Here is a 218,953-nt window from a genome sequence, read left to right as displayed (position 1 = left end):
TAGACTTACAGTATAGTCTCGTCCATTATAAACTTACATTACCGTGTCTAAGCCTAGTACATTATAGACTTAGAATGCCGTCTGTAAGCCTTGTTCATTCTTAACTTACAATACAGTTCATTATCGAATTACATACAGTCCCTAAGCTTTGTTTATTATACACTTTGAGTAGAACCTCTAAGCCTAGTTCATTATATATTTACAACATCGTGTCTAAGCCTAGTTCATTATAGACTTACAACATCGTGTCTAAGCCTCGTTCATTATAGATTTACGATACAGTCATGAATATATTTTTAAATCCTACTCACTGTACGTTTCCAGTAAACTTACTTTATGGGATCTTTGGTTCTTCCTATTAAGCTGTACTTCTGTGATACTAACAAATACCAATGGTTCTTTCTCTCTCTGCTCACAGTGAACGGCTATCTCTGGAATCTAGAGAGACAGGGTAAGACTCGTTTTATTTTCTTTTACAACTTGAATTGTAACAGGGACAAGCTAACAAAATATAAGTTTGGGTGTGAGATAACTGTTTCATGTTGCTATCTTGTTTCTTCTTCAAGTGTTAACTTTCACTTAGACGTGCCTATTATACTGAGTCACAGGGGTGTCGCTAAGTGGTTAGAAGATTTACCCATGGGTGTAACAATATTCGGTGTTTCAATGTGGTATCGATCATGGTTTTCTATTCTGATTTTAAAGACACCAATTGGATAGTCAGAGCATTGTTCAGTGGAATTGGGGTACTGGCCCCGTACGCCAGTGCCTAGCGACGCTTCTGGTAAGTAATTTACTAAATACAAGTTAATTTTGATATTCGAGAAGTGCTTTCAGTAACCACGACTACAATATTAAGTTATTTATAATATGATATTTAAATACAGTTGGTATCAGTTTCAAGTTCTGTATATCCAACCACAAGTGTATCATTTACCACTTCCTATTCAAATTATCTTTCTTTGTCTCAACCTTACTGTCAGGACTCTATTGTCGTAGTTTTATCACCTTACTGTCCTAGAATGTCACATATTTTCATTACCACGTCTTTATTTCTTGTACTGAGTTATTTAACATAAACTATTATTATACTGAGATTTAGAAAGATGTAATATTCCACAGCTGATTCAGTTATGTGTTTCATGGAAAACTTTATTTAAGTGGATTTTTCTTTCTTTATTTTACAGAGATTAAAGTTCATGATGTGAACTCGACCTTTACCATCGTGTCATTTTTTTTTTTTGTTTCTTTGACAGACTTCGAGGACAACGTGAAAACAGTTTTCGTATCAAATTTAGAACTGTAGAAAAGCACGGGCTGTTGTTATGGTTGAACAAAGGTGCCACAACACACGGTGACTACCTGGCCTTAGCTGTCGGAAATGGTCTTCTCGAGTTTAGCTTTAATCTTGGTAAACAGCGCCATCTGTTAATAATACGAAGTTTAATTCGAGTGGACGACGGACTGTGGCATACTGCAGATATCATAAGGTAATGTCTGGATATACAGCTTTACTAATGACAACTACAGATCATTTAATTAGAACATAAGTCCACAGTTTTCTTTCCGAAAATATTTTAACTCGTTTACATATGCCGAAGATATTTGTAAATAAAACCACTTACTACTCAAATGGTTTGTCAAGGTTTACATTAGTATATTATTAGAAAAACTGCCAATTTGTGAACTTATTATGTAATTGGTAAGCAGTTTGTTTGTTTGTTTGTTTTTGGAATTTCGCACAAAGCTACTCGAGGGCTATCTGTGCTAGCCGTCCCTAATTTAGCAGTGTAAGACTAGAGGGAAGGCAGCTAGTCATCACCACCCACCGCCAACTCTTGGGCTACTCTTTACCAACGAATAGTGGGATTGACCGTAACGTTATACACCCACACGGCTGGGAGGGCGAGCATGTTTAGCGCGACGCGGGCGCGAACCCGCGACCCTCAGATTACGAGTCGCACGCCTTACGCGCTTGGCCATGCCAGGCTATTGGTAAGCAATAAAATGAATTTTGAGACAACTAAAACACAATGGCTTATCGTGAATATAAATTCTTTTAAAGTCTTTTTTCACAGACTCTGAATTAGGCATACCAGGAACACGGGATGTAAATAGAGAATCAGAAACAGACTCTGAATTAGGCCTACCAGGAACACGGGATGTAAATACAGAATCAGAAACAGACTCTGAATTAGGCCTACTAGAAACACGGAATGTAAATAGAAAATCAGAAACAGACTCTGAATTTGGCCTACTAGGAATACGGGATGTAAATAGAGAATCAGAAACATACTCTGAATTGGACCTACTAGGAATACGGAATGTAAATAGAGAATCAGAAACAGACTTTGAATTAGGCCTACTAGGAACACGGAATATAAATTGAGAATCAGAAACATACTCTGAATTAGGCCTACTAGGAACACGGAATGTAAATAGAGAATCAGAAACAGACTCTGAATTGGGCCTACTACGAACACGAAATGTAAATAGAGAATCAGAAACAGATTCTGAATTAACCCTACTAAGAACACGGAATGTAAATAGTGGATGAGAAACAGATTCTGAATTAGGCCTACTAAGAACACGGAATGTAAATAGTGGATCAGAAACATTCTGAATTAGGCCTACTAAGAACACAGAATGTGAATAGTGATCAGAAACATTCTGAATTATGCCTACCAGGAACACGGAATGCGAATAGAGAATCAGAAACAGCCTCTGAATTAGGCCTACTACGAACACGAAATGTAAATAGTGGATGAGAAACATTCTGAATTAGGCCTACTAAGAACACGGAATGTAAATAGTGGATGAGAAACAGATTCTGAATTAGGCCTACTAGGAACACGGGATGTAAATAGTGGATCAGAAACAGATTCTGAAATAGCGCTACTAGGAATACGGGATGTAAATAGAGATGTAAATGTAAATTCAGTTTATACTGAACATGGTAGTTTTTATTGTTGAATAATAAAGTGGGTACTGTTAAAATAAATCTAACAATATTGTGTCATTCATTACTACCTATAATATACTGTACACAATAAGGTTTCTGTAACAACCTACTGTATACAATAAATAACCATATGGTTTACATAACACCTACTGTACAATAACTTGTTGCATATTTTACAGAAAGAAAACCCTTGGTACACTTCGAGTAGACGACGGACCTCCTGTGAGTGCCACTTCAGAACCTGGGGCCACGGAGTTAAACTCAGATGGTCTTCTGTGGTTAGGTTAGCAATCCTTTAAGTTCCTTTTGTGTAGACCAGTGCAGAACTGAGATGTTCTTAATGCTGAACACTGAAGTGGGTACTGAACATGGTTGTCTTTATTGTTGAATAATAAAGTGGGTACTCAACATGGTTGTTTTTATTGTGGAATAATGAACTTCATACTGATATAGTTGTCTTCATTGTTGAATAATGAAGTTTATACTAAACATGGTAGTTTTTATTGTTGAATAATGAAGTTTATACTGAACATAGTTGTCTTTATTGTTGAATAATGAAGTTTATACTTAACATGGTTGTCTTTATTGTTGAATAATGAAGTAGGTACTGAACATGGTTGTCTTTATTGTGGAATAATGAAGTTTATACTGAACATGGTTGTCTGTATTGTTGAATAATGAAGTTTATACTGAACAAGGTTGTCTTTATTGTTGAATAATGAAGTTTATACTGAACAAGGTTGTCTTTATTGTTGAATAATGAAGTTTATACTGAACATGGTTGTATTTTGTTGAATAACAAAGTGGGTACTGAACATGGTTGTCTTTATTGTGGAATAATGAAGTTTATACTGCACATGGTTGTCTTTATTATGGAATAATGAAGTTTATACTGAACATGGTTGTCTTTATTGTTCAATAATGAAGTGGGTACTGAACATGGTTTTCTTTATTGTGGAATAATGAAGTTTATACTGAACATGGTTATCTTTATTGTTGAATAATGAAGTTCATACTGAACATGGTTGTCTTTATTGTTGAATAATGAAATTTATACTGAACATGGTTGTCTTTATTCTTGAATAATGAAGTTTATACTGAACATGGTTGTCTTTATTGTTGAATAATGAAATTTATACTGAACATGGTTGTCTTTATTCTTGAATAATGAAGTTTATACTGAACATGGTTGTCTTTATTGTTGAATAATGAAATTTATACTGAACATGGTTGTCTTTATTATTGAATAATAAAGTGGGTACTGAACATGATTGTCATTATTGTTGAATAATATAATTTATACTGAACATGGTTGTCATTATTGTTGAATAATATAGTTTATACTGAACATCGTGGTCTTTATTGTTGAATAACCAAGTTGTTACTCAACATGGAGATCTTTATTGTTGAATAACAAAGTGGTACTGAACATGGTTGTCATTATTGTGGAATAACAAAGTGGGTACTGAACATGGTTGTCATTATTGTGGAATAACAAAGTGGGTACTGAACATGGTTGTCTTTATTGTTGAATAACAAAGTGGGTACTGAACATGGTTGTCTTTATTGTTCAATAATGAAGTTTATACTGAACATGGTTGTCTTTATTGTTGAATAATGAAGTTTATACTGAACATGGTTGTCTTTATTGTTGAATAATGAAGTTTATAATGAACATGGTTGTCTTTATTGTTCAATAATAAAGTTTATACTGAACATGGTTGTCTTTATTGTGGAATAATGAAGTTTATTTATACTGAACATGGTCGTCTTTATTGTTCAATAATGAAGTTTATACTGAACATCGTTGTCTTTATTGTTGAATAACAAAGTGAGTACTGAACATGGTTGTCTTTATTGTTGAATAACGAAGTTTATACCGAACGTGGTTGTCTTTATTGTTGAATAATGAAGTATATACTAAACATGGTTGTCTTTATTGTTTAACAACAAAGTGGGTACTGAACATGGTTATGTATATTGTTGAATAATAAAATTTATACTGAACATGGTTGTCTTTATTGTTGAATAACAATATGGGTACTGAACATGGTTGTCTTTATTGTTGAATAATATAGTTTATATTGAACATGGTTGTCTTTATTGTGGAATAATGAAGTTTATACTGAAAATGGTTGTCTTTATTTTTGAATAATAAAGTTTATACTGAAAATGGTTGTCTTCATTTTTGAATAACAATGTGGGTACTGAACATGGTTGTCTTTATTGTAAAATATTGAAGTTTATACTGAACATGGTTGTCTTTATTGTTGAATAATGAAGTTTATTCTAAACATGGTTGTCTTTATTGTTGAATAATGAAATTTATACTGAACATAGTTGTCTTTATTGTTGAATAATGAAGTTTATACTTAACATGGTTGCCTTTATTGTTGAATAATGAAGTGGGTACTGAACATGGTTGTCTTTATTGTGAATAATGAAGTTTATACTGAACATGGTTGTCTTTATTGTTTAATAATGAAGTTTATACTGAACATGGTTGTCTTTATTGTTGAATAATGAAGTTTATACTAAACATGGTTGTCTTTATTGTTGAATAATGAAGTTTATACTTAACATGGTTGTCTTTATTGTTGAATAACAAAGTGGGTACTGAACATGGTTGTCTTTATTGTTGAATAATGAAGTTTATACTGAACATGATTGTCTTTATTGTTGAACAACAAAGTGGGTACTGAACATGGTTGTCTTTATTGTTGAACAACAAAGTGGGTACTGAACATGGTTGTCTTTATTGTTGAATAACAAAGTGGGTACTGAACGTGGTTGTCTTTGTTGTTGAATAATGAAGTTTATACTGAGCATGGTTGTGTTTATTGTAAAATAATGAAGTTTATACTGAACATGGTTGTCTTTATTGTAAAATAATGAAGTTTATATTGAACATGGTTGTCTTTATTGTTGAATAATAAAGTGGGTACTGAACATGGTTGTCTATATTGTGGAATAATGAAGTTTATACTGAACATGGTTGTCTTTATTGTTGAATAATGAAGTTTATACTGAACATGGTTGTCTTTATTGTTGAATAATGAAGTTTATACTGAGCATGGTTGTCTTTATTGTTGAATAATGAAGTTTATACTGAGCATGGTTGTCTTTATTGTTGAATAATGAAGTTTATACTGAGCATGGTTGTCGTTATTGTTGAATAATGAAGTTTATACTGAACATGGTTGTCTTCATTGCTGAATAATTAATTGTGTACTAAACATGGTTGTCTGTAATGTTAAATAATTAGGTATACTAACATATTTTCTTCTTTCTTTATTAATGCATTGTGTACTACGATTGTGTATTTTAATAACGACGGTTGTACAAACCATCTTTTTTATCTGTATTTAGGTGGGTCACCTGGGCTTCCAACAGGACTACCAGATCATTATTACTTCGGTTTTAACGGATGTATAGCATCTGTGCTCGTAGAAGGGGAACCACTGTATATCGTCATGCATGGATCTGGTGCCGTTCGATTCTGTGAGAAGTCTTGATGGAACTGTAGATTCTAATAGATTAGACTCTGGTCCTCGATATAGATTCAAAGTAAACCGATAAGACCAGCAATATTTGCGGTGTGCCAACTTGTATTTAAGACTGTGTGGATATGTATATAGTCATTAATTACAAACGTATATGAAATAATCACGTAAAAAGAGATTCTAATAAAGATGTCGGATCGTTTCTGAAAATTCAAACGTCGTTGCTGTTGGTTAATTCTCAAGAAGAACGGAAGTCACCATTAAAATATCGGGAGTTTTAAATAACAGTCATTAAAAAACTTTGACTTTAAATTGTTTCTTTCAATTCACTCTTATTTACTGACTTGTTAGATACAATGTTTTCCTCATTGACTTACCTGTTTGGGTTATGACCATAAATTCTTTCATCTTATTCAGATTTCTGTCTTATGTGGTTGGTATTACCAGCCATGTACACGTGTAATAAAGTTTTTACGACGTCAAGGTGTCTTATACTAATTGTGTTATTCCACGATTGTAAAATATATTTACGTTCCTCTTTCTCGTGTTTTATTAATTAGTTCACAGTTTTCAGGTTTATCTATTTATTAATCGTATTTTGATTTTTAAAAATATATCTTGACAATTTCATCTCACTCATATGGCATAACACATTAATAGAAACTTTGTTAGTATAGTTTTTAAGTATTTCTTATTATCGTACTTATCCGATAAAATAATGTGATAACCTTAAACTTGAAAACAAAAGTATTCGCTTTTAATAATAACAATTCTAAAAACCAAAATATATCATGTTCGATCCACACCAGAATGTTGTATTATAATACTAGAGGAAAGTTGGTAGAGCAGGAACAACATTGACATTGGAATGTTGTATTACAATACTATACGGAAGTTTGTAGAGAAGACAAGACATTCACATTGCATTGTGGAAATATAACACTAGAGGGAAGTCGCTAGAGAACAAAATTCACACTGCAATGTTGTCTTATAACACTAGGGAAAGGTTGGTAGAGCAGAAACAACATTCACACTGGAATGTTGAATTGTAATACTTAAGGGATGTTCGTAGAGGAGGAAAAGCACTCACACTGGAATTTTGTATTATACACCCTGAGGGTAGTTGGAATAGGAAGAACAATATTTACACTGGAATGTTGCACTATAACACCAGAAGAAAGTTGTTACAGGAGGAACAAACTTCACTCTGGAATGTTGTATTACAACACTCGAGGGAAGTTCGTAGAGGACGAACAAAATTCATACTGGAATATTGTTTTATAACACTAGAGTGAAGTTGGTAGAGAAGGAAAAACATCAACACTGAAATGTTGTGTTATGACATTAGAGGGAAGTTGGTAGAACAGGAAAAACATCAACACTGAAATGTTGTGTTATGACATTAGAGGGAAGTTGGTAGAACAGGAAAAACATTCACACTGGAATTTAGTGTTGCAACACTAAATGAAAGTTAGTGGAGGAGGAAAACATTTACACTGGAAGATGCTTTATAACACTAGAGGGAAGTTGGTAGAAAAGGAAAAAACATTCACCCTGCAATGTTGTATTATAACACTAATGAGAAGTTGGTAGAGAAGGAAAACATTCACACTGCATTGTGGAATTATAACACTAAAGGGAAGTTGGTAGAGGAGGAAACACATTCATACTGAAATGTTGTATTATAACCCTAGAGGGAAGTCGGTAGAACAGGAACAACATTCACATTGGAATTTTGTGTTACAACAGTAGAGGGATGTTGATAGAGGAGGAAAACATCAACACTGGAATGTTGTATCACAACCCTGAAGAGGAGGAACAACATGGAATCCTCTTGTAAATAGTTGAATCCCTATTATTTAGTATTATAAATCACATCTGAACTTTACTATACTTTAAATTAATCCACATTACTGTGGCGACATGCCTTTCTATTTAGCTGACCTTTCTTTCACCTGATCTACACTAACATGAGCTCTTATTTTCACTTGTTTTCTAACGACTTTACTTTCTCTAAGCAGTTCTTACAGACGAGCTGGCACGAATTTATTTAACGGATTTATTTTAATATTTGTTCGTTTTGAAACTTTTATTTGTTCATATTGTTTTTAATTATATTATGTTTCCACTATCCACTAACAGATGGCACTATCCACTAACGACAGTTTACATTGTGTTACTAGCTATCTTCCGTAAAACTTTATCTTAAGTGAATAAAAGCGGTCGGAATAATATAAAATTTATTTGATAAACACAACTAAAACAATTATTTTTTTAATAACTAAAGTACTAAAAATAGCAGTTTCCATAATTGACGACTTGAAACTTTTTGAAGACAAAAATTTTGTAAATATTTCTTTGAGTCACGTCAAGCTCAAGGCGACACTTTAAAGTTGATATAAACTATATAATTATTTAGAAACGCCGATAATTAATAATTACATTCTTATTTAGTTTAAACTTTTAAAACTTTTATTACCGCAGTGTTATGTTGACTGCTACAAACCAGTGTATTCTTCAGCAGTATGATTCAGTGTACGTGTAGCGAGAACTTGTATGATTCAGTGTACGTGTAGCGAGAACTTGTATGATTCGGTAAATGTATAGTGAGTTCTCACAATAAAAATAAATAAGTCAAAAGTACATAACGATTCTATTTGGGTAAATAGGGAAGTTGACAGTACAGTGATCCCATTATAAAGTATTGGTACTTTTAGTGGTTGACAGTACAATGATCCCATTATAAAGTATTAGTACCTTTAGTGGTTGACGGTACAGTGATCTCATTATAAAGTATTAGTACCTTTAGTGATTGACGGTACAGTGATCTCATTATAAAGTATTGGTACTTTTAGTGGTTGACGGTACAGTGATCCCATTATAAAGTATTAGTACTTTTAGTGGTTGACAGTACAGTGATCCCATTATAAAGTATTGGTACTTTTAGTGGTTGACAGTACAGTGATCCCATTATAAAGTATTGGTACTTTTAGTGGTTGACAGTACAATGATCCCATTATAAAGTATTAGTACTTTTAGTGGTTGACAGTACAATGATCCCATTATAAAGTATTGGTACTTTTAGTGGTTGACAGTACAGTGATCCCATTATAAAGTATTGGTACTTTTAGTGGTTGACAATACAATGATCCCATTATAATGTGTTAGTACCTTTAGTGGTTGACGGTACAGTGATCCCATTATAAAGTATTAGTACTTTTAGTGGTTGACGGTACTGTGATCCCATTATAAAGTATTGGTACTTTTAGTGGTTGACGGTACAGTGATCCCATTATAAAGTATTAGTACTTTTAGTGGTTGACAGCACAGTGACAGTACAGATAGCTCGATGTGGCTCTGCTATAAGAAAACACACAAACATAAGTAAGAGACAATGTCAGATCAATCATAAGTAAAACTAACTCTTCCACAGGGATTGTCAAATCATTACATCTCATGACTGAATGCCAGACCACAGACGTTTTCAACAAATACACACACTGTAACAATTTAAGTCTACTTCTAACATGCTCTCTGAAATAAAATATCGAAATACACTTAAAATTTACGATCATCTGTTATAAGTATAAGAGGAAAAGACAAAACTATAATAAAGTTGACAAATGAAACTTGAACACTGATTTATTTTAAAGTTTTTTTTTCCGAAAATCTTTAACTGTTAATTTCCAATTGCAAAAAAATACTAAAAACAATCAAGTCCATGAGCTAATTTTTATAATATATAAACAAATGTAACAGTAAATATGTTGGGTTTTTAATATGCACAACATATGAAAACTGTACTGTTTGTTCCTACGCAGAAACAGCAGTCCAATGAAAACCCACGTGCCCTTCGTGATGGAAAGCTACTGGAATTTTCCTCTCGACATGGCGATTAACGCACGTGCTAAAAGTCAAACAAAAGGTCAGCCCGCCAACTTTAAGGTCTGCTAATCTCTAAACATCTTTCTTAGCGTGAAACAAGAAAAACAAAGTATCTGTCCCTTGATAAATAGTAAATATCACACCAGATTATGATAGATATAGCGAAAAGCTATCTCATTCATTACGAAATCAGATGTTTTCTCCCTCGTGTTGTAAAAGTAAACGACTTTTTGATAAATGAAATTATGTCGGGTTTGACATCGTTTTACTAGATTTGATTTTTTGGATAATAAAGGAAAACATTATTTAAATTTTCCACGTTGCTCTACAATCTCCAGTTCTCTGTCTCCCTGTTTGTTCATGTTCTATCATTTTCAGTGTTTCTATTTTTCATCTTTTATTTCTTTCTTATCTAAGTATTAACTAAATAAGGTTGGTATTCATTCTGCTTCTCGTTTACCTTAAAACCCCACATTCCTTTTGAGATACATAATGGTTCTACTTCATTTTAAAACCCCACATTCCTTTTGAGATACATAATGGTTCTACTTCATTTTCAAACCCCACATTTCTTTTGAGATACATAATGGTTCTACTTCATTTTAAAACCGAACATTCCTTTTGAGATATATAATGGTTCTACTTCATTTTAAAACCGAACATTCCTTTTGAAACACATAATGGTTGTACTTCATTTTAAAACCCCACATTCCTTTTGAAATACATAATGGTTCTACTTCATTTTAAAACCCCACATTCCTTTTGAGATACATAATGGTTGTACTTCATTTTAAAACCCCACATTCCTTTTGAAATACATAATGGTTCTACTTCATTTTAAAACCCCACATTCCTTTTGAGATACATAATGGTTCTACTTCATTTTAAAACCCCACATTCCTTTTGAGATACATAATGGTTCTACTTCATTTTAAAACCCCACATTCCTTTTGAGATACATAATGGTTCTACTTCATTTTAAAACCCCACATTCCTTTTGAGATACATAATGGTTCTACTTCATTTTAAAACCCCACATTCCTTTTGAAATAAATAATGGTTCTACTTCATTTTAAAACCCAACATTCCTTTTGAGATACATAATGGTTCTACTTCATTTTAAAACCGAACATTTCTTTTGAGATACATAATGGTTCTACTTCATTTTAAAACCGAACATTCCTTTTGAGATACATAATGGTTCTACTTCATTTTAAAACCGAACATTCCTTTTGAGATACATAATGGTTCTACTTCATTTTAAAACCCACATTCCTTTTGAGATACATAATGGTTCTACTTCATTTTAAAACCCCACATTCCTTTTGAGATACATAATGGTTCTACTTCATTTTAAAACCCCACATTCCTTTTGAAATACATAATGGTTCTACTTCATTTTAAAACCCCACATTCCTTTTGAGATACATAATGGTTCTACTTCATTTTAAAACCCCACATTCCTTTTGAGATACATAATGGTTCTACTTCATTTTAAAACCCACATTCCTTTTGAGATACATAATGGTTCTACTTCATTTTAAAACCCCACATTCCTTTTGAGATACATAATGGTTCTACTTCATTTTAAAACCCCACATTCCTTTTGAAATACATAATGGTTCTACTTCATTTTAAAACCCCACATTCCTTTTGAGATACATAATGGTTCTACTTCATTTTAAAACCCCACATTCCTTTTGAGATACATAATGGTTCTACTTCATTTTAAAACCCCACATTCCTTTTGAGATACATAATGGTTCTACTTCATTTTAAAACCCCACATTCCTTTTGAAATACATAATGGTTCTACTTCATTTTAAAACCCCACATTCCTTTTGAGATACATAATGGTTCTACTTCATTTTAAAACCCCACATTCCTTTTGAGATACATAATGGTTCTACTTCATTTTAAAACCCCACATTCCTTTTGAGATACATAATGGTTCTACTTCATTTTAAAACCCACATTCCTTTTGAAATACATAATGGTTCTACTACATTTTAAAACCCCACATTCCTTTTGAGATACATAATGGTTCTACTTCATTATAAAACCCCACATTCCTTTTGAAATACATAATGGTTCTACTTCATTTTAAAACCCCACATTCCTTTTGAGATACATAATGGTTCTACTTCATTTTAAAACCCCTGATTCCTTTTGAGATACATAATGGTTCTACTTCATTTTAAAACCGAACATTCCTTTTGAGATACATAATGGTTCTACTTCATTTTAAAACCCAACATTCCTTTTGAGATACATAATGGTTCTACTTCATTTTAAAACCGAACATTTCTTTTGAGATACATAATGGTTCTACTTCATTTTAAAACCGAACATTCCTTTTGAGATACATAATGGTTCTACTTCATTTTAAAACCGAACATTCCTTTTGAGATACATAATGGTTCTACTTCATTTTAAAACCCCACATTCCTTTTGAGATACATAATGGTTCTACTTCATTTTAAAACCCCACATTTCTTTTGAGATACATAATGGTTCTACTTCATTTTAAAACCGAACATTCCTTTTGAGATACATAATGGTTCTACTTCATTTTAAAACCGAACATTCCTTTTGAAATACATAATGGTTCTACTTCATTTTAAAACCCACATTCCTTTTGAGATACATAATGGTTATACTTCATTTTAAAACCCCACATTCCTTTTGAGATACATAATGGTTATACTTCATTTTAAAACCCCACATTCCTTTTGAGATACATAATGGTTCTACTTCATTTTAAAACCCCACATTCCTTTTGAGATACATAATGGTTCTACTTCATTTTAAAACCGAACATTCCTTTTGAGATACATAATGGTTCTTCATTTTAAAACCGAACATTCCTTTTGAGATACATAATGGTTCTACTTCATTTTAAAACCCAACATTCCTTTTCAGATACATAATGGTTCTACTTCATTTTAAAACCGAACATTCCTTTTGAGATACATAATGGTTCTACTTCATTTTAAAACCGAACATTCCTTTTGAGATACATAATGGTTCTACTTCATTTTAAAACCCCACATTCCTTTTGAGATACATAATGGTTCTACTTCATTTTAAAACCCCACATTCCTTTTGAGATACATAATACTTCATTTTACATTCCTTTTGAGATACATAATGGTTCTACTTCATTTTAAAACCCACATTCCTTTTGAGATACATAATGGTTCTACTTCATTTTAAAACCCCACATTCCTTTTGAGATACATAATGGTTCTACTTCATTTTAAAACCCCACATTCCTTTTGAGATACATAATGGTTCTACTTCATTTTAAAACCCACATTCCTTTTGAGATACATAATGGTTCTACTTCATTTTAAAACCCCACATTCCTTTTGAGATACATAATGGTTCTACTTCATTTTAAAACCCCACATTCCTTTTGAGATACATAATGGTTCTACTTCATTTTAAAACCCCTACATTCCTTTTGAGATACATAATGGTTCTACTTCATTTTAAAACCCCACATTCCTTTTGAGATACATAATGGTTCTACTTCATTTTAAAACCCCACATTCCTTTTGAGATACATAATGGTTCTACTTCATTTTAAAACCCACATTCCTTTTGAGATACATAATGGTTCTACTTCATTTTAAAACCCCACATTCCTTTTGAGATACATAATGGTTCTACTTCATTTTAAAACCCCACATTCCTTTTGAGATACATAATGGTTCTACTTCATTTTAAAACCATTTTAAAACCCCACATTCCTTTTGAGATACATAATGGTTCTACTTCATTTTAAAACCCCACATTCCTTTTGAGATACATAATGGTTCTACTTCATTTTAAAACCCCACATTCCTTTTGAGATACATAATGGTTCTACTTCATTTTAAAACCCCACATTCCTTTTGAGATACATAATGGTTCTACTTCATTTTAAAACCGAACATTCCTTTTGAGATACATAATGGTTCTACTTCATTTTAAAACCCAACATTCCTTTTCAGATACATAATGGTTCTACTTCATTTTAAAACCGAACATTCCTTTTGAGATACATAATGGTTCTACTTCATTTTAAAACCGAACATTCCTTTTGAGATACATAATGGTTCTACTTCATTTTAAAACCCCACATTCCTTTTGAGATACATAATGGTTCTACTTCATTTTAAAACCCCACATTCCTTTTGAGATACATAATGGTTCTACTTCATTTTAAAACCCCACATTCCCTTTGAGATACATAATGGTTCTACTTCATTTTAAAACCCCCACATTCCTTTTGAGATACATAATGGTTCTACTTCATTTTAAAACCCCACATTCCTTTTGAGATACATAATGGTTCTACTTCATTTTAAAACCCCACATTCCTTTTGAGATACATAATGGTTCTACTTCATTTTAAAACCCCACATTCCTTTTGAGATACATAATGGTTCTACTTCATTTTAAAACCCCACATTCCTTTTGAGATACATAATGGTTCTACTTCATTTTAAAACCCAACATTCCTTTTGAGATACATAATGGTTCTACTTCATTTTAAAACCGAACATTCCTTTTGAGATACATAATGGTTCTACTTCATTTTAAAACCCAACATTCCTTTTGAGATACATAATGGTTCTACTTCATTTTAAAACCGAACATTTCTTTTGAGATACATAATGGTTCTACTTCATTTTAAAACCGAACATTCCTTTTGAGATACATAATGGTTCTACTTCATTTTAAAACCGAACATTCCTTTTGAGATACATAATGGTTCTACTTCATTTTAAAACCGAACATTCCTTTTGAAATACATAATGGTTGTACTTCATTTTAAAACCCCACATTCCTTTTGAGATACATAATGGTTCTACTTCATTTTAAAACCCCACATTCCTTTTGAGATACATAATGGTTATACTTCATTTTAAAACCGAACATTCCTTTTGAGATACATAATGGTTCTACTTCATTTTAAAACCGAACATTCCTTTTGAGATACATAATGGTTCTACTTCATTTTAAAACCCCACATTCCCTTTGAGATACATAATGGTTCTACTTCATTTTAAAACCCCCACATTCCTTTTGAGATACATAATGGTTCTACTTCATTTTAAAACCCCACATTCCTTTTGAGATACATAATGGTTCTACTTCATTTTAAAACCCCACATTCCTTTTGAGATACATAATGGTTCTACTTCATTTTAAAACCCCACATTCCTTTTGAGATACATAATGGTTCTACTTCATTTTAAAACCCCACATTCCTTTTGAAATACATAATGGTTCTACTTCATTTTAAAACCCCACATTCCTTTTGAGATACATAATGGTTCTACTTCATTTTAAAACCCCACATTCCTTTTGAGATACATAATGGTTCTACTTCATTTTAAAACCCCTGATTCCTTTTGAGATACATAATGGTTCTACTTCATTTTAAAACCGAACATTCCTTTTGAGATACATAATGGTTCTACTTCATTTTAAAACCCAACATTCCTTTTGAGATACATAATGGTTCTACTTCATTTTAAAACCGAACATTTTTTTTGAGATACATAATGGTTCTACTTCATTTTAAAACCGAACATTCCTTTTGAGATACATAATGGTTCTACTTCATTTTAAAACCGAACATTCCTTTTGAGATACATAATGGTTCTACTTAATTTTAAAACCGAACATTCCTTTTGAAACACATAATGGTTGTACTTCATTTTAAAACCCCACATTCCTTTTGAGATACATAATGGTTCTACTTCATTTTAAAACCCCACATTCCTTTTGAGATACATAATGGTTATACTTCATTTCAAAACCGAATATTCCTTTTGAGATACATAATGGTTCTACTTCATTTTAAAACCGAACATTCCTTTTGAGATACATAATGTTTCTACTTCATTTTAAAACCCCACATTCCTTTTGAGATACATAATGGTTCTACTTCATTTTAAAACCCCACATTCCTTTTGAGTTACATAATGGTTCTACTTCATTTTAAAACCCCACATTTCTTTTGAGATACATAATGGTTCTATTTCATTTTAAAACCGAACATTCCTTTTGAGATATATAATGGTTCTACTTCATTTTAAAACCGAACATTCCTTTTGAAACACATAATGGTTGTACTTTATTTTAAAACCCCACATTCCTTTTGAAATACATAATGGTTCTACTTCATTTTAAAACCCCACATTCCTTTTGAGATACGTAATGGTTCTACTTCATTTTAAAACCCCACATTCCTTTTGAGATACATGATGGTTCTACTTCATTTTAAAACCCCACATTTCTTTTGAAATACATAATGGTTCTACTTCATTTTAGAACCCCACATTCCTTTTGAGATACATAATGGTTCTACTTCATTTTAAAACCCCGCATTCCTTTTGAGATACATAATGGTTCTAATTCATTTTAAAACCCCACATTTCTTTTGAGATACATAATGGTTCTACTTCATTTTAAAACCCCACATTTCTTTTGAGATACATAATGGTTCTACTTCATTTTAAAACCGAACATTCCTTTTGAGATATATAATGGTTCTACTTCATTTTAAGACCGAACATTCCTTTTGAAACACATAATGGTTGTACTTCATTTTAAAACCCCACATTCCTTTTGAAATACATAATGGTTCTACTTCATTTTAAAACCCCACATTTCTTTTGAGATACATAATGGTTCTACTTCATTTTAAAACCCCACATTCCTTTTGAGTTACATAATGGTTCTACTTCATTTTAAAACCGAACATTCCTTTTGAGATACATAATGGTTCTACTTCATTTTGAAACCCCACATTCCTTTTGAGATACATAATGGTTCTACTTCATTTTAAAACCCCACATTCCTTTTGAGATACATAATGGTTCTACTTCATTCTAAATTCCCACATTCCTTTTGAGATACATAATGGTTCCATTTCATTTTCAAGAATTAGAATGATATACAATAAGTGTGTTACAATTACACTATATATTTGTCATATCCAATATTGACGATGCGTTTCATTCAATCTAGAGCGCTCTTAACCGGTTGCGGACACAAGAAACACAGCAGTGTTAAAAATATAATAGGCCCAATACTAATTCCTTATAACAAGGATAATTAATCACAACTGTGCCTCGTCAGACAGTAATATTTTTATGTAATAACACTTCAGCATAACTACTAAACTGTCAGGAGGCAGTACAGAATTTCTGTATCTGTTTTCCATATTACTACAATGTGTATGATGCAGTACAGAATTTCTGTATCTGTTTTTCATATTACTACAACGTGTATAATGCAGTACAGAATTTCTCTATCTGTTTTCCATATTACTACAATGTGTATGATGCAGTACAGATTTCTGTATCTGTGTTTCATATTACTACAATGTGTATGATGCAGTACAGAATTTCTGTATCTGTTTTTCATATTACTACAATGTGTATGATCAGTACAGAATTTCTGTATCTGTTTTTCATATTACTACAATGTGTATGATGCAGTACAGAATTTCTGTATCTGTTTTCCATATTACTACAATGTGTATGATGCAGTACAGAATTTCTGTATCTGTTTTCCATATTACTACAATGTTTATGATGCAGTACAGAATTTCTGTATCTGTTTTCCATATTACTACAATGTGTATGATGCAGTACAGAATTTCTGTATCTGTTTTCATATTACTACAATGTGTATGATGCAGTACAGAATTTCTGTATCTGTTTTCCATATTACTACAATGTGTATGATGCAGTACAGAATTTCTGTATCTGTTTTCCATATTACTACAATGTTTATGATGCAGTACAGAATTTCTGTATCTGTTTTCCATATTACTACAATGTGTATGATGCAGTACAGAATTTCTGTATCTGTTTTTCATATTACTACAATGTGTATGATGCAGTACAGAATTTCTGTATCTGTTTATCATATTACTACAATGTGTATGATGCAGTACAGAATTTCTGTATCTGTTTTCCATATTACTACAATGTGTATGATGCAGTACAGAATTTCTGTATCTGTTTTTCATATTACTACAATGTGTATGATGCAGTACAGAATTTCTGTATCTGTTTTCCATATTACTACAATGTGTATGATGCAGTACAGAATTTCTGTATCTGTTTTTTATATTACTACAATGTGTATGACGCAGTGACCCATTTCTTCAAGTTTGATATCTTTCAAGAACTTCCATAGCTCGATGTAGTTCAACCGATTGTTTGTCCGACTGTCTCTATCTTCTAGTTTATAACTTTAACGTCTCTTTGTCTATGTTCCACTATCAACGTCTGTGTTTATCCAGTTATCTGGAATTTTCATCTGAACTACACACGCATCGACTAGTTATCTATTTATTTCCACATTTTTCTTTTGTGTTTATTTTTACAATTATTATTGGTTCGTTGTTACATATTCGTCTGTTTGGCTATTTACTTTGCCTCTCTGTTCGTCTGTGAGTCACTATTTCGTCTGTTAGTTACTGTATGTACATAACTATACATTGTACTTCCTATTTCTATTACAGATATGTATCTATCAGTTTTCTATATTCTACCAAGAATATTGCTTCTACTGTGTAGTTTAATAATCAAATACTGTACTCTTCTAGTGTATTAAAGTCTTTATGTACTGGTTTGATTTGACATCCGTCCTACTGTGTTTGTGTCTCCAGATACTACGATTCAATCTTCGTTATATACCACGGTAACAACAACGTGGTTACGGTGGTTACATCTAACCAGAAAGTTTATTTTACTTCTGAAGACGTAACCATATTTAACCTCAAGGCTTCATAGTTGTACTATTCAAACGTGCTCACGAGCCTGGTAAGGATTCACAATCGACGTCAAACTTTTTTCTTTTTGTTTTCAATTCGTGCACCGGTGCACGTGACACGTGTTAATGACTCGTACTTCTAGATAACCTCAATAATATGTAATGTTTGAGCCAAGTTTCAAGGAAAACAGCTAACGATATCCATGCGTTATTTAATCACTTGGATTGCCATTTTGAACGCAACATTGTGTTAAACCTAATTTCCACCTAAAATCTCTCGTCCGAATTACACAATACGGAACTTATGAAAACGCCAATATGCGTCAAACCAAAACTAGTGTCATCAACTTTTTCCTAAAACATAAACAACGATTCGTTCATTTAAAAAATAAGTTAAGTCACTGCCAGCAGTATGTCAACACAGTATATATTATACAGATATATCAGCCATAAAATATGTAACTTAACTTCCTCCAAACTAAGCAGTAAGGATGCTAAAACAACAACTTTGTACCAAACTAAAATCATTAGCATTAAAGAGGTTCAAATATCAAATACCTTATAAGTTTATTATCTTTAATACCATATCTTAATAAGCACGTTACCTAAGACAAAAACAATAGTTCCCCGTTTTAATGCTCTGACACATGCTCTTGAGCTGGAACGATCACATTGTGCCCAAAGCCAGCTCCTGAGAGAGGGTGACAAAATGTATACTGAGTGATCTAAAAGCTCTATTACCAGACACAGAGGATCACACACAGACAAATTGTTTCCTAGCACTCTAAATGTTTAGCTATAGAAGACAATTTCAGGTGTAAATTTTAAAAAAGTTTATTTTATATGTTTTTTGTTTTTTTTTTCAGTTTTTGATATCTTAACACTTATCTCCACCCCTCATGAGCAGATGAAAGACAATATTAAGACTAATAGAAGCACTAATATCATACTCAGATATCAATTAAGATGTCGTGTTTGGTCTGTTTTATTAATTGGTTTTTATTTTTGTGTGAGATTATAATATCATTTCTGTTAAACATTTTGTTATGACGAACATTCAACTACACCAATATCTTCGTAACGTGGAAACATATAACATTAAGGTGAACATTATGTGTTTCAAGGAACATATAACATTAAAGTAAACATTATGTATTTCAGGAAACATATAACATTATGTTTTACAGGAAATATATATCATTAAGGTGAACATTATGTGTTTCAGAAAACATATAACATTGATATGTATTTGTTAAGCACACAGTCCAGTCTTTCAAACAATAAAACATCGTAAATAGCTATATTCACCTTACTTTTACTTTAAAACCATGTAGTCCATTAGATGTCTTTGATGGTCCTCATATTTCACTTTGTTCTGAAAGCGTGCATTACCCTCACATTGTGCAACCCATTCCCTTTATGAACACAATAATACGACTTCCAGTTTCTCAAAAATCTCACTGAAGACTCAAGTTTACTAATAGAAAACGTCACATGTTCTAATCTTAGTGACAGCAAGACAGCGAATAGAGAAAAGTTTCCATCATCTGCTGGTGATATTCCACTGGTGGCATCTCTTCATGTATTATATGAGTAGATAGTCACTGTTGCATAACACATTACGGAGTGTCTATCTCTTATCTTCTCTATATCTGTTGGTTTTATAAACGGATGTATTCAGTATATAATTTCAGACTGTTATTACAACTGTTGGATATTTAACCAGATTCATTGAAACTAGAATGTCAGACTGTTGTTACAACTGTTGAATATTTAACGGGATATATTCAGACTAGACTGCCAGACAGTTGTTACAACTGTTGGATATTTAACGGGATATATTCATACTAGAATGTCAGACAGTTGTTACAACTGTTGGATATTTAACGGGATATATTCAGACTAGACTCCCAGACAGTTGTTACAACTGTTGGATATTTAACGGGATATATTCATACTAGAATGTCAGACAGTTGTCACAAGTGTTGGATATTTAACGGGATATATTCAGACTAGACTCCCAGACAGTTGTTACAACTGTTGGATATTTAACGGGATATATTCATACTAGAATGTCAGACAGTTGTCACAAGTGTTGGATATTTAACGGATATATTCAGACTAGACTCCCAGACAGTTGTTACAACTGTTGGATATTTAACGGGATATATTCATACTAGAATGTCAGTCAGTTCTCACAAGTGTTGGATATTTTAATCAAAGAGTTTTATATTCAGTACGATGTATTCACAATAGTGTTTCTCTCGGATTAGATACTAGACATCTGGTCTAACGAGTGGATACAATAGGAAGTTGACTGAGTTTCGTTAGCATGTTATACTTGTTGCAAAAAAACACGTGATGAAACGAAATAAAAACATATTTTTCTTACTTGCTCACATGTTTCTTGGCAACAAAATATCCTTGTAAGACATTAATACGATATTTGTCTCCTTTCAAATTGATATTTGTATCATTTTAATATGACGTAGAAATGGAGATGTGAAAAAGTACAAAAATACATGAAATTTGATGAAGATAAAAGAGATGGAACAAGGTAGGTCCATTTTTTATACTGAAAATAATCTCAGGAACAAGGTAGGTCCAGCTTTCTATACTAAAAATAATCTCAAAGACAAGATAGGTCCAGCTTTCTATACTGAAAATAATCTCAAAGACAAGGTGGGTCCAGCTTTCTATACTGAAAATAATCTCAAAGACAAGGTAGGTCCAGCTTTTTATACTGAAAATAATCTCAGGAACAAGGTAGGTCCAGCTTTCTCTACTGAAAATAATCTCAAAGACAAGGTAGGTCCAGCTTTCTATACTGAAAATAATCTCAAAGATAATGTAGGTCCAGCTTTTTATACTGAAAATAATCTCAGGGACAAGGTAGGTCCAGCTTTCTATACTGAAAATAATCTCAAAGACAAGGTAGGTCTAGCTTTTTATACTGAAAATAATCTCAGGAACAAGGTATGTCCAGCTTTATATACTGAAAATAATTTCAGGGACAAGGTAGGTCCAGCTTTTTATACCGAAAATAACCTCAGAGACAAGGTAGGTCCAGCTTTTTATACTAAAAATAATCTCAGGGACAAGGTAGGTGCAGTTCTTTATACTCAAAATAATCTCAGGGACAAGGTAGGTCCAACTTTTTATATTAAAATAATCTCAGGGACAAGGTACGTCCAGCTTTTTATACAGAAAATTATTTCAGGGAAAAAGTAGGTCCAGCTTTTTATACTGAAAATAATCTCAGGGACGAGTTGGGTCCAGCTTTTTATACTGAAAATAATCTAAAAGACAAGGTAGGTCCAGCTTTCTATACTGAAAATAATCTCAAAGACAAGGTAGGTCCAGCTTTTATACTGAAAATAATTTCAGGGACAAGGTAGGTCCAGCTTTTTATACTGAAAATACTCTCAGGAACAAGGTAGGTCCATTTTTTATACTAAAAATAATCTCAGGAACAAGGTAGGTCCAGCTTTTTATACTGAAAATAATCTCAAAGACAAGGTAGGTCCAGCTTTCTATACTGAAAATAATCTCAAAGACAAGGTAGGTCCAGCTTTTTATACTGAAAATAATCTCAAAGACAAGGTAGATCCAGCTTTTTATACTAAAAATAATCTCAGGAACAAGGTAGGTCCAGCTTTTTATACTGAAAATAATCTCAAAGACAAGGTAGTTCCAGATTTTTATACTGAAAATAATCTCAGGGACAAGGTAGGTCCAGCTTTTTATACTGAAAATAATTTCAGGGACAAGGTAGGTCCAGCTTTTTATACTGAAAATAATTTCAGGGACAAAATAGGTCCAGCTTTTTATACTGAAAATAATTTCAGAGACAAGGTAGGTCTAGCTTTTTATACTGAAAATAATCTCAAAGACAAGGTAGGTCCAGCTTTTTATACTGTAAATAATCTCAGGGACAAGGTAGGTCCAGCTTTTTATACTGAAAATAATTTCAGGGACAAGGTAGGTCCAGCTTTTTATACTGAAAATAATCTCAGGGACAAGGTAGGTCCAGCTTTCTATACTGAAAATAATCTCAAAGACAAGGTAAATCCAGCTTTTTATACTGAAAATAATCTCAGGAACAAGGTAGGTCCAGCTTTCTATACTGAAAATAATCTCAAAGACAAGGTAGGTCTAGCTTTTTATACTGAAAATAATCTCAGGAACAAGGTATGTCCAGCTTTATATACTGAAAATAATTTCAGGGACAAGGTAGGTCCAGCTTTTTATACCGAAAATAACCTCAGAGACAAGGTAGGTCCAGCTTTTTATACTAAAAATAATCTCAGGGACAAGGTAGGTCCAGTTCTTTATACTAAAAATAATCTCAGGGACAAGGTAGGTCCAACTTTTTATATTAAAATAATCTCAGGGACAAGGTACGTCCAGCTTTTTATACTGAAAATAATTTCAGGGACAAGGTAGGTCCAGCTTTTTATACTGAAAATAATTTCAGGGACAAAATAGGTCCAGCTTTTTATACTGAAAATAATTTCAGGGACAAGGTAGGTCCAGCTTTTTATACTGAAAATAATCTCAAAGACAAGGTAGGTCCAGCTTTTTATACTGTAAATAATCTCAGGGACAAGGTAGGTCCAGCTTTTTATACTGAAAATAATTTCAGGGACAAGGTAGGTCCAGCTTTTTATACTGAAAATAATCTCAGGGACAAGGTAGGCCCAGCTTTCTATACTGAAAATAATCTCAAAGACAAGGTAAATCCAGCTTTTTATACTGAAAATAATCTCAGGAACAAGGTAGGTCCAGCTTTCTATACTAAAATAATCTCAAAGACAAAATAGGTCCAGCTTTCTATACTGAAAATAATCTCAAAGACAAGGTGGGTCCAGCTTTCTATACTGAAAATAATCTCAAAGACAAGGTAGGTCCAGCTTTTTATACTGAAAATAATCTCAGGAACAAGGTAGGTCCAGCTTTCTCTACTGAAAATAATCTCAAAGACAAGGTAGGTCCAGCTTTCTATACTGAAAATAATCTCAAAGACAAGGTAGGTCCAGCTTTTTATACTGAAAATAATCTCAGGGACAAGGTAGGTCCAGCTTTCTATACTGAAAATAATCTCAAAGACAAGGTAGGTCTAGCTTTTTATACTGAAAATAATCTCAGGAACAAGGTATGTCCAGCTTTATATACTGAAAATAATTTCAGGGACAAGGTAGGTCCAGCTTTTTATACCGAAAATAACCTCAGAGACAAGGTAGGTCCAGCTTTTTATACTAAAAATAATCTCAGGGACAAGGTAGGTCCAGTTCTTTATACTCAAAATAATCTCAGGGACAAGGTAGGTCCAACTTTTTATATTAAAATAATCTCAGGGACAAGGTACGTCCAGCTTTTTATACTGAAAATTATTTCAGGGACAAGGTAGGTCCAGCTTTTTATACTGAAAAAAATCTCAGGAACGAGTTAGGTCCAGCTTTTTATACTGAAAATAATCTAAAAGACAAGGTAGGTCCAGCTTTCTATACTGAAAATAATCTCAAAGACAAGGTAGGTCCAGCTTTTATACTGAAAATAATTTCAGGAACAAGGTAGGTCCAGCTTTTTATACTGAAAATACTCTCAGGAACAAGGTAGGTCCATTTTTTATACTAAAAATAATCTCAGGAACAAGGTAGGTCCAGCTTTTTATACTGAAAATAATCTCAAAGACAAGGTAGGTCCAGCTTTCTATACTGAAAATAATCTCAAAGACAAGGTAGGTCCAGCTTTTTATACTGAAAATAATCTCAAAGACAAGGTAGATCCAGCTTTTTATACTAAAAATAATCTCAGGAACAAGGTAGGTCCAGCTTTTTATACTGAAAATAATCTCAGGGACAAGGTAGGTCCAGCTTTTTATACTGAAAATAATTTCAGGGACAAGGTAGGTCCAGCTTTTTATACTGAAAATAATTTCAGGGACAAGGTAGGTCCAGCTTTTTATACTGAAAATAATTTCAGGGACAAGGTAGGTCCAGCTTTTTATACTGAAAATAATCTCAAAGACAAGGTAGGTCCAGCTTTTTATACTGTAAATAATCTCAGGGACAAGGTAGGTCCAGCTTGTTATACTGAAAATAATTTCAGGGACAAGGTAAGTCCAGCTTTTTATACTGAAAATAATCTCAGGGACAAGGTAGGCCCAGCTTTCTATACTGAAAATAATCTCAAAGACAAGGTAGGTCCAGCTTTTTATACTGAAAATAATCTCAGGGACAAGGTAGGTTCAGCTTTTTATACTGAAAATAATCTCAGGAACAAGGTAGGTCCAGCTTTTTATACTGAAAATAATCTCAGGGACAAGGTAGGTCCAGCTTTTTATACTGAAAATAATCTCAAAGACAAGGTAGGTCGAGCTTTTTATACTGAAAATAATCTCAGGGACAAGGTAATCCAGCTTTATATACTGAAAATAATCTCAGGGACAAGGTAGGTCTAGCTTTCTATACTGAAAATAATCTCAGGGACTCGGTAAATCCAGCTTTTTATACTGAAAATAATCTCGGGGACAAGGTAATCCAGCTTTCTATACTGAAAATAATCTCAGGAACAAAGTAGGTCCAACTTTTTATACTAAAAATAATCTCACGGACAAGGTAGATTCAGCTTTTTATACTGAAAATAATCTCAGGGACAAGGTAGGTCCAGCTTTTTATACTGAAAATAATCTCAGGGACAAGGTAGGTCCAGCTTTTTATGCTGAAAATAATCTTAGGGACAAGGTAGGTCCAGCTTTTTATACTAAAATAATCTCAGGGACAAGGTATGTCCAGTTTTTTATACTGAAAATAATCTCAGGAACAAAGTAGGTCCAACTTTTTATACTAAAAATAATCTCACGGACAAGGTAGATTCAGCTTTTTATACTGAAAATAATCTCAAGGACAAGGAAGGTCCAGCTTTTTATACTGAAAATAATCTCAGGGACGAGGTAGGTCCAGCTTTTTGTACTGAAAATAATCTCAGGGACAAGGTAGTCCAGCTTTTATACGAAAAATAATCTCAGGGACAAGGTATGTCCAGTTTTTTATACTGAAAATAATTTCAGGGACAAGGTAGGTCCAGCTTTTTATAGTGAAAATAATCTCAGAGACAAGGTAGGTCCAGCTTTCTATACTGAAAATAATCTCAAGGACAAGGTAGGTCCAGCTTTTTATACTGAAAATAATCTCAGGGACGAGGTAGGTCCAGCTTTTTGTACTGAAAATAATCTCAGGGACAAGGTAGTCCAGCTTTTATACGAAAAATAATCTCAGGGACAAGGTATGTCCAGTTTTTATACTGAAAATAATTTCAGGGACAAGGTAGGTCCAGCTTTTTATAGTGAAAATAATCTCAGAGACAAGGTAGGTCCAGCTTTCTATACTGAAAATAATCTCAAGGACAAGGTAGGTCCAGCTTTTTATACTGAAAATAATCTCAGGGACGAGGTAGGTCCAGCTTTTTATACTGAAAATAATCTCAGGAACAAGGTAGGTCCAGCTTTTTATACTGAAAATAATCTCAAAGACAAGGTAGGTCCAGCTTTCTATACTGAAAATAATCTCAAAGACAAGGTAGGTCCAGCTTTTTATACTGAAAATAATCTCAAAGACAAGGTAGATCCAGCTTTTTATACTAAAAATAATCTCAGGAACAAGGTAGGTCCAGCTTTTTATACTGAAAATAATCTCAAAGACAAGGTAGTTCCAGATTTTTATACTGAAAATAATCTCAGGGACAAGGTAGGTCCAGCTTTTTATACTGAAAATAATTTCAGGGACAAGGTAGGTCCAGCTTTTTATACTGAAAATAATTTCAGGGACAAGGTACGTCCAGCTTTTTATACTGAAAATTATTTCAGGGACAAGGTAGGTCCAGCTTTTTATACTGAAAATAATCTCAGGGACGAGTTAGGTCCAGCTTTTTATACTGAAAATAATCTAAAAGACAAGGTAGGTCCAGCTTTCTATACTGAAAATAATCTCAAAGACAAGGTAGGTCCAGCTTTTATACTAAAAATAATTTCAGGGACAAGGTACGTCCAGCTTTTTATACTGAAAATACTCTCAGGAACAAGGTAGGTCCATTTTTTATACTAAAAATATTCTCAGGAACAAGGTAGGTCCAGCTTTTTATACTGAAAATAATCTCAAAGACAAGGTAGTTCCAGATTTTTATACTGAAAATAATCTCAGGGACAAGGTAAATCCAGCTTTTTATACTGAAAATAATTTCAGGGACAAGGTAGGTCCAGCTTTTTATACTGAAAATAATTTCAGGGACAAGGTACGTCCAGCTTTTTATACTGAAAATTATTTCAGGGACAAGGTAGGTCCAGCTTTTTATACTGAAAATAATCTCAGGGACGAGTTAGGTCCAGCTTTTTATACTGAAAATAATCTAAGAGACAAGGTAGGTCCAGCTTTCTATACTGAAAATAATCTCAAAGACAAGGTAGGTCCAGCTTTTATACTGAAAATAATTTCAGGGACAAGGTAGGTCCAGCTTTTTATACTGAAAATACTCTCAGGAACAAGGTAGGTCCATTTTTTATACTAAAAATAATCTCAGGAACAAGGTAGGTCCAGCTTTCTATACTGAAAATAATCTCAAAGACAAGGTAGGTCTAGCTTTTTATACTGAAAATAATCTCAGGAACAAGGTATGTCCAGCTTTATATACTGAAAATAATTTCAGGGACAAGGTAGGTCCAGCTTTTTATACCGAAAATAACCTCAGAGACAAGGTAGGTCCAGCTTTTTATACTAAAAATAATCTCAGGGACAAGGTAGGTCCAGTTCTTTATACTCAAAATAATCTCAGGGACAAGGTAGGTCCAACTTTTTATATTAAAATAATCTCAGGGACAAGGTACGTCCAGCTTTTTATACTGAAAATACTCTCAGGAACAAGGTAGGTCCATTTTTTATACTAAAAATAATCTCAGGAACAAGGTAGGTCCAGCTTTTTATACTGAAAATAATCTCAAAGACAAGGTAGGTCCAGCTTTTTATACTGAAAATAATCTCAAAGACAAGGTAGATCCAGCTTTTTATACTGAAAATAATCTCAGGAACAAGGTAGGTCCAGCTTTTTGTACTGAAAATAATCTCAAAGACAAGGTAGGTCCAGATTTTTATACTGAAAATAATCTCAGGGACAAGGTAGGTCCAGCTTTTTATACTGAAAATAATTTCAGGGACAAGGTAGGTCCAGCTTTTTATACTGAAAATAATCTCAAAGACAAGGTAGGTCCAGCTTTTTATACTGTAAATAATCTCAGGGACAAGGTAGGTCCAGCTTTTTATACTGAAAATAATCTCAGGGACAAGGTAGGTTCAGCTTTTTATACTGAAAATAATCTCAAAGACAAGGTAGATCCAGCTTTTTATACTGAAAATAATCTCAGGAACAAGGTAGGTCCAGCTTTTTATACTGAAAATAATCTCAAAGACAAGGTAGGTCCAGATTTTTATACTGAAAATAATTTCAGGGACAAGGTAGGTCCAGCTTTTTATACTGAAAATAATCTCAGGGACAAGGTAGGCCCAGCTTTCTATACTGAAAATAATCTCAAAGACAAGGTAGGTCCAGCTTTTTATACTGAAAATAATCTCAGGGACAAGATAGGTCCAGCTTTTTATACTGAAAATAATCTCAGGGACAAGGTAGGTTCAGCTTTTTATACTGAAAATAATCTCAGAAACAAGGTAGGTCCAACTTTTTATACTAAAAATATTCTCAGGAACAAGGTAGGTCCAGCTTTTTATACTGAAAATAATCTCAGGAACAAGGTAGGTTTAGCTTTTTATACTGAAAATAATCTCAGGGACAAGGTAGGTCCAGCTTTTTATACTGAAAATAATCTCAAAGACAAGGTAGGTCCAGCTTTTTATACTGAAAATAATCTCAGGGACAAGGTAATCCAGCTTTATATACTGAAAATAATCTCAGGGACAAAGTAGGTCTAGCTTTCTATACTGAAAATAATCTCAGGGACTAGGTAAATCCAGCTTTTTATACTGAAAATAATCTCAGGGACAAGGTAATCCAGCTTTCTATACTGAAAATAATCTCAGGAACAAAGTAGGTCCAACTTTTTATACTAAAAATAATCTCACGGACAAGGTAGATTCAGCTTTTTATACTGAAAATAATCTCAGGGACAAGGTAGGTCCAGCTTTTTATGCTGAAAATAATCTTAGGGACAAGGTAGGTCCAGCTTTTTATACTAAAATAATCTCAGGGACAAGGTATGTCCAGTTTTTTATACTGAAAATAATCTCAGGAACAAGGTATGTCCAGCTTTATATACTGAAAATAATTTCAGGGACAAGGTAGGTCCAGCTTTTTATACTGAAAATAATCTCAAGGACAAGGAAGGTCCAGCTTTTTATACTGAAAATAATCTCTGGGACGAGGTAGGTCCAGCTTTTTGTACTGAAAATAATCTCAGGGACAAGGTAGTCCAGCTTTTATACGAAAAATAATCTCAGGGACAAGGTATGTCCAGTTTTTTATACTGAAAATAATTTCAGGGACAAGGTAGGTCCAGCTTTTTATACTGAAAATAATCTCAGAGACAAGGTAGGTCCAGCTTTCTATACTGAAAATAATCTCAAGGACAATGTAGGTCCAGCTTTTTATACTGAAAATAATCTCAGGGTCGAGGTAGGTCCAGCTTTTTATACTGAAAATAATCTCAGGGACAAGGTAGTCCAGCTTTTATACGAAAAATAATTTTAGGGACAACACTAGTTTCTAAAATTACATGTGTGTTTCTCTACTTTTATTTTAAATTTTCTATACAAATGTACTCTTCAAAACAAGAAACGCAAAAGGGATATTGTTGTTATTTTAAAGAGAAATATATGTAAAAACGTTACAAGCTCAGAGTATGTGATGTTACACGTGTTAAGGCACTGATTGTCAGACCAAAATGACAATAAAAGTTGTGCACTTTGAAAACGTAGGAAAACATCGGAATTTTCGCCAAAACGCATGCGTGTCCAATAAATTTGTTTGAGAGATCTGCATGTTCTGCAAGTGCAACATGTGCAAAATCCCTATAAAAGTGACGGGTTCTCGGTTTCCATAGTTCAGTGTTAAGCCACCGACAAGCAATATAGTTACGCCAAGACTGACTGAAGCACAACGCAACAACACCATTGGTCGCTTGGAAGCAGGCGAATCTCGATCAGATGTTGCCAGAGCTGTGAATGTCCACCCAAGCACCATCACAAGGCTATGGAATAGTCACCAACAACATGGATCAACTCGAGACCGTCCACGATCTGGCAGACCTCGTGTGACCACGCCCGCACAAGATCGCAACATCCGGTTACGTCACCTTCCGGATTTGACCACCACTGCGACGTCTACTGCCTCAACCATACCAGGGCTGCATAGGATTTCCGATCAGACCGTACGCGGCCGTCTACGAGATGCAGGAATCCGACCTCGACGTCCAGTCAGAGGCTTCTTCCTCACCCAGCAACATCGTCAAGCACGGCTGCAGTGGACTCGGGCACGTCGGGTATGTCCTCATCGACGATAAAGGCATGTTTGGTTCAGCGATGAATCGCGTTTTATGCTTCGTAGGCAAGATGGAAGGACCCGTGTTTTCTGTCGCCGAGGTGAACGTTTTGCAGCAAACTGTGTGCAGGATGTTGACAGATATAGTGGTGTCAGCGTCATGATGTGGGCTGCCATCGCCTACAATGCCAGAACAGACCTTTTGCACATTCGAGGGAATGTTACGGCTCAACGATACGTCGACGAAATTCTTAGGCCCCATGTGCAACCCATCATGGTGAACGTCAACGACGTTTTTCAACATGACAACGCCCGTTCTCACACAGCCCGACTCACCACTGTCTTCTTGAGACACCACAACATCAACGTTCTTCCCTGGTCCTCCAGATCACCAGGTTTAAACCCCATCGAACATCTTTGGGACGAGTTGGACCGACGTCTGCGATGGCGACAATCTCAACCGCAAACTCTACCTCAGCTTGCAGCAGCTTTGCAGGCTGAGTGGACAGCCATTCCACAGGATGTGATTCGTCATCTCATCGCTTCCATGGGCAGGAGATGCCAAGCAGTTATTGATGCTCACGGGGGGCATACTCGTTATTGACGTTGAGTGACGTTAAACTTCAACTAGTGAGCGTGGACTTCGCCTTTGCAGACTTTGGATGTTCAGCAGTGAATGTGCAAAGTTTCACACATGTCATACAGAACTACCCGGAATAAACTTCTTAACAATTTGTCTCATATTTCGCCTTTTGCGTTCCTTTTTTTTTTTGAAGAGTATATATACACATATTTCCATAACTTCCACACTACTTTCAAAACACAGACAAAAATGTAATAGGTGTTTTTAAAAGCAAGAAAATTGTATACTGTACGAGCTATGAAGAAATATAACTTTTCTATCAACAAGACTAAGGTAGGTATTTATAATCAAGACTAAGGTAGGTATTTATCAACAAGGCTAAGGTAGGTATTTATCAACAAGACTAAGGTAGGTATTTATCAACAAGACTAAGGTATGTATTTATCAACAACACTAAGGTAGGTATTTATGAACAAGACAAGGTAGGTATTTATGAACAAGACAAGGTAGGTATTTATCAACAAGACGAAGGTAGGTATTTATCAACAAGACTAAGGTAGGTATTTATCAACAAGACAAGGTAGGTATTTATCAACAAGACTAAGGTAGGTATTTATCAACAAGACGAAGGTAAGTATTTATCAAAAAGACGAAGGTAGGTATTTATCAACAAGGCTAAGGTAGGTATTTATCAACAAGACTAAGGTAGGTATTTATCAACAAGACTAAGGTAGGTATTTATCAACAAGACAAGGTAGGTATTTATCAACAAGACAAGGTAGGTATTTATCAACAAGACTAAGGTAGGTATTTATCAACAAGACGAAGGTAGGTATTTATCAACAAGACGAAGGTAGGTATTTATCAACAAGACAAGGTAGGTATTTATCAACAAGACTAAGGTAGGTATTTATCAACAAGACGAAGGTAGGTATTTATCAACAAGACGAAGGTAGGTATTTATCAACAAGACTAAGGTAGGTATTTATCAACAAGACTAAGGTAGGTATTTATCAACAAGACGAAGGTAGGTATTTATCAACAAGACGAAGGTAGGTATTTATCAACAAGACGAAGGAAGGTATTTATCAACAAGACGAAGGTAGGTATTTATCAACAAGACGAAGGTAGGTATTTATCAACAAGACGAAGGTAGGTATTTATCAACAAGACTAAGGTAGGTATTTATCAACAAGACAAAGGTAGGTATTTATCAACAAGACGAAGGAAGGTATTTATCAACAAGACTAAGGTAGGTATTTATCAACAAGACTAAGGTAGGTATTTATCAACAAGACTAAGGTAGGTATTTATCAACAAGACGAAGATAGGTATTTATCAACAAGACGAAGGTAGGTATTTATCAACAAGACTAAGGTAGGTATTTATCAACAAGACGAAGGTAGGTATTTATCAACAAGACTAAGGTAGGTATTTATCAACAAGACAAGGTAGGTATTTATCAACAAGACTAAGGTAGGTATTTATCAACAAGACTAAGGTAGGTATTTATCAACAAGACAAGGTAGGTATTTATCAACAAGACTAAGGTAGGTATTTATCAACAAGACGATGGTAGGTAATTATCAACAAGACGAAGGTAGGTATTTATCAACAAGACTAAGGTAGGTATTTATCAACAAGACGAAGGTAGGTATTTATCAACAAGACTAAAGTAGGTACTTATCAACAAGACGAAGGTAGGTATTTATCAACAAGACTAAGGTAGGTATTTATCAACAAGACAAAGGTAGGTATTTATCAACAAGACGAAGGAAGGTATTTATCAACAAAACTAAGGTAGGTATTTATCAACAAGACAAGATAAGTATTTATCAACAAGACGAAGGTAGGTATTTATCAACAAGACGAAGGTAGGTATTTATCAACAAGACGAAGGTAGGTATTTATCAACAAGACTAAGGTAGGTATTTATCAACAAGACGAAGGTAGGTATTTATCAACAAGACTAAGGTAGGTATTTATCAACAAGACAAGGTAGGTATTTATCAACAAGACTAAGGTAGGTATTTATCAACAAGACTAAGGTAGGTATTTATCAACAAGACAAGGTAGGTATTTATCAACAAGACTAAGGTAGGTATTTATCAACAAGACTAAGGTAGGTATTTATCAACAAGACAAGGTAGGTATTTATCAACAAGACTAAGGTAGGTATTTATCAACAAGACGATGGTAGGTAATTATCAACAAGACGAAGGTAGGTATTTATCAACAAGACTAAGGTAGGTATTTATCAACAAGACGAAGGTAGGTATTTATCAACAAGACTAAAGTAGGTATTTATCAACAAGACGAAGGTAGGTATTTATCAACAAGACGAAGGTAGGTGTTTATCAACAAGACTAAGGTAGGTATTTATCAACAAGACAAGATAGGTATTTATCAACAAGACGAAGGTAGGTATTTATCAACAAGACGAAGGTAGGTATTTATCAACAAGACAAAGGTAGGTATTTATCAACAAGACGAAGGAAGGTATTTATCAACAAAACTAAGGTAGGTATTTATCAACAAGACAAGATAAGTATTTATCAACAAGACGAAGGTAGGTATTTATCAACAAGACGAAGGTAGGTATTTATCAACAAGACGAAGGTAGGTATTTATCAACAAGACTAAGGTAGGTATTTATCAACAAGACGAAGGTAGGTATTTATCAACAAGACTAAGGTAGGTATTTATCAACAAGACAAGGTAGGTATTTATCAACAAGACTAAGGTAGGTATTTATCAACAAGACAAGGTAGGTATTTATCAACAAGACAAGGTAGGTATTTATCAACAAGACGAAGGTAGGTATTTATCAACAAGACTAAGGTAGGTATTTATCAACAAGACAAGGTAGGTATTTATCAACAAGACTAAGGTAGGTATTTATCAACAAGACTAAGGTAGGTATTTATCAACAAGACAAGGTAGGTATTTATCAACAAGACTAAGGTAGGTATTTATCAACAAGACGATGGTAGGTAATTATCAACAAGACGAAGGTAGGTATTTATCAACAAGACTAAGGTAGGTATTTATCAACAAGACGAAGGTAGGTATTTATCAACAAGACTAAAGTAGGTATTTATCAACAAGACGAAGGTAGGTATTTATCAACAAGACGAAGGTAGGTGTTTATCAACAAGACTAAGGTAGGTATTTATCAACAAGACAAGATAGGTATTTATCAACAAGACGAAGGTAGGTATTTATCAACAAGACGAAGGTAGGTATTTATCAACAAGACTAAGGTAGGTATTTATCAACAAGACTAAGGTAGGTATCTATCAACAAGACGAAGATAGGTATTTATCAACAAGACTAAGGTAGGTATTTATCAACAAGACGAAGGTAGGTATTTATCAACAAGACGAAGGTAGGTATTTATCAACAAGACTAAGGTAGGTATTTATCAACAAGACTAAAGTAGGTATTTATCAACAAGACTAAGGTAGGTATTTATCAACAAGACTAAGGTAGGTATTTATCAACAAGACGAAGGTAGGTATTTATCAACAAGACGAAGGTAGGTATTTATCAACAAGACGAAGGTAGGTATTTATCAACAAGACTAAGGTAGGTATTTATCAACAAGACGAAGGTAGGTATTTATCAACAAGACTAAGGTAGGTATTTATCAACAAGACTAAGGTAGGTATTTATCAACAAGACGAAGGTAGGTATTTATCAACAAGACTAAGGTAGGTATTTATCAACAAGACTAAGGTAGGTATTTATCAACAAGACGAAGGTAGGTATTTATCAACAAGACTAAGGTAGGTATTTATCAACAAGACTAAGGTAGGTATTTATCAACAAGACTAAGGTAGGTATTTAAATTCCAAATACCTTTCATACATTTATTACAGAATTTAGAGAAGTAAGAAAAACTTGTATTTACACATATTTTATTTATTTCTACCAAGGTTTACACATAAAGTCACCATCAGCTAAACCTGATAGTTACCATCACCAACTAAACCTGACAGTTACTATCATAAACTAAACTTGACAGTTACTATCATAAACTAAACCTGATAGTTACCATCAGCTAAACCTGATAGTTACCATCACCAACTAAACCTGACAGTTACTATCATAAACTAAACCTGACAGTTACTATCATAAACTAAACCAGATAGTTACCATCATCAAACCAACCTAACACTTACCATCATTAACTAAACATGACAGTCACCATCATTAACTAAACCTGACAGTCACCATCATTAACTAAACCTGACAGTTACCATCATCAAACCAACCTAACACTTACCATCATTAACTAAACATGACAGTCACCATCATTAACTAAACCTGACAGTCACCATCATTAACTAATCCTGACAGTCACCATCATCAACTAAACCTGACAGTTACCATCAGTAACTAAACCTGACAGTCACCATCATTAACTAAACCTGACAGTTACCATCATCAACTAAACCTGATAGTTACCATCATCAACTAAATCTGATAGTTACCATCATCAGCTAAACCTGACAGTTACCATCATTAGATTTAAAAGTGAACACGAGGTGGTAATGAATGAAATATTTGTAAAATGGGCGATGTTTTATTTCGTTTCTCTGATGTTTGAGTTTCGTCAGATACTGGAAGTTTCTGATGTTTGAGTTTCGTCAGATACTGGAAGTTTCTGATGTTTGAGTTTCGTCAGATGCTGGAAGTTTCTGATGTCTGAGTTTCGTCAGATGTTGGAAGTTTCTGATGTCTGAGTTTCGTCAGATACTGGAAGTTTCTGATGTTTGAGTTTCGTCAGATACTGGAAGTTTCTGATGTTTGAGTTTCGTCAGATACTGGAAGTTTCTGATGTCTGAGTTTCGTCAGATACTGGAAGTTTCTGATGTTTGAGTTTCGTCAAATACTGGAAGTTTCTGATGTTTGAGTTTCGTCAGATACTGAAAGTTTCTGATGTCTGAGTTTCGTCAGATACTGGAAGTTTCTGACGTTTGAGTTTCGTCAGATACTGGAAGTTTCGAGTTTTAATTATTACATAATTATCTTCCCTCCCAATGGTTAGCCACCCACAAATTTATGTATTAACTTTTATCTAATTGTTGGAGATCCCTTTAGTTTAAATCATTTGTATAAATTTAATATTTATGTGTTTAATAAATATTATCCAGTAAAAATATTTATTATTTTATAAAAATAAGTAACGTTCAATTTCACAACTCTATTTTATTAACTGATAGTTAGGTAAAAATTATTTACATTGTTGATTTATTATTTGGACAAGTCGTCACTTATTTGAAGTTAAGCACAAAGCTACACTATAGACTATTAATGCTCTGCCCATGAAGGCCATCGACAACCAGTTTCTTAAGTTTAAGTCAGTAGACTTATTTTTGTGCCACTGGGGTAACGTCCTCGCTTAAATGGCTTAGCTGATTAAATCTCGCTAGTTGTTGTTATGTGGATGACAGACAAACTCAAACTCAAACTAACGTGGCAGGGGTTTAGTTTAGAGAGAGAAATCAGAAGAGTTCTCTCTCCAACTGGGGTATTCAGGAACGTTGTGGTTCCTCTTCGTCCCCTTTCGTGAATTGTTATTAGGAATAGGTTGTTTTTTTTTGTTTTTTTTTGTTTTTTAAATTAATTATTATTATTATATTTAACTCTTTGGGTGGAGGATGACTCTCTAAATGTTGTCTTGGGTGGAGGCAAAGGCAGCACCGGAAAGAAAGGCCGAGACCTGTCCCGAAAGGAAGAAGTCAAGCAAATGTGAACATGAATACAATTCATGAATAGAATTCAAATCAAATCAAACGGCGCGATTCAGGGTCCGGCAATAAAATTGCCTGGGATCTAGAAATCCAATGCCTAAGTTTTTTTGTTGTGGGGGGAAACGGGAGTGCCCCGAGAAAACCCACTTTCACAGGACAGGCGCCGAAAGTTTTGCCTGTCGTGTGCCCGGTATCTGAAAAAAAAGGAATACATGTTAATGACATGGATTTATTTATTTACATTCTTTGTTGAGCAATTTGTGATTCTTGAAATATGTTGTAAGGTGAAATGTATTTTGTTGGTGCACTAGTTAATTTGTGTAGTGATGCCGTTAGTTTGTTTCTGTTTTCTGCTTTTAGATAATATTTAAGTGATATTTCCGTTATTCTATCTCTTAGTGTTGGTAAATTGCTAATTTGGTGTAGATAATTTGTTGCCGTGAATGATGGTAGGCTGAATGCAGATTTTAATATTCTGTTCTGTTGAACTTGGATTTTCTGGAGTGTGTTGTTTGACATATTGTATGTTACTTGACATCCGTACTCTATTAGTGGACGGATGTAAGCCTTGTATATTTGTATAATGGTGTTTGGTGAGCATTTCGATTGTTTACCGGTTATAGTCATTAGATGTGAAATCCTTTTTCTGATTGATGAGTGTATATTGTTTATATGTTTTTTCCATGTTAGTTTTGTGTCGAAAGTGATAACAAGGAATGTGATGTTTTTGCTCATGTTAATGGTTGAGTTTCCGAGTGATAGTTTTATTTTTTCTAGATTTTTTCTTTGCTTCTTTAATTTCCTATAGAAGGTGATTGCTTGTGTTTTCGTTGGATTTAACACGACTCTCCACTTGTTGTTCCATGTTGAGACGTTATTTAGTGATTCTTGTACGCGAGACATGGCCATCACTGGGTTTCTGGAGGTGCTCCAGATAGCGATGTCGTCTGCGTATTATGTGTGTATGTTAGATTTGGGAAAGGTATGTCACTGACGAAAATTATGTATAGAAGTGGAGAGAGGACTGATCCTTGGGGCACTCCTGCAGTTATATTAAATGATTTGGATATAGTTTTATTGACTTTTACTTGTGCTGTTCTATTGGTTAAGAAATTTGAAATCCATTTAACTATCGTGGGATTTATTTGCAGGTGATTTAGTTTGTATTTGATGGCATTGTGCCATACGCTGTCGAATGCCTTTTTGACATCTAGGAATACCCCGATGGTTACTTGATCGTTGTTGAAAGCTTTGTAGATTGATTCGGTGAGTCGTGTGAGGTGATCTGTTATTTGCCTATTTTTTCTGGAGGCATTTTGAGATTCTGGAAGGATGTTATTCGATTCGCAAAAATGGAGGAGACGATTGGAGATAATTCTCTCCATCAGTTTGCATGACAGACAAGAAGATTGCAAACTGTATTTATACTCAACTGATGGTTTGGTTGAGTGCATTTTAATCATTATGAAATATTAGTCGTACTATCGCACTGTATCACAGAATGCATAAGTTTAAATTAAATTGTGTATAATATTTACTGATGAAATGCCATCGTTTAAAATACTTTTAAGTTGTTTTAGTTGTAATTAAAATAACCAGTTTGATTATGTACAGAACATAACACTAATTCTATGTTCCCGATACCAGTATTGTAAACAACGAGAAGTGATCGTTTATCATGAAGAAAGCACTTAAATTTAGGTAATTAACAATGACCCTTATATCTTGTTTGTTTCACAAGCTAGCATAGATTTGATTAGCTTAATTAGAGCTTTCTTCAACCTTTACCTTCAGCTACACGTCATCATATATTAATTTCTATACGTAAGTGTGTGGGAAGATAGAGGGCGCTACGACTTTGGAGTTAATTTCACGTTAATTGGAATTAAATGTTGATTCAAATAATCGATTGCAAGTACTTTTAGAGTACAAAATATGTTGGGTTATTAAGAGTGCAAAACTGTACTTATTCTAAGATTAACGCTGGTAACGAAAGGCTATCATTACTAAATTACAAATATGAATTTAATCAAAACCATAATGTTATCTGACTATGATACCAAGAAATGTTCTTCTTTTCTTTTACAGTATTACAGATAAATATTACACGGTGCACTAACATGATGGACATGCGGGGGTGATTAATATAGCAGACACGTTTGGTTAGAGATTTGAATATTACACGGTGCACTAACATGATGGACATGCGGGGGTGATTAACATAGCAGACACGTTTGGTTAGAGATTTGAATATTACACGGTGCACTAACATGATGGACATGCGGGGGTGATTAACATAGCAGACACGTTTGGTTAGAGATTTGAATATCACACGGTGTACTCACACGATGGACATGCGGGGGGTGATTAATATAGCAGACATGTTTGAATAGAGATTAGAAAAAAGACGAAATGCTTTGATTGTTTGAGCTAAAAGCAATTTGTGTCGCCTACGATACCTTGAAACTTTTTAAGTGTGATTTTTATTGTACAGACTGAAACATCAGTCGCCTGTCTTTGAGTTGATCCATCAGAGGGCGCAACAGACATGAACAAGTTTTTGATCGTCCTGGAATAACTATTGGTATTTCGTAAGAAAATTTGTTTGTTTCTTTGTTTGTAGTTAGGCTCAAAGCTATACATAGGGTTATGTGTGCTCTGCCTACCATGGTTTTCGAAACCTGATTTCTATTGCTAATAGACAGACATTCCTTTGTGCAACTGGAGGGGGGGGCAGTAAGAAACAAGCGACCATTTTATTCCCAACTCATTTATAGAAATTATTTTAAAACTTTCAAATCATGCGTTTATTTTACTAAGTACATCACAGCTGACTTTACTGTTTTCCTGTACGTAAAAATAAACAATAATATAACGGTTTACAGGTAAACATAACGTGAATAATGAATTTTCGCTTCACGTTAAAATAGGTGTATTACATTTCACAGCAGTACACTTTTTAAACAATACACGTGCTCTTTGTTTTTAACAAATCAACTCCGAACCTGTTGTCAGATTACATTCACTAAAATAATAGTATGTAATACTGCGTTTTCTGTATTTAAAAAATGACGATTTACGTTTGCTTGGCGTTAGAATTTAAAACTCTCGTGGAAGAGGTGTGGCCTAATGGTTGATGTATCGGGCTGTGGATCCGAAAAGCCATAGTTTTGGTCCTACTGCCAATGTGAGTGTGTTATAAGACGATGGTTAAATCTAACCATTGCATGATTTACAAAAACTCATGTCGTTCATTAGCTGCATTCCTTCCAGTCTATCGGTTCAAATATTAGGGACTAAATGAAATAATTAGAGTCGAAGTTGAATTTGTATTCTATATTATCTTAATATTATAACTTAGTTTTCGTAACAATTAATTTTATTAATACGATTATCTTTTAATTAAGTTTAATTTTATTATCGTTGTTATAATTTGATTTTTAAGCTATAAATATCACGTATGTTAATTTAGTCGCAAGCAAATATATTTGTCTGTTGTAACTAGGGCCTTCACGAAAACATTTACGGAATATTAGTGTATTATATTTGTTCTTCTATCTGATCACGAATTTTCCATAGAAGTATTTACCATGTAACTATTGTTATTACGTTAAATATATTTAATACTAGCTTTGTCAATTCTAAGTTAAATGAAATATTTTGTGTACAGTATATTCATTTTATGTCGTCTTTCTTTAAGAAGTGTTGGTAAAATATGTTAAAGTTGCACTCTCAATTGTTTGTTAAGACTCTCTTTAATTAATTACATTTTTTTTAAATATAAGGTTTCAATAAGTAAACCATACACGTCTTGATGTGGATGTTACATCATTTAACCTAGTTTGTTAAAAAAAACGAAAGCACTATATATGCTATAGAGGGCGCTACCAACACCAATCAACAACTATCTCGAATCCTTTCTGAGAGACTGTAACATTGATCTCTCATACTCTGCGACGTAGTAGCGGCACCAGACGACTCAGAGAACGTTCAAGGAGATACCGTGTTATCCAGGTCATTCAAACATTTTATGGCCGAAGTACTAGTGGCTCTATTAATTCAAGAGTAAAGGCCTGGTCAAGGACTGAAGGGTTTACATTTTGCGAACGTTCACTGACCATGTCAAAAACAATGGCAAGATTGCACGCCAGACAACTGGCGAACGACACACATCAGTATCGGTTTGTTGGGCCTTACCGACTAGAGAAAACACTAGGGAAAGGCCAGACAGGTAAGAATAACTGACTGAGCGTACAATTTACATATTTGTTTGTTTTTGTATTGTTTAACAAACGTGATGTTTACGAACTTGAATGTTAGGACTAAATAAATAAGTGATACTTTTATTGATTTTCAATCGTCAGCCGTTCTCGAGTCAAAGCAAGTATTGAGAGAAATTTCTAACTCTAATAAAATAGAATTGTTCAGTAACCCATATTTACAAAATAATGCACTGCAGATGACATCTGATATTTGAGGAGTGAAGTTTAAAACTATATATTTTCATCTCGAAGTTAATTTCAAACTTCAAGAGGCTGTAAAATCGCACTCGCTCAAACGCTGCTATTAAATAGAACTTTAGATAAAAATGAAGACTAAATGTAGCACTGCAGATGGGTTGATTAAACGCTGAAATAAAACACAAATACACTTTAATTATTGGCCTTGTCATAGAATATGTTAAGAGATTAGATTCAGCTACTTTTTAAGTAGGATTTATTACTACTTTACTCGCTTGTTAGTTACAATAATATTTTAATTCGAATTAGACTTTTTTCATTGTACTTACAATTACTGGTATTAGTATCACGCGTAACAAATAATGTGTAGATAGCCAGAAAAATTAAAGAAATAAAAAATAATTGTTGAATAAAGTATAGTGTTAAAATAATTCTTTAAAATTGCTTTACAAACATAATTATGAATAATAGTTATTTAGCTGAATATGCGAACGAATACAATTTTTTAGGCTGTTGTATGAAACTTGGTTGTTAGAGTTAAGACTGTTGTATAAAACTTTGTTAGGGTTTTTAAATCAGACACGTAAGTAGGACCTGTTTTATTTGTCGGACTTCGACAAGTTTTGGTAACTTTCGAAATGTGTTTGAAACTCGTAATCATAAGTCAGAGAGAGATTAGAAATTAGAATCGCTGGAAAAAATACAACATATCAATCGCCTTCTACGGTCAAAAGTGATATAAATATTAGGTTATTTAAATTTTACGCGTGTTATTCTGTGTTTATTTCTATAACATGCTGAATTATTCATTTATTTTAAAGTTTCGTGTATATTTTTAAGTTTTGATGTTTTTAGATACGTTAAATAATTTCAAATATAATAAGTTTGGTTGTTTGCCTAGAATGTCGATATCTATACATATTTCTGTGAACCTATATCTACAGTGAATTCTTATACGTCACAATTGGCAAATTAAAGAGTTTATAAAAAAAAAAAAAAAAAGTCGATAGATGTATAGTGCTTAAAGCAGTTCGTAGACCTGATGGTTTTATTCCAATATTTCGTCTGCTTTCAGCGTATAAACCATACCTTTCAGGGTAAATTGCTGCATATATAAATAACGTTTAATAAATATATTTCTCATCGTCTAGTCCAACTAATAAATTCTGGCGTTAATGGAAAAGTGTATCGGTCATTGACTCGTGGAGACAAAAGGTAGTTCTGAAATACTGTCTACAGGGTGTTCAGAAAGTCACTGTGCACTTATGTATGTATCAACAGACATGTTTCAATATAGAATACAGGAGGTAAATATGAATGACAATTATAAACAATGTTGAAAGTGACCCCCGTTGGCATCAACTACAATAAATGGACCATAGGAGAGCCTCTCTTACAACGGTGTTGGTTACAAATGTAGCTGTAATAACCAGATGATGCGACAGCCTCTCTTACAACGGTGTTGGTTACAAGTGTAGCTGTAATAACCAGATGATGCGACAGGCTCTCTTACAACGGTGTTGGTTACTATGGTTACTTTATAGAAGTGTGTGTATAATCTGAATTATGTATGGGTAACATAAGGTTCCACAACTAAACTGAGTAAACAGTACCATGAATCTATCCAAAGCATTAGAAAGGGCTCGTGTTTGTAACGTGAGACTGAAGTGAAAAAAAAACTAAATGGTTATCACACGTCTACTATTGTAAGTTATGTCGTCATCTGTGTCGTCTACTACTGTAAATTGTAAGTTATGTCGTCATCTGTGTCGTCTACTACTGTAAATTGTAAGTTATGTCGTCATCTGTGTCGTCTACTACTGTAAATTGTAAGTTATGTCGTCAGCTGTGTCGTCTACTACTGTAAATTGTAAGTTATGTCGTCAGCTGTGTCGTCTACTACTCTAAATTGTACGTTATGTCGTCATCTGTGTGGTCTACTACTGTAAATTGTAAGTTATGTCGTCAGCTGTGTCGTCTACTACTGTAAATTGTAAGTTATGTCGTCAGCTGTGTCGTCTACTACTGTAAATTGTAAGTTATGTCGTCAGCTGTGTCGTCTACTACTGTAAATTGTACGTTGTGTCGTCAGCTGTGTGGTCTACTACTGTAAATTGTAAGTTATGTCGTCAGCTGTGTCATCTACTACTGTAAAGTGTAAGTTACGTCGTCAGCTGTGTCGTCTACTACTGTAAATTGTAAGTTATGTCGTCAGCTGTGTGGTCTACTACTGTAAATTGTAAGTTATGTCGTCACCTGTGTCGTCTACTACTCTAAATTGTAAGTTATGTCGTCAGCTGTGTCATCTACTACTGTAAAGTGTAAGTTACGTCGTCATCTGTGTCGTCTACTACTGTAAATTGTAAGTTATGTCGTCAGCTGAAACTGAGACTTAGAACTGGTAGATTCACATAATACACATTTTATAAGTATAGTTATATCAGAATTCAGTGATTTTTTTCGATTAACTTCCAATTCACTATTTATTAAAATCTCTATTTTCAGCTTCTTGTCACATTTCTGACTGAAAATAGGCTTAGAGCCGGAAGAATCACGTAATACAAAGTTCACGAAAGAAATGCGTTTTTTATTATAACCACTTACTGCTCGGTTGATAAATTAAAACGTGAAAACAATCAGGTTTGATGCTCTAAATGTCAGTGATTTTTATCCGTATAAAGAGTGTTTTTTCGTTTGTTTTGAATATCGCGCAAAGCTATACGAGAGCTATCTGTGCTAGCCGTCCCTAATTTAGCAGTGTAAGACGAGAAGGAAGGCAGCTAGTCATCACCACCCACCTTCAACTAATGTGCTAAACTTTTACCAACGAACACTGGGATTGATTATAACGCCCCACGAGGGGCTGAAAGGGCGAACATGTTTGGTGTAACGGGGATTCCGACCAGCGACCCTCGGGTACTAGTCGAGGCCCGTATAAAGATACTTTCTAGGTTAATTTTATTTTCTTAATGGCACCTATTAAACTACAGACAATAAACGCTTTCACAGAATCCAACAACCTTAAGGTTTTGTTTGAGCCTGATCCAGACTTTCTACTGGTCTAAGTATAACATGACCACAAAAAGGACCTTGTATTCTAAGTGAAACCTAGATCCATATGTCAATTACTTTTCAGGATAAAAAAGATTTTGTAGATGACCTTGTTAATAAAACTCTTTGACCGAGCAAATCGGATTCTATTTCTGTGAAATATTCTACAGGGTAATCTAGTTTCACCACCAAATGGTTTACTTCCTCTCGTGTCGTCCAGTCCATCTTGTTAATGTACCTTACTTTTAGAAAACTTGTTTGTGGGATTTTACCGTTTAAAGATCAGGCAAATCAGTGATTTACAGTTTCATTTAAAAAGTGACAGATATCCCACCTGAAGGGACCGTCGTGTACTTTCAGCCGCGAAAATATTCCGATGTGGAGGGAACGTTTGTTATATGTGAATAATGTATATTTGAAGCTGGAGTGCTTATTTGCTTATTATTAAGCTCAAAACTACACAATGGGCTATTTGTGGTATGCCTACTGCAAGTATCGAAACTCGATTTTTCACGCTATAAACCCACACATTTGCCGCAGTGCCACTAGGGACGATAGGAAAGTAACAAAGTGTGAATCATCTACTAGACACCAAGTTAAAACTGGAATCTCTTAAAGTCGTATGGAACTACCTGTAGCCTGTCTTTATTATTATTTTGATTTCACTGTTTCTACACGTGGGTAAGGTGGCATGGATTGATCAACATATCACACCATTAAACATCTGCATGACTACATGAAGAGAAGTTGGAGAGCCTATTTCACTGTCTCTACACGTGGGTAAGGTGGCATGGATTGATCTACATATCCCACCATTAAACATCTGCATGACTACATGAAGAGAAGTTGGAGAACCTATTTCACTGCTTTTACACGTGGGTAAGGTGGCATGGATTGATCAACATATCACACCATTAAACATCTGCATGACTACATGAAGAGAAGTTGGAGAACCTATTTCACTGTTTCTACACGTGGGTAAGGTGGCATGGATTGATCAGCAAATCACACCATTAAACATCTGCATGACTACATGAAGAGAAGTTGGAGAACCTATTTCACTGTTTCTACACGTGGGTAAGGTGGCATGGATTGATCAACATATCACACCACTAAACACCTGCATGACTACATGAAGAGAAGTTGGAGAGCCTATTTCACTGTTTTTACACGTGGGTAACGTGGCATGGATTGATCAACATATCACACCATTAAACATCTGCATGACTACATGAAGAGAAGTTGGAGAACCTATTTTGCTGTTTCTACACGTGGGTAAGGTGGCATGGATTGATCAACATATCACACCATTAAACATCTGCATGACTACATGAAGAGAAGTTGGAGAACCTATTTTGCTGTTTCTACACGTGGGTAAGGTGGCATGGATTGATCAACATATCACACCATTAAACACCTGCATGACTACATGAAGAGAAGTTGGAGAGCCTATTTCACTGTTTTTATACGTGGGTAACGTGGCATGGATTGATCAACATATCACACCATTAAACATCTGCATGACTACATGAAGAGAAGTTGGAGAGCCTATTTCACTGTTTTTACACGTGGGTAACGTGGCATGGATTGATCAACATATCACACCATTAAACATCTGCATGACTACATGAAGAGAAGTTGGAGAACCTATTTTGCTGTTTCTACACGTGGGTAAGGTGGCATGGATTGATCAACATATCACACCATTAAACATCTACATGACTACATGAAGAGAAATTGGAGAACCCATTTCGCTGTTTCTACACGTGGGTAAGGTGGCATGAATTGATCAACATATCACACCATTAAACACCTGCATGACTACATGAAGAGAAGTTGGAGAGCCTATTTCACTGTTTTTACACGTGGGTAACGTGGCATGGATTGATCAACATATCACACCATTAAACACCTGCATGACTACATGAAGAGAAGTTGGAGAGTCTATTTCACTGTTTCTACACGTGGGTAAGGTGGCATGGATTGATCAACATATCACACCATTTAACACCTGCATGACTACATGAAGAGAAGTTGGAGAGCCTATTTCACTGTTTTTACACGTGGGTAACGTGGCATGGATTGATCAACATATCACACCATTAAACATCTGCATGACTACATGAAGAGAAGTTGGAGAACCTATTTTGCTGTTTCTACACGTGGGTAAGGTGGCATGGATTGATCAACATATCACACCATTAAACATCTACATGACTACATGAAGAGAAATTGGAGAACCCATTTCGCTGTTTCTACACGTGGGTAAGGTGGCATGAATTGATCAACATATCACACCATTAAACATCTGCATGACTACATGAAGAGAAGTTGGAGAACCTATTTCACTGTTTCTACACGTGGGTAAGGTGGCATGGATTGATCTACATATCCCACCATTAAACATCTGCATGACTACATGAAGAGAAGTTGGAGAACCTATTTCACTGTTTCTACACGTGGGTAAGGTGGCATGGATTGATCAACAAATCACACCATTAAACATCTGCATGACTACATGAAGAGAAGTTGGAGAACCTATTTCACTGTTTCTACACGTGGGTAAGGTGGCATGGATTGATCAACATATCACACCATTAAACATCTGCATGACTACATGAAGAGAAGCTGGAGAGCCTATTTCACTGCTTTTACACGTGGGTAAGGTGGCATGGATTGATCAACATATCACACCATTAAACATCTGCATGACTACATAAAGAGAAGTTGGAGAACCTATTTCGCTATTTCTACACGTGGGTAAGGTGGCATGGATTGATCAACATATCACACCATTAAACATCTGCATGACTACATGAAGTAAAGTTGGAGAGCCTATTTCACTGTTTCTACGCGTGGGTAAGGTGGCATGGATTGATCAACATATCACACCATTAAACATCTGCATGACTACATGAAGAGAAGTTGGAGAACCTATTTCACTGTTTCTACGCGTGGGTAAGGTGGCATGGATTGATCAACATATCACACCATTAAACATCTGCATGACTACATGAAGAGAAGTTGGAGAACCTATTTCACTGTTTCTACACGTGGGTAAGGTGGCATGGATTGATCAACATATCACACCATTAAACACCTGCATGACTACATGAAGAGAAGTTGGAGAGTCTATTTCACTGTTTCTACACGTGGGTAAGGTGGCATGGATTGATCAACATATCACACCATTAAACACCTGCATGACTACATGAAGAGAAGTTGGAGAGCCTATTTCACTGTTTTTACACGTGGGTAACGTGGCATGGATTGATCAACATATCACACCATTAAACATCTGCATGACTACATGAAGAGAAATTGGAGAACCCATTTCGCTGTTTCTACACGTGGGTAAGGTGGCATGGATTGATCAACATATCACACCATTAAACATCTGCATGACTACATGAAGAGAAGTTGGAGAACCTATTTCACTGTTTCTACACGTGGGTAAGGTGGCATGGATTGATCAACATATCACACCATTAAACATCTGCATGACTACATGAAGAGAAGTTGGAGAACCCATTTTGCTGTTTCTACACGTGGGTAAGGTGGCATGGATTGATCAACATATCACACCATTAAACATCTGCATGACTACATGAAGAGAAGTTGGAGAGTCTATTTCACTGTTTCTACACGTGGGTAAGGTGGCATGGATTGATCAACATATCACACCATTAAACACCTGCATGACTACATGAAGAGAAGTTGGAGAACCTATTTCACTGTTTCTACACGTGGGTAAGGTGGCATGGATTGATCAACATATCACACCATTAAACACCTGCATGACTACATGAAGAGAAGTTGGAGAACCTATTTCACTGTTTTTACACGTGGGTCAGGTGGCATGGATTGATCTACATATCCCAGCATTAAACATCTGCATGACTACATGAAGAGAAGTTGGAGAACCTATTTCACTGTTTTTACACGTGGGCAAGGTGGCATGGATTGATCTACATATCCCAGCATTAAACATCTGCATGACTACATGAAGAGAAGTTGGAGAACCTATTTCACTGTTTCTACGCGTGGGTAAGGTGGCATGGATTGATCAACATATCGCACCATTAAACACCTACATGACCACATGAAGAGAAGTTGGAGAACCTATTTCACTATTTCTACACGTGGGTAAGGTGGCATGGATTGATCAACATATCCCACCATTAAACACCTGCATGACTACATGAAGTAAAGTTGGAAAGCCTATTTCACTGTTTCTACACGTGGGTAAGGTGGCATGGATTGATCAACATATCACACCATTAAACATCTGCATGACTACATGAAGAGAAGTTGGAGAGCCTATTTCACTGTTTTTACACGTGGGTAAGGTAGCATGGATTGATCAATATATCACACCATTAAACATCTGCATGACTACATGAAGAGAAGTTGGAGAACCTATTTCGCTGTTTCTACACGTGGGTAAGGTGGCATGGATTGATCAACATATCCCACCATTAAACATCTGCATGACTACATGAAGAGAAGTTGGAGAGCCTATTTCACTGTTTTTACACGTGGGTAAGGTGGCATGGATTGATCTACATATCCCACCATTAAACATCTGCATGACTACATGAAGAGAAGTTGGAGAACCTATTTCACTGTTTTTACACGTGGGTAAGGTGGCATGGATTGATCTACATATCCCAGCATTAAACATCTGCATGACTACATGAAGAGAAGTTGGAGAACCTATTTCACTGTTTTTACACGTGGGCAAGGTGGCATGGATTGATCTACATATCCCACCATTAAACATCTGCATGACTACATGAAGAGAAGTTGGAGAGCCTATTTCACTGTTTTTACACGTGGGTAAGGTGGCATGGATTGATCTACATATCCCACCATTAAACATCTGCATGACTACATGAAGAGAAGTTGGAGAACCTATTTCACTGTTTTTACACGTGGGTAAGGTGGCATGGATTGATCTACATATCCCACCATTAAACATCTGCATGACTACATGAAGAGAAGTTGGAGAGCCTATTTCACTGTCTCTACACGTGGGTAAGGTGGCCTGGATTGATCTACATACCCACCATTAAACATCTGCATGACCACATGAAGAGAAGTTGGAGAGCCTATTTCACTGTTTTTACACGTTGGTAAGGTGGCATGGATTGATCAACATATCACACCATTAAACATCTGCATGACCACATGAAGAGAAGTTGGAGAGCCTATTTCACTGTTTTTACACGTGGGTAAGGTGGCATGGATTGATCTACATATCCCACCATTAAACATCTGCATGACTACATGAAGAGAAGTTGGAGAACCTATTTCACTGTTTTTACACGTGGGTAACGTGGCATGGATTGATCAACATATCACACCATTAAACATCTGCATGACTACATGAAGAGAAGTTGGAGAACCTATTTTGCTGTTTCTACACGTGGGTAAGGTGGCATGGATTGATCAACATATCACACCATTAAACATCTGCATGACTACATGAAGAGAAGTTGGAGAACCCATTTCGCTGTTTCTACACGTGGGTAAGGTGGCATGGATTGATCAACATATCACACCATTAAACATCTGCATGACTACATGAAGTAAAGTTGGAGAGCCTATTTCACTGTTTCTACACGTGGGTAAGGTGGCATGGATTGATCAACATATCACACCATTAAACATCTGCATGACTACATGAAGAGAAGTTGGAGAACCTATTTCACTGTTTCTACGCGTGGGTAAGGTGGCATGGATTGATCAACATATCACACCATTAAACATCTGCATGACTACATGAAGAGAAGTTGGAGAACCTATTTCACTGTTTCTACACGTGGGTAAGGTGGCATGGATTGATCAACATATCACACCATTAAACACCTGCATGACTACATGAAGAGAAGTTGGAGAGCCTATTTCACTGTTTTTACACGTGGGTAACGTGGCATGGATTGATCAACATATCACACCATTAAACATCTGCATGACTACATGAAGAGAAGTTGGAGAACCTATTTCACTGTTTCTACACGTGGGTAAGGTGGCATGGATTGATCAACATATCACACCATTAAACATCTACATGACTACATGAAGAGAAGTTGGAGAACCTATTTCGCTGTTTCTACACGTGGGTAAGGTGGCATGGATTGATCAACATATCACACCATTAAACATCTGCATGACTACATGAAGAGAAGTTGGAGAACCTATTTCACTGTTTCTACACGTGGGTAAGGTGGCATGGATTGATCAACATATCACACCATTAAACATCTGCATGACTACATGAAGAGAAGTTGGAGAACCCATTTCGCTGTTTCTACACGTGGGTAAGGTGGCATGGATTGATCAACATATCACACCATTAAACATCTGCATGACTACATGAAGAGAAGTTGGAGAACCTATTTCACTGTTTCTACACGTGGGTAAGGTGGCATGGATTGATCAACATATCACACCATTAAACACCTGCATGACTACATGAAGAGAAGTTGGAGAACCTATTTCACTGTTTCTACACGTGGGTAAGGTGGCATGGATTGATCAACATATCACACCATTAAACACCTGCATGACTACATGAAGAGAAGTTGGAGAACCTATTTCACTGTTTTTACACGTGGGTCAGGTGGCATGGATTGATCTACATATCCCAGCATTAAACATCTGCATGACTACATGAAGAGAAGTTGGAGAGCCTATTTCACTGTTTTTACACGTGGGCAAGGTGGCATGGATTGATCTACATATCCCACCATTAAACATCTGCATGACTACATGAAGAGAAGTTGGAGAGCCTATTTCACTGTTTTTACACGTGGGTAAGGTGGCATGGATTGATCAATATATCACACCATTAAACATCTGCATGACTACATGAAGAGAAGTTGGAGAGCCTATTTCACTGTTTTTACACGTGGGTAAGGTGGCATGGATTGATCAACATATCACACCATTAAACATCTGCATGACTACATGAAGAGAAGTTGGAGAACCTATTTCACTGTTTTTACACGTGGGCAAGGTGGCATGGATTGATCTACATATCCCACCATTAAACATCTGCATGACTACATGAAGAGAAGTTGGAGAACCTATTTCACTGTTTTTACACGTGGGTAAGGTGGCATGGATTGATCAACATATCACACCATTAAACATCTGCATGACTACATGAAGAGAAGTTGGAGAACCTATTTCACTGTTTTTACACGTGGGTAAGGTGGCATGGATTGATCTACATATCCCAGCATTAAACATCTGCATGACTACATGAAGAGAAGTTGGAGAGCCTATTTCACTGTTTTTACACGTGGGTAAGGTGGCATGGATTGATCAACATATCACACCACTAAACACCTGCATGACTACATGAAGAGAAGTTGGAGAACCTATTTCACTGTTTCTACACGTGGGTAAGGTGGCATGGATTGATCAACATATCCCACCATTAAACATCTGCATGACTACATGAAGAGAAGTTGGAGAACCTATTTCACTGTTTTTACACGTGGGTAAGGTGGCATGGATTGATCTACATATCCCAGCATTAAACATCTGCATGACTACATGAAGAGAAGTTGGAGAACCTATTTCGCTGTTTCTACACGTGGGTAAGGTGGCATGGATTGATCAACATATCACACCATTAAACATCTGCATGACTACATGAAGAGAAGTTGGAGAACCTATTTTACTGTTTCTACACGTGGGTAAGGTGGCATGGATTGATCAACACATCACACCATTAAACATCTGCATGACTACATGAAGAGAAGTTGGAGAGCCTATTTCACTGTTTTTACACGTGGGTAAGGTGGCATGGATTGATCTACATATCCCACCATTAAACATCTGCATGACCACATGAATAGAAGTTGGAGAGCCTATTTCACTGTTTTTACACGTGGGTAAGGTGGCATGGATTGATCTACATATCCCACCATTAAACATCTGCATGACCACATGAAGAGAAGTTGGAGAGCCTATTTCACTGTCTCTACACGTGGGTAAGGTGGCATGGATTGATCTACATATCCCACCATTAAACATCTGCATGACCACATGAAGAGAAGTTGGAGAGCCTATTTCACTGTTTTTACACGTGGGTAATGTGGCATGGATTGATCAACATATCACACCATTAAACATCTGCATGACTACATGAAGAGAAGTTGGAGAGCCTATTTCCGTGACATTTTTTCACAGATAACCGACGTATGACAAAGACAACAAATGACGACACAGGGTAATGTAATGTACTCTAGTCTCTAAAATAAAAAGTTCTCGTTAAAAATCGTATGATGTCGTCATTTGTTGCAATCAGCTCTGCAGATAAACTGATGAATGTTACGACTTAGAGCTAGCGAAGCGTTGGAAAACTGTTAGGCTTAACGATTGTGACAAAAGTCACGAAATTGTTAGATATTTTTTACTTGTACAGCATGGTGTTTCAAATAATTTTAAGACAAGTTTTGGTACTAAATGAAAGACCTCGTAGTAAATAGCTTTTGTGAGACAAAAGTAGATCTCAATTCATTAAGCGTCTGATTTTAGATCCGCAATGGTTAAGTTAAGAGTAATGCGTAATTAATACATGCATATGTAATATATATGTATACGTGATTTTAATAAAACGTATGACGTGGCACATATCATACATCACTGTAATGGTTTTCATGTTGTTGTAGCTGGATAAGTTTGATTCAAACTGTTTAGGACACGTACGGGAAGGAAGCATCAGTTTGGGAATCTACGGTAGCCCTCTATAGGCCTACTGTTACATTTAAAATACCGGCTACATTGTGATTCAATTAAAATATCACTTTGACCAGATACAAAATATTAGTTTCGAAACTAATCATTCATGTTTTACCTTTCTTAATTTTTTTTAATCTCTTCCTGTCAGTCCTGTCCATTCATAACATCTGGCTTCGTAGAACTAAACTAAAATAATAGCTAGATGCGTAAGCTGTGTTTCATAGAGAACACGTGGGATATATGGTGACTCAATGTATAGTCTCTTGCATGTTAATTTTCGCTGCGACGAGTTTTGAAACTAACGCTGTACCTCGTATATACATATATATTTAGTTACGTTGAATTTCATATAGTAAAGTGTGCCGTAAATACCAATGTTAAAAAACAAACATGTTAAGTTTACTTGGTTATCGTTTTCGATTAACCTCTGCCGATAAACGTGAACTGACCGGTGTTTCAGGAGTATTACTTTTAAAATTTATATTTCCAGAAGCGCACAATCGCCCATCTCACCTACATAGGAACAAAGTGAAGAAACGTAACAGTTACAACCATCCATCTCACCTACATAGGAACAACGTTGAGAAACGTAAAAGCTACAAACGAGTGTAATAAAAAGTGTAACTACATCTACAAACGTAGTCTAATTTAATCATTTATAAAGTTTTTATCTTGAAAAATTGGATCGAGTTCCAAAATATCCATTGAGTAAACTGTTCAACGTCGTTATTGGTAGTTTACCTAAATCCCTGTACTTTGTATCAATTCGCCCAACAATGCACTTCTAGGCTATTTAATGCTATATAAATTGGTTGTCAAGACGACGAAACCATCAATGGGCAGCGAAGTAAATTCCAGGATGAAGTTCATCTGTCACCTCAGCTGTTACTGTCAGTTGAAAGATGTTGAGAACCTCTCGGACCTACTCATCTATGATATCGTTGTATCACATTTTGTGTCAACTTTAAGGTGTGCTTCTTCTTCGTTTTTATATGTATAAAAACGGAAATAATGTTGTCAGCTCCAGATAAGATAAGCTGAATATGAAACCTTACGTTTGTGTTCGAGAACAATCTATGATGAATGTTACTTTCTTCACCAAACCAAAATAGCAAAACATGCTACTTTACTCAAACTAACCAGAACAATGTAACGTGTATTCCACAACATTTAACCTCAAGGATCTTCCTCAAGTTTGACACAGCTTATTTTGAATCAGTTATTAAGTATTGTACACTTTTAAACTATTCAATGGCCGACACATACCTGAGGATCACACATTCTACTCCTGTTATGAGATAAATTATTCAGATGCTCACCAACACCTATAGGACCACAGATCCTACACCTACAATAAGTTAATTATTCAATTACTAACCAACACCCAGAAGACCACACACCCTACACCTATAGTATGTTAATTATTCAGTTACTGATGAACACCTATAGGACTACACAACCTATACCTGTAATAAGGTAAATTATTCCAGTGATTAACCAACACCCACAAGACCACACACCCTACACCTATAGTATGTTAATTATTCAGTTACTGATGAACACCAATAGGACTACACAACCTATACCTGTAATAAGGTAAATTATTCCAGTGATTAACCAACACCCAGAAAACCACACATCCTACACTTGTAATAAGATAAATTTTTCAGTGATTAACCAACACCTACATGACCACACATCCTACATCTGTAACAATATAAATTACTCGGTGATTAGCCAACACTTATTATATCACACATCATACACCTGTAAAAAGATAAAATATTCAATGATTAATCAACACCTATAGCACCACACATCCTACACTTATAATAAGATAAATTATTTAGTTACTGACCAATATCTATAGGACCACACATTCTACACCTATAATTAGATACATTTTTCAGTTACTGACCACACATCATACACCTGAAATAAGATAAATTATTCAGTGATTCACCAACTTCTATAGCACTACACATTCTACACCTCTAATTAGATAAATTATTCAGTTATTAACCAACTCCTATAGGACCACACCTTCTACAGCTAGAATCAGATAAATTATTCTGTGATTAATAAACACCTATATGACCACACATCCTGCACCTGTCATACGATAAATAATTCAGTGATTCACCAACGCCTATAGGACCACACATCCTGCACCTGTCATACGATAAATAATTCAGTGATTCACCAATGCCTATAGGACCACACATCCTACACCTACAATAAGTTAATTATTCAATCACTGACCAACACCTATAGAATCACTCAACTTACACCTATAATAAGATACATTATTCAGTGATTAAACAACAGCTATAGGACCACACATCCTACACCTGTCATAAGATAAATAATTCAGTGATTCACCAACACCTATAGGACCACACATCATACACATATAATATTAATTATACAGTTACTGATCAACCTCAAAAGGACAATATGTCCTACACCTGTAATAGGATAAATTATTCTGTGATTAACAACACCTATAGGACCACACATCTTACACTTGTTATAATATAAATTATTCAGAGAGTAACCAACACCTGTAAGACCACACATTCTAAACCTATAATAACTTAATTATTGAGTTACTGACCAACACCAATGAAACCACACATCGTACATCTATAATAAGATGCATTATTAAGTGATTAAAGAACAGCTATATGACTCCACACCAGACACTATAATATGTTAATTATTCAGTTATTGACCAACCTCTATAGGATAATACGTCCTAACCAGTAATAGGATAAATTATTCAGTGATTCAATAACACCTATAGGATTACACATCCCACACCTATAATAACGTAAATTACTCAGTGATTCAATAACACCTATAGGATTATACATCCCACACCTATAACAACGTAAATTATTCAGTTATTCAATAACACCTATAGGATTACACATCCCACACCTATAATAACGTAAATTATTCAGTGATTACCCAACACTTATAGGACCATATGTCCTACTCCTATAAGTTAATTATTGAGTTACTGACCAACACCTATAGAACCAGACATCATACGATTATGGTAAGATAAATTATTCAGTGATTAACGAACATTTATAGACCCACACTTCCTACACTATAAGTTAATAAACCAGTTACTTACCAACACCTGTATGACTACACATCCTACACTTGTAATAAGATAAATTATTCAGTGGTTACCCAACATCTATAGGACCACACATTCTACACTTCTAATTAGATAAATTATTCAGTTACTAACCAACTCCTTTAAGACCACACCTACATCTAGAATCAGATAAATTATTCTGTGATTAATAAACACCTGTATGGCCATACGTCCTACTCCTTTAATAACATAAATTATTCAATGATTCATCAACACCTATAAGACCACACATTGTACACATGTAATAAGATAAATTATTCAGTTATTGACCAACGTCTATAGAACCACACATCCTACACCTGCAATAAGATAAATTATTCTGTGATTAACAAACAGTTAAATAATCAAACTTCCTACACCTATCATAAGATGAATTATTCAGTGATTAACAAACAGTTAAATAATCAAACTTCCTACACCTATCATAAGATGAATTATTCAGTGATTAACAAACAGTTACATAATCAAACTTCCTACACCTATCATAAGATGAATTATTCAGTGATTAACCAAAATTTATAGCACCACACATCCTACACCTACAATAAGTTAATTATTCAGTTACTGACCAACACCTATAGGACCACAACTCCTACATCTATTATAAAATCCATTATTCAGTTACTAACCAAGACCTATAGGACCATACTTCCTACATCTGTAAAATTAATTATTCAGTGATTACCCAAAACCTATAGGACCTCACATCCGATACCTAGAGTAAGATAAATTATTCAGTGATTAATCAACATCTATAGAACCACACATCCTACACCTATAATAAGTTATTCAGTTACTGACCAACATCTATACAGCCACACATTCTACATTTATAATAAGATAAATTATTTAGTGATTCCAGCCTCGACTTTCATGATAATAATCTGTATAATGGAGCTGAATATCCAAAGTATTTTCAGCATTATAAAAATGACAGTCAATTCCATTAATCGCCTTAAACCTTCATACTCAACCCTTTTGAAAGTAGGTTCCGCTGGCTGGTTTCTATCTGATCACAGTATGACAATTCTAGGTTCCGCTGGCTGGCTGGCTGGTTTCTATCTGATCACAGTATGACAATTCGGGACGGCTATAATCGAACTTTAACATAACCGTTTAGGCCCATATTGTGTGAAAGGTGTCGTATGTGTCATAACTCTCAAATACTGTTTTATGGATAAAAAAACATTCAAATGTTAACAGTAGCTTAACGATACGTGTGAATGCATCTAACGCTTAGAAAGTGAACCCAAACCCAGGTTGGTGCTTGGTACTAATGCTTAACAAATATTTTGTTGAAAATATCTTAGCTTATAGATATCACCTCTGTTACATTTAAAGTCCTCGAATGAAACTTAAGTCTTGCTAAAGAGACACTAAAAAAAACAAAACACTTTCCCACATTCACTGTTCCTAGTTTTACAGCCCTTGGATTTAATGTATGTCTTGGTAAAGAGACTGAAAAAAACAAATAACGTATTTCCTTTAGGACACTTGTTCTTGTAGATTAGTCTAAAGTTAAAATATTAACACAGTTTAAAGAGTCAAGCCTTTCTTAACCTTGGTATCCCAGCTAAATAAAGAGAGTCATTTCTAGATATAAGTACAAATCATTCCGAGATAATTTGCTCACCCCTACAGTATCAATTTCACAATAAATGAGAAAGATAGGAGGGAAAAAGTGTATTAATCGTTAGATTGGTTGCTTAGCAACGGGATAATCAGTTTTACGTGCCGCAGCCTTTTGTCTGCACGAGTTCTGTCTTGATGTCATGTGTTTCATATTAAATCTTACCCGTGTGTTTTCGACTCATTTATTTCGCCAGAGAAACTTGATTTCATTACAAATAATCTTACATTGCTTAGCGTCAAACATTTTCAATTCGCCTACATTCGATGTAAGATAAGGTTCGAGATTCTTTTTATGATGCTAGGAAACTGGAGAAAAGGCTCCATTGACGTCAGGAACGTCTGTTTATTTATGTATATAGTTTACTCTTGATTGTCCTTGATTAAAATAAAATTTTAAAATGATTTTTTTTGTTATTATTGCATCAAATGTTCATAAAGTATGTCAACAACATGTACTTTATATTTTCTGCGTTGTGAATGTTACGTCATATTATTGTATACTTTCTGCGTTGTGAATGTTACGTCATATTATTGTATACATTCTGCGTTGTGAATGTTACGTCATATTATTGTATACTTTCTGCGTTGTGAATGTTACGTCATATTGTATATTTTCTGCGTTGTGAATGTTACGTCATATTATTGTATACTTTCTGCGTTGTGAATGTTACGTCATATTATTGTATACTTTCTGCGTTGTGAATGTTACGTCATGTTATTGTATACTTTCTGCGTTGTGAATGTTACGTCATGTTATTGTATACTTTCTGCGTTGTGAATGTAACGTCATATTATTGTATACTTTCTGCGTTGTGAATGTTACGTCATATTGTATATTTTCTGCGTTGTGAATGTTACGTCATATTGTATATTTTCTGCGTTGTGAATGTTACGTCATATTGTATACTTTCTGCGTTGTGAATGTTACGTCATATTATTGTATACTTTCTGCGTTGTGAATGTTACGTCATATTATTGTACACTTTCTGCGTTGTGAATGTTACGTCATATTATTGTACACTTTCTGCGTTGTGAATGTTACGTCATATTATTGTATACTTTCTGCGTTGTGAACGTTACTTCATATTATTGTATACTTTCTGCGTTGTGAACGTTACGTCATATTATTGTATACTTTCTGCGTTGTGAACGTTACGTCATATTATTGTATACTTTCTGCGTTGTGAACGTTACGTCATATTATTGTATACTTTCTGCGTTGTGAATGTTACGTCATATTATTGTATACTTTCTGCGTTGTGAATGTTACGTCATATTATTGTATACTTTCTGCGTTGTGAATGTTACGTCATATTATTGTATACTTTCTGCGTTGTGAATGTTACGTCATATTATTGTATACTTTCTGCGTTGTGAATGTTACGTCATATTGTATACTTTCTGCGTTGTGAATGTTACGTCATATTATTGTATACTTTCTGCGTTGTGAATGTTACGTCATATTATTGTATACTTTCTGCGTTGTGAATGTTACGTCATATTATTGTATACTTTCTGCGTTGTGAACGTTACGTCATATTATTGTATACTTTCTGCGTTGTGAACGTTACGTCATATTATTGTATACTTTCTGCGTTGTGAACGTTACGTCATATTATTGTATACTTTCTGCGTTGTGAACGTTACGTCATATTATTGTATACTTTCTGCGTTGTGAATGTTACGTCATATTATTGTATACTTTCTGCGTTGTGAATGTTACGTCATATTATTGTATACTCTCATTGACAAATTAGGTTGAACACTCACTTTTCTTCTTCAGGTTTGGTGAAACTTGGTGTTCATTGTGTAACTGGAAGAAAGGTAGCTGTGAAGATCGTGAACAGAGAAAAGCTCAGTGACTCCGTTCTGAGAAAGGTGGGTGTCAGACTAGCTGGGTGACTCCGTTCTGAGAAAGGTGGGTGTCAAACTAGCTGGGTGACTCCGTTCTGATTGAGGTGTGTGTGAAATTAGCTTGGTAACTCCGTTGTGAGGAAGGTGGGTGTGAAACTGTAGCTCTGTGTTTCCGTTCTGAGATAGCTATGTATAAAACTGTAGTTTTCTGACTCCATTTTGGTGTTGGTCTGAATTTCGCGCAAAGCTACACAAGGACTCTGTCTGCGCTAGCTGCTCCTAATTTAGCGGCGAAAGACTTAACGATAGTCATCAACACTCACCCCCAACTCTTGGGCTACGCTTTTACCAACGAATATTGGGATCGACAGTCACATTATAACACTCCACGGCTGAAAGGGTGAGTACGTTTGGTGGGATGAGGATTCGAACCCACGACCCGCAGGTTGCGAGTTGTCAAACACCATAACCACCTGGCTATGCCGGGTCCCACTCCGTTCTGAGAAAGGTATGTGGTGTTTGAAGTTGCTAACAGAAGAGACTCAGTCCTAAGGATCTAATGGTATTTTGAAAATTATAAAGATAATTTATTTCTTAAACAAAACAAAACACATCACTAGAGACCAATGACCAGACGTCTCTTGCACGAGACAGACAGCTTTTTTACTCTTCTTGACCAATCCGTACTTCTTCAAGCTGCGAAACAGAACAAAAATTGTGTTTGTTATAAGGTGAGTTTTATACATTATTCAGTGAGAGAGGATCGTCTAACCCAGCTTAACACGTGCTATACATGACAATCTTATGTGACGTAATCCTCTATAAAATACACTCGTGCAAATATGAGTTTACATGTGAATTCGACTTGGAATTTGTAGTTGTTCCTTTAAAAAAAATCTTTTATATTTCAGTAAACAATTTGACATCATGTTTCCTTCCTCTGTTTTGTTATGAACTATCACACGTATTCATCTTCGCTCGGGTTATTATGTTGACTTGTAGATAGATGACTTTGTCGGTCCGTGTATTCTGAACCCATTTAAACAAAAGTGTAATTTACATGTTTGTCACTTCTTTACTGGATGTTCATAGAAGTAACCTTCCCTCTGACTTGCCCTTCGATTTTAAACTTAAATGATAAGAAGACGAACCTATTTAACTAACGGAGCCTCTAAATTAGAAAACAGTTTCAGTTTTATAGTTTACGTATTTGTTTTTCTACTTTCACAACACGCCATTGTTACTACAATATTTGGTTTTACTTTTACTGCTAAGCAAGAGGATATAAAAACCATTGTTAGAACGTATTATAACCAAAACGCACTTGATTTTGTATACATTAGAAGTTTTTTATGTAAAGAAGGACTTTTTTGTTTTCGTTAGATTGCTTCACTATTAATATCCGCATGCACGTGCACGTTTCTTTCCCATGTATTTTTTCGCATAACGAAATACACGTGCATGTAGATAAGCAATAATAGGCTGGTGCAAACTTTCAGGGTGCACTTCGTATGTTTGTAAAATATTAGGTGGCCAGGTTATTTCATCTTGGAGCTATGGTGCTCACATAAACACAGAAACGCACGTGCGCGAGTCTGTTTGTCTGTGAGCTCTATCTGTATATAAGAAACCCCACGTGGGTTTTGCTAGCTTGTTTCGTTACAAAGATGCGCATGCAAGTGAGCGCGCACGTGATAAGATTCAGATCCTCAGGGCTCATTTAATATTGGTGTAAAATTTCAGATCCTCAGGGCTCACTTAATATTGGTGTAAAATTTCAGATCCTCAGGGCTCACTTAATATGAGTGTAAAATTTCACGTTTTTAAAATCTTTGCGGTTGGTGCTACGACAGTCACAAATTCGAGTGTGGTTTTGCATTAGCTTGCTTGACAAAAAGATACACTTGCGCACGCACGTAGATAAGTAATAATAACCAGGTTCAAACCCCCAGTGACCAGTTAGAATGGGTGCAAAGTTTTAGATTTCTAAGTTCTTTGGTCTAGGAGCAATGGCGGTTAGATACTGTTTTCAATGTGGATTTTTGCTTGCTGACGTCACGTACCTCACACGTGCACAAGTAATAATACCAAAGTGAACAGTCTCACTTGGTATGTGCTTAATTTCAGGTTTCTAGGCTCTTTCATCTTGGGCTGACGGTGGCCACACATAGACCCACTTACACGCACTTTTATAATTATAGATTATGTCGAACTACTGGAAAGTTTGTTTTTATGCGTTATTTTAATTATGGAAAAGCATATCTTTACGTAAATATTTTGATACTTCGTGTTTAATTGCGGGAAAAACTACAGTTTTTGTTATAGGCCATATTAGGCTTAATTTTGTCTGTTACAGCATTGTTTCAAAGTAATGATATAAGATAAAAGGCAGACTATTTGGAATTTGGAGGAACTACAGAACTAGGATTAACACCGAACATAAATTTTGTTGTCTTCTGGTTCTCTAGCTAATGAAACCTTCAAATATCAAAAGCTGTAAACTCCAGTTTCTACTTAGTTTCAAAACTTGTAATCTCCAATATTAATGACACTTCAAAAGCTGTAAACATCAATATCGATCTGTTCAAAAGCTGTAAACGTCAATATCGACCTGTTCAAAAGCTGTAAACGTCAATATCGATCTGTTCAAAAGCTGTAAACGTCAATATCGATCTGTTCAAAAGCTGTAAACGTCAATCTCTACCTTTTCAAAAGCTGTAAACGTCAATATCGATCTATTCAAAAGCTGTAAACGTCAATATCGATCTATTCAAAAGCTGTAAACGCCAATATCGACCTATTCAAAAGCTGTAAATGTCAATATCGACCTATTCAAAAGCTGTAAACATCAATATCGATCTGTTCAAAAGCTGTAAACATCAATATCGATCTGTTCAAAAGCTGTAAACATCAATATCGATCTATTCGAAAGCTGTAAACGTCAATATCGACCTATTCAAAAGCTGTAAACGTCAATATCGACCTGTTCAAAAGCTGTAAACGTCAATATCGATCTGTTCAAAAGCTGTAAACATCAATATCGATCTGTTCAAAAGCTGTAAACATCAATATCGATATATTCAAAAGCTGTAAACGTCAATATCGACCTTTTCAAAAGCTGTAAACGCCAATGTCGCCCTATTCAAAAGCTGTAGACGTCAATATCGACCTATTTAAAAGCTGTAAACGTCAATATCGACCTATTCAAAAACTGTAAACGTCAATATCGACCTATTTAAAAGCTGTAGATGTTAATATCGACCTGTTCAAAAGCTGTAGATGTTAATATCGACCTGTTCAAAAGCTGCAGACGTCAATATCGATCTGTTCAAAAGCTGTAAACGTCAATCACTACCTATTCAAAAGCTGTAAACATCAATATCGATCTGTTCAAAAGCTGCAAACGTCAATATCGACCTATTCAAAAGCTGTAAACATCAATATCGATCTGTTCAAAAGCTGCAAACGTCAATCACTACATATTAAAAAGCTGTAGACGTCAATATCGATCTGTTCAAAAGCTGCAAACGTCAATATCGACCTATTCAAAAGCTGTAAACGTCAATCACTACATATTAAAAAGCTGTAGACGTCAATATCGATCTGTTCAAAAGCTGTAAACGTCAATATCGACCTATTCAAAAGCTGTAAACATCAATATCGACCTGTTCAAAAACTGTAAACATCAATATCTATCTATTCAAAAGCTGTAAACGTAAAAATCGATCTGTTCAAAAGCTGTAAACATCAATATCGACCTATTCTAAAGCTGTAAACGTCAATCTCTACCTATTCAAAAGCTGTAAACGTCAATATCGATCTGTTCAAAAGCTGTAAACGTCAATATCGACCTATTCAAAAACTGTAAACATCAATATCGATCTGTTGAAAAGCTCTAAACGTTAATATCGACCTATTCAAAAGCTGTAAACGTTAATATGGACCTGTTCAAAAGCTGTAGACGTTAATATCGACCTATGCAAAAGCTGTAAACGTCAATATCGACCTGTACAAAAGCTATAAACTTCGATATCGACCATTCAAAAGCTGTAAGCGTCAATTTCTACGTATGAAAAGCTGTAAGCGTCAATTTCTACGTATGAAAAGCTGTAAGCGTCAATTTCTACGTATGAAAAGCTGTAAACATCGATATCTACCTATTAAAAAGCTGTAAACGTCAATATCGATCTGTTCAAAAGCTGTAAACGTCAATATCGACCTATTTCAAAGCTGTAAACGTCAATATCGACCTAGTTAAAAGCTGTAGACGTCAATATCGATCTGTTCAAAAGCTGTAAACGTCAATATCGACCTATTCAAAAGCTGTAAACGTCAATATCAACCTGTTCAAAAGCTGTAGACGTCAATATCGATCTGTTCAAAAGCTGTAAACGCCAATATCGACCTATTCAAAAGCTGTAAACATCAATATCGACCTGTTCAAAAACTGTAAACGTCAATATCGATCTGTTCAAAAGCTGTAGACGTCAATATCGACCTATTTAAAAGCTGTAAACGTCAATATCGACCTATTCAAAAACTGTAAACGTCAATATCGACCTATTCAAAAACTGTAAACGTCAATATCGACCTATTCAAAAGCTGTAAACGTTAATATCGACCTGTTCAAAAGTTGTAGACGTTAATATCGACCTGTTCAAAAGCTGTAGACGTCAATATCGATCTGTTCAAAAGCTGTAGACGTCAATATCGATCTGTTCAAAGGCTGTAGACGTCAATATCGATCTGTTCAAAAGCTGTAAACGTCAATATCGATCTGTTCAAAAGCTATAAACATCGATATCGACCATTCAAAAGCTGTAAGCGTCAATTTCTACGTATGAAAAGCTGTAAACATCGATATCTACCTATTAAAAAGCTGTAAACGTCAATATCTGCCTATTCAAAACCTGTAAACTCTAGTATTAGCCACATTTCATAAGCCTGAAGCTCATGCTGTATCCCTCCTCCCAGTGGTTCAGCAGAAAGTTGAAGGTTTGTGACTATAAAATCCCAGTTTATACCTGTTGTGGGCACAGATTTCTACCTCTTAACAAAACAAACAAGTAAACCACAATCTCTATCTCATCTCTTAGCTCAAAACCCTTGATCTCTGGAATGCACCAAGATTTCGATCAAATAGCTACTGATTATGGCATTCTACTGCATAAACGTATTCTAGAAATTAAAACCTAAACAATCAAGATTCAAAAACGTCTTCCTGGTCATCAGAGAGATGATCTAACTATTTGCTACAGTCAGTGTTTAAACCTTCCTATTTTGTATAATCCCGAACCAGATGAGTTGGATACCAATCTGCTTAACCCTTGGACATGTTTTTGTTTCTCGTACTTCTACTCAAACGATAACCTTTGTACATTATATCTACCAACCAGTTGGATACCAATCTGCTTAACGCTTGGACATGTTTTGTTTCTCATACTTCTACTCAAACGATAACCTTTTTACATTATAGCTACCAACCAGATGAGTTGGATACCAATCTGCTTAACCCTTGGACATGTTTTTGTTTCTCGTACTTCTACTCAAACGATAACCTTTGTACATTATAGCTACCACTGTAATTCAAGAGAATTATGTAAGGAGGTGGAAGACTAAAAAGTAGAATCGACCATAAAATCGATTACTTTGAATCCGACCCACTTGCTGGAAACTGAAGAGAGACGTAACATCGTCACAGAAATATTCTGCTAAGCTTCCAACTCCTCTTCAGATAGTTCAAATTATAAATGCTTTATTTGTAGAACTTGAATTTTCTAATTTAAAAACTGAGTAATTTTAATAATAAATATTGAAATGTTTAACGTATACGTTGAAATGAGTTTTTGATTTCAGAAACAAAAATTCAAGATTAATCAGCATTTATAATATCCTACAAAAACAGAAAAACCAGTGCTATGCAGAAGAGTGGCATTCATTCCTTAGTTTGGTATTTTCTGGTTATAATTCCTGTCACCTAAAATAGAAACCGTTCGTTCATCAGCAAATGTACACTGCTTTCTCACATTTCACTTTAAAGTTTATAGCATAAACCTTTGTGAATAATTCATTCGTGGATAGCTAGGGCATGGAAACTGGTCAGTCACAATAGGCTTTTATGGAATGTTCAAGTCTCATTAGTGAAGAATCATTTGCAAACGAATGTTACGTTTACTCGCACCCTTCAACCACAACATAACCAGACGACCATTTTCGTTGATTCTAGAACAACAACATGTGGAGAAATATTTTCTTTTTTCCAAACAAGAGCTGTACCTCACTGTGGAGCCAATCCTCAAGTGTGTAATTTGATTTGGAAAAACCTTGGAACCAGATCTGTACCGCTTCCAATAAAAATACACGAAGTGTTTGTCAGTGGGGGAAAATATTGTATCAGCAAGAATAATCATTATTGGATAGGTAAACAAATGTATGATGTGGAATGGTACCATCAATATGACAAGTAAACAAATGTATGATGTGGAATGGTACCATCAATATGACAAGTAAACAAATGTATGATGTGGAATGGTACCATCAATACGACAAGTAAACAAATGTATGATGTGGAATGGTACCATCAATACGACAAGTAAACAAATGTATGATGTGGAATGGTACCATCAATGCGACAAGTAAACAAATGTATGATGTGGAATGGTACCATCAATGCGACAAGTAAACAAATGTATGATGTGGAATGGTACTATCAATACGACAAGTAAACAAATGTATGATGTGGAATGGTACCATCAATACGACAAGTAAACAAATGTATGATGTGGAATGGTACCATCAATACGACAAGTAAACAAATGTATGATGTGGAATGGTACCATCAATACGACAAGTAAACAAATGTATGATGTGGAATGGTACCATCAATGCGACAAGTAAACAAATGTATGATGTGGAATGGTACCATCAATGCGACAAGTAAACAAATGTATGATGTGGAATGGTACCATCAATGCGACAAGTAAACAAATGTATGATGTGGAATGGTACCATCAATGCGACAAGTAAACAAATGTATGATGTGGAATGGTACCATCAATGCGACAAGTAAACAAATGTATGATGTGGAATGGTACCATCAATGCGACAAGTAAACAAATGTATGATGTGGAATGGTACCATCAATGCGACAAGTAAACAAATGTATGATGTGGAATGGTACCATCAATGCGACAAGTAAACAAATGTATGATGTGGAATGGTACCATCAATGCGACAAGTAAACAAATGTATGATGTGGAATGGTACCATCAATGCGACAAGTAAACAAATGTATGATGTGGAATGGTACCATCAATGCGACAAGTAAACAAATGTATGATGTGGAATGGTACCATCAATGCGACAAGTAAACAAATGTATGATGTGGAATGGTACCATCAATGCGACAAGTAAACAAATGTATGATGTGGAATGGTACCATCAATGCGACAAGTAAACAAATGTATGATGTGGAATGGTACCATCAATGCGACAAGTAAACAAATGTATGATGTGGAATGGTACCATCAATGCGACAAGTAAACAAATGTATGATGTGGAATGGTACCATCAATGCGACAAGTAAACAAATGTATGATGTGGAATGGTACCATCAATATGACAAGTAAACAAATGTATGATGTGGAATGGTACCATCAATGCGACAAGTAAACAAATGTATGATGTGGAATGGTACCATCAATATGACAAGTAAACAAATGTATGATGTGGAATGGTACCACCAATACGACAAGTAAACAAATGTATGATGTGGAATGGTACCATCAATACCACTAATTCTAGAAACTACATCGACTGCTGTTTTTGGAGCAGTCTTGAAAGTGTCGTTCAATAGACTTAATTCTATTCTTGAAGAAAAATGATTGGCCGAATGGAGTCGCTTGTAAAATCTACTTATTTGAGACTGTTCACGTCTTACCAAAAGACTTGAGACACTAAAGACTCTTTGGAAACAGTTCTTTCAAAGCAGTGGTCAGTAGGACCATTTGAAGACTGTCATTCTTGTTCATAATGGTCATGGCCCAAAATGAAGCGAAAGGCCGTGAAATGTGTAGATATAAAATCGCCTCTAGCAAGTTATGATGTAGACTAAATAACAGTCATCTGTATATTTGGTCATCAAATACCGAATTCATTAGACCGAGTAACAGTCCTGTATAACTGGTCATCAAATACCTGATTCATTGGACTAAATAACAGTCATCTGTATAACTGGTCATTGTTTTATAACAGAGGATTTTCTAAGATATTACCATTATCCAAATATCATTTCTTATGGATCTATATAAAAATATGGAAACAACCGCTACGTTTGGCACTCTTATATCCGCACTATCAATTTAAATGTCGTCCATCAAATCATTCCTCATATGGATTATAACAGCACCTCTAAAGTATAGTTGTATGTGGAACAGAAAACTTATAAAACAAGGTAAAAGTTATTATACTTAAATTAGATTTCACACAAAATTAATAAAAAGACAACATTTATAGAAGCTACATTTTATAAACTTGTAAGTATCAAAGGTATTAGTATAAACGTGATAGAATATGCTTATTCTGTGATTTATTGGTTTTACGCACGTGTAGTGAATTATAATAAAAATTACGTTGTATAATTAGAGTTAAGATCATACGTGTAAATTACAATTAAAATTCATCTCACAAAATATTTATAACTTACTATGAACAAACTGTGTTGGTTGTTTTATTGGTTGAGGACTTTTTGGTATGTCTGCGGATTTATAACGCTCGAAACAGGGTTTTGATACCGTGATAGGCAGAGTTCAGAAGCTGTGCTTAACTTTAAACAAACAAGTTCTTTGTTGAGAGTTTTTGTATGAATGAGTTTATTTTAAACTTAAAGTGAAAAATAATTAAAAGTACCAGTAGCTGTGGTATTTGTTTTTTATTCGCTGCAGGTTCGTACAATAGGTTATTTGGTTAGACCACGATCGTGAATGAAAGTGAAAACATTGCCGTGTTATTCGTTTATAACTGGACCTTGAGCAACAAATTATCTAAGGTTACCTTGTTTCTTGTTAACCACAAAGCTACACGGTTGGCCATCTCTTCTTTTCTTACCTCAGGTATCGAATCCTGGTTTTTAGTGTTCATACTTGTCGCTGAGCCACCATTGAACTAATTACCTGAAATGTACCCCTAGTGTTTAACTTGAATTTGTAAGCAGGAGAGATAAACCTTCTGCAGGAGCTAATTAAAGAGTTTTTGTTCGGGTACTTCAAACCCGGTAATCTTTCTTTAGAGCCAACTAAACACGTCACATTACGTCACGCAATACGTAGTGTGTACAACAAGGACATTTCAGAAAGCGCCGACTGTTGGTTTTAACTCAGTTCTTCAGTTTCCGGAGTTTAAACTGTAACAACAAATTACAAATGCTGAGTAGCGCACGAAATACGAGTGCATCACATAAAGCGCGTGTAAAATATTAACCAGGTATTAGCTGTATGGACCAAACCTGGAAAAAAAGGAACTCATCTGACTCGTATCAGCACCATTTTGTTGATTTGCAGCAACTATTTGTATAAGAAATGTTGAAAGAATAACCTAATCACACAATAAATCTTTCTACCTTAAAGTGCTTTTCACATTACCTCCAATATCTCAATATTTTACTTACTAAAGAGGAAACGTTCCGGTAGATGTCGCTTATTCTATTACATTGAGTTAATAATAAAGATTAATGAAAGCTAACGCTGGTTCGTATTCTGAGAAGTAGAGGTGTGATGGAACCACAGATGGATCACCAGAAATCAATGTGATGTGTGTGTGTTTTTCTTATAGCAAAGCTACATCGGGCTATCTGCTCAGCCCACCGAGGGGAATCGAACCCCTGATTTTAGCGTTGAAAATCCGGAGACATACCGCTGTACTAAACAGTTTATGTTTGGGAAGCACTCTTATTAAAGCTGTTTCGTTTTGAATTACGTTTCCTTTTAGAAACAAATCAAATTGCGGCTGGAGGTAAAGAATACTACACTTTGTATTCACACACATCGCTACAAAAAAAACAAATATACTTTAAGAATCAATATTTACTAACAGTTCTTAATCAGCTCTGTGCTCCCTGTAGGCCGTCTTTCGAGCGGAGCTCTTTCGTAACTCTGATAAAATAACCACAGATACAGTTTATAAAATCCTGATAAAACTATTTTTAAACTCGCACTCTGATCAAATCTAGAATAAGAAGCATAATTGTATATTTCTTCTTTATAAGACGACCGTTTCGAGTGTTTATATGTTTCGTAGCTTATTGTTTTTGTACAGAAGATAACGAATTCATTCAGATGTTTCCACATTTCTATAGCAACAGAATATTGTGAACGTGTACCACAGCTTCCGCTCTTACCTTTCCGGAAGAAACTGGGATGTACGATTTCTTCCGATTCTGTAAATAGAGGGAGCTGCGTCTATTCATCGTTTACCACTTTCATATGCAAATGTCAAAGGATGATCTATCGAAAAGCTCTGTTTAACTATGTGTCGTATAGAAGTGTCTGTGAGGTAGAAACAAAGTATAGAAATGACTGGTTGAATACCACCATGTTGCTTTAGAAATCTTTTGTTGTGTTAACAACAAAAAGAAATGTTCTTGTAAGATAGAACACAGATTCCTTACAGTGGAAGTTAGATGTTAATAAATGTGTCTCTCTAAATAACTTTGTTCCTCTGAAGAAAAAAATATATTGTTAAAAACAAAATAAGCAGAAACGTGCATTGTTGTAAAGAGAAGAGATTACTTAGGATTGTAATAAACAGACAACCTTATTTATTTCAACAATTATAAGATATATCGTTCGTATAACTTTATACACGACTGTGAGGATAATACGTATATATTAGTTAAAGAGTTGAGTATTGATATATTAATAGTTTAGTATATGAGTCTGTGTAGTAAAGGGACGCTTTTATGTGGATTAGTAAATAGGTAAAGGAATAGTTGCTAACGTTTGTATAACAAATCATTTTAAACACAAGTAAAACCTTTCAACAGTTTCCGTTATCTGTCCAAGTTCACTCTTGAAAAAACAAAAGTAAAACTTTCGAAAGCTCTTGAGAGATATTGAGTTTGTTTATAGTTTTTATTTATATGTTTCTACCATCATTGTACATCTGCTTCACAATCACAGTAATGAAAAGATAGGAATGTTAGTTGTACATCTGCTTCACAATCACAGTAATGAAAAGATAGGAATGTTAGTTGTACATCTGCTTCACAATCACAGTAATGAAAAGATAGGAATGTTAGTTGTACATCTGCTTCACAATCACAGTAATGAAAAGATAGGAATGTTAGTTGTACATCTGCTTCACAATCACAGTAATGAAAAGATAGGAATGTTAGTTGTACATCTGCTTCACAATCACAATAATGAAAAGATAGGAATGTTAGTTGTACATCTGCTTCACAATCACAATAATGAAAAGATAGGAATGTTAGTTGTACATCTGCTTCACAATCACAGTAATGAAAAGACAGTAAAGTTAGTTGTACATCTGCTTCACAATCACAGTAATGAAAAGACAGGAATGTTAGTTGTACATCTGCTTCACAATTACAATGATGAGAAGACAGGAACGTTAGGTGTACCTGCTTCACAATCAGAATGATGAGAAGACAGGAATGTTAGGTGTACCTGTTTTACAATCACAGTGATGAGAAGACAGGAACGTTAGGTGTACCTGCTTCACAATCAAAATGATGAGAAGACAGAAACGTTAGGTGTACCTGTTTTACAATCACAATGATGAGACGACAGGAACGTTAGGTGTACCTGCTTCACAATCACAATGATGAGAAGACAGGAATGTTAGGTGTACCTGTTTTACAATCAGTATGATGAGAAGACAGGAATGTTAGGTGTACCTGTTTTACAATCACAATGATGAGAAGACAGGAATGTTAGGTGTATCTGCTTTACAATCAGAATGATGAGAAGACAGGAATGTTAGGTGTATCTGCTTTACAATTACAATGATGAGAAGATAGGAATGTTAGGTGTACCTGCTTTACAATTACAATGATTAGAAGACAGGAATGTTAGGTGTACCTGCTTCACAATCAGAATGATGAGAAGACAGAAACGTTAGGTGTACCTGTTTTACAATCACAATGATGAGAAGACAGGAACGTTAGGTGTACCTGTTTTACAATCAGAATGATGGGAAGACAAGAATGTAGATGTATCTGCTTTACAATCAGAATGATGAGAAGACAGGAATGTTAGGTGTACCTGTTTTACAATCAGAATGATGAGAAGACAGAAATGTTAGGTGTATCTGCTTTACAATCAGAATGATGAGAAGACAGGAATGTTAGGTGTACCTGTTTTACAATCAGAATGATGAGAAGACAGGAATGTTAGGTGTATCTGCTTTACAATCAGAATGATGAGAAGACAGGAATGTTAGGTGTACCTGCTTTACAATCAGAATGATGAGAAGACAGTAATGTTAGGTGTACTTGTTTTACAATCAGAATGATGAGAAGACAGGAATGTTAGGCGTATCTGCTTTACAATCAGAATGATGAGAACACAGGAACGTTAGGTGTACCTGTTTTACAATCAGAATGATGAGAAGACAGGAATGTTAGGTGTATCTGTTTTACAATCAGAATGATGAGAAGACAGGAATGTTAGGTGTATCTGTTTTACAATCAGAATGATGAGAACACAGGAATGTTAGGTGTATCTGTTTTACAATCAGAATGATGAGAACACAGGAACGTTAGGTGTATCTGTTTTACAATCACAATGAATGTTAGTTGTGTGATTTGTTGGTAGGATTTGTAAACAATTAGAAGAAATAAATATCTTCCAACTACTTTATCACACTTAGAAAAAAATCGGGAACAGTAAGACAAATGAGTTAATAATCTCTACAAAGCATCGTTGGTTTTAACAACAATCAGTTAGACTGTGTGCTTTTAAGTCTAAAGATTTTAATACCCGCAATGGGCATACCACAAATAGCCTATTAAGTTGGTTTATGCATAACCACAATGAGAGAGATTTACTAAAGTAATTTAGTCATTATATTAAGTTTTATTTTCCTTCAAACTATAATAGTGTATTAATTACAGTTAGACTATGTATATAGTTTCAACTTGTTTCATTCTGGATAAGATAAAAACTGTTATATTTAGTCATTAGTGTATAAACATCCTTCAAGACACTGGTGCCTATTGGTGGAAACAGACTTCCCACACAAATAATTATATGTCGTATTTTGAGAAATCTAAAGCATCTTGTTGATGGGCTAGGCTTATTGAAAAGAACAAACACTGGCGTATACAAATTCTAAATTTTCATTTTTGTTGTTTCTCATAAACCTGAAGATCTTCCGTAGTTGTTACAGTTGATGTAGGAACTTCTTGCTACGTCATCAACATCTCATGTAGGCTCAGCTTCCCCCAACCCCAAGATTTTACTTAATTTACACCATTGCTTTATCATCGACTCAAAAGGGGAAAAAAATGTTTTACAAAATGTTCCAAAGTCTCTGTCAGGTGATTATCTAAAAATTAATTTATCATATTATTCTCGACTAGGTTCAAACCTGTTTCTTTGTAATTGTAGTTAAACAATCTTTGTATGGAATATTTCGATAGGCTTTTCTTGTGTTTCGATAAACATGAAATCGAAGTTATGAAAGCGAGTAGGTGATGTGACACAAACAATATTCTTAGAGATAACTTCGAAAACCTTGAGTGTAGAATGTAATTAGTGTCTCAGCTCTATCATCAGTTTTACTTTATGTTAAATACAGTCAACGTACAGATAAAATAGTGGCTCACTTTCAGCAAGAACTTAAATAGGAGTAATAAGTGGCACAAACCTGGTTGTACTTCTGTCTTCTGATACTTCTATAGAAGTAATAAATGGTACAAGTCTGGTTTATGCTTATAATACTTCTATAGAACTAATAAATGGTACAAACCTGGGTTGTACTTATGATACTTTTATAGAACTAATGAATGGTACAAAACTGGGCTGTGTTCTGTGCCCAACACAGGTAAGGAAGCCCTACTTTTAGTGTTACGTACCATTAAACAACTGGTAGGAGGGCATTCTGTGGAGGAAAAATAATTACATTACCCTGTGTCTCGTAAACGAAACGACCTTACGTTATGTAATGTCTTTCACAGGAAATTATGCGTTGTTCTACTCTCCAACTCATAATCTAGCGAAATAACTATAAAAAGTCTAACCACAAGACCAACCAACGCGTCAGAACTCTCTGTTTATCAAATATTCGTGTTTTCCTCTCTCAAAGCGAATGGTAAGCCCCCTAGAAGCAGTAATTATAATTATCCTCGTTCCCTAAGCCTATTTAAATTAGTTTCACATTCCAAAAAGTCGAAAGTTGATCATTATGACGCCTAGGTCATAATATTGAATGTGTGTGGAGCGTGGAAACAATTAGATGAGCTTATAGAATGAAAGCACCCATTACGTTTCATTTAATATTATTAATATCTGTTTCTCGAGAAGCAATTGCTACCCATTAGGAGGTAACCAAGTTTGGAGTTATTTTAGAAGACGAGGCTTAGTGACACCTAGGGACATAATTACTCCCTGGTGACTTAGAGGAGAGTCCACGTTGTGCTGTATTAGACCGCGGGACTAATTATCTCAGACTATTATACGCAGCCCTAGTCCTGGCACGTGAATGGGTGACTTATTCTCCACTAATATTTCGAGACCTATCTAAACCAGATTTTCTGTAATTCCTTTTACGGATGACTTGTATCCTCGTATTAAGCCTATGGTGCGATTGTGTTGTGTTAGATAAGTTGAAATGTTTTCGAGTGCACGCGTTCAGGCCACAGTTATTAGAGAGCATCCTCATATAAAATACATTAAAAATGTGTGTTCGTTCTGTGTTTTCATTCTATTTTGGTATGGATCTCGCACAACAGGAAGGTCAATTTAAACTCGAAACATTTAAAATGTTCTTACAATCGCTCTTTCTGTTTGAAACTGCAGCATCGTTGTATGTGTGTGTGTTGGAGCCAATAACAGGCTGGTTCTTAAACTATAAATAACAATTTTTATACATCGTAACCTTAGTTGCCTTCTACTTCACGTGGTCGCTGTTTGTGTTTTATAAACTTAAACATGTGATCGTACTTTACTTATGTGTGAGCGACACCTAACGGTAGTAAGTTATAGAATGTCAGGTGAGGAATAAGAGCTTTATTTTAGTTGTCCGAAAGTCTCTATTCCTCGCCCCTGATGACGAAAAACAGTTGATATATATGTCTACAAAGACAACGTAATGTTGTCACAACACGTTCCTCGTTACACTTTCCTATTCTTTGATTGGTTTCCCAACAGAGTAAGGCTGCATTACAGTGAAGCCTAACTCCATCTGTAGTGAACAACGTGTAAACCATGAGCATTTTGTAGTCCAAGGATTGTTGTTAAGAGTAGTACATAGTTCAACGTTTAGGTAAGGTCACCACTTAACAACGAATTTTATTACGTTGTGGCTTGTTGATACATAATGCCTCCCAACTAAAGTCACGTTGAAGCAATCACGTCTGATAAACTAATATATCCTTTGAATCCTAATAAATCTGTAGACAAATATTATACCCATAAAAACTAGCATATTTGTAGACAACTAATATACCCTTACAAGCCTAATGTGTCCATAGACAATTAATAAACCTGTAGAAACCTAATACATTCGTAGGCAACTAATATACCTTTAAAACCTAATATGTCCGTAAACAATTAATATACCCTTTAAAAATAATATATCCATAGACAGTTAATATACCCTTAAAAACCTAATACATCCATTAAAACCTGATATATTTGTACATAACTAATACACCCATTGAAAACTAAAAGGTGATTTCTTTAGAGATAAATGTGTTAACAGCAGACTTAAGTAGTTTGAAACTATGTTCAATATAAGGATTTTCTTAAAGCAGAGAAAAGTCTGTTGTATTCTCGCTTTCCATATTGTTTTAAACTTAAATATTAGAAACAGATTTAGGACTTTTATACTTCTAAGTGGAAAGCTTCGGGAAATATTAGAATTCGTTGCTAGGGTGACAAAAAACCTTTCTGCTTTATGATGCTTAGAAAGACAAAGGGTCTACGGTATTGGATTTAACGATTTTCTTTTCCTGGGTTCAAACGAGTGGTCTACCAGCCCAGCTGTGAGGTTAAACCTGTAAAATCTGCCAGCAATACACTTTTTGTAACGATTCAGTCCACAGGCATGTTTTTAATAAAGGTTTTCTAGAGTTTCGAAAGAATGTAGTTGTACAACTTGGTAACGGAAATCAATCGTTAGGCAAACTTGTTCTTAAACAATAGAGTTATGTTCTCATGCCCTTTTATTTGTTTCGAGAAAAGTTAATTAATTATTTTAATAATTAAATCCACAAAACTTATGTCAAGTTAATTAATTATTTTAATAATTAAATCCACGAAACTTATGTCAAGTTAATTAATTATTTTAATTGTCAAATTTCGGTGCTTGTACTTCGTATGTAAACTTTTATCAGATTAGTATAATTAATTAAGTTTTAAATTCGAAGTTTACAAAGTCCCTCGGAGGGACAGCGGTAAATCTATGGACTTGTAACGCTAAAATCCGAGAATCGATTCCCCGCGGTGGACACAAACACAATCCACGAAACTTATGATTTCACTTTAACTTCTTTCAGATTGATTTAGTTAATTGTTAAATCTCATATTATTCACGTTTATATCTTTGGATGTCACGATTCCAGGCCAGGAACATGGCCAGGTAGTTAGGCAGTCGACTCGTAATCTGAGGCTCGCGGGTTCAAATTCCCGTCACATCAAGTATACTTGCCATTTAAGCCGTGTGGGCATTATAGTGTTACGGTCAATCCCACTATTCGTTGGTAAAAGAGTAACCCAAGGGTTGGCGGTAGGTAGTGGTAACTAGCTGCCTTCTTCTACATCTACACTACTAAATTAGGGATGACTAGCGCAGGTAGGCCTCGTGTAGCTTTGCGCGAAATTAAAAAAAACAATCGAACAAAAATCCTCTCTAGGCCCGTCTAACATCTTTATCACAACATTATTGTTTCTTAACACATTTTTGTTTTCTTCCGACATTACTTCTACACACACACACACACATAAACACGACTTTACTCAGAATTTCAAGACGACAGAGAACTCTGGGTTTGTTTTTTTGTTATTCAGAAATACACGGTAAGATAATACGTTTTATGACAGTACGTTGTTGTCATGGGAAACGGACAAGTTCTCTCGTAACAGTGGTATCGTGTGAGTTCTGGAACGGATGTTTTTCTTAGCTGACATAGCATATCTCGGGCTAAGTTGTAAAGTTGCAGATAAGACATCAGTAGAAGTGATCGCTGTTATACAAAGATTTATTCAGGTATCTAACCACTTTTAACGTATCTCTTGATTTACGTAAGTTATATGGGTAAACATGATAATTTTCACAATACCAAGTTTAATTTATGTACTAAATTATACAAAATTAAATAAATAAACCATGTCACAAAACTACCATATGCGTCTATTACCCAAGATAAAGAACATATACTAAACATAGTCCAGGTTTCTATACGATCGGAACCTTATAACGTCATTACATATTCGTTTAATTATCTCAGTGATCATTAGCTTACAGGCTGGCTACACAGTCTGCGAGAAACAAAGCTTGTGACGTCAGCGCATTTGGATATTTCAAGTTTGGGGTGTGCTAAGTGGAAGGTTGTGACGTCAGCGCAGTTGGATATTTCAAGTTTGGGGTGTGCTAAGTGGAAGGTCATTATTCTGGTGTTTTTATGAACTACAAGTCAATTCGCTGGTTTGTTTTTGCACAATTCTTTCAACAGAGTCCGAAGATCAGCTATATTTTATATTGGTAACATAAGTAACATATAGTATATTACTTGTGCTTAGTCAGTCATTCCAGTGGAATACTTCAACATAACGAGCCAAACGTGCTCTAGTACCTAGCGGATCATGCTTTGAATCCATGGTTCATGACTCGCTATTATAAAATCAATCTTAAGAGTGACGTTTTTAGCCAACTTTCCGACTAGAATACCTAGAATAATAAATATCTTCCCTCGCAGTCTGTCAGTTCAACATGATGGACGGCTAGTAAAACAAACGAATGGTAAAACTATGGGATCATTTTAACGTTCAGAGAATGCTAATTACTTTAATTAAAATTATATATGTTTCTCTTCTTCAATAGTATGGCGTGATAAATTAATTAATCTTATTTTTAAAAATATAACCCTAAATTACACGTTTATGTAATAATTATATTATGACATTATTCACTTATTATTTTGCTCTTCACCAGATAAACATTTATTTAAAAGTGAATTAATTATTTAAGAATATGATAATGTTTCTCATAATGAAGGTGTTACAGTATCGTGTTTCTCATAATGAAGGTGTCACAGTATCGTGTTTCTCATAATGAAGGTGTCACAGTATCGTGTTTCTCATAATGAAGGTGTCACAGTATCGTGTTTCTCATAATGAAGGTGTCACAGTATCGTGTTTCCCATAATGAAGGTGTCACAGTATCTTGTTTCTCATAATGAAGGTGTCACAGTATCGTGTTTCTCATAATGAAGGTGTCACAGTATCGTGTTTCTCATAATAAAGGTGTCACAGTATCGTGTTTCTCATAATGAAGGTGTCACAGTATCGTGTTTCTAATAATGAAGGTGTCACAGTATCGTGTTTCTCATAATGAAGGTGTCACAGTACCGTGTTTCTCATAATGAAGGTGTCACAGTACCGTGTTTCTCATAATGAAGGTGTCACAGTACCGTGTTTCTCATAATGAAGGTGTCACAGTATTGTGCTTCTCATAATGAAGGTGTTACAGTACCGTGTTTCTCATAATGAAGGTGTCACAGTACCGTGTTTCTCATAATGAAGGTGTCACAGTACCGTGTTTCTCATAATGAAGGTGTCACAGTACCGTGTTTCTCATAATGAAGGTGTCACAGTACCGTGTTTCTCATAATGAAGGTGTCACAGTACCGTGTTTCTCATAATGAAGGTGTCACAGTATCGTGTTTCTCATAATGAAAGTGTTACAGTATCGTGTTTCTCATAATGAAGGTGTTACAGTATCGTGTTTCTCATAATGAAGGTGTTACAGTATCGTGTTTCTCATAATGAAGGTGTTACAGTATCGTATTTCTCATAATGAAGGTGTTACAGTATCGTGTTTCTCATAATGAAGGTGTTACTGTATCGTGTTTCTCATAATGAAGGATTCACAGTATCGTGTTTCTCATAATGAAGGTGTCACAGTACCGTGTTTCTCATAATGAAGATGTCACAGTATTGTGCTTCTCATAATGAAGGTGTCACAGTATCGTGTTTCTCATAATGAAAGTGTTACAGTATCGTGTTTCTCATAATGAAGGTGTTACAGTATCGTGTTTCTCATAATGGTGTTACAGTATCGTGTTTCTCATAATGAAGGTGTTACAGTATCGTGTTTCTCATAATGAAGGTGTCACAGTATCGTGTTTCTCATAATGAAGGTGTCACAGTATCGTGTTTCTCATAATGAAGGTGTCACAGTACCGTGTTTCTCATAATGAAGGTGTCACAGTACCGTGTTTCTCATAATGAAGGTGTCACAGTATTGTGCTTCTCATAATGAAGGTGTCACAGTATCGTGTTTCTCATAATGAAGGTGTTACAGTAGCGTGTTTCTCATAATGAAGATGTTACAGTAGCGTGTTTCTCATAAATAAGGTGTTACAGTATCGTGTTTCTCATAATGAAGGTGTCACAGTATCGTGTTTCTCATAATGAAGGTGTCACAGTATCGTGTTTCTCAAAATAAAGGTGTTACAGTATCGTGTTTCTCAAAATGAAGGTGTTACTGTATCGAGTGTTTCTGAACACAGACTTCATTTCCAACTAAAACTGCGTTTGTTTGTTTTTTGAATTTCACGCAAAGCTACACTGGGGATATCTGCGCTAGCCATCCCTAATTTAGCGGTGAAACACCAGAGGGAGGGCAGCTAATAATTACGACTTATCGCCAACTCTGGAGCTACTCTCTTAATAATGAATAGTGGGATTGAGCGTCAATGTATAACGTTCCCACGGCTGAAAGAGCGAGCATGTTCAGTGGGACGGCGAATCGAACCAACGACCCTCAGTATACGAGTCGAGCGCCCTAACCATCTGACTATACCGGTCCACATTAATACTATAGGACCTACATGAGTTTCTGCACATTTTATAAGCTTGACCTTAAGTTAGAATAGTCAAGTTCGTCATGACTGAAATGTTTATAGTTAAGTATTCAATGTTAACTTCACAAGCCCCATCCTTATTAAATAATTGTTTTTATATATTAACCTGCTATTTAAGTTTTACAATGTTTTAATTAAATAAATATGTATTTTTACACCTTATCTTGCTATTTAAGCTTTAAAATATTTTTCTATGAAATAAATGTATGTTTTTAAACTAGTCCTAGCGACGAAACAACAAAACTAAATTACTGCATACTAGAAGTTTCATCTCAAATGATTTAATAAAAGAGACAGGTGCGTGTGTGTGTTTTCATATAGCAAAGCCACATTGGGCTACCTGCTAAGCCCATCGAGGGGAATCGAAGGCCCGAAAAGGAAATTTGATACATATATACATAAATTCTTTTTAAAGATCAACTTTTCAAATATTTTTATCCACTTTCATCAATCCAACCGATATTTCACCATATCCACCAGAAAGGCCATGATCATGTTTATCGTACTTTGGGATAAGTTGTAACGATGTACACTAGAGAGAATATGATGCTGAATTCAAGTTCTGAACGTGTATTCACCGTGTATGTCGATCTCTGTACGTGTATTCAGGGTGTGTGTCGATCTCTGAACGTGTATTCAGGGTGTGTGTCGATCTCTGTACGTGTATTCACCGTGTATGTCGATCTCTGTACGTGTATTCAGGGTGTGTGTCGATCTCTGTACGTGTATTCACCGTGTATGTCGATCTCTGTACGTGTATTCAGGGTGTGTGTCGATCTCTGTACGTGTATTCAGGGTGTATGTCGATCTCTGTACGTGTATTCAGGGTGTGTGTCGATCTCTGTACGTGTATTCACCGTGTATGTCGATCTCTGTACGTGTATTCAGGGTGTGTGTCGATCTCTGTACATGTATTCACCGTGTATGTCGATCTCTGTACGTGTATTCACCGTGTATGTCGATCTCTGTACGTGTATTCAGGGTGTGTGTCGATCTCTGTACGTGTATTCACCGTGTATGTCGATCTCTGTACGTGTATTCAGGGTGTATGTCGATCTCTGAACGTGTATTCACCGTGTGTTTCGAGATCTGAACGTGTATTCACTGTGTATGTCGATCTCTGAACGTGTATTCACCGTGTATGTAGATCTCTGAACGTGTATTCACCGTGTATGTAGATCTCTGAACGTGTATTCACCGTGTGTGTAGATCTCTGAACGTGTATTCACCGTGTATATAGATCTCTGAACGTGTATTCACCGTGTATGTCGATCTCTGTACGTGTATTCACCGTGTATGTCGATCTCTGAACGTGTATTCAGGGTGTGTGTCGATCTCTGAACGTGTATTCAGGGTGTGTGTCGATCTCTGAACGTGTATTCAGGGTGTGTGTCGATCTCTGTACGTGTATTCACCGTGTATGTCGATCTCTGTACGTGTATTCAGGGTGTGTGTCGATCTCTGTACGTGTATTCACCGTGTATGTCGATCTCTGTACGTGTATTCAGGGTGTGTGTCGATCTCTGTACGTGTATTCAGGGTGTATGTCGATCTCTGTACGTGTATTCAGGGTGTGTGTCGATCTCTGTACGTGTATTCACCGTGTATGTCGATCTCTGTACGTGTATTCACCGTGTATGTCGATCTCTGTACGTGTATTCAGGGTGTGTGTCGATCTCTGTACGTGTATTCACCGTGTATGTCGATCTCTGAACGTGTATTCACCGTGTGTTTCGATCTCTGAACGTGTATTCACTGTGTATGTCGATCTCTGAACGTGCATTCACCGTGTATGTAGATCTTTGAACGTGTATTCACCGTGTATGTAGATCTCTGAACGTGTATTCACCGTGTGTGTAGATCTCTGAACGTGTATTCACCGTGTATGTAGATCTCTGAACGTGTATTCACCGTGTATGTCGATCTCTGTACGTGTATTCAGGGTGTGTGTCGATCTCTGTACGTGTATTCACCGTGTATGTCGATCTCTGTACGTGTATTCAGAGTGTGTGTCGATCTCTGTACGTGTCTTCACCGTGTATGTCGATCTCTGTACTGTATTCAGGGTGTATGTCGATCTCTGTACGTGTATTCAGGGTGTATGTCGACCTCTGAACGTGTATTCACCGTGTATGTCGATCTCTGTACGTGTATTCAGGGTGTATGTCGACCTCTGAACGTGTATTCACCGTGTGTTTCGATCTCTGAACGTGTATTCACTGTGTATGTCGATCTCTGAACGTGTATTCACCGTGTATGTAGATCTCTGAACGTGTATTCACCGTGTGTGTAGATCTCTGAACGTGTATTCACCGTGTGTGTAGATCTCTGAACGTGTATTCACCGTGTATGTAGATCTCTGAACGTGTATTCACCGTGTGTGTAGATCTCTGAACGTGTATTCACCGTGTATGTAGATCTCTGTACGTGTATTCACCGTGTGTTTCGATCTCTGAACATGTATTCACTGTGTATGTCGATCTCTGTACGTGTATTCACCGTGTATGTCGATCTCTGTACGTGTATTCAGGGTGTGTGTCGATCTCTGTACGTGTCTTCACCGTGTATGTCGATCTCTGTACGTGTATTCAGGGTGTATGTCGATCTCTGTACGTGTATTCAGGGTGTATGTCGATCTCTGAACGTGTATTCACCGTGTGTTTCGATCTCTGAACGTGTATTCACTGTGTATGTCGATCTCTGAACGTGTATTCACCGTGTATGTAGATCTCTGAACGTGTATTCACCGTGTGTAGATCTCTGAACGTGTATTCACCGTGTGTGTAGATCTCTGAACGTGTATTCACCGTGTATGTAGATCTCTGAACGTGTATTCACCGTGTGTGTAGATCTCTGAACGTGTATTCACCGTGTATGTAGATCTCTGAACGTGTATTCACCGTGTGTTTCGATCTCTGAACGTGTATTCACCGTGTGTTTCGATCTCTGAACGTGTATTCACCGTGTGTTTCGATCTCTGAACGTGTATTCACCGTGTGTTTCGATCTCTGAACGTGTATTCACCGTGTATGTAGATCTCTGAACGTGTATTCACCGTGTGTAGATCTCTGAACGTGTATTCACCGTGTGTGTCGATCTCTGAACGTGTATTCACCGTGTATGAAGATCTCTGAACGTGTATTCACCGTGTGTGTAGATCTCTGAACGTGTATTCACCGTGTGTGTAGATCTCTGAACGTGTATTCACCGTGTGTGTAGATCTCTGAACGTGTATTCACCGTGTATGTAGATCTCTGAACGTGTATTCACCGTGTGTGTAGATCTCTGAACGTGTATTCACCGTGTGTGTCGATCTCTGAACGTGTATTCACCGTGTATGAAGATCTCTGAACGTGTATTCACCGTGTGTGTAGATCTCTGAACGTGTATTCACCGTGTATGTCGATCTCTGTACGTGTATTCAGGGTGTGTGTCGATCTCTGTACGTGTATTCACCGTGTGTTTCGATCTCTGAACGTGTATTCACTGTGTATGTCGATCTCTGTACGTGTATTCACCGTGTATGTCGATCTCTGTACGTGTATTCACCGTGTATGTCGATCTCTGAACGTGTATTCACCGTGTATGAAGATGTCTGAACGTGTATTCACCGTGTGTGTAGATCTCTGAACGTGTATTCACCGTGTGTTTCGATCTCTGAACGTGTATTCACCGTGTATGTAGATCTCTGAACGTGTATTCACCGTGTATGAAGATCTCTGAACGTGTATTCACCGTGTGTGTAGATCTCTGAACGTGTATTCACCGTGTGTAGATCTCTGAACGTGTATTCACCGTGTGTTTCGATCTCTGAACGTGTATTCACCGTGTGTTTCGATCTCTGAACGTGTATTCACCGTGTATGTAGATCTCTGAACGTGTATTCACCGTGTGTGTAGATCTCTGAACGTGTATTCACCGTGTGTGTCGATCTCTGAACGTGTATTCACCGTGTGTTTCGATCTCTGAACGTGTATTCACCGTGTATGTAGATCTCTGAACGTGTATTCACCGTGTATGAAGATCTCTGAACGTGTATTCACCGTGTGTGTAGATCTCTGAACGTGTATTCACCGTGTGTTTTGATCTCTGAACGTGTATTCACCGTGTGTTTCGATCTCTGAACGTGTATTCACCGTGTGTGTAGATCTCTGAACGTGTATTCACCGTGTGTGTCGATCTCTGAACGTGTATTCACCGTGTATGAAGATCTCTGAACGTGTATTCACCGTGTGTGTAGATCTCTGAACGTGTATTCACCGTGTATGAAGATCTCTGAACGTGTATTCACCGTGTATGTCGATCTCTGTACGTGTATTCAGGGTGTGTGTCGATCTCTGTACGTGTATTCACCGTGTGTTTCGATCTCTGAACGTGTATTCACTGTGTATGTCGATCTCTGTACGTGTATTCACCGTGTATGTCGATCTCTGTACGTGTATTCACCGTGTATGTCGATCTCTGAACGTGTATTCACCGTGTATGAAGATGTCTGAACGTGTATTCACCGTGTGTGTAGATCTCTGAACGTGTATTCACCGTGTGTTTCGATCTCTGAACGTGTATTCACCGTGTATGTAGATCTCTGAACGTGTATTCACCGTGTATGAAGATCTCTGAACGTGTATTCACCGTGTGTGTAGATCTCTGAACGTGTATTCACCGTGTGTTTCGATCTCTGAACGTGTATTCACCGTGTGTTTCGATCTCTGAACGTGTATTCACCGTGTATGTAGATCTCTGAACGTGTATTCACCGTGTGTGTAGATCTCTGAACGTGTATTCACCGTGTGTGTCGATCTCTGAACGTGTATTCACCGTGTGTTTCGATCTCTGAACGTGTATTCACCGTGTATGTAGATCTCTGAACGTGTATTCACCGTGTATGAAGATCTCTGAACGTGTATTCACCGTGTGTGTAGATCTCTGAACGTGTATTCACCGTGTGTTTTGATCTCTGAACGTGTATTCACCGTGTGTTTCGATCTCTGAACGTGTATTCACCGTGTGTGTAGATCTCTGAACGTGTATTCACCGTGTGTGTCGATCTCTGAACGTGTATTCACCGTGTATGAAGATCTCTGAACGTGTATTCACCGTGTGTGTAGATCTCTGAACGTGTATTCACCGTGTATGAAGATCTCTGAACGTGTATTCACCGTGTGTGTAGATCTCTGAACGTGTATTCACCGTGTGTTTCGATCTCTGAACGTGTATTCACCGTGTGTGTAGATCTCTGAACGTGTATTCACCGTGTATGTAGATCTCTGTACGTGTATTCACCGTGTGTTTCGATCTCTGAACATGTATTCACTGTGTATGTCGATCTCTGTACGTGTATTCACCGTGTATGTCGATCTCTGTACGTGTATTCAGGGTGTGTGTCGATCTCTGTACGTGTCTTCACCGTGTATGTCGATCTCTGTACGTGTATTCAGGGTGTATGTCGATCTCTGTACGTGTATTCAGGGTGTATGTCGATCTCTGAACGTGTATTCACCGTGTGTTTCGATCTCTGAACGTGTATTCACTGTGTATGTCGATCTCTGAACATGTATTCACTGTGTATGTCGATCTCTGAACGTGTATTCACCGTGTATGTAGATCTCTGAACGTGTATTCACCGTGTGTGTAGATCTCTGAACGTGTATTCACCGTGTGTGTAGATCTCTGAACGTGTATTCACCGTGTGTGTAGATCTCTGAACGTGTATTCACCGTGTGTGTAGATCTCTGAACGTGTATTCACCGTGTATGTAGATCTCTGAACGTGTATTCACCGTGTGTTTCGATCTCTGAACGTGTATTCACCGTGTATGTAGATCTCTGAACGTGTATTCACTGTGTGTTTCGATCTCTGAACGTGTATTCACCGTGTATGTAGATCTCTGAACGTGTATTCACCGTGTGTGTAGATCTCTGAACGTGTATTCACCGTGTGTGTCGATCTCTGAACGTGTATTCACCGTGTATGTAGATCTCTGAACGTGTATTCACCGTGTGTGTAGATCTCTGAACGTGTATTCACCGTGTGTGTCGATCTCTGAACGTGTATTCACCGTGTATGAAGATCTCTGAACGTGTATTCACCGTGTGTGTAGATCTCTGAACGTGTATTCACCGTGTGTTTCGATCTCTGAACGTGTATTCACCGTGTGTTTCGATCTCTGAACGTGTATTCACCGTGTATGAAGATCTCTGAACGTGTATTCACCGTGTGTTTCGATCTCTGAACGTGTATTCACCGTGTGTTTCGATCTCTGAACGTGTATTCACCGTGTGTGTCGATCTCTGAACGTGTATTCACCGTGTATGAAGATCTTTGAACGTGTATTCACCGTGTGTTTCGATCTCTGAACGTGTATTCACTGTGTTCACTTATCGTACCACATGATTACTATTTTCACGCTCTGTTCTGGATGTCTCCTGTTAGAAGTTTGCTCCTATCTCTACAACAAAAGCGATAGAACATAACGTATACAGTTAAACAATAACATATTCCAAGATGTGGAGAATTTGTGGGTGTAATGTGTACATAGGAATACTGACGCCGGGCTCTGCTCAGTAGACGGATGTGACGTCACTGTTTCCACGCGTATCTTCGCAGATCGATAAATGAAGAAAAACTCTTGTCAAGCAGATGAACACTTTTCTGTTGTCGCTGTACCTTTATTTATTTTCCAAGTTTCTTAGTGTAGTAGTAATAAAAATATTCTATTATAAACAAGAAAATCACATTTTTTCATGGAATTCTGGTAATTTTGAAAGTATTTGTTATAACTTTGAACTGAGAAAAAAAAAGTACAAGAAATATCTCACCTAATCTTGACTGTATTTTATTCTGTCTACTGCTTAGCGCATATCGAGCATCTTCCTAAGCCTAACACTGATCAGCGCTGAGCCGATGGTTTATTTACGCCGTATTCGTTTAATGATCGTGGTGACCATGACATGAGTCTTGCACATCAGACAGGTTTAAGAAACCAAATACGTCAGGCTAAGTTACTGTATGCGAACTGATATAACAACTCGCGCAGAACGGATAGTGATAAACAAATGGATTCATTGATGAATCTTCGCTTGTTTGCTTTGTTTAATTCGCGTTTCGTTACACGAGAGCTATCTTCTTTAACTGTCCCTGTTACACGAGAGCTATCTTCGCTGGCTGTCCCTGATGTTAAAGTGAGAAACTAGAAGAAAGGCAGCCAGTCAACACCATCCACGGCAAACTCATTGGCTACGTTAATCAAATATCGCTCTCTGGCTGATAGTGGGAGCATATTTAATGACACATTTCGAAACCACAGCCCATAGATTGCAAATCGAGCGACCATTTTCACTTGTAAAGGCACATCTAGTAAAATATCACTTCTCTTTGAAGCTACCAAAATAATCTGCCGAAACAAAACAAATCACATTTTGTTGTGCAATGGAGAACATCATGTCGTTCTCAGTGTTGGTTTCATTATTGGTTAAATTGTTATATTAGATATATATCATTTTGGATTATCTATTTTTATTATGGGCATTACGTTTTGTTGTTAACTTAGTATGAGGAATTAGGACAAATCTAAATTTTCCAATTAGGCCCTATGATGTTATTGGTATTATGGCCGAAAGTGTCGTTAACAGTCAGAGTTACCCAACTGATAAAGCAATGCATTCTAATCTTTACAAGAAAGATGTATGTGAAATTATTTATATTCATTACTTTGTTAATGAAGACAGCTTGATTTGATCAGAGGTTAATGATCAGTGATTTAAAACACCGTACTGCCATGTATCGTGGCTGGCTCGAATGATGCAGACATGTGGGTTTCTAGCTATTTAGATCTTTAAATAGATAGCTAAATAACATGTGTCACAGATTATAGCCGACAAATAGTACCTACCCTTTCATAAATCACTACCTACCAACTGATGGCGACTTCGGTTTGAAATAACAGGTTCTGTGTTACTAGTCTGGAATAAGAGTTGTAGTAAGTTACTCTGAAGCGATATTGTTATTTTAACACCTGATTTGCATGTCACGAAGATATATATATCCGTCTAACACGGTTATTTTATAAGAAAATAAACATATATCCGTTCTGACATCTCTGTCGAAAACGTGCAACAGTTTCTTATAATTAAACATTAAATTATTATGTAGTTGGTTTGACGTCACATAAGTTACACATCAACCAAAATTATTATGTAGTTGGTTTGACGTCACGTGAGTTACACATTAACTAAAACTATTATGTAGTTGGTTTGACGTCATATAAGATACACATCAACTATAATGGTTATGTAGTTGGTTTGACGTCACGCGAGTTACACATCGACTATAATTATTATGTACTTGGTTTGATGTCACGTGAGTTACACATCAACTAAAATTATCATGCAGTTGGTTTGACGTCACGTAAGTTACACATCAACTATAATGGTTATGTAGTTGCTTTAACGCCACAGAACAAAACAACGTATTGTGTCTATAGAGCTAGTTTCAAGATACAATAGCTATGTATCCATTATTTTATTACAAATGTGATTCACTTTCTACACTTCAAAGAAAATAAAAATCAAATTTTCTAGCTTGTGCCGCACCAATTCCTGGGAATATCTCGCTTCTCTTTAGATTTTCGATCATTGAAACATCTGGGAAATCAAAAGAAGTTCCTTCAACAGCTCGAGCTATTCTAGATGACGTAGGTTGTAATATGATTTGTTTACCTATCGTCTGTTTTTTTCTTACCTTCGTTTTGCTTTCTTTTCCCTTATGTATGTTTTTAATACACTTTGTTCACTATAATTATTTTCTATCAGAAATCACGTTTCTTTTAGTTTTACTTCTTTACAGAACTTTTGTTTTCATTTCTTTTGTTTTTAAATGTATCAATATTCATAGTTAATTTAAACAAGGCTTCTCAAGAAGCGAAAGTTATGTGTTTTTTCAATGTATCAATATTCATGGTTACTTTAAACAAGGCTTCTCAAGAAGCGACAGTCGTGTTTTTTCAATGTATCAATATTCATGGTTACTTTAAACAAGGCTTCTCAAGAAGCGACAGTCATATGTTTTTTCAATGTATCAATATTCATGGTTACTTTCAACAAGGCTAATCAAGAAGCGACAGTCATGTGTTTTTTCAATGTATCAATATTTATGGTTACTTTAAACAAGGCTTCTCAAGAAGCGACAGTCATGTGTTTTTTCAATGTATCAATATTCATGGTTACTTTAAACAAGGCTTCTCAAGAAGCGACAGTCAGGTGTTTTTTCAATGTATCAATATTCATGGTTACTTTAAACAAGGCTTCTCAAGAAGCGACAGTCATGTGTTTTTTCAATGTATCAATATTCATGGTTACTTTAAACAAGGCTTCTCAAGAAGCGGCAGTCATGTGTTTTTTCAATGTATCAATATTCATGGTTACTTTAAACAAGGCTTCTCAAGAAGCGACAGTCATGTGTTTTTTCAATGTATCAATATTCATGGTTACTTTAAACAAGGCTTCTCAAGAAGCGACAGTCATGTGTTTTTTCAATGTATCAATATTCATGGTTACTTTAAACAAGGCTTCTCAAGAAGCGACAGTCATGTGTTTTATCAATGTATCAATATTCATGGTTACTTTAAACAAGGCTTCTCAAGAAGCGACAGTCATGTGTTTTTTCAATGTATCAATATTCATGGTTACTTTTAACAAGGCTTCTCAAGAAGCGACAGTCATGTGTTTTTTCAATGTATCAATATTCATGGTTACTTTAAACAAGGCTTCTCAAGAAGCGACAGTCATGTGTTTTTTCAATGTATCAATATTCATGGTTACTTTAAACAAGGCTTCTCAAGAAGCGAAAGTTATGTGTTTTTTCAATATATCAATATTCATGGTTACTTTAAACAAGGCTCAAGAAGCGACAGTCATATGTTTTTTCAATGTATCAATATTCATGGTTACTTTAAACAAGGCTTCTCAAGAAGCGACAATCATGTGTTTTTTCAATGTATCAATATTTATGGTTACTTTAAACAAGGCTTCTCAAGAAGCGACAGTCATGTGTTTTTTCAATGTATCAATATTCATGGTTACTTTAAACAAGGCTTCTCAAGAAGCGACAGTCATGTGTTTTTTCAATGTATCAATATTCATGGTTACTTTAAACAAGGCTTCTCAAGAAGCGGCAGTCATGTGTTTTTTCAATGTGTCAATATTCATGGTTACTTTAAACAAGGCTTCTCAAGAAGCGACAGTCATGTGTTTTTTCAATGTATCAATATTCATGGTTACTTTAAACAAGGCTTCTCAAGAAGCGGCAGTCATGTGTTTTTTCAATGTGTCAATATTCATGGTTACTTTAAACAAGGTTTCTCAAGAAGCGGCAGTCATGTGTTTTTTCAATGTGTCAATATTCATGGTTACTTTAAACAAGGCTTCTCAAGAAGCGACAGTCATGTGTTTTTTCAATATGTCAATATTCATGGTTACTTTAAACAAGGCTTCTCAAGAAGCGACAGTCATGTGTTTTTTCAATGTATCAATATTCATGGTTACTTTAAACAAGGCTTCTCAAGAAGCGACAGTCATGTGTTTTTTCAATGTATCAATATTCATGGTTACTTTAAACAAGGCTTCTCAAGAAGCGACAGTCATGTGTTTTATCAATGTATCAATATTCATGGTTACTTTTAACAAGGCTTCTCAAGAAGCGACAGTCATGTGTTTTTTCAATGTATCAATATTCATGGTTACTTTAAACAAGGCTTCTCAAGAAGCGACAGTCATGTGTTTTTTCAATGTATCAATATTCATGGTTACTTTAAACAAGGCTTCTCAAGAAGCGAAAGTTATGTGTTTTTTCAATATATCAATATTCATGGTTACTTTAAACAAGGCTCAAGAAGCGACAGTCATATGTTTTTTCAATGTATCAATATTCATGGTTACTTTAAACAAGGCTTCTCAAGAAGCGACAATCATGTGTTTTTTCAATGTATCAATATTTATGGTTACTTTAAACAAGGCTTCTCAAGAAGCGACAGTCATGTGTTTTTTCAATGTATCAATATTCATGGTTACTTCAAACAAGGCTTCTCAAGAAGCGACAGTCGTGTTTTTTCAATGTATCAATATTCATGGTTACTTCAAACAAGGCTTCTTAAGAAGCGACAGTCATGTGTTTTTTCAATGTATCAATATTCATGGTTACTTTAAACAAGGCTTCTCAAGAAGCGACAGTCATGTGTTTTTTCAATGTATCAATATTCATGGTTACTTTAAACAAGGCTTCTCAAGAAGCGGCAGTCATGTGTTTTTTCAATGTGTCAATATTCATGGTTACTTTAAACAAGGCTTCTCAAGAAGCGACAGTCATGTGTTTTTTCAATGTGTCAATATTCATGGTTACTTCAAACAAGGCTTCTCAAGAAGCGACAGTCATGTGTTTTTTCAATGTATCAATATTCATGGTTACTTCAAACAAGGCTTCTCAAGAAGCGACAGTCATGTGTTTTTTCAATGTATCAATATTCATGGTTATTTTAAACAAGGCTTCTCAAGAAGCGACAGTCATGTGTTTTTTCAATGTATCAATATTCATGGTTACTTTAAACAAGGCTTCTCAAGAAGCGACAGTCGTGTGTTTTTTCAATGTATCCGTATTCATGGTTACTTTAAAACAGATACCTCTAGAAGCGACAGTCATGTGTTTTTTCAATGTATCTGTATTCATGGTCACTTTAAAACAGGCTTCTCTAGAAGCGACAGTCGGGTGTGTGTTACATTAAATCCAGAAATGTCTATAATTGTTACAAGATCATAGCTAGTAACAGTAATTTAGATTTTCCCAGTGCAATGTTTAATGTACACCTGCTTACGTTTAAAAACCCTGAGCAAGTACTATTTTAACCAGCGCATTGAGAATGAAAGCTCACTTGATTATCTTAATTGTATCAAATGGACTATTTATTCATAAGATGTGAAGTTCTCTTACTGTCATTGTTGAATGGAGAGAAATAATATATGAATTTAGAGAATTCGTCATGGACTTTTTGGATTCCACTGCACCTTGTTCAACTTCCAGATTGTTTTTTATAGAATATTTTATAGACAAAATAGAGAGAAGGGAAGGTGTGTTAAGACGGACATCTTAATTTTAAATCCAGTTTTTTCCAATTAATCAGTGAGTGTCAGAAAAGCACAAACGTTTTTACATGCGCTTTTTTCCTTATAAATGTCGGCCCTGCATGGCCAGGTAGTTAAAGCACTCGACTCATAATCTGAGAATTGCGGGTTCGAATTCCCGTCACACCAAACATGCTTGCCCTTTCAGCTGTGGGGGCGCTATAATGTAGCGGTTAATCCTACTATTCGTTGGTAAAAAATAGCCCAAGAGTTGGCGGTGGGTGGTGATGACTAGCTGCCTTCCCTCTAGTCATACACTGCTAAATTGGGGTTTCTAGCGCAGATAGTCCTTGTGCAGCTTTGCGCGGAATTCAAACCAAACTTTATAAATGAAACAAATAGTAACAATGATTGTTCATGTACAATGTTTAAATAATGAAAAATACGCTTGTTGTTGTGGTTACAGTTTTACTCCAGGGGACCGTCATAGTAGTTCTAGAAGCATGATACTAGTCGTATAATTCAAACTAAATAAAGACACACTAAGTCCATACTCTCTAACCGCTCAGCGGAATGTCTGGAGGCTTTCACGGCTTAAATCAGGTTTTATGCCCGTGATGGGCACAGCACATATAGCCCGTTGTGCAGCTATGTGTTGAACAACAAACAAACACATTTTCCTTCTTTACATATTTTGTTTTCAATGAATACAAATTATTACTGGCTAGTTTTTTCAGTATAAGCTTTAACTATTCTTTACTTGTAATCTATTGTTGCATATTGATTTATTTACCTTAAAAGTTTACGCTGATGTAACTTAGTTTTACATTTCTAGCATCATATAAAACGGTAAAGCTAATGTGTTCTGTTATATACCTCATATTCCATCTCGCCATCTGTTGACAGTTATTCGAAATTACTTTTCTAGGTGGAGCGTGAAATTGCAATCATGAAACTTATTGACCACCCACATGTTTTGAAATTATACGACGTGTATGAAAACAATAAATATCTGTAAGTGTGACTTAAATATGATATTCAACAATATTATTGTCTTACAAGTTACCTTTTGAAGTTATACGGTGTGTATGAAAACAATAAATATCTGTAAGTGTGATTTAAATATGATATTCAACAATATTATTGTCTTACAAGTTACCTTTTGAAGTTATATGGTGTGTATGAAAACAATAAATATCTGTAAGTGTGACTTAAATATGATATTCAACAATATTATTGTCTTACAAGTTACCTTTTGAAGTTATACGGTGTGTATGAAAACAATAAATATCTGTAAGTGTGATTTAAATATGATATTCAACAATATTATTGTCTTACAAGTTATCTTTTGAAGTTATACGGTGTGTATGAAAACAATAAATATCTGTAAGTGTGACTTAAATATGATATTGAACAATATTATTGTCTTACAAGTTACCTTTTGAAGTTATACGGTGTGTGTGAAAACAATAAATATCTGTAAGTGTGACTTAAGTATGATATTCAACAATATTATTGTCTTACAAGTTATCTTTTGAAGTTATACGGTGTGTATGAAAACAATAAATATCTGTAAGTGTGACTTAAATATGATATTGAACAATATTATTGTCTTACAAGTTACCTTTGAAGTTATACGGTGTGTGTGAAAACAATAAATATCTGTAAGTGTGACTTAAATATGATATTCAACAATATTATTGTCTTACAAGTTACCTTTTGAAGTTATACGGTGTGTGTGAAAACAATAAATATCTGTAAGTGTGACTTAAATATGATATTCAACAATATTATTGTCTTACAAGTTACCTTTTGAAGTTATACGGTGTGTATGAAAACAATAAATATCTGTAAGTGTGATTTAAATATGGTATTCAACAATATTATTGTCTTACAAGTTACCTTTTGAAGTTATACGGTGTGTGTGAAAACAATAAATATCTGTAAGTGTGACTTAAATACGATATTCAACAATATTATTGTCTTACAAGTTACCTGTAAACAATTCTTAATTCTAATAAATTAATGTTCTGTTAGGTATCCTTAATAGATTCATATTTTTAATATACTCTGTTATTTTACAGGTTAGCTGTAATAGATTCACAGTTAGAATAAATTTACTGTTGGTATACTTTAGCATGTGGTTCTTTGGAAGTGTTGATATGCATTATTGTATTGTACCTGGGAAGTGACGTTACATTATCATATCGTACCTGGGAAGTGACATATACATTATCATATCGTACCTGAGAAGTTACGTATGCATTATCATATCGTACCTGAGAAGTGACGTATGCATTATGATATTGTACCTGGGAAGTGACGTATATGTTAGAATATTGTACTTGGGAAGTGACGTATACATTATCATATCGTACCTGGGAAGTGACGTTTACATTATCATATCGTACCTGGGAAGTGACGTTTACATTATCATATTGTACCTAGGAAGTGACGTTTACATTACCTGTAAAGATTTATAGAACTACAAGTTAATTAACAATAACTTTAAAAACGATATTGCTAAAAGTATTCATTTAATTATAAAGAGTATCAGTTATTGAAACCAAGTGATTATTCTTCGTTCCAGATGTTTCCACAAGGCGAGCACTTCTGTTAGGCTTAGCGGTACTATGTGTATTATTATATGCCTCTTAACGTGTGCACATGTCATAGTGTAGTCTGTTAATGTAACACAGTATTGGTAAATGTTATTTCAGTTAGAACAGTACGTTGGTTTTCGAAGTGTGAAAAAGAAACATTTTAATAATAATCTTACAAACTGTCAGTCTCTACTCCTGATGAGCAGACGTGACATCGCGAGAATGATCGTAAAAACATCCGTTTCTAGGATGGGAACTGATCATCTGAGCTCCGAGTTTTCATGTTTTTCAGAATGATATGTTAAGTGTCTTCGTGGTGTTGTTTCAGCTACCTTGTACTTGAGCACGTATCTGGGGGTGAGCTGTTCGACTACCTACTCAAAAGAGGGCGTCTTCCGGCCAAAGAAGCACGGAAATTCTTATGGCAAATTATATCCGCCTTAGACTTTTGTCATAAGCACTGCATATGGTAAGTTGTAAATTTATTCTTGGTGTCGATAACAACGTTTTCGGTTTAATTTGTTCACTAGGAGCGCATGTAAATACAGGAAGTCTTGGTTGTATCTTAGCCTGAGCTAGCATATGCGGCATTACGTTATTGGTCACGTGTCAGACAAACGTCATCTTGCTAAAGTTTATGTGAGTGAGAACATAATCCGTTGTTTCCGCAGCCATCGGGATCTCAAACCGGAGAATTTACTTCTGGATGATAAGAACAATATCCGGATTGCGGATTTCGGGATGGCCTCTCTACAGATGGAAGGGTCCATGCTCGAGACCTCGTGTGGCTCACCACATTATGCTAGTCCTGAAGTTATTCGGGTGAGTGTGACAAAATAAGCTTTAACCTTTTCTGTTAGTCCGGGTCTTATTGTAAATCTGGTCCAGGTCTTATTGTAAATCTGGTCCGGGTCTTATTGTAAATCTGGTCCAGGTCTCATTGTAAATCTGGTCCGGGTCTCATTGTAAATCTGGTCCGGGTCTCATTGTAAATCTGGTCCGGGTCTTATTGTAAATCTGGTCCGGGTCTCATTGTAAATCTGGTCCGGGTCTCATTGTAAATCTGGTCCGGGTCTCATTGTAAATCTGGTCCAGGTCTTATTGTAAATCTGGTCCGGGTCTTATTGAAAATCTGGTCCAGGTCTTATTGTAAATCTGGTCCGGGTCTTATTGTAAATCTGGTACTATTATTATGCCCCCCCTTCTACTGTATTTTATTTTTATGTGCTTGTGTTAACAGTTTTAAAATAACATTTCTGAATTTTGCATCAAAGGATACATAACTTGATTGTTATATATTGGTTACCCAAAATAACTGAATTATTATAATATTGATATATTTTATATTTGTTGCGAAGTGCAAAGCTACACAATAAGCTATCTGTGATGTGCTACCCGCGGTTATCGAAACCTGGATTTTATCGTTATAAGCCCTTCAACTTTCCGCTCAGCCACTGGTGTGTAATGATATATTTCTCAGTATTATAAATTTAATGTCTTTGGATATATTCTATAGTTATTAGAGGTATTCTATCGTTATTGGCTTTTCTTGCATTCCTCAATATTCTAAGATATTTGATTTAAATAACAGACAGAAAAGTTTTTTGAGCCACAGTGACTTCATGCTGGTTAATGTCTAGAAAAGATTCGAACTCGGAACTCGTTTTTAATGAAACGTCCGTTATGTGTGATTACAGGGAGAAAGATATGACGGAAGACGGGCGGACGTCTGGAGTTGTGGTGTTATAACGTTTGCTCTCATTGTGGTAAGATATTTTCTTTGTTTTCTTACTTACAGCTTCTAATACTTTATCATTGGTTGCCTCAGAAGTACAGAAGTAAATGTTTGTCTAAATGTATGATACTTGGATTAATGCTTATAATTTATTTTAACAGAACGGTTTTAAATGTATATTTTCTAGGACCGGCCCTAGAGCGAAGCCACTGAGGCAAGTCTCAGTGGCACCACGCCTCAGAGGTCGGGCCGATTATATACTTCTAGTATCCAAACTCAAGAACTGTTGGGTATAATATAATATAATAAATCTGTTGGGTATAATATAATATAATAAATCTGTTGGGTATAATATAATATAATAAATCTGTTGGGTATAATATAATATAATAAATCTGTTGGGTATAATACAATAAATCTGTTGGGTATAATATAACAAATCTGTTGGGTATAATATAATATAATAAATCTGTTGGGTATAATATAATATAATAAATCTGTTGGGTATAATACAATAAATCTGTTGGGTATAATATAATAAATCTGTTGGGTATAATATAATAAATCTGTTGGGTATAATATAATAAATCTGTTGGGTATAATATAATAAATCTGTTGGGTATAATACAATAAATCTGTTGGGTATAATACAATAAATCTGTTGGGTATAATATAATATAATAAATCTGTTGGGTATAATACAATAAATCTGTTGGGTATAATATAATAAATCTGTTGGGTATAATACAATAAATCTGTTGGGTATAATACAATAAATCTGTTGGGTATAATACAATTAATCTGTTGGGTATAATATAATATAATAAATCTGTTGGGTATAATATAATATAATAAATCCGTTGGGTATAATATAAAAAATAAATCTGTTGGGTATAATATAATATAATAAATCCGTTGGGTATAATATAAAAAATAAATCTGTTGGGTATAATATAATAAATCTGTTGGGTATAATATAATATAATAAATCTGTTGGGTATAATATAATATAATAAATCTGTTGGGTATAATACAATAAATCTGTTGGGTATAATACAATAAATCTGTTGGGTATAATACAATAAATCTGTTGGGTATAATATAATAAATCTGTTGGGTATAATATAATATAATAAATCTGTTGGGTATAATATAATAAATCTGTTGGGTATAATATAATATAATAAATCTGTTGGGTATAATATAATATAATAAATCTGTTGGGTATAATATAATAAATCTGTTGGGTATAATATAATATAATAAATCTGTTGGGTATAATACAATAAATCTGTTGGGTATAATACAATAAATCTGTTGGGTATAATACAATAAATCTGTTGGGTATAATATAATATGATAAATCTGTTGGGTATAATATAATATAATAAATCTGTTGGGTATAATATAATATAATAAATCTGTTGGGTATAATATAATATAATAAATCTGTTGGGTATAATATAATATAATAAATCTGTTGGGTATAATATAATAAATCTGTTGGGTATAATATAATAAATCTGTTGGGTATAATATAATATAATAAATCTGTTGGGTATAATATAATAAATCTGTTGGGTATAATACAATAAATCTGTTGGGTATAATATAATATAATAAATCTGTTGGGTATAATATAATAAATCTGTTGGGTATAATATAATATAATAAATCTGTTGGGTATAATATAATAAATCTGTTGGGTATAATATAATATAATAAATCTGTTGGGTATAATATAATAAATCTGTTGGGTATAATACAATAAATCTGTTGGGTATAATACAATAAATCTGTTGGGTATAATATAATATAATAAATCTGTTGGGTATAATATAATATAATAAATCTGTTGGGTATAATATAATAAATCTGTTGGGTATAATACAATAAATCTGTTGGGTATAATATAATATAATAAATCTGTTGGGTATAATACAATAAATCTGTTGGGTATAATATAATAAATCTGTTGGGTATAATATAATAAATCTGTTGGGTATAATATAATAAATCTGTTGGGTATAATATAATATAATAAATCTGTTGGGTATAATATAATACAATAAATCTGTTGGGTATAATATAATACAATAAATCTGTTGGGTATAATAATATTTGCCAATTCATTGCAGCACACATGGATAAGGATATTTATGTGAAATTGTAAACTGATATCAGTAAAGTAGACAAATGTGTAATTTTAAAGCTGAAAAGGGGAATGAAACCAATAAACCTCCAATGTGTCACTTTCTTTAAACACTTAAGGCATTTTTAACCATAAAGTGCTCTTTCTAACCTATGAAAATCATGGGAGTGCCTCATATTTCCTACAACTGTTACTCAGTGGTGGTTGTATGGCAGGCGTGCAGGTGGAATTTTCTTTATGTTCTACATGTTATCTTAGAACTGTGGTTCTGATGTGACTTCATTTCGTTACATAATTAATAAAAATATTTATCTTTCATAAAATCACAAATGAATCTTTTGAAACATAATTATTACAGTGAAAATTTTTCACACTGATAATTATCCTGTCACAAATACATTGAAAGTTTCTCACACTGATCATTGTTCTCTTGTAAAGACATTAAATATTTTTCACGCTAATTAACATCTTGTAAATCTGGCATAATAATTTATCTATTGTTTAATTCTATCTTTAAAATTGATTTCATTTTGATTTGAAAATAGGTTACTTAAATAGCTCCATAAAAACTGTTTGTAGATATGGGCTCAGTGAGAGAACGGGAATTGTTGACTGCTTTAGGTTTGAGAGATTTTTGAAAACGTAAAAAATTAGGCCTAACATAAGTGGCAGGATTTGGTTACTTATCATCTTCTGTTTTGCTTATTTGAATTTTAATATTCATTCACTTGTCTTTTAAATATGTTTTAAAATCGAATTACACTTTTGTTTACGATAACAATCAAAATGTTTACATAATATAAATTTTTAAAAATAAGTAATTTCGGTTTAGCTGTCGAACAAAACTAGATATATTGGCAGGTTATAGTTATTAGACTAACGCAAGAAACGTTATTGTTAATGTTAGGGTTCACTGCCTTTCGACGATAAAAATCTTCGACTGCTGTTGGAAAAGTTAAGCAGGGGCGTTCCATATCCCCAGTTCGTTCCCCAGGAATGTCAGGAGCTACTGAGAGGCATGATTGAAGTAGACCCGCAGAAACGCATGACGGTAAGTAAGCTTACATTTCAAAACCTTAATCCAATCAGGCTGATATGAACGCCAACTAAGGCGAGTTTTAACTGTTCCTACCTGACTGTCTCTTCAATCATGCTGGTCGAAAACAACTGAATCGTTATTTAACTTTCTATAAAATTGCAGAATACAGAAAACTTAATAGAATTTATATATATGAAAATCAAAAATAAAGATTAACTTAGATATACATATAAAAGGTTTCATGTGCTCGATTTTTTCTTTGTAATTCAGAAGTTTTGACTCAATTCTTTAAGTCGTAGTTTCCATATTCAGTTCTTTCTATTATTATTACTTCGTGGAGTTTATGCCCTATTGCTTCTTTTGTTTATGCTTCATAGTTTTATATTCTGTTGTTGTTCTATTTGTGCACTGTAGGATTTATAATTAAAATATTCTATGATAATTACAAATGTCAGTGAACATGATTCAAAACAGTTCGCGAACAACAGAAAATAGATATTAAATTTAATCCTAAGCAAAAATCGTACCGAAAATATTTATCACAAAAATACAAACCCAATGCTGAATGTTTGTATAACAGATGATTTACTGACGTGTACCGACATCAGTATCACAGTTCTCTTACTTTAGTCTTTCTGTTTTTGTTACAGTTGTCAGACGTACTAAAACACTCGTGGATAAATGGGTAAGTTGTCGATATCCATGTTAATTATTTCTTACTCAGAACAACAATAACAAAAAAGTCACACAAACACATTGTTACAAGTAATATAATAAAAAATATTAGATGTATGTGTGTGAGTATATTATTAAAACACATACACACGTAAAATAATTCCACCTTACAAATATGTTATCGGATAAGTTGCCTGTTAATGTGAATCTAGTGTATGCGTAATGAAAACAGTTATTGTCTGTTTGACTTTATTAATGTTTGTTATAAATCTGATGCGACAAACAAAGGTAGTAATCAGTGATGTCGAGAAACCCACTTGTTGAGAAATTTATATGCAAAAACGGCTCGTTTGGGTTGAGAAAATATTTTACATAGAAGAGCGAACCTGACGATGACCGAAGAAGGTCGAAACGTTGTTATAAACAAAGGTAGTGTTTCTACCTGATGTTACTGCAGTAGTGTTTGTTGTATATCTCATGTTACTATAATAGTGTTTGTTGTATATCTGATGTTAGTGTAGTAGTGTTTGTTGTATATCTGATGTTAGTGCAGTAGTGTTTGTTGTATATCTGATGTAACTGTAGTAGTGTTAGTTGTATATCTCATGTTACTATAATAGTGTTTGTTGTATATCTGATGTTAGTGCAGTAGTATTTGTTGTATATCTGATGTAACTGTAGTAGTGTTAGTTGTATATCTCATGTTACTATAATAGTGTTTGTTGTATATCTGATGTTAGTGTAGTAGTGTTTGTTGTATATCTGATGTTAGTGTAGTAGTGTTTGTTGTATATCTGATATTACTATAGTAGTGTTTGTTGTATATCTCATGTTACTATAGTAGTGTTTGTTGTATATCTGATGTTACTGTAGCAGTTAGTGTTTGTTGTATATCTGATGTTACTGTAGCAGTTAGTGTTTGTTGTATATCTGATGTTACTGTAGTAGTGTTTGTTGTATATCTGATGTTACTGTAGTAGTGTTTGTTGTATATCTGATGTTACTGTAGTAGTGTTTGTTGTATATCTGTTGTTAGTGTAGTAGTGTTTGTTGTATATCTGTTGTTAGTGTAGTAGTGTTTGTTGTATATCTGTTGTTACTGTAGTAGTGTTTCTTGTATATCTGATGTTACTGTAGTAGTGTTTGTTGTATATCTGATGTAACTGTAGTAGTGTTTGTTGTATATCTCATGTTACTATAGTAGTGTTTGTTGTATATCTGTTGTTACTGTAGTACTGTTTGTTGTATATCTGATGTTACTGTGGTAGTGTTTGTTGTATATCTGATGTTAGTGTAGTAGTGTTTGTTGTATATCTGATGTTAGTGTAGTAGTGTTTGTTGTATATCTGTTGTTACTGTAGTAGTGTTTGTTGTATATCTGATGTTACTCTTGTAGTGTTTGTTGTATATCTGATGTTACTGCAGTAGTTAGTGTTTGTTGTATATCTGATGTAACTGTAGTAGTTAGTGTTTGGTGTATATCTGATGTAACAGTAGTAGTGTTTGTTGTATATCTGATGTTACTATAGTAGTGTTTGTTGTATATCTGATGTTACTGTAGCAGTTAGTGTTTGTTGTATATCTGATGTTACTGTAGCAGTTAGTGTTTGTTGTATATATGATGTTACTGTAGCAGTTAGTGTTTGTTGTATATCTGATGTTACTATAGTAGTGTTTGTTGTATATCTGATGTAACAGTAGTAGTGTTTGTTGTATATCTGATGTAACAGTAGTAGTGTTTGTTGTATATCTGATGTTACTATAGTAGTGTTTGTTGTATATCTGATGTTACTGTAGCAGTTAGTGTTTGTTGTATATCTGATGTTACTGTAGCAGTTAGTGTTTGTTGTATATCTGATGTAACTGTAGTAGTTCGTGTTTGTTGTATATCTGATGTTACTATAGTAGTGTTTGTTGTATATCTTATGTAACTGTAGTAGTTCGTGTTTGTTGTATATCTGATGTTACTATAGTAGTGTTTGTTGTATATCTTATGTAACTGTAGTGGTGTTTGTTGTATATCTGATGTTAGTGTAGTGGTGTTTTTGTATATCTGATGTTACTGTAGTAGTTAGTGTTTGTTGTATATCTGATGTTACTGTAGTAGTGTTTGTGTTATCTCTGATGTTACTGCAGTTGTATTTGTTGTATATCTGATATTACTATAGTAGTGTTTGTTGTATATCTGATGTTAGTGTAGTAGTGTTTGTTGTATATCTGTTGTTAGTGTAGTAGTGTTTGTTGTATATCTGTTGTTACTGTAGTAGTGTTTGTTGTATATCTGATGTTACTGTAGTAGTGTTTGTTGTATATCTGATGTAACTGTAGTAGTGTTTGTTGTATATCTCATGTTACTATAGTAGTGTTTGTTGTATATCTGTTGTTACTGTAGTACTGTTTGTTGTATATCTGATGTTACTGTGGTAGTGTTTGTTGTATATCTGATGTTAGTGTAGTAGTGTTTGTTGTATATCTGATGTTAGTGTAGTAGTGTTTGTTGTATATCTGTTGTTACTGTAGTAGTGTTTGTTGTATATCTGATGTTACTCTTGTAGTGTTTGTTGTATATCTGATGTTACTGCAGTAGTTAGTGTTTGGTGTATATCTGATGTAACTGTAGTAGTTAGTGTTTGGTGTATATCTGATGTAACAGTAGTAGTGTTTGTTGTATATCTGATGTTACTATAGTAGTGTTTGTTGTATATCTGATGTTACTGTAGCAGTTAGTGTTTGTTGTATATCTGATGTTACTGTAGCAGTTAGTGTTTGTTGTATATATGATGTTACTGTAGCAGTTAGTGTTTGTTGTATATCTGATGTTACTATAGTAGTGTTTGTTGTATATCTGATGTAACAGTAGTAGTGTTTGTTGTATATCTGATGTTACTATAGTAGTGTTTGTTGTATATCTGATGTAACTGTAGTAGTTAGTGTTTGGTGTATATCTGATGTAACAGTAGTAGTGTTTGTTGTATATCTGATGTTACTATAGTAGTGTTTGTTGTATATCTGATGTTACTGTAGCAGTTAGTGTTTGTTGTATATCTGATGTTACTGTAGCAGTTAGTGTTTGTTGTATATATGATGTTACTGTAGCAGTTAGTGTTTGTTGTATATCTGATGTTACTATAGTAGTGTTTGTTGTATATCTGATGTAACAGTAGTAGTGTTTGTTGTATATCTGATGTTACTATAGTAGTGTTTGTTGTATATCTGATGTTACTGTAGCAGTTAGTGTTTGTTGTATATCTGATGTTACTGTAGCAGTTAGTGTTTGTTGTATATCTGATGTAACTGTAGTAGTTCGTGTTTGTTGTATATCTGATGTTACTATAGTAGTGTTTGTTGTATATCTTATGTAACTGTAGTAGTTCGTGTTTGTTGTATATCTGATGTTACTATAGTAGTGTTTGTTGTATATCTTATGTAACTGTAGTGGTGTTTGTTGTATATCTGATGTTAGTGTAGTGGTGTTTTTGTATATCTGATGTTACTGTAGTAGTTAGTGTTTGTTGTATATCTGATGTTACTGTAGTAGTGTTTGTGTTATCTCTGATGTTACTGCAGTTGTATTTGTTGTATATCTGATATTACTATAGTAGTGTTTGTTGTATATCTGATGTTACTATAGTAGTGTTTGTTGTATATCTGATGTTATTGTAGTAGTTCGTGTTTGTTGTATATCTGATGTTACTGTGGAACTGTTTGTTGTATATCTGACGTTACTGTGGAAGTGTTTGTTGTATATCTGATGTTACTGCAGTTGTGTTTGTTGTATATCTGATGTTACTGCAGTTGTGTTTGTTGTATATCTGATGTTACTGCAGTTGTGTTTGTTGTATATCTGATGTTACTATAGTAGTGTTTGTTGTATATCTGATGTTACTGCAGTAGTGTTTGTTGTATATCTGATGTTACTGCAGTAGTGTTTGTTGTATATCTGATGTTACTGCAGTAATGTTTGTTGTATATCTGATGTTACTATAGTAGTGTTTGTTTATTTTTACATGATACAACACCTTACTGTTCTGAACTTCGTTTTACTTTCATTCTAGGGGAAGTAAGAACTTTACCAAACCAAAACCACCAATCACAGAAGTGGTGTCAGTAAGTTGATTTTGTTATTCTAGACATTTATTATATAGTTAAGATTTTTATGATAGATGAATGATACCTGTGATATAGTGAAGATAGTTCAAATTCATGTGATATATACTCTGGTTTTCCTCACTAAGAAATATATATATATATTTTAATGTTCTATTACTTTTAAATTAAAGTTTATTATAGTTTTTAATATCTTATTTTCTGAACAAACTGTCTTTTAAAAAATTACCAAAAACGAATTTAGGGTCACAGGGGTCTTCTTCTTCGCCCCTCCACCCCTTTGCAGGATTCGTAGCTAATCATATGATTTTAAATCACTTCGTCATGATCAATTGAAAACTTAACCAGATATATTCCCTATAGATGTTCCAGCTCTAAACAACCTGTGAAACTTACCAGAGACAAAAAAAAAACCAATAATAATAACCTATACAAGTCACCAACCACTCACAGTAACCGATACAAGTCAACAACCAATAATAATAACCTATACAACTCACCAACCACTCACAGTAACCTATACAAGTCAACAACCAATAATAATAACCTATACAACTCACCAACCACTCACAGTAACCTATGCAAGTCAACAACCAATAATAATTACCTGTAAAAAAAGAACACCTAATTACAATAACCTACACAATAAAAAGATCAAACTATTATGAATGTTGGTAAAAGTGAACAACCAATCACGATAGACTGTTAGATGGAACGGCACATCACGATAACCAGTAAAAACTTACCACCCATGATAACCTATAAGACAGAAAAACAAACAGTATAAAATGAAAAACTCAACAACCAATCACGATAACCTATCCAACATCCAATCACAGGTACATTGTAAGACCATTTCTTGTTGTGTAATAATTGCCACTGTATTTCTGTTAACGTAATAACAAATATTGGGTTGATTAATTACAGTGGGGATAACTCAGATTGTATAACTCTATAAAAATAAACAAAACAGGTGTTAAACTCATACCGTCTAGCTTTGTCTTTTCTATTTAACCCTCGCACCATCTTGTTTTTATTTTTTTTTCTACAAAAACCACTAAAAACGCGTTTTTCAAGACATTCTTCTGAGTTGTGCTATGTGACAAAATATTTCAGTAAACGTGTCACTTGGTCTTGTGAACCTAACAGTAGTTCAATGTCACTTCACCTTGTGAACCTAACAGTAGTTCAGTGTCACTTCGTCTTGAAAACATAACAGTAGTTCAGTGTCACTTCGTCTTGTAAACAACAGTAGTTCAGTGTCACTTCGTCTTGTAAACAACAGTAGTTCAGTGTCACTTCGTCTTGTAAACATAACAGTAGTTCAGTAAACATGTCACTTCGTCTTGTAAACAACAGTAGTTCAGTAAACGTGTCACCTCGTCTTGTAAACAACAGTAGCTCAGTAAACGTGTCACTTCGTCTTGAAAACATAACAGTAGTTCAGTGTCACTTCGTCTTGTAAACAACAGTAGTTCAGTGTCACTTCGTCTTGTAAACATAACAGTAGTTCAGTGTCACTTCGTCTTGTAAACATAACAGTAGTTCAGTAAACATGTCACTTCGTCTTGTAAACAACAGTAGTTCAGTAAACGTGTCACCTCGTCTTGTAAACATAACAGTAGTTCAGTAAACGTGTCACTTCGTCTTGTAAACATAACAGTAGTTCAGTGTCACTTCGTCTTGAAAACATAACAGTAGTTCAGTGTCACTTCGTCTTGTAAACAACAGTAGTTCAGTGTAACTTCGTTTTGTAAACATAACAGTAGTTCAGTAAACAATGTCACTTCGTCTTGTAAACAACAGTAGTTCAGTAAACGTGTCACCTCGTCTTGTAAACATAACAGTAGTTCAGTAAACGTGTCACTTCGTCTTGTAAACAACAGTAGTTCAGTAAACGTGTCACTTCGTCTTGTAAACAACATTAGTTCAGTAAACGTGTCACCTCGTCTTGTGACCTTAACAGTGGTTCAGTACACTTGTCACTTTATCTTGTGAGGATACTGTTCTACTTCTTAGATCTGTTTTAGTTTGACAACTTATATCTGAACCTTCCGCCACCATTTTGTTCGTTAGGAGCAACGATCTAATCAAATGAGTTATAAACATCAGTCACGTGATTAAAAACTGTTTATTTTTTAAATTTCGCTCAAAGCTACATGAGGGTTATCTGCGCTAGCCGTCTCTAATTTAGCAGTGTAAGACTAGAGGGAAGGCAACTAGTCATCACCACCCATCGTAAACTCTTGGGCCGCTCTTTTACAAACGAACAGTGGGACTGATCGTCAATTTATAACGCCCACACAGCTGAAGGGGCGAGCATGTTTGGTGTGACGGGAATTCGAACCCGCAACCCTCAGATTACGAGTCGAACGCCTTAACCCACCTGGCCATGCCGGGCCTTAAAAACAGTGAATTAGAAATAAAGGTTTCCAGTTATATCTATCGTCGAGTTCGAAACCAGGTTTTGTTTGAGTTTTAATTCTCAACAGTCTGTCTTATTCGGAAATCTTGCTCGTTGTTGGAACATCATATCATGGTTAGGGGGGAGATCAGGACCTCGCCCCAAATAATTCTTGACATTTTGATCAGCGTAACGTTGTTTATTTCTAAACTTGTGATGTATGAACGTATGTTGGTATGGTTTATATGTGTGTGTCTGACGCACCTCACTCTCACCGGTCACTTTCAAACTCCTGCGCGCGATCGTGTGTTTCCGACAACAATTTCATTAGATTCCTGACTTGATGTACATGTTTGCAGATATTTGAATAACTTAGGTCAGCTTCATGTGGACTCTTATACGTCCCTATAAACTACTCGTGGTTGATCGCGTATAATCTCGTTCAAAACGATAAACAACGTAAAGCTTATCAGTTCTGTTTTTTATCTTCAAAATGTTCTAAGTTGTCAATATTGATTTTAGGATTATAAACACTGAAATATATTTTTTATTTGCGTATAACTTTTTTTAGCCATAAACGGATGTAAAATGACAGTTTGATTACTCATAAATCACTTTCCCAGGAGTACAAAAACTATTATAAAACCGTTTCAAAATGCTGTGAAAAATTAAAAACAGTATTTACTAATACATTATTTATATCTATTTCTTTATGGAAAATTAATAGTGGCTGGCAGTACAATGAACTAGTTATCAAGTTGTTTTATGATTAATAAGTATGAAACTATTAAAATGATTACACAGTAATCTGTGCTTTAATATACGATACGTTTCTTTCTCTCTTCACTCGAGTAGCTCAGCAGTAAGTTTGAGGTCTTGTACCTCTAAATATTATGTTTCGATACCTGTGATGGGCATAGCACGTATAGCCCATTACGTAGCCATGCACTTAACAACAAACAAACCTAAGTTATTTCCATTGGTAATAACACCTAAACACCAAAGTGACAAGTTATTTTCATTGCTAATAACACCTAAACACCAAAGTGACAAGTTATTTTCATTGCTAATAACACCTAAACACCAAAGTGACAAGTTATTTCCATTGCTAATAACACCTAAACACCAAAGTGACAAGTTATTTCCATTGCTAATAACACCTAAACACCAAAGTGACAAGTTATTTCCATTGCTAATAACACCTAAACACCAAAGTGACAAGTTATTTCCATTGCTAATAACACCTAAATACCAAAGTGGCAAGTTATTTCCATTGCTAATAACACCTAAATACCAAAGTGGCAAGTTATTTCCATTGCTAATAACACCTAAACACCAAAGTGACAAGTTATTTCCATTGCTAATAACACCTAAACACCAAAGTGGCAAGTTATTTCCATTGCTAATAACACCTAAACACCAAAGTGACAAGTTATTTCCATTGCTAATAACACCTAAATACCTAAGTGACAAGTTATTTCCATTGCTAATAACACCTAAACACCTAAGTGACAAGTTATTTCCATTGCTAATAACACCTAAACACCTAAGTGACAAGTTATTTCCATTGCTAATAACACCTAAACACCAAAGTGACAAGTTATTTCCATTGCTAATAACACCTAAACACCAAAGTGACAAGTTATTTCCATTGCTAATAACACCTAAACACCAAAGTGACAAGTTATTTCCATTGCTAATAACACCTAAACACCAAAGTGACAAGTTATTTCCATTGCTAATAACACCTAAACACCAAAGTGACAAGTTATTTCCATTGCTAATAACACCTAAACACCAAAGTGACAAGTTATTTCCATTGCTAATAACACCTAAACACCAAAGTGACAAGTTATTTCCATTGCTAATAACACCTAAACACCAAAGTGACAAGTTATTTCCATTGCTAATAACACCTAAACACCAAAGTGACAAGTTATTTCCATTGCTAATAACACCTAAACACCAAAGTGACAAGTTATTTCCATTGCTAATAACACCTAAACACCAAAGTGACAAGTTATTTCCATTGCTAATAACACCTAAACACCAAAGTGACAAGTTATTTCCATTGCTAATAACACCTAAACACCAAAGTGACATGTCTCAGTCTTTTCTTCAACTGTTAACTTTATTCAGAATTATGTCGAAAATTACTTTTCCATTGTATTTAGCGAACTCGATCCCAGAATTATAAAAACTCTAGCTACTAAGAATCTCAAATCGAACATATGATAACACCTGAACAGCTGTGATTGGAAGTGAGCATTACATCGAGTGATACGTATCAGATAACTAATTTTTATAACGAAGTGTACCCTGTGTTTCAGACTTACATCATTCCTTCAGAAGGGGATTTAGATCCAGATGTACTCAGAAATATGATGTCTCTGGGATGTTTCAAAAACAGACAGAAACTGGTGGAAGAACTGATGTCCTTAAGGTCAGTGCTAGTGTTAACAGTGTTGGTTTAAATCTACTCATGTAGATTCATGAGCAATTCGAGTCTCAAACAAAGGAACCTCATGGGAGTGACAAGTATCTAATTCTGGTTGTGAGTGTTATACTGTCATACAATATACTGTCAAAACAATGTTTTGTACCACAATATATCTACAAATTAGTAATACCTCTACCAACAATATCAATAATGACTTCTCACATAAGTAATACCTCTACCAACAATATCAGTAATGACTTCTCACATAAGTAATACCTCTATCAACAATATCAATAATGACCTTTAAAATTATTAATACCTCTACTTTTATTTGATTTGCAGTGTTCAAAAACGTGTGAAGGTGTTTATTGTGTTCTTTGAATCTAGTTTCCATTTTTCTGCTTGTTTCTCCAATATAGAAGTTGTGGCAGTTGTTACATTGTATTTTATAAGTAATGTTTGTGTTGTGTTTGTTAGTGTAGTTTTTACACAGTATAGACCTTAGTTTTTTACCTGGTTTTTGAATAAATTTGGTGTTTAGTGGAATGTTGTGTTCTGCTATAAGGTTTTTCCAAATGTTGGTTATTTTTTTGCTGATATTGGGAATGTATTATATGTAGCAGTGTTAGGTTTTGGAAGTTTGTTGTATATTGGGATTTATTGTTGTAGGTGTGTGCGTATAATTTTTTCAACGGTTTTTGAAGGAAATTTGTTGATGTTCATGAAGTGTTTTTTTATTTTGTTTATTTTATCAGGTGAACATAGTTTTATAGTTGTGTTTATTTGGTTTCATAATATTTTGGGTTTTTATTTTGTTTCACGTGCTTAGTCCCAGGAAATGTAGGGTCCAGTATGAGTTATTTTCCTATGGATTTCTATTTTGAACTGTGTATCAGTTCTTGTGATTTTGAAGTTGAGGAATGCTATTTGTTTAATTTTTTCCCTGTTTACAGGTGAACTTAATGTTGGGTTGTATAGAGTTAACGTGGTTGATAAACTGAGTGTCTGTTATGTAGATATGACTCCAGCAGTTGTACCATCAACATACCTGTACCAGTATAGTGGTGGGTGTAAGGCTGAACTGATCGCTTGAGGTTCAGTCTGTGTCATAGAAATATTGGCCAGAACTGGTGACACGGGATTACTCACACTTAAGTCATTTATTTGTTTGTAGTTTATGAAGTAGTGAATTCTATGAGGGTGTCAGATTGGTTGCTGGGAATGTGTATCGATGGGTTGGGGTCTTGGATGTAAAGTTCTAAAGCTGTCTTGTGGGTTTTAGTTGTTGGGACTTCTGTGAAGAGAAAGATTACATTAAACTGGCCATTAAAGCTTTATGATTTAATTGATTAAGAATATATTTAAAGTTAAAATAGTCTTTGAAAAAGGAGACAGCTGATGTTACATATTTAGAAAATGTCCACACTGTGTATTTACTGAGGTTGTAGTTAAACGATTCATAGGTCGACATTGAGGACAGTTAAGTTTGTGAGGTTTGGAGGTGTTGTATAATTGTAGTATGTGCAAGTTGGTCCTTCTTAGATAAGAATAAATGTTTTCTCAGATTATATTTGTAGTAGCGTTTTGTTTAATTGGTTTTCATGTGTTTTTGTTGGACTTGTCTGTACTTGTTTAAATTTGTTTGTATTTTATAATATGTTAATTATTTTTGAATGTATTCATTTATGTTTTTTATAACTGTAGCATTGCCTTTATCTGCTCTTAGAATTTTGATGTTGTTGTCTTGTTTTGGGGCATTTATAGAATTAATATCTTTTTGTGTGAGGTTGTTTTTCAGTTTTCTTTTCTGTAAAAGTATGTTGAAATTCTTTTAAAAAATTGTTTAAGATACTGTTTTGAGGTGTTTTGGGGAAATAGATGTTTTCAGATCTACCTCGAAAGATGCGTTGTTGTATATCAGTGGTGTTGTCGTTGAAGTTGTCTTCTTTTTGGTTTTCATTGTATCTTGGTGTCTTGAGATTTTGTAGAATGGATCACCAGTCAGATATGTTCATTATGAGGTTTGTTGGTGTTTCACCAGTCAGATATGTTCATTATGAGGTTTGTTGGTGTTTCACCAGTCAGATATGTTCATTATGAGGTTTGTTGGTGTTTCACCAGTCAGATATGTTCATTATGAGGTTTGTTGGTGTTTCACCAGTCAGATATGTTCATTATGAGGTTTGTTGGTGTTTCACCAGTCAAATATGTTCATTATGAGGTTTGTTGGTGTTTCACCAGTCAGATATGTTCATTATGAGGTTTGTTGGTGTTTCACCTGTCAGGTATGTTCATTATGAGGTTTGTTGGTGTTTCACCGGTCAAATATGTTCATTATGAGGTTTGTTGGTGTTTCACCAGTCAGATATGTTCATTATGAGGTTTGTTGGTGTTTCACCAGTCAGATATGTTCATTATGAGGTTTGTTGGTGTTTCACCAGTCAGATATGTTCATTATGAGGTTTGTTGGTGTTTCACCAGTCAAATATGTTCATTATGAGGTTTGTTGGTGTTTCACCAGTCAGATATGTTTATTATGAGGTTTGTTGGTGTTTCACCAGTCAGATATGTTCATTATGAGGTTTGTTGGTGTTTCACCAGTCAAATATGTTGATTATGAGGTTTGTTGGTGTTCATCATGTCCGCATCCTTTGTGTTCTTGGCACATTAGTTTATTTAGTATTTTTGTTCTTGGCACATTAGTTTATTTAGTATTTTTGTTCTTGGCACATTAGTTTATTTAGTTTTTGTGTTCTTGGCACATTGGTTTATTTAGTTTTTGTTCTTGGCACATTAGTTTATTTAGTTTTTGTGTTCTTGGCACATTAGTTTATTTAGTTTTTACTTGTGGTTGATCTTCTTCTCCTTGCCATTATTACTGTTGATTTGAATGATATTGTATTGTGTTGTATTGTATTGTATTGTATTGTATGGTTTGTCAAGTTAATATCACCTTTACCAACAATGTCCTGTCAAAACAATATCTATATCAATAATGGCCTGTCAAGTTAGTAATACCTCTATCAAGAATTTCATGTTGAAACAATATCTATATCAATAATGACTTGTCAAGTTAGTAATACCTCTATCAAGAATTTCATGTTGAAACAACATCTATATCAATAATGGCCTGTCAAGTTAATAATAGCTCTATCAACAATGTCATGTTGAAACAATATCTATATCAATAATGGCCTCTCAAGTTAATAATAGCTCTACCAACAATGTCATGTTGAAACAATATCTATATCAATAATGGCCTGTCAAGTTAATGATAGCTTTACCAACAATGTCATATTGAAACAATATCTATATCAATAATGGCCTGTCAAGTTAATGATAGCTTTACCAACAATGTCATGTTGAAACAATATCTATATCAATAATGGCCTGTCAAGTTAATAATAGCTCTACCAACAATGTCATGTTGAAACAATATCTATATCAATAATGGCCTGTCAAGTTAATGATAGCTCTACCAACAATGTCATGTTGAAACAATATCTATATCAATAATGGCCTGTCAAGTTAATAATAGCTCTACCAACAATGTCATGTTGAAACAATATCTATATCAATAATGGTCTGTCAAGTTAGTAATACCTCTATCAAGAATTTCATGTTGAAACAATATCTATATCAATAATGACTTGTCAAGTTAGTAATACCTCTATCAAGAATTTCATGTTGAAACAACATCTATATCAATAATGGCCTGTCAAGTTAATAATAGCTCTATCAACAATGTCATGTTGAAACAATATCTATATCAATAATGGCCTCTCAAGTTAATAATAGCTCTACCAACAATGTCATGTTGAAACAATATCTATATCAATAATGGCCTGTCAAGTTAATGATAGCTTTACCAACAATGTCATGTTGAAACAATATCTATATCAATAATGGCCTGTCAAGTTAATAATAGCTCTACCAACAATGTCATGTTGAAACAATATCTATATCAATAATGGCCTGTTAAGTTAATAATAGCTCTACCAACAATGTCATGTTGAAACAATATCTATATCAATAATGGCCTGTCAAGTTAATAATACCTCTACCAACAATGTCACATCGAAACAATATCTATATCGGTAATGGCCTGTCAAGTTAATAATAGCTTTACCAACAGTGTCATGTTGAAACAATATCTATATCAATAATGGCCTGTCAGGTTAATAATAGCTCTACCAACAATGTCATGTTGTAACAATATCTATATCAATAATGGCCTGTCAAGTTAATGATAGCTTTACCAACAATGTCATGTTGAAACAATATCTATATCAATAATGGCCTGTCAAGTTAATAATAGCTCTACCAACAATGTCATGTTGAAACAATATCTATATCAATAATGGCCTGTCAAGTTAATGATAGCTTTACCAACAATGTCATGTTGAAACAATATCTATATCAATAATGGCCTGTCAAGTTAATAATAGCTCTACCAACAATGTCATGTTGAAACAATATATATATCAATAATGGCCTGTCAAGTTAATGATAGCTTTACCAACAATGTCATGTTGAAACAATATCTATATCAATAATGGCCTGTCAAGTTAATAATACCTCTACCAACAATGTCACATCGAAACAATATCTATATCGGTAATGGCCTGTCAAGTTAATAATAGCTTTACCAACAATGTCATGTTGAAACAATATCTATATCAATAATGGCCTGTGAAGTTAGTAATACCTCTACCAACAGTGTCATGTTGAAACAATATCTATATCAATAATGGCCTGTCAGGTTAATAATAGCTCTACCAACAATGTCATGTTGTAACAATATCTATATCAATAATGGCCTGTCAAGTTAATGATAGCTTTACCAACAATGTCATGTTGAAACAATATCTATATCAATAATGGCCTGTCAAGTTAATAATAGCTCTACCAACAATGTCATGTTGAAACAATATCTATATCAATAATGGCCTGTCAAGTTAATGATAGCTTTACCAACAATGTCATGTTGAAACAATATCTATATCAATAATGGCCTGTCAAGTTAATAATAGCTCTACCAACAATGTCATGTTGAAACAATATATATATCAATAATGGCCTGTCAAGTTAATGATAGCTTTACCAACAATGTCATGTTGAAACAATATCTATATCAATAATGGCCTGTCAAGTTAATAATAGCTCTATCAAGAATTTCATGTTGAAACAATATCTATATCGGTAATGGCCTGTCAAGTTAGTAATACCTCTACCAACAGTGTCATGTTGAAACAATATCTATATCAATAATGGTCTGTCAAGTTAGTAATACCTCTATCAAGAATTTCATGTTGAAACAATATCTATATCAATAATGACTTGTCAAGTTAGTAATAAATCTATCAAGAATTTCATGTTGAAACAACATCTATATCAATAATGGTCTGTCAAGTTAATAATAGCTCTATCAAGAATTTCATGTTGAAACAATATCTATATCGGTAATGGCCTGTGAAGTTAGTAATACCTCTACCAACAGTGTCATGTTGAAACAATATCTATATCAATAATGGTCTGTCAAGTTAGTAATACCTCTATCAAGAATTTCATGTTGAAACAATATCTATATCAATAATGACTTGTCAAGTTAGTAATACCTCTATCAAGAATTTCATGTTGAAACAACATCTATATCAATAATGGTCTGTCAAGTTAATAATAGCTCTATCAAGAATTTCATGTTGAAACAATATCTATATCGGTAATGGCCTGTCAAGTTAGTAATACCTCTACCAACAGTGTCATGTTGAAACAATATCTATATCGGTAATGGCCTGTCAAGTTAATAATAGCTCTACCAACAATGTCATGTTGAAACAATATCTATATCAATAATGGCCTGTTAAGTTAATAATAGCTCTACCAACAATGTCATGTTGAAACAATATCTATATCAATAATGGCCTGTGAAGTTAGTAATACCTTTACCAACAGTGTCATGTTGAAACAATATCTATATCAATAATGGCCTGTCAGGTTAATAATAGCTCTACCAACAATGTCATGTTGTAACAATATCTATATCAATAATGGCCTGTCAAGTTAATGATAGCTTTACCAACAATGTCATGTTGAAACAATATCTATATCAATAATGGCCTGTCAAGTTAATAATAGCTCTACCAACAATGTCATGTTGAAACAATATCTATATCAATAATGGCCTGTCAAGTTAATGATAGCTTTACCAACAATGTCATGTTGAAACAATATCTATATCAATAATGGCCTGTCAAGTTAATAATAGCTCTACCAACAATGTCATGTTGAAACAATATCTATATCAATAATGGCCTGTCAAATTAATAATAGCTTTACCAACAATGTCATGTTGAAACAATATCTATATCAATAATGGCCTGTCGAGTTAATAATACCTTTATCAAGAATTTCATGTTGAAACAATATCTATATCAATAATGGCCTGTCGAGTTAATAATACCTCTATCAAGAATTTCATGTTGAAACAATATCTATATCAATAATGGCCTGTCAAGTTAATGATAGCTCTACCAACAATGTCATGTTGAAACAATATCTATATCAATAATGGCCTGTCAAGTTAATAACACCTCTATCAAGAATTTCATGTTGAAACAATATCTATATCAATAATGGTCTGTCAAGTTAATAATAGCTCTATCAAGAATTTCATGTTGAAACAATATCTATATCGGTAATGGCCTGTCAAGTTAGTAATACCTCTACCAACAGTGTCATGTTGAAACAATATCTATATCAATAATGGTCTGTCAAGTTAGTAATACTTCTACCAACATTGTCATGTTGAAACAATATCTATATCAATAATGGTCTGTCAAGTTAGTAATACCTCTATCAAGAATTTCATGTTGAAACAATATCTAAATCAATAATGACTTGTCAAGTTAGTAATACCTCTATCAAGAATTTCATGTTGAAACAATATCTAAATCAATAATGACTTGTCAAGTTAGTAATACCTCTATCAAGAATTTCATGTTGAAACAACATCTATATCAATAATGGTCTGTCAAGTTAATAATAGCTCTATCAAGAATTTCATGTTGAAACAATATCTATATCGGTAATGGCCTGTCAAGTTAGTAATACCTCTACCAACAGTGTCATGTTGAAACAATATCTATATCAATAATGGTCTGTCAAGTTAGTAATACTTCTACCAACATTGTCATGTTGAAACAATATCTATATCGGTAATGGCCTGTCAAGCTAATAATAGCTTTACCAACAATGTCATGTTGAAACAATATCTATATCAATAATGGCCTGTCAAGTTAGTAATACCTCTACCAACAGTGTCATGTTAAAGGAACATCTATGTCAGTAATGGTTTGTCAAGAGTGTAGTACCTCAACCACCAATGTTGTTGTTATTTTTACAGTTATAACACAGATACCAATGTTGTTGTTGTTTTTACAGTTATAACACAGATACCAATGTTGTTGTTGTTTTTACAGTTATGACACAGATACCAATGTTGTTGTTGTTTTTACAGTTATAACACAGATTCCAATGTTATTGTCATTTTTAAAGTTATAACATTGATATCAATCCTATTGTTTTACAGTTATAACACAGATACCAATTTTACTGTTGTTTTTAAAGTTATAACATTCATATCAATACTATTGTCTTCACAAATACCAATGTTGTTGTTTAAGCAATTATAATACAGATACTTGTGTTGTTTCTATCCTAGTCATAACACAGATAAGGTTATATACTGTTGTTGTTGTGACAGTTATAACATAGATAAGATATTAATTTTGTTGTTTCTATCACAGTCACAACACAGAAAAGGTTATATATTTTCTTTTGCTGGATCGAAAGAAAAAGAAACCAACTTTTGAAGATGATGATGAAATAATAATACGGAATCGATCCGAATCTGGTAAGGTCCAGAACTGGTTCTCACTGATCTCATGCATCACATAAAGTCCAATACTAAACACCTGTTTAAATAAGTGTGGTAAATCTAGGGAAATATAATCTGTATATTATTAGCACTACAAGGAAGATGACACTGTTAATATTGTGAATGTCAGTGACACTGTTAATATTGTGAATGTCAGTGACACTGTTAATATTGTGAATGTCAGTGACACTGTTAATATTGTGAATGTCAGTGACACTGTTCATATTGTGAATGTTAGTGACACTTTAATATTTATATTGTTGTTAGTGACACTTAATAATACTGATCTTTGGTGACACTTTAATATTTGTGTTGTTAATGTTAGTGACACTGTTAATATTGTGAATGTTAGTGACACTTTAATATTTATATTGTTGTTAGTGACACTTAATATTACTGATCTTTGGTGACACTTTAATATTTGTGTTGTTAATGTTAGTGACACTGTTAATATTGTGAATGTTAGTGACACTTAATATTACTGATGTTTGGTGACACTTTAATATTTGTGTTGTTATTGTCAGTGACACTGTTAATATTGTGAATATTAGTGACACTTTAATATTTATATTGTTGTTAGTGACACTTAATATTACTGATCTTTGGTGACACTTTAATATTTGTATTGTTAATGTCAGTGACACTGTTAATATTGTGAATGTTAGTGACACTTTAATATTTATATTGTTGTTAGTGACACTTTAATATTTATATTGTTGTTAGTGACACTTAATATTACTGATCTTTGGTGACACTTTAATATTTGTATTGTTAATGTTAGTGACACTTTAATATTTATATTGTTGTTAGTGACACTTAATATTACTGATCTTTGGTGACACTTTAATATTTGTGTTGTTAATGTTAGTGACACTGTTAATATTGTGAATGTTAGTGACACTGTTAATATTGTGAATGTTAGTGACACTTTAATATTTATATTGTTGTTAGTGACACTTAATATTACTGATCTTTGGTGACACTTTAATATTTGTGTTGTTAATGTCAGTGACACTGTTCATATTGTGAATGTTAGTGACACTTTAATATTTATATTGTTGTTAGTAAGACTTAATATTACTGATGTTTGGTGACACTTTAATATTTGTATTGTTAATGTCAGTGACACTGTTCATATTGTTTGTGTCAGTGACACTGTTCATATTGTTTGTGTCAGTGACACTGTTCATATTGTTTGTGTCAATGACACTGTTCATATTGTTTGTGTCAGTGACACTGTTCATATTGTTTGTGTCAGTGACACTGTTCATATTGTTTATGTCAGTGACACTGTTCATATTGTTTATGTCAGTGACAATGTTCATATTGTTTATGTCAGTGAGAATGTTCATATTGTTTATGTCAGTGAGAATGTTCATATTGTTTATGTCAGTGAGAATGTTCATATTGTTTGTGTCAGTGACACTGTTCATATTGTTTGTCAGTGACACTGTTCATATTGTTTATGTCAGTGACAATGTTAATATTGTTGATGTCAGTGACACTGTTCATATTGTTTGTGTCAGTGACACTGTTAATATTGTTTGTGTCAGTGACACTGTTCATATTGTTTATGTCAGTGACAATGTTCATATTGTTTATGTCAGTGACAATGTTCATATTGTTTGTGTCAGTGACACTGTTCATATTGTTTGTCAGTGACACTGTTCATATTGTTTATGTCAGTGACACTGTTCATATTGTTGATGTCAGTGAAACTGTTCATATTGTTTATGTCAGTGACAATGTTAATATTGTTGATGTCAGTAACACTGTTCATATTGTTTGTGTCAGTGACACTGTTTATATTGTTTATGTCAGTGACAATGTTAATATTGTTTATGTCAGTGACACTGTTAATATTGTTTATGTCAGTGACACTGTTAATATTGTTTGTGTCAGTGACACTCTTCATATTGTTTATGTAAGTGACAATGTTCATATTGTTTATGTCAGTGACAATGTTCATATTGTTTGTGTCAGTGACACTGTTCATATTGTTTGTCAGTGACAATGTTAATATTATTGATGTCAGTGACACTGTTCATATTGTTTGTGTCAGTGACACTGTTCAAAAATTTTTGTCAGTGACACTGTTCATATTGTTCATGTCAGTGACAATGTTAATATTGTTGATGTCAGTGACACTGTTCATGTTGTTTATGTCAGTGACACTGTTCATATTGTTTATGTCAGTGACAATGTCATTATTATTGAGGTCAGTGACAAAAGTACTCTCATCTCATGTATATTGTTGATTCACACCAGGTAGATACCTTGTTATGTGTTGTACTTCAGGTTTAGTTCATGATGTTTGTTTCAATATTGTTTTAGCTGATCCTCCGATGAAAAGAGTGGACACCTGCAGGTCAAATGGAAAAATAAAACCAAGGTATCAATTGAAATTTTCCTCCTTAAATACATTTTGAAGAAACATTGTGATACTATATGGTGCATATATTATATACACAATAATAATATCTTGTGATACTATATGGTGCATATATTATATACACAATAATAATATCTTGTGATACTATATGGTGCATATAATATATACACAATAATAATACCTTGTGATACTATATGGTTGCATATAATATATACACAATAATAATATCTTGTGATACTATATGGTGCATATAATATGTACACAATAATAATATCTTGTGATACTATATGGTTGCATATAATATATACACAATAATAATATCTTGTGATACTATATGGTGCATATAATATATACACAATAATAATATCTTGTGATACTATATGGTTGCATATAATATATACACAATAATAATATCTTGTGATACTATATGGTTGCATATAATATATACACAATAATAATATCTTGTGATACTATATGGTTGCATATAATATATGCACAATAATAATATCTTATGATACTATATGGTTGCATATAATATATACACAATAATAATATCTTGTGATACTATATGGTTGCATATAATATATGCACAATAATAATATCTTGTGATACTATATGGTTGCATATAATATATACACAATAATAATATCTTGTGATACTATGGTTGCATATAATATATGCACAATAATAATATCTTGTGATACTATATGGTGCATATAATATATGCACAATAATAATATCTTGTGATACTATATGGTTGCATATAATATATACACAATAATAATATCTTGTGATACTATATGGTTGCATATAATATATGCACAATAATAATATCTTGTGATACTATATGGTTGCATATAATATATGCACAATAATAATATCTTGTGATACTATATGGTGCATATAATATACAGTGACACTACACAGTGTAGATAACATACTGTGTCACTATAAAATGCAGATACACAATGTTCAACTGGTTTAACACCTTATTACACTGAGTACTAGACTAAACTAAGCATTGTGTAAACAAATACACAATGTTCAACTGGTTTAACACCTTATTACACTGAGTACTAGACTAAACTAGACATTGTGTAAACAAATACACAATGTTCAACTGGTTTAACACCTTATTACACTGAGTACTAGACTAAACTAGACATTGTGTAAACAAATACACAATGTTCAACTGGTTTAACACCTTATTACACTGAGTACTAGACTAAACTAGACATTGTGTAAACAAATACACAATGTTCAACTGGTTTAACATTTTATTACACTGAGTACTAGACTAAACTAGACATTGTGTAAACAAATACACAATGTTCAACTGGTTTAACACCTTATTACACTGAGTACTAGACTAAACTAAGCATTGTGTAAACAAATACACAATGTTCAACTGGTTTAACACCTTATTACACCGAGTACTAGACTAAATTATGCATTGTGTAAACAAATACACAATGTTCAACTGGTTTAACACCTTATTACCCTGAGTACTAGACTAAACTCGACATTGTGTAAACAAATAAACAATGTCCAATTGGGTTAACACCTTATTACACTGAGTACTAGACTAAACTTTACATTGTGTAAACAAATACACAATGTTCAACTGGTTTAACACCTTATTACACTGAGTACTAGACTAAACTAGACATTGTGTAAACAAATACACAGTGTTCAACTGGTTTAACACCTTATTACACTGAGTACTAGACTAAACTAGACATTGTGTAAACAAATACACAATGTTCAATTGGGTTAACACCTTATTACACTGAGTACTAGGCTAAACTTAGCATTGTGTAAACAAATACACAGTGTTCAACTGGTTTAACACCTTATTACACTGAGTACTAGACTAAACTAGACATTGTGTAAACAAATACACAATGTTCAACTGGTTTAACACCTTATTACACTGAGTACTAGACTAAACTAGACATTGTGTAAACAAATACACAATGTTCAACTGGTTTAACACCTTATTACACTGAGTACTAGACTAAACTAAGCATTGTGTAAACAAATACACAATGTTCAACTGGTTTAACACCTTATTACACTGAGTACTAGACTAAACTCGACATTGTGTAAACAAATAAACAATGTCCAATTGGGTTAACACCTTATTACACTGAGTACTAGACTAAACTTTACATTGTGTAAACAAATACACAATGTTCAACTGGTTTAACACCTTATTACACTGAGTACTAGACTAAACTAGACATTGTGTAAACAAATACACAGTGTTCAACTGGTTTAACACCTTATTACACTGAGTACTAGACTAAACTAGACATTGTGTAAACAAATACACAATGTTCAATTGGGTTAACACCTTATTACACTGAGTACTAGACTAAACCAGACGTTGTGTAAACAAATACACAGTGTTCAATTGGGTTAACACCTTATTACACTGAGTACTAGGCTAAACTTAGCATTGTGTAAACAAATACACAGTGTTCAACTGGTTTAACACCTTATTACACTGAGTACTAGACTAAACTAGACATTGTGTAAACAAATACACAATGTTCAACTGGTTTAACACCTTATTACACTGAGTACTAGACTAAACTAGACATTGTGTAAACAAATACACAATGTTCAACTGGTTTAACACCTTATTACACTGAGTATTAGACTAAACTAAGCATTGTGTAAACAAATACACAATGTTCAACTGGTTTAACACCTTATTACACTGAGTACTAGACTAAACTAAGCATTGTGTAAACAAATACACAATGTTCAACTGGTTTAACACCTTATTACACTGAGTACTAGACTAAACTAGACATTGTGTAAACAAATACACAGTGTTCAACTGGTTTAACACCTTATTACACTGGGTAATAGCCTAAGCTAGACATGGTGTGGACAGATACAAAACACACTATTACGCTGGTATTAAAGTTAGCTAGACAAGGTCTGAAAACTGTTAAAACTAGGACTGTGAATATTCAAGTTTCTTCAACTTAAGAATATACTAATGTTTAAGCTGTTACAGCAGTATTAATCTTCCCAGTAACAGAATATTTATGATATATGTATTTCTCTAACTAGGTTTTCATTTGACATCATGAGTCACGGATCACCGTTGTCGTCTAGACGAATCCCTTACAGGTAAGTGTTTCTCTGTGGTGGTTTAGTGTGTTCTGTAAGGCTTAGAAACGAAAGACCTGACATAAACTAAACAAATGCATATATAAATATACAGTGGAGAACAGTTTCGTTTTATTGAAGGTATTTTTTAGAAAAAAAAACAATTATTGTGTGTCGTTATCAAGTCTTGAAAATAAAGACGAATATTTTAACTTGAGCATGGTTTGAAGTTTCGTTATATCTTCTGTGAATAGAGCAAGTTCACTACTTTTCGTTAGGCCTATTTTTAGCCTTCTGTGTAGCTGTCATCAGGATAAAGCAGATGAAAATTAAGAAGAATTATATCTTCATCTGAAACAGCCATCTTCTGGACCAACTGAATATTTTAACATTATTTAATAAGCTATCATATTGTTTACTTATCTTATGTGGGATGACTATGAGATTTTATAGTGTTTTCTTTATGTGGAATAAGTTTTGGGCCACCCTGTACAAAGATTTTGAATCATCGCTACGTTGTTAAAACTGGTATTAACGTGTGGTTATGTTCTATCTGTTGACAATAGTTCTAGATGATATCTCAACAGCATAGTTTCTTACAAATGATTCTGCCGTAAGCCTATCAAGTCCAAAGCACACCACTGGTCCATGATTTTCAATAAATCAACAAGTGTTCAAGAGCAACGGCTATTGAAAACTAAGTTAGACAGTCCAATCACACAGAAACCTGCAGACATTTCACCCGTACGTCTTTGTATGGATTAGCGTGAATTCATATTTCATTCTCCAACTGCTTAAGATATATGGAGGTTCAGTGGAAAGCAGTAGAATCTTAATGAACTGGGCCTTGTTGTCGTGTAAGGTGCCCAAAATATTGGTCGTATGGTAACCAGTTTTCATCTTAACTTTTGTGTCCACTCTACTGATCTCAAACTTGCCCTGTGCATACCATCCAGCTATGACAGCGAAGTGCTTAAAAAATATTTAACAGTAGGTTGTGTAATAATCGGTGATGTCGAGAAAACCCACTTGTAGAGAAATATATATGTAGAAACGGCTCGTTTGGGTTGAGAAAATATTTTATGTAGAAGAGCGAACAACGTTTCGACCTGAAAGTCGGCAGAATACCAAAGTACAAGTCATAGAACGACTTAAGAAAGTCAGCAGAATACCAAAGTACAAGTCATAGAACCTTTTGAGAAAGTCAACAAATACCAAAGTACAAATAATACAACCACTTTAGAAAGTCAACAGAATACCAAAGTACAAGTAATAGAACCACTTGAGAACAAAATACTGAAGTACAAGTAATAGAACCACTTGAGAACAAAATACTAAAGTACAAGTCATAGAACCACTTGAGAAAGTCAGCAGAATACCAAAGTACAAATCATAAAACCTTTTGAGAAATCAACAGAATATTAAAATACAAGTCATAGAACCTCTTGAAAATAGAATACCAAAGAACAAGTCAATGAACCTTTTCAGAAAGTCAACAGAATACCAAAATACAAGTCCTAGAACCTTTTGAAAAACCCACTCTCCGTAAACCACATGTGGTAAGCAGGTGCCTTACAAGTTTAAGTTAATTGTTAACATTTGATAATCCATCAAAAAATAAATTGTGTATGCAGTTGTTTTGGTAAATGTATTCACGAGAACCGTAATATAATTACAAGCCACGTGATACTTTCTAGCCGGCCGAAACGGAATTTCTGTACACCTAAGTCTGCAGATAACCCTGGAACCTCCTTACCGAAATCTCCCAGACCAGTTACCAAGGAGACCACAGATGTCTGTACGACCCCAAGTTCTCCGAGCCTTCATCAAACAAGGTGGAAGTCACGCCTGAATACAATTAGAAATGGTTTTCTCGGAAGTCCGCGCTTCCATAGACGGAAACTACGAAGTAAGCACGTTAATGGAAGTTTCCTCTATTTAAACATGGACTGTTTTTCATAATTTCATTAGGTTTTGTTTCAATTTTCATACATTATAAAAAACAACAACATACTTTTGATTTCTAACGTAACGTCTTTATTTCAGCACCTTCAGCATCGGACGACACGGGTTCAGACTCGTCGCCTGAGTAAGTAAAACACAACAGTGCTTCCCCCTGTGTACTCAGAACATAACTACACAGAAGTAACTAGTTTGTTCTTTTTGAAAATAAGCTTCATTTATTGACGTTACATTTGAGCGATTTGGTGTCACAAAACTTAGGTGTTAAATAACGTAAAGTCACTGGTGATTGATTTGTTAAGTTTAGTGTTAAAGAATATAAAGTTACTGGTGTTTGATTTATTAAATTCGGTGTTAAAGAACGTAAAGTCACTGTTGTTTGATTTGTTAAAGAACATAGAGTAACTGGTGTTAGATTTGTTAAGTTTGGTGTGAAAGAACGTGAAGTCACTGGTGTTAGATTTTCTCAGTTTATTTCAATAAGCTGATCTATTCGAAATACTTTGTAAGACACGCGTCGATGTAACCTATTATCAACTTTGGTTGTAGTGTATTATTATAACCCAAGGTATCATAACTCTGGTTGCAGTGTATTATTATAACCTAATGTACCACCACTCTGGTTGTAGTGTATTATTATAACCTAATGTACCACAACTCTGGTTGTAGTGTATTATTATAACCTAATGTACCACAACTCTGGTTGTAGTGTATTATTATAACCCAAGTTCCACAGCTCTGGTTGTAGTGTATTATTATAATCTAATGTACCACAATTCTGGTTGTAGTGTATTATTATAACCCAAGTTCCACAGCTCTGGTTATAAAACAACCTGTAATACTTTACACTTCATGAGTTAACTCTCCTGCCAGTTAACGTGGGCTGATGATTTAACCTCTAAGTTTAAAGTGACAAGGTTCCTCTATATATTTAAAGTGACGACAAAGTTCCGCTCTGTAGGTTTAAAGTGACGACAAGGTTTCTCGCTATAAGTTTGAAGTGACGACAAAGTTCATGTCTATATCATAATGTCTTGTCTTATTTAGGTTAACGAAGAAGTCTTGGTTCACAAACCTAACTGTTGGTGAACGTGATGAAACCCACGTTGTTTTGATAAAAGAACTCTCTATTGGAGCAGTAAAAGCGAACCTTATTCATACCTTCTTGTCGGTAAGGATTTCTTTAGTCAGTTTAATATGGTTAACAACGTGTACTTTCTCCACTTCGTTTTTATTTTGTTCACTGTTGGATAAGAAGAAAACAGATAAATAGTTATTGATAATGATAGGACCAGGGAGAGGATAGGCTTGGTTTGGGGTCGTCTGGTACAGCCCACGTAGCCCATATAAGTTGCTAAGACAGTTTCAGAAACGTAAACTATATATGAAAAATATATTTCTGACAGACTGTTTATCTTAAAATATTGCACAAACTACTGGAGGGCCATTTTGAAGTGACAGACTATAGGTAGAGCAGTCACTCAACACCACTCACCGCCAACTCTTGAGCTACTCTTTCAATAAATAAAAGTTAATACAATGTTTGGTGAAGGAAATCCAAAGTTAGGTTGAGATCCAAGTGCCCTAACCACTACAGAATTACTTGGCAGATACTATTTAGCATTGTACTATCTTATTGTTAACCCGACGTCTGTTCATCTGTCTCTCGTTTAAAAAACTGTGCACGCATTCACATTTAAAATAACGGTAGAACAGCCGTGAATAATGTTGCTGACAAATGTTATTTCACAACCAGGATATTCAACATTAAATTGTTAAGAATTAATTACACTACCGTTCACATTTTAAAATGTGATGTAACTTAAATAATAGAAATATAGATTTTCCTACGTTATTGTTGAGCTATGACTGAAGCATAACTTAGCATGACTGAAATACTCGATTATTACTTTTCTCAGTGTGTGGTAAAGTAGGTCGGAGCTATGGCTCTGAGTGAAACCAAGGATGCAACTCAGTTAAAGACCACGACAGTGGTCTTCACTTAGGTGAAGATCGTTTTACCTAACGATATAATTTAAATTAATAGATTATCTTAAACGTTATCTGTCACTGGCGACGGGTAATTTAACAATTAAAAATCGTGTCTATGCCGACCCTGGGCCATCTCTACACCTCTTACCAAATTGTACAGTAATGTTCATGTAGTCCTACAACTTATTATAAACCTAACTACACTTTGTAAATAGTTCATTACTAGATGGTTAACGTATCGTTTCTGTTCAACAGACAGCTGACCTGAGTCATACCCTACTGACTCACTTATCGTTTCAAGTGGATTATAACAAAGGCGAAACATTAGCTATGAAGCGAAACCTTTTGCAGCGAAACGTCCGATTTCGTACAGAAATCTCAGTAGTTCCAAATACGGACAAATTCCGGTGGACCAAGGACAGCGTATATGGAAAAGAAAATGCCCATACATCCGCTGTATACTGTGTCTGTTTTACACTTATGTCAGGTGAAGATGTTATTTGGACCTAACTGTGTTCTGTGTCTGTTTTAAACTTGTGTCAGGTAAAGATGTTATCTGGACCTAACTGTGTTCTGTGATTTACACTTATGTCAGGTAAAGATGTTAGCTGGACCAAACTGTGTTCTGTGTTTGTTTTACACTTTTGTCAGGTAAAAATATTATCTGGACCTAAGAGTATTCTTTGTTTGTTTTACACCTATCTCAGGTAAAGATGTTAGTTAGTAGATAAGTCACATCACTTGTATCTTGTTATTACTGTTTCTCTAGTTAGTAGATAAGTCACATAACTTGTACCTAATTGTTACTATGTTTGTCAAGTTGGTAAATAAGTCACACATCGTCTCTGTTGTTACTATGTTTCTCTTGTTAGTAGATAAATCACACAATGATTACCTTGTTATTACTGTATTTGTCTGGTTAGTAGATAAGTTACACAACGATTACCTTGTTGTTATTCTGTTTGTTTACTTTGTAGATAAGTCACACAACGTGTACCTTGTTACTGTGTTTCTCTGGTTAGTAGATAAGTCACACAACGTGTATCTTGTTACTGTGTTTCTCTGGTTAGTAGATAAATCACACAACGTGTACCTTGTTACTGTGTTTCTCTGGTTAGTAGATAAATCACACAACGTGTACCTTGTTACTGTGTTTCTCTGGTTAGTAGATAAATCACACAACGTGTACCTTGTTACTGTGTTTCTCTGGTTGGTAGATAAATCACACAACGTGTACCTTGTTACTGTGTTTCTCTGGTTAGTAGATAAATCACACAACGTGTACCTTGTTACTGTGTTTCTCTGGTTAGTAGATACGTTACACAACGTGTACCTTGTTATTGTGTTTCTGTGGTTAGTAGATAAGTCACACAACGTGTACCTTGTTACTGTGTTTCTCTGGTTAGTAGATAAATCACACAACGTGTACCTTGTTACTGTGTTACTCTGGTTAGTAGATAAGTCACACAACGTGTGCCTTGTTACTGTGTTTCTCTGGTTAGTAGATAAATCACACAACGTGTACCTTGTTACTGTGTTTCTCTGGTTAGTAGATAAGTCACACAACGTGTATCTTGTTACTGTGTTTCTCTGGTTAGTAGATAAATCACACAACGTGTACCTTGTTACTGTGTTTCTCTGGTTAGTAGATAAATCACACAACGTGTACCTTGTTACTGTGTTTCTCTGGTTAGTAGATAAATCACACAACGTGTACCTTGTTACTGTGTTTCTCTGGTTAGTAGATAAATCACACAACGTGTACCTTGTTACTGTGTTTCTCTGGTTAGTAGATACGTTACACAACGTGTACCTTGTTATTGTGTTTCTGTGGTTAGTAGATAAGTCACACAACGTGTACCTTGTTACTGTGTTTCTCTGGGTAGTAGATAAATCACACAACGTGTATCTTGTTACTGTGTTTCTCTGGTTAGTAGATACGTTACACAACGTGTACCTTGTTATTGTGTTTCTGTGGTTAGTAGATACGTTACACAACGTGTACCTTGTTATTGTGTTTCTGTGGTTAGTAGATAAATCACACAACGTGTATCTTGTTACTGTGTTTCTCTGGTTAGTAGATAAATCACACAACGTGTATCTTGTTACTGTGTTTCTCTGGTTAGTAGATAAATCACGCAACGTGTATCTTGTTATTGTGTTTCTCTGGTTAGTAGATAAATCACGCAACGTGTATCTTGTTATTGTGTTTCTCTGGTTAGTAGATAAATCACACAACGTGTACCTTGTTACTGTGTTTCTCTGGTTAGTAGATAAATCACACAACGTGTACCTTGTTACTGTGTTTCTCTGGTTAGTAGATACGTTACACAACGTGTACCTTGTTATTGTGTTTCTGTGGTTAGTAGATAAGTCACACAACGTGTACCTTGTTACTGTGTTTCTCTGGTTAGTAGATAAATCACACAACGTGTACCTGGTTACTGTGTTACTCTGGTTAGTAGATAAGTCACACAACGTGTGCCTTGTTACTGTGTTTCTCTGGTTAGTAGATAAATCACACAACGTGTACCTTGTTACTGTGTTTCTCTGGTTAGTAGATAAATCACACAACGTGTACCTTGTTACTGTGTTTCTCTGGTTAGTAGATAAATCACACAACGTGTATCTTGTTACTGTGTTTCTCTGGTTAGTAGATAAATCACACAACGTGTATCTTGTTACTGTGTTTCTCTGGTTAGTAGATAAATCACACAACGTGTGTCTTGTTACTGTGTTTCTCTGGTTAGTAGATAAATCACACAACGTGTGCCTTGTTACTGTGTTTCTCTGGTTAGTAGATAAATCACACAACGTGTACCTTGTTACTGTGTTTCTCTGGTTAGTAGATAAATCACACAACGTGTGCCTTGTTACTGTGTTTCTCTGGTTAGTAGATAAATCACACAACGTGTGCCTTGTTACTGTGTTTCTCTGGTTAGTAGATAAATCACACAACGTGTACCATGTTACTGTGTTTCTCTGGTTAGTAGATAAATCACACAACGTGTACCTTGTTACTGTGTTTCTCTGGTTAGTAGATAAATCACACAACGTGTATCTTGTTACTGTGTTTCTCTGGTTAGTAGATAAATCACACAACGTGTACCTTGTTACTGTGTTTCTCTGGTTAGTAGATAAATCACACAACGTGTACCTTGTTACTGTGTTTCTCTGGTTAGTAGATAAATCACACAACGTGTATCTTGTTACTGTGTTTCTCTGGTTAGTAGATAAATCACACAACGTGTATCTTGTTACTGTGTTTCTCTGGTTAGTAGATAAATCACGCAACGTGTATCTTGTTATTGTGTTTCTCTGGTTAGTAGATAAATCACGCAACGTGTATCTTGTTATTGTGTTTCTCTGGTTAGTAGATAAATCACACAACGTGTACCTTGTTACTGTGTTTCTCTGGTTAGTAGATAAATCACACAACGTGTACCTTGTTACTGTGTTTCTCTGGGTAGTAGATAAATCACACAACGTGTGCCTTGTTACTGTGTTTCTCTGGTTAGTAGATAAATCACACAACGTGTACCTTGTTACTGTGTTTCTCTGGTTAGTAGATATATCACACAACGTGTACCTTGTTACTGTGTTTCTCTGGTTAGTAGATAAGTCACACAACGTGTATCTTGTTACTGTGTTTCTCTGGTTAGTAGATACGTTACACAACGTGTACCTTGTTACTGTGTTTCTCTGGTTAGTAGATAAATCACACAACGTGTACCTTGTTACTGTGTTTCTCTGGTTAGTAGATAAATCACGCAACGTGTATCTTGTTACTGTGTTTCTCTGGTTAGTAGATAAATCACACAACTTGTACCTTGTTACTGTGTTTCTCTGGGTAGTAGATAAATCACACAACGTGTGCCTTGTTACTGTGTTTCTCTGGTTAGTAGATAAATCACACAACTTGTACCTTGTTACTGTGTTTCTCTGGGTAGTAGATAAATCACACAACGTGTGCCTTGTTACTGTGTTTCTCTGGTTAGTAGATAAGTCACACAACACAGACTGGTTAAAGTCGTGTTAATTTATTTATTATTACTGCTTGTATCAGTGATAGTTTTACAATACATATACTCTTGTAATACTAGTGGTAATAACGTGTAATACATAATATTGTAATATTAGTTTTAATAACATGTAATACATACTCTTCTAATATTATTTGTAATAATATATTATACATACTCTTATAATAGTTATCGGTTTAAGTTGGCAATACGAATATCTAACTAGGGCATCTCTTCATGATACCGTTCGTACAGCATGTATTATCTGGTTTGTTTTTTTTATTATATACGTATGTACTAAATGTTTACCCGCGTCGTAACTACTTATAAAATATTGTTTTTTGAGGTACACATTTTTTATTTAGCTCGTAACCCCATCTCGTGTCTGATTTGATATCTAATTATATCTATTGAGTCATTACGTCTTGTTTGTTCATATTTCGTTATTTTAAGGCCAGTTTATCATCTTAAACGTTTACTTTAGCATTAATGAGTTTAGTTAATTAAAGTGTAATTAAGCTGTATTTTTACTTTACATATATGTACTATTTTAGGACCAGTTCGACTTTTTAAACGGGTTTGTGAACACCTCGAAGATCAACTTCTTAAGAGATATCGACTCGATACAACTTTGGTTTGTAGAAGTCCCACAGCAGATGTCGTAAACGATTCTGTTTTTGATTACGAGAACGTGTACCCTCGTGCCAAAGATGTTACCGTGATTAAAGACGACCTGTCGTCACTGGGAGAGTGTCAAGAATCTGTGATTTTGTCACGTTGCAATTCAGTCCAGGTGGCGCCACCTGACGTGTTAATCTCGGAGCCTGTCGTAGTTAACAAAACTTGAAATTGCCCGATTGTCGCCCAAGAAAGAATAATCACGTGAAATAATAGAAGGGTTATTTATAAATATCGACTCCGCCACCCGCATAACGTAAAAGTTTACTTCCGAAATTAATTTTATATCACACAGTAACCGAATGTATCATTCCTTCGGAACATACCAGATTTATTCCATGGTTTTCTAAAAACGTTGTCATATCATCGAGGGTAGGTTTTGCCCTTTGATTTGGTTAATTAGCTGTTTTGTTTTTTACCCCATTAAATGTTAACAGCTGGTCTGGTAAACGTTCGATGACTGGTATTAAGTTATAACTCACAGATTGATTTAACCAGGAACTTTCCAGTTTTCCATTATTCTATAGCATGTAATTATATATTTACTATATTTATTTTATTCACAACTAAACATGTAGTGTAACTCAGGTGATTATAGTTTCCTGCTGATATAAACAAAACTTCCATTGTTATATACGATATACTTGTTGTAGGTATGTTTCTGTGAATTGATGTACCACTGGTTAACAACACACTTTGTATTAAACTGTAGGCTATTATTTTCTAAACGCTATATTGAAATAATATTAAAATTGTAACATGAAAAAAGAAAACGAGATATGAAAAGAAACCTTAGTTGGAAACTTTCTGGTTTTGTTCTCAAAATTATGACTAATTTGAAGGTTAACGGTACTAAAATTATGGCTAATTTGAAGGTTAACGGTACTAAAATTATGGCTAAGTTGAAGGTTAACGGTACTAAAATTACGACTAATTTGAAGGTTAACGGTACTAAAATTATGACTGATTTGAAGGTTAACGGTACTAAAATTACGACTAATTTGAAGGTTAACGGTACTAAAATTACAACTAATTTTAGGGTTAATAGTACTATCGAATAGCAAGCTGGGTGAAATATGTCGCATAAATAATGCCTGTCTTATCCGTTAAAGCAATCACTGATATATATAACTTGGACACAGGCAGGCGTCACTATTGACACAACTTTAAATCGAACAAGCGTCACAACTACTTAACACGTTTATTGACACAACGCGAGAGCCAGCAAACCTCATTAATTGTTAAAGAATTTATTGACACAACTTGAGTCTAAGCTGGCGTCATTATTAGGTAGTAATATTGACACGTACATAAAATAAAACGCTAATAGAAGTTATTTTTAAACATCATTGTTTTGCTAAAACAATCAAGTTTAAAGCGGAAACTGCCATGAAAATTACTAAACTGGATATTTTGTTCTTTGAGTTACTTTTTCTAACTAGAATTGTAATAAAACATAAAGTTCGATTACAACCAACATCAGAGAGCTCTCATGAAATGTCTTATGGTGTGAGTTAACGACCTATAGTGAGATAAGGTTTGAAAAATTACATATATATTGTACCAGTTACTGTCGTTACATTCATGTATTTTATGTCACTGTGATTTTAGGGCCATTTGTATCTTTAAACTAAAATAAACTTTAATCGATCCAACTCAATATGGTGTTGTTGCTAGTTTTATTATCCTATTTGGTGTCAAGAAGTGCTTCTCTAACACAAAACGTTTAGAGCTTTTGAAGAAATTTGTCCTAATTAGCTCTAGGAACTCGTATCATCTGAGACGATTGCTCTTCGGGTCAAAATGCAAGTTAACTCCAGCGTTTTGTGTTTTAATGTCATAGTTCGATCTTTTCATGAAATGGTATATGTTCCTACCAGTAAGTGTAACGCAATCTATCTCCCCCCTTAATGGTACATCTACCTACTAGTAAGTTTGATATAATGCATATCTCCCTTTAATGGTATATGTTCCTACCAGTAAGTGTGACGCAATCTATCTCCCCCTTTAATGGTACATCTACCTACTAGTAAGTTTGATACAATGCATATCTCCCTTTAATGGTATATGTTCCTACCAGTAAGTGTGAGACAATCCACCTCTCCCTTTAATGATACATCTACCTACTAGTAAGTGTGACACAGTCCATCTCTCCTTTATATGGTACATCTTCCTACTGTTACTAGATGTAACTTCACTCACTTTTTGGGAACAATAGCTCTGTCTCTAATTGTAGTAAATCAGGTAAGTAACATTAACTTCCGATCAGATAAGGAACCTACTTAGAGTGAAACACTAAATGAACTTGGTAATAAGCATAACTTATTAAAGATTATGTATCACAAGCAGAACCACGTCTTTAAAACGAAATATCACATTGTTTTATGTATGATGTTTTATCCATTAAAGCTACTTCTAAAATTTTTCATTGACCCCTTAGCAGAAACAACACTTTACAGAATACTTTAATTATCACATGATTTCCGTATTTGTCTTAATTCGGTCTGACTAATAATGTCTCACTGAAACTGTCATTTGTGGCCCCTCTTTGTCTATTGCTCACCCCCACACGTTTTCTTGGGATTTACAACGCAACATTCAAAAGAAGGTCCGTCACAACAAGAAACCAGATAAATTAACAACAAAAAAACACGTCAACATGAAGAACCAGCAACAAACCTCGTAATTAACTGATCCGACCGAAAATTAAGCAATGGAAAGATGCATCTACTGAACTTCACAGCAACATCTAGAAATATTCCATCCATCGAAATGAACACCTGTCTGGAAGATTTAGCTAGAAGATTGGTGAGCCATTCTACACAAACTAAAAACAACCATCACAAAGAAGATAACTTGGACAACAGTTCCATCAACAATCTACCTTTCCAAGTAGAACTGAAAACATCTATTTCCCCAAAACATCTCAAAACTGTATCTTAACTTTTTCAAAGAAGTTTCACACAAAACCATCAACATGATTTAACAGGAAAGAAAACTTAAAAAACAGCCTCACATAAAAATATATTAATTCTATAAACGACCTAAAACAAGACAACAACATTAAAATTCTGAAAGCACATAAGGGCAGTGTTATAGTTATAATGGATACATTCAAAAAATGAACATATTATAAGATACAAACAAATTTAAACTAATACACAGAAATCAAACAAAAACACATGAAAACCAATTAAACAGAATACTACTACAAATGAAAAAAACCAACACAATCTGAGAAAACATATTCTTACCCACGCACGCACAGCATAACTATACGGCACCTCCAAACCTCATAAACCCGATTGTCCACTACGACCCATAATGTCGACCTATGAATCATTTAATTACAACCTCGGTAAATATATATCATGGGAATTTTCTAAATGTATAATATCAGCTGGCTTCTTTCTGAAAGAATCTTTTAACTTTAAATCTATTCTTAATCATAAAGCCTTAATGGCCAGTTTTGATGTAATCTTCCTCTTCACTGAAGTCTGCAAGATAGCTTTAGAACTTTATATCCAAGATCACACCCCATAGATACATATCCCCAGTAACCAATTAGCAACCCTTATAGAATTCACTACTACTAAAACTACCTACAAATGGCCAAATGTATGGGGGATCCCGTGTCACCAGTTCTAGCCAACATTTCTATGACGCAAACTAAATCACAGTCTTACACCCACTACTATACTGGTTCAGGTATGTTGATGATACAATTGCTGGATTCACATCTACAGAACACACACTTGTTTTTTTTCAACTACGTTAATTCGATACCTTATAACATCTCAACGGTAGGTTGTGGTTTCACTTGAAAATGTGACCGTTTATATTAAATTGAAATACGTGATTTAACGTTAGTCCTAGTGCGAGTTTTCTCACGTCATTTGTTAACACATAAACCTCGTGAATAGATTTGTAAAAACATAGCCACAAACACATTAGGGTTTAGAGCTAAGCCCAGTTAACATGAGTGTTTCTGTATTATACTTTTTCTGCATCATTAAAAATATATTAAATTTATGCGAAATATCAACAAACACTTTACATTGCCAAAGATGGCGCTGCAAATGGAAATTGTCTTGCTGTGGTATAATTAGAGAACTTTAGCGGTTAAACATTACAAAACTAAAATATTTAGTGCTTATTTGGAGATTAGCTCATCATGAAATGTGCTTTATTTTATGCATTGTTAATATTTATAAACTTCATACTATTTACTTGTGTTATGAATATAACAAATCCTTGTATATGTTATTTAAGTAATTCATTATTAAGTAATATGAATATAACAAATCCTTGTATATGTTATTTAAGTAATTCATAACACTGAGATAGGTCCAAGTAACAATAATCAGTGATGTCGAGAAAACCCACTTGTAGAGAAATATATATGTAGAAATGGCTCGTTTGGGTTGAGAAAATATTTTACGTAGAGGACTGAACAACGATTCGACCTTCTTCGGTCATCGTCAGGTTCATAAAGAAAGAGAGAGGTAACTGACCGGAAGCTGACCACGTTTGAAAGCGGTTTTGTAATGAGTGTCGAAATGTAGAGGGCGTGCTTAGATGTTTGAATATACAATTTTATATTATTTATAAACATAAACAAACGCAAAATTAAAGAGGCCTTACTTATACAACAACGTAAGCTCAAAATAAACCAATACAAAGGAACACCTTTATATCTATATTAAAATATAATATAATAATAAAATAAATAAATAATATAAAATTGTATATTCAAACATAAGAAAGAAGTACCCAAACTGGACAAAATGCTTGAATGGCTTACAGAAGCAACAACAGCAACACCAGATCACAACAATTTCTCTACATAATCATGGAACATGTATCCTGGTTGACTAGTAGTTGGTTCAAACTTCAAATACTTATTAAAACTGCTCAATTGGAATGTACAGCAAGCATTTCTGTTATACTAATATCATCCTTTATTAGTGGTATGAAGATAATTCGACAGGTTTTCTGATGCTACGTAACCTGTCTGGCCGATATACGACATTATATTTTCAAATATGTTAATTAAGAGTTATTCAAGACATCTTCACAGGAAACACTGTAAATATCTTCCTTTATTTTATGAACTTCTAAGTACAAGACATATCCTTAAAAGGACCATATTTTTCAAAAGACTTGAGCAGTTAATTAAAATAAACATTAATATTTGTATATGTGAAACATACACTTAAACTGTAATGTGTTTTAAACTTGATAAAACTTTAGTTTTGTTTATTGTTACATATACATACTGACTAAAATACATTGATGCTATACAAACCATAAAGCTGTGAAAAATCACTTTTAGTCATCATTTTTTTCTGAAACAGGATAACTAAAACAGTTCAAACTCTTATAAAATGATTGATTAGTGACAGCGACCATTTATCAGAACACCTACCTGTAATACTATAACAGGACATTTCTTTTAAAACTGAACCAAGGGATAAATGAGTGTTTAGTACACACTCACACTGCTGTAAATAAAGTTTTATGCTGCATAGTACAACACCTTCAAGTATTCTGTAACATAAATTCACAAGTTAACCACTTATGCAAGAAAACCTGAAATGTAGGGTGATACTAAATTTGGAGTCTGATAAACTTAAAACAAGCATACACTCCTCTAAAGCCTGATAATATGAGGTATTAGATCTTGTCACTTGAAATACCCAAGTAATTGTTGTAAGAAAGTAAATTCTACTTTTATTTTGCAATGGTTTTGTTTACTGTTCATTTATTGTTCCTTCAATTGTTTAGTGCAACAACAAAGTTTCAGTTACATTAGAGTGGTAACTCACCATCCAGCTAGAGCACATTGAATTTGAAAATGTTTGTATCATAAAGCTAACACCAGCTCCCCCTAGCAAGATATACAGGTATTATTATTGTTAAAAACTTTGCAAATTAGGTAATCACATGTGACGTAACCTCGCAGTCTAATCACTAAATAAAAACCCTTACTTCATCTTAAACAAATTAGTTCATAAGATATATTTAGAACAAATGACTCTTGATATTGAAATTAGGTTTTTCCATCTTTACCCTGATATCTTTGTTTGTTTAAGTTAATAATTAATAGTATTTATGTAGAAATGTTTATTAACACGTGCATCCAAACCTCGCCAGAAACCTTTTGTTTGTGGAAGTGAAAACATTTATATTTCAACTGTTTGAAAGTTTATTTTGGATTTCTGTTGTTGTTATAATTTAATAAATTATGTCTTCATTATACCTTGGTTTCAGCAGCATTTTGTTTTAACCCATTAAGAATCAATTGCCAGTTTGAGCTTGTGTTCCTCATCACATCAACTTATGTGATATTTATTAACACTTTCTGTTCACATTTCTTAAATTAACAAAACATTAGTTAATTTTTTAAACATTTTATATGCTGGGTACAGCACATTCACCCTATAGATATAACAGGTAACAGTAAAAACAACTTTTTATGTCATAGTTGGTTTGTTGGCCTGAATATAGACCATAGCACTGAAATGAGTCTTTCAATACGTGATGTTCAAGGTTCTAACAGATTCTTGTACACTAGAACCAAAACATGATGTTCAAGGTTCTCTAAAAGAGGGCCTTACTTACTCACTGAGGTGTCTTCTCATTTATCAGAAGTTTGAAATTTGGTACAAAGCTACATGAGACCTACCTGTGTTAGCCTTCCCTAATTTAGCAGTCAAGGACTAGAAGGAAGATAGCTATTCAATACCATTGACCACTAGCATTTAGACTACTCATTTACCAAGAGATAGTGGGATTAATAATCACATTATAATGCCCTTACTACTGTAAACATATTCATAATGGGGATTCATACCCATAGCATGCAGGTTGTGAGTTTAGCACCCCAACTACCAGGCCGTGCCACATCTAGTCAGAATAGAGACCAAAAACAATCACAAAATTTGGTTTTATAATGCTGGATGTGGTATATTTTAGTCTTGACATGGACTATAGTTAGAGTAAGTCATACCTTTGTTAATTGCATATAGGCTTAATCATTTTGACCAACCTTGCTACCACCAAATAACCATTAAAATATAGTATTATATATTCACAAAATGTGGCAAGGTTCTAGTAAACAACACATGTGTTTTGAACTCAGATAAATAAGGTTCTGTAACACTCTTTTTGCTAAACATTCATCAAAATCAACAAAGCCTTTACCACGTCTGAGTGAAATGTAAATTTCATATTAAAAACAAAAATATGTGTCATCATTAACTTTACACTTTTATATTTCACTTCCATAACCTCTAGAATCTCCTCAGTTATTATTTTAAATTTTCTGTAAAACTTTCTTTTTATTATTATTTTCTCTACTCTAACATGCCTCAACGTCACAAAGGCTGATTCCTTAAATATTAGAATACCGTATACTTATTACCATTGGAGAACAAAGGATAAGTAAAATAAGTGCATCTAGCACTGAGCAGAAAGATGTACTTCAAACATAAATCCAAGAATTATTATAAAAAAGATCCCCAACCAAAAATAAAATTTCACAATGCCACCATTAAAAAAAAAAGGACAATCCAAATACATGTCACGAACAATCTGTATAAAAACCTAGTTAAAAAGTGACATTCAAGCAAGGCCTTGCTGGCAGCTCAGTCTCTCATTTGTATAAAAACCTACAGTTAAAAAGTGACATTCCAGCAAGGCCTTGCTGGCAGTCTCTCATTTGTATAAAAACCTACAGTTAAAAAGTGACATTCAAGCAAGGCCTTGCTGGCAGCTCAGTCTCTCATTTGTATAAAAACCTACAGTTAAAAAGTGACATTCCAGCAAGGCCTTGCTGGCAGCTCAGTCTCTCATTTCCTTTACTCATCTTCTGTTACCAGTCTTCCAATTAAGAGTAAGCCTTGCTTAAAGTCCTCCCTTGGAATATTATCTTTCTGTTCAACCTTAGATATCATTTTGAAAATAATGAAACACATTCCATTGGATCCATTCTGTGGTTCATGAATTAATTAACCTATCCCGTTCTGTGGTTCATGAATTAATTAACCTATCCCGTTCTGTGATTCATGAATTAATTAACCTATCCCATTCTGTGATTCATGAATTAATTAACCTACCCCATTCTGTGATTCATGAATTAACCTATCCCGTTCTGTGATTCATGAATTAATTAACCTATCCCATTCTGTGATTCATGAATTAACCTATCCCGTTCTGTGGTTCATGAATTAATTAACCTATCCCATTCTGTGATTCATGAATTAACCTATCCCGTTCTGTGGTTCATGAATTAATTAACCTATCCCATTCTGTGATTCATGAATTAATTAACCTATCCCATTCTGTGATTCATGAATTAATTAACCTATCCCATTCTGTGATTCATGAATTAATTAACCTATCCCGTTCTGTGGTTCATGAATTAATTAACCTATCCGTTCTGTGATTCATGAATTAATTAACCTATCCCTTTCTGTGATTCATGAATTAATTAACCTATCCCGTTCTGTGGTTCATGAATTAATTAACCTATCCCGTTCTGTGGTTCATGAATTAATTAACCTATCCCGTTCTGTGGTTCATGAATTAATTAACCTATCCCGTTCTGTGGTTCATGAATTAATTAACCTATCCCATTCTGTGATTCATGAATTAATTAACCTATCCCGTTCTGTGGTTCATGAATTAATTAACCTATCCCAAAGCATTAATTAAGACCTATAACATGACTGTTTCTTACAATTTTGTTTTATTCCAAAGTGAAAATTCTCCCTGGCGTGGCATTCTGAAGCACGGGACACAGATCTACAACTGTCTTTAATAAATATTCTTGTGTTCCACTACTGCTACCATAAAGAACACAATACCTATCAGAATCTTCATCAAAACAAGAAGATTATTCATATGTACCTTCACAATCTCACAAACTCTTCCTAAATCGTACCATAGAACTTTGTGTCAGTGTAGCAGAACCACACAGTCACAAGTTTAATGGTTAATATTTAGAAATTGTGACTCAAATTAACATCAGATCCATTTCAATACTATAAACTACAACACTACTCTAACTTTACAAACACTTTCTACATGTACTTGATGGGATTTATGTTAACCAAAAACTAATTATTTTCATTAATGTTTCACAATCTACACAAATAAGTGAAGAGTTGGCCAGAATCTCAAACTTGTGTCTAAAACTATCAAAAGATGGAAATCAGTAACTACCAGACTTAGTAAATAACTTTGCATTATTAAGAAAAATATAAATTTGTGTTTGTACAACTTTTACCCCAATCCTTTTTATCCTTCACACTTTGTTCTATAGTTTTATGTTACTATGCAAACAATTATTTTTTAAATTTGAAATAACAAAAAAAGGCACTAATTATTATTCTGAGTAAAGAGCACAACAGATTTATGGAAGTTCTCACTGTTTTCTGATTGTTTCTAATTATTATTCTGACTAAAGAGCACAACAGATTTATGGAAGTTCTCACTGTTTTCTGATTGTTTCTAATTATTATTCTGAGTAAAGAGCACAACAGATTTATGGAAGTTCTTACTGTTTTCTGATTGTTTCTAATTATTATTCTGAGTAAAGAGCACAACAGATTTATGGAAGTTCTCACTGTTTTCTGATTGTTTCTAATTATTATTCTGAATAAAGAGCACAACAGATTTATGGAAGTTCTCACTGTTTTCTGATTGTTTCTAATTATTATTCTGAGTAAAGAGCACAACAGATTTATGGAAGTTCTCACTGTTTTCTGATTGTTTCTAATTATTATTCTGAGTAAAGAGTACAACAGGTTTATGGAAGTTCTCACTGTTTTCTGATTGTTTCTAATTATTATTCTGAGTAAAGAGCACAACAGATTTATGGGAGTTCTCACTGTTTTCTGATTGTTTCTAATTATTATTCTGAGTAAAGAGCACAACAGGTTTATGGAAGTTCTCACTGTTTTCTGATTGTTTCTAATTATTATTCTGAGTAAAGAGCACAACAGGTTTATGGAAGTTCTCACTGTTTTCTGATTGTTTCTAATTATAATTCTGAGTAAAGAGTACAACAGGTTTATGGAAGTTCTCACTGTTTTCTGATTGTTTCTAATTATTATTCTGAGTAAAGAGTACAACAGATTTATGGAAGTTCTCACTGTTTTCTGATTGTTTCTAATTATTATTCTGAGTAAAGAGCACAACAGATTTATGGAAGTTCTCACTGTTTTCTGATTGTTTCTAATTATTATTCTGAGTAAAGAGCACAACAGATTTATGGAAGTTCTCACTGTTTTCTGATTGTTTCTAATTATTATTCTGAGTAAAGAGTACAACAGGTTTATGGAAGTTCTCACTGTTTTCTGATTGTTTCTAATTATTCTGAGTGAAAGAGTACAACAGGTTTATGGAAGTTCTCACTGTTTTCTGATTGTTTCTAATTATTATTCTGAGTAAAGAGTACAACAGGTTTATGGAAGTTCTCACTGTTTTCTGATTGTTTCTAATTATTATTCTGAGTAAAGAGTACAACAGGTTTATGGAAGTTCTCACTGTTTTCTGATTGTTTCTAATTATTATTCTGAGTAAAGAGTACAACAGGTTTATGGAAGTTCTCACTGTTTTCTGATTGTTTCTAATTATTATTCTGAGTAAAGAGTACAACAGGTTTATGGAAGTTCTCACTGTTTTCTGATTGTTTCTAATTATTATTCTGAGTAAAGAGTACAACAGGTTTATGGAAGTTCTCACTGTTTTCTGATTGTTTCTAATTATTATTCTGAGTGAAGAGTACAACAGGTTTATGGAAGTTCTCACTGTTTTCTGATTGTTTCTAATTATTATTCTGAGTAAAGAGCACAACAGGTTTATGGAAGTTCTCACTGTTTTCTGATTGTTTCTAATTATTATTCTGAGTAAAGAGTACAACAGATTTATGGAAGTTCTCACTGTTTTCTGATTGTTTCTAATTATTATTCTGAGTAAAGAGTACAACAGATTTATGGAAGTTCTCACTGTTTTCTGATTGTTTCTAATTATTATTCTGAGTAAAGAGTACAACAGGTTTATGGAAGTTCTCACTGTTTTCTGATTGTTTCTAATTATTATTCTGAGTAAAGAGTACAACAGGTTTATGGAAGTTCTCACTGTTTTCTGATTGTTTCTAATTATTATTCTGAGTAAAGAGTACAACAGGTTTATGGAAGTTCTCACTGTTTTCTGATTGTTTCTAATTATTATTCTGAGTAAAGAGTACAACAGATTTATGGAAGTTCTCACTGTTTTCTGATTGTTTCTAATTATTATTCTGAGTAAAGAGTACAACAGGTTTATGGAAGTTCTCACTGTTTTCTGATTGTTTCTAATTATTATTCTGAGTAAAGAGTACAACAGGTTTATGGAAGTTCTCACTGTTTTCTGATTGTTTCTAATTATTATTCTGAGTAAAGAGCACAACAGATTTATGGAAGTTCTCACTGTTTTCTGATTGTTTCTAATTATTATTCTGAGTAAAGAGTACAACAGATTTATGGAAGTTCTCACTGTTTTCTGATTGTTTCTAATTATTATTCTGAGTAAAGAGTACAACAGATTTATGGAAGTTCTCACTGTTTTCTGATTGTTTCTAATTATTATTCTGAGTAAAGAGTACAACAGATTTATGGAAGTTCTCACTGTTTTCTGATTGTTTCTAATTATTATTCTGAGTAAAGAGTACAACAGATTTATGGAAGTTCTCACTGTTTTCTGATTGTTTCTAATTATTATTCTGAGTAAAGAGTACAACAGGTTTATGGAAGTTCTCACTGTTTTCTGATTGTTTCTAATTATTATTCTGAGTAAAGAGCACAACAGATTTATGGAAGTTCTCACTGTTTTCTGATTGTTTCTAATTATTATTCTGAGTAAAGAGTACAACAGATTTATGGAAGTTCTCACTGTTTTCTGATTGTTTCTAATTATTATTCTGAGTAAAGAGTACAACAGATTTATGGAAGTTCTCACTGTTTTCTGATTGTTTCTAATTATTATTCTGAGTAAAGAGTACAACAGATTTATGGAAGTTCTCACTGTTTTCTGATTGTTTCTAATTATTATTCTGAGTAAAGAGCACAACAGATTTATGGAAGTTCTCACTGTTTTCTGATTGTTTCTAATTATTATTCTGAGTAAAGAGCACAACAGATTTATGGAAGTTCTCACTGTTTTCTGATTGTTTCTAATTATTATTCTGAGTAAAGAGCACAACAGATTTATGGAAGTTCTCACTGTTTTCTGATTGTTTCTAATTATTATTCTGAGTAAAGAGCACAACAGATTTATGGAAGTTCTCACTGTTTTCTGATTGTTTCTAATTATTATTCTGAGTAAAGAGTACAACAGATTTATGGAAGTTCTCACTGTTTTCTGATTGTTTCTGCAAATAGCTGTTCTTTTATTAACTGGTCAGGTCTTCTAAGTAACAATAATTGTTGATTAAAATATTCATAGCACCAGTTCCCAACTCCATGATCAACTGTCAATATGAAAAAGGTAAAAACAAACTGTGTTCTAAGAAAATCTCATGTATAAATAATGATGTAATTGAGAAACTTACAAGAAAGCTAAAGTAAGTTCATTCTTGGTTGATACAAACCAGCTGTTATCATAACGGTAGGTTATGTGAAGATACTAATGTTACACAAAGCTAATCTCATTCGATAAACTTGAGATAGAAACATAAGATGTAGATGTCTATATTTATAACTGATAGTATAGATGTATTCATTTGAACTCAACGGTGAAAATTTTTAACCTCCAAGCCGTACATAAACATGTTTACCAGTCATTTCTAATCAAATTAAATGTTTCTACCATATGCTATAACATCACTTTCAAACTACGTTTTTCTTGCAAAAAAACTACTGACTTTGTCCATGATTTCACCTATGTTTAGGCCTAGTATCTCGGTCCTTGATTTCTCTATTCAGAATAGTATCGTTTCTTCAGTGTGCGGTACTTTTTCAGCATGTACAGAGCTTCCAGTTCCTTGATGATGTACTGACCTCTAGCCAACAGCACGTCCAGTTCTGCTGCATCCGTTACATCTTTATGTTTCATGAATGACGTCTTGAGACGAGTGCGAAAGTAGTCGTATCCTTTTGGATAATCACGACCTAGATACAATAACTATAAGAAAACAAACAAAACTAAATAATAGTAAAATGTAAAAGTAACTTCTCTCTTGTGCTACAAAACCTAAAAATACATTTTGACCTAGCATGTATTAATATGTCTGAACCATAAACTAATTCTGGAAGTTTAAAAAAAACATTTTACACAAGAATAACTTTAGGATTGTTTTCCATGTTCTTCAGTGGCCTCTACATGGGTCACATTGTTAATCCTGAAGTTTAACTTGGGTCACATTGTTAATCTGAAGTTTAACTAACTTGGGTCACATTGTTAATGCTGAAGTTTAACTAACTTGGGTCACATTGTTAATGCTGAAGTTTAACTACCTTGGGTCACATTGTTGATCCTGAAGTTTAACTAACTTGGGTCACATTGTTAATGCTGAAGTTTAACTACCTTGGGTCACATTGTTAATCCTGAAGTTTAACTACCTTGGGTCACATTGTTAATCCTGAAGTTTAACTACCTTGGGTTTACACCTTTGTTAGTCACTGTATATGGATCACTTTGTTAATCCTGAAGTTTAACTACCTTGGGTTTACACATTTGTTAGTCACTGTACATGGATCACTTTGTTGATCCTGAAGTTTAACTACCTTGGGTTTACACCTTTGTTAGTCACTGTACATGGATCACTTTGTTAATCCTGAAGTTTAACTACCTTGGGTTTACACCTTTGTTAGTCACTGTACATGAATCACTTTGTTAATCCTGAAGTTTAACTACCTTGGGTTTACACATTTGTTAGCCACTCTACATGGATCACTTTGTTAATCCTGAAGTTTAATTTGGTCACTAATGTTACACATAAACTACAGTGGTCAATAAATTGACATTTTCCTAAACTAAAAATATATTTCCAGTAATACTTTAACACCACGAATATTTCTTGATCTCTATACTTCCTTGCCAATCTAACTACTTGTTACACATGTTCCAGTGTTAATATAACTCACATGAATACCCTTGGCAATATCTAGTTTGTAAATATTTCCATCTCTGTCAATGTGCCCTCTATCCTGGTGCTGTATATACACACTTCATTCAGATAAGTTATCAGTTTTTCAAGACTGACACCATCCCAGTCACCAACGGCAGCTCTTAGTACGGAGACAGAGCAGAAGAGTGTCAGTGAATACGAGTTTTATTGGAAAGATATTTTCAGTTTAGAAAAATATTAACATCCAAGCCATAGTTACAATCAGCTGACACTCTAGCTAAAATCTCAATGTGCAATAGGTCTGTTCTGGCATTGTAGGCGATGGCAGCCCACATCACGACGCTGCCACCACCAAATCTGTCAACATCCTGCACACAGTGTGCTGCAAAATGTTCACCTCGGCGACAGTAAACACGGGTCCTTCCATCCTGCCTACGAAGCATAAAACGCGATTCATCGCTGAACCAAACATGCCTCCATCGTCGATGAGGCCATACCCGATGTGCCTGAGTCCACTGCAGCCGTGCTTGACGATGTTGCTGGGTGAGGATGACACTTCTGACTGGACGTTGAGGTCTGATTCCTGCATCTCGTAGACGGTTGCGTACGGTCTGATCAGAAATCCTATGCAGCCCTGGTGTGGTTGAGGCAGTAGACATTGCAGTGGTGGTCCTATCCCAAAGGTGACGTAACCAGATGTAGCGATCTTGTGCAGGCGTGGTCACACGAGGTCTGCCAGATCGTGGACGGTCACAAGTTGATCCATGTTGTTGGTGCCGATTCCATAGCCTTGTGATGGTGCTTGGGTGGACATTCACAGCTCTGGCAACATCTGATCAAGATTCGCCTGCTTCCAAGCGACCAATGGTGTTGTTGCGTTGTGCTTCAGTCAGTCTTGGCGTAACTGTATTGCGTGTCGGTAGCTTAACACTGAGCTATGGAAACCGAGAACCCGTCACTTTTATAGGGATTTTGCACATGTTTCACTTGCAGAACATGCAGATCTCTCAAAGAAATTTATTGGACACGCATGCGTTTTGGCGAAAAATCCGACATTTTCCTCCGTTTTCAAAGTGCACAACTTTTATTGTCATTTTGGTCTGACAATCAGTGCCTTAACACGTGTGACATCACTAACTCTGAGCTTGTAACGTTATTACATACATTTCTCTTTAAAATAACAAAAATATCCCTTTTGCCTTTCTTGTTTTGAAGAGTACATAATTTTCTCTACCCATACCAGCAGTTTTTACACACATTTTTTCTCTACAAGTGGGTTTTCTCATTGTCACAGAACCACATTACATCCAGAATAGGTAAACCCTCACCCTGAACCCAGTTCCTGTATCAAGGATTGAATAGTACATGAGTAATCATTATAGGCCAGCTCCAGCTATGATAACTAGTTTCCTAACTCATGGTTGGAATTTAAGGGTATTGGTTATATCCCACGTTGGTGGCCAGAACAATTGGACCACAATGTTAGATACAGATATGTGTGTGTGATAGGATCCCAACATGTAACTATGGAGTGAAGTATTCCAAACCACCATCATCAAGACAAGAAAGTAAACAATACCTCAGGTGCAGAACAATAGGATCATGTGTGCTGTACTCAACCAAAGGAACAGAACTCACCTGCTCTAGAATTATGAATATTTTTTCTCATTCCCAAACCAAGTGGACAAGAAGAATCTCACTTGTTCTCAAAATTATGGAGGATGTAGAACACTGTGGTCAACCACAGACCACGGATGGGACAACTTCATATTCAGAATTGTGAGAATATATTGGACCTCCTTTTAAGAAAACTATACTAAAGTGATTTTGATTTAAGAAAGGACCAAACACACTCTAACCTAACAGCTTGGCATTCAAATCTCTCTTCTAACCTGTTGCTGCTCCTGCAAACATCTGGAGAAGACATCCAGGAACCTGGATAGAAGGGCTGCCAACTTTGCTTTCTTCTTCAAGAATGGAGGAAACTCACTCAAAACACACTTTCTACCACCTCCGTGACTAAAAGCTAGGTGTGATAAGGACTCCCTAGCTCCACTAGTAGAATCTGAAGGGTAATACACACTGAGGAGTCCTGAGGAACATTGATTTGGAAACAGTGCAACAGATGAACCAAGTTCCCTAAAGTTTAAAAGTAAACCAACCCCAATTTATTCAATCCAATGATAGGCAGGATCCCCTTTGGCTTTACTCATAATAGTCCATGAATGGCAGTCCATGAGAATATAATACTATTCAGTAAGAGCCTAGATGGTCTTATGGAAAACATCATTTCTACAGAGCTTGTTGCAATGCATAGTAAGTAGAATTCAATGAATAAGTAAAAGAACTCTGGAAAAAAAGAGATCATGTGATGGAGAAAATTACTTATCTCTTGTTAAAACCTTATGTATAAGATCAACACAGCTCCAGGGGGTAGTCCAAAATCCTCTGAAGAGGGAAGTACCAAATCATATAAGCAATGAGACAGGAAGGTGTTGGGATACATCCACATTGCAGCCATACAATCAGAGGACAATTCAAGTGAGCAGCTAATGACATATCAATATGATGAATCTGGTGAGACGTGACTTGCAGAAGATTCCTCTCCTGTTAAGATAATCCAGATTAAGCAATATGAATTAATTTGCAGAGCCACCTTGTTAAGATAATGGGAAATAAATCATGAGAAACTAAAGCATCCCAATAACTAATAGTTAATTTCTAGTGCCCTTAAATTAGACAGTACAAGCCACATAACACCCAAGAGCCCTGGATAGGACAACACAAACAATTGGGATCCGAACAGTTGTGAAGGTGAGAAATGGTTGGCAAATGAATTGGTGAGAAGAATGTATCTCCATCTCTGACTGCCAGAGTCTTTGAAAAGAAGGACCCATCTGGGTAAAGCATAACACAGGTGGAATGATACAGAGTCCTATACACACAACTGACAACATCCACATGCCAATAACAACAAAACATGCAACTTAAGCAAAATGTGATACAAAGAACAGGAGGCTAAAGGCTTAAATGGATAATGAAACAATGCATGTGAAACAACTTTAAAATTCAAGCAGACACTTGAAAAGACTGTTTGAGCCAAAGGATGCAAAAACAATTAGTAGGCCAGAAATGACTAAGAAGTCAAACACCTTTCTATATTTGGAATACAAAAACGTAGTTGATAAGGATACCTTATACAGGGTGTTCAGAAAGTCACTGTGCACTTGTATATTTATTATCAGACATGTTTCAATATAAAACACAGGAGGTAAATATGAATGACAATTATAAACAATGTTTAAAGTGACCCCCGTTAGCATCAATACAGGCTTGGATCCTTATTTTGTTTCTAAACACCACTATCAGTTGCTGGCTTAAAATAGACTGAATAAAATATGATTACAAAACTGCACAGTGACTTTCCGAACACCCTGTATAAGGCATTCTTGTAGATGAAACAAAACCTCTTTCATAAAACATGATACTTTAGATACCTTAAAATCCAAGTCACAAAACAGGATACATTAGATACCTTAGGACAAAGTGAGTTTAATTATTTTAGATACACTGACAATAATTGGGCCATTTCTGTTGATAAACGGCTATAGTTGGTCTATGTAGAGATTTAGTTAAACAGAAAGTAACTTTAGAAATCAAACCCTCATGTTGGGCAAAAAACTGAATAACTTTATGTTGGGCAAAAGACTGCATAACTTTATGTTGGGCAAAAGACTGAATAACTTTATGTTGGGCAAAAGACTGAATAACTTTATGTTGGGCAAAAGACTGAATAACTTTATGTTGGGCAAAAGACTGAATAACTTTATGTTGGGCAAAAGACTGAATAACTTTATGTTGGGCAAAGACTGAATAACTTTATGTTGGGCAAAAGACTGAATAATCTCCAAATATGAAGTGCAAGTTTCTGAACATCTGGGTGTAGAATGTCAGATCAAGACTGTCTCAACAGTGTTAACCAAAGAAGAAATGGTACAGGTAGGCACTCTTGTAGATACCAAGTCTGAGCTGGCCAATATGGTGATACCAAAAACACAAGTAGTGGAACGAACCACGGTCAGAACTCTGAGCAACAGATAAATCAGTGAAAAGACATAAAGATATAAATCAGTCCTGACTGAATATCTGTTGCCAGTGGCTGAGGATGAAGTACCGAGGATCAAAATAATTGAAGTCAAGAATTCCGATCAGTTGCAAAAGCATCAATAGCTTGAAATCCAAACTGAAAGTAAATCCACTGAAAAACTTTGTGATGTAAAATCCATTCCATCAGGAGAATCCAGTTGTGGCAAGACAAATAATCATCAATTAAATTCATCACACCTGGAACATGGCATGCTAAGAGATTAGCAAGATGGGAGTGAAACTGACAGAGATCCAATGTTCAAAAACAAAGATCTCAAGAATGTGTGCCTTCTTCACAAGAAATATTATATACCAATGTGGGATTCTCAAATTGTTTCATGACAAATTTCCCTTTCACAATGTCTTAAGACATTGCCTAGTACACATCAATGAATTTGAGAATGTTAATGTACAGGGTAGACCTGTGGTCCATCTAAATACCCTGGAATTATTGACCTTCAATATATATCCCCATCCCTGTAGAGTTGCATCTGTGAACAGATGGATCTTGGCATGAGAAGATGGTGCTGGTACCCTGACAGTAGTGTTCTCCTCCAACCACTACTCAACATCTACAATGTTGCTCCTGATTAAAGAGACTGGATGATCCAACAGATTGGAGCTGTGATCCATTGGTTGTATAATAACCACTGAAGAGACCTCATACATGCTTGTTCCAAGAGAATGAGGGATGCTCACATCTCCAGAAGAAAGAAAAACCATTCATGCAGTAGAAGGAGATGTAAGGAAAAGCCTGACTGCTTTTTCCATAGATTGTAGCCTGATGGGAATCAACTGAGCCAGACTTAAGTATATGTTTAAAAAATACCCATCTTGGTGATAAAAAGGATTTTTCTACTCTTATAAGGAAGCCTACCTTCATGGCTTCTAAAAGGAGAATCTGGGTGTGTTGTTCTGCCTACTGACAAAATGATACCATATGTAGCCAGTCATCCACATAATGATGCTTTCACAGAGCTCATGGAATGCAGGTGCTGAGCAAAAGCTCATACGACTTTGCAGAAAACATAAGGAGCTGATGAAAGACCAAAAACTAGAGCCCTGAACTGTAACACCTGACCTTTGTGCACAAGTTGTAGAAATCAGCAGGATAACTCTGCTATTGGAATGTGGAGATAAGTGTCAGTAACATTGACTTTGTTCTTACACAATGCCCTTGTAGGTTGAAAAGAAATTCCAATGTAAAGCAAGGAAGATCCAAAAACTGAACGAGCCAAGATGGATCAATGATTGGATGCCAATATCCTGTGCTCTTAGATACAATAAATAATTGGAAATAAAATCCCAGAAGAACAGGATCAACCCTCTCTTCAGCCCTTTTGGTAAACAACTCTCTTATGGCCTGAGAACAAAGCTCCACCTGCGAGGATCTACTGGAGATGAAAAGCAACAGATTTTACAGATAATATTGGAGGTGATATAAATGAAATGACCCACCTTCATGTCAGAATAAGGAAATTCAAATGTCAGAAAATGATATAATCATGATTCCATTGGCCCTCAGCACAGGATAGTCACCAATTCCATTGGTGAGATCCACCTAAGAGAAGATCTTTGAAAATAAGGACAGAATCTGTCATAGGAACCAACAGATCAAGGGACTGAAGTTGGGAGTCAAGAAACAGGATAAGCTGACACTCCCAAACTACAAGTTAGAGTCAAAGAGAGACAAGAAAACAAAGATGACAAAAAGAAATGTAAGTGGGCAGCATCAATATGCAATTCAAATGTCTCTGGAACTCCAGCAAACAACAATGGATGGAGAAAGCCTCCCATAACTCCCAAAGGGCAAAAGACAGTATGCAAATACACTTCAACGAGGCATTTCTTCTCAATAAATTCCAACAACAAGCAAGCCAGGAAACTATGGTTAGAACTGAAGATGACCATCTGACCATAATATAAGTAATCAAAGGAACTCATCCTCAAAATGACATAGGGGAACAATGAGAAACTTCTAACAAAAGTTGAAGATAAATATCTCAAAACAGTCTTGAGAGTCAGATGAATCCAAGAAAATTGGGATCTGTTTAATGTGATCAAAATCTCCAATTTAGAACCCCACAGGTACAAATGAGGAATCCAGTCATTGGAAATCTAAATATACATCTTCTTGGCAGCAATAAGCCAAGGAATACTGTCCAGAAAAATGTGAGGGGTCCAAGACAAAGCCATCACATAACTAAGCAACCAGTGTAAACACTAATATCAGGTAAAAGATGAAGAACCAAGGAGTCACTTGTCATCCATTTCATCAGTAAGGAAGGAGTGGATTCAAAGACAACTACAGAAAACCTCAACACCTCACAAACCTGATCAACAAACTGAAGAGAAGAAGCCAGAGGTGGCTGATCTAAATTGTCTCTGTCAAGGCTGATCTAGTAAAGGAAGGAACCTGAGAAAGTGAGCCCAAATTCCTCCGAGCATGTCCTGGGTCACTCCCAAAACTCTGACTCAGAACTCTCTGGAGAGATACCCTCGTACGTGTCTCCATCTCACAACAGGTTATATTACAGACAGTCTCGAATAAGAGTGACTCCTCCTCCAACTGCTGGCACATAACAAAGGTGGAATAGGTAAGCTACAGTTAGCCTCCTGTTGGATACATTAACTTAGGAATTCATATCCATAAAATAGCAAAAACGTTTTGTTTTAATAATGAAAATATACTAAACTATAACTGTGGAAACACAAATTGACATATAAATTCTCAACTCAAAATGTAAATAGCCACAACTATTCTGTTGATAATAATCCCATGTCAACTGCTTTCGTTAGAAAAAGTAATTACATTATCTGAATGAGGCACTTATATACATTACCTAAATAGTGGGTGCACTGAAGCTGGTGAAGAGTTTTCACCTAAATAGTGGGTGCACTGAAGCTGGTGGAGAGTTTTCCAAATCAGATATTACCAATGGCATTTAAGTGAGGTATAAAACACTGAAGCAACTCTAGAAACCATAGAGACTGAGAAAGAGCTGATAGTGTCAGTGAAAGGTAGGAATGTCAAACCTTCATACAGAGTATTAAAGTACAAAGTCTATGGGATAGTGGCTCATTACACATGAGATATAACTGAAAAGGAAGTTATACATACCTAAGAAAATATCTTTTAATGAAATCAAAAATACTTACATTTTTGTAAAGTTGCACAACACGATTTCTGTAGGAGGCCATAGTATCATCTCTTACCTCCCCTACTGTCTGCTGTCAATTTTTGCAAAGAATCTCAAAAAGAGAAATCTCCTATACATGCCTACAAAGGGCCATCTTTCATTAATTTCTTTCAGAATTCCTGTGAATAATATACTAATTACATAATCAGCACAACTACAATGATGTCATTCTATTTACTAATACAGAAGGCTTCACATACTACAGTTAAGTACAACCACACAGAGCCATCATTGCTAGGGAAATCTGTATAACTCTACACTGTACGAGTTTCCAACAAAAATTGTTTTAACTGAAACTAACACTTATATCATGAAATTATTATTATTACAACAACATAAACTAATACTATATATAACAATGTTCTTTAGATAGAAGTCATTTTATTATACATATAACATGATATTCTGTCATTGACTTCTATCTAAAGAATGTATTTGTATCATATTTTTCACAAGATATTTTATCATGAATTTCTACATTCTTTGGATAGAATTCATTTTATTATATTTTTAAAAAAATTTGTGATGAATTACTGTAACTTTCAGACAGGTCACTTTATTATAATTTTATGAGGTGCATGTTTACAAGCCTTGTAAAACACTTATAAGTACATATAATTTCTACACACAATTATCACCAGAAACCATTAACACAACCAACTTGTCCATCACTTTTCCAAAACAAAAACTGTTAGCAGTACTAACTTGTCCATCACTGTTCTACAACAAAAACTGTTAGCAGTACCAACTTGTCCATCACTGTTCTACAACAAAAACTGTTAACAGTACCAACTTGTCCATAACTGTTCTACAACAAAAACTGTTAGCAGTACTAACTTGTCCATCACTGTTCCAAAACAAAAACTGTTAGCAGTACAAACTTGTCCATAACTGTTCCACAACAAAAACTGTTAGCAGTACAAACTTGTCCATCACTGTTCTACAACAAAAACTGTTAGCAGTACAAACTTGTCCATCACTGTTCTACAACAAAAACTGTTAGCAGTATAAACTTGTCCATCACTGTTCTACAACAAAACTGTTAGCAGTACAAACTTGTCCATCGCTGTTCCAAAACAAAAACTGTTAGCAGTACTAACTTGTCCATCACTGTTCTACAACAAAAACTGTTAACAGTACCAACTTGTCCATAACTGTTCTACAACAAAAACTGTTAGCAGTACAAACTTGTCCATCACTGTTCTACAACAAAAACTGTTAGCAGTACCAACTTGTCCATAACTGTTCTACAACAAAAACTGTTAACAGTACCAACTTGTCCATAACTGTTCTACAACAAAAACTGTTAACAGTACAAACTTGTCCATAACTTTTCTACAACAAAAACTGTTAACAGTACAAAATTGTCCATCACTGTTCTACAACAAAAACTGTTAGCAGTACCAACTTGTCCATCACTGTTCTACAACAAAAACTGTTAGCAGTACTAACTTGTCCATCACTGTTCCAAAACAAAAACTGTTAGCAATACAAACTTGTCCATAACTGTTCTGCAACAAAAACTGTTAGCAGTACAAACTTGTCCATCACTGTTCCAAAACAAAAACTGTTAGCAGTACTAACTTGTCCATAACTGTTCTGCAACAAAAACTGTTAGCAGTACCAACTTGCCCATCACTGTTCCAAAACAAAAACTGTTAGCAGTACAAACTTGTTCATCACTGTTCTACAACAAAAATTGTTAGCAATACCTATTTGTCCATCATTGTTCTACAATAAAAACTGTTAGCAGTACCAACTTGTCCATCACTGTTCTGCAACAAAAACTGTTAGCAGTACCAACTTGTCCATCACTGTTCCAAAACAAAAACTGTTAACAGTACCAACTTGTCCATCACTGTTCCAAAACAAAAAGTGTTAGCAGTACAAACTTGTCCATCACTGTTCCAAAACAAAAACTGTTAGCAGTACCAACTTGTCCATCACTGTTCCAAAACAAAAACTGTTAGCAGTACCAACTTGTCCATAACTGTTCTGCAACAAAAACTGTTAGTAGTACAAACTTGTCCATAACTGTTCTGCAACAAAAACTGTTAGCAGTACAAACTTGTCCATAACTGTTCCAAAACAAAAACTGTTAGCAGTAAAAACTTGTCCATCACTGTTCCAAAACAAAAACTGTTAGCAGAACAAACTTGTCCATCACTGTTCTACAACAAAAACAGTTAACAGTACCAACTTGTCCATAACTGTTTCAAAACAAAAACTGTTAGCAGTACAAACTTGTCCATCACTGTTCCAAAACAAAAACTGTTAGCAGTACAAACTTGTTCATCACTGTTCTACAACAAAAACTGTTAACAGTACCAACTTGTCCATCACTGTTCCACAATAAAAACTGTTAACAGTACCAATTTGTCCATCATTGTTCTACAATAAAAACTGTTAGCAGTACTAACTTGTCCATCATTGTTCTACAATAAAAACTGTTAGCAGTACCAACTTGTCCATAACTGTTCTACAATAAAAACTGTTAGAAGTACCAACTTGTCCATCACTGTTCTACAACAAAAACTGTTAGCAGTACTAACTTGTCCATCACTGTTCCAAAACAAAAATTGTTAGCAGTACCTATTTGTCCATCATTGTTCTACAATAAAAACTGTTAGCAGTACCAACTTGTCCATCACTGTTCTACAACAAAAACTGTTAGCAGTACTAACTTGTCCATCACTGTTCCAAAACAAAAACTGTTAGCAATACAAACTTGTCCATAACTGTTCTGCAACAAAAACTGTTAGCAGTACCAACTTGTCCATCACTGTTCCAAAACAAAAACTGTTAGCAGTACAAACTTGTCCATCACTGTTCCAAAACAAAAACTGTTAGCAGTAGCAACTTGTCCATCACTGTTCCAAAACAAAAACTGTTAGCAGTACCAACTTGTCCATAACTGTTCTGCAACAAAAACTGTTAGTAGTACAAACTTGTCCATAACTGTTCCAAAACAAAAACTGTTAGCAGTACAAACTTGTCCATAACTGTTCCAAAACAAAAACTGTTAGCAGTACTAACTTGTCCATCACTGTTCCAAAACAAAAATTGTTAGCAGTACCTATTTGTCCATCATTGTTCTACAATAAAAACTGTTAGCAGTACCAACTTGTCCATCACTGTTCTACATCAAAAACTGTTAGCAGTACTAACTTGTCCATCACTGTTCCAAAACAAAAACTGTTAGCAATACAAACTTGTCCATAACTGTTCTGCAACAAAAACTGTTAGCAGTACCAACTTGTCCATCACTGTTCCAAAACAAAAACTGTTAGCAGTACAAACTTGTCCATCACTGTTACAAAACAAAAACTGTTAGCAGTAGCAACTTGTCCATCACTGTTCCAAAACAAAAACTGTTAGCAGTACCAACTTGTCCATAACTGTTCTGCAACAAAAACTGTTAGTAGTACAAACTTGTCCATAACTGTTCCAAAACAAAAACTGTTAGCAGTACAAACTTGTCCATAACTGTTCCAAAACAAAAACTGTTAGCAGTACAAACTTGTCCATCACTGTTCCAAAACAAAAACTGTTAGCAGTATCAACTTGTCCATAACTGTTCTGCAACAAAAACTGTAAGCAGTACTAACTTGTCCATCACTGTTCCAAAACAAAAACTGTTAGCAGTACAAACTTGTCCATCACTGTTCCAAAACAAAAATTGTTAGCAGTACCAACTTGTCCATAACTGTTCTACAATAAAAACTGTTAACAGTACCAATTTGTCCATCATTGTTCTACAATAAAAACTGTTAACAGTACCAACTTGTCCATTATTGTTCTACAATAAAAACTGTTAACAGTACCAACTTGTCCATCATTGTTCTACAATAAAAACTGTTAACACTACCAACTTGTCCATCATTGTTCTACAATAAAAACTGTTAACAGTACCAACTTCTCCATCATTGTTCTACAATAAAAACTGTTAGCAGTAACAACTTGTCCATCATTGTTCCACAACAAAAACTGTTAACAGTACCAACTTGTCCATCATTGTTCTACAATAAAAACTGTTAACAGTACCAACTTGTGCATCATTGTTCTACAATAAAAACTGTTAACAGTACCAACTGGTCCATAACTGTTCTGCAACAAAAACTGTTAACAGTACCAACTTGTCCATCACTGTTCTACAATAAAAACTGTTAACAGTACCAAGTTGTCCATCACTGTTCTACAATAAAAACTGTTAGCAGTACCAACTTGTCCATCTTTGTTCCACAACAAAAACTATTAACAGTACCAACTTGTCCATCACTGTTCTACAATAAAAACTGTTAGCAGTACCAACTTGTCCATAACTGTTCTACAATAAAAACTGTTAACAGTACAAACTTGTCCATAACTGTTCTACAACAAAAACTGTTAGCAGTACCAACTTGTCCATAACCGTTCTGCAATAAAAACTGTTAGCAGTACCAACTTGTCCATAACTGTTCTACAATAAAAACTGTTAACAGTACCAACTTGTCCATCACTGTTCTACAACAAAAACTGTTAGAAGTACCAACTTGTCCATCACTGTTCTACAACAAAAACTGTTAGCAGTACCAACTTGTCCATAACTGTTCCAAAACAAAAACTGTTAGCAGTACCAACTTGTCCATCACTGTTCCAAAACAAAAACTGTTAACAGTACCAACTTGTCCATCACTGTTCTACAACAAAAACTGTTAGCAGTACCACCTTGTCCATAACCGTTCTGCAATAAAAACTGTTAGCAGTACCAACTTGTCCATAACTGTTCTGCAACAAAAACTGTTAACAGTACTAACTTGTCCATCACTGTTCCAAAACAAAAACTGTTAGCAGTACCAACTTGTCCATAACTGTTCTACAACAAAAACTGTTAACAGTACCAACTTGTCCATAACTGTTCTACAACAAAAACTGTTAACAGTACCAACTTGTCCATAACTGTTCTACAATAAAAACTGTTAACAGTACCAACTTGTCCATAACTGTTCTACAATAAAAACTGTTAACAGTACCAACTTGTCCTTAACTGTTCTACAATAAAAACTGTTAACAGTACCAACTTGTCCATCACTGTTCTACAATAAAAACTGTTAACAGTACCAACTTGTCCATCACTGTTCTACAACAAAAACTGTTAGCAGTACCAAATTGTCCATCACTGTTCTACAATAAAAACTGTTAACAGTACCAACTTGTCCATCACTGTTCTACAATAAAAACTGTTAACAGTACCAACTTGTCCATAACTGTTCTGCAACAAAAACTGTTAGCAGTACAAACTTGTCCATCACTGTTCTACAATAAAAACTGTTAACAGTACCAACTTGTCCATCATTGTTCTACAATAAAAACTGTTAACAGTACCAACTTGTCCATCACTGTTCTACAATAAAAACTGTTAACAGTACCAACTTGTCCATAACTGTTCTACAACAAAAACTGTTAACAGTACCAACTTGTCCATAACTGTTCTACAACAAAAACTGTTAACAGTACCAACTTGTCCATCACTGTTCTACAATAAAAACTGTTAACAGTACCAACTTGTCCATCACTGTTCTACAACAAAAACTGTTAGCAGTACCAACTTGTCCATCACTGTTCTACAATAAAAACTGTTAACAGTACCAACTTGTCCATAACTGTTCTGCAACAAAAACTGTTAACAGTACCAACTTGTCCATAACTGTTCTGCAACAAAAAAACTGTTAACGGTACCAACTTGTCCATCACTGTTCCAAAACAAAGGCTGTTAGCGGTACCAACTTGTCAATCACTGTTCCAAAACAAAAACTGTTAACAGTACCAACTTGTCCATCACTGTTCTACAATAAAAACTGTTAACAGTACCAACTTGTCCATCATTGTTCTACAATAAAAACTGTTAACAGTACCAACTTGTCCATCATTGTTCTACAATAAAAACTGTTACCAGTACCAACTTGTCCATAACTGTTCTACAACAAAAACTGTTAACAGTACCAACTTGTCCATAACTGTTCTACAACAAAAACTGTTAACAGTACCAACTTGTCAATAACTGTTCTACAATAAAAACTGTTAACAGTACCAACTTGTCCATCACTGTTCTACAATAAAAACTGTTAACAGTACCAACTTGTCCATCACTGTTCTACAACAAAAACTGTTAACAGTACCAACTTGTCCATAACTGTTCCAAAACAAAAACTGTTAGCAGTACCAACTTGTCCATAACTGTTCCAAAACAAAAACTGTTAGCAGTACCAACTTGTCCATCGCTGTTCCATAACAAAAACTGTTAGCAGTACCAACTTGTCCATCGCTGTTCCAAAACAAAAACTGTTAGCAGTACCAACTTGTCCATCACTGTTCTACAACAAAAACTGTTAGAAGTACCAACTTGTCCATCACTGTTCTACAACAAAAACTGTTAGCAGTACCAACTTGTCCATAACTGTTCCAAAACAAAAACTGTTAGCAGTACCAACTTGTCCATCACTGTTCCAAAACAAAAACTGTTAACAGTACCAACTTGTCCATCACTGTTCTACAACAAAAACTGTTAGCAGTACCACCTTGTCCATAACCGTTCTGCAATAAAAACTGTTAGCAGTACCAACTTGTCCATAACTGTTCTGCAACAAAAACTGTTAACAGTACTAACTTGTCCATCACTGTTCCAAAACAAAAACTGTTAGCAGTACCAACTTGTCCATAACTGTTCTACAACAAAAACTGTTAACAGTACCAACTTGTCCATAACTGTTCTACAACAAAAACTGTTAACAGTACCAACTTGTCCATAACTGTTCTGCAATAAAACTGTTAACAGTACCAACTTGTCCATAACTGTTCTACAATAAAACTGTTAACAGTACCAACTTGTCCTTAACTGTTCTACAATAAAAACTGTTAACAGTACCAACTTGTCCATCACTGTTCTACAATAAAAACTGTTAACAGTACCAACTTGTCCATCACTGTTCTACAACAAAAACTGTTAGCAGTACCAACTTGTCCATCACTGTTCTGCAATAAAAACTGTTAACGGTGCCAACTTGTCCATAACTGTTCTGCAACAAAGGCTGTTAGCAGTACAAACTTGTCCATCACTGTTCCAAAACAAAACTGTTAACGGTACCAACTTGTCCATCACTGTTCTGCAATAAAAGGCTGTTAACAGTACCAACTTGTCCATCGTTGTTCTGCAATAAAGGCTGTTAACGGTACCAACTTGTCCATCACTGTTCTACAATAAAGGCTGTTAACGGTACCAACTTGTCCATAACTGTTCTACAACAAAGGCTGTTAACGGTGCCAACTTGTCCATAACTGTTCTACAACAAAGGCTGTTAACGGTACCAACTTGTCCATCACTGTTCTGCAATAAAACTGTTAACAGTGCCAACTTGTCCATCACTGTTCTGCAACAAAGGCTGTTAGCGGTACCAACTTGTCCATCACTGTTCTGCAATAAAACTGTTAACAGTACCAACTTGTCCATAACTGTTCTGCAAGCAAAACTGTTAACGGTACCAACTTGTCCATAACTGTTCTGCAACAAAAACTGTTAACGGTGCCAACTTGTCCATCACTGTTCCAAAACAAAACTGTTAGCGGTACCAACTTGTCAATCACTGTTCCAAAACAAAAGGCTGTTAACAGTACCAACTTGTCCATCACTGTTCTACAATAAAAACTGTTAACAGTACCAACTTGTCCATCATTGTTCTACAACAAAAACTGTTAGCAGTACAAACTTGTCCATCGCTGTTCCAAAACAAAAACTGTTAGCAGTACTAACTTGTCCATAACTGTTCTACAACAAAAACTGTTAACAGTACCAACTTGTCAATAACTGTTCTACAACAAAAACTGTTAACAGTACCAACTTGTCCATCACTGTTCTACAATAAAAACTGTTAACAGTACCAACTTGTCCATCACTGTTCTACAACAAAAACTGTTAGCAGTACCAACTTGTCCATCACTGTTCTACAATAAAAACTGTTAACAGTACCAACTTGTCCATAACTGTTCTACAACAAAAACTGTTAACAGTACCAACTTGTCCATAACTGTTCTACAACAAAAACTGTTAACAGTACCAACTTGTCCATCACTGTTCCAAAACAAAAACTGTTAGCAGTACCAACTTGTCAATCACTGTTCCAAAACAAAAACTGTTAACAGTACCAACTTGTCCATAACTGTTCTACAATAAAAACTGTTAACAGTACCAACTTGTCCATCACTGTTCAATGAAATCTTTATTTATTTACATATTTATAACATAGGGTATAATTTTATGGAACTTTGTAAAAAAAACAAAGAAAATTAAAAAATTGAATTTTTAAAACTTTAATTTTATTAGAAAACGTTTTAACTGCTCAGGAGTGAAACTTATATAATTAACATTAAATTTAATTATAATAAAAATACCTTGGGAATTATAATTTAATTACTGATTATTGTACAATATTACTTTTTTACATATTTTGGGTGCAGAAAAATATAAAAAATGGGAAAACCTAGCATTCAATACAGATAGTAAATGAAACTACAGCAGAAATAATATTTATATCATCATCCATAACATATGTCCAAAGTATCAATGTACATTGTGTTTAAGTACAACTTAAATACACTTAGTTTTTCAAATCAAAAAAGCACGAGGCTAAAATTATTTCATTATATGTATCCCAATAAAGTAAATTTGCAGTAAAAATACTTGAATTTTCTATGACAAATTAATTGAGTTTACCACTTTTCAAAGTCTGAAAAAAGGTATTTTGCTAAATGTTGGATAAATGCTTTTATTGTCTAATAAATCAATTAATTTCATAATCTGAGCAAATTACATGTACAGTAATCACAACCGATCAGTTCATTGGGGAAGAGATGACTGAAAGACATTTCTTATAACTGAACCATAGAAGACATAGTAAGCAAAATGCACCCATGGTGTATATAATCTTTAATTGAAAGCAGAATATATTGTAAATTTAAAATTCATAAATGGTCAAATAAAGAATGTTTACTTAAAGGTGTCACTCATGAGCAGACAGAATATGTGTCCAACAAAAAGTAATAAATTTGATATAATTACAGTTAGTTGTACCATAGATGCATGCACTACCAGGAACCACTTTGTCCTTAAAAACTGTTCTTGTACACCCACGTTGAAAAATTTAAAATATATCCCCAACATTTACTTTTCAGGAAAATGCAAAATATAAGTTTAAAATTAAACTTAAATTATCAATGAGTTAATAATAATAATATACCACATTGAAAACTAAAATGAAAAACGTAACGTTACAATCAGTTATTTGTTAACGCCTACTTAGTTTTACAAACACTTTGTTAATCACAGGAATTATTCAGATTTTAAGAAACAAGTGATTCTGTAGTTCAATGAACACCAATGCACTAGAGTTAACATAGGCCTATGTTTACGTTCTTAAACTCTATAAAACGTGTCTTCGAGACTAAAACATACTTTAAGAAATATTACCTACGTTTAACTTTAAATTGTATACTAGAAATAGTTCATATACCACATTGTACATGACTTATAAAACATTTTGTTTTTTACTCACAATGTTGAATATTATTGTATTTAAGCTCTTATTCAGAAATCCACCATATCAAGCGAGAACTAATACCAATTATAACACTTCTCGTTAAACACAGCCGATCACGCCTGTTAGCGTTAGCAATAAAAGAACGCTTCTAAACGGTTTTGGCATTGGTTAACAATTAACCAATGATACATTTAAAATCCTAAGCACGTGGGGTTGTTTTCATGCTTATTTAAAAAATTCACGGTTTAACCACCGAAAACTAAAGAAATGTTACAAACCAACACTTTACAAACAGTGACTTTTAAAGTATTATGCTGAATACTGTATCTATAATTAGCGTTTCCTGATTTTTTTTATTCCTGTCGTCCAAATCGAATGATGAGTACTGGTTTCATTACTATTACTCGAAAGGCCTCACAGATAGTTATTTTTGGAAAACAAAAGATAGAACTGAAAAGCTCTTTGTACACGCCTCTTCTTGTGAGACCACAATGGATAAATTAAGAGGCACGTGTAGAATAGAAAAGCAGTTAACATCATTCTTTTTCATAATTTCTAGGTCCATTAATTCTCTTAATCTAAAATTAACAGCGATGGTAATAAACCGAATGTGTGATGACGAGAAACTCATTTGAAGTAAAAATGTATTCTCAAGACGGCTGGTATGGATATTAAAATTTTAATTAAAATAAACTACAGAACAACGTTTCGACCTTCATAAATTATCTTCAGGTTAACTTGGAGATGAAATGAGAAGGTCGAAACGTTCTTCTGTGCTTTTTTAATTAAAATTTTAATACCCATACCAGCCGTCTTGAGAATACAAATAACGCGAATGATCTAGTTATTATATTCCGTACATCACTGTGTTATAGAGGGCGCTGAGTTATTTGAGTTGCCGTAACAAAACGGCTGTAGAATTTACTAATTCTAGTCGTGTAAACAAGCGCTGTTAAATAATCAGTGATGACGAGAAACCCACTTGTTGAGAAATTTATATGCAAAAACGGCTCGTTTGGGCTGAGAAAACACTTTACATAGAAGAGCGAACAACGTTTCGACCTTCTTCGGTCATCGTCAGACGATGACCGAAGAAGATCGAAACTCGCCATTCTCTAAAGTGTTTTCAAACAACTTTTTGCATATAAAAAAGCGCTGTTAAAGACTTTTACAATAAAAATAATTCATATTTGTGAGTATTAATTAACTTTATATTAGATACTTTATTATAAATATCAAGTAATTTTTGCTGTCGAAAACCAAATAACTTTAAATCTATTTGCGCGTAAGCAAGGTATTTTTAAGTTTTTGCCAAGGTGCTAGTTAATAATTGTGTGATTTCTTATAGCAGTGGTTCCCAACCAGGGGTGCTCGCACCCCTTGGCGGTGCAAGATAACATTTAAGTTTTGTTGTGTTTATATTAAGGGTACTGTCCTATATGTTCAAAAATTACGTTCGATTTTTATTTCTTATTTTCTTGTTACAGACGTAGCTTTTTACCTTGTTACGATAAACTATCGTTTCTACCGTCACCGGCGCAGACCAAAACTTTATGTACAACTGTAAACAATTGTTTGTTTGTTTTTTAATTTCGCACAAAGCTACTCGAGGGTTATCTGTGCTAGCCGTCCCTAATTTAGCAGTGTAAGACTAGAGGGAAGGCAGCTAGTCATCACCACCCACCGCCAACTCTTGGGCTACTCTTTTACCAAAGAATAGTGGGATTGACTGTCACATTATAACGCCCTCTCGGCTGAAAGGGCGAGCATGTTTGGCGCGACCGAGATGCGAACCCGCGACCCTCAGATTACGAGTCGCACGCCTTAACACGCTTGGCCATGCCGTGCCGCAACTGTGAACAAACAACACACGAAACGTAAACGTGACCTAAGTACTCGGCACAACTAATTAGGTTACATTCGTGAACGCCGTCTAGTGTCTATTATTTATTTATCTTATGTATTCACGTGATCATGGATCAAGAAACTTCCAGAAGTGTCTAGAATTAATTGATGATGTCATGTGACATATATTCGAGAATGGTCTAGAAAGTTTCGCAGAGTATATAAATCCATACGTGATGCTATAGTAGTCAGTGCATTGTTGATTCTGTGTTAGTGCAAAAAACTTCATTATGTCAAAGAAAAGGAAATGGAATGATTATGTGAAGTTTGGTTTCACTTGCATCGGAACAACTGAGGATGTGCTAAAACCCCAGTGCATGCTTTGTGACGCTGTCCTTTCAAACGCAAATTTAAAGCCATCTAAGATGCAGGAACACTTCAACAACCGGTATGGTGGAGCAGCTGTTGCAGGCCATGATGTTGAATCGTTGAAAGGTAGAAGGGCCTACTTTGATTCTCGACCAACCCTTCTAAAATTAGGTTTTATATCTGCTGACAAACCACTGCTGATGGCTTCATACCACGTGGCGTATAAAGTAGCCAAATCAAAGAAGCCCCATACAATTGCAGAAGAGGTGTTAAAACCGTTTGCATTAGAAATGGTAACAATTGTTCTTGGAAAAGAAGCCTCAAACAAGCTTAAATTAGTGTTGTTATCAAATAATGTTATTCAAAACCGAATTGGTGATTTGAGTTCGGATATTTTGGACCATGTTATCGCAGATATCAGAGCTAGTCCCTTGAAAATCTCTCTCCAATTGGACGAAAAAACTGATGTTGCAACCTGCAGTCAACTCATCGCACCAGTGATGTATGCCCACGGTAGTGCCATAATGGAAGATTTCCTGTTCTGTGAAGATCTGAAAACAACCACAAAAGGGAAAGATGTCATCCAGTGTGTGAAGGACGTTTTTGCGAAATATGATTTAGATATCCAAATTATTGGTTCTGTGTGTACCGACGGTGCCCCTGCTATGCTAGGAAATAAATCAGGATTTTTTTGCACTGATGAAAGAAGAGGTTCCGCATTTGCAAGGTACTCAATGTTTTCTTCATCGACATGCTTTGGCATAAAAAACATTGCCTCCAAAGTTGAAAAAGGTCCTTGACACTTCTATGAAGACCATCAACTGGATTAGGGGTCGCACTCTGAACCACCGCCTCTTCACATCTCTTTGTGAAGATTTTGGAAGTGAGCATTCAGTTTTGCTTTTCCACACAGAAGTCCGCTGGCTGTCACATGGGAGAGCTTTAATGCGCTTCTTTGAATTGCGAGAAGAAGTCAAAACTTTTTTGAAGGAACGTGACTATGATCTGCCCGGAGAAATAGAATCACAAGAATTCAACCAAATGCTAGCCTATTTGAGTGATATTTTCACTCGTATGAATGACCTGAACTGAGTGTATCTCTTCAAGGGAAAACATACACATATTGAAATGCTGCGAAAGGTTAAATGCTTTCAAAGAAAAGTTACATCTTTGGTGTCGACGAGTTAAAAGAGGGAATCTTTCAAATTTTCCATCACTTGAAGAAATGGTAGATGAGGATGAGTCCCTAATTCCATGTGTGTGAAGAAATTGTGGATCATTTGGAAATACTATCAAAGTAATTTGATGGATATTTTGGAGGAGAACTGGAACTTTTGAAGAATGGTTTGGATAATATGTCGAATGATGTAGAACTGAAGGAAGATCTTATTGAACTGAGCACAAATCGAGTTCTTGAAATGCAATTTGAAAGCAAAACTTTGGAACAATATTGGTGTCCGGCAATGGACATGTTTCTAAGATTTTGTGTAAAAGCACTCAGTGTGCTCATCCCATTCACGACAACATACTTATGTGAGTTTGGATTTAGTGCCCTTTTGTCAATCAAGACAAAATCTATAAATCACTTGGCTGCACAGGCAGACTTGTGGATTGCTATCAGCAACAAAGTGCCACGTTTTGAAAAACTAGTAAGAAATAAACAGGAACAAAAGAGTCATTAAATTTAAATTGGCTTATGAACATTATGAACATTCAAATTGAAAGAAATTTCATTTCATGCATGGATGAAAATTTATTTTTTGTAAACCATGTATGGTTTGTGCAACTTTTAATTTGGTGTAATATTTTTTCTTTTCCAAATTTTCGTTTTTGTTTATATATCATTAAAAACTAATAATAAAAATTTGTTTTGGCCACCTTCACATTTATTCTTAAATAAATAATTACTGTGAGGGGTGCGAGAACATATTAAAATTTTTTTAGGGGTGCGGGGCGTAAAAAAAAAAAGGTTGGGAACCACTGTCTTATAGTAAAATCACGTGGGCTATCTGTTGAGTCCATCGAGGGGAATCGAACCCCTGATTTTAACGTTGTAAATCCGTAGGCTTACCGCTGTACAAATGGGGGACTAATAAATCAGCCGCATCGTTTAATTTTGGTCAGATTAATACTTTTTTGAAGATGTTGCACATGAAGACTGCTAACGCTGGGCACAGACTCAACTAACGAAACAGTGCATTCTAATCTTTGTAAATAGAAATTAAGTAAATGCCAGGTTGATTTTTAGTTTCGCTCGAAGTACATAACTAGCGGGTTTAGCATGACCTCTTAGATAAGGCAGTTCATTCATAATTTGCGGGTCACTGGTTCAGTCCATTGTCACCAAGCACGCCCGCTCTTTCACACATCTTAGTGTTATAAAGTTTCAATTAATCTAACTTGTAGTTAGTTGGTGAAGAGTTGACAGTGGGTGGTGTTGCCTACTCTAGTTGGTAAAGAGATGACAGTGGGTGGTGTTGCCTACTCTCTTTAGAAATAGTGATTACTAGCACGGACAGCTCTCGCGTATATTTATGCGAAATTCAGCAAACACAAATTTTATAGAAAAGAAACTCTGAGGAACGGAAGTCAAAAACACAGTGTTTAAAATACAATAGGCCTGACTCGTATGTCACATGACAGTGTTTAAAATACAATAGGCCTGACTCGTATGTCATATGACAGTGTTTAAAATACAATAGGCCTGACTCGTATGTCACATGATAGTGTTTAAAATACAATAGGCTTGACTCGTATGTCATATGACAGGGTGTTTAAAATACAATAGGTCTGACTCGTATGTCATAAGACAGGGTGTTTAAAATACAATAGGCCTGACTCGTATGTCATATGACAGTGTTTAAAATACAATAGGCCTGACTCGTATGTCATATGACAGTGTTTAAAATACAATAGGCCTGACTCGTACGTCATATGACAGTGTTTAAAATACAATAGGCCTGACTCGTATGTCACTTGATATGTGTGATTCAGTCAGAAACAGTGTTGATAATGTTGCTTCCTCGTTGACGGATTCTTATAAACTATTTTATTAAAAGACCAGCCTTCGAAAACGATAATAAATTAGTTTATTTTTCCTTAACATTTTTACAAGCTTCTATACTTTGATAACTTTTACGCCGTTTACAAATGATGCCAATTGCATTACACTTACATAACAATAAACTGATTTGCATGAAGTAACTCAGTGAGCACGATATCTTACATCTAAATACGTCACACTGATTCATTCTAAAAATAACTCTATATTCTTAATACTTCACTCAGCCACATAATCATAATTTTATTCTAGAATTTACGGGAAAATGTAAAAATGTTTAGGTAATTCTTTGGTGTTTTAGGACTATCATATTAAACTTTCCAAGTAAGTATTATTATTATTACAATCCGTATTTCCCTACTGTAAACAAACATATTTCGTCATTAAAAATATTGCTTATAGCAGTAACATAAAGACAATATTTTATTACTACGCCTACTGGCCTTTCTCCTGGTGAATCTTTTTTTCTTCGAATTTCGCGCAAAGCTACACGAGGGCTATCAGCGCTAGCCGTCCCTAATTTAGCAATGTAAGACTAGAGGGAAGGCAGCTAGTCATCACCACCCATCGCCAACTCTTGGGCTATTCTTTTACCAACGAACAGTAGGATTGACTGTCACATTATACCACCCCCACGGCTGAAAAAACGAGCATATTTGGTGACCACAACAAATAGCCCAATGTTGATATGCTATAAAAAGAAAACAAACCTGGGGGCCATATTTATTATAATGATATTTTTGCATTGCGTAGCATTCTACTTCATTACATTAATTTACAACAAAGCATTTTGGTCTTGCTTCCTTCCCTTATTTAAATTTTTGATCCATTACCACCGGTAATTTAATATTACAAAAACCACATTTTAATTCGTAATTCAGCTCACGACTCACATCAAGCCCCGATGTAATATCATTATCATACTCTTGTTTCAATGTTGTGAACAAAAGTGCTCATAAATATGTAAATATAACGTGATGGAGTCATTTGTGTTGTTAAAATGCACTACAGCCCTAATTACTGAATCAAGCAGATGTGGGACATCATTCACCTAACATGTTTCGATCCAGACTGATAGTAATTATGACAGACCAGCTAACTACAGTGGAGCGCCGTTTAGCCGCGGTATTTGGGGGGTCAACCTGTTTAACCGCGGCTTAAACCTTTGTGACTGAAAAGCCGAAGTCGCCAACAGCTCCGCCGAGGAGCCTCATCCGGGCCATTGCGTGATCATTATAATATTAATGTATAGACTATTCAGATACAATTGACAAGTGCCGTTTTAACACAAACGATCAATGCATTGCGTTGGTTCGCTTATCCCTTAAAAATTTCGTCTTCCCGTGTTACATGCGGGCCGCCATGTCAATATGATATGGTCACTATTAATTCAGAAACTGAAGTAATTTCTATTGGGTCCGTGGCCAATATTTACACAATTCCATAAAAATATCGGATTATCGAATTAAAAATAATACTTTAATTATTGATCACTTTTTTCACGGATTTACCGCGGATTAACTTTAATGTATGAAGAGGTGTGATTCGGTAACAATGGTGGCCTCCATAAAGCTGACAATGTAGATTAACGGTCGATTTCTATTGTAATATATTTTATTTATTTCCCAAATTAAAGCAAGTCCTTTTTAAATATCCCCTTGAAGTTATAAAGACAAGGAGAGTGTGAGAAACTTTAAAAAGCCAGGTAGTAGATTTAATACATCAAAAATTTTGGGACAAGACTTGTTACAGCGGCTTAAGCGATTTCGCGGTTTACTGGTCCGCGGGTTAATGGCGCTCCACTGTACACGTGTGGTGGGGTTTAAGGATCAAAGTGTACGTGCCACCCCTTTTACAGTTACATTCAAAATTTAAAGTTTTCACGAACTATTTAAATAAAACTAAGTTTTGACTTCTGTACGTTACGTGACGCATCTTCTCTATGATTCTCTTTTTATAGATTTTTTTCCATTCCATTTTAATGGGACCTGATGGTGGCTTGTGGGATAGAATGAAATTTGTAACTTTCCATCTTGTCACATACTGGAATAAGTTTATCTGTATTATCATTTGTTTATAGACACATTTATAACCAACTCTCTTTAACGTGCAGCATAGCTAGTTATAATTTATCTCGGATGGTACGAGTGATTGTATGGTTGAATCCATGTGGCTAATGCAACTTTCAAATCTATTTGTAACTTACTTATAAAACAAGGTAAATTATAGTAGTTTATTTAATGTAACCTGAGATACAAGATATGGTCCATGTTATGCTACTTTATGTCACCTCAACAAGTTTTCCACTCTAGAGGAATTGTACAGATACAACATACAGTACATGTTTTGTTACTTTATGTCACCTGAACAAGTTTTCCACTCTAGATGAGTTGTACAGATACAACATACAGTACATGTTTTGTTACATCACCTGAACAAGTTTTCCACTCCAGATGAGTAGGTACAGATACAACATACAGTACATGTTTTGCTACTTTATGTCACCTCAACAAGTTTTCCACTCTAGATGAGTTGTACAGATACAACATACAGTACATGTTTTGTTACATCACCTGAACAAGTTTTCCACTCCAGATGAGTTGTACAGATACAACATACAGTACATGTTTTGTTACTTTATGTCACCTGAACAAGTTTTCCACTCTAGATGAGTTGTACAGATACAACATACAGTACATGTTTTGTTACATCACCTGAAGTTTTCCACTCTAGATGAGTTGTACAGATACAACATACAGTACATGTTTTGTTACTTTATGTCACCTGAACAAGTTTTCCACTCTAGATGAGTTGTACAGATACAACATACAGTACATGTTTTGTTACATCACCTAAACAAGTTTTCCACTCTAGATGAGTTGTACAGATACAACATACAGTACATGTTTTGTTACATCACCTGAACAAGTTTTCCACTCTAGATGAATTGTACAGATACAACATACAGTACATGTTTTGTTACATCACCTGAACAAGTTTTCCACTCCAGATGAGTTGTACAGATACAACATACAGTACATGTTTTGTTACTTTATGTCACCTGAACAAGTTTTCCACTCTAGATGAGTTGTACAGATACAACATACAGTACATGTTTTGTTACATCACCTGAACAAGTTTTCCACTCTAGATGAATTGTACAGATACAACATACAGTACATGTTTTGTTACTTTATGTCACCTGAACAAGTTTTCCACTCTAGATGAATTGTACAGATACAACATACAGTACATGTTTTGTTACTTTATGTCACCTGAACAAGTTTTCCACTCTAGATGAGTTGTACAGATACAACATACAGTACATGTTTTGTTACATCACCTGAACAAGTTTTCCACTCTAGATGAGTTGTACAGATACAACATACAGTACATGTTTTGTTACTTTATGTCACCTGAACAAGTTTTCCACTCTAGATGAGTTGTACAGATACAACATACAGTACATGTTTTGTTACTTTATGTCACCTGAACAAGTTTTCAACTCTAGATGAATTGTACAGATACAAGATACAGTACATGTTTTGTTACATCACCTGAACAAGTTTTCCACTCTAGATGAGTTGTACAGATACAAGATACAGTACATGTTTTGTTACTTTATGTCACCTGAACAAGTTTTCCACTCTAGATGAGTTGTACAGATACAACATACAGTACATGTTTTGTTACTTTATGTCACCTGAACAAGTTTTCCACTCTAGATGAGTTGTACAGATACAACATACAGTACATGTTTTGTTACATCACCTGAACAAGTTTTCCACTCTAGATGAGTTGTACAGATACAACATACAGTACATGTTTTGTTACTTTATGTCACCTGAACAAGTTTTCCACTCTAGATGAGTTGTACAGATACAACATACAGTACATGTTTTGTTACTTTATGTCACCTGAACAAGTTTTCCACTCTAGATGAATTGTACAGATACAACATACAGTACATGTTTTGTTACATCACCTGAACAAGTTTTCCACTCCAGATGAGTAGGTACAGATACAACATACAGTACATGTTTTGTTACATCACCTGAACAAGTTTTCCACTCTAGATGAATTGTACAGATACAACATACAGTACATGTTTTGCTACTTTATGTCACCTCAACAAGTTTTCCACTCTAGATGAGTTGTACAGATACAACATACAGTACATGTTTTGTTACATCACCTGAACAAGTTTTCCACTCTAGATGAATTGTACAGATACAACATACAGTACATGTTTTGTTACATCACCTGAACAAGTTTTCCACTCTAGATGAGTTGTACAGATACAACATACAGTACATGTTTTGTTACATCACCTGAACAAGTTTTCCACTCTAGATGAATTGTACAGATACAACATACAGTACATGTTTTGTTACATCACCTGAACAAGTTTTCCACTCTAGATGAGTTGTACAGATACAAGATACAGTACATGTTTTGTTACTTTATGTCACCTGAACAAGTTTTCCACTCTAGATGAGTTGTACAGATACAACATACAGTACATGTTTTGTTACATCACCTGAACAAGTTTTCCACTCTAGATGAGTTGTACAGATACAACATACAGTACATGTTTTGTTACTTTATGTCACCTGAACAAGTTTTCCACTCTAGATGAGTTGTACAGATACAACATACAGTACATGTTTTGTTACATCACCTGAACAAGTTTTCCACTCTAGATGAGTTGTACAGATACAACATACAGTACATGTTTTGTTACTTTATGTCACCTGAACAAGTTTTCCACTCTAGATGAATTGTACAGATACAACATACAGTACATGTTTTGTTACATCACCTGAACAAGTTTTCCACTCTAGATGAATTGTACAGATACAACATACAGTACATGTTTTGTTACATCACCTCAACAAGTTTTCCACTCTAGATGAGTTGTACAGATACAACATACAGTACATGTTTTGTTACATCACCTGAACAAGTTTTCCACTCTAGATGAGTTGTACAGATACAACATACAGTACATGTTTTGTTACTTTATGTCACCTGAACAAGTTTTCCACTCTAGATGAGTTGTACAGATACAACATACAGTACATGTTTTGTTACATCACCTGAACAAGTTTTCCACTCCAGATGAGTAGGTACAGATACAACATACAGTACATGTTTTGCTACTTTATGTCACCTCAACAAGTTTTCCACTCTAGATGAGTTGTACAGATACAACATACAGTACATGTTTTGTTACATCACCTGAACAAGTTTTCCACTCTAGATGAATTGTACAGATACAACATACAGTACATGTTTTGTTACATCACCTGAACAAGTTTTCCACTCCAGATGAGTAGGTACAGATACAACATACAGTACATGTTTTGCTACTTTATGTCACCTCAACAAGTTTTCCACTCTAGATGAGTTGTACAGATACAACATACAGTACATGTTTTGTTACATCACCTGAACAAGTTTTCCACTCTAGATGAATTGTACAGATACAACATACAGTACATGTTTTGTTACATCACCTGAACAAGTTTTCCACTCTAGATGAATTGTACAGATACAACACACAGTACATGTTTTGTTACATCACCTGAACAAGTTTTCCACTCCAGATGAGTTGTACAGATACAACATACAGTACATGTTTTGCTACTTTATGTCACCTCAACAAGTTTTCCACTCTAGATGAGTTGTACAGATACAACATACAGTACATGTTTTGTTACATCACCTGAACAAGTTTTCCACTCTAGATGAATTGTACAGATACAACATACAGTACATGTTTTGTTACATCACCTGAACAAGTTTTCCACTCTAGATGAGTTGTACAGATACAACATACAGTACATGTTTTGTTTGCTCACATAATCACACTGAAACTTTCACAACATATATATTTTTATTTTCCATGGAAAGAACACAACAGTGCACACATACAAAACTGCTAATAATAAGCCATTGAATATGAAGAGTCAACATTGTACGTATGGATATATAGATACATGTAACTGTCTCAAATTAGAATTGTTCATAAAACCACTTTCTGAGTGGTTATGAAATATTAAAGTCAGTCTTTACTCTCAACAACTGAAAGTAAGCAAGATGTTAGAAAACTAACCTTATTAGTTGGGATATTTCTAGTACAGGTTAGAATTACCTTTAAAATTATTACTACTAGTCAGAGGTTAAAGGCTGTAGCTTTGCACTAATTTAAAACTAGAATAATGTTAACAGTCAAGGAACAGAATATGTTAGTTGAAACCATATTAATTTTCAGTTTTGAATAAGTTTTGAATGGTATATGCAAACATCGGTAACACATACCATTAGTGTTTCATGGCTGTCTAATGAAATTTAACAGCAACTGCTGCTCTTAACAAAGTTTTATATCTGTGGGGTACAAAGGAAAGTTTAAAACTGTATCATACATGTAAAACAACATGAGTGAGATATACTAGTCCATGTTTATATATACAATACAGTTCATCACCCTGTAAGAAAAACCCTGATTATAAACACAACTGTTACTAACAAACAGAAATAGATAAAAAGTTTCACAGTTGACTTACCATGACAACAATTCACTCTCCTAACAAACAGGAAAGATGTATAGGATATAGTATACATATTTTTGACAACAAATAGAAATTATAAGTTCAGCAAAAAAATGGTTTTCTATATACACAGTATAAGCCAATGTTATTGTGAACAAGTACATTAACAACACTATATACATTTTACTGGTACAGGCTGCACTAGGACCTATCACTAGTTTAAATACTGAAGATTAAAATTTTTTATATATCCGATAAAAGTTCCTCAAGAGAATTATAACAATGACACACAATAAACAATATGTTTTTATTAAGGTAAACAAGAATATGGTAAATAATAAATCCTCGTAATGAATGGTCGTCAGGCAACATGGACACTTTGGTTCACTGCTGTAAGTGGTTTCATTATTTTCCTGCTTTAAGCCCCTTGAAAAAATATTTACTATGAGCCTTGTTTTTTCTAGATAACTGTTCCAAATATTCAAAGTAACAAACACTAGCCACACACCAGATAGAAATACACATTGGTGTATTCGTGAATAGGAACTGAAGAAACCGGTTGTACATCAGTAATATCCAAGACACTTAAAGAAAAAAATGAACAATGGGTAAAAGTAAAGATGAGCCTAAACTGAATGTTCAGAAGAGAATTTGAAGTACTGTATTTTAATATTTCTAACTGTTTCTTAAAATAATAGAACAAACATTTTTGTTACTTAAAAGGTTTGTTTGTTACATCTCACATGAAGCTGCTCAATGGTCACATGCTCTAACCGGCCTTAATTAGAGACAGACTAGACAGTACTGTCAACTTTTACATCAAATAGTGGGTCTCGACCATTATTCATGTAATACAATGTAGTCATAAAATGTGGAGTACAATTTGTTTGAGTAAATAAAATGCAAACCATTCACCCTTAAGCTCTACGGTCTAGCACTGTAACCACCAGACTATATTCACCCGTACCTTAAGGTAAAAACTGAAATAACCCACTGATTTCAGAGCCATACAAGACAATTTATTTTTCAATCATTATTTTTAAAATAATTTTATTTTTGTAATTTCAAAACAATATCTCAATTTTGATAATGGTTACATTTTAGTCAAATTGTAAATACTTGTACCAGAAATAAAGTGACAAACATTTAACCACTTAAAAGTACAGTTTGAAAAGATAAACTTACACTAACTTTAGTAGAAATTCATATAAAGATTTACCTATATAAAACTCTATTAACAAGTATCTAAGCTTGATACACTATCAGCTGAACATAATTAAAACAAAAAACTCAATTGAGCTAAAAATGTGGACTGGCAGTACTAACTTTCCATTATGGTTAAAACATGGTTTTCACCCATTATTTTACATTCTTGTTTAAACAAAAACATGTTCAAACCTTTCTATACATTGAAGATTATTTTTTAATTATTTAACTTTAAGTACATCAACATATTGCCAGGCTAGTACAGAAGTTTCACAGAATACCAAGCAGTAATGCTTATCCTTAGGACAGAAAGTTTCACAGAATACCAAGCAGTAATGCTTATCCTTAGGACAGAAGTTTCACAGAATACCAAGCAGTAATGCTTATCCTTAGGACAGAAAGTTTCACAGAATACCAAGCAGTAATGCTTATCCTTAGGACAGAAAGTTTCACAGAATACCAAGCAGTAATGCTTATCCTTAGGACAGAAAGTTTCACAGAATACCAAGCAGTAATGCTTATCCTTAGAACAGAAAGTTTCACAGAATACCAAGCAGTAATGCTTATCCTTAGAACAGAAAGTTTCACAGAATACCAAGCAGTAATGCTTATCCTTAGAACAGAAGTTTCACAGAATACCAAGCAGTAATGCTTATCCTTAGGACAGAAGTTTCACAGAATACCAAGCAGTAATGCTTATCCTTAGGACAGAAGTTTCACAGAATACCAAGCAGTAATGCTTATCCTTAGGACAGAAAGTTTCACAGAATACCAAGCAGTAATGCTTATCCTTAGAACAGAAAGTTTCACAGAATACCAAGCAGTAATGCTTATCCTTAGAACAGAAAGTTTCACAGAATACCAAGCAGTAATGCTTATCCTTAGGACAGAAGTTTCACAGAATACCAAGCAGTAATGCTTATCCTTAGGACAGAAAGTTTCACAGAATACCAAGCAGTAATGCTTATCCTTAGAACAGAAAGTTTCACAGAATACCAAGCAGTAATGCTTATCCTTAGAACAGAAAGTTTCACAGAATACCAAGCAGTAATGCTTATCCTTAGGACAGAAAGTTTCACAGAATACCAAGCAGTAATGCTTATCCTTAGGACAGAAAGTTTCACAGAATACCAAGCAGTAATGCTTATCCTTAGAACAGAAAGTTTCACAGAATACCAAGCAGTAATGCTTATCCTTAGGACAGAAGTTTCACAGAATACCAAGCAGTAATGCTTATCCTTAGGACAGAAAGTTTCACAGAATACCAAGCAGTAATGCTTATCCTTAGAACAGAAAGTTTCACAGAATACCAAGCAGTAATGCTTATCCTTAGGACAGAAAGTTTCACAGAATACCAAGCAGTAATGCTTATCCTTAGGACAGAAACTTTCACAGAATACCAAGCAGTAATGCTTATCCTTAGGACAGGTAAACAAATGAAAATTATTCCTACTAGTACGACCACATTAAAAGTGCCCAGTAATAACACAGATTAAACAAAAAACACTGGGATATTTAACATCAAATTACTTGAAGTATGTAAAATTAAACCTAATACAGTAAGAGCTGTAAACTTCCTTTTTATGTTTCCTTTCTCTCTTTCTTTGTTCTTTAAAAAACCCTAATTAAAAGTTTCTATTTTTTAATGGCAGTGATAAAGATGGCAAGGAATAAGAAATAATGAGTGTTACGTTCATAACACTGTTAACATGGAAGAACAACATGAACATTAAAATAACATGATTTACAGTTTTAAGGGAGATTGATAACAAACACATGGAAACACCAAGTGAATAAAACTATGTTATTATTTCCTTCCTCAAGAGAAAAAGAGTCCAGTGTGATAAGAAAATAAAGGGTTACAGTGTACATAAAAGTACAAAGGGTTACAGTGTACACAAAAGTACAAAGGGTTACAGTGTACATAAAAGTACAATATTTAGTGCAGTGTAACAAGAACATCCTTTGGATGGTAGAGATATAAAGAAGGGTTTTTTATCTAACTAAAACATAAGGAATATTGAGGAACACAATAAACAAAATATTCAGAATCAGATTATGCTAAATGTTTTAAAATGATGAAGAGATACAATGAAATCAATAAGCTACCAAAGAAATAATAAATCCATCTGAAAACAGTTTTACGTGTTCTTATCGTGTCCGTACAGAACATCTCCACAAACATTAAAAATTAATACATAACAGCAATGCAGAATGAAACTTGTTACATATCAAACATCATTTCAGCTCTTCTTCCATAAACACTAAATTCAACATGGAAAGTTCTGCACATTAAAGTGCTTGAGCTGAATACGAAAAGAAAACTAATTTAATGACTTACTTATTACAATACAAAACTTTCCTAACTATAAACAAAAGTGTATCGTTACTAGCTATCCACACCCTCATCTATCTGAATGTAGACTTCCAATTTTAACATCACTGTGATTAGTGGAATCTGATATACTGCCGCTATCCGAAGTATTGCCGCTGGACAACCTTCCGTTACGATCTGACGATTTTGGTTGAAATTCTGTGATAATAACAGTGACATTGTTGACGGTGACCGCTTTTTGTTGACCGCTACTACGATCAACATTTTTCAGTCGTGGCCTAATAAATAACAATTTTATTACAGTTGGATCGTTACACATTTTAATAGTTATATACTTGATCGAGATGTAAGCTCTTTTTCATACGAGCTTATTTTAGATCTAGTGTGTGCATTTATCATCATTAGAACAAGTAGATATGATTTAACCAGCATCTTAAAATAAAACATGTGTTAACAAGTCTTAGAAAAGTTTATTTTGAATGTTATTCAGTTAAACACATCACACTATTATACATAAAAAATAAAATTATTTTATGTATGTCCCATCAAGTGTGGACATACAGAGAGCTCCACAAGACAACAGAATTTATTTTGCTGGATTAAAGTGTATGGAACAGTTCAGAGTCAACTTACATTCCACATACTAAAACACCACTTACTAGGCTGACTTACAAACAGTACAAAATACTTGCCTGTGTCGTTTTTTTGGTAGAGTCTCAGCAGAAGAATTATTTGAAATTTTTTTCTCTAGCTTAGAAGAAATCTTTTGTTTAGTCTGTGGTGTAGGGTAGTGGTGGACGACTTGTTGGGATACAAGTTGAGGATTAAGTCTTGGTTTCCTATTAAAAAGCAGTGTTCACTTGACATAAAGTAAATCACAGCCTCAAATGATTATTTTATAACAGCTCACAACAATCACTTCATAGTTTCTACAACAATACAAAAACATACAAGGTTTTCTTATATAAATCAAAATTTTAAGACAGAACTCCTTCACTGACTCTACATCTCTTATAAATATTACACAAAGTTCTATTTGTATAACTCACTGCTACACTTTCTTAAATTCTACTGTTTAATACACTTCTTGTCTGGTAACTTCACTTGCAATTTAAGCTGTCATAAATACCCTTGATATAAAGAATGTAATGTTATCGCATTCAATTGCAATTTATGGGCCAAACTTTACAAAAATTCTGTTTTCATTATTTTTAAAATATGACAACAAGAATAATCCTATATTACAAACACAAATATTACTCGTAATCATAAACATATTTCTTCCATAAGAATAGTAAATCACTTTGTAGTCATAAACAAAACATACCTAGCAGTAACAGAATTAATTTCAAACATGGCCTTGAATTACGTTTGAACATAAATTACCAAAAAAGAAAGTTATTCATTTCTAAGATCTGCTTCTAGGCTTAATTACATTTAAACGCTGTTTCAACTAATATCCAAATATTATGTTACACCCCACACGCACAGAGACAAGGAGAATATTTATATATTATGTTACACCCACACACACACAGAGACAAGGAGAATATTTATATATTATGTTACACCCCACACACACACAGAGACAAGGAGAATATTTATATATTTTCCACAAAATTTAATTGAAAGAAATATTTGTTCAATAACTAAAATAAAACTTTAATAACAATGTGCTTAAAATTCTTTAATAATGTTATGCAATCAACCTTTGAAGAAATCAAAGATAAATCCAAATTTATTTTCTCATAAAATTACGAGTTCATTGACCATTATCTGTTTGTTAAAACATCTCAGATTTTACAAATTTTGTTTAGGTACAAACTTTTGGTAAAAGTACATAGAACACAATGTATTCAGTGTTTACATTACTACAGATTTATAATGTTTAATTATATTCAGTGTTTACATTACTACAGATTTATAATGTTTAATTATATTCAGTGTTTACATTACTACAGATTTATAATGTTTAATTATATTCAGTGTTTACATTACTACAGATTTATAATGTTTTATTATATTCAGTGTTTACATTACTACAGATTTATAATGTTTTATTATATTCAGTGTTTACATTACTACAGATTTATAATGTTTAATTATATTCAGTGTTTACATTACTACAGATTTATAATGTTTAATTATATTCAGTGTTTACATTACTACAGATTTATAATGTTTAATTATATTCAGTGTTTACATTACTACAGATTTATAATTTTTAATTATATTCAGTGTTTACATTACTACAGATTTATAATGTTTAATTATATTCAGTGTTTACATTACTACAGATTTATAATGTTTAATCATATTCAGTGTTTACATTACTACAGATTTATAATGTTTAATTATATTCAGTGTTTACATTACTACAGATTTATAATGTTTAATTATATTCAGTGTTTACATTACTACAGATTTATAATGTTTAATTATATTCAGTGTTTACATTACTACAGATTTATAATTTTTAATTATATTCAGTGTTTACATTACTACAGATTTATAATGTTTAATTATATTCAATGTTTACATTACTACAGATTTATAATTTTTAATTATATTCAGTGTTTACATTACTACAGTTTTATAATGTTTAATTATATTCAGTGTTTACATTACTACAGATTTATAATGTTTAATTATATTCAGTAAAATTCCAAGTTTCTAACAATAAGTTTCCAAAAATGAGCTTTCACGATCACAAAATATCCAAGTATTAATTGTGCCTCCTTATAATTAACTGTTCAAACTATGTTTTAAAAAAAGTACTCCCAACTCACTAAGAGTGACAGTCAAACTGCACAAGTCAAGCTTTTCATGATAAGACATGAATGTTGAAGAACGTGAGAAGTTTACTGAAATCCATGGATTCAGATGTTTTAACTTCACAAGCTTCAAGTACACAAAACACAAGTGTGATACTTGTAGAAAAATTCACAAAACATAGACCTAATACAACTTTATATCTAAATACTCAAAATACAAGAGCATTTTTACCAGTATTTAATGTATAAGGACCAGCATAATGAAAGAGGTAAAGAACACACTTCATTAACTGTGTACACAAATGAAAGAGGTAAAGAACACACTTCATTAACTGTGTGCACGTACAGAGTAGACGTTCCTTTCCTCACATCACACATCAAACACTTGAAGGCTTCGGCTGAGTTACGATAGGTACAGACGCTGCAGTCCCAGTAGTTCTCTTCACCTGGTTTAGACTGTCTTCTAGATCTTCTGTACAAAGAAAATACCAATTATCTGAAAAACCAAACTCACATCCAAAATAAACTGCTAACAAAATTTAAAAGCATTTCATAGACAGAATGTATGGTTTAACAAAATACAGATGGGGTCAATCCATTTGATTTATTTACTTAGAATTAAGCACCATAGATATAGAAACCTAGTTTTTTGAGATCTGCAGACATACTGCTGTGCCACTGGAGGAGTCATCCATTTGGACAAAACCCATACTGAAAAAGGAATACTGATTATAATTCCACAGTTATAGATATATCTGTATAAAATATGTTTTTAATTAAATGTAAAAGTCTGTTGCACACAAGAAATAAAACTTTATATTTCAACAAGATACATCTCTAAATTACCTTCAACAAGATACATCTCTGAATTACCTTCAACAAGATACTTCTCTGAATTACCTTCAACAAGATACATCTCTGAATTACCTTCAACAAGATACATCTCTGAATTACCTTCAACAAGATACATCTCTGAATTACCTTCAACAAGATACATCTCTGAATTACCTTCAACAAGATACATCTCTGAATTACCAATATCAGCTCGACTCAAGAAGTCAGATATGTGGTGACGTTCAATTGAAAAGTATGTATATTTGTTCTATTATACTGTTTGCACATTCCATTTATAGAACCTTTAGAACGTATGAAATACACATGTACAGCTTTGTCAATATCTCTATTTACTGTAACTGGTGTGTACCACAAACTGTTGTTAAATCAGTAATGTAGGGTAAATTGAAGAGCTGATAACTGACATTAAATATACTGTGTTGATATGCAAACAGGGTTAACAAATTTAATAGAATGAGCCTGAATGGTCAGAGAAGTTTAAGATGTAGAAAGAACAAATCTTCTTAGTTCAGTTGAAATGCTTATCCAGGTAAACTGGTGTTTTCTAGGAGTGAAAGAGGAGTCCTTACAATAGTGTTATGGTAACTGGTCTCCTTACAATAGTGTTATGGTAACTGGTCTCCTTACAATAGTGTTATGGTAACTGGTCTCCTTACAATAGTGTTATGGTAACTGGTCTCCTTACAATAGTGTTATGGTAACTGGTCTCCTTACAATAGTGTTATGGTAACTGGTCTCCTTACAATGGTGTTATGGTAACTGGTCTCCTTACAATAGTGTTATGGTAACTGGTCTCCTTACAATAGTGTTATGGTAACTGGTCTCCTTACAATAGTGTTATGGTAACTGGTCTCCTTACAATGGTGTTATGGTAACTGGTCTCCTTACAATAGTGTTATGGTAACTGGTCTCCTTACAATAGTGTTATGGTAACTGGTCTCCTTACAATGGTGTTATGGTAACTGGTCTCCTTACAATGGTGTTATGGTAACTGGTCTCCTTACAATGGTGTTATGGTAACTGGTCTCCTTACAATAGTGTTATGGTAACTGGTCTCCTTACAATGGTGTTATGGTAACTGGTCTCCTTACAATGGTGTTATGGTAACTGGTCTCCTTACAATGGTGTTATGGTAACTGGTCTCCTTACAATGGTGTTATGGTAACTGGTCTCCTTACAATAGTGTTATGGTAACTGGTCTCCTTACAATAGTGTTATGGTAACTGGTCTCCTTACAATAGTGTTATGGTAACTGGTCTCCTTACAATAGTGTTATGGTAACTGGTCTCCTTACAATAGTGTTATGGTAACTGGTCTCCTTACAATAGTGTTATGGTAACTGGTCTCCTTACAATAGTGTTATGGTAACTGGTCTCCTTACAATAGTGTTATGGTAACTGGTCTCCTTACAATAGTGTTATGGTAACTGGTCTCCTTACAATAGTGTTATGGTAACTGGTCTCCTTACAATAGTGTTATGGTAACTGGTCTCCTTACAATGGTGTTATGGTAACTGGTCTCCTTACAATAGTGTTATGGTAACTGGTCTCCTTACAATAGTGTTATGGTAACTGGTCTCCTTACAATGGTGTTATGGTAACTGGTCTCCTTACAATGGTGTTATGGTAACTGGTCTCCTTACAATAGTGTTATGGTAACTGGTCTCCTTACAATAGTGTTATGGTAACTGGTCTCCTTACAATGGTGTTATGGTAACTGGTCTCCTTACAATGGTGTTATGGTAACTGGTCTCCTTACAATGGTGTTATGGTAACTGGTCTCCTTACAATAGTGTTATGGTAACTGGTCTCCTTACAATAGTGTTATGGTAACTGGTCTCCTTACAATAGTGTTATGGTAACTGGTCTCCTTACAATAGTGTTATGGTAACTGGTCTCCTTACAATAGTGTTATGGTAACTGGTCTCCTTACAATAGTGTTATGGTAACTGGTCTCCATTGTTGTTATGGTAACTGGTCTCCTTACAATAGTGTTATGGTAACTGGTCTCCTTACAATAGTGTTATGGTAACTGGTCTCCATTGTTGTGTGGTTAGTAACCTATACAATCCAAATCAAACTACTGATAAGTAAATATTTCTTCTATAACAACACACTAATTAATAACTAGTTTTATGGCATGTTTAGTCTGCTAAAGTGTTATCATATAAATTAATAAAAACATACTACAACATAAACACAAACTAAGACCAGCCACACATAACAGACATTATGTAATCTATCAAGCTATGTACAGCTATTCAAGTACCATACAAGCTTAAACACAAAACAGAAATATCTTAACACTTAGACACACCTTAATAAACTTAAGCAAGCAGCCATTAGCAGAACAAAGACTAAATTTAAAAAAACAACTTTAAACACAGGGCAAATAACAGAAAACACTACTTACAGTCTACAAGAATTCTGGATAAAAATAAAGTTAGTAGCTGAAAAATCCATTAAATGTAAACCTTTATAATATTACTATATCAGAAAACACAAAACATGAAGACAATACTATAGCAACTCTATCAGTGGCAACAAAGAATACCCCAGTGGCCAGTAAAAATTATCAAAAGAAAAAAAAACAATATCCTAAAGACACATTAGAAATAACTGGAAACAGAGCCATACACACGACTAACAGTACAGCACAACACTTGGGTTTATCTACAATTAACAATCTACATACTTACCATGGTACCCTTTAATTAGATATCTGATAAAACGTGCTTGTACAACTTGACACATTCAAATTGTTTGTTGCAGTGTAGAAGACACCAGTTAAATGAATAATTCACAGGAATTTCAACAAGAAGAATCAGGGTTAGATTCTGGTTGTTACTGTCCTTTTAGGGACTTTCCTGAAGGTGACAAATGATTACACAAGCCTTCACACAACATTAAAATATTTAGAGATTTGTATTTATTTCCATATAATACAAACTGAATTAGCAATTACACTTTGGTGATAATATAACCTGTTAACCATGAAACAGTCCATCAACTCTTTCAGAAAGGGTTCAGTATCAGAGACAGTCCTTGTATTAATTTTATATTTGTTATAGTTTCTCATGTTTTAGCTTTGTATGTTCACAAAATTTTGCACATTATCTGTAAACATTAAACATTTTATATGCAAAATATGTTTTCCTATCAAACCTTAACGCTTGTTAAGAGATGGTTTCGCATGACTTTTGTTTTCATTTCATGTGTTGGATACACAAAATGTAAAGTAATTTTAATTTCAGATTAAACATAATTTTATACATTAGAATATTTTCAAATTTCACAAACAAAATCTTTAACATCCAGATAGTTATCAAACATTTCTTAATCCAAAAAAACATTTTATTTGTTATTTTCATTAACAAATCTGTGTATAGGTTTGGTCAATTGGATAGATCTTGGAACTACTATAAGAGAATTATGAAATACTTATAAATTGTGTGTTTCGCATTCCAGAATGACTACAAATTGTAAAAACAATGTTTAGACCAAATAACTTAAATCTTATAAAATTATATTTTTATTATATTGACCTTTCAACCATACTTGATACAGAAGTCAAAATGACATGACTCATGGTACTGTATCCAAGAATATAAAATTCACCTTTACAAAGTGACCTGTCTTGGTTGTTTTAGCAGACTAATGTTTTATAAAACACACATTTCAATTATCATACATAATATATATATTACTATTTACATGCAAGTTCTTAAGATTATTACACACGATATACATATTACAACTATTTACATACAAGTTCTTAAGGTTATTACACACGATATACATATTACAACTATTTACATACAAGTTCTTAAGGTTATTACACACGATATACATATTACAACTATTTACATAGAAGTTCTTAAGGTTATTACACACGATATACATATTACAACTATTTACATGCAAGTTCTTAAGGTTATTACACATGATATACACATTATAACTATTTACATACAAGTTCTTTAGGTTATTACGTATAGTATACACATTATTACTATTTACAGATAAGTTCTTTAGGTTATTACACATGATATACACATTATAACTATTTACATACAAGTTCTTTAGGTTATTACATTATAGTATACACATTATTACTATTTACAGATAAGTTCTTTAGGTTATTACACATGATATACACATTATAACTATTTACATACAAGTTCTTTAGGTTATTATTCATTATCACAGAGAAAAGTAAGTGTACAGAAAGAAACACTTCCAAAAGTGAAGTGAATGGATCCACTATGTTTGATTTAGTGTATTAACAATATCTCACAAAATAGAAAGGATCTGAGGTTCTTATTTTATATTCTAGCTTGTCATTATTGGTGATTTGAGTATAAGCTTAGTATTTCAGAATCACAAACATCTAATCTGAATCAGTACAGCATCCAACATGTCACAACACACAAACATCAATGCTTAGGTGTTTTTTAATATTTATTTTTAAATTAATTAATAAATAAACATACAATAATAAAACATCTATTCTTTACAGTTTGACATCAAATTTATTTACATAAATTCAAAAAATATTCATTCAATAAGATTTTTAATGTAAGTTGACAAACTCGATGACACAACCTTTGACCCATGTGGATAGGGTTAAAGACATTCTAATACGTATTCTTCCTCAATAAGCAGAAAACCAATCATTAAATCCAACCATGATCATCCAAAAGTTCCTTAAACTCCTATAAAGTTGCTGACTTTCTCCTATTCTACACACAGTTGAAAAACTAAACTGTTAAAGGAAACAAGTCCAATGTTTCCAAACGTTCAATTTAAGGCCTTCCAGTATACTACTGTCACTATTCAACATTATAAAATGTTTGTGTAGGAAACTTACAACCTGTGATAATTTTTAATAGTTCTATTAATCATTTTTACCCTCCTTTCATTCAGCTTGAACAAATCAATAGAATTAAACTTACCCTGAGAAGTATCCATCACTCATTTGCTCAACCAACTTAACCTACAGACAACATGGCAAAACTTTCCTTACAAACCTATCCTTCAGAGAAGTAGGAATTTAAACCCAGTCTTTAGTTTGAATAAAATTACTGATTTCTTGGTGAAATTTCCATACAATAAAATGTTGGTTTCCACTACTGCTGAAGTAGTGTCAATACATATTAGAAACATAGAACTGTCTTAACTGAAATGTAGCCTCCATTTTCCAAACCTTAAAGTTGTGCTCTCTCATTGTATTCAAAACATAGCACAAATTAATCAGAAACTTGCCTTATCACTTACTAACAGTCTTATAGACTTCAACAAGATAACCTTTCACCCTTCTGTCCTCAAAAGAAAATATGTTAATAATTTTAACTTAACCCTGTAAGATAACCCTTCTATTCCTGGAATCATTATAGTTCCCCCCCCCCCATGCATCCTTTCCAACAAGAACTAAGACTGTACACAGTTAGCTCTAACTACTGTAAACAGTGAATTGTAAACTGTCTATAATTCTACAAGATTTACCAACACAATACTACTTTAGTAGCTTACCTTTCTTCAGTCACACTACTAAGTTGGTTTCCTGTGATCCAACTCATGATAAACCAAATGCATTACTTTACAATTACTGAAAATCCTTCTATAAGGTCTTCCTTCTTACAGATACAACTCAACTATACATCTATCTATTGATGTAAATAACACATCCATCCAACATATCACTTTTACCTTTAGTCCTGTTAGAATGAACAACACTAATAACATCTTCCTTCTTACAGATACAACTCAACTATACATCTATATATTGATGTAAATAACACATCCATCCAACATATCACTTTTACCTTTAGTCCTGTTAGAATGAACAACACTAATAACATCTTCCTTCTTACAGATACAACTCAACTATACATCTATCTATTGATGTAAATAACACATCCATCCAACATATCACTTTTACCTTTAGTCCTGTTAGAATGAACAACACTAATAACATCTTCCTTCCATCAAACCTTTCAACTATACATCTATATATTGATGTAAATAACACATCCATCCAACATATCACTTTTACCTTTAGTCCTGTTAGAATGAACAACACTAATAACATCTTCCTTCCATCAAACCTTTCAACTATACATCTATATATTGATGTAAATAACACATCCATCCAACATATCACTTTTACCTTTAGTCCTGTTAGAATGAACAACACTAATAACATCTTCCTTCCATCAAACCTTTCAACTATACATCTATATATTGATGTAAATAACACATCCATCCAACATATCACTTTTACCTTTAGTCCTGTTAGAATGAACAACACTAATAACATCTTCCTTCCATCAAACCTTTCAACTATACATCTATATATTGATGTAAATAACACATCCATCCAACATATCACTTTTACCTTTAGTCCTGTTAGAATGAACAACACTAATAACCTCTTCCTTCCCATCAAACCGTTCTTTTCATTTCACTTGTCTAGCACTCTCACACATTTACCTTCAGTCGTTGTTTCTAGTACCTTATTAAAAGCCTTCTGAAAATTCAAGTACATCAAATAGACCATTAAACTCACTCAGATATACAACCTTAGGTATATTAAAACAAAGATTTATTATTTTTGTAAAGCCAAGGCTGTCTGACAACACTTCATCATATAAACAAGACTTTATCAACTACTTCCCTTCACTAAAGTAAGACTATCTGATCTAATTATTCTTAAACAATGTTCAAAATATTTAAAAACTATAGAGTAAATACTACTAACTAAGTCCACAAGTCTTATCTATTATAGTAAATATAGTATAGTATAGTAGGTACTACTAACCCCACAAGTCTTATCTATTATAGTAAATATAGTACAGTATAGTAGGTACTACTAACCCCACAAGTCTTATCTATTATAGCAAATACAGTATAGTAAATACTACTAACTAACCCAACAAGTCTTATCTATGATAATAAATATAGTATAGTATAGTAGGTACTACTAACCCCACAAGTCTTATCTATTATAGTAAATATAGTACAGTATAGTAGGTACTACTAACCCCACAAGTCTTATCTATTATAGCAAATATAGTACAGTATAGTAGGTACTACTAACCCCACAAGTCTTATCTATTATAGCAAATACAGTATAGTAAATACTACTAACTAACCCAACAAGTCTTATCTATGATAATAAATATAGTATAGTATAGTGAATACTTCTAACTCCACAAGACTCATCTATTATAGTAAATATAGAAAAGTAAAATAAATACTACTAACTAATCCCACAAGTCTGATCTATTATAGTAAATATAGTATAATATAGTAAATACTACTAACTCCACGAATCTTATCTATTGTAATAAATATAGTATAGTATAGTAAATACTACTAACTAACTCAACAAGTCTTATCTATTATAGTAAACATAGTAAAGTATAGTAAATACTACTAACTCCACAAGACTCATCTATTATAGTAAATACAGAAAAGTAAAATAAATACTACTAACTAACCCCACAAGTCTGATCTATTATAGTAAATATAGTATAGTATAGTAAATACTACTAACTCCACAAGTCTTATCTATTGTAGTAAATATAGTATAGTATAGTAAATACTACTAACTAACTCAACAAGTCTTATCTATTATAGTAAATATAGGATAGTATAGCAAATACTACTAACTCAACAAGACTTATCTATTATAGTAAATATAGTATAGTATAGTAAATACTACTAACTCCACAAGTCTTATCTATTATAGTAAATATAGTATAGTATAGTAAATACTACTAACTATCTCCACAAGTCTTATCTATTATAGTAAATATAGGATAGTATAATAAATACTACAAACTATCTCCACAAGTCTTATCAATTATAGTAAATATAGTATAGTATAATAAATACTACTAACTAACTCAACAAGACTTATCTATTATAGTAAATATAGTATAGTATAGTAAATACTACTAACTAACCCCACAAGTCTTATCTAATGTAGTATAGTATAGTAAATACTACTAAATAACCCCACAAGTCTTATCTAATGTAGTATAGTATAGTAAATACTACTAACTCCACAAGACTTATCTATTATAGTAAATATAGTATAGTATAGTAAATACTACTAACTAACTCCACAACTCTTATCTATTATAGTAAATATAGTATAGTTTAGTAAATACTACAAACTAACTCAACACGTCTTATCTATTGTAGTAAATATAGTATAGTATAGTAAATACTACTAACTAACTCCACAACTCTTATCTATTATAGTAAATATAGTATAGTATAGTAAATACTACTAACTAACTCCACAACTCTTATCTATTATAGTAAATATAGTATAGTATAATAAATACTACTAACTATCTCCACAAGTCTTATCTATTATAGTAAATATAGTATAGTATAGTAAATACTACCAACTAACTCAACACGTCTTATCTATTGTAGTAAATATAGTATAGTATAGTAAATACTACTAACTATCTCCACAAGTCTTATCTATTATAGTAAATATAGTATAGTATAGTAAATACTACCAACTAACTCAACACGTCTTATCTATTGTAGTAAATATAGTATAGTATAGTAAATACTACTAACTAACTCCACAACTCTTATCTATTATAGTAAATATAGTATAGTTTAGTAAATACTACAAACTAACTCAACACGTCTTATCTATTGTAGTAAATATAGTATAGTATAGTAAATACTACTAAATAACCCCACAAGTCTTATCTAATGTAGTATAGTATAGTAAATACTACTAACTCCACAAGACTTATCTATTATAGTAAATATAGTATAGTATAGTAAATACTACTAACTCCACAAGACTTATATATTATAGTAAATATAGTATAATATAGTAAATACTACTAACTATCTCCACAAGTCTTATCTATTGTAATAAATATAGTATAGTATAGTATAGTAAATACTACTAACTAACTCCACAAGTCTTATCTATTATAGTAAATATAGTATAGTATAGTAAATACTACTAACTATCTCCACAAGTCTTATCTATTATAGTAAATATAGTATAGTATAGTAAATACTACCAACTAACTCAACACGTCTTATCTATTGTAGTAAATATAGTATAGTATAGTAAATACTACTAACTATCTCCACAAGTCTTATCTATTATAGTAAATATAGTATAGTATAGTAAATACTACCAACTAACTCAACACGTCTTATCTATTGTAGTAAATATAGTATAGTATAGTAAATACTACTAACTATCTCCACAAGTCTTATCTATTATAGTAAATATAGTATAGTATAGTAAATACTACCAACTAACTCAACACGTCTTATCTATTGTAGTAAATATAGTATAGTATAGTAAATACTACTAACTAACTCCACAACTCTTATCTATTATAGTAAATATAGTATAGTTTAGTAAATACTACAAACTAACTCAACACGTCTTATCTATTGTAGTAAATATAGTATAGTATAGTAAATACTACTAAATAACCCCACAAGTCTTATCTAATGTAGTATAGTATAGTAAATACTACTAACTCCACAAGACTTATCTATTATAGTAAATATAGTATAGTATAGTAAATACTACTAACTCCACAACTCTTATCTATTATAGTAAATATAGTATAGTTTAGTAAATACTACAAACTAACTCAACACGTCTTATCTATTGTAGTAAATATAGTATAGTATAGTAAATACTACTAAATAACCCCACAAGTCTTATCTAATGTAGTATAGTATAGTAAATACTACTAACTCCACAAGACTTATCTATTATAGTAAATATAGTATAGTATAGTAAATACTACTAACTCCACAAGACTTATATATTATAGTAAATATAGTATAATATAGTAAATACTACTAACTATCTCCACAAGTCTTATCTATTGTAATAAATATAGTATAGTATAGTATAGTAAATACTACTAACTAACTCCACAAGTCTTATCTATTATAGTAAATATAGTATAGTATAGTAAATACTACTAACTATCTCCACAAGTCTTATCTATTATAGTAAATATAGTATTGTATAGTAAATACTACTAACTAACCCCACAAGTCTTATCTAATGTAGTATAGTATAGTAAATACTACTAAATAACCCCACAAGTCTTATCTAATGTAGTATAGTATAGTAAATACTACTAACTCCACAAGACTTATCTATTATAGTAAATATAGTATAGTATAGTAAATACTACTAACTCCACAAGACTTATCTATTATAGTAAATATAGTATAGTATAGTAAATACTACTAACTCCACAAGACTTATATATTATAGTAAATATAGTATAATATAGTAAATACTACTAACTATCTCCACAAGTCTTATCTATTGTAATAAATATAGTATAGTATAGTAAATACTACTAACTAACTCCACAAGTCTTATCTATTATAGTAAATATAGTATAGTATAGTAAATACTACTAACTATCTCCACAAGTCTTATCTACTATAGTAAATATAGTATAGTATAATAAATACTACTAACTAACTCAACAAGACTTATCTATTATAGTAAATATAGTATTGTATAGTAAATACTACTAACTAACCCCACAAGTCTTATCTAATGTAGTATAGTATAGTAAATACTACTAAATAACCCCACAAGTCTTATCTAATGTAGTATAGTATAGTAAATACTACTAACTCCACAAGACTTATCTATTATAGTAAATATAGTATAGTATAGTAAATACTACTAACTCCACAAGACTTATCTATTATAATAAATATAGTAGAGTATAGTAAATACTACTAACTCCACAAGACTTATCCATTATAGTAAATACTAACTCCACAAGACTTATCTATTACAGTAAATATAGTATAGTATAGTAAATACTACTAACTAAAGTCTTATATATTATAGTAAATATAGTATAGTATAGAAAATACTACTAACTCAAGTCTTATATATTATAGTAAATATAGTATAGTATAGTAAATACTACTATCTCCACAAGTCTTATCTATTCTAGTAAATATAGTATAGTATAGTAAATACTACTAACTATCTCCACAAGTCTTATCTATTGTAGTAAATATAGTATAGTATAGTAAATACTACTAACTATCTCCACAAGTCTTATCTATTATAGTAAATATAGTATAGTATAGTAAATACTACTAACTCCACAAGTCTTATCTATTATAGTAAATATAGTATAGTATAGTAAATACTACTAACTATCTCCACAAGTCTTATCTATTATAGTAAATATAGTATAGTATAGTAAATACTACTAACTCCACAAGACTCATCTATTATAGTAAATATAGAAAAGTAAAATAAATACTTCTAACTAACCCCACAAGTCTCATCTATTATAGTAAATATAGTATAGTATAGTAAATACTACTAACTCCACAAGTCTTATCTATTGTAGTAAATATAGTATAGTATAGTATATAAATACTACTAACTAACTCAACAAGTCTTATCTATTATAGTAAATATAGTATAGTATAGTAAATACTAATAACTCCACAAGTCTTATCTATTATAGTAAATATAGTATAGTATAATAAATACTACTAACTCAACAAGACTTATCTATTATAGTAAATATAGTATAGTATAGTAAATACTACTAACTCCACAAGTCTTATCTATTATAGTAAATATAGTATAGTATAGTAAATACTACTAACTCCACAAGTCTTATCTATTATAGTAAATATAGTATAGTATAGTAAATACTACTAACTATCTCCACAAGTCTTATCTATTATAGTAAATATAGTATAGTATAATAAATACTACAAACTATCTCCACAAGTTTTATCTATTATAGTAAATATAGTATAGTATAGTAAATACTACTAACTATCTCCACAAGTCTTATCTATTATAGTAAATATAGTATAGTATAATAAATACTACTAACTAACTCAACAAGACTTATCTATTATAGTAAATATAGTATAGTATAGTAAATACTACTAACTATCTCAAGTCTTATCTATTGTAGTAAATATAGTATAATATAGTAAATACTACTAACTATCTCCACAAGTCTTATCTATTATGGTAAATATAGTATAGTATAGTAAATACTACTAACTCCACAAATCTTATCTATTATAGTAAATATAGTATAGTATAGTAAATACTACTAACTATCTCCACAAGTCTTATCTATTATAGTAAATATAGTATAGTATAGTATAGTATAGTATAGTATAGTATAGTATAGTATAGTATAGTATAGTATAGTATAGTAAATACTACTAACTCCACAAGTCTTATCTATTATAGTAAATATAGTATAGTATAGTAAATACTACTATCTCCACAAGTCTTATCTATTGTAATAAATATAGTATAGTATAGTAAATACTACTAACTAACTCCACAAGTCTTATCTATTATAGTAAATATAGTATAGTATAGTAAATACTACTAAATAACCCCACAAGTCTTATCTAATGTAGTATAGTATAGTAAATACTACTAACTCCACAAGACTTATCTATTATAGTAAATATAGTATAGTATAATAAATACTACTAACTAACTCAACAAGACTTATCTATTATAGTAAATATAGTATTGTATAGTAAATACTACTAACTAACCCCACAAGTCTTATCTATTATAGTAAATATAGTATAGTATAATAAATACTACTAACTAACTCAACAAGACTTATCTATTATAGTAAATATAGTATTGTATAGTAAATACTACTAACTAACCCCACAAGTCTTATCTAATGTAGTATAGTATAGTAAATACTACTAAATAACCCCACAAGTCTTATCTAATGTAGTATAGTATAGTAAATACTACTAACTCCACAAGACTTATCTATTATAGTAAATATAGTATAGTATAGTAAATACTACTAACTCCACAAGACTTATCTATTATAGTAAATATAGTATAGTATAGTAAATACTACTAACTCCACAAGACTTATATATTATAGTAAATATAGTATAATATAGTAAATACTACTAACTATCTCCACAAGTCTTATCTATTGTAATAAATATAGTATAGTATAGTAAATACTACTAACTAACTCCACAAGTCTTATCTATTATAGTAAATATAGTATAGTATAGTAAATACTACTAACTGTCTCCACAAGTCTTATCTATTATAGTAAATATAGTATAGTATAATAAATACTACTAACTAACTCAACAAGACTTATCTATTATAGTAAATATAGTATTGTATAGTAAATACTACTAACTAACCCCACAAGTCTTATCTAATGTAGTATAGTATAGTAAATACTACTAAATAACCCCACAAGTCTTATCTAATGTAGTATAGTATAGTAAATACTACTAACTCCACAAGACTTATCTATTATAGTAAATATAGTATAGTATAGTAAATACTACTAACTCCACAAGACTTATCTATTATAATAAATATAGTAGAGTATAGTAAATACTACTAACTCCACAAGACTTATCCATTATAGTAAATACTAACTCCACAAGACTTATCTATTACAGTAAATATAGTATAGTATAGTAAATACTACTAACTAAAGTCTTATATAGTATAGTATAGAAAATACTACTAACTCAAGTCTTATATATTATAGTAAATATAGTATAGTATAGTAAATACTACTATCACCACAAGTCTTATCTATTCTAGTAAATATAGTATAGTATAGTAAATACTACTAACTATCTCCACAAGTCTTATCTATTGTAGTAAATATAGTATAGTATAGTAAATACTACTAACTATCTCCACAAGTCTTATCTATTATAGTAAATATAGTATAGTATAGTAAATACTACTAACTCCACAAGTCTTATCTATTATAGTAAATATAGTATAGTATAGTAAATACTACTAACTATCTCCACAAGTCTTATCTATTATAGTAAATATAGTATAGTATAGTAAATACTACTAACTATCTCCACAAGTCTTATCTATTATAGTAAATATAGTATAGTATAGTAAATACTACTAACTCCACAAGACTCATCTATTATAGTAAATATAGAAAAGTAAAATAAATACTACTAACTAACCCCACAAGTCTCATCTATTATAGTAAATATAGTATAGTATAGTAAATACTACTAACTCCACAAGTCTTATCTATTGTAGTAAATATAGTATAGTATAGTAAATACTACTAACTAACTCAACAAGTCTTATCTATTATAGTAAATATAGTATAGTATAGTAAATACTAATAACTCCACAAGTCTTATCTATTATAGTAAATATAGTATAGTATAATAAATACTACTAACTCAACAAGACTTATCTATTATAGTAAATATAGTATAGTATAGTAAATACTACTAACTCCACAAGTCTTATCTATTGTAATAAATATAGTATAGTATAGTAAATACTACTAACTATCTCCACAAGTCTTATCTATTATGGTAAATATAGTATAGTATAGTAAATACTACTAATTCCACAAGTCTTATCTATTATAGTAAATATAGTATAGTATAGTAAATACTACTAACTATCTCCACAAGTTTTATCTATTATAGTAAATATAGTATAGTATAGTAAATACTACTAACTATCTCCACAAGTCTTATCTATTATAGTAAATATAGTATAGTATAATAAATACTACTAACTAACTCAACAAGACTTATCTATTATAGTAAATATAGTATAGTATAGTAAATACTACTAACTATCTCAAGTCTTATCTATTGTAGTAAATATAGTATAATATAGTAAATACTACTAACTATCTCCACAAGTCTTATCTATTATGGTAAATATAGTATAGTATAGTAAATACTACTAACTCCACAAATCTTATCTATTATAGTAAATATAGTATAGTATAGTAAATACTACTAACTATCTCCACAAGTCTTATCTATTATAGTAAATATAGTATAGTATAGTATAGTATAGTATAGTATAGTATAGTATAGTATAGTATAGTATAGTATAGTAAATACTACTAACTCCACAAGTCTTATCTATTATAGTAAATATAGTATAGTATAGTAAATACTACTATCTCCACAAGTCTTATCTATTGTAATAAATATAGTATAGTATAGTAAATACTACTAACTAACTCCACAAGTCTTATCTATTATAGTAAATATAGTATAGTATAGTAAATACTACAAACTAACTCAACACGTCTTATCTATTGTAGTAAATATAGTATAGTATAGTAAATACTACTAAATAACCCCACAAGTCTTATCTAATGTAGTATAGTATAGTAAATACTACTAACTCCACAAGACTTATCTATTATAGTAAATATAGTATAGTATAATAAATACTACTAACTAACTCAACAAGACTTATCTATTATAGTAAATATAGTATTGTATAGTAAATACTACTAACTAACCCCACAAGTCTTATCTATTATAGTAAATATAGTATAGTATAATAAATACTACTAACTAACTCAACAAGACTTATCTATTATAGTAAATATAGTATTGTATAGTAAATACTACTAACTAACCCCACAAGTCTTATCTAATGTAGTATAGTATAGTAAATACTACTAAATAACCCCACAAGTCTTATCTAATGTAGTATAGTATAGTAAATACTACTAACTCCACAAGACTTATCTATTATAGTAAATATAGTATAGTATAGTAAATACTACTAACTCCACAAGACTTATCTATTATAGTAAATATAGTATAGTATAGTAAATACTACTAACTCCACAAGACTTATATATTATAGTAAATATAGTATAATATAGTAAATACTACTAACTATCTCCACAAGTCTTATCTATTGTAATAAATATAGTATAGTATAGTAAATACTACTAACTAACTCCACAAGTCTTATCTATTATAGTAAATATAGTATAGTATAATAAATACTACTAACTAACTCAACAAGACTTATCTATTATAGTAAATATAGTATTGTATAGTAAATACTACTAACTAACCCCACAAGTCTTATCTAATGTAGTATAGTATAGTAAATACTACTAAATAACCCCACAAGTCTTATCTAATGTAGTATAGTATAGTAAATACTACTAACTCCACAAGACTTATCTATTATAATAAATATAGTAGAGTATAGTAAATACTACTAACTCCACAAGACTTATCCATTATAGTAAATACTAACTCCACAAGACTTATCTATTACAGTAAATATAGTATAGTATAGTAAATACTACTAACTAAAGTCTTATATAGTATAGTATAGAAAATACTACTAACTCAAGTCTTATATATTATAGTAAATATAGTATAGTATAGTAAATACTACTATCACCACAAGTCTTATCTATTCTAGTAAATATAGTATAGTATAGTAAATACTACTAACTATCTCCACAAGTCTTATCTATTGTAGTAAATATAGTATAGTATAGTAAATACTACTAACTATCTCCACAAGTCTTATCTATTATAGTAAATATAGTATAGTATAGTAAATACTACTAACTCCACAAGTCTTATCTATTATAGTAAATATAGTATAGTATAGTAAATACTACTAACTATCTCCACAAGTCTTATCTATTATAGTAAATATAGTATAGTATAGTAAATACTACTAACTATCTCCACAAGTCTTATCTATTATAGTAAATATAGTATAGTATAGTAAATACTACTAACTCCACAAGACTCATCTATTATAGTAAATATAGAAAAGTAAAATAAATACTACTAACTAACCCCACAAGTCTCATCTATTATAGTAAATATAGTATAGTATAGTAAATACTACTAACTCAAGTCTTATCTATTGTAGTAAATATAGTATAGTATAGTAAATACTACTAACTAACTCAACAAGTCTTATCTATTATAGTAAATATAGTATAGTATAGTAAATACTAATAACTCCACAAGTCTTATCTATTATAGTAAATATAGTATAGTATAATAAATACTACTAACTCAACAAGACTTATCTATTATAGTAAATATAGTATAGTATAGTAAATACTACTAACTCCACAAGTCTTATCTATTATAGTAAATATAGTATAGTATAGTAAATACTACTAACTCCACAAGTCTTATCTATTATAGTAAATATAGTATAGTATAGTAAATACTACTAACTATCTCCACAAGTCTTATCTATTATAGTAAATATAGTATAGTATAATAAATAATACAAACTATCTCCACAAGTTTTATCTATTATAGTAAATATAGTATAGTATAGTAAATACTACTAACTATCTCCACAAGTCTTATCTATTATAGTAAATATAGTATAGTATAATAAATACTACTAACTATCTCCACAAGTCTTATCTATTGTAATAAATATAGTATAGTATAGTAAATACTACTAACTATCTCCACAAGTCTTATCTATTATGGTAAATATAGTATAGTATAGTAAATACTACTAATTCCACAAGTCTTATCTATTATAGTAAATATAGTATAGTATAGTAAATACTACTAACTATCTCCACAAGTCTTATCTATTGTAATAAATATAGTATAGTATAGTAAATACTACTAACTAACTCCACAAGTCTTATCTATTATAGTAAATATAGTATAGTATAATAAATACTACTAACTAACTCAACAAGACTTATCTATTATAGTAAATATAGTATAGTATAGTAAATACTACTAACTATCTCCACAAGTCTTATCTATTGTAATAAATATAGTATAGTATAGTAAATACTACTAACTAACTCCACAAGTCTTATCTATTATAGTAAATATAGTATAGTATAGTAAATACTACTAACTATCTCCACAAGTCTTATCTATTATAGTAAATATAGTATAGTATAGTAAATACTACTAACTATCTCCACAAGTCTTATCTATTCTAGTAAATATAGTATAGTAAATACTACTAACTCCACAAGTCTTATCTATTGTAGTAAATATAGTATAGTATAGTAAATACTACTAACTCAACAAGTCTTATCTATTATAGTAAATATAGTATAGTATCATAAATACTACTAACTCAACAAGTCTTATCTATTATAGTAAATATAGTAGAGTATAGTAAATACTACTAACTCCACAAGTCTTATCTATTGTAGTAAATATAGTATAGTGTCGTAAATACTACTAACTCCACAAGTCTTATCTATTGTAGTAAATATAGTATAGTATAGTAAATACTACTAACTAACTCCACAAGTCTTATCTATTATAGTAAATATAGTATAGTGTCGTAAGTACTACTAACTCCACAAGTCTTATCTATTGTAGTAAATATAGTATAGTATAGTAAATACTACTAACTAACTCAACAAGTCTTATCTATTATAGTAAATATAGTATAGTATAGTAAATACTTCTAACTCCACAAGTCTTATCTATTGTAGTAAATATAGTATAGTACAGTAAATACTACTAACTAACTCAACAAGTCTTATCTATTATAGTAAATATAGTATAGTATAGTAAATACTACTAACTCCACAATTCTTATCTATTGTAGTAAATATAGTATAGTACAGTAAATACTACTAACTAACTCAACAAGTCTTATCTATTATAGTAAATATGGTAGAGTATAGTAAATACTACTAACTCCACAAGTCTTATCTATTGTAGTAAATATAGTATAGTGTGGTAAATACTACTAACTCCACAAGTCTTATCTATTGTAGTAAATATAGTATAGTATAGTAAATACTACTAACTAACTCAACACGTCTTATCTATTATAGTAAATATAGTATAGTATAGTAAATACTACTAACTCCACAAAACTCATCTATTATAGTAAATACAGAAAAGTAAAATAAATACTACTAACTAACCCCACAAGTCTGATCTAGTATAGTAAATACTACTAACTCCACAAGTCTTATCTATTATAGTAAATATAGTATAGTATAGTAAATACTACTAACTATCTCCACAAGTCTTATCTATTATAGTAAATATAGTATAGTATAGTAAATACTACTAACTATCTCCAGAAGTCTTATCTATTATAGTAAATATAGTATAGTATAGTAAATACTACTAACTCCACAAGTCTTATCTATTGTAGTAAATATAGTATAGTATAGTAAATACTACAAACTAACTCAACACGTCTAATCTATTGTAGTAAATATAGTATAGTATAGTATAGTAAATACTACTAACTAACTCCACAAGACTTATCTATTGTAGTAAATATAGTATAGTATAGTAAATACTACTAACTAACTCCACAAGACTTATATATTATAGTAAATATAGTATAATATAGTAAATACTACTAACTAATTCTACAAGTCTTATCTATTATAGTAAATATAGTATAGTATAGTAAATACTACTAACTATCTCCACAAGTCTTGTCTATTATAGTAAATATAGTACAGTATAGTAAATACTACTAACTCCACAAGTCTTATCTATTATAGTAAATATAGTATAGTACAGTAAATACTACTAACTCCACAAGTCTTATCTATTGTAGTAAATATAGTATAGTACAGTAAATACTACTAACTAACTCAAGTCTTATCTATTATAGTAAATATTGTATAGTATAGTAAATACTACTAACTCCATAAGTCTTATCTATTGTAGAAAATATAGTATAGTATAGTAAATACTACTAACTCCACAAGTCTTATCTATTGTAGTAAATATAGTATAGTATGGTAACTACTACTAACTCCACAAGTCTTATCTATTGTAGTAAATATAGTATAGTACAGTAAATACTACTAACTAACTCAACAAGTCTTATCTATTATAGTAAGTATAGTATAGTATAGTAAATACTACTAACTCCACAAGTCTTATCTATTGTAGTAAATATAGTATAGTACAGTAAATACTACTAACTATCTCCACAAGTCTTATTTATTATAGTAAATATAGTATAGTATAGTAAATACTACTAACTCCACAAGTCTTATCTATTGTAGAAAATATAGTATAGTATAGTAAATACTACTAACTCCACAAGTCTTATCTATTGTAGTAAATATAGTATAGTACAGTAAATACTACTAACTAACTCCACAAGTCTTATCTATTACATAAATATAGTATAGTATAGTAAATACTACTAACTAACTCCACAAGTCTTATCTATTATAGTAAATATAGTATAGTATAGTAAATACTACTAACTAACTCCACAAGTCTTATCTATTATAATAAATATAGTATAGTATAGTAAATACTACTAACTCAACAAGTCTTATCTATTATAGTAAATATAGTATAGTATAGTATAGTAAATACTACTAACTCAACAAGTCTTATCTATTATAGTAAATATAGTATAGTAAATACTACTAACTAACTCAACAAGTCTTATCTATTGTAGTAAATATAGTATAGTATAGTATAGTAAATACTACTAACTAACTCCACAAGACTTATCTATTATAGGAAATATAGTATAGTATAGTAAATACTACTAACTAACTCCACAAGTCTTATCTATTATAGTAAATATAGTATAGTACAGTAAATACTACTAACTAACTCAACAAGTCTTATCTATTATAGTAAACATAGTATAGTATAGTAAATACTACTAACTAACTCAACAAGTCTTATCTATTATAGTAAATATAGTAGAGTATAGTAAATACTACTAACTCCACAAGTCTTATCTATTGTAGTAAATATAGTATAGTATAGTAAATACTACTAACTAACTCCACAAGTCTTATCTATTGTAGTAAATATAGTATAGTGTCGTAAATACTACTAACTCCACAAGTCTTATCTATTGTAGTAAATATAGTATAGTGTCGTAAATACTACTAACTCCACAAGTCTTATCTATTGTAGTAAATATAGTATAGTATAGTAAATACTACTAACTAACTCCACAAGTCTTATCTATTATAGTAAATATAGTATAGTGTCGTAAGTACTACTAACTCCACAAGTCTTATCTATTGTAGTAAATATAGTATAGTATAGTAAATACTACTAACTAACTCAACAAGTCTTATCTATTATAGTAAATATAGTATAGTATAGTAAATACTACTAACTCCACAAGTCTTATCTATTGTAGTAAATATAGTATAGTACAGTAAATACTACTAACTAACTCAACAAGTCTTATCTATTATAGTAAATATAGTACAGTATAGTAAATACTACTAACTCCACAAGTCTTATCTATTGTAGTAAATATAGTATAGTACAGTAAATACTACTAACTAACTCAACAAGTCTTATCTATTATAGTAAGTATAGTATAGTATAGTAAATACTACTAACTCCACAAGTCTTATCTATTGTAGTAAATATAGTATAGTATAGTAAATACTACTAACTAACTCAATAAGTCTTATCTATTACAGTAAATATAGTATAGTATAGTAAATACTACTAACTCCACAAGTCTTATCTATTGTAGAAAATATAGTATAGTATAGTAAATACTACTAACTCCACAAGTCTTATCTATTGTAGTAAATATAGTATAGTATAGTAAATACTACTAATAACTCAACAAGTCTTATCTATTATAGTAAATATAGTACAGTATAGTAAATACTACTAACTCCACAAGTCTTATCTATTGTAGTAAATATAGTATAGTACAGTAAATACTACTAACTAACTCAACAAGTCTTATCTATTATAGTAAGTATAGTATAGTATAGTAAATACTACTAACTCCACAAGTCTTATCTATTGTAGTAAATATAGTATAGTATAGTAAATACTACTAACTAACTCCACAAGTCTTATCTATTATAGTAAATATAGTATAGTATAGTAAATACTACTAACTCCACAAGTCTTATCTATTGTAGTAAATATAGTATAGTATAGTAAATACTACTAACTAACGCAACAAGTCTTATCTATTGTAGTAAATATAGTATAGTACAGTAAATACTACTAACTTTCTCCACAAGTCTTATTTATTATAGTAAGTATAGAAAAGTAAATACTACTAACTATCTCCACAAGTCTTATCTATTGTAGTAAATATATAATAGTATAGTAAATACTACTAACTATCTCCACAAGTCTTATCTATTGTAGTAAATATAGTATAGTATAGTAAATACTACTAACTAACTCAACAAGTCTTATCTATTATAGTAAATATAATATAGTATAGTAAATACTACTAACTCAAGAAGTCTTATCTATTATAGTAAATATAGTATAGTAAATACTACTAACTAACTCAACAAGTCTTATCTATTGTAGTAAATATAGTATAGTATAGTAAATACTACTAACTAACTCCACAAGACTTATCTATTATAGTAAATATAGTATAGTGTAGTAAATACTACTAACTAACTCCACAAGTCTTATCTATTATATAAATATAGTATAGTATAGTAAATACTACTAACTAACTCCACAAGTCTTATCTATTATAGTAAATATAGTATAGTATAGTAAATACTACTAACTAACTCCACAAGTCTTATCTATTATAATAAATATAGTATAGTATAGTAAATACTACTAACTCAACAAGTCTTATCTATTATAGTAAATATAGTATAGTATAGTAAATATTACTAACTCAACAAGTCTTATCTATTATAGTAAATTTAGTATAGTAAATACTACTAACTAACTCAACAAGTCTTATCTATTGTAGTAAATATAGTATAGTATAGTAAATACTACTAACTAACTCCACAAGACTTATCTATTATAGGAAATATAGTATAGTATAGTAAATACTACTAACTAACTCCACAAGTCTTATCTATTATAGTAAATATAGTATAGTATAGTAAATACTACCAACTAACTCCACAAGTCTTATCTATTGTAGTAAATATAGTATAGTATAGTAAATACTACTAACTAACTCAACAAGTCTTATCTATTATAGTAAATATAGTATAGTATAGTAAATACTACTAACTCAACAAGTCTTATCTAGTATAGTAAATACTACTAACTAACTCAACAAGTCTTATCTATTGTAGTAAATATAGTATAGTATAGTAAATACTACTAACTAACTCCACAAGACTTATCTATTATAGTAAATATAGTATAGTATAGTAAATACTACTAACTAACTCCACAAGTCTTATCTATTGTAGTAAATATAGTATGGTATAGTAAATACTACTAACTAACTCCACAAGACTTATCTATTATAGGAAATATAGTATAGTGTAGTAAATACTACTAACTAACTCCACAAGTCTTATCTATTATAGTAAATATAGTATAGTATAGTAAATACTACTAACTAACTCCACAAGTCTTATCTATTATAATAAATATAGTATAGTATAGTAAATACTACTAACTCAACAAGTCTTATCTATTATAGTAAATACTACTAACTAACTCTACAAGTCTTATCTATTATAGTAAATATAGTATAGTATAGTAAATACTACCAACTTACTCCACAAGACTTATCTGTTATAGTGAATATAGTATAGTATAATAAATACTACTAACTAACTCCACAAGACTTATCTGTTATAGTAAATATAGTATAGTATAATAAATACTACTAACTCCACAAGACTTATATATTATAGTAAATATAGTATAGTATAGTAAATACTACTAACTAACTCCACAAGACTTATCTATTATAGTAAATATAGTATAGTATAATAAATACTACTAACTCCACAAGACTTATCTATTATAGTAAATATAGTATAGTATAGTAAATACTACTAACTATCTCCACAAGTCTTATCTATTTTCACTCTCAATTATTAACTTCATTCAAACAACTTCTTATAGTCACAAATCCAGTCTAAGTCCTCTACAGGGAAAATCTAAGGGGAATATTACTGAATACATCAGTAATCTCATGTAACAATGGATGTTGTTACAATTCGGCTTACATGACTGGTTAAATCATCAAACTTATAGGTATCTTCTTACTTTTTTTAATATATTTTTCAACTCGTGCATCACCTATTAAAGTCTAGTTAGAAAATGCTAGTTGTTATTAATGTCTGTCGTAATGCCTTTCCAACTAAAAGTAAAAATCATTTACAGGTTTTACTTAAGAACATTTAACTAACTGATGTGGCCACAAATGTGAAAAACAGTTTCCATATATTTCATAAGTATAGTCTGTATATTAATACCTAACTACCAACTTTAACATGTAATGATTTACTCATAAGTATAAAAAAAATACAAAGTAACAATAAATGTGCATAATTAAACCAGTGTAAACTTACGTTTAACCATGAACACACCCAACTGTGTCCATTTATTAATAATTAGTTCAGAAATTTCACTTGTTAGCAAAAACTATAATAATCTAAATAATTAAAATCTGTAGACTATAGACAAATAGAGAAAAAAAATGCTCTTTAGTTGTTTCTTTATTCACAGTAAATGTCTTAAAACTGCCGTTCTCAGAAGAAAACCTCAACGGATACTACCAAGTTATTTAAACAAAAATATTAAGTTTTTGATTATGAGGTAACATCTCGTAATTTAAAATTATAAATGTTACTTTGACTGCACTTACATATTCTTTATGTTTATAACAATCTTAGTATTACCGATTCGAATTTCTGAAACAGTAACCTTAAACTATACAAAGGATTTTACTGTTTTAAATCTTAATTTATTAAATAACGTTTAACATTTTGTATTACTTTTATAATTAATGGCATTTAATTTTGCATTTACTGAATTAATTTCACTGATAAATATTAGTACTACTAATGAAAATAGCATTACCTATTTGGGCTTTTCTTCGAGTCCATTTTGATATTGTTATCACACTGAAACACACAAAAGTAAACAAAGCGAAAAATACTTAGTTCACAGAACTATAATTAAAAAATTAAATATAATAATAATCTAAAATTTGTAAATCGATAACGAAAGTTTGTTAAAACGCCTCTCCAATCAGCAAATGGCGGAACCTACCTTTGACTCTCACTAGGGTAAACCACCATAAGTCTGCGATTAAACGTGCAAAACTTCAACTTATTGTGAAAATAATTTAGACATTTTTAATTTCACAATATAAAATCTATTTTAAAATATAAGTCTAAAATCTTACTAGCTGTAATTACTAGTTAGATATCGTAACAATGATACGAAACATAATTTATGGAGATACAATTAAGTAACAATTTTTTCTGTTCAACAATGAGTCAGGGATATGTGTGTGTGTTTTTCTTATAGCAAAGCCACAAAGGGCTATCTGCTCAGCCCACCGAGGGGAATCGAACCCCTGATTTTAGCGTTGTAAATCCGGAGACATACCGCTGTACTAGCGGGGCGCCAGGGATATGTTTAAGAACTTATAAAACTAAATTTTGGGGTTCGATACCGTACGCATTTACTAAATTTGTTGACTAAAGGTTGGAATATAGAGTGAAATAAATATATACATCTGAATTTTTTAATATAAATTAAACAAAATTAACAAATAAAAAGGTTATGCTATTTGGTAATGCTTATTACTCATATCACTAGATATGCGGGCTTTGAGTGTATTTCTTATTTTTATTTTGAAACAAGCCGCTACTTATCACTAATGAATAAAATTCTAACAAACGGTGTTTAAATTTTTTCTTTTGTCATTTATTAAATCGGTAAAACAAACAATAATGAAGGTTTAAAGTTTCATAAGCAACTTTTTAGCTCTTTTGAGATAAAGACTGCTTGGGGTAGTTGTGCTGAGATATCCCTCCCTGATTTTAAACTGATAGACTTGAAGGAAGGCAGTTAGTAAGCAGCATCCGGTGCCAAGTCGTGAATTACTCTAACGATATAGCGCAACTTATCGTTACTCTTATAACACACCAACAGCCCACTAGTGCAGAATGAAATTTCAAGACAATAGTAAGTGAATTACAAACACTAGAATTCGCAGCCCGTTACGCTAATTATTAGGTAACTCCGACCACTAGAGAGAGAGGTAAAACTTAATGAAAATATTCATAGGTAATGACCATACACATTTTTAACTGGATCAAAAATTATTTAGGAAACTCTTTTAAACAATATTTGAACAGAAAAAAACAGTTTTACAAATTAGGTGACTGAAACTGACTAAATTTAACGATTGACAATCCCTCACAGTTGAAGATGGTAGTCTTTTACGATGATTTTATCTATTGATTCCAAAGATTACTGATGAGACCGATCCCGGATTACAGACTCGATAATCAAAATTAATTATTCAGTTTTATCCTCCTCTCCCTGACGCCCCAGTAAAATATTATTTTAAATATTATGACACATCCGTGTTCTCCTTTTCTTTTGGATGGAGCTATAATTTTCGGTCAAGATTTTACTAGAATAACTGAGCCAATTCCAACATGAAATACATGATTGTCATCAGTGTGAGAAGATATGTTTTGTACTTTAAAACTACTTTTTCGGTTATAAGCTATTACAGTTAGAATAGTGACTACTTAGAAAATTATGCGTAATAAAGATACACTAAGTATATGTGTTATTAATCAATAGAACTTTAAAAAATTAGCAAATTTGTTAAAGAGATGATAACAGTATAGACTGTTTTTACTTGTTGCTCTCTAAAGCCTAAAATTTAAAAAGTAAAATATTATCCAGAAAGATAGAAACTACGAATGGAATTACAAAAACCGAAACGACAGACATTTGATTTTGTGAATCAGTTTTCTTAACCACGGTGGGCAAATTACAGATAGCTCTTTACATAGCTTTGGATTTAACAACACCAAAAAGTCAGCATAGAACATAAATTTATAATATCATTATTTTATAGCATTATACCGTGTTGTAAATGTAAAATCATATTTAAGTACAAGTATACTGGTTCATTTTACCCTCTGAAAACGATAAATTCTTTAAACTTTGAATGATGTAGCATGAACGTATTACCAAACTTGAAAGCTACCTCAGGCTCAAAACTAAAATTATAACATTGAAAGCAGTTATATAATCTAGAACAACAACAACGAAGCCATACAGTTTGCAATAAATGACAAAATAAAAATATTAAAGTTTTGTTTGGATTGTACGCCATTGAATCCACATCACAAACAACATAAATACACTAAATCACTTCTGTAACTGTAACTTGTAATAATAGTATTTTCCACCAGATGACACCACGCATTCATTGCTATTACTCAAATTAAAATAAACACCAGTTTTTGGTTTGCTGGGAATTTCGCGCAAAGCTACACGAGAGCTATCTGCGCTACCCATCCCTAATTTAGCATTGTAAAACTAGATGAAAGGTAGCTAGTTATCACCACCCACGGCCAACTCTTGAGATACTCATTTACCATCGAATAGTGAGATTGATCGTACCATTACAACGCCCCCCATAGGTTGAAAGGTGGAGCATCTTTGGTATGGCAGGGATTCGAACCCGCGACACTCAGATTACGAGTTGAGTGCCTTCACTACTTACCCATGCTGGGCCGTAAACACTACTACAAATAACACAATAAGAAACGTGAAAATATGCATAGGTTATCCTCCATTTACAGTTGGCTTTTTTAATCGCAAAGTTAAGATACCATGAACATAATAAATAGGCTGTGATTTATTTTATTTTTTTAGTTAGAGTTTGTTGCAAGAAATAACATGAGAACTATTGAAGTGTAACAATGATAGAGAATAAATATTATTTATTTGGATGATTTGATCCTTAATTTACAGTTTAAAAATAGGAAAACAACAAATGCTTACAATTAAATTGAAATGTAAATAATGCAACAGAATTCCATGTGACTAGTGATGGGTGGACATTTTATTTAAGGAGTCAAACTTAACGTTGTTTGCGCAGTTATGAAAGAACTGTTTTGAGAATTAATTTAGTACTGCTTTTTTAAAAACGTGATTTGCAGAAAAATAATTCACAAGTTACCTAACTGGCGGTTATTGCTCTACTAAAGTTACTGTTTTTTTGTTATTTTTAACAACCCAGAAATATCTTGCTTGATTCATACAACTCGATGATACGACGACACTCTCGTTTCTCATAAACACATACTAAAATCATCAAATATAAAGTGGATTTCATAGACATAATAACGGGCTTGAAGAATTATAAATGGATTGAAATAACATGAACAGAGAAAGTTATTGCATAAATATTTTAAATCCATTTGTATACATTGCAGAGGATAATAAGGATTATATAATTATTATAATATAATATATATTATTTTCCGTTTTAAAAAAAGTTCACCTTTTCTTGTTTGCTTGAATGATTTCATTAGGCTGGGAAAACGGACGGAAACACATGATGAGTGACAGTAAGGAACGGTAGATGGTATAGTGACTTGATCAGTTTCTCTTTCTATATATAGTTTATTCCAGACGACTTATTTGTAGTTTTTCGTTGACCTGAATGATGAACACCATGCAAAGAGTTCCTGAGGAGATATTCAAGAAAGGAACAAGAGATACATGAGTTCTAAAATCTGAATACTTCAGCCAGTGCTGCATCAACCCCTTTCGAAGTTTAATTCTAAGTTGTATTCAACTGTTTAGACTTTGGTGCATTGCTGTTTTTCCAATGGCCCTATAGTTAAACAAAGGAAAGGCTAAATAGATAGAGGATTAGGCGTATTACGTACTACAAGTTACAGTCTACTTGCGACTGACTTCGTGAAATGAAGTATGTTAGATGCTGTCTATGAACAGAGTTATATTGTTAGAATTTCTTTTATATTTGCCTATCAATATATTGCAGATCTGTTTTGTTATATAAATAGACAAGCTTGAACATGCATAGTGTTAGGTCTCGTTTTGCTGAATTCTCAAGTTAAACCCATAGTGTCGAAACAGTGTGAGAGTGTAACACAAATGTGTTAAAAAACAACAATAACCTAGACAGCAACAGTTATCAATTCTCTGGAACAGGAATTAAAATGTAACGCCGTAGTTACAAGTTAGTACGACCATCGCAGTATAACAACGTTAGTCCTACTTCCAAGCTCTTCCAGTCCTAAGCATTTATTTCATTGAATATTTTAGTTTTAACAATCAAGAGAATATTCTTCCCTTTTCCAGGAATACTAGTAGTGTAATATGACTCTGCAAATTAACGTACATAATTTAGGCCTACAAGCTGTATTCCATTCCAGTCAAAATTGGAGTACAAAATAAAGGCTGATTCGTAATGGTGCTTAGCCTTACTATAGTGAGTCATAGAACTTGGGAAACTTAAGAGTTAATAAAACAGGACAACAGAGGCTTATTTTTACGTGACTTGTACTGTTATAGAATTGAAAATTTGTTAAAGTTTGTAGTGGTACATTGTCACTGATAGCAAGTTTATCCTGTGTTCTGTATTCTAGTCTTAATTTAATACAAAATCTTCAAGAAACATAATAGCATTAAAATGGTTGTGCAAAAAGTTATTTCACAAATGGACAAAGCTCCTACAAAAGAAGAGAAAAGCTTCGACTAAAGCAGCGATTTCAAGTTATTAAAAGGCTGGGACAGGGAACTTATGGGAAAGTTCAGTTAGCTGTGAACAGAGAGACTTCACAAGAGGTAGGCTTGAAATGTGATGAAAATAGTATTGTAAGATGTCAACCTGTTTAGAAATAAGTTTCAAACTTTAGTGAGATCAAGCATGTTACATATGTAGAATAGGTAAGAAATTTCTTTCAAGAAGAAAGATGAATTACAAGAATTGATAGTAACTTGAAACTCTAAAATGGATTATTGTTATGTGGTAAATTTGATTAAAAATGCATATGCAGTCTTGGTGGGTTTGAAATGTAACATTTAAGAATAATTGTGTTTAAATAAAAATGAGTGATAATCCATTTTTTAAATAATTGTATAAGTTCTTATTTTAAATTATTGTTGCAACATATTTTGGTTATTAAAACAATACATTGTGAAATCTGTTTTTGTCTGTGTGTGCATGTGTAATAATGATTTAGGAAAGTGAAAAGTAAGTTATTTTTATCCCACTTCAGCTGTTTAAATAGAAAAACAAGACATTAATTTGTTTTAAACCAGATGATTCAGTTTATTTATTCTGTTTGAATAACTTGATTGTTACAAATGCAGGAGAAAACTGTGTCTCTTGATCAAATTCAATGTCATATTTTGTCAGCTGTGATATGATTTTTACTGTTTATGTTCCCAAAAGTCACTGAATTAAAACTTGAATATACACTGGAGAGAGATGGTTAAGATGATAATTTGGTGAATATCTAATGGTTAATGGTGTCAGCATTAAAGTTATGTAGGTGTTACCATCCTGTCCAGGATAAAGTGAAAACAGTTGTAAGGTAATCAGTACTTACCATGTATGTTTCACTTGCTTTCCAACACCTTTGTATCCTTTAACTTAGGAATGACAATATATGTATGTCAAATATTGTCTTTAGTCATACAATGTTGTAAATATTACAAGTTATAGGTTGTGAAATATATCTTTACAAGTTAATATGTGGAAAACAAGAACTGTACTGTTTTATTTTTGAACAAATGTTTGTAATTCTATATAAACATACGTGACAGCCCTCCTGTAGCAACTTCTTGTATGTTTGTTTTTTCCTGTCGCACACAGTACTGTGTAAAACCATTAGAACAAGATAGTATTATGTCATTCTTTCCATTTTATGTAGTTAAACCTTCTATAACATTACAGAATGTTAACACTATGATAATTCTTTACTGGTTCTTGTTGATAACTGAATAAGCCAGAGTTAAAATACTTATTGTTTAGAATTACCATATACTTGTACCTAGGGTATGTTGTAAGGGTTCTGTTTGAATAAACATACTGATTAAATCTAGGGTTTGAAACAACCATTATGCAGTGTCTTAGCTGTATGGAAAGAAGTTAGCATGTGGTAGTTGTATATAATAGAAGAAATCAGTTTAATAGTACCTCACAACTAAACCTTAATAAATACAATGTGTAACATTATATATTAAGTTTTGTTATCATGACACAGCTGAGAAAGTGTAAAGAATTGTTGGTAGAGCAGAGAGTTCACATTAAAGGCTTTATGTGATGCTGGTTGGACAAATTACTGTAAACTTGAAATGTTCCCCAAACTGTCAAGTACAAACAGATCGTTGAGAATGTGACAGGTAAATCTGAAAATAATAAAGGAAGAGGTAGAACACCTAAACTCAGTTATACTGATGTTAAATATCTATGTTTATACAACCTTCAGGACAGAAGAAATACTGTCACGGATCTGAAGCAGGAGATAAACTAGCATCTACCAAATGACAGAAAAGTGTCCAATATTAAGAAGACTCAACAAGAACGGAATATTTCATGTGTAATAGTTAAAAATACCTTTACTTCTGTCTACAAATATTGTCAAAAGACAAATTTAGTAAAAAGTACAAAACTGGACTGTTGGTGAGTTCAAGTTTGAAATGTTTGGTTTAAAGGGTAGGTTGTAGATTCTACAAAAGAAAGGTGAAAGATACTTACCTCAGTGCATAGCACCTACCATGAATCATGGGGGAGACAGTGTGATGGTTTGGGGATCTTTTTATTCTGAGGCAACAGGAGATATTTGCAAAATAGATGGAATAATGGACCAGTTCAACTACCATCAGATACAGATGTCATAGTATACCCAGCAACTTGTGTGTCATTGGTAGATGCTTTTCCTACAAATAACATAATGACTCTAAACACTCATCTAATCTATGAAGTTACTTAGCTAAGAAAGATGCTGCTAGAATCATTCAAATTATACAATGGTCCCACAGAACTCTGATATCAACCCATTTGAACAGATCTGGGATTTAATGGATCAAATGAGAAATCAAAAGTTACTTCTGAAGAAACTTTATGGGAGTGTGTTAGACATTTGGAGTAAAATTCTAAAGGACACTTGATTAAATAAGTTTCAACAATGCCTGAAAGACTGTCTAAAGTTATTAAAGTAAAAGACACAAAATATTAACTGTTTGCTGAACCCAAACACTTCCACCGAGTTTCTGTTTTATTAACTATGAAGATTAGTAAAGTTTTGATGTTTCACCTGTGATTTATCTTCCATTGTCCTTTGAAAATATCCTGAAATTTAATTTTTTACTATGCCCTAACACTTTTCCACAGTACTGTATACAAATAGATACAATACTCCATGTGCCAGTTTTTATTTATGGCTCACTTAATCAAATGTACTGATTGATTTAAAACTTCTGTTCATCTTTACTATTAATGGGAATGTAACTTGGGACTTTGTTACATTGTTCCCAACAACACTCCCAGTGAAGTCCAACATGGTCTCACTAATTGGTTAACTTGAACAGTCTTGTCCATTTATTTTCACCATTACATTTTTTTTTGTAGAATTTTGTGTGTTTGATGACCATTCTCATGTGTTAAGTGAACTAAGACAATGGGTAGGCCATTCAGTTGTAACTATCCATGGAAACTATCCATGTCGGATAAAAATTAACACTACAAAACTGTTTGTGATCGGGCATGTATTTTTCTGTTCATTGGTTGTTATGTTGTTTCTGCCGTAATGGTTCTGTACCCGACTCGTGTATATGTTTGGAAGATTACTATTATTGAATACCTTGAGATAATGGACTGGTATCAACTAAAGTGACGTCATTACCCACTGCTTTACCGGAACGTATGTGTTGATACTGATTACAACACTAACTGAAATAATAGAGATAACTGGTTCGTTATTAACAGTGAAATCATACGTCATAACTATTGTCCAAGTATTATCGAGATTAGCAAATATTTATCTATTACCAAACCAACAAGGGTATAGAGGGTTATAACAGTTACGAAACCCTCACTAAAACATGCCGCTTGCTTTAAATTCTATGTTCTTCCTTCCATGTTCCTCCTATGTTCCGAGTGAGTTTGCGGTAAGCCCGAGGGCTTATAGTGCTATAAATTGACTTGCGATACCTGCATTAGACAAAGTACAGATCAGTCGTAGTGTAACTATGGGATTAACAACAGATCAGAAGATACTTATGTGTGTGTGTGTGTATAGTATACGAGGTCTGTTCAAAAATACGCGGACTGTTTGAATTGCGCGGCTCCAGTTGGTTCCAGTGGAATCCGCTTGGTGTCGCTAGGTTTGCACAGATCAGCTGATTACGACGCCATTTCCCGATTGCAGATATCTTCATTTGTGTATTAGCTACGTGGTTTTAAAAGAAGTGCGATTTTTTCGTTTGGCGGATTTCAGAATGAATGACCTGAAGGAGCAACGACTTGCTGTGAAATTATCTGTTAAACTTGGAAAATATGCGACTGAAACTTTTGCTATGCTTAACACGGCTTACGGTGATGTTGCTATGAAGCGTACGGCATGTTTCAAGTGGCATGAACGTTTTAAGGATGGTCGACAGTCCATTGAAGATGATGAGCGTCCTGGACGTCCTTCCACGTCAACTGACGACCCACACGTCGACAAAATCAACACCCTGGTGCGGGCAAATCGACGTCTGACTGTCAGGGAGCTTGCTGAAGAGTGTAGGATATCAGTTGGATCTTGTTACGAGATTTTGACCGAAAAATTGAAGATGCACCGCGTTGCTGCGAAATTTGTGCCTCAGAACTCGTGAGTTATTGGCCAAACACTCGATCACTGTTCTTTCCCACCCCCCCCCCTACTCACCTGACCTTGCTCCTTGCGATTTTTCTTGTTCCCCAAACTCAAAAGACCCTTGAAAGGAAGAAGATTTGAGACGATTCCCGAGATTAAGGCAAATGCGACGAAGGAGCTGGAGGACATTACAAAAGAAGCGTACCAGGACTGTTTCAACAAGTGGAAACACCGTTGGGATAAGTGTGCGTGCGTGGGGAGGAGAGTACTTTGAAGGAATCCCAGACCTGTAACTTCTAAATAAAGTACATTTTGTTTTATGACGTCAGTCCGCGTATTTTTTGAACAGCCCTCGTATAACAAATAACACGGACTTCATATTTAAACCCGTTAAAACAACCCGCGTTGTTCCTTGTCTATATACTGTATAACAAATAACTTGGAGTTTTATTAAATATTAAATACAGCCCTTAAAGCTTCGTGCCAGTCGTTCAGTTATATCATTAACTACTCTAACAAACTGTACCTTTACATATGTGTGTGTGTGCGTGCACACACAGCAGAATCTTAAAAATTAATAACTAGAATCTATACGGTTATTTGTACGTGGCAGAGGAGTGAAAATATATTTTACTGAAGGTTGTAGTGGTACCTTTGTGACATGCGTTTTTATAGTACATTGTAATTTAAGTATGTAGAGGTACCTTGTGACCTAATATTTTATGGTACATTCTCACACAAATTTTATTGGTACATTGTCACTTAAGTTTCTGGTGGTACATGTGTGTGTTTTCTTAGAGCAAAGCCACATCGTGCTATCTGTTGAGTCCACCGAGGGGAATCGAACCCCTGATTATAGCGTTGTAAATCCGTAGACTTACCGCTGTACCAGAGGGGGACTGATGGTACATTGTCACAGAAGTTTTTATTGGTACATAGTCACGTGAGTTTGTAGTGGTTGTTACGAACTATCATTTCGGACGAATTCTCGATTTATTACGTTATGTACGTTACGTATTACTATTCCATGTAACCGTAAATTTGAGTTTAGTAGTTAATTAAATATTAAATTTATGTTATTTGCCAACAACATGTATATACACAGTTTCCTTTTTTAACACAAAAGTATTTGAATGTATGAACATAAAAGTAATATAATTTATAATAACGGTTATTACTAATAGTTATTACAAATGATGGTTTATATACAATAGTTTTACAAATTTACGGACAGTATTAAGTGTTATAACTTGTGTTAAACTGAATATTTTGTCGATGATGTAAGTTCACGAAGACAACTTAATTATAAATTGATACTGTTACATCTCCTTAAGCTAACGACGCCTTTCCTGGCTAGCTTCACACCGGTTAAAAGTTCGCTCCGTACCAGGAGAGATATTTAATGTTGTTGTAGAAACAATAACGCCAGAAGTAATTCACTGAAGTTGAACGGTTGGTAATGTTCGAAATCTGTAAGTGTTTCTGTTCCAGTTCCTTAGTCTTCAGATTAATAGACGTTAATCACAATTATAGTTTCCTAGGCCTGTAGCCTACTGACTGTAGCTGTCCAATATAATATTAATCTTCTGTCTCTGCTAGTCGCTTTTCATAGGAATCACGCGATTTTCAACAATATTCTAGAGTGGTTTCTTAAACAATTATTGTTGATTCTCACTTTCAAGAACGTTCTGAACATTTGGAAAAAAGGTGGGACTTGCTCAATACACAATAGAGAACATTCGTCACATCGAAAAAAGAAAACTATACAGAAACAAGCGTATGTACTAAGATAAATGTACAACAGTAAATCTGTTACACGGTACATTGTCACGAGTTTGTAGTGATATATTATTACGTAAGTTTTTATGGTACATTGTCCCTGATGGGTTTTGATTTAGTCTTGGTTTAACACAAATGCCCTTTACTTTGGCTTGGTCTGTTCCAGTTGTTGTATATATAGTCCTTGAAACTTTATTTTGGAAAGGTACATGCACTATCTTTGTTGATATTATAGCTAACTCTTGTCTTGTATAATTGGGCTGGATGTGGCTCAGCTGTAAGAGTGCCATCATGGTGAATCAGTCACCAGAAAACATGTAGATAAGGTTCATTAGTATTACTTCCTTAATTGTAAATATTTGTGTGAAATTGTACCCTAATTTCTGATCACGTGATAGTGTGTTTGAAGCTGTTTTTTTTTCTCGCGGATTACCGTCTTTAGTTAACCAGCCATTCTTTATCATTTTTGTAACTGCTGTTGTAACATAAACCTTTGAGATCATTTCTCTCAAAACACGTGTGATTCTCATAGTATGATAATCCAGATCATGTTAGATGTAAACGCTGGGGTCTTGGTTCCAGTAAGTGTTTGCCAAACACAAGAACATTTATCACCCCTGATGGAATCGTGGCCATTAAAATTTGACCCGAGAGCCAGTAGACACCGAAGGCGACAGTGAAGGTCAGAATATGATTGGTGAGGTCATCAGATGGTATGTTTTACCTTTGCTACTTCTTTACATATGTTAAACGTTGTAATTATTTCACCGTCTTTCTTGCTGTAATTTCACTAGCGCCACCTCGTGTTTAGGCTCAAACAAACCTAATGAATGCCCACACAAAACTGGTTTGGTTTGTTTAGTGTTAATCACAGTAATACACAATGAGCTGTCCATGCTCTACCAATTACAGGTATCGAAACTCGAAGTTTAGCATCTTATGCCTGTAGACTTTCCACCGAAACACATGGAGAGGCAATCATTGCTGTACCGGCAACTTATATCTACTGTACACTAAATTAGTGTAATTTGTCAGTAAGGCTTAACATTCTTCATGATACAGTTAGATTATTCTTTTCACACTTTTTGCCCAGTGTGTTAATTTTTTTGTTACTAAATTGTTGTGGTTTTACACACAAAAAGTTGTTTATATAAAAGCCATTTGACAGCTTGCTGCGCGTGAAGTCTGTCCCACGTGCCTTATTGATCTTAGAGTTCAAGCGTTTACTGAAAGTAACCAATCGAATACGAGTAACCACCGACTTACGTAAACTATTATGGTATGTAAACGACTAGCCAGCAGCCTTAGACAGTTTTACTCATTACAACTGACTTGACTGTAAATCTTTCAAATACATACGTCAATGATAACATGAAACGGTGGTTTTTAAGGTCGAACTTTTATAATAATATACAAAGAAATGTTACAATAGAACTGTAGTTTGAAAGAAGAAACTGCGGAAAAAAATCAAAATAAGATGGCTGTATGAAATAATGTTAATAAGGCTTAGTCTGCTACTATGTTTAAATGCAGTCTTTATGGTACTATGTATAAATACAGTTTTTATGGTACTATGTTTAAATGCAGTCTTTATAGTACTATGTATAAATACAGTCTTTATATGTGTAAATATGGACTCGAAGTATATTATTTTAGCACGGATTAATAGTGGACTTTTATTGTATTGGGTGTCCCAGAAGTGTGGACCCATAGGAAAATGGACAACAAACATTTTAATGTCAGTTGTGCATAGTTTAGAAGAAAGATATATTGATGGAATGATATACGAAGAATCGATATATGTATGGCTGTCAGTGGTAAATAGTTTGAGTTGTAAATAAACTCTAAATTTTCCCTATGGGTCCACTTCTGAGACACTGTGTATTACTCGATTCTGGTACAAATAATGTTATGGGTGTTCGCTAAGAGGAATATGTGCCATCAGAAAACAAAAATCATATTTTTATGTCATATATATACTTGTAGGGGTGCATATGTTCTAGTCCATACGTTTTACCAACGTTTTGTTACAGAGTTTGACAGTCTTGTCTTTAGTTTATTACGTTGTCTTA

At 33.5% G+C, this 218,953-nt stretch overlaps 5 protein-coding genes across 10 annotated transcripts; 2 read left to right on the top strand and 3 right to left on the bottom strand.

Moving 5' to 3' along the window:
• The first annotated feature begins 386 nt into the window (after positions 1-386).
• On the top strand, positions 387-6,681 carry LOC143256417 (agrin-like). The gene is made up of 4 exons (XM_076513632.1): positions 387-451; positions 1,257-1,490; positions 3,142-3,245; positions 6,332-6,681. The coding sequence occupies exons 1-4, from the start codon at positions 393-395 to the stop codon at positions 6,475-6,477; spliced, it is 543 nt and encodes a 180-aa protein (XP_076369747.1). The 5' UTR covers positions 387-392; the 3' UTR covers positions 6,478-6,681.
• Positions 6,682-40,840: 34,159 nt separating this feature from the next.
• On the top strand, positions 40,841-133,305 carry LOC143256416 (serine/threonine-protein kinase BRSK2-like). Of its 5 annotated transcripts, none has more exons than XM_076513629.1 (18): positions 40,845-41,251; positions 59,876-60,010; positions 93,308-93,393; positions 95,311-95,451; positions 95,654-95,804; positions 96,680-96,748; positions 99,777-99,920; positions 100,559-100,593; positions 104,639-104,690; positions 109,425-109,537; positions 117,343-117,449; positions 119,808-119,865; positions 122,953-123,012; positions 124,689-124,900; positions 125,038-125,080; positions 126,001-126,124; positions 127,201-127,432; positions 131,522-133,305. In XM_076513629.1, the coding sequence occupies exons 3-18, from the start codon at positions 93,329-93,331 to the stop codon at positions 131,812-131,814; spliced, it is 1,899 nt and encodes a 632-aa protein (XP_076369744.1). In that variant the 5' UTR covers positions 40,845-41,251; positions 59,876-60,010; positions 93,308-93,328; the 3' UTR covers positions 131,815-133,305. The 5 variants fall into 5 exon arrangements, with proteins under 5 accessions (XP_076369746.1, XP_076369743.1, XP_076369744.1 ...); XM_076513627.1 differs by having other exon boundaries at positions 40,848-41,251; positions 59,876-59,970; XM_076513628.1 differs by lacking the exon at positions 95,311-95,451 and having other exon boundaries at positions 40,842-41,251; positions 59,876-59,970.
• Positions 133,306-136,729: 3,424 nt separating this feature from the next.
• Positions 136,730-144,475, bottom strand: LOC143257774 (uncharacterized). The gene is made up of 4 exons (XM_076516807.1): positions 144,469-144,475; positions 144,048-144,162; positions 139,319-142,028; positions 136,730-139,253 (listed from the first exon to the last, which is right to left on the bottom strand). Exons 1-3 carry the CDS (start codon positions 144,473-144,475, stop codon positions 140,996-140,998), a joined length of 1,155 nt encoding a protein of 384 aa, XP_076372922.1. The 3' UTR covers positions 136,730-139,253; positions 139,319-140,995.
• On the bottom strand, positions 136,730-162,835 carry LOC143256415 (electron transfer flavoprotein regulatory factor 1-like). 2 transcript variants are annotated; one of them, XR_013031349.1, is made up of 4 exons: positions 162,692-162,835; positions 153,067-153,226; positions 139,381-144,815; positions 136,730-139,318 (listed from the first exon to the last, which is right to left on the bottom strand). XR_013031349.1 is itself a non-coding variant. In XM_076513626.1 (3 exons), the coding sequence occupies exons 2-3, from the start codon at positions 153,106-153,108 to the stop codon at positions 144,609-144,611; spliced, it is 249 nt and encodes an 82-aa protein (XP_076369741.1). In that variant the 5' UTR covers positions 153,109-153,226; positions 162,692-162,835; the 3' UTR covers positions 136,730-144,608. The 2 variants fall into 2 exon arrangements, 1 of the variants encoding a protein (XP_076369741.1); XM_076513626.1 differs by having other exon boundaries at positions 136,730-144,815.
• A 10,996-nt stretch (positions 162,836-173,831) lies between these two features.
• LOC143256413 (YY1-associated factor 2-like) lies at positions 173,832-206,535 on the bottom strand. Its single transcript, XM_076513625.1, has 4 exons — positions 206,308-206,535; positions 181,167-181,292; positions 178,739-178,885; positions 173,832-178,324 (listed from the first exon to the last, which is right to left on the bottom strand). The coding sequence occupies exons 1-4, from the start codon at positions 206,331-206,333 to the stop codon at positions 178,117-178,119; spliced, it is 507 nt and encodes a 168-aa protein (XP_076369740.1). The 5' UTR covers positions 206,334-206,535; the 3' UTR covers positions 173,832-178,116.
• Between the last annotated feature and the right edge of the window lie 12,418 nt (positions 206,536-218,953).

The sequence above is a fragment of the Tachypleus tridentatus genome, chromosome 7 (assembly GCF_004210375.1).
Source record: "Tachypleus tridentatus isolate NWPU-2018 chromosome 7, ASM421037v1, whole genome shotgun sequence".
NCBI classification, from domain to species: domain Eukaryota; kingdom Metazoa; phylum Arthropoda; class Merostomata; order Xiphosura; family Limulidae; genus Tachypleus; species Tachypleus tridentatus.
Note: the sequence above shows the minus strand (reverse complement) of the source record. Positions and strands in the feature narration are given on the sequence as shown.

Bases quoted from the DNA above. Each gene is read 5' to 3' on its own strand.
- LOC143256415 (XM_076513626.1), bottom strand. From the start codon at position 153,108: ATGGCCTCCTACAGAAATCGTGTTGTGCAACTTTACAAAAAT. The intron at 144,816-153,066 runs GTAAGTATTTTT...GTTTTCTTATAG, and splicing joins TTGTGCAACTTTACAAAAAT to TTATTGTATCTAGGTCGTGA.
- LOC143257774 (XM_076516807.1), bottom strand. The intron at 142,029-144,047 runs GTGAGAACTTCC...TCTTTCACTCAG, and splicing joins GCAGAAACAATCAGAAAACA to AATAATTAGAAACAATCAGA.
- LOC143256417 (XM_076513632.1), top strand. From the start codon at position 393: ATGGTTCTTTCTCTCTCTGCTCACAGTGAACGGCTATCTCTGGAATCT. The intron at 1,491-3,141 runs GTAATGTCTGGA...CATATTTTACAG, and splicing joins CATACTGCAGATATCATAAG to AAAGAAAACCCTTGGTACAC. The intron at 3,246-6,331 runs GTTAGCAATCCT...ATCTGTATTTAG, and splicing joins AGATGGTCTTCTGTGGTTAG to GTGGGTCACCTGGGCTTCCA.
- LOC143256413 (XM_076513625.1), bottom strand. From the start codon at position 206,333: ATGGACTCGAAGAAAAGCCCAAATAG. The intron at 181,293-206,307 runs GTAATGCTATTT...TTCTTTGTACAG, and splicing joins TCGAAGAAAAGCCCAAATAG to AAGATCTAGAAGACAGTCTA. The intron at 178,886-181,166 runs GTACGTGCACAC...GCTTTTTAATAG, and splicing joins AGGAAAGGAACGTCTACTCT to GAAACCAAGACTTAATCCTC.
- LOC143256416 (XM_076513627.1), top strand. From the start codon at position 41,140: ATGTCAAAAACAATGGCAAGATTGCACGCCAGACAACTGGCGAACGAC. The intron at 100,594-104,638 runs GTAAGTTGTCGA...CTTTCATTCTAG, and splicing joins AAACACTCGTGGATAAATGG to GGGAAGTAAGAACTTTACCA. The intron at 123,013-124,688 runs GTAAGTGTTTCT...GATACTTTCTAG, and splicing joins TCTAGACGAATCCCTTACAG to CCGGCCGAAACGGAATTTCT.